The sequence below is a fragment of the Felis catus genome, chromosome C1 (assembly GCF_018350175.1).
Source record: "Felis catus isolate Fca126 chromosome C1, F.catus_Fca126_mat1.0, whole genome shotgun sequence".
Taxonomy (NCBI): Eukaryota; Metazoa; Chordata; class Mammalia; order Carnivora; family Felidae; genus Felis; species Felis catus.
Window position 1 is genome coordinate 12,140,625 of NC_058375.1, and position 211,214 is coordinate 12,351,838.

Here is a 211,214-nt window from a genome sequence, read left to right on the forward strand (position 1 = left end):
GATGACCCATTGAACTGGGGTTAGGAAGCTGTTTCTTTCTTTTTTTTTTTTTTTTTTAACGTTTATATATTTTTGAGACAGAGACAGAGCATGAATGGGGGAGGGTCAGAGAGAGAGGGAGACACAGAATCCGAAACAGGCTCCAGGCTCTGAGCGCTCAGCACAGAGCCCCATGTGGGGCTCGAACTCACAGACTGTGAGATCATGACCTGAGTGGGAGTCGGACGCTCAACCGACGGAGCCACCCAGGCGCCCCAGGAAGCTGTTTCTAAGACGAGGTAGTGCAGAGCAGAGGTTCAGCAGGTGAGCTCTGGGGTTAGATCACCGGGGTGCGAGTCCCGGTTTTGCTACTTGCGGCTGCGGAAACTCGAGCCAAGTCACTTCCTCTCGGAGCCTCAGTTTCTTCATCTCTCAAGTGGGGATGGTAAAATATCAGGCTGAACTGTACGAAATTATCCCTATTTGATCATTTTGGCCTTCAAAACGGCCTGTCATATAGTACCAGCTGGCAGCTGGCATGTAGTTGCTGCATAAGAGATAGTAGCTGTTTGCACCTCACGTCTGGTTGGGCTGATCTTTCTGCTTTCATTGCTGAACAGTTGCTTCATTGTGTTTCATTCAGAACATATTTGCCGGGGCGCCCGGCTGGCTCAGTCAGTACAGTGGTTGACTGTCAACCTCGGGGTCTTAAGTTCGAGCCTCACGCTGGGCATAGAGATTACTCAAAAAAATAAAAATCTTGGGGCGCCTGGGTGGCGCAGTCGGTTAAGTGGCCGACTTCGGCTCAGGTCATGATCTCGCGGTCCGTGAGTTCGAGCCCCGCGTCGGGCTCTGGGCTGATGGCTCGGAGCCTGGAGCCTGTTTCCGATTCTGTGTCTCCCTCTCTCTCTGCCCCTCCCCCGTTCATGCTATGTCTCTCTCTGTCCCAAAAAGAAATAAACGTTGAAAAAAAAAATCTTAAAAAAAAAAACCCCAAAAAAACCGCAAACGTATTTGCTGAGCACTAGGTGCCAGAAACCGCAGGAGGGAAGTAGAACAGTCTTTCAACATTTTCAGCAATGGGGTAGCAGGGAAGGAGGGCTCCAGAATGCAGGTCAGAGACTGCTCTGTAAGACTGCCTGGCCGGGGGCGCCTGGGTGGCTCAGTTGGTTGAGCGTCCGACCTCGGCTCAGGTCATGATCTCGAGGTTCGTGAGTTCGAGTCCCACATCGGGCTCGCTGCTGTCGGCCTGTCAGCGCAGAGCCCGCTTCGGATCCTCTCTCCCCCTCTCTCTGCTCCTACCCCGTCTGCGCTCTCTCAAAAATAAATATTAAAGTCATCTGGCGGTATGTATGCCCCATGACTGACAAAACGGGCCTTGGCTGACAGAGCATGAAGGGCTGAGGCAGAAACAGGCTTGACCTGAACCTGGCACTTTGCTTCGAGACTGGCAAGAGGAGCCCAGACCTTCGCTTTCTCAAAGATCACGGCTCAAAAGGAGCCTGGGCTGCCCAGAGGTGAAGCACAGGGGAAGAGGCTGATTTCTCACATCAGCCAGGCTCGAGACAAGGCTGTTGAGCTGAGCTTTCTGCCTGGGCATGTCCTTTTTGTGGTTGTCCGGCTGGAGACGAGATTCCACACACTGTCACTTGATGTCATTCGCTATATTTAGTTACCAATAATATCGCCGTTAGGCCCCCTGGACCTGATGCCACTTGGGTCAGGATCCTGGATAATTCCACTTTCAGGCAGAATTCATCCCTGGCTGCTCTTTTTTTGGGGGGTGGGGTGGGGGTGGAGGAGGGATCCTGCTTCTACACCTTTTGGCCATGCCGAGTTGTGGATTGGATCCCGTCTGGAATGAAGGGTTTGAGCTGATGAGGACCTCAACTCGGCTCACCTGGGACCTGCCGCCCACATCCTAGAGTAACATACAGAAGCAAGTTGTATCCCAGGCAATGGTGAGGGGAAGGAGGCTAGAAGTGAGGGAGTTATATTTTCCCTTTCCACGGGCATGGGACCAGTGGGGGTTCTCATCTTGACAGGGGGCAGAGGCGACCTGGCCAAAGGCACTCCCCTGGCTGAGAGAGAGGCCAGTTCGGGCAACACAGCAGCAGCCACAGGCAAGAGGACCTTCTGGAGGGACAAGGCCCTGCACACCAGGGCTATGGAGGGCTGACGTCTATTGTATACTTCTCTTTTAGGTGTTATAATAATAAATTTTTGTTAGCCATTGCAGTCAGACTAGCCGGACTCTGGGGATTTAAGGAATGTGCCTACTCTTATAGTTGGGGCTCAGCCTGGCAGAGAAGATTCTAGAACTATGCTTTCAAACCTGGTAGCCACTTGTGGCTATCGAACACCTAAAATACGGCTAGTCTGGGGGCACCTGGGTGGCTCAGTCAGTTGAGCATCTGACTTCAGCTCAGGTTATGATCTTGTGGTTCGTGAGTTTGAGCTCTACACTGGGGTCGCTGCTCTCAGCCTGTCAGCACACAGCCCGCTTTGGATCCTCTGTCACCCTCTTTCTGCCCCTCCCCTGCTTGTGCTGTCCCCAAAATAAATAAATATTTTAAAAGTATGGCTAGCGTGAATGAAGATATAAGTACAAAATATACATCAGTGGTCAAAGACTTACTATAGAAGAATGTGAAATGATGTGGTTTTGGGGGTGGTCTGGAGTTGACAGCCAAGAAAGAATTCTTGAGATGTCTTTGGTGCAAAAGGTGTTTTTTTTTTTTTTAATGTTTATTTATTTTTGAGACAGAGGGAGACAGAGCATGAATGGGGGAGGGTCAGGGAGAGAGGGAGACACAGAATCCGAAACAGGCCCCAGGCTCTGACCAGTCAGCACAGAGCCCGACGCAGGGCTCAAACTCACGGACCGCGAGATCATGACCTGAGCCGAAGTCGGCCGCTCAACCGCCTGAGCCACCCAGGCGCCCCCAAAAAGGTGGTTTTATTAAAGCACGGGGGGACAGGACCCGTGGGCAGAAAGAGCTGTCCGGGGATTGTGAGGAGTGACTGACTGTATACTCCTTGGGAGTTGGGGGAGGTAAAGGCAAGGGGAGGTCTCCAAAAGGACTTTCATAGGCTACAGAGGACTCACAGGGTCCTGGAGGCCTAGCTATTGTCAAGCTAAGGTTGTTTTTCCCTGGAGGAATGGCCTACTCTGCCTGCCTCAAATATTCGTCCATGTGCTGCAGACTATAAGGAAATTTAAATTTCTCTACCATTTCCTACTTGCCTTTGTTCCTCACATCACTATGGAGGGGAGGGTGATGTTGGGGCTCCAAGAAACTGAGTCTACAGGATTCTGGAGATGAGGCTATTGATAAGATTGCCTTTTTCTTGTAATTTACTGAGACATCTGTAAAGTGATGGAGACTCAGGTCCCACATGACTGTGATCTCTATCAATTAACCATTGGTTTTTCCCTTTCCTTTGTTCTTGGGCAGCCAGGAGTGCCTGAGGAATGTCACACAAGTCCCACCTGGGGAGGACAGGGGGTTTGTCGGGGTCAGCTTGCCTTATGCTCCCTCATCATGAAATATTTCGCTGATATTTAAAATGTTTTTAAATGTTTATTTATTTTTGAGGGAGAGAGAGAGAGACAGAACGTGAGTGGGGAAGGGGCAGAGAGAGGGGGAGACACAGAATCTGAAGCAGGTTCCAGGCTCTGAGCTGTCAGCACAGAGCCCGACGTGGGGCTTGAATTCACGAACTGTGAGATCATGACCTGAGCCGAAGTCGGACACTTAACCGACTGAGCCACCCAGGCACCCCGATATTTTTAAATATTGATTACACGTTGAAATGGTGATAATTTGGATATATTGGGTTAAAGGAAACATACTAACTTCACCTTTTTTTCTTTTACTTTTTAAAACATGGCTACTAGAAACTTTTAAAATTGCATGTGTAGCTTGCATATTTCTATTGGAAAGTGCTGTTCTAGAAGTCTCAGGGTGACTTCCAGCAATCCTGAGGTAGGTGAGTAGCCAAGATATGAAAGTGTCACTAGACTGGATTTAACACACCAGCATCCTCTGGGGAGTCTCAGAAATGGGTGGGTCAGGAAACCACAGTGAAGATTGCCTTTGCTATGGCTTGGGCCACATTAGTTGGGTATAAAACAGAGGATGACCTCAGGGGGCTGGACCCATGGGTTAAGTCTGGGAGTATAACTAGTGACTTTCATTTTGCAGTGGCTCCTTAAAATGGCATCACCAGAATATCAGTCCAGAATTCCAAGGTGGGGCTGAGGGGTAAGACCTCCTGAGGTATACCCCCAAAGAATCGGGAGTGGCTTCTAGGCCCAGCAAGCAACTAGGTGGCTTTATTTTAGGGCTTCAGAGAGTTTCACGAAGTTTCACGAAGACCGTGTTAGACCATGGCTATGTAGTATGGATTTTTCTACCATGGGTCAAGTCACAAATATCTACATGTAACAATTCCATATAAGAATATGATATTATCTACAGCAGTGGATACTGTTGGTGCCCTGCCGGATCGTCTTCTGGTTATGAGCCCATTCCCCAGATCCTGTGACTTTGCTGCTCACTGCAGCTGTGATCCCCTTTAGATGATTGCTCATGGGCTACTGGTGTCCCCTTGCCCATTGGGAGAGCCAAAGTCCCCATCACCAGTGACTGCCTGGTGCAGGTGTACAAAACTCTGCCCCCCCTTGGGATGACTCTGAGCTGCCTCATATGTTCCAGAGCTCTTCCTTCAGTGAGCAGGCTGAGGCTACACCTCAGGTCACATTCCTCTTTGGCTTCTTCCCTTTCCTCATCCTGCTTCCTCCACCCCCTTCCTGGTTTCTCTTGGACGGACTTAATAAATAATAAATCATTTGTTCCCAAATGCTCACTCATTTCAGGGTCTGCTTCTGGGGAACACCGCCAGAAAAACATAGCCAGACTTTACTATGGGTATTGGTCTTGACCTTGGGTGGTGGCCATGTAATACATATGCATTGAATGTGGAGGGGGTTCTAAACTCTTGAGATTTCCTTGCTGAACCCTGACCTTGAGCCCAGAAGAGCAGGAACTGAGCCCACCAGGACAGGGCCCATGTGTGGACTGCTTCACTCCAGGCTGTGTCCGTGAAACAACAATGAACATCACACCAACACGTGACTTCCCCTCTGATGGTTTATTTTATTGCTATTTATTCAGGCTCTTCCCCAAACATCTTTCGATCTCCATCATGGCCTCTTGTCCAGAAAGTTGAAACCGTGCCCTGCTTCTTGCCCTCGTCACAACACCCCCCCCCCCCCGCCTTCCCTCTTACACGGAATATTTCAAAATAAAGATCGAAACAGGAACTTAGCTGAATTTTGCAACACAGAAGTGTATCCTAGGCCTACATTTAGAGAAAGTGGGGGACGGGGAAGAGCAGTGAGTCCATGGGGTGGGGGAGGCGTGCACGCGGAAGGCAGTCACACGGGGTGGGAGGCAAACAAGATAATAGGTATCTGAGTCCTGGGGGCTCCAGAATCATCAGAAATTACTGACTTCCCGATGGGAAGTTTTAGAAAAATCTATAACACACACTGTCTCCACATGGGAGGCGTTCACTTCCCCTTAAGGTAGACTAGAGAAAAATGAAAGAAACCCCAAACCCCACATTAACCGAACACACACACGCAAACACACACACGACAAACTCTAAGTCTCCAGATAAACTCCTTCAAATAGGCACTCTGGGGTTGCAGATATCTGGGGCTTTGGCCCCAAAAGGCAGGGGGGCACGATAGCTTCTGAAAGCTCTGAGGTCTGATCTGTCGGGTGGTACCGGCCCAGCTGGATGGGAAAGGAAGCTGGTCTGAAAAAGAACCTTCTACCTTCATCTAAAATAGTGACTTACAGGAAGTTCTGTGCCCTGTGCATTTCCTGAATGTAGCAGGTTGGCGTTGCTAAAGAGCGCATCACTGAGATGGCAAAAGCTGGCCATTTAGATGTGGGCATTGCATCTGGAGACCTGACTGGCTCCACGAAGCAAGGACAAGGTGCAATCTGCTGCTAACCACCGTATCCTCAGAGCCCAGCACTGTGCCGGGCACTTAGTAGGCCTGCAACAAATGCCTGCTGATTGAATGACATAAGCCAAGAAGAAAAATCCTGTTCTCTCAAGAAGACGGATGTATAACCTTTTCATTGGTTATAAATTGGCTCTTTTTAAACTCTCAAAGTGGAATTGTACTTTACTTATTCTCCTGACATCAGCTGGCCCTACACTTTTTTTTTTTTTAGTTGAAACTGAGTCTTTTTGGTTGGAGCCAGGGAATTAATCTAGTTGTGTCCAAATTAGTGGTTGCTCAGCAAATGCACTGGTGAACTTCCGTGGGACAGACGGTCTGTCTGAGGCCAGCTGCTGGCCCAGAACTGGCTGTTCGGCTGGAGGCCAGGCCAGGTCCTTACACGTTGAGTCTAAGATCTGGGGAGGACAGGTGGGTCCTTCACTGTACCCTGGGGGGCAGGGCTGAGCTTGGCTGGTGGTGAAAAAGTCCTTGTCTAGCTGCCTGGAGGGATGGCGTCAGGAATAGGAAGTAGAGGCAGGAGAGGAGGGAGGTCAGGGATTGCCCAGAGACTGGAGAACCAGGAAGCAGAAGGCTATGGTGGAGCCCAGGTGTCTTCACGCACTGCACTCTTGGGCACAAGGATGCTGGTGTGGGGGGATCAAGCACTTGGGGGAGCCTGTGTCCATCTGAAAGACGAGGTATAAGGAGCATCTTGAAAATGGAGAAGGCTGTTCTGATAAAATCCGCTTCCAGGGAAGGTTCTAAGGTAAACGATTGGACCCTCAGGGAATAGGGAAGCTAGTCAATGGCGTCTACACTGCAGAGAGAAAGCCAAGGGGATCGGAGCGAGGCAGGGAAGGAATGACTAATTGGAGGCAGCCACCTGGACACCCCAAGAGAGCTGAATTTGAAATGATGTCAGCAGTTCAAGGTATGTCTGGGGGGGGGGGCCAGGGTCCCTTTCCATGGGCTCTAACTTGACCTTCAGGGCATGGCTACCAGAACTGGTGATCCCAGAGCCTCCAGAACCTCCTTCCCTTCTCCCCTCTTTCAATTTTGGACAAGAGCCTAAGGACTCTTTGGGGGAATGATTTGGGTACAGGGTTTTGGTTTTCTTTTTTGTTTTTCGTATCAGGGTTATACAGACACTGGCCAAGTGCACGGCTGTTTTCAGGAAGGACAGGGTTGAGGCTCACCAGGGTGGTTTGGGCGGACGCTAGGGCCCTTCTGAGAGATGACAAGGTACAGATATCCCAGATTCCTCACCTCTTGCTGCCAGTGGGACAGAATCCTTGTCAAGTCCCTGCCGGGCAAGGGGAAGTTCTGGGGGGTTCAAGGAGTCTGGAGAAGGAAGGGAGGAGGGAATCGCCAAGGCACCTGTAGCGTAAGCCCTGACAGTTGGGTTTTCTCTTCGGTGGCTCAAGTGCCTGACTTAAGCTTTGATTGCTGAGGTAGCCACTTTAGAGAAGGCTATCTGCAATAGGCATGTTGCCAGCCACAGGACTAGATAAAAAGCCAGGCTTCTTCCTCCCCCCAGGCTCCTTTGTTTTAGATTTGGTTGGTTTCTATAGCTGACCATCTGGGCCCCTGGATTTCCCTCTTCCTGCGCTTTAAATTCCAGCTCTTATGTTTTAAGCTCACCAATAGGAGCGAGCCCGCAAAACCCTAGCCCCCTCCCCTCGACCCCCCCACCAAGAAAAGCAGAACCCCAGGCCTGTGTGGTCTCTCTCTCCCTGTGACCTCGCTGTGTGGCCCCAAGTGTGCCGTCCCATAGGTAACAATCCTAAAGTTTCCTGACAGTTACTGCCGAAGGGTATCTTGCGATCGTAAAGAACCACGAGGGCGGGCCCAGCCACGATACGGGTTATGGGTGAGCTGAGACCCGCACACGGCAGCCCCCTGAGATCAGGGTACCATGTGCCACCACTTGAAGGCGAAGGGCTTCCTGCGGACGTTGGTGCCGCAGTGGACTTCGCCCAGAAACTTGTGGTAGGCCGAAATGTCATCCACGAAGGTGCAGCAGAGGCCCAGGGGCTCCAGCAGGGAGCGCACGTGTGTCTCCAGGCAGCATACCTCCTCCACCTGGGGCCCGAACGGCTTAGGGATGCCCAGGTCCTTGTCCAGCACAATCATGTTCACCTGCCACGGGGGTGAGGCACCAGCTCCGTTTAGTGAGCGCCTACTACTCGCCTGGGCCCTGTGCGAAGCTCACTGAACCTTCCCAGCTACCCTACGATGCGAGTGTGGTGATTATCCCCACTTTACGGATGAGGAAACCGAGGCACCGATGGGGCGAAGCAACCTCCTACGTGGCAGAGCTGAAGTGGAAAAACCAGGCAACCTGCCTCTGCACGCACGCGTGGGAATATGCACACGCACACGCACGTGGTCAAATGTGTACATATGGGCGCGTGAGTATTTGCGTGTGCATCAATAGGTATCTGTGTGTGTGTTCTAACCTCCCTCCTTCTCATAGAAGACTCTCCTGCATGACGACAAGGATCCCTCCTGTCCATAAAGGTCTTTTTAACTCGGAAAGCCCTTTCCGATCTGTTAAAGGATTTCCGGGACCCCCGTGAGGCAGCTGTAGGATGGGCATTCTCACCCCTACGAGGGAACGCCGCCCCGAGAGGACAGGTGCCTGGGGTGGATGGGCGAGGCCACGCAGCAGCTCATCCAGGGCGGGGACCTGGACTTCCCGACCCACAGACTTAGCCGAGGGGACCTTCTGGCTCTGGCTGCCCCTGGTTGGCCCCGACGAGGTTTGGGGCCCCGCGTGCCTCACCATATTTGGGAAGTAGGCTCTGGCCTGGCGTTTCTCATCCATCTTGAACAGAGCGGGCAGATCGATGATGTCCTGCTCTGTCAGCCCCAGCTCCTTCTTGAGGATGTCACGGTTCCAGTCCAGGCAGCGCTGGGGGGGGGGGGGGGGGGGAAGGGAGGGTAGGCAAGCAAGTCCGGGGACACTCCTGCCATCTGCGCCGACCCTGCTCCTGTCTGCAGCATCACACCTAGGGCCCCAGCACTCCAGGGAGACTTCCAGCACCTACCTAGCACCCCGCCACCTCTCCAGTGCCCCTCCCACCAGGGCTCAGTAACGGTGGGAATAAAGAGAACAAGACAGAAGAAGGTCACAGAATGACGCTTGGTAGAAATGAGACAGGGACTCAGAAGGGGGGATGCATCCATAGCAAACTTCAGGGAGCACTGATCCCCTAAAAAAAAATTAAAATCCAGGGCATATATTTACACACGCATTTCCTAGAAAGCAAGTCCGAGGCTTGCATCATATTTTAAAGGCGTGCGCCTCCCCCAATGTCATGGGCCTTACAGAACCCTTGGCTCTTTAGCACTGCCTGATGCACCTTCCTTCCCAGGTCTCCTGCCTGCTCCTGGCCTCCGCGGGCCGCCACAGCCTGCCTTTGTCCCTCCATTTAGCTCCCAGCTTTAGCACAGCAGCAAAGCAGGGAGGCTGGACCGGAGGCTCATCGAGGCCCTTCCCTCCGTCTTGGACCCTGAACCCTCGGTCGTTCCCTGTGGAAGCCCTGAGGACGTGAGAGGCGTCATTGGGCACAACCCCATCCCTCCCAGGGCCCCCTGCTCCGGCCTCACCTGGAAGTATTGGTTCTCTTGCACGAGACTCTCGCTGGACAGAATCTTGTTGATGGTGATTCGCTTGCTGCTCATCCCGCCCAAGCCTGTGGAGGTCAGAGGTCCCAGGGGACAGTCGAGCCTCAGGTTCCCAGCCTGGGTGCTCCCCTCTGTCAGCACCCCCCCCCACCTGCTCCCAGCTATTGGGCTAACTGCTGGGAGGGAAGAGATGGGGCCAGGGACAGGCAGGGACCCAGGAAGGTAACCCTAGGGCAGGGGAGGACAGCACACACACTTCCTTCTCCAGGACGGGCCATGTTGCTTGGGCCAAGGAAGGGGTGGCTTGCTTTCTCTCTGGCCAGAGGGTGGAGTGGTACAGGTTGGTACCCGGGTCTCCCCCCGCCGGAGCCTGCTTCTAAGGACCAGCAGCTGCCCAGGGTGAGTGTGGCGAAAGCAGGAGGCCCAGAGGTCGCCCTCGCTGTTTTCTAGAGCTGCCTCATGCTTGGCCCCTGCCCTGGTGTGTGCCTGCACCTGCCTCCTAATCCACGCACGGCTTTCGGTCTGATTAGTCCTGCCTAATGCTCGCTGAGCACTCTTCTAGCTGTTTTACATGGATCAACTCAGGAATCTTTCCTATATTCCTAGGAGGTAGCTGTTCGCATGAAAGATAAAGAAACTGAGGCAGAGAGAAGCTAAATGACTTGTCCAGGTCTTTTAGCTTTGGTAGACCCTGTATGCAGACCAGGCAGTCTGATTCTAGAAGCTAAGCTATTAATTCTTCTTCTTTTTTTTTTTTTTTTTTTGTGCCTGATCTGGGAAGAGTTGGCTGGTCCATCGCACTTCCCAATCTTGCAGCCTGTCACTGGCAAAGAGATTGGGGCTGTCACACCCTGCACCTGTGCTGCCTCCACAGTGCCGCTTGGACCTGTCCGTATAAAGATAATGGCTCCTATACCCTATGGGTAGCTTTGGGGGTGTTTTTACTATATAAAGAAGCCTCCAGGAAATCCAGACTCATGCTGGCCAATCCAAGAAAAACAATTCCCCATCGGTTGGGAATAAAAACAGGACAGTGGTCTTAAATTGGCTTTGTCTATTCTGGCCCCTAGTCACTATCAAGAGCACTGCCTTTGGATACGGAGGGCAGTGATGTACGTAAGTATCAATGAGCCTTAGGAACGCAGACTTTTGGGAGTAGGCAGACTGGAGATACCAACCTGAAAAGTGACAAAAAGTAATTTAAGAAAAACGTGTAAGAAATTGTTACGCCCTCTGTAACCTGGCTCGTCGTCTCCAGCCGATCAGCTTTCCCTCTTTCCATAATTAATTCAAGAGCACACCTAGTCTCCGTCTGCATCTGTCCCAGTTAAGTGCATGCCTAAATTAAGCAGATAATTTCTCACTCTGGGACTGACAGTAACGACGTCTGGCTGTAGATCACGTCAGGCTGTTCCCACTTTTCTTCCTGTCCGCCACCTGCATTACGTATATTTTTCTCTATCTCCCTTTCAAGCTCCTCAAATCCAGATCACAGGTCAGTTAGCTCTTTTTGGGGTCTGGTGCCACTTAAAGTGTCCACTTTAAATGTGTATGCTGATAATAGGGAGCAGCGGGCAGCTCGATGGTCCAGCTGACCACGGCGAAGGTCACAAGAGGCCGGGGCTGCTTCCCACCATGGTGACCTCACAGCCCGGAGCCGTCCAGACCCCCAGAAACTGGAGCCGGATGCTCAGGGGCAAAGTGCTCTGCCCCCTCCTCCTGGGCGTCTCTCTGGGGGGCTCAGCTCCCCACTCCCTGCCAAGGGCCCGTGGGCACTCACCTTTGAACATGATGGCCTCCCCGTGGCCCTCCCTTTGCTTCTCTCGGAAGAGCTTGTAGCAGGCCGAGGTACTGGCCATGAGCAGCCGGAATTGCTGTGAGAGAACATCCAGAGGGACGGTGTCCACAGAAGGGAAGTGGCCGAGGAGCACGAGGGAGCCCCCCACCAGGGACTCGGAGCCCCGTCTGCCTCTTGTCTCAAGCCTCCCCGTGCCAAGTGGCACAGACGGCCTGGCAGGGTTTTCTCCGCAATGCCATGGAGTCCAAGCTCAGAGTCCAAAGTGACTTCGGGCAGAATGGAAGAGCTTCTCCACATGGCCAAGAGGCCGGGCCACTTGTATAACATTCCCAGGGTATGCCACTGCAGCCGTTCCTTTCCCTTCAGAAAACAAAAGAGCCCCAGGCCCACACCCCACAGCTCTCCAGAGCATTACAGTAGCCCCTAGCCCTGTGATTATTGGACACTTGAACTGTGTGGCTAGTCTGAATCGAGACGTGCTGTTCCGGGTAAAGTACACACCAGATTCTGAAGACTTGGTATGAATAAAAAAATGTAAAATCTCTCATTAATAATTTTTAGATTGATGGCACGTTGAAATGCTAATATTTTGGTATATCGGGTTAAAAATTGACCCTGCCACAGCGACAACGTGCAAACCAACTTGAGCCTACTTCCTTCTTCCTCTCTGCGGTCCACTACCTCTAGATCCTGCCCTCCGCTGACGAGAGCTGGTAGCACATGAGTTCTCCTCTATCCTACTCACTCAGGCCTCAGCGGCCAGCTCACCTTTGTGCCTGGGATGGGGACGAAGGTCATGAACTCATCGACGTGGCCCACGGTCAGCCAGTCTGAGTAGAGCTCCACGGGTGCCTGCACCTGCTGGGCTTGCAGGAAGTCCCGCACCACCTTGGTCATCCTCCGACCACCGGACCTGGGGTAGGGGTGGGGACGAGGCAGCTCTTCAGGGGATTTCCCGCTGTGCCTGCCTCACCAGAGGGCCTGCAGGAGTTCAGCCTCTGGAACCTAGTCTGTATCGAGGGCGGCATCAGCCAAAGTCACGGGAAGGAGCCTGAGGCTCAGGGCTGAGAGATCCTGGTGCAGGCACAGGAAGGCTTTTGCGCCCAGAGGCAAAGAAGGAGGCCGTGGCTGCAGCCATGGCCTGTATGAATGGATGGCACGGAGCCCAGCCTTCAGCCCCTTCAGTTCCTGAGGGTGTCACGGGGTAGAAAGAGGCCAGCTTCTGTGCTCAGGGGTCCTGGCTGGACTGCTGGAGGGGGCTAGGGCACAGGCACAGTTCGAAAACCTACCCTAGCCCATGTGCCTCTTTGTTCCATTAACTTCTACTGATCTTCGATCTTTAATCAGTTTAAGCAACACCTCCTCCAGGAAGCGCTTCCTGTTAGACTCTCTGAGGGCTTCGATGTCCCCAGTACCCTGAGACTATGACTCCAGGCCTTTGCAGTGGCCAAAATTCCTCTCTGATCTGGCCACTGCCCGGGTCTGCTACCTCCGTTCCCTCCCTTTCTCCTTGCTCTACTCGCTCTGCTCGCTATCCCCCAAGGCTTTGCTTTTGCTGTTCCTTCTATTTGAAATGCTCTTTCTCTCTGATCTTCCCATGGCTGTTCCCTTCTCCTTCAAGCCTCAATTCCCAAGTCATTTCCTTAAACCCACAGAGGCTATTTATTTTCTGTACTCCTCCTACCCTAGCTGAAAATTTCCCAAGGGCTGGGCTTTGTCTATTTGGCTCACTGTTGTATCCCTACAGCCTAGAACAGTGCCCGGAAGAGGAGGCCCTCAAGAAGTATTTGTCTCTAAGGAGCACTCCCTGAACTCCCCGAGGGGGACCTATCTTTGGGTTCCCCTGGCTCCCTGTGCTTCTATCACTGTATATGTCCCTCCTCTGCCCCTGCTGTTTCGTGTCTGTGATCTCCACTGTCTCCCTGAAGGCGGGGCTGGGCATCATGTTTAGAACGCCATGACTGGCACAGGGCTTGGCACTTGGCTGCTACTTGGAAAATACCTGCTGAATGGATGAGTGACTATGGAGTGGAGGGTGGCAAGAAGCTAGACCAATGGTCCCTTCCTGGCCAGTGGCCTCCTCCCAGAAGGTAGAGCATCCTGTGTGGCTCAGAGGGACTTGGTGGCCAAATCCTGGCTGGTCCCATATAGGCAGGTTCCTGGCAGCCCTTTTGTGAAAGGAGGACCAATAATTCTTCATTGTGAAATGAAGACCAATCGCTCTTCCCACTGACTGTCCTGATCAAGAAAGAATCTGCCTTTTCACTGGGAAGTGGGTCACCTGGGGAGGGAGTGACGGTGTTACGGACAGGCCAGGGAGCCAGGACTGGTGCTCTGGGGTAGGGCCACGTCTTCGCAGCCCTCTTTTATGCGTGGGTGCCCCCAAGGACTTATTGGCACTCTCCCGCTCATTCTCTGTCAATTACCTTCTACGGACTCCTTTGTCCCTTCCCTACCTGGTTTATAGTCTCGCTACACACCCTCCCATTTGGGGACGAGCTCTGTATTTAGTTTCATATTAGATCCTAAGTCATGCTAAGATGCAAAGGCCAACTTGGTTTCATTTCCAAGCGTGTCTGCATCTTTTCAGAGTTGTGGAAGGGGTTCGTTCTCCCAGCCCATCACTCCACGGGTGAGCAGCCCAGGCCACTCCTAAAGAGAAAGAATGACTCCTCCACCCCTGCTCCCCCCAGCCCCGCCCTGGCTTCTCTTACAGAGGAAAGCTGCTTCCGATGAGGATCCGGCCCAGGGGGTATGTCTTGCCGTTGACAGTCACTGGTGGACTGACCTCCAGGTTCCCAAAGGAATCGAGGCTGGTAACAGGCTCATAGAGGGGCTCCCGGGTCACGTAGCCGAAATCTGGGCCCTGGGCATGGGGCACACACCCATCATTAGTCTCCTGGAGCCCGAGGTCCTCAGCCCCCTCTCAGCCACCATCTGATGACTACTCTTTCACCACCTTTAATCTGACACTTAGCGTCTAGAGCCTTGCCCACGGTCTTCTTATTCCCGCCAAAGAGCGGGGGCTGGGCACGGGGAGGCTGAGTTCGTGAGCGCGCTGGTGTAAGGGTGGGCATGCCTGACGGTATACGAGTGTGTATTAGTGTGTGTGTGCGCCCTGGGTCTCTGCATGTGCCTCTTCTTCTCAGACACAGAGACGTATCGGTGACTTCAGAGTTAGTTCTCAATTTGTGCTGTTGAAATCCCCGCTGATTGCTTCATTTATCTGACCCTTGGTTTCCCAAGCTATAAAAAAGAGGCATCCGATTAGACACCGGAGAGAGAGGGTGGTAGATTGTACCGTTGTTCCCAGCAACTTGCTACCCTTTTCCCAGTGAGAAGACTTTGCATCCTGAGCCGTGGCTGGTATGTGGGTATCCCCCCGTGGAAGGGATAGAATTCCCCGCCTAGTGTTGGACTTGGTCATGTGACTTGCTTTGGCCACTGGCACGCGAGCAGAAGCATGCGTGCCAGGGCAGAGCAGAAGCCGTGAGATCCACCGCGTGTGCCGGCCAACTCTTTCTCTTCTCCTTGTGCTAGGAGAATGGCATTTCCCAGGCTGGGGGCTGCTCCTGCAGCTGGGGCTCTAGAAGGCGGAAGGTGTGCGGAAGCCGGACTGCAGGTGACCAGCCAACAGTCACTGCCGAGTTCAAGCAATACATGGACCGTTAGTCGTTAGCCATTGAGATTTGGGAGTTGTTTGTTACTGCAGCCTTACTGAGAAAAGCTGACCGATACATGCGGGAAATGACAGACACGCAACATATAGATCATCCCACCCATTCCCAGCCCACCGTATTTGTTCACTGAGCCCAGAGGCAGCCTCTGAATCCTTCTTAGCACAGAGCTCCAACAAACTGGAGTTGACACATAATATAGCCCTCTAGTGACTCTTGAATTTTAAGGTTCCTGCCCTGACTTTTTGGTGAAAAAGTAGGGGCCTTGCTTGGAGACTTGCCTTGGGGCCGGGACGAAGCTTGCCTGACAAAAATTCTTGTTTGAAAAGAAAACAATACCGTGGGGTGGGAAGATGTGGCTTACCCCGGCCCAGCCGAGGGCTCAAGGGACAGCCGTGCCCAGTGGGGTGGATGGCTGCAGCTTAGCGCTTTCTCGCCTGGGAGCCCCAGATGGCAAGGTGTGATTTGCCGGGAGCTGGAGCAGCTGGGTTTTATGGCAGCACAAAGCCCGGCTTGGCCCTGGCCTCTGGGAACAATGCAGCCCGGGGCCTTGGAACCAGGCCAGCCTGGAACAAAGAAGGCAGGTGGTGACCCGGGAAGAGTGTGGGAGCAGGAGCTGGGAGGCCTCGGTTCTCATGCCTGCGGCCACCGTTGCTGGTGGCCAGTTTGATTCTACCCCTCACAGTGTGGGAAGAAGTGGACGGTCCTCACCGAGGACGCTGTCTAGGACTGTGGACTGATAGCCATAATGATGGCTAGTAATGACCATCGTAGTAGGTGCGGCAGGATGCCCCAGATGTGCCTTCAGTCCTCACAACAATACGGTTTCTATCCCCACTTACAGATGCGCAAACTGAGGCTTGAGGAGGGTAAGACGCGAGGCCAGTCTCTACCATCTCACCGTGGCGAGGGCCCCAGGTTAGGGAAGGTGCTCAAGAAGTAGGTGTGACCCTGTGGCCCTCTCGGGACTCCAGGAGAGGTTGCCACGCATGTGACCTTGGGAAAGCCCCCTGACCTATCCCCGTGTCTGCCTCTTGCTCCATCCAAGCATCCCCTGCCTGTTCAGGGTGGGAGGTGAGGACAAAGGAGACAGGTTTCGGTTCTGCCCTTATTGCGCCAGTGGTTCAGGGCATGAGTGGGGTGGTAATGGCCTCTAGAATCAGGGGGTCGGATTGCTTTAAAGAAACACATACACTGGGGCACCTGGATGGCTCAGTTGGTTGATTTCAGCTCAGGTCATGATCCCAGGACTGTAGGATTGAGCCCTGTGTTGGGATCTGCATTGGGTGTGGAGCCTGCTTGAGATTCTCTCTGTCTCTCTCTCTCCCTCTCTCTCTCTCTCTGCCCCTCCCCTGCTCTCTCTCTCTAAACAAAAACAAAACAACAACAAAAAAAACCACACATAAGCTAAAAAACCACAGCTTCAATGAGCTTTGAAGTTGGAACCACGATTTTCGACAATGGCTTCACTATAATTTTCCTCTTTGGAACTTATTTTTCTGCAAGTGGGGGGTGGGGCAGGGGCAGGAGTTAGGGTTCTCCCATTTCCTGTGAGATAACTCTCCTACGAGAAAACTTTTTAGCCAGGGGATCAAAAAAGTCACGTCAGGGTGCTTTTCACTCCTGCCTTCCCAAGTGGGTGCAAGTGACAACAATAGAACATTTATCGAGCACTTGGGGCGTGTCAGGCCCTGGGGTAGTGTCGCACTTTCCTATGAGAAAATTCTCCAAGGAAAGGACCTTGGAGGTCACTATCCCAACTGACCCATTCTGCAGGGGAGAAGATGGAGGTGCTGGGCCACAGTCTAATTTGTCAAGGATGCCCAAGGTCTCCTGACCTTTCTGTGCTGTAAGAGTCCTCAGGATTGTTTCCCCTGCCCCTCACCCCAAGGTGGCCCTCAGCATCTCACCAGAAGCTGCTTCATTGGGAAGTCCTTCAGGTATCCATCTCGGGGGGAGTCCAGTACCACAGGGAAGCCTTTATGGGGGGCCTCTATGTAGCCAAACTCAACTTCATCCTGTGGGGACACCAAGGAGAGCTGTCAGGCAAGCCAGCCTCCCCAGTTCTTTTCACTAGCAAACGACGGCAGTGGTTTCTTACATATCCTTCTTCAAATAGTCTCTGCATGCCCCAAGCACGTTTGTACTCATATCAACCCCATTTCTTAAAACATAATCAATAACATCCTATGTACATTTTCTTGCAAGTAACATCTTTGTTTGAAGTGCATTCTGTATATATAGGTTGGCTTCTTTTTAGCTGCTGTATAGTACTCCACAGTAAGGCTAGCCCATCATGCCATATCCCAGTCGCCTGTGGATAAACATTTAGGTTGTTTTATAATCTTTTGCTGCTATAAGGAGCAATGCTGCAGTGAATTGCCTTATACATTTATATCTCTGTGCACATGTGCACGTATGAATTGACAGCAGAATTCGCATACATGATGCTGCTGGGTGCCAGGACCCTGACATGAAGCCAACTCTCCCTGCGTAGCCATGCCCACGTCCCTCCCAGCACGGGGTTCCTCACCTGGATCCAGCGGTCGCCTCGATTCACATACTGGAAGCAGACCTTTAGTTCACAGTTGGTTTTCTCAACCAGGTTCTTCACCTCTTTCAGGAACAAGTAATTGTCCTTCATGCTGAGAAGTTTGGGGAAGAGAGGGAGGCCAGGAGGAAGGGTGAGGAGGGACAAGGGCCAGTCCAACCGAGGTGGCAACAAGCAGCTGGCCCCTCCGGGCTGTGCTGGGCAGATGAGGCCACAAATGCGTTCGTAGTGACCTTTGCAAAGGTGGAGCCAAGGCCAAGCGAATTGCTCTAGTCGCGGCGTTTGCCAAGGTCACAAACCAATAAAACGAGAAAGGGGACTCTTGCCCCCACCTTCCAGGGGATGGGCCCGGGGCCTCAGGGTCCCATTGGGCTTGACCGGCACCCATGCAGGCCCTGCTTTTCCTTGCCTCTCCTTTGCTGCAGGTGCCTAGCACATAATAGATGCTCAAAAAAAAAAAAAATGCTGCCTAAGATGAGCTGAACACCCATGGGAGGTTCCCAACCAGATGACACGGGCGAGAGTGAGAAAAGAAATGATGGCTATCGTATTTGAAGCACAAACTGTACCAAGACCTTGGATTAATACTTTGCCTGCTTCTTTTAATGCCCACGGTGACTGTGTGATGTCAGCATTTCAGAGAAACGGAGGCACAGAGAGGCCCCGCGGGTCGCCCAAGGTCACACGGGCGGTAAATGACGGAGCCAGGATCTGAACTCAGATCTGTCTGCCCCCAAAGCCCCAGCGTTAGCCGCTTGCTTGCTTACCAGCACACGAACACTGACAAGGGAGGCAGGATGTTGGGGGTCATGATCCACGGAGCAATCCGGAACACCACGGTGTCCGTGAAGATAGGTGTCAGGGGAATCTCCTGGGCACGGGACAAAGGAGGGGATCACAGAGTCTGGTTAGGGTGCGTTTCAGGCCTGCCTCGTAGAGCGGGTGGAATCGACAACCAGCCTACATTTGTTGAACACGCGCCGCGTGCCGGGCCCTGGGGCAGCGTCACATGTGCCATCTCCTTTCTGCCCCACGGCAACCCCAGGGGGTAGATACTATCATAACCCCTTGCTTTGCAGGTGGGGAAACTGAGTCACAGACCTCTAGTCACAGGCTTGTTATGCAGCTGCCCACGGGCACGTGATCAGCAAGGGGTGAAGCCTGGATTTGAACCCAGGCAGTCAGGCTGCCGCAGCCATACACAACCACTATCAGATCTTGCCCCATCGAAGTCCACTTCCTGAAATTGGCCCACGGGACGGCCGAGCCAGCCCCCCGCCTTCTGCTTCTGCTCTGGGCACCTTGCCCTTTTCTACAGGTGAACGTTTCAAATGTTTGGGGGGAATTTTGCAATGTCCAGGTTGTTCTTTAAGGAAACGTTCAGAAGGCTTGCCTGGAACCTGAGGGAAAACAAGCGAACTCCAGGGTTCCTTTGTGTACTTGGCTTTGAACACCTACAGGCAACGGCACCTGCCCTTGGCAGAGAAGGCGGGAGCGGACGGGACTATGGGCCTCGCTGGCCTTTCCTGCCTGGGCCTGCTTTTTCAATCTCTGCTGGTTTCCACTAGGGGGGCCGGTCTGACACCCCGATGGTCAGGCTACTCCAGGCACAGGTGGGAACAGAAGCCTTCTCCTTACCTCGTCCGGTTAGCGTCACCTTTCCTGCCTTTCTTCTTCTGAGGGACCTGAGGGATTCTGAGGAATGAGTTCCTACAAGTTTGGATGCTCGCAACGGCTCCAGAAGGAGAAACTTTTGCCGTTTGTTTCATAGACGGGGAAACGAAGGCCCGGGGGCAAATTCACCTGCCCCGTGTCTCAAGGGCTCGAAGCCGGGCAGTCTGACTCCGGAGCCTGTTCTCAGAAGTCTGAGCTAGACCCCAGCCTCACCTTCTACAGAGCCCATTGTGTCCTGGCCCGAAGTGGTCTGGACCTGACAGTGGGCACGAGAGCCAGGTCCCTCCCTGTATCTGAGTAAAGCGGGCTGGGCCCGAGAGGTGGGAGTCTGGGCCTAAGACCCTTGTCAGCAGGATACGTCTAAGTGAGGGTCGCTTCTCCTCCAGAGGGGCAGGTGCCCTCCTTCTTGTCCGGTTTCCCAAAACCAAGAACAAAGATGGGTGACATATGTGGCCATAGGGTGGGGGTGTGACCTGGGGCTGGGATTTGGGGTTCAGCCTGTGGGTCAGAGTTGGTGTAAGCCACAGTCGGGTGAGGGGAGAAAAAAGTGGGGCATACGAGTAGTCGATAAACCTCACGTGTGTGGCCCAGTTTGCTCCCTGCGCTAACCAGGAGGGATCTGTGCCTCGGAACCAGGCCCACGCTACTGCAGGGGGCGGGGCGGGCAGACCAGGGCACAGACGTGGGGGATGTCAGAAATGTCACGCACAGGGAATCCTGGGGAGTCGGTGCGGCAAGCCGGAGGGTCCCCAGCGCACGGCTCCGAGGACCCTCGCAGACACGTGTGGCTGGGGCGGTGGGGGGCATCTAGGTCTCCAAGCTTGGGGTGGTCCAGGCTTGGAGGGCAGTGGAACGAGTAGGGGCCCCGAGACGGACCCTCTGGAAGGACTCCACCTGGTCCCCGGAGGCAGCCCTTCATGCTGGAGGCCTGGAGCCCTCACCTCGGCCATGTACTCCAGCAGGCTGACGTGGATGGACACCAGGCCCGGGAAGCCCTCGTCGGGAAAACGCAGGCCTTCCACAAAGAACAGCAGCTCTGCGGAGCCGCCCGTGTACTTGACCACGTGGTAGAGCTTCCGTCGGCCCAGGATGTGGATGTAACGCTGGCCGAAGAAAGGATCTGGAGGGAGAAGGGCCCATGTCAGGTCCCCGCCCCCACCAGGGGGCAGTGTCAGTGGGGCAGGGGGCGAGATGGAAAAGTAACTAGTCCTCTAGACTTAGGGAGCAAAGCACAAGCAGAAAACGCCACCACAAGGGCCATGGCCCGCTCGATGTCCCAGCACTGTGGCCCGCTCGCCATGTGGCATGGAACCAGACGACCTCTCTGGCTTCCGGCTTCCTCGCCTATGAAATGAGCCTGCCCTCCCCGCCACGGTATACACAAAATGGCAGCAGATGATGGCTGAGCAGCTAGCGGGGTGGAGGAAGGACATTACGTCCCTGAGTTACAGATAAGGAACCCGAGTCTCAGGATAGGGAAATGGCTTCTCCGAGGCCACACAGCCAGCAAGTGGCCAAGCTGGGACACAAATTCATGTGTAATTCTGAACCCCAATCTCCCTTCCCCCTTAATAAACAAAACGTCGCTGTGCCCATTTGCACCCCAAATTCCTGTCTGCGGAACAGAAGTCACGTGGGCATGAAGAACCACACGTGGTCTCCGGCTGTACCTTCTCGTGGCTCTTCCCTCCGCTGGGAATGGTTGTTCCTTTCCTTCCAGGCCCGGATGTGTGTCCCTTCTGGGAATTATGCCCAGATCCCCCAGAGACCAAGCCAGGGGCTCTGTGTGGAGCATCTGCAGCCCCCCCTCCTTGCCCATCACAGACTCTCTGAGGGAGTATGATCTTGGGGGCTAGTTGTCGGCCCTGAGAGACTGCCACCTGGGGGCAGAGACAGGCCTGGCCGGGCACGAAGCCAATGTGGCACATGCTCATGTTGAATAAATATCTACCCAATGAACCAATGGCTTCCGCGCCATGCCCTATAGATTTTTCAGGCCAGAGCACACGTACTGAATTACAACTGTGTTGCCAGCATGGGCAAGGACCTCTGGGGAAGGATAGAAATGGTCGGGATGTAGCGTCTCTCTCGGTCTACACACGGTGCTCAGCCAACGAGAAGGTAACGCGGGTGTGGGAAGCGTCATAAGTGAGCCACAGGAGAGAGATCCCGGCAGTTACTGGGGTAGGGAGGGTAGGGGAAGGGAGGCAGGGCGGGAAGCATGCGAGCAGAGGAAGGGAGACTTTGAGAGGCCCTTTAGGGTGGCAGAGGTGGGGTGTGGCGAGGAGAGGAGATACTTGCATTGCCAAAGGCATGGAGGTAGGACCCTATGCAGAGCTTCCAGAAGGAGTTTCTTTATGCCCTGCAGAGCTGGAAGGGCAGAATCAGGCTCAGCTTAATACTCATCGTCAATAACAATGGTAATGATTAATGACCAGTCAGCCATGGGTTAGAACATGTCACCGGGACAGTCCTGGTACAAATAGGGTGCTTGATTAAAACGTGTAAATTAAGGGGCACCTGGGTGGCTCAGTCGGTTGAGCATCTGACTTCGGCTCAGGTCATGATCTCAGGGTTCGTGAGTTCGAGCCCCGCGTCGGGCTCTGTGCTGACAGCTCAGAGCCTGGAGCCTGCTTCGGATTCTGTGTCTCCCTCTCTCTCTCTCTCTCTCTGACCCTCCCCTGCTCACACTCTGTCTCTCTCTCACAAATCAATAAACATTAAAAAAAAAAACCCTTGTAAATTAAATGGAGGAATCTCAGAAGCCCGGGTTCAGGACAGTTCCTCACATTAGGACAATATGCTCAACTAGACCCTGGTATAGGTCTGGTTAACCTATTCATCTCGCTGAGGGCAGGTGACCCTAGTGGTTATGACCTCCAGAGTCAGAGAGACCTGGGTTCAAATACCGCTCTAGCTTCACAAGCACAACCTTAGGGAGTTCACTTAACCTCCCTGAGCCTCAGTTCACCCGTTTGTTAAATGGGGCTAATAACACCGATGCCACAAAGTCGTTGCAAGATAAAAGGACGCAGCATCGGTAACTCAGGGAAACCCAGTAACCCCGGGTAACCATCAGTAACCCAGCTGGGGCCTGTTGGCATTCGTATTACAAGAGCCCGTCAGTGAGTTGGCACCGACCTTCCTGCGAACCTCAGGGCCTTCTCATTGAACGGCTTCTGAACAGAAGGCGAAGAAATAATACCTCACCTCACCTTGCCTTGGATGGGCCCAAGAAATGAGGCAGACAGACTCAGACACCGGATGTGCCAAGGAGCTCGTCACGGCCCGACCCGGAAACAACGGCGTGCGCCCTGAGTACCTCCCGATCACCAAGTAGATCCGGATGGGTGTGCGTAATTGAGAAAGTTCTCTTCCAGGCACTCAGGCCCACCCGTATGTCCCAGGTTGCACTTGCACTGATGCTCAGGGGAGAGGGCTCAGGCCTAGAAGCGGACCTGTCTTCGCAGGAAGCTCCAAAACTTCCCCAGGACTCTGGGCACTTGGGCATTCGGCCTGGGCCTGGGCCGGGAAGGGGTCTGGTCAGGTAGCTGGGTCAGGTGCCAGGACACCTTCTTGCCCATCTGCAGGTGGTATTCTCCCCCTCGAGGCCTGCAATTTATGTTTCTCTCTTTCTGGTGACTTGGGTCAGCGCCGGGCGGATCGATTCCTTGGTGGGAACAATCCAGCCACTGTCCCAAGGAGCCTCCTTCCCCCCCTGTCCCCAGCTTGGTGCGGGCCGCCTGGGCATGGCCGGCTCTCCCTGCGGGACGCCACAATGCCCTTCTATTGAGCAGCCCACATGCCTCGGGCTGGGCCTGCCAGCCACCCTGACCTCTCCTTGGCCCCAGGCATTGGCCCTACCGGCCGGCGCGTGGTATGGGTTGGCATAACCCTTCTGGTCACTTTGGAGCCACTCCACCTCCCAAGGAGGCTCCTTGATAGTGCGACCAACTGTCCTGGTTTGCCGGGGACTGAGCGGTTTCCAGGAGGAGGGATTTTCTGTGTTAAAGCCAGGAAAGTCCTGGGCAGACTGGGGCACGCTGGTCACTGTATCCTTAGAGGACGAGGTCAGGTCCCAACGTTGGGGTCCTGGGGCAGAATCTGAGGCTGGAACACAGATACCTGTGTCTGCCTGAAAGCACTGGGGACCTCTGTCTATGGCAACGATTGTAATGAATAATCGTCAGAATGATCCCAACAGAAGCAACAGGTGCCACCTTTAGAAGCATTCCACAGGCCGGCTACTGCGCTGAGCACCTGGCACCTGTTCCTTGTTTAATCCCCACCGTGAGCAGGGACGGTCAGGCCTCTCATCATCCCTACGTCCCAGATGAACTCACAAGGCGTGGGCTTGTGAGCAGACTTGCCCAGATGCAGGGTTTGAACCTCCCAGGCTCCGGAGTTCCCTCCTGGGGTCCCTTGGCCTCCAGCCCGGCCCCCAGCCCTTGGGGGACACAGGTGACACACCGCATTCATGTAACACAACACGCTCTCACCCATCGCCATACTCAGATTTTGACCAAACCCGAAAACCTTTGCCCAGAAGGAAAGAAAACCGTCACAGATGGATCGTTCCCTTCCCCCCACCTGTTCTTTCCAAGATTCCACGTTTTGTGGGGAACTATTCTGGAATCGTCGCCGTGTCAGGAACGGGCCCCCCTCGCCCCTTGGGACAGCAGCCCAGATAAGACAGACGGGGCGACGGAGCCTCAAGGTGCTTGTCTACTCAGGGCCCATCTCGGATGGCAAGTGAGGGGCCGCGATGTGATCGCGGGGCCAGATGGTGACCCGCTCCAACTACCAAACAGGGCCCTCTGGATAACGTGCAGGTGTCACCGCCAGCAAATCATCCCGTGTTACAATTCAATGTCACGGTCGAGAGGCACCGGTGGAGGCCCGGTCCCGCCGGCAGCCCCTGTCGCTGTGGCAACCCTGGACTGGACGGGGGTAAACATCAACCTCTCCGGCCCCCTGGGGGCAGCAGAGCCGGCCTGTCTCTGGGGACGTTCCAACCTGTGTGAGGTCACTGTCCGGGCCCAGGGTGGATCAGAGGGAGGACTGGCCTTGGGTGGCCGCTGTCCACTGCTGTCCTGGTTAAATCACCCCCCGCGGTGAGGGTCCAGGGCCCCCGTGACCAACTCCTCGTGGTCCTAGCAAGCCTGTCCAGAGGTGGGCCCCAGAGGTAGGCCGGAGATCCGGGGCCCCCCGGACGGCTGGGCACACAGGGGAAGCCCCGCCCCACATCATGGCAAATTGCAAAGCAAACTATTTTGCTGAGAGAGGCTTTTAATACATAAATCAGATCTTGACAGCCCCTTGCTTAAAACCCTCTAATGGCTTTCCACTGCACTCAGAATAAAATCCAAGGCCTCTCTCTGCATGCCCTGGCCTCTGCCCAGATCGCTGACCTTGACTCCAACACAGCCACCACTTCTGGTCTCCCTTTTCCTCCTCCAACGCCCCAAGCTGGTCCGCTCCTCTGGGCTTTGTATGTGCTGTTCCCTCTGCTTGGAACACTCTTCCCTCAGCTCGTGAATGGCTATTTCCTCCCCATTGTTGATTTGGGTCTCAGCTCAAATGTCACCTGCTCAGAGAAGCCTTCCCAGACCTTCCCAGGCTAGCGAGGCCTCCCCTCTGTCTCTGATGTTCCCTATTACTTGGTGGGTATCGTTCCCTCCAGTTGTGCTCCTTATCAGGTCTCCCTCACTAGGCCATCGCCTCCCCCACGGCGGGCCGGGACTACAGAGTTCACTGCCAGGACCCCGGCACTGAGAATGGCACTTGGCACTGAGGGGGCTCAACGTGTATTTCTAGAAAGAATGAGACAGAGCGGGCAGCTGTGAGGGCTAGTTCTGTGGTGGAAGCAAGCTCCCTGCACAGCGGGGACCCAGGGTGCCCTGTCACCTTCAAGAGGAGCAAGGGGTCAGCTCTGCAAAGGTGCCCAGAACCTCATCGGAGACCCTTTAAAAGTTAGAAGGCAGTCGGGGCACCCAGGTGGCTCAGTCAGTTGAGCGTCTCACTTTGGCTCAGGTCGCGACCTCACGGTTTGTGAGTTTGAGCCCCATGGGGGGCTCTGTGCTGTCAGCACAGAGCCCGCTTCGGATCCTCTGTCCCCGCTCTCTCTCTCTGTCTGCCCCTGCCCTGCCTGTGTATGCGCATGCTCTCTCTCTTGAAAATAAATAAACATTAAAAAAAAAAAAAAGAGAGGTCGTTCTCGGCTCCAGAAAGTCCGAGATGGGCAGAAGACACCCAGGGAAGTGATGGGTGCATATCAGGAAGGTGATGTGGCTCTAGAAAAAATGGACCTCAAAAGCCCTTCCTCCTTTGGTTCATGGGGAAGGGGGGACTCTAGGTTGTACGTAAACCTGCATCACTACAACTCCTTTGAGGCGGGAGAGGCCCATCCCTGGGGCCTCGTGACTTCACAGGACAAGAGTGCTCCCAGTGGCTATTTCTTTTTTTTTTTTTTTTAATTTTTTTTTCAACGTTTACTTATTTTTGGGACAGAGAGAGACAGAGCATGAACGGGGGTGGAGCAGAGAGAGAGGGAGACACAGAATCGGAAACAGGCTCCAGGCTCTGAGCCATCAGCCCAGAGCCCGACGCGGGGCTCGAACTCACGGACCGCGAGATCGTGACCTGGCTGAAGTCGGATGCTTAACCGACTGTTCCACCCAGGCGCCCCTCCCAGTGGCTATTTCTAAGAGGCCAATCCTGGCCCTCTCCAGTCACCTGCACCTGCAGGGGCCATAACTGCTAAGGGGTGGGAGGACAGGAGACTCCACAGAGGCGTCTGGGGAAGGCCTGGGGCAGAGCTGGGGATAACTTTGGGGAAGGTGGAGGGCAGAGCTGGGCCCCGGGGAGGTTAGCTCAGTGAGCGCCGAAGGGACGGAAACGTTCAGAAGGGCAGGGGTCACTCACTCTCCACGTAGAACACGCCCACTTTGTCCGAGTCTGTCATGGAAATGTAGAGAACGATCTCATATCCCACGGGGAGGCGGTCTGGGCCTTTGGTCCGAAGGATCATCTGGGACATGTCCTTGAGGTCTGTGGCGAGTGCGGGGGGCGGGGCAGGGGGATGCACGAGGAGGTTAGAATTAAGAGACATGCGGCTGGACTGTTGGCTCGCAAATAACCCTCACTTTTCCCATCAAGACAGAACCCGCACCCCCCCCCCACATGTGTATCGTGGAAACTGCAGAAAAGCATAAAACCCGGTTATCACCTCCAATACCATGATCTCCTGTGACCTCTTGAGAATTTCCTTCCAGTCTGTTCCCTAGGTGTATGGGTACGTGTAACTCCTAAAAAATGTGGTTCCAATTGAACCACATTCGTAGATTTGTTTTTTTTTTTTTTTTTTTTTAGCAAGAGTGGATACTTCAGTCGACCATCCCCAGGGGACTGAAGGTCGCTCCTGCCTCTGCCTTGGCCCGGAACTGAGCAGGAGTGTTTCCATTCTTCTCCCTGCCCCCAACCCCGAGCGTGGGTCCCGCTGGTACCTTCCTTGCTGTAGACCTTCTCGTCGTTCAAATCCTCCTTGGGCAACCAGGGCGTGTCTCGATCACAGTTCACCAGCAGGATGGCCCCCTGGCCCTCAGGGCCCCACGTCCAGGATGCCTGCGTCGGCAGGGAGACAGATCAGTGCCTTCTTGTCTACCCTCTGGCTGATTCCCGGCGCCGCTGCAGATCCCACGGGACACCAAAGAGACAGCCCCAGGATGACAGAAAGAGCAGTCACCGCTCATCAGGGGCAGGGGGCACTTGGCAAACGCGAATCCCCCATCTGATGCCCGGAGAGGGGCAGTGTGAGCACTGGAGGTAAGCTCGGGAGGGGGACGGTGGCAGAGGGAGACCCAGAGATAGGAAAACTGACCGGGGCTTTTATGAGCCTTGTGTCTGGTGTGCCTGTGCCTGGAGGAGGTGGAGGCAGGGAGACGGAGGGAGGCCAGAGAAACGAGCCCGCCGACATTCTATGACAGGCTCTGAAGTCCACAGGGGATCACGGGGAGATGCCTGGACGGACAGACACCCAGCTGTTTGCAGACATGCTGAGTGGTCCAAATGGGACCTGCAAGGCGATCCATTCTCTACGCTGCAGCCAGGGCCGAATTGGAACCAGCTCCAACCAGATCATGTTGCTTTCCTGCTTTAAGCCCTGCCGGGGGCTCCCTGTTGACTTAGGATAAAGTCCCGATCCCTCACCGCAGGCTGCAAGGTCCGGCGAGACCTGCCGGCCCTCCTTCAGCCCCCCGCCACCTTCCCCGTCGCTCGCTCTGCTCCCCCAGCTCTCAGGCCTGTGCCCTTGCACGTCGCTGTGCTCACTGCGTGGTCCGGTGTCCCCCTAACCTGGCCAGCCCCACTCCTCCTTCTGGTTGTGGCACGGCCATCCGTTCTTCCCGGAGGCCCTCCTGATTCTCCAGCCCTGAGCCTCCGCCCTGGGTCTACGCTGAGGGCACCGTACACGTCCTCTCTGGGGATGAACTGGCATATGAAAGTAACATACGCCCCTGGCAAAAATATCGGTGACGTAGAAGGCCAGGAAATGGAAAATAGGTAGGAGCAAACCGCCTGGATATAGGCAGGGCGAAACCAGTGGAGCTGAACAACTGGCTTGAGGGCAAAGGAGAAAGCAGCATGAAACGGACAGCACAAGGCTCTCGACACGAGTTACAATATACACGCGCGCGAACCACACTGTGCGTTCTACGAGAATCATGAGAACACAGGGGCGCCTGGGTGGCTCCGTCGGTTAAGCGTCTAACTCTTGGTCTCAGCTCGGGTCATGATCTCGTGGTTTGTGGGTTCGAGGCCCCACATCAGGCTCTGCACTGACAGTGTGGAGCCTCTCTCTCCCTCGGTCTGCGCCTCCCCCACTCGTGCTGTCTCTGTCTCTCTCAAAATAAATAGAGACAATTTAAAAAGGAAAAAAAGAATCATGAGAACAGAAAGGAACACCTTGAGCCCGTTAACATGGCCCTTTGCGGGGGAGCAGAATGGGAGTAAAAGAGAATGAATGAATGAATGAATGAATGAGTAGAACAAGAGAGGCGTTGTGTGTGCACCATGGAAAATAACATGCACGGGCGCCTGGATGGCTCAGTTGGTCGAGCATCCCACTCTTGATTTCAGCTTAGGTCATGATCCCAGGGTCTGGGGATCAAGCCCTTGCGTTGGGCTCTGGGCTAAGAGTGGAGCCTGCTTGGGATTCTCTCTCTCTCTCTCTCTCTCTCTCTCTCTCTCTGTCTCTCTCTCTTTCCCTCTGCCTCCCTACCCCCTTGCTCTCTCCTCTAAAGTGAGAAAAAATATATGACTTGAACTGAGAACGATTAATGCAATCTTTCCTCCTGACGGTCCCCCTCGTTCAGTTTTAAAATTAAAAAAAAAAAAAAAGGGAAAATAATGAGAACAAATGCTTTGGGAGCACTTTCTCTGTGGCAGGACGGTCATTATTTCCACAAACTAGTGTCCCATCCTGTGGCGGGGGGGGGGGGGGGAACTGAGACTCAGGAAAGGGCCCTGTAGCTATTGCTTTAAGGAGCCCGGCTCCCCCGTGAGCTCTGCCACGGGTGTGCCGTGTGTGGGAGCCTGCGGGAGCTGTCTGTGTCTGCTGGGAGAACTACGGGATCCATCCTGGGGCTCTGCCCCCAGGCACTCCCCCCCACCCCCCCATGCCAGCCCCGTTTGCCCTGGTAACTAGGTACCTTTCTTGGGTTGTTCTTCTCCACCACGCCGTCCCGGTCTGCGTCCACATCCAGGGAGATCTCTGGGGACAGACACATGGGTGAGTTGTTGAGCCTGCCGGACAGGGTGAGGTAGGCCAGGGATCTCCCAATACTTCACCGTTCCGCAGGCAGTTCTGGGGGGTGGGCGGGATGAACCTCACTCTACAGGTCTAGGAGCCTTGGCTCAGAGGGGCCAAATTGTGCGCCCTGTGTGAACAGGTAGCATTAGCAGACCTGGGACACACACTGTGTTTGGTCAGATCTGAAGCTCACCTTTTAAAAACTTTCACAGGCAGGGCGCCTGAGTGGCTCAGTCGGTTGAGCGTTGGACTTCGGCTCAGGTCATGATCTCACGGTCTGTGAGTTCGAGCCCCGCATTGGGCTCTGTGCTGACAGCTCAGAGCCTGGAGCCTGCTTCGGATTCTGTGTCTCCCTCTCTCTCTCTCCACCCCTCCCCTGCCCATGCTCTGTCTCTCTCTGTCTCAAAAATAAATAAACATTAAAAAAAAGTTGAAAAACTTTCCTAGGGGTTCCTGACTGCCTTTCCCAGTCTTCTGTCCTGATGGTGCACACACAGGTGGTGCATTTGTATGTGATCTCTTCTAGAACGCCCACCTCCCACCAGGGTTTTACTGTGGGTGGGAAACTAGGTCTCCAACCCCTCTGGATCTCAGGGTGCCCGAGAAGCCAGGCTGTCGGCTAGAAGATCCAGGGTGAGGTCCCTGTTTATTCTTTCTTTTGGGGAAGGGGCGTTTGGTGACCTTAGGCCTGTCCCGGGGACACAGGTGTCACAGAAACTGTGTGGGGCAGTGAAGTGAGCTCAAGCTTTAGTGTCAAGAGAGTGCTAGGTTTGAACCCTGCTTTTCTGCTTACAAGCTGTGTGACTTTGGGCAGGTTAGACAGCCTCTCTGAGCCTTAGGTTCTTTACCTGCAAAATGGGGCCCTTCCCAGCCGGAGGAGGTGTACTAATTGGAACAGTAGGCACTGCTGACATTTCGAGCTGGATGCTTTGTTGTGGGGACTGTCCTGTGCACTGGAGGATGTTTAACAGCATCTCTGGCCTCTACCTGCTGGATGCCAGTAACACCTCCCAATTTCAGCAATGAAAGTGTCCCCGGATATTGCCAAATGGCCCCTGAGTTAGAGACTAACAGGGAGGGGCAGGGGAGCTTGTCCCAAGGTGATGGGGATGTCACACAATGGGACAAGCTAGTCCAGGTCCCAGAACTGCCCCGTGGGCTTGGCCTCACGCTGAGCATGACTTGGACAGAGGGCAGGAGTTGGGTGGGAATGAATGCATTCCTGGTCTGTCCCCTTGGCAGGCAGGCTCTCTCCCTGGCTCGGGTGGGAAGGAGGGTCCTGGCACAGGAAGGGCACTGATGTCACCATTCCGGAGATGGCTCACCCTGGGGATTACACTCAAGTCTTCCCTTTGCCCATAGCCCGATTCCCTGAATGTGGCTTTTCTGGGTCTAGGAGGAGGCAGGGCAGGGGAAGATTTTAGGGTACTCTTTCGTTGGGAGAGGCAGCACCTCAGGGTCCCAACCTCTGCCTCCCTAGGGATGCCAGGTGCCATAGGGCATGATTAGGTAAGCTTCTCCCATCGACCATCTGCTCATCAAGTCACTGTTGGTCATCTACTATTTCCAGGCACTATACCAGGCATGGGGACCCAGCAGTGGGCATTCAGGGCATAGTGCCTGCCCTGGAATCGCCGGTCCTATGGGATAAATATTATTGTTGCCGTTGTACAGGTGAGCAAACCCAACCTCAGAGATGTCACCTGTCAGCAGATGGGGCTGATAACCTGGAGGCTGCTGCAGAGTAAGGATGCTGGGGACAAAGTGGTGAAGGGGGGTGCCCCCAGCTGCTGTTAAGCGACTGAAGTCTCAGATGGAAAAGCAGTATTGATTTTGGCTCCCAGACCTTCATGAACGTTCCAGCTGGACACTCCCCAGTCAATGCGGCCTCTCCGCGAGGTTGGCTTCCCGAAGCTCCGCCCCCGAGAACCAGCCACAGACCCAGGCTCCTTAAGGAATCCCTTTCTTTGCTTTTCAAGGTAACAATCTCTCCTGTGTGCGCAGTTCCCCTTGCCAGAGGCAGAGAACTTGCCATGCAGGGAGGAGTTATCACTCGCCCTGCCACCCTCACCACACAGACGAGGAAACCGAGGCACCCAGCAGGGAAGTGACCATGATGTCCCCAGAGAGTGCAGAGCCAGGCATCCCAGGTGGGCCTCTGACTCCAGGCCCCTGGCCTTGGCCTGTTTCCTGCACTGTCTCAGGCTGATCTCCACCTTGGGCTGTTTCTGAAACCCAAGTCCGCCTTCAAGGGGAGATTTGCTCCCCTTAAGGTCATTCCCAGAGGGGCTGGCCACATCCCCACCCTGGCGCACCCCTGTGGCTTTTGTCTCTGGGCCAAGGTGGCGCCCCGCCATGGCAGTGGCGGGTCCACGAGAGAAGCAGATCACAGGAGAGAAATTACGAAGCACTTAATCGTGTTCTACCTCATGATGAATTCCTTAAGTTAAAACATTTTATCGATATAATATTTGCACATAATGCAAAAAAAAAAAAAAAATCAAATAGCACCAAACAGCTTCTAAAGAAAAATAAGTTTCCTGTCCATCCCATCCCCTCACCTGCCCGAGGCAATCTCTGTTGCTTTTCCTTGATTTGTTAACCTCAGACACGTTTCATTGACTTCCTGTTAGGATATTCAGGCATTACCTGATTGGGCCCTCTTATCACCCGCGGCCCAACCGAGGACTTCTCCCCCTTCAAAGCTTCCTCCAAAGTTCAATTTAACTAGATGCTGACAGGATGATCCTTGTAGGGACAGAGAATAGGGCTCTCATGACCCTCCCAGAGCTCTGCCCTCTGGGGACAGCTCTGTCTTCCCCGGGGGCGGGGGGGGGGAAGGGGGGGGAGGGAGGAGAGGAGAGGACATCTGTTTCGGGGCATCTAGGCTCCAGACGACATTTCCCAGAGGCTCTGAATCCTACCTCAGCTCCCCAGAATAGCCCTAAGGTGTCAGGTGGCCTCTGGGGTGTGGGGCAGATTTATGGGAAATGTCACTGGGATTGGGTTCAAGGTAGTCTGCCCCGAGAATCAAGACACGGAGGCTTGACACAGAGGCCTGAGCATCTTGGCAGAGGCCGCCGGCCCCCACGGACAGTGGCAGGGTGCCTGGCCTTCTTACGTAACTGGGCAGCTTGGGGTGTGGTGGGGAAGAAGGACTTTCTCCCCCACAGCCAACTAGGGCAATCATCCTAGACTCTGGGGAAGGGGTACAAGGAGTGAGATCCTTAGGTTGATGCTAAAAATTCTCAGGGCTCGCGTCGTGCTCCTGTTGCCAGGATAGCAACAAAGAGGAGCCCATCCCCCACCCCCATTCCCCTCAACGGGGTTGGGGGGGTGGGGGGGGCTTTGCAAATCAGCTGTACCTGGAGTCTCGAAGGCCCTCGGGGACCGCGGGGCCCAAAGGCTTCATTTCACAGCTGGGAAAAAGTGAGGTCTAGAGGGGTGGGCTCCTTGGTAAGGTCAAACGGCGAGTCCTTGGCGGGACGGGGAACCGAGACCCGGTTTGGCCGAGGGCACCATGGGTTTACTTCCAAATCCCAGGAGGAAGACTGAGGGGCAATAAGGATCTTCCAACTTTGCTCAGGCAGAGGGGAAATGTGGCTACCCCCAAGCAGAAGGGAGAAAAGAAAAAGTCCTGACTGAGCATCTTCTTTGCACACAGCATCCCATCGGGTCCCCATGAGCACAGCGCAAGCATGCGCCGTGAAGAGGAGGGCCCTGAGGCTCGGAGGGGTGACGGTCCCTAGGTGGCTGAAGGGGTAGGGCCAGGACTTCGACTTATCTCTGTCTACTCCGCAGCCAGGGCTCTCTCTGCTCAGCGTGGGCTCAGGACAGAACTAGGGTTCAATGGGGGCGCCCGGGTGGCTCGGTCGGCTAAGCATCTGACTTTGACTCAGGTCATGATCTCATGGTTCATGAGTTCGGGCCCCGCCTCGGGCCCTGTGCTGACAGCTCGGAGCCTGGAGCCCGCTTCGGATTCTGTGTCTCCCTCTGTCTCTGACCCTTCCCTGCTCATGCTCTGTCACTCTCTCTCAAATAAATAAACATTAAACAACAAGTTTAATGGGCAGGCTTATTACTGGAATAAACCACAATTTTACTGACCCGTGCAATCTAAACTATCTGGAAGCGTAGTTAGTATGTTCTGGGGTCTCGGCCCTGCTGCTCCCTCTGCAAACAAGCTTCAGGGTCTTTTAGTGGAGAGGGGGGTCCAGTCCTGCCTCCTCACGGGGCATTGCCATCTGTTCTGTGTGCCTCGCTTTGGCAGAAGTCTCGCTAATGGCATGGTCAGCCCTCTGGGACCACCCCCGTTGGACAGGCCTCTGGCTGCTGCCCTTCCTGCTTTGTCACCAGTGTCCCTGTCTCTGCGGGATTAGGTTTCCTCAGGGCCGGTCATCCGAGACATCCTCACGTGCATACACCTGCTGGCTCCCGCCTGCAATGGGGGAGGCGTTGGCGCCTGTCTCCCAAGGCCCCGCGGAGGGCGTCCTGAGGACCCCACCCCAAGGCTGGGCTCTCCCTCATGAGGTGCAGAAAGAGGGTCAGGGTAACCAGCAAAAGAACCCACTGGGGAAAAGGTGAGAAGCAGGGGAGTGTAGCCATTTTGGTGGCTAACGGCACACGGCTGGAGGAGGCGGCCCTGACGTGGGAATTAATTGTTTTCTGGGGGCAGTTCTGAGACCCCCTCGTCGATCCTTGGGACAGCTAGGAGAGTAGATGGCAATCGTGACAGTAAAACGTCTAGGATTGGAGCCTGGCACACACTAGGTGCTCAATAAAGCTCAGGAGTTTCTCCTTCTCCTCCTCAAAGCACCCAGCACAGGCCGGGACACAGAGTGGGTGTTGAAGAAATGGAAGACATTATTACTGTTTTTAAAGCGCTCAGCACAGAGTTGACTCTCAGTAACTGGTGGTTCTCTCCTCCTGCCATGTGGCAACTCTATCAATGCTACATTAAGGCTGGACAGACAGAATGACCCCCTGAAACATCCTCCCGGAAAAAGCATATACACGTCTACATGGAACACCTCGACTGCAGAAGAAGCCGACCTGAAGGACTGGAGAAGACCCCACCCCATGTGCCCTGGCACCCGGGCAGGGGAGTGCTGTGCAGATGGGAAGGCCCTGGGAGGGGAATAATCCTGAGCTCCGGACTCAACCTGCTGTGGAGTTGCTGTGTGACTTCGAACAAGTTCCCTAACCTCTCTGGGCCTTGCTGTGCCAAATGCCAAATGAAGGGCTTGGACTAGGCGAGTTAAGGGCCCAGGGATCTCTGCTTCCACGGCCGGGTCCAGGGTGGGTTGCTGGCGGGCCAGGGCCTGCCTCCTCCTGCAGGACACCCCTCAACCCAGTACGGAAGGGACTGGGTACCTGTGCATCCCTTCTCGGGCCCGCATTATTCAGAGGAAGCTCCGAGTGCCAGGTCCGCGGCACTGAAAACAGGCCAGGTGCCCCTGGGGAGCAAAGGCACGCGGGCCACAGCCCCACCAACTTACCGATGGCCGTGAGGAAGAGCCCAGCCTGGTCAATGGGCATGCTCCCCTCCTCCTCGTAGTAGTTGACGGTGACCTTGGCCGGGAGGGAGAGAAGAGCAGAGATCGCAGATCACAGGCAGCAAGGTCTGCAGGGACCCCCTTCCCTGACTCATACCTCACGGCCTGTCAGGCCAGTTCTCCCCTAACATGCAAACCGTCTCCTCCAGGAAGCATTCCTGGGTGGCAGGGCTGCTTCTGTCCAATTATCCAACCGGACAGGGGCCTCCCCTCCTCTCAGAGGGCATCCGGGGTGCTGGCTGCTTACCTGTGTGCCCCGGTGCATTCTGCTGGGTCTACTGTGATGTATGGCTAGCTTCTGCTAAGCAACCAGGGCACGGGACTGAGGTTGTTTGCTTTGAGTAACACCCAGAGCCATCACTGCCGTGGGGCACATGGCAAAGCTCGTAATCAAAGGACCCAGCGACGAGACATCTGGTCTCAGCTCCGTCTCAGCTCCGGGCAAATCACCCAGGGGCACTCAGCGCCCCATTTAGACCCCGCTGAGACGGAGGACGTTGCGGGGTGTACCTTCCAGCGATTTAATAGATCCCTCGGCAGCTGACAGCCTTAACCTTCCACGAAATCATCACTCGGCCGTCTGGCACGGAGCTTCCAAAACAGTAGCCACCAGCCACACGTGGGTACCGAGCACATAAACGTGGCAAATCTGATCTGACATGCGCTGTGCGATACGGACTTGGTACGACAAAGAACGTGAGCCAGCTCCTTAGTTTTTTTTATGCTGGTATCACGTCAAACTCGTAAGACTGTCCTCTGCGGTGTTAAGGGCCACGCACTGCGAAAATTAGGCCCACCTCTTTCTTTTCGCCCTTTCACTGTGGCAACTAGACAACGGGCAAAGGGTGGGTGTGGTTCCCACTCGCTTTGCGCTGGGACGGCGCGGTCTAGCTGGGCCCCTGGTCCCCGCCGCCCTCGGAGCACCTCCCCGGCCGCGGTACCTTGTCGCTGCTGGCCTCGGTGCTGGCCTGGCTCATAGTGACCCGCAGCGTGGTGCTGGGCGACAGAAGCCAGCGCTGTTTGCCGTTGGCGGCCACCTCCTCGGCCTGCCCGTCACGCACCACCTCTACCCGCACGCGCTCTGAGTGCTTCAGGCTGAAGGTCTGGGCCTCGGCGGGGGCCGCACTGGAGGGAGAGAGGAGAGCGGGTCGGAGGAGGCGATCCCCGGACAGGTGGGACAAGGGGCTCCAAGAAAAAACTCCTGGGGGGCCAGGTGGCAAGGGCCCTTCTGGGGGATCGGGTCTGGGGGCCCCCGCAAAGGACCCCGCTGCACTACAATCACCTGGTTGTGAGGAGGGCCCTCGGTTAAAATACAGATTCCTTGGGCCCGTCTCGTACCCACTGAGTCAGAACGTTCGAGGGTGGGGCCTGCGGCTCTGAATTCTTAATGGCTTCCTCATGGCTTCCGACGGGCAGCCGTGTGGTACCTTACGAGTCCAGGCCCAGAGGCCTGGACCAAGGAATGAACTTGCTCCAAAGGCAGGGCGCCCCCCCTTCCCGTGTCTGAGCTACAGGCAGAACTTGGTGGAAAGGCCTCAAAGCGGCAGGCGCCCAAGTGCGGGGTCTGCCCAGGGAAGGAGCCTGGAACTTGGGTCCTCAAAGGGCAGGGGTGGGTTGGCTCTGTCACAAAGGCCCCTCCCGCCGTGACTTTCTTTCCCACCTTGGAACTTCCCCTCTCACAGTCATTCCTAGGGGTTCTGGGGCGGCCTTCTATGAAACGGTGGTACATATAGAATTCTTGAAAAGCCACTAAGATTTCAGGGCAGGAAGCGAACTGGTTTGATCTAGGCACATTTGTGTCCCCCACATTTACAACATGTTGGAGCCCTCCTCCCCAACATGACTGCATTTGAAGACAGGGCTTTTAGAAGATAATTAAAGTGACATGAGGTCATGCGCACGAGGTCCTGTCTGATAGGGCTGGCCGCCTTACGAGAAGGGGAAGAGAGATCTTTCTCCCACGCACCGAGGAAGGCCACAGCCAGAGAGCGGCTACCCGCCCGCCAGGAAGCATTGCCACCCCAACCCGACCACGCTGGCCCCTGATCTCAGACTTCCGGCCTCCGGGGCTGGGAGAGAGAATTGGCTCTTTTCAAGCCCGCCAACCCGCGGTATTTTGTTACTGCCTGAGACACTGGTTTAAGGGGAGGCCACAGGAAGGACAGGGAGACTGGGGGAGGAAGGTGTCCGGGGAGGACAGTTTTGCTAAAGCCAGCGCCCAGTCTGAAGAGGGCTCAGAGGGATTTAGGTGGGATTCCCCTGGGCTTTGGGACTAAGACATAGAGGTAAGTGTCAGCTTTGAAGGCACATCTGCCGTCCCGAGGGCCCGGCACTCCGGGTTCCTGAGCTGTTCTCCACTACAGTTGGGCCTCAGAATCACCAGAGGGTGCGGTCTAAATCCTCAGGGTTTTTCTTTTAAGGCTGGAGATTTGCGGATCCTCTCCCCGGAGCGTCTGGCTGGCAGAGCGGAGGTCCGGCCGGGGCAGCTGCAGAGGTGAGCAGCGACCAGAGGCTGGGTGAGAGGTTTAGGGCAGAGGTTCTCAAAGCTCAGCAGCATCACCTGGAACACTTGTCTAAATGACGATCGCCGGGCCCTCCTCAGAGTTTCAGATTCAGACGCTCTGGAGTGGGGCCTGAGACTTTGCATTTCTACCACTTCCTTCCTTTTCTTTTCTTTTCTTTCTTTCTGAGAGAGGGAGGGCACAAGTGAGCAAGGGGCAGAGAGAGAATCCCAGGAGGTGCAGAGAGAGAGGGAGAGAGAGAGAAGCAGGGCTTACCCGAAGCGGGGCTCGAACTCACGAACCGTGAGATCACGACCTGAGCCCAAGTCAGATGCTTCACGACTGAGCCACCTGCGTGTCTACTGTTTCGGGGACCTGTTGGTGATGCTGCTCCAGAGCTACACGGGTCTAGGGAACCACTGGTTTAGACGCCCGGCAGTGCAGTCTGGTGGTCAGAGCCCTGGGGTGACCAAGGTTGTGAGTGAGTCTGTAGAGGCCGCCAGGCAGGGTGTCTCTGAGCCAGGCCACGGACTGCAGGGGCCGCTGGCCAAGACCACCGGTCCGGGGCACTGCAGGAGAGCGCGGGTCAGGGTCTGGCCGTCCATGCCCGGGGCTGGGAAAGGAACCTGAAAAAGCTCCAGGGCCACCGTTTCTTGTCCAACTGCCCCCTTCTGAACTCCTGAGCCCATCTCGGGGTCACTGAGCTGATCTGAGGCTAGACGCTTGTTGGCGGTGGGCTGCTGTCCTCTGTCCACACTCCTGGTTGGGAGAAGCAGAGTCGCAGCAAAAACCCGGGTTGGGGGTCCACTTGCTTGACACGTGGGCTTGAGCCCAATTTTGCCACTGAGTTGCCGAGGGAGGCTTGGGCGTGTTCCTTGCACCTTCTGCGTGTCCATCTGCCCACCCAGAAGACACCCACCCACCCCTCCTGTCCCACGGGCTTTGTCCGTCATCCGTCACAGGGCAGGGACTGAGTTTTGTCTCAGGGTGTTGCCACGGGGTACCTGTTCTCTGGATGGCAAGCCCCCGAGGGCTTCAGGGGCTCCCCGCCCCGCCTCCTGCAGAGACCAGCATGGGGCTGGGCACAGCACACACACCCCAGCAAAGAGGGTGGAGCTGAGCAGGACCAAGGTGAGCTTTCTAGAAGTGCCAGGCAGCATCGCCCAAAGGGCATGCGCGTAAGACGCTGTGAGGTGGCACATGGATGCACAATTGAAAAGATTTATGTATTTATTAAAAGTGTTATCTTTTCGGGGCGCCCGGGTGGCTCAGTCCGTTGAGCATCCGACTTCGGCTCAGGGCACGATCTCGCGGTCTGTGAGTTCGAGCCCCGCGTCGGGCTCTGTGCTGACAGCTCAGGACCTGGAGCCTGCTTCCGACTCTGTGTCTCCTCCTCTCTCTGCCCCTCCCTTGCTCATGCTCTGTCTCTCTCTGTCTCTCAATAATAAATAAATGTTAAGAAAAAAAATTTAAAAACAGCGTTATCTTTTCACGGCAATTGATAAAGGATTGCCATTTATGGTAATAACATAAGTTCTCCATTTATTTATTTTTATTAAAATTTTTTAAGTTTATTTATTTTGAGAGAGAGAGAGAGAGAGAGAGAGACAGCGCAAGTGGGGGAGGGGCAGGGAGAGAGAGAGAGGGAGAGAGAGCATCTCAAGCAGACCCTGAGCTGTCAGCACAGAGCTCAACTTGGGGTTCGGACTCCCGTGAGATCATGACCTGAGCCAAAACCAAGAGTCAGACACGTAACTGATTGAGCCACCCAGGAGCCCCTATTTACTTATTTTTTAAAATAGGCTCCAAGACCTCGTGTTGGAGAGTCACATGCCCTACCCACTGAGCCAGCCAGATGCCCTGCAAGATCGCCACTTAAAGTTAGGGGCGCCTGGGTGGCTCAGTCAGTTGAACATCCGACTTTTGATCTCAGCTCAGGTCATGATCTCATAATTTGTGAGTTCGAGCCCCGCATCAGGTTCATTGCCTCTCTCTCTCTGCCCCTTCCCTGCTCAAGCTCTCTCTCTCTCTCTCTCTCTCAAAATAAAGAAATAAACTGAAAAAAATTAAAATAAGATAAAGTTATAAAATGTGAGTTGATGTAAAGAAAAATGTTAACAGCACTACAGGTACAATACAGTGTGGGGGAAAAATCACAAGCCTGGGCAATTGTGGTCTCAGGTCAGGAAAATATTCCTCTGGCCCAAGTCCCAGCTTTGACCATCAACTTGCCGGATGGCTTTGAGCAACGCACTTTTCCTCTGTTTCACCAAATGGCAAATGGGAGCATGACACCCGCGGGAGGCGGCTGGCACCGGGGGAGCGCAGGCCCCGCACCCAGGGGTGAGGAGGGAGGCACTGAAAAGCTGGGGCTCTCTCGGCTGGGTCCCCACTTCCCTTTACGCACAGCCACTATGATTTCATCTGGTTTTATACGTTGGGTTTCTGCATACAGTTTAGAAAAAAATGCTTTACAAACTCACAGGGCAGGATGAGTTTTAGGACCCGACTTTGACAACTGCTGCTCTAAGTGATGCTTCCTGCCACCTTCGTTCCTCGGGGCCAGTGAGAAACTGGAGGAGGCCCCAGAGGTTCAGGGGGTTAACGCCTGGCCCTGGCTGGCATTGGAGCTCCAGGGCCCCATTCCCTCCTACCCCAGCACCAGCCCTGCTCTGAGCTGAGCAAACAGCTATTCTTGGAGCGGCTCTGGCAGAAGCAACAAAGGCACCCATTGTCCCCTGGAGATCCTGTTGGCTGCCTCCCTCCCCAGAAAGAACCAACCTCTCAGAGCTCATCCCCCAGAAACCCGAGAACCAGGGGCTGTGGGCACCTTGATTGTCCCTGGAGAAGGCAGGGAGGAGCCCAGGATAGTATCGAGGGACCGAGTGGGGAAATTGGTGGCGGCCACCATCAGGTCATGTTCTCACGGTTCATGAGCTCGAGCCCCACGTGGGGCTCCGCACTGACAGCATGCAGCCTGCTTGGAATCTTCTCTCTCTCTCTGCCCACCCTCCGCCCTGCTTGTGCTCTCTCTCGCGCTCTCAAAATAAATAAATAAACTTAAAAAAACACTGCATTTCTTCCCCCCCACCCCGCAAATTTATGGAGGAACAACTGACAAATATAATTGTGCGTATTTAAAGTGTCCAACATGATGATGTGCTACACATACACGTTGTGGAATGAAACTGCATGTTTTGCTTTTCTTTTTAAAAAAATTTGTTTAATGTTTATTCATTTTTGAGAGAGAGGGAGAGCGTGAGCAGGGGAGGGGCAGAGAGAGAGAGAGAGACACAGAATCTGAAACAGGCTCCAGGCACTAAGCTGCCAGCAGAGAGCTGGATGTGGGGCTTGAACTCATAGACCGTGAGACCATGACCTGAGCTGAAGTCCAACGCTCAACCGACTGAGCCGCTCGGGTGCCCCGTGTCTTTTCTTCGTTTCGTTATTCATTTAGTGGCAAACTAACAACGGTTATCTTCAAAAGTTATTACAGCAAAGGTGCTATCATTTCTCGAGGTGAGTGGGAGACCTAGGATCACAGACCCTTCCCGCCTAAGAGGCATCCCTGGGGTATGTCACCAGCATTTGCAAAACCGGGACTAGGGAAGGGCCAGGGGTCTGGGGACACGCGCGTGGTCTTAATACGGCAAACGTGTAGCCTGGAGACTGCCTTTCTAACAAGCTCCCACAGTTTGAGAAGCAACGAATTGGACGCAGAGAGGAGGAAGACAAGCAGAGGATTCCCGGCAGGACGGGCAGCCTGGGTGGCGGCTGAAGTGGACGTTAGCCGAGCGCGTTGGGAGAAACGAGGGAGAGCAGCGTGGCCGCGGTTTGTGAGCAAAGGGGAGGGGGGTGGAGGGAGGAGAGGACCTAGCTCATGGCGAGGAGCTGGCCTTCCCCCTGCGCCCCCCCCCCCCCCCCCCCCCCCCCGCGCCGAGGGCACTGATGGCTTCTAGGCTTCGGTGACATGATCGTTTTTGCGCTGTAGACAGAGGGCCCAGGGTGCGGGGTGGGGAATGCGTTTCAGGAGAGCAACAGTGGAGGGGGGGGGGTTCAGTGAAGTGACTGCCGCTGTCCGGGTGAGTCAGGATGGCGGTGTGGGACAAGGTGATGGCCGTGGGAATGGAGAGTCACGGCTGGTGTCACACAAAGGAGCTTTGAGCAAGACTGGAATGCGGTGTCAGATGTGCAAGAGGGAGGTTGGCTGAGCCCGGCCCAAGGGAATGGACTGCGGAGACCTAACACGTGCCCGGCCCCGCGAAGGTTTTGGGGCGTCCGAGGAACCGGTCGGTTTCTCCGATCTTCGCTCAGTCAGAGGGAAGGGTCACCAGCTTGGCCTCGTGGGGCTGGGGTGCCCACTCGGCCCCAGGCGGGAGGGCACGGCGTGCCCGCTCCTAGCTGGCATCTGGAACTCTCGGCTTATCCACCTGTCCCGGGCCTCGTTAACACCAGGCGGGGATCACCCCCACAGGGAGCCCGGCTCCTGGCGGCCTGAGTGCGACATCCTGCCCTCGGGTCTCTGCAGGATGTGAGGGGGTTCGTGGGTGCCAGCTTGGCAGGCAAGGCCACGGCGAGCACCCTCCAGACGGGAGGAAGGCAAAGCCTCTGGCTGGCGTGATGGGGGCTGGGGACGGGGATGGGTCTCTCTTCAGCCACCCCCTTCTCTGCCTGGTGACCTCAGCAGCCTCTCTCGGTAGGCACTGGTGCTTCCAGCCGCCCCTCTCCTTAGGGCAGAAACAGTCTCCTCTGTGGTCACTCCCTCCCCAGACACCTTCAGTGGCTCCCCACTGCCTACGTCACAAAGTCTAACGTCTGAGCCTGGCAGTCAAAGCCCTGGCTTGAGCTCACTGACTCTCTAGCCTTACGCTCTAGGCTACGGAGTCGATGGCCTTTCTGCCCCTGTGGGTCCCTACTGTCTGGCCAGGTACCTTTGCTCCTGCATGGCATGTCCTGGTCACACTGTGCACCCTGTCCATCCTTCAGCTTGGCTGCCTCCTCCTCCAGCAAGTCTTCCCTGATGCCATCCGCCAGGATTCCTCCCTCCCCCCACTTTGTTGGTGCCTCAAACGGCACTTAAAACAAATGCTCAACATTTCTTTCCCATGAGTCTCATGGATGTTTTGAGGCCATAGCTCGTTATCGTTTTACTAGTATTACAATAAGCCCAACGGTACCTCACGATAATGACTTAGTGAGTATTTACTATGTGCCAGGCACTGTTGGAAGCCCTTGACTCACGGGATCTCGGTCCATCCTTCCGACACCCCATGAGGTCTGTCTCAATATCGTCCCATTTTACAGGGGAGCATGTTGAGACTGGCAGAGGGTGAACACTTGCTCCGAGTCTCAGGGACGGTGTTGGCAGAGCGTGGGGGTAAATTCAAGCTCTCTGAGCTCTGGGTCTGGCGGCTCCCTTCCTGGGGGAGGATCCACAGGTTACAGTCTTCCCTAAAGGTCCTCTGGTGGAAGGCGAGGGGAGAATGTCAGGCCTGGCTCAGGACAAGAGCAAATGAGAGGCCCTGAGGGACCCCTAGAGTTCCCTGCTGATTTTGTAGGTGGGGTCAGAGGCCCAGAGAAGGGACACCGAAGGCTTGGGTGAGTGGCCTAGATAGTCAAAGCCCCTGGCCATGGAGTCTGGCGTGGCTGGACAGGCAGAGCTGCCTCTGAAAACTGCCCCCCCCCCCCGCCCCATCTAACAGGTGTCTGTCCAGCCGGGGGAGGGGGGAGAGGAGAGGACAATGGTGGTGAGCCCCTGTCACCATGCTCCCAACCTGATGCAGGGCCCTGAGGGCAAGGAGGGAAGGCTCTCGGGGACCCCAGCTATGCAAGCTGGGCCGGACACACAGGGTACAAGGTCCTCCTTAGAACGCGGCCCCCCTCCCCCCAACCCCTCCCAGGAGCTAGCCTGAAACCAGAGCCCCCGAACCGCTCCTGGCAAGGCCTCCTCTTTAGGGTTGAGAGCGCTGGGTGCTGTTCTAATTTATGAGGCCTCCTGACTTGGCCTGATTCCTCCTACCATCATTCTCTTAGGAGCAAGCGCTGCTCTGGCCAAGCTCGGCTACATGCCCTTGACCTTCCACTGGCCAGTCCAACGGTGCTCATCCCTTGAGGCTGGGGGCGGGGAGCTCAACCCGGTGACAGGCCAGTCTACATGCATCACTGGCCACATCCATCCATTCATTTACTCAATGAAGGAGCCCTTCATTGACTCGAGGGCTGGAGGTGTATGGGAGTGAGGAAGGCAGCCGGTGTGGAGAATGCTGCTCAGAGGTGATATCTGAGCTAAGCCTTGGTGGATGAAATGTCAGGCTTGCAGAGGTCTGGGGGATAGTCCTCCAGGCAGAGGGAACAGCATGTGCAAAGGTCCTGTGGTATGAATGAGCTTGGTGTGGTCGAGAGCTAGTAGGATCCACAAAACCAGTGCGGCCAGAGTGGAGTGTGTGCAGGGCTGTTGGCCGGAGATGGGATCGGTGAGGCAGGGCTTGGCACTCTAAGGGAAGGGGAGATCATGGCACACCAACTCTCCATTGCTTCTAACTGGATCGCAGACCCTCCCTGGCCTTTGTCCTAAGGATACTTTCTAAAACACTCATACCAACCGAGGAACAGGGAGGGAGGGAGTCTGAGAAGAGTCGAGGGAGTGAGGTGGTGAATTTTGAGGCTCTGGGCTCTTCCCCAAAGTGGGGTACAAATCTGTACCCCTCCCTATTTTCCCAACATTTTACTGTGCCTGCTTCTCCCGCCCTGGTACCCTCCTGCCTATCTTCTGCCCGAAAGTGATGGTCAAGATCCTGCCAAGAGACATGGCTGGTCAGCCTCTGCCCTGGGGGATGCCAGGGGAGGGCGCGGGGATCATTCCCACCTCCCTTCTCATCCTGAGGTCAAGTGTAATTTAGGAGGCCACCCTGCAGAGGCAAGAGACAATTGTTCACATCACCTGTGCCCTGAAGTTCCTGTGGACTTCAGGATACGGGTCCTGAACTTTCTCCAACAGAGTGAGGGGGCTGCCTCTCACCCCCCAGGACTGTGTAAACAAAGGGAGGGGTAGGAGAATGTGCCTTCACAACTTGGTCTGTGGGTCAGCGGGAGAGTCAGGCAGAGTGTGATCACCCCATTACTTGACCCCGCGGCTGCCCTTTCTCCAACGCCTCCCAGCTCTGGGGGTGTCCCCGCTGGGAAACCAAAGGTGAGTGGGGAGGAGGGTGAAACCGACATGGGTCAAGCCAGGATCAGGCGGGGGCCCCGGCAGCCCCAGGGAGGAAGCAGCTGCCAGCTAAAGGGAACATCGGGGGAGATGGTGCGGGCAAGGCGTACCTGTGCCCGACCCAAGACAAGATGCTTGCGCGTGAGAGAAGGAAACGGGAAGTGCCTTCAATAACTATGGCAAAGCAAATCTCTAGATAAAAATCCCCACTTCCCCTTTTCTGTGTGTTTAGTCACAGCTCGCTAGAACCAGCACCCAGAATGTGCCTGGGTCAGGGCGTCCACCCCCAAAGGGTCAGTGTGGCTGGGGAGAGGGGCGGTCAACCATAGGGTCTGCTGAGTAACGGGGTAGGTAGGCCCCCACCGTGTGTCTGGGAGGGGAGCCGCGTGTGCGTCTTAGGAAAGGGGGTGTGGGTGTGGAGACTTGCTCATTCTCTTTTGTCACTCAGGAGCGAGAAGTCAAAAATACTCCCTTACTAACTGGGCCCACGGTCCACCAGGCCTTGTCCCTTGATGCCTCCACAGAGACCCTGGCGGGGGCGTGGGGGAGGGGGGCTCATGTGGGGTCTGGCGTCAGTACCTGTGTCTGGATCCAGAAGGACTCATTGGGCAGTGCAGCGTTGAAAGAGGGCGAGTGAAGTGTCTGGGGGCAGCGGAGGGTAGAAGGGACACAGGCTGAGAGTGTCGCCCAGTTCAACCTGCTAGTTTGAAGGTCACACAGGATAGAGCGGAAGTCAGACAGACCTGGCCCGGAGTCCTATGTGACACCTCTCTGGGCCTCACTTCCTTCATCTACAAAATGGGATGATCTCAGCATGACCCCCAAGGTCTGCGATGAGGAAGATACAAGATAATGCATTGGGTTTCTCAGTGCTCCCTAAAATCTCTGCCATTATTAATACTGACAGTAGCTCGTAATGTTACCGATATTAGGCGTGACGACGGCAGTAATAGCTCCAGCTCCTTTGTTCTAGAAGGGGCTTCCTTCCACTAGACCGGTGGTTCTCAAACCTGGGGGTGATTCTGTCCTCCCACCAGGGGACTCCTGGCGTTACCTGAAGACATTTTTGCTTGTCACTTTTGCAGGGGCATTGCTACTGGGGTTAGAAGCCAGGGATGCAGCTAAACATTCTACGAGGCACAGAACAGCCCCCTTCCCCACCCAGCAAAGAGTTATCTGGCCCCAAGTGCGACGGCGTTGAGGTTCAGGACCTCTGCTCCAGGCTTGTGCTGTTCAGTACAATGACAACCGCCTACCTGGGGCTCTGGGCACCCGATGCTCGGTGAAAACTGAACTGAGATGTGCCGTAAGTATAAAATTTACACACTGGATTTCAAAGACTCAGTATGAAAAAGACAATGTAAACTATCTCGCTAACAAGTTTCATACTGATTACATAGTGGAATGCTAGTATTTAGGATATATTGGCTTAAATAAAATATATTATGAAAATTGGGATGCCTGGGTGGCTCAGTTGGTCGAGTGTCCAACTCTTGGTCTCAGCTCAGTTCACGATCTCACAGACTTGTGAAATAGAGCCCCGAGTTGGGCTCTGTAGAGACTCATAGAGCCTGGCTGGCTAAGATTTAGGGAAGAAATGTTTGCAGCCTGGGAAACAGCTGGTTGAAAAGCAGCAACGCAGACCAGGAAAACCAGGTGTCCTTTGAAATGTCAAGCCTGGAAACAGCCAGACCTTGCCCGTGGATCAACATTCCCACTGTGTAAATGCTTAATCTAAGGTAGAAAAACAACCCCCTTCCTGTGATGTATACGCTGCCCCCATCACGTTCCGCTCGCCTGCCTGCACGTCACTACCCTGATTGTACTCATCAGCCAAAAACTTAGGAATAAGCTTTGATCCTGCTTTTGAAACTACATATTTCTTTCCCCTGCAGCCTTTGAGATGCACTGATAAGATTCTCAGTAAAAACTAGGCAAGAGCTTTGCTCCGGGCCATCACCACTCGAGTTCTTGGCCCCCTCGCTCTCTCCTTTCTCTGATTCAGGAGCCTGGAGTAATCTGTCATTTGCTGCCCCAGGGTTTGCTGATCAAACCCGGCAGGGCTCTGTGCTGACGGCCCTGCTTGGGATTCTCTCTCTCCCTCTCTCTTTGCCCCTCCCCAACTCGTGCATGCGCACACTCTCTCTCTCTCAAACATTTAAAAATATATTTTATGAAAATTAGTTTCACCTCTTTAATGTTTTATTTTTGAAAGAGAGAGAGAGAGAGAGAGAGAGAGAGAGAGAGAGAGAGAGAGAGAGAATGAGCAGGGGAGGGGCAGAGAGAGAGGGAGACACAGAATCCGAAGCTGGCTCCAGGCTCTGAGCTGTCAGCACAGGGCCCGACGCGGGGCTTGAACTCAGGAACCACAAGATCGTGACCTGAGCTGAAGTCGGATGCTTAACCCACGGAGCCACCCAGGTGCCCCACACCTCTTTCTTTTGATCCTAAAAAATGGGGCCACAAGAAAATTAAAAATTTACACTTGTGGCTCAGTTTATAGCTGGCATTCTGTCTCTGCTGGACGGTGCTGGTCTAGACTGCACCTCTTCTCTCGGGGGTGGGGGAGTCTTAAGGGAAGTGCAGTTGCGGGGTGTGGGTTGTGGTGGCAGTGGCCGCTTTCTTGAGAAAGGACAAAGCGGATCATCGCAGCTCTTCCCCCTGGCAGAGGGAGGGTGAGTCCACACCTCCCCGACTCCATGCCCGCCCCACCCCCACCCCGCCCCGGGGCTGGGCCTCTCTCTGCCAGGACAAGGTAGGGCAGGAGGCCTGAGCATGGCCCCTCTCTTTTCTCCCCATCCCCCCTCTGGAGGCACCATGCCAGTCTTTCAGGCTGCGGCAAAAGGGCCCCAGTGCACAAACAGGCGGGTATGGGGACAGCTGAGGCTTAGAGACCTAAGTGCCCTGGCTACCTGCCCACCCCCTGGCAGTGCTCAGTTTAGGACTGGGGGTGGGGAAGAGAGGGGAGCTCTCCCAAGCACTGAGGCCTGGACCACACTTCACTGCTGCGTTATGACCCTCAGAAACCACCCCTGGAGTTTCCATGTGGACAACTGAGGCCAGGGGCAGATGCCTGGGGAGGGTCCCTCATCTGCATGGTGACCAGGACCTTCACCTTCATGGAAGGAGGCTGGGGCTTAACGGTATCAGGGTGGCCAGTGCCTGCCCAAGAGATGGCAGGCGACTGGGTGGGCAGGGCTGCTGGGGCCACTGGAGACGACAGAGGATGGGCTGGGGAGGGTGTGTGGGAAGACACAGGGATGGGATTCGTAAGGGTCTGGGGAGGCAGGTGGTCCAGATGACAGGGCAATTTGGGAGCAACACGTCACACTGGCACCTCCAGCTCAGCTCAAGGCACAGGGAGGTTAGGGGACCTGCCTAAGTTTATCAGCATGGGGTCCCGCCTTAGAGTCCGGCATGCTCTCTCCTGTTGGCACTGACCCCTCCAAACTCTAGCAACGAGGAACATTTCACATGCTTGGAATAGAGGGCTGCTATGGCAGAATGGTCACAGAATGATCCTACCTGGACCCCGTCCACCTTTTCACTCACACCAGCCACACCTTCGCAAGGATGCCCCACAGTATACAGGAGATGGACCACTGGCCTTGCCTGCTTCCTGGGGGCTGGGGGCTTTGGGGGGCATGGCCTCAATCCCCCCACCCGATGTCCTGCTGTCTCAGAAATCCTGCACCCTGCCAACATTTGTGGGCAAGTGAAGACGGGGAGGGGACAGGGTCTAGAATCAGGGACGCTCTTCGGACAAAGACCCCCACCTCTGCACCCTCCAGCCTGGCAGAATAAAGTCCTTCTCAACCCCAGGGTGAAGTCAGGGGAAGGCATTTGGGGACAGGAGCTCACAGCCAGTGCCTGGGGACAGGCAACCACGGGCAGCCCCCACAGGGCGAAATTGGAGCCTGAGCAACCCCCAGGGCCAGATTCCACCCCAGGGCAGCTCCCCTCTGGCCTGGCCCCAGCCCCCCCCTCCCCCAGCAAATCCTGGAGAAAGCTCAGCTGATTCGAGGTGAGTGGGGAGTCGGGAGGGTCTGAGAGGAAGGGGAGGGCCTGGGGGTAGAAGGGAGGTGCTGAGGGGAGAGGATGGCGGGAGGACTAGGGGTGTCTCTGGGGTTGTCCTGAAAGGGGCTGGACGGGGTCAGACCGTGGGAAGATTGGAGTACAGGGGAGGGGCCCTGGGAAAGGGGTGGTGAGGTTGCTGGGTCTGTGTGAGGGTCTCGGGATTTGGGGGGGCGAGAGGCGGGGGTCTCGGGCCGTCGCGGTGGCCCTGCTCACCTGTAGACATCGGTCCAGAGGTGCGTGCCCAGCACGTACACCGCCTCCACGCGGCTCCCGTACTGCAGCCGCACGGTCCGCTCCTGCTGCATCGTCCCCCAGTGGCCGGCCCTGCGCCCGTCCTCGCTCGTCCAGGTCAGGTCCGCCCCGAGCACCTGCAGCAGGTGAGTCCCCTCGAACCGCCTGAGCCGCTGCGGGCCCGGGCGGCTTTATCTACGGCCGGTGGGCGGGGCGGCCGGCCGGCCTCCTCTCGCAGTGGGCCGCGGGCCCGTCCGTCAAGCGTGGCCACGCCCCCACCCTTCCCGCGCGCGCGGCCCCGCCCCCTCGCCCCCGGAGCCTGTAATCCGGATGAGGTCAGCGGTTGCCAATTTCCTCCTTTCCACGCTTGCTTTGTTGGCTCGATACACTTGCAGTGGGCTCCCAGCTACCGGCGCCAGGACGCCGGGGCCAGTCTGCCCTCCGGGCGCCCCCAGTTTTTCAGGGCAGATAGTGCAACTGTGCAGCTGTCAGAGGTCAGAGGGGAGAGGACAGGAAGCGGCGGGAGCCCAGGGGGAGTGGGCGCCCAAACCCAGCCTGGGGGCCGGACCGAGCCTTCTTAAAGGAGGCATTTGCAAACTCGGGGGAAGGGAGGCGGGGGAGTCGCCAGGAAGCCAGATACAAGCTGACATCCCTCCGCCCACCGGACAATCAGGGAAAATGGGGAGGGGGTGGCAGGGGAACCCAGCAGCCTACAGGGTCAGGATGCCAAGTCAAGGCATTGGTGAGTGGGTGGGCGGTGGGAGCCTTGGCGTGGCGTCTTCAGCGAGGAGTGGTCGGGTGTGGAAGTGAAAAGGGCCATTCTGGCTGTGGAAGATGGAGGTGCCCTGGGGCAACGGGGGTGCGGGGGTGGTGGTGATGAAGACCCCAGCTGGGGCTGTGTGAGCGGGGGCCGGAGAGGAGGGGATCGACGTGAGCAGCGGTTGTGGGGTATCGACGTTCTGGGGGAAGGGCAGTGAGGGGTCCCGTGCTGGTCTGGGCTGCGGGGCCAAGGAGGGTGCCACCGCAGGGGTCAGTTCGTGTCTTGTGGAGGCTGAGGTGTGGGACAACATCCAGTGGGAGCCCAAACCGGTCCCCACCCCTGTCTCAAACCCTCCCTGCTCCGAATCTGAGCCAGGGCCTATGCCTATTCAGATAATTCAGCCAGCTATGAGTAAGTGTTCCTTGGTAGAGTGGACAGGAGCTGGGCGGGGGGGGGGGGGGGGGGGGGGGGAGTGAACAGAGGTTACAAGAAAGAGGGGGCAGGCTGGAGGGGGTGTGTGTTTGAGGAGGGGGCAGGACTGCTGGGGCAGGGGAGCCCTGGGAGGGGGTGCACTTGAGTGAGAGGGTTGAGGCTTAGAAGTGCCCAGAGCTGAGGCACACCCAGCCCCTGACCCCATCAACTTTCTCGAGGTGGCCCAAACTAGGAGATAGTAGAGCCCAGCTGCTCGTGGGTAGAGCAGGATCTGGGAGGAATGTGGGCGGCGAAAGGGGAAGGCCTGAGTTGGGCTAGGGGGGCATGTGCCCCAAAGGGCTCACAGACCCAGGGAGACGCTGGTAACTTTTAATAGGCTCCTGGCAGTGCTGAGGGAGTGCACCATCCAGTCAGGAGACAGCTCGAGGGGAGCTATCTTGTGCACCTTGGCGCTGCCTTTGAGGGTCCCCCCAGCTGGGACCTTGTCTGGGCATCCCTCTACTGGAGTCACTTTTGCAGCCCCTACCCTGTGGCAGATACGGGGCATATGCTGGGGACCCCGCCTTCCTGGGGATCGTAGAGCATGGTACCCTTATCTCACCCACCAGGGAACTAGGGCCCAGAGTGTGTGTGTGTGTGGCGGGGGGGTGGAGGGACATTGCACCCCTACCTAGGCCCCGGCAGGTCACGACAGCAGCCGCGTAGTGATAACGTCAGGCAAGAGGTGGTGATTGCCAGCAGACAGAAAATAACAGCGGGCCCTTAATGCGTTCTTTCTGGAGTGTGCCAGGCACAGCTCCAGCGGCACTTTTCATGTATTAGAATTAGATCATCGTACCGTCCCAATTAACCCTGCCACTTTACAGATGAAGAAAGCGAGCGGCACAAAGGTTAAAGAATTTGCCCTCAGTCCCCTAGCTCCCAAGAGTGGCGGAGCCAGGGTAGGACTTGTGTGGCCCTGGGGGTGGGGGTGGGGTGGGCTGGGGGACAGGGGAAGAGCAGGCGGGAGCAGAGAAGGAACGTCGGCTCTTAATTGGTAGATGAGGAAACCCAAGTTCTAGTCCTCTTGTGGAGCCTGGGACAATGCGCCCTGCCATTTGGAGCCCTCGGTTTTGTCATCTGTGAACGGCTGCTCTCTCCGCATCGATGGGAGGGTGGCATCACATGAGACAATGTATGGAAAACACTAGCACGAGGTCCCTGGCGCGAGGCAAAGCAAGAGATGAGACTCCCTCTCTTTGAAAAATTCCAACCGGGACCCGGTGGACCCACACTCAGGGTTCCTGTCCTTGGCTCAGGGCCTGGTTGGTGTTAAGATTGGGGGGGGGGGCTCCCGGTGCCCAAGGGTTTAAAATAGCTGAAGTGGTCACAGCTGTTGGTGGATTCAGGGCCGGAGGTCTCACGCATCCCTGCTGCTCCCACCGCTCCCCTGGGGGCCGGAAGAGCCGCAAGGCATCTCATTGTGCCTTTTGGGGAATGCCAACAAAGGACAGGCTTAGCGTGGGCCAGTTCCTGGCACTGACCCGCACCCCACACCCCTGAGTCCGGCTCCTGCCAAGCATTTGGCTGGAGAGTCTGGGCTGGAAGGGCTCCTCTGCGCTGCTCTGTGCTACGATCCTTTCCTGGGGGTCTCTGTGCCCCCCTGTGCCAGGCCTTGGGGAGGTGACGCAGACGTCTCATGGGCCTGCTTTGAGCTCACTGAGGGCATCATTCACGCTAGAGTTTAAAAAGAAAGAAATATATAAGCAATACCTGATGAGCATAGAAAAAGAAAACAAGTATGATCACCCATGACCTCAGGCCCGGAGACATCACCGTGAACTTTTTTTGAGGAAGGTCTTGCAGGGCCCGCCCAGAGGCGGTCCGGTGCTGTTGTGGGTGACCGCACTGGCTGAGCCCTCAGGCTCTGCCAGGAGCCGCTCTGAGGGCTTTGCACCTCTTAGCTCATTTAATCCTCCAACAACCCTGTGAGGCGGGAGCTATTATTATTCCCAATTTGCACAGAGGCACCAACTGGTCTGGCGGTGAAAAGCACGCATGGCCTTCGGACTTGGCAAACCTGGGGTCAAGTCCAGTTCTGCCCCTCGCTAGCTAGGAGACCTCTCTGAACCGTAGCTTCTTGTTCCTTATAGGGGAAACTGGGGGTCCCCTGCCCACAAGGTTGTAAGGAATAGTGAGGTGATACACACAGGAAAATGTTTAGCGTATCAGAGCCCAGCTCAGACTAAGTCCGATAGATGGGAGTTATATATTAACTCCAACCTGGATCCAGTGGACCCACACACTCGGGGCTCCTGCTCCTGGCTCAGGGCTCGTCATTTAAAATATATGAATAGATTTTAAGTTTTTGTGAAAGCAGGCTTCTGAGTGTGCATGCTGTTCTATAACACACTTGAAAAATCTCTGCGGTTTGTCAAGAGCATGCGTTCCTAGGGTGCGATCATCGCTCCCCCTTCCTATTGCCCAGAACTTCAGAGTTTGCAGATTAAAGCAAGGTTCTGATTCCCCAAGGAGGCTTGGAGAGGGGAAGGGATTGGAGTGAGGCCGCCCAGCCAGCCAGCAAATGGAAGAACGCAGGGTGGGGAGCGGATGATATTTAGCGTCACTGTGTGCCTGGCTGTACCAGGCACCAGGTGGCCGGAGATGTAAAAACGGACAGCTGTGGCCATTCTTAGGAAGGAGAGGGCAGGAGCAGGGGAGTGTTCTTGATCACTGCTGGGGTGGAGAGACTTTTCTCTACCTTTCAAGGTTCTTGTAGCTGGTCTACGAATCAAGCTGCATGAGACCGATTAACGAGAGAAAATCAAACAAAGTCTAATAGTACGTATACCTTCTGTTTACACGGGGGAGGCTCAGGAAAACGGAGTAACTCCTGAAACGGCTGAAGCCGTCACCTTAAATACCATCTAAGGCTAAAGACAAAGGAAGAGGGACGCCTGGCTGGCTCGGTCAGTGGGGCGTGCAACTCGATCCTGGGATCATGCGTTCAAGCCCACCATTGAGGGTAGAGAAGACTTAAAAAAAATTAAAGAAAGAAAATGGGAGTCGGTTGTGGGAGGTGACCGGGAAAAGCACAGTCAATGAGGGGCAGGTGTTATGCAGATTTAAGTCGGGCCTTCTGCGTGGATAGAGCGTCTAGAGATTTAGAGTCCTCCCCCTTTTCCCGGCACGGTGAGGGAGACACCCTTACGCATAAAGATTTCCCGTATACGTATTAAATGTCTCTTATGAAAGGGTAACTTCTACTGGTTTTCGGAGCCTCTTTTGTGCCTGTGGTTTCTTAAAAATAACCAGTTTAAGGTAACCAATATGCCAAAGAGGCATATTTTGGGGTGGTCCCCTAAAGCCTCGCGAGCAGATGTCTGAATCTAAAGCTCTTCTACACAGAAGTTCTTTTTTTTTTTTAATTTTTTTTAATGTTTATTCATTTATGAGACAGAGAGAGACAGAGCATGAGTGGGGGAGGGGCAGAGAGAGAGGGAGACACAGAATCCGAAGCAGGCTCCAGGCTCCGAGCCGTCAGCACAGAGCCCGATGCGGGGGCTCGAACTCACAGACCGTGAGATCATGACCTGAGCCGAAGTCGGACGCTCAACCGACTGAGCCACCCAGGCGCCCCGAAGTTCTTTTCTTTAAAATACATTTTCTTCTTCGTCTTTTTTAAAGTTTATTAATTTTGAGAGAAAGCGAGAGGGAGAGAGAGAGAGAATCCCGAGCAGGCTCTGAGCCGTCAGCACAGAGCCCGATGCAGGGCTCGATCTCACGAACCATGAGATCATGACCTGAGCCGAATCAAGAGTCAGATGCTTAACCAACTGAGCCACTCAGGCGCCCCTATACAGAAATTCTGGAGAGGCCACTGAGCCAGGGCCTTGGGGACCCAGAGGAGGGGAACAGGACCGCCTTGTAGAATGAGGTGAAAGTTGGAGGATGGTCTGGAGATGAGAAAAGTGTTTCAGGCAGAGGCAAGTGCACGTGTGAGGGTCTAGTGAGTTCCATCTGGCCAAGGTTTGGGTAGGGCAGGGGCTGGCCTGGCCAGGACTAGGTCACACAGTGCCCTGTAAATCACAGGAAGGACTTTTGGCTTTACCTTAAGGTCACAGGAAAGCCTCACAAGGACTGACAGATGATATGACGGAAGCTTTAGGAAAATCACTGCGGAGCCAAATTTGGCAGGAATTTTGATAGGAGGCCAGAGCGGGGAGGTGATGGGCCGTCCATCCTCAAAGCAGCTCCTTTATGCCCAGGGATTGCCCTCCACCCCACCTCTGCCCCCAAGAGCAGCTCCCCACACCCTGGGTCTTTCCTTGCTTCCTCACATCCCTTTTCCCCCAGCAAAGCCCACCCTGCGATCCCACTTTCTTGGAAGGGGGTCTCTGGCCAGCCAGTGAAGGAGGGGCTCTGGGACGGCACATGAATTCCACTTCTGCCTCAGCCGTGGGTCCTGCAAGCGGTTTCACTCAGGGGAAGGGAAGGGCTGAGATGTTACATTTATACGTTGTTACATTTATACAGTGGCTTGAACAAGAACAACGTGGTCGTTCTACCTTTAATATCATAGGTATTCAGAGCGAGACTCACACTTGAACGCTTTCCAGGGCTACTGTCACCTATGGAAGTGTGTGTGTGTGTGTGTGTGTGTGTGTGTACAGAGAGAGGGAGATTTTTTTTTTTAAATAATTTTTTTTCAACGTTTTTTATTTATTTTTGGGACAGAGAGAGACAGAGCATGAACGGGGGAGGGGCAGAGAGAGAGGGAGACACAGAATCGGAAGCGGGCTCCAGGCTCCGAGCCATCCGCCCAGAGCCCGACGCGGGGCTCGAACTCCCGGACCGCAAGATCGTGACCTGGCTGAAGTCGGACGCTTAACCGACTGCGCCACCCAGGCGCCCCGAGAGGGAGATTTATTTTAAGGAATGCTTCATGTTATCGTGCTATTGTTGGGCCTGGCTATTCTGAAGTTTGTAGAGCAAGACCGCAGGCTGGCTGAAAATTCAGGAAGAATTTCTATTGCTGTCTGGAGTGAGAAATCGGCAGGATGGAAACCCAGGCAGAGTTTCTGTGTTGCAATCTTCAAGCAGATTTGCTGCCTGGAGAAACCTCAGTCTTGGTTCTGAAGGTGTTCAACTGATTGAATGAGGCCCACCCACAGCGTGGAGGTGCTCTGCTTTTCTGAGTCTACTCGTTTATTATTGTTGTTATTATTATTAAGTTTATTTATTTTGAGAGAGAGAAAGTGCATGTGAGCAGGGGAGGGGCAGAGAGAGAGAGAGAGAGAGAGAGAGAGAGAGAGAATCCCAAGTAGGCTCTATGCACAGAGCCCATGAACTGCAAGATCATGACCTGAGCCAAAATCAAGGGTCGGACGCTCAACCGACTGAGCCCCCCTCAGTCTACTGATTTAAATGTTAATCACATCTAAAAAAATATATACCTTGACAGCGACATCTATTCTGGTGTTTGCCTAAACAACTGGGTGCCACAGCCCAGCCACCCTGACCCATAAAATTAACCATCACGGCGCCACAAAGGGGGCTAAGGCTTCGATTCATGAGGTCACCATCCCTGGAGCATCGACTGCCTGCCAGCGATCCCCGCTACAACCTCAGAGGTAAGTTTCTTTATTGCCTTCGTAAAATGACTTGCACAGCATCCCGTCCCTAATCGTTAAGATTCAAGCCCAGCTCAATGGGAGGATGAAACTTGGATAAACCCCTCGACACCCCTAAAACAGAGGTGCGAAGGTAAATCCTCGAGAAGATGTGTGTAACGGGCCAAATCTCTGAAAAGCTGCCAAGGCGTCAGAGTAAGCCGCCCCGGTCTCTTTGCTGAGCTGTTCAACGTGGCAGGCGGCCACTGGCCCGCAGAGCTACTGAGCGTTTGAAATGTGGCTCCTCTGAATTGAGATGTGCGGTAAGGGTCAAAGAAAAGACACAGATGTTTGGAGACTTAGTGTGCAGCAAAAGGTAATCTGAAACATTGACTCCACGTGGCAGCGATGATATTTTGTACCTATTGGATGAAATAAAACGTATTATTAAAATTATCTTCACCTATTTATTTTGATTTTAGAAACCTAGCGACTGGAAAGTTTTATTTTTTATTTTTTTTAAACGTTTATTTATTTTTGAGACAGAGAGAGACAGAGCATGAACGGGGGAGGGGCAGACACAGAATCGGAAGCAGGCTCCAGGCTCTGAGCCATCAGCCCAGAGCCCGACGCGGGGCTCGAACTCACGGACCGCGAGATCGTGACCTGAGCCGAAGTCGGACTGAGCCACCCAGGTGCCCCGCGACTGGAAAGTGTTAAATGAACACAAGGGATGTGCATTTGTGGCTTGGGTGTTTCTCCTGGAGGTGCTGGCCTAGATTCTTCTGTCACGCAGGGGCCGTGGCCCTCTTGTGCATGATTGTCTCTTTTGGGTTGAGCCTTCGTGCCGGCACATACGGAATATTTGGTGAACGGGGAGGGATGTCCCGGGAGTTCCCAGAGGGCGTCGTCGGGGCGGGAAGATACACGGAAAGGAAACCGTTCGGACGAGGAAGAAGCGATGACCACGAGGTGGCGCCAAATCCCCATCGTAGAAGCCGGGGGGAGGGAGGTTTTCAACCCGGAGGGACGGTGGGTACCCGCTGGTGTCACTGCCAGATCCAGGAAGCCGCCTCTCTCTGTCTTAGCGCCATCCCTTAGCTTTTGGGACCCTCTCCCTGATGGGTGGTTGGAGTCAGTAGGCACTCCATTTGTGTGAGGTCAGTGGTGGGTCCTTTGAAGTGGGACCCTCTCCTTGGACAGAGGAGCCTGGAGAAGGAGGAAATGAGGCCCAGAGAGGGACAGAGACCTGCCCAAGGTCACACAACCTGTTGGTACTGGTAGCAGGAGCCAGGTCCTCTGAGCCTCATCCTTTACGCCTGTCCTGTTGTCTTAATGCCTTGGTCCCGTGAGCCTGGGTGTTGATTCATTCTAATAAGCACTTAATAAGTAATCACCGAGCACGCATCATCACTGGGCTGGGCAGGAGGAGGGGCGTAGGTCTGTAAGACACAGTCCATCTTTAGGAGCAACCTAGCAGGGGTGGCACACGCATGCACACACACACAACCCCTTTTATAAGAACTCACGGGGCACCGGGGTGGTTTGGTCGGTTAAGCGTCCGACTTCGGCTCAGGTCACGATCTCGCGGTCCGTGAGTTCGAGCCCCGCGTCGGGCTCCGTGCTGACGGCTCAGAGCCTGGAGCCTACTTCGGATTCTGTGTCTCCCTCTCTCTGACCCTCCCCCGTTCATGCTCTGTCTCTCTCTGTCTCAAAAAATAAATAAACATAAAAAAAAAGTTAAAAAAAAAAGAACTCGCCTCGGGCATTCACAACCACCTGGAGGCAGGCATTGTCGTGACTCCTGCTATATCCCACACGTGGTTACAGGCACCATCAGTCCACCTGGATTTAAATCCCAGCCCTGCCACCTGCTGGCCTATGAGACCTTGGACAAATTGTTTTACATGAGTCTTGGTTTTCTCATCTGTGAAATGAGGGGAACTATGGCACCTACTTCCCAGGTTTTCATGAGGTTTAAATGAGATAATACACAGCAAGGGCCAGGCGTTTGCTCGAGTCATCTTGCCTGTGTTTTCGCGGTCATCGCTCAAGGCCTCTGCTGACCAGTGCTACAGCAAAGGCATCAGCTAAATCCCATGGGGGGAATGCAGGGGCCTGGGGGCGGGGGGTTCGCTCGAAGCAGATCCTGCCACGGAAATTCAGTGCAAGTTGTTTATTTGAGAGGCAGGAGGAGAGGGAGGAGTTGAGGCAGTAAAGGTTAGGGAGTCAAGAAAGAGAGTATTGCCGAATTTACCACTGTAGGCAACTGCGGCTTGATTCCACTGGGGTCTCTCGGAGGCGGTGTGGAACATGAACTCAAGAGTTATCCCGGGGGGGGGGGCATCTGGGTGGCTCAGTCGGTTAAGTGTCTGACTCTTTTTTTTTTTTTTAATTTTTTTTTCAACGTTTATTTATTTTTGGGACAGAGAGAGACAGAGCATGAACGGGGGAGGGGCAGAGAGAGAGGGAGACACAGAATCGGAAACAGGCTCCAGGCTCTGAGCCATCAGCCCAGAGCCCGACACGGGGCTCGAACTCACGGACCGCGAGATCGTGACCTGGCTGAAGTCGGATGCTTAACCGACTGCGCCACCCAGGCGCCCCAAGTGTCTGACTCTTGATTTCAGCTCAGGTCGTGTCCCCACGGTTTGTGAGTTTGAGCCCCGCATCGGGCTCTGTGCTGACAGTGCAGAGCCTGCTTGGGATTCTCTCTCTCTGCCCCTCCCCTGCTCACTCTCAGCCTCTCTCTCTCTCTCTCAGAATAAATAAATAAACTTAAAAAAAAAAAAAAGAGTTATCCTAGAGAGGGGTGAGGGAGCTGGGGTGTTCAGCCTCCAGCTGAATCACGCGTGAAGGGCTGTGCCTAGGTGGTGGTGGTGGCGGGGGTAATTTCTCAGTACTCCCGGTCTGGGGCCTGCGGCAGAGAAAGCCTTCTGCCAGGCAAAGAGATACAGGCGCTGTTGGAAGTCTGGCTGGTACGCACAGCCCCTGCTTCACAGAGCAGGGAAAAGTTAATTCAAGCTGAGGAAAGAAGGGAAGGCTTTATGGAAGAGGTGGCTTTTGAATTCACCTTTGAAGGACGGGTAAGAGTTTGACGAGCAGGGCTGTGGGAGGGCACTCCTGGCAGGAGGCAGAGCACAGCCAAGAACGGCGAATGTGGGGACGCCTGGCCGGCTCAGTCGGTTAACCCTCCGACTCTTGGTTTCGGCTCAGGTCATGATCTCACGGTTCGTGGGAGTTTGCCCCAGATCGGGCTCTGCACTGAGCGTGGAGCCTGCTTGGGATTCTCTCTCTTTCCCTCTCTCTCTGCCCTTCCCATGCTGATGCTCTCTCTCTCTCAAATAAAAACTTAAAAAAAAAAAAAAAGCGAATGTGGAAGCTCTGGGAGTGGGGGTAAATGGTGGGGAGATGTTTGAGGGGCAGGGCCAAGAATACAGTCTGGGGCCTTGGAATGCCAAGCCAGAGAACCTTCGGGATGGATTCTTTGGGCAGTGGGGAGCCATGGGAGGTAGGATCTCTCTGGCTGCCCCTGAGGGTGGGCAGGAGGGACTCCTGAGAGCAGGTGGGAGGCCTGCTAGAGGTGGCAGGCGATGAGGTCTCAGATGGGACAGTGGGACTGAACTTAGAGGCAACGTGGAGGTTGAAGGACCTTCTGGGGCAGGTCCTAGAACTCTTGGAGCCTGGAGTCCTTTCTGTCCCTCTGGGGTGGAGTGGGGGTGGGGCAGGGCAGAAATCTTAGGTGAGCTCCGCTCCGTGTAGCCGAGCTTAGCTCTGCCATATGCCCACCGTCCAGCAGGGGGCGCCACTGGCACAGAAACCCTCTGCTTCTTAGCGCTCCTAGAGGGAAGATAGACGGGCTCCCTCCTCCGGGCTCTGAGCGAGTGAATTAGCTGGATTCCATTCTTAGGGGAGGACTCGAGACCTAGCAAGACACAGCCAGCAGCCTGGAGTTGGGCGGGCCTGGATTTAAATCCGAGAGTCACCTTTATCTCTCTGTGTGTCCTTTACCTTTCGATATTGTAGGTGTATCCTCTGCATGTGATTGTTATAAGGATGAAATGAGATAAAGCACATTAAAGCCCCTGGCGCATAGTAGGTGCTCAGAAAATGGTAGCTGCTGTTGTTACTGGTGAGAAAGTTCTGGAAACAGCCACTAGCCGTGAGGGCTGAAGCCAGGTGATAGGAGCAGTCCAGAGACCGGGACCTTGCCCAAGGATGCCAGTCCATCTGGGCGGTGGGGGGACCCTCAGGTCCCTGGGAAAGCAGGAGCGGGTGACCTGATGTTCATTTCCAAAGCTATTGCTACCTGAATGTCAAGACGAGTTTTTGGTGCCCTTCAGTGGCTTTTCCGCCTGGAGAAGATTATTCAGCCTCCTTGGGTTTTCCAAAATTAACATGCGATTGATTATAGTTATAAATTCAACAATCCCACCTCAGCGTTTGAGTTCAGAATAAAAATCTTTCGTGAGTCAAGCAACTTTTAAAATAATTTTTTGAAATGATCACTTAAAAATGATGAATGTTTGTTTGCAGTCTTGGTTAAATTAAACACGCTTAAACATTTTAAATGGAAGATATAAATTGAACGTATTCAATTTCTGTTTAAAATACTTCATTCACTTGCCTTAATGACAAACAAAACGTTCACAGGCACTTACACGGTTCTTAGAAATCTGGTAATTTATGTTAATAAATATGGTGAATTGAGATTCTCAGAACTACTCTAATACTGTTGACAAACTTGATAAGATTTCAATTTAAAAATCCGAAGTCTAAATCAATCAATGATTCGTTTGTGCATTTTCAATTAGAAACTTAAGGCTGATCTGTTATACCCATCAAGCATGTTCTCTTAAATATTATAAATACTTAAAATTCTAAACATGCACCCATTCTTTCTTAACACCACTATGTACCTGCTCATATGTTTGGTTCTCTTAAATATTTTTTTCACTCGATTCTTACCAAGCTTAAGAAAAGTGGGCTCACGAAAGCTATGATTTCGCTACTCCAAGCAAATTCTGCGGTTAACTTCCCAAACCGTTTTGGGGTTATCTCGTCTAAGATTTCTTCCTATCCATAGAAACCTCAGGGGTAGATGTGGGTTTTTGCCCATGACCTTGATGGGACAGGAGTCCTATGCATTGTCGCTTAAACAGGATTTCCCATCACCTGAAAAGGGAGTGGTTCCATAGCCTGGTTCCTGTGGGTTCAACCTGTATATTCCCTATTTCTCAAGTCAAATTTGAGGTTAAGTGTTTGGGTTTGGGTTTTGGTTCAACTGGATTAACCGCTTGATTCTATTCTGAATCTTGTTCAAGCACTTCCTGTTGGGGCCACCCTGTTACAGATATTTAAATAACACCCAACTGAATCTGTTTCTGTCTGGCTCCTGGGGGTAATTCTAAGGTGTTCACGGTGACAGTGAATTGAGGCTTAAAAAACCCGGATGCAGGGCGCCTGGGTGGCTCCGTCAGGTTAAGCATCCAACTTCGGCTCCGGGCATGATATCACGGTTAGGTTGGTGAGTTTGAGCCCTGCGTCGGGCTCTTAGCTCTTAGCGTGGAGCTCGCTTCGGATCCTCTGACTCCCTCTCTCTCTTCCCCTCCTCCCTCTCTCTCTCTCTCTCTCTCTTTCTCTTTTAATACACATTAAAAAAGAGAAAGAAAGAAACCTGAATGCAGTTGGAGAAATGGGCCTGGGGGGTTGTGGGGGGAGGAACCTGTGTGGGGGCGGAGCCTGAGATGGGGCTTTCTCTTCATTCCTGTCTCAGCTTCTCTGAACCTTCTGGCTAAAGAAGGCGCCCCTCACCCCCCCCACCCCCCCCCCCCGGTCTATGACACCAATCACTCTCGCTTATTTTCCCCAGATTATTTGTCACCAGCTGAAAAATATCTTATGCAAGCAAATAAAAACACAAGACACCCAGTGAAATTTGAATTTCAGATGAACAATGAAAAATGATCCCAGGTTCCAAATATTGCACAGCGCAAAGAAAATTATCCGTTGTTTATCTAAAATTGAAATTTAACTGGGCACCCCGTAGTCGTCTGGCAAGCCGACCTCACTGGTTTGCGTTGATAATTGTCTGTTCTACAGCCTCTCCCCACCTACCCTGTACGCCCATGAGGGTCCAGTCTCTCTGTTTCCTTCCTGCTGTGTTCCTGGGATCCCTTTTCTGGGAGGTCACCCTTGGTGATCTCTTGAGAAATCAGAATGAGCCCCCAGGCTGAGTTCAACACCAAGGTTTTCTTCTTGGGGCCACCTGGGCCTGGCTGGGTTCATTCTAGACAAATTTTTTGGGTGTGTTGGTTCTGCGTCTTGTGATGGAATTTGAAGCTCGGTCTGTCAGTGTTTCCTGCTGTTCCTCATGGTTGGGACCAGCGGAGGAGCCTGGGCCATGAGCCTCGGAGGCGCCTCTGAGCCCTGGCGTCGCACCTGCTCCATCGACCTGAGGCCAGGAGATGGCCGCCCACAGCAAAGCCGAGTGCATCCTGAGCCCCGCGGAGGGGTGAACCACTCACCGGTCCCACTTGTTACCTTCCCAGTGCCCACTACGTGTGCCGGAGAAGAAAACAGGAGTCCCACATGTGTCCTGCAGGAATGTGCCCTCCTGGGCCTGGTGGTGACCTTCCTGCCCTCACGAGTCCTTGAGGGCTCCAAGGAGGGGCCCTGGGGCCCCCACGTGGGGCTGGGCTGCATGGTGCCACCCTCACTCTGGCCAGGGAGGGGTTGAAGCTTCACCTCTGCCCCCATGAGCCAGATTCCGTGTGCACAGATGTGCTGACCTCACATTCCGGCCCAGACCCGCACATAGGCGTTCAAACGCACGCATAAGTTTATCCTGCTTCAATCCCATGGGCCCTGTAAGTGTCAGCTTCCCAGAAGGCTCCCTGGGCTCCAGCCCCCTGTCGGAGGGCATGGCTGCGAGGGGCTGGGAAGTCTGCCCCCGTCCCTGGCAGTGAGCTCCTGGCCTTCAGGGCCCTCTCCTTCGTCTCTGTGCCCGGCGCCTGGCATGGGGAGTAGAAGGCTTAGTAACCATTTCCTGAAAGGGGAGGGTGGAGACCTTGTCCCCACAGACCAACAGAATTAAGCACGGAGCCCCTCTCTAAGCTCTTTATAGGTATGAGCCCACTGAGTGCTCTCCACGAGCTTACCGAAAAGGCAACTGAGGCACAAGGATTCAGCGATGACACTGGTGAATCCATCTGAGCCCTGTGGGCCTGACAGCAGTGAAACGTTAAGAAACCCGCCACCCTTGTGCTCCAGAAAATGGCTTACTACAGAGAACTCCCCTTACCCACATGACTCAGCTGAGACTCACGGATGTCCCCTGGCTTCCCTAGGGTAAGGCCAGAACACATCTTCCAAACTCTCATTTCTTTTTTTTTAAATTTAGATTTTAGTTAGTTAACATACAGCGCAACATTGGTTCTAGGAGAATTCAGTGATTCGTCACTTACGTACGACACCCGGTGCCCACCACAACAGGTGCCCTCCTTAGTACCCATCGCCCATCTAGCCCCTCCCCCCCAACCTCCCTCCATCAACCCTCAGTTTGTTCTCTACCCTTAAGAGTCTCTTGTGGTTTGTTTCCCTCTCTCCTCTTCCCCCCTCCATATGTTCATCTGTTTTGTTTCTTTGATTCCACACATGAGTGAAATCATATGGCTATTTGCCTTTCTCTGACTTATTTCACTTAGCAGAATACACTCTGTCTCCATCCACATCGTGGCACATGGCAAGATTTCATTCTTTTTGATCGCCAGGTAGTATTCCGTGGTGTATACGCCACATCTTAATTTATCCATGTGTCAGTTGATGGACATTTGGGCTCTTCCCGTAATTTGGCTATTGTTGAAAGCGCCCCTATTAAACATTGGGGTGCATGTGTTGCTTCACATCTGTGTTTTTGTATCCTCTGGGTAACTGCCTAATAGTGCAATTTCTGGGCCATAGGGTAGTTCTGTTTTTAGTTTTTTGATGAACTTCCATACCGTTCTCCAAAGCGGCTGCACCAGTTCACGTTCCCACCAACAGGGAAAAAGTGTTCTCCTTTCTCCGCAGCCTCACCAACACCTGTTGTTTCCTGGGTTGTTAATTTTAGCCATTCTGGCAGGTGGGAGGTGGTATCTCATCGTGGTTTTGATTTGTATTTCCCTGATGGTGAGCGATGGTGAGCATCTTTTCATGTGCTGGTTGGCCCTCTGGATGCCTTCTTCGGAAAAGTGTCTGTTCATGTTTTCTGCCCATTTCTTAACTGGGTTATTTGGTTTTTGGGTGTTGAGCCAAACTCCCATTCTTTACGGGACAAATGATGAGCGGACTGCTTGTCTGCGCTGATAGATCAGAACAAGGTGCTTATTAACCAGTTTACTTTCCTTCTCCCTACACTCCGGCCCACGGTCAGCACGGGCGAGCTACAGCCCCCGCCCCTGGAAACAGTCTAGCCTTGGGGCGCAACTGGTCTACCTTCCCATCACCCACCTTTCCTCCCACTTCCCCATACCTGGTTCATCTCGCCTTCGTTACTTCTCTTTATGAAAGAAACGCCTTCTTTGCCTGCCTCTTGACATGCTTACACAATGTAGGGTCAGAGCTCTCCCTACTGCCAGAGCCTCCCCACCCCCACTGAAATCGTCCCTTCCTCCCCAGAAATGATCTGTATGAACAGAGCCGCTTCCCGCTAAGTCTGCGTTTGTTGGTTTTATCGGCAGTAACTTGCCCAAGGTCGTATGGCTAGCAAGGGGGCAGCGGCAGGGTTCAGACTCGGGCCTTCTGCGGAAGCCGGGCTCCAGACGCTCCACTAATAGGCCTGTTGTGGCCTCTGCGCTCTCCATACCTCTGCGACTACCCGTCGATCCACACGTGAAACACGCCCCTCCACCACCCTTCCCAGGCACAGAGGCTCGCGCATGCACTCGTCCTCACACAGGTGTAACCCCGCCTCGCCACCTGCACACGCCCGCCCTCCCTCTCCGCGTCTCCCCCTCGCCCAGCAGTCACGTTCTTTGTGCGAGGAAAGGAAGGTGAGTCTGTGTAAAAGCTTGTAACAGGCTTTGGCTGTGACCCTAACTCACCCTACATCCCTGCGCTGCCTGCTGGGATCGCTTGATCCCAGCCCCTACTCCCCTGCTGTCCCAGGGCACCCGCCAAGCTGATGGCACATTAGTCTCCACCCCCCACCCCCCACCCTCCCGCAGGGAGGGAGCGGGCAGGGGGTGGAGGATCCAGTAGACGGTTAAGGGAACTGGGGTAACTGGGGCCCCAGCACTCGGGAGCTGGCCTGCAGCTGTGGAAAGAAGCCCTGACCTGCACACATTCAGGCCTTGCTCCCTGTCTCACCGGCCAGAGAGGGCCCTGTGCTCCAGAGGGGAAGAGCCCAGGGCGCTGTGTTTGCCTCTGGGTGTGAATCTTCCGTCTGCTGCCTGCCAGCTGGATGACCTTGGACAAGTTACTTAACCTCTCTGAGCTTCAATATGTTCATCTGTTACACAAGCAAGGACAAGGAGGACAGTTAATGGGCCAGCGCTTACTGTGTGCCAGTCACCCGGCCGAGGAAAATTAGACGGGTTAATTTATTTGATCCTCTCGGTAACCTTCCAGATTAGACGTTAGGTCAAACCATCTGAAACTGGCAATTTTACAGATCAGAAAGAGTCAAATGTTGACAAACTTACTTAGGATAGTCTAACATTATCATCCCTGTGTTGCAGATGAGGAAACTGAGGCTCAGAGAGAGGACAGGACCCGCCCAAGATCACATCACCGCGGAGTAGCTGGGATTTAAATGCAGGTCCGTCTGGTTCTTCTATTCAATGTCAATGCTGGGCGCCTTGGTGAGGGCCAAACCAGCCCAGGTCAAGTACTTAGCACCACACTGGGCACACAGTAAGTGCTCAATAAATGCACTCTTTCTTTCCTTGTTCCTGGGGTGACTTCTCAGCTAAAATCTTCACCCCTCATCAGGCTAGGCGATTGGCCCCCCCCCCCATGCCTACTCCAGCCCCTCCCTCTGACCTGTCATTCACTCCAGTGCTGGGTGAAATCATGTGCTGGCCTCACCCGTGCTTGACCCTCATCAATCATCCCCTAAATGCTTTCTGGCAAGGGCAATCCATCTCCTTTCAGGGAGTCTTCCTGCATGGGCACCTCCCTGCCAGGTGCACACTCCCCTTCTTCCTGGGCTCAGGTTCAACACCGCGTTTAACTGGTTCTGCATTTGCCTCGGGAGGCTGTGGGCTGCGAGGCTGCAGGGCTCAGCGGGGGCTCTGGAGCCAGAGTGTCCCAGCTAGTGTTATGCTAACGTTTCTGCTTTCTCCAATTTTGTTCCCACTGCAACCCTGCCGGGAGGGAGCGGGTACTTTTATTCTTTCCATTTTCCAGTTGTTGAGACTGACGCTCTCAGAATGACAGTGACTTTCAGGCTTGAGGTAAACTTGAGGTTGGAGCGGCTGTGACCTGTGCGCAGGGGAACGAAGGGGCGTATCCTGGTGGAGGGGACATTTGGGGGGGCCCTTGACAAGTGGCTGGCCTGTCAACAGGCAGGGATAGGGAGGTGAGGAGAGAGGGGAGGATGAGCTGGGCAGAGGACACCGTGCGAGCCAGGCTTGAAGACACGAACCTCTCTGGGTGTCTTTGGAGAGGGCGTGGAGGGGTGGGTGGTAAGCAGGGTGGGTTTCGGGGGCTCACAGCATGACCAGACGGTGAGACCCTGGGACTGAGATCAGGCAGAGGGAGGAAGGCTGCTGGGGTCAGGAAGGGAGTCATGTCCCAGGGAAGAAGTGGGTCCTGACCATTTAGAACCATCTAGGACCATCTGGAAGGTCCCTTCCACCTAGAACACTGTGCTATTCTTCCACTGTCCCAAAACTCTGTGGCTGTCATGCACCTCGGTTAAATGAGCCCACCATTTTAACATTTTCGGGTTTGTTATTTTGAACAAGTAGTGTCCTACGAGTCCCTGATCCTGACGTTTTAATGGTCTAAGGTCACGCGTTTCTTCCATCCAAGCTTCTACTAAAGCAAGAGCTTAGTAACTCAGAGATTCTATAATTCGCACCTGCTGGGGATCCCTTTGCATCTTAGATCCCGTGATTTGCAGATTCTATGATTAACCCCAGGAAGACGCTGAGCATGTGGGCGGGGGAGGCAGGCACAAGTCTGTTATATATGCACCGACCCCCTAAGGGCTGGGTACAGAAGCGGAATCAGGAAATGTTTACAGAATGACTGAATGTTTGGGCGAGAAAGGACAAGAGCTGGGGGTGGTTCTGGGCCAGGTGCAGGGGTTAGGGATGGTGTGCGTTGGCACAATTAGGGGGAAAGGGCGGGGAAGTCCACACAAAGTTACAGAGGAAGGTTGAGCATTTGAGCTTGTATTTGAGATGGGAACCATACCGACATCGGCGTGCAGTGAAGTCAGATTTGCAGTCCAGCCCCATGGCTGCTGTGAAACCAGGATAAGCCCAAAATGGGGGTGGGCCAACCTTTTCCATAGACCGCCAGCTAGTAAATATTTTAGGCTTTTCAGACCAAGCTATGTATTGTTTTCTTTTAGCACGGGTATAGTGTCGTCGTGTACTAAGTATAACGCTTTGCCATCGAATTCGATAACAAAATGATACACACTCCCCTGTGCCTTAAAAGTGTGATATTTGACCATCAGAACATACTGTAGTAAATGCATATGACGGAACATTATTCAGCCTTTTAAAAGGGAAGGAAATTCCGACATCTGCTACAGCATGGATGGACCTGGAGGACATTAGTCTAGGTGACATAAGCCAGTCACAGAAGGACAAATACCGTATGATTCCAGTTGTACAAGGTCCCTCGAGTAGTCCGATCCATAGAGTCAGAAGTAGAGTGGTGACGGCCAGGGGCCGGGGGGGGGAGGAGGCAACGGGGTGCGGGGGTTAGCGTTTAATGGGTGCAGAGTTTCAGTTTTGCAGGATGGAAAGTTCTGGAGATGGGGGGAGGTGCCGGTTGCACAACAGTGTGAATAGTGCCACTGAACCCTACACTTTGAAAATGGTTAATACCCTACGACCCAGCAGATCGCACTCTTGGGCATTTGTCCAAGGGATGCAGGTGGGCTGTTTCGAAGGGACACATGCACCCCCATGTTTCTAGAAGTGCTATCAATAATAGCCAAAGTATGGAAAGAGCCCAAATGTCCATCGATGGAGGAATGGATAAAGAAGATGTGGTATAGATACACAATGGAGTATTACTCGGCCATCAAAAAGAATGAAATCTTGCCATTTGCAATTACGTGGATGGAACTGGAGGGCATGATGCTAAGTGAAATTAGTCAGAGAAAGCCAAATATCATATGATTCACTCATATGAGGACTTTACGACACAGAACAGATGAACATAAGGGAAGGGAAGCAAAATTATATAAAAACAGGGAGGGGGACAAAACAGAAGAGACTCATAAATATGGAGAACAAACAGGGTTACTGGAGGGGGTATGGGGGAAGTGGGCTAAATGGGGAAGGGGCACTAAGGAAGCTACTCCTGAAATCATTGTTGCACCGTGGGCTAACTAACTTGGATGTAAATGATAAAAAATAAATAAATTATAGAAAGGAAAAAAAAAAGAAAAAAATGGTTAAGATGGTAAATTTCACATTGGGTGGATTCTACCACAATTAAAAAAAAAAAAATTGCGACATTTGAAGTCTCCGTGCCTCCCCGTTTTGACACAAGTATCGAGGATCGGTGAAAAAAACAGGATGCACCGTGGCGATACGCACGCTTCACCTTAACAGCTGTGTGGCTGTGATTTGTTGTGCCCTGAGTGGCCCCGAGCGGTGAAGAGAGTGGTGGGTCTGTAACAACTCAGGTCTGCAGTCTTCGGGGGGGAAAGCATCCTGGACAGCGTGTAGCGAATAGGCGCGGTTTTGTCCCGTTGAAACTTTCCTTACGGACATGGCAATAGAATTTCATTTAATTTGTGTGTGTTGTCATGAAACATTCTCCTTTTGATTCCCACCCCCCTCCCCAGTCAATATGAAAAAATGTTAAAACGGGGGCGCCTGGGTGGCTCAGTCGGTTAAGCATCTGACTCTGGATTTCTGCTCAGGTCATTATCTGGTGGTTCGCGGGATCGAGCCCCACGGGGGGCTCTGCCACTGACGGCCTGCTTGGGATTCTCTCTCTCCTTCTCTCCCTGCCCCTGCCCCACCCCCACCCCCACCCCAAGTAAATAAACAAACATTAAAAAAATGTTAAAACCAATCGGCCATGGGTCGGATTTGATTTGCGAGTTGTCGTTGGTCAGCCTCTGCTCTAAGACATCAGATTTCTTGATAATTTGGTCAATGGGTTCCTTGGAGAATTGATCATATAGTGGATTGACTTTTGGTCTGTTTGAGGGAGTTCTGTTCTGCCTCCATGGGGAGGGAGGAATTCAGGCTGCTTGGGTGCCGCTTTGCCTGACAGCTCTCTCTCGGGGACGAGAGACTCCTGGTGCTCTAAACACCAGGCTGGGACACTGTGGTCCAGGTCAGCTCCCTGGGGGAGAAACTCAGGGGATCAGGGGCAGGATAGGGTTTCAAGACCATGTCCCAGGGGCGCCCGGGTGGCTCAATCAGTTAAGCGTCTGACTTCAACTCAGGTCATGATCTCAGTTTGTGGGTTTGAACCCCATTTCGGGCTCTGTGCTGACAGCTCAGAGCCTGGAGCCTGCTTGGGATTCTGTGTCTCCCTCTCTCTCTACGCCTCCCCCACTTGTGCTCTGTTTCTCTCTCTCAAAAGTAAGTAAACATTAAAAAAAAAAACAAAACTATGCCCCAAAGAGGAGCCATTACACTCTTGGATGTTGGGGGCAGAGGCTCATCGGTGCCCTCCACGAGTGAGGTAGCTTTGGGTCTCTTGGTTCCAATCCCAGTTACCTCCTCTGTGAAATGGGTTGAGAGGGAATATCCACTGTGGGTGGTTCTGTCTTCATTGTTCAAGCACAGAGCCTCTTCTGTGGAGGCCAAGATGTGCGCTCGGCGACCGGGAGGTACCAGGTGGGTCTGAATGTGGCTAAGGGCTAGGGTGGGACAGAGCGGGGAGGCCCGGAGCGTGCCCTCCAATCCCAGGGTCAGGGACACCATCCCCCAAATTGTGGCATGTTTCCTAACCTGGCCGTTTCTGCCACGTCCGTGACTTATGACACGGTTACTACTTGAATTATTGTTTACTTGAATTGTTATTTGCTTACCTTTTGGTCTTTCACTCACTTTTTCAACATAAAGTTATTTAAGAAGGGCGATTGTGTCACTGCCGTTAGTGGAAAACCAGTAGGACCTGCCCTCAGCAGATTCCTATAAAATACGTATAAGGAAAGTGAAATCATTTTTATTAAGGTCAGGCCGGAGACATGAGCTTGGCATGGGTTCAGAGAGCCTGAGACCTGATCTCTTCTTGCCTGAGAGGGAGATTGGCCAGTGTTAAAGAGAAGACTAGCACCGACTCTGATACTCTGTCCTTGAGCTGACCAGAAGACACGAAGAGAATTCTGGAAGGAGTAACTTCGGTGCTACTTGATGCTGTGTTCATTTCCCTGCGCCCCCCGGAAAAGCACCTGGGGGACCACTTGTGGCACTTTTGACACATTGGGAGACAGTGGCGTGACCCCCTGGCCTGCCTTTAATGCGTTAATTACTCCAGGACGAGGTTACTCTGAGAACGTTATCGGAACTGGATACCTAAGGGTGAATGATTTTGTTGGTTCCTTTCCCGTTAGTTGCTGGTTGGACGAAGGGAGGAGGAGACGGGTGGTAGAAAGAGCAGGTTGGGGTGTGGGGGGGAATCACCAGGGAGGAGGGCTGGAGAAAGAGCCCAAAGGAAACGGGGAGGGGGGTAGCACAGGCATCAGTAGAGGCCCACTGAGTTTGAAGAATATGCGGAAGCCTGCTTCGTCCCAGGGGCTGATAGCCCTTCATCCTCAACTGCTTGCTGCAGACACGAGCCTGAGACTTGGCCTTGAGAGGGAGCAGTCAGAACGTTGCCTTACTGGCAGAACCAGGAGGAAGGCGCAGAGGCGCTTAGGACCCCTGGGAACCTGTCTCCCAAGAGGGACATGGGTGGATACAGATCTCCCTGGGAATGCGAGGGGGGAGAAGCTTCTTCCACAAGGGGACTTCATCTTGCTCTGGAAATAGGAGAATCTCAAGCCTGCTTTCCAGGGTGACTTTCACTCCCCATCCCTTTCAGGATGTGCTAATCATCCTTAACCAAAACACACTTGCTCCTTCCTTGGATGATACTTACGGAGTACCTACTATCTGTTGGGCACTGTCCTGATCCTGGAGGTGCACCTACTATGTGCTGGGGACTGTGCTGGCCATAGCGTGGACCCTGTGAAGGGTCTGAGGTCTTACCCTCCCTTTAAGCTGATATGCCACCTGTGACGGTTTCATGGACGCTGGCTGAAGACCTGAGACCCCCACGTTGTGCTGGACCCTTGGGATTCAGAGATGCACAGGGGCGGGTTCTGGCCTCAAGGAGCTCCAAACGGGGACACTGATACAAGGTTTCAACCCAGTACCTGCTATAGCAGGAAGAGCCAAGGAAGCAGCAACAGGTGGGAGTTTGGGAGGACTTTCCAGAGGAGGTGGTGTTTGAACTGGGTCCTGAAGGGCAAGGAGGAGTTTGCCAGGCAGAAGAAAGAGGAGGGGGCGGGGGTGTGTGTGTGCACTCTGGAGATGTGAGCGGTCCGGAACGTTCCAAGGAATGGGTCTGGTGCCCTGGCCCTGGGTCCAGAATCTTGCTCATTTAGCCATTTGCTTATTCAGCTATAGCACCTGTGGAGAGTGGGGCAGGAGAGCGCTTAGGAGAGAGGGTTGGAAGCCCCTGACCTTGAGGATGCCTGAGTTCTGCCGGTTCTGCCTGGCATATCATGAACTGTTCCCAGGGAGGGGCCGGAGGAGGGAGACCTGGCTAGGGAACGGTTCCCAGAGGGGGTGAGTCATTTTATTTTAAGAAACGTCAAAAAAAATTATTGCAAAGATAATGCATGTCTGTTGTAAAAAAAAAATCCAACAATACTGAACTATATAAAGTAAAAAAGTAAAAGTTCCCCCTCCCCCATAATCCGTCTCCCCAGAGGTGACCACTTTTAGCCATTCGCTGTGAATCTTTCTAGAGCATCCCTGATATCTGTAGCCATATTGTATGATTTTTTTTTCCCAACACAAATGGGATCAAATTAACATCATATATCTTATTCTGCAACTTGCTTTTTGTACATGACCATTATGCATTTGTTCATCAAATATTTGTTGGGGACCCTACTGGATTCCCAGCTGTGTTAGGCTCTGGGATGAAAGCAAAAAACAGGTCAGGCAAGGTCATTGCTCAGACAGAGCTCACTTTATACAAAGAGACAAATGATAAACAAGCAAACAAATGTATAAATAATTACAGGGAACTAGAAGTGCTGTAAAGGAAATAAGCAATGATGCTGTCATAGAGAAAACAGAAGAGACCTATTTACCTAGGGTGGTCAGGGCAGGCTCCTTGGAGGAGGTGATGTTTGAAGTGAGACTCAAAGGAGGAGAAGAAACCAGCTGCAAAGCCAGGAAACCAGCTTCAGGCAGAGGGAAGAGAAACACAAAAGTTTACGCCAAAGTGCATCACCTCAGTCTAATCACGAGGAAGTGTCAGATACAACTAAGGGGCATTCTATGAAAAAACGTCAAGAAGGTCAATGTCATGAAACACAAAGCAAGTCTGAGGAGCTGTTTCTGATGAAAGGAAACTAAAGAGACCTGGTGATTGGATGAAACACCTGATCTTGGATTTTCTTTTGCTGAAACGGACATTATTCTGACGGTTGGTGAAATTCCAGTAAGGTCCGTGGATTAGAGAATAGCATTGCATCGATGTTAATTTCCTGATTTTGATAATTGTACTGTGGTTATGTGAGGGAATTGCTTACTTTAGGAAACACTTAAACAAATACGTGGTTATGGTAAAAGGACGTCATGCCTGTAGCCTACTACTAAGTGGTTTGGGGAAAAAATATATATATAAAACACAAATAAATATATATAGAGAGGGAGAGCACTGATGTAGTAAGATGTTAATATTTGGAGAATCTAGTTGATCTAGATGGAGGGTATTTGGGAATTCTTTGTATTATTTTTATAATTTTTCTGTAAGTCAGAAATTATGTCAGGAAGAAAAGTTTATAACAAAGTATAGTGTTGATCATTCTATTCCATTTTATCTATATGTTGGTAGATACTGAGAAGTTCCTTTCCAACACAAGACCATACCCTTTATCCTTCTCACCAATGTGAATGAAAGGGCTTACCACCCCGCCCCCTCCATATCTCCAGTAACACTGATCATTAATAATCTTTTGAACCTCTGACATTGTGATAGATTAAAAATATACCTTGAGGCGCCTGGATGACTAAGTCTGTTAAGCGTCTGACTCTTGGTTTTGGCTCAGGTCATGATCTCACGGTTCGTGAGTTTGAGCCCCGCATCGGGCTCTCTGCACTGGCAGGGTGGAGCCTGCTTGGGATTCTCTCTCTCTCTCCTCTCTCTCTGCCCCTCCAACTCTCTCTCTCTCTCTCAAATAAATAAATACCCTATTAAACAATTAAAACAATATCTATCTTGTTTTATGGGGCACCTCTTACAGTTGGGGCTGGGCACCTTTGTGTTCGCGTGTTGGCCATCTGTATTCTTCTTCTGTGTGAGTAGGGAAGTGAAGGGTGGCCGGGACCAGACCCCGGGCCCCTTTGGAGGAGGAACAGAGAGCTCGAAGGAAGGCCAGAGAGCATGGCATGGAGGAAGCCAGGGGAAGAAGGTGCTTCAGGAAGGAGGGAGGCCAGCTGAGAGGGCCGGTGATATGAGGACAGAGGAGCGACCCCTGGAGTTGGTGGCACGGAGGCCACGGTGGCAGTGGCGTATTCAGATGGGAGCCTAACCACAGTGGGGGGGGGGGGGGAGCAGGGGAGGTGATGCTTTGGAGAGACAGGCCATCCCCACTCTTTCAGGAGTATTGCTAGGAAGGGCAGCGGAGAAATGGGGCAGGACCTGGAGGGCAACTTATGAGGAGGGCGACACTCCTTGTATTTGTTTATGGGGACATTTGGAAAAGGGGAAGAAACTGGTGGCCCAGGAGAGGGCAGAGAAAGCAGGAGTAACGTCCATCACGAGAAGAGAGGGGACGTTACAGTCTCCTTCGGTGACCTCCTCCAGTCCCCTGGTGTAAATCCTAGCCGGACACCAGTGACTCCCAATAGCAGCTCCTCTCCAGCCTATTTGCCTCCCTGGACCCCAGTCGTGGCCATACGCCTGCCTGCTTGTCTGTTCACGGATGGCCAGTGGACCCTCAAGCCCAACTTGGCCAAAAAAAGATCTCATGACTTCGAATTGGTTTCTTTAACCAACCTGGGCCATAGTTTCCTCATCTGTGAAATGGAGATGATAACAGAACCAACCTCATGGGGGTGCCTGTGGGGATTATTGTGGGACAGTCCCTGTGTAGCCGTGTTAACGAAGAGTGATTTCCCCGCCCCCCCCCCCCCAGGGGCCATTTGGCAGTGTTTGGAGACAGTTTGGGTTGTCTTTCTGTGTGTGTGTGTGTGTGTGTGTGTGTGTGTGTGTGTGTGTGTGTGTCGAGGCCAGGGATGTTGCTAAACATTCTGTAGTATACAAGATGACCCCAGGACCAAGAATGATCAATCGTGCCAAAGTTGGGAATCCCTGACGTGAAACACACCAGGCACAGAGGCAAAGCTCAGAAAGTGTGAGCTATTGCCATTATTTAAAGCTTCTAGGGGCGCCTGGGTGGCGCAGTTGGTTGAGCGTCCGACTTCAGCCAGGTCACGATCTCGTGGTCCGTGAGTTCGAGCCCCGCGTCGGGCTCTGGGCTGATGGCTCAGAGCCTGGAGCCTGTTTCCGATTCTGTGTCTCCCTCTCTCTCTGCCCCTCGCCCGTTCATGCTCTGTCTCTCTCTGTCCCAAAAATAAATAAAAAACGTTGAAAAAAAAAAATAAAGCTTCTAAAGCATCTGGCTGGCTCAGTCGGTGGGGCGTGCAACTCTTGATCTTGGGGTTGTGCGTTCGAGCCCCACGTTGGGTGTAGAGATTACTGAAATAACATCTTAAAACAAAACAAACAAACCCAAGACTTCTGTCTCCCCCTTTCTGCCATTTCTTCCTTCAAAGAAAAAGTAGCACCATCTACCCAGTATTTAAGGCAAAATATTTGCAGTATCCTTCCCTCCTCTTTCTCACATCCCCGGGTCCTATTAGCAAATCCTGTCAGTTACTCCCCAAACATCCTGAGTCCTTGCGCCTTCCCTGCCCCCCATGCCTCCACGGCGTCATCGGTCCTCCTGTGCAGTGTGAGTGCCTCCTAACTGGACCCCCTGCTCCCGCCCTGGCCCCACTTTTGCCAACTCTCCACACAGCACCCAAAGTGATCTTTTATTTATTTTTTAAGTGTATTTATTTATTTTTGAGAGAGAAAGAGAGAGAGAAACTGAGAGTCGGGGAGGGGCAGGGAGAGAGAGGATCCCAAGCAGGCTCCGTGCTGTCAGCGCAGAGCCCGACTCGCGGCTCGAACTCACAAACCGCGAGGTCATGACCTGAGCCGAAGTCGGACGCTCAACCGACGGAGCCACCCAGGCGCCCCCCCCCCCCCACTAGCATCCTTTTGGCTTCTTGAACACTCGAGCTCATTCCCACTTGGAGACCTTGCCCTACCTCATCAGCCCCTCCCCTGGAGGGCTTGTCCCCCTGACCCTTCCGTGCTGTCAATACTGACTCCATATTTGGTCCTCCATCTTGTTCACGATCACTCGACGACCTCTCTTGGGGCTGTGTGTTCTGGGGCCCTTGGAGATTAATGTACATACCCTAGGAATGCCTGCTGAGGCTGGGATGGGGGAGGCTTGCTTTGGCCTCCCGTGCGTCTGTTAGAGATAACCTAGTCTCTCCCCTTCCTGGCACAGAGATGGGGCCACAGGATCTAATGAAGGGCTGTCAGGTGCGTGGGAACCCTCTGCTCTCACCGCCTGCCCTTCTGTGTGTCCCCTCGCTCTACAAAATCTGTGGACCAAGGTCTGGACTTTGTGGAGAAGGCTGTGCGGCTGCCACGGATCGTCCTCTGCCCGATGCCCGCCCCCTGTCCGTCAGTTCCGCTGAGTAAAACTCTGTGCAAACTGTATGGAGTCGCCTGCTTGGCTTTCTGGCCTCAAAGTGCCTTCTCAGCTTGGGGGACGCTCTATTGTTCCTCCCACCTTCGAGGAGCGGCATTCTTGTTATTCAGACACCAGCACCTTCCTGAGAGATCTTTCCCACCTATAGCAGCCCTGCTCCCTCCCTCATATCATCGTGTTTTGCTTGGCTGTGTAGTATTTCTCGCTGCCTGCTGTACAAGGTCTACGTGTTTGTTCATTATTGCTTGTTGCCCCCCCACCGGATCGTTCCAAGAGTGGGGGGGGCTTGTCTTGTTCACCCTGTACCCCCAGTGTCTACAACAGTGCCTGACCTACAGTGCTTTGCTCAATCATTGTTGAGTTGATTTTAAATCATGTGGCTTGCCTCTTCCTGATTTTTACTATTTTTCTCCTGCGTTATTATCTTATTTGTTCGTAAGAGCTCTTGGCTTGTTAAGGATGTTATCACTCCGTCTTTCGCGATCTTAAAACAGAGAGGGAGGCAGACCCTCGGAGACTCTTAGATACAGAGAACAAACTGAGGGTTGATGGGGGAGGCGGAGGAGAGGGGACCATGGGTGAGGGGCATTGAGGGGGGCACTTGTTGGGATGCGCCCGGGGTGTTGTGGGTAAACGGTAAATCACGGGAATCTACCCCCAATACCGAGAGCACATTCTATACGCTGTATGTTAGCCAACTTGACGATAAATTATATTAAAAAAAAAAAAAGAAAGTGCTCGTTCAACGTGAAAAAAAAAGAAAGAAAAAAAAGTTTTTGCTGAAAGTGCTGTAAACTTTTGACTATGGTAGCGTGAGCTCTAACCACTGGGATTCACTGCTCCAGCCTCAGAATAAGAATATACAGAGTGAAACAACCCCCACAGAACCCACTAATGGACACTTAGGTTTGCCAACTCATGTGCAGAATCAGAGGGAGGGACCGTGTCCCCTCCTTGGAATGCTGAAGAGCTTGGGCTCCCAGATCCTTGCCCTGACTTAGCGAATGGCACGAGCAGGTGACTTTTTGGCATGTCTCTTTGCCTGAGCTGACTCACTCGCAAATTGGGGATAATGATGTTTGTCCCTGGCTCGTCAGCTTGGGGTGTTTTAAACTTTTTGGGTAGTAGGCTTTGGTGGGACCGACAGGTCCACAAATGTTCACTGAGTTCCCTCTCTGCACCTTGGCCCTGACAAAATAGTTCTGCCTTCGAGGGGCTCACAGTCGGGAAAGGGAGAGAGACGAGTACAGAAATCACGACAGTGGCTAGGGGAAATGTGTGTGTGTGTGTGTGTGCACGCGTGTGTGCAAGGAGCCACACACATCATACCCACGAAGCGGGTGGCTGCCTAGAGGGGGGGCAAGAAAGGCTTCCCAAAGGAGAGGACATCGGAAAGGGTTGGAGGGAATAAAGAGAATAGGCGTTTATTGGACAGACAAGGGGCAGGGCAGTCAGAGAGAGGGAGGTGCGGGCGCAGAGGCAGCAGGTCTTTGGGGGCTGGTCAAGTCTCATTTCTCTGCATGACAAGGAAAGAGGCAGAGGGAGGCTCGGCCCTGTGGCTCTCTGGCCTGGCCTGGTCGTCTCACCTCTCATAGGGGAGTACTCTTTCCAGGAGCAGAGAAACCGCAGGGATGGGGACTCCGGGGGAATTGGAAGGCCTTGAGCTGAATGGCAGAGCTGGGGAGAGTCCGAGCTACCTTAGTCCGGGGAGGGCAAAGGGTTTCATCTTCCCCGGGACCGCTATCCTTGGTGCTTGGTGGCTGCTGGGAGTTGTGTATTTGAGGCTGAGATGTATTTCAGCTGGAAAGTGTGCTGCGATCAGTTGGCAGGGTCTGTTCCAGGTGCTAGAAGGCTGGGAAGGGGCCTGTACACCATATTTCTTGCCATCTCTGACCTAGTCACGTGCTGCTGGTTTACAGAGAGTGGAAGAATCTTATCTGTTGTTCCGTTGTCCCAGGACAGTATTTGTCACACAGTGTTGGGGACAGTCTGTGGAACTGGCTTGTGTGAGATCAGTCACCCAGTGCTTGAGCCTCAAGTTTGTGTTCTGTTAAAACTGGACAAGTGGCCGCTTGGTGCACAGAAGGTTGCATGTTTCCAGGGAGTTTTTCGATCAAAGAACAGCCCCCAGAGGGGGGACTGGATTAATGCTTTTTCCTGGCAGCTGTGGGCTGACCTGGGCAGAAAGGCTAGAACAGACTCAGGCGTCAGGCTGCAGGAGACCTGACTCTGGACTTTTCAAAAAGATCAATGGGAAAACTTAAATATTAACAGTAGAGCCACAGAACCTCAGGCCTGAAAGCCCTCAACAGACTTTTCATTTCATTTCAGTTGGAAAAAGAGCACAGACCTGGTTTCAAACATCAGCTCTATCTCTTTCCAGCGGCCTTGGGAAAGTGACCTAACTTCTCTGATTCCATGCAGTTTCCTCATCTTAAAAGAAGAATAACATAATCTCCAGCTCAAAGGTTTAAATGAGATATGCAAATAGGGGCTTCCATTTTACAAAGTGGAAGGGAAAAAGCAAGCAAGCAAGCCCAGCAAATTCAGGTTCCAAGGACACTAGTGTCCAAATTCCTAGCAAATACTCGTATAAAATGGGCACATTTCACTGGTCTATTCCACTCCTTCCAGAATATGCCATCCTTCCACCTCTCCCACTAAGTCTTCAGGCCACGGCCTTGTCTTTTTCTCCATCCAGTTCAATGTGGAGTTCTGGAATGACCCCGAAGGCCCCAGGTTCACGCAGCACCTATTGTGTACAAGGGCCTGGCCTAAGGCTAAGGGCCGGAGTTCGGTGTAGACAGCAATAGGCAATGACAGTCGGTGACCAAGGTTTCCACGAGGAAGTCCAGTTCTGCTGGCCTTGGCCAAGTTCCTTCTTTCTGGGCCTCAGTTTCCCCATCTGTGACTCGGGGATGTCGGCCTGGGCCAGAAGAACTGCAGGGGCGGGGGCTGTTCTGGCCTGCGGTGTAATGCACGGGGTAGGGGGTGGGGGGTGGTTGCTGATGGGGGCCTAGGGGTGGGAAGGGGCGAACCGTGTGGCGTGTGCGGGGCGGGAGAGGCGCGCCCGGCCGGGCCCTGACCCGTGACCGCCTAGCCTGGCCCGGGAGCGAGCCGGCAGCGAGGGTTTAGCGAGGCATTAGCCCGGGATTAGGGCGGACGGCCAGCACTTTAGTGACTAAGTGGCAACTTCGCGGCCCGAGCTCCCGCCCCCGGGGCGCGCCCAGCGAAGGGCCACGCCCTCTTCCAATCACAGGCTTGGTCTCACTCTGTCGAGGGGGCGCTGAAGAAACGCCAGAGCCCATTGGCTGGTGGAGGGGGGGGGTTGGCCAAGTCTGTGAGCGAGACCCACCCGCCCCACCCCCAGCCCTCCCCGGGATCTGCAGGCATCTCTGCCTTGGGGTCCCGCCGCACAGACCACCCCCCCAGTCCCGCCCAGCCTGGCTCCTCGCGGAAATCTGCGAGCCACTTTTCGGTGGTCCCAGGCTTCCTTCCGTTTCGTGGCAGCCCGGTGTGCTGGCGCGATCGTAAGCTCTGGGTTCAAATCCCACCTTTGCGGTTGGCAGGCTCCGTGACTTGACCAGTTACCCCCCCCCCCCCCCAGGTCCAGTTTCCTTACGGGATCGTGGTTACACTCGTCCGCGAGCACTTATTAAGAGCCCATGTAGAGCGTGGAAGCTGCGTGTGGTCCGTGGACCAGCAAGCCCCTCGTCTCCGGGCGCGCCTGATGGAAATGCGGAGGCTGGACCCCCAGTCGGACGTGCTGGGCCAGCCGCCTGCTTTGTACCAGGATCCGCAGGAGATTCCAGCGCGCTCTGAAGTCTCTGCGGGGCCGAGCGAGCGCAGAGAGCAGACCCTGTCTGCCTCCTACCACCTGCTAAGTTTGGGCAGGACACTCAGGGGGGCAGTTTCCTCCTCTGTGAATGTGGAGAATAACTGTGCTTTTAGAGAGCTGTTGTGAGGGTCAAGCAACTGAGAAATGAAAAAGACTAACAGCCCCCCCCCCCCGCCCCCCAAACAAAACAGAACAACGGAACAGAGGAAGGACTCCCTCCAGTCCGTTAAGGCCAGTGGAACCTAAGAGGCTCCCACATCTGGCCTTTGCTGCCTGCTCCCCTTCCCCAGAAAGCAGCTCCCGGCCCTAGTGCCTGCCCCTCTGGGTTGTGACTCCCCTCCCTCCTTCCAGAGACCCCTGTCTCCTCTCCCTGTCCCCCAGCAGGGAAAGGGCCCGTGTCTTCCGATTTGCACCGCCCTTAGGGCCTCACACACAGGACTTTATTCAGAAGCGCTCCTCCAGGGACTCCTGGATGGCTCAGTCGGTTAAGCCACACGACTTCCGCTCAGATCATGATCTCGTGGTCTGTGAGTTCGAACCCCGCTTGGGGCTCTGTGCGACAGCTTAGAGCTTGGAGCCTGCTTTGGGTGCTGTGTCTCCCTCTCTCTCTCTACCCCTCTCCCACTCGTGCTCTGTCTCTCTCTCTGTCAAACATAAATAAACATTAAAAAAAAAAAAAGAAGTGTTCCTCTAGTCCAGGCGGACCCCACCCTTGTTGCTGGGGGGCAGGGAGGAGGAAGGGGAGCTTAAAGGGAATTTATTTTTTTATATGTACATATAAAATCTTTAATTTATTTACATCTATAAAGGGAATTTAATGATAGCCTTTATTAAGTACTTACTATGTTTCTAATCCTCGCTGCATACTTCACATGGTTATTCATTTAGTGCTCAATAAACAGCTCTGAGTGAGATAGGCACTCTTATTATGCCCATTTTTCTGGTGAGGAAATGAAGGCTCAGAGAGATGAAGTCACTGGTTCAAGTTCACCCAGCTGGCAGGCGGCTGACCTGGGATTTGGCTTTACCTTTCTGCCCTGCTGTGTGATACTGTCTCCTCTTATTAAGTCTCTGGGGACAAAGAGCAGTGAATGCCTCGTGGGGAGAAGGGAGGCTAACCTGGGTCTGGACTCAAGTGGGGTCAGAGGTTCTCCTTTGCTTGCTTCTGGGAGAGAGTATTAATCAGAGCACAGGGTGGAAGGAGGGAGGGAAGGAAGGAGAGGGAGGGGAGGTGGGGTAGGGGGAAAAAAAAAGCATGCATGTGAACGGGAGCCGGCTATTTCTAGAACTCTTCTTCCCCATTTCCCAGATGGGGTGAGTGAGGTCTAGGCTAACTGCCTTTCTGGGGGTCCCACAGTCAGAAGCTGAGCCTCTTCCCTCCTCCAACACCCTGGCTGCATCCGGCATCTGGGCCAGGACCTGCCCCTGTTTCTTCCGGCCCCTCCCAAGACTCTCCCTTAATCCTTTCTGCTTTGGCCTGACCAGGTGAGCTGGCTCAAAATCAAAGGCCCGAAAGAGAGCTTGGGGAGGTGTTCGGGCAACGTGCCTCAGTCAGGTTCGGGGTGAGCCCTTGCCCTGCCCGCTCGGGAGGAGTGAGACCCCACGTAAGTCTGGATTCGAACCCTGGACTTTGTGACTTTAGGGCTGGGCTCTCAACTTGTAGTTCTCCCAGGAGTCCAGGGAGGGTGGTGCCATCACCTATTTCCCAAATGGGGAAACTGAGGCCCAGTGTCCGTATTGGTTTCCTACGGCTGCTGTAACAAATTGCCACAACGTTGGTGGCCGAGCCATACACATTTATTATTTGATAGTTCTGGAAGTCAGAATTCCGATGTGAGCCTCACTGGGCTAAAATCAAAGCATCGACAGGGCTGCATTCCCTTCAGGAAGCTCTGGGGGGAGAATCATTTCCTTGCTTTTTCCAGTTTCTAGAGGCTGCTCACGTTCATCGGCTCACAGCCCCCTTCCTCCGGCTCCAGAGTCAGAGCTCCAGCTCCATGACCCTTCTTCTGCAGTCATGCCTCCTTCTGACCCCAGCGAGGAAAGGCCCTCCTCTAAAGATTCCTGTCCTTAGATTAGCCCACCCAGATAATCCAGGATTAACCCTTTATCTCAAAATCCTTAACTTTGATCACATCTGTACAGCCCCTCCTGCCACTGTTTGTGGGTTCCAGGGTTAGGATGCGGACCTGTTCGGGAGGGACATTATTTTGCCTAGAACAGAGAGGCTAAGTGATCTGTCCAAAGCCACACAGCCTAGGAGGGGCAGAGCTAGGACTTGAACCCAACCCCCCAGGCGCCAAATCCCAGCGACCTCTCCTACCGTGGTCCTCTGCCCTCTGGTTCTAACTTCTGTTGACTGGGTGAAGGTTTACTCAAAGCTTTCAGGAGCCTTCTAAGTGCATAAATCACTTTAGAAACAAAGAAGTCTCAACAGACAGGTGCTCAGTAGATACCCTTAGTTGGAGGACAGAAATGCCAAAAGCAGGATGTGGGCATTGGAACCCCCAGTGTCACTGCTGCCCGTGAAGAGTCAGTCTTTCTACCAAGGCTGGTGGGAGACGGGACCTTGTTGGTGAGAGATGTGGTGGGAGGACTGGCCCGGCCCCGACCAATGTCCTCCACGGCAGGTGCTTCAGCGCCGCCTCCGTGCCAACCAAGCTGCCTCTGGGACTTCGCCCTAGATTTGCCTCGTGGAGTGTAACCATGAGGTTTTATTCAGCAAAAACTGTGGCAGTGTGGATGGAGCTGGAGGATGAGTAGCCACGTCCCCCGTCCTGCTCTCCTACCATCTACCTCAATAACAAGTGGGGTCATCCTGGAGATATTATGGAAGCTATTTAGATTTGTTAGGATACTTTTCAGCAGCTACAGTGGGTTTGTAGAAAACCCAACCCAATCAATAAAGGGAATTTATTGGCTCATGACACTAAAAAAAGCCAGAAGTAGCCTAACCTTCAGGTACAGCTTGATCCAGCAGCTCATATCTGCTCCGTTCTGTAGCTCTGTTCTCAGTCACATTCTCCCTGTGTGTTCCTAAGAGGGCTGAAGAAACTTCTGGGACTCTATATTTCTAGATTCAAATTCAGTAGTGAAGGGAAAGTTCTGTGGGACTTCAAGAAGGTTCTGGAATGGGTGTGTTGGCTCTAGTCGGCCTGCCTTGGGTCATCTGACCGTCTCCCAGTCAATAGCTACGGTTCCAAGGATGAGACATTGACTTAAGCCAATTGGTGCCTGCCTCTGGCGCTGGAGGTGAGGTCAGTTTCTCTTAGAGTACCAGGTTGGCAAACTTGGGGTTCCGTTAGGTAGGGAGAATGGATGCTGGGGAGTCCATGGTGTGGCCTTTCCAGTCATCATCGTGTCCTCTTTGTGAGGACACACACCTCTGCTCTTTCGGAGTAATGGGCACATTTATAACTATGGATACCATGGCTCTTATGTTTGTGTGCATATGTGGGGGGGTTGGGAGGGTGGCGTTCAAATGAAAAAGAAATGGGGGAGAAGAGAAAATGAAGGTCACAGAGGATAGAGCCAGGGAGAACTGGCACTTGGAAGCTAATATCACAAGCTCGTACTTTGTCCCGGCCTCTGTAAGCCTTAGTTTCCTTATCTATAAAATAGGGAAATGAATCCCAGCATCATGAAATTAAGGGAGAGGCGGTTTGTAAAAGTGTGTAAGTAGAGAGGGGTGGCCATCCAAGCATTCACCAATCCTTTATTAAGCACCTCTGTGTGCCAAGTGCCTTGCTGGGGATCTACTGATGGGCAAGCTAGATGGGGTCCCTAACCCAAAGGGCCCAGAGTTTTCGAGGTGTAAGAAGCTGTTGTTAGCATTTTTTAGGGGTGCCGATGTCAGGTGGGTAGGGACTTTCCCAAGGCCACACGGTGGGGGAGCTGGGACCTGGAGCCTCTGGCACTCTCCGGTGTGACCCTGGGCCTCTCCCGCCCCACAGTAGCTACTTCTGGTTAATGGGCCAGACTTCCTTCTGTGAATTTAGGAGCCACATTTGATGTTGTCCTTCCTGGCTCCGGGAGCCGACGGGCCCTCCTCAAATTGCCATCGGTAATTGGGGCGGAGAATTAATCACCGCTTTGACGGTCCACTTTCCCCTCGGGCAAAGCTGCCTAGAGAGGAAGGCAGGGCGCCAGCGCAGGGTAATGATTTTAGTGTTCTGGGACGAAGCCACTGGGAGGAGGTCAGACCAGCTCTGCTCTGTGTATAGGTGTGTGGAGGCACATTTGTGTGTGTGTTTTGTGTGTGTGTGTGTGTGTGTGTGTGTGTGTGTGTGTGTGTCGGGGGTGGGGAGGGGTCTCTGAGTGTCAGAAGTATCACTGGACAGGGTTGGGGCCTCCCCAGAAGACACCTAGCTCCACTTGTCCCTAGATGGATCCCCAGGGCCAAGTCACTTTCCCCCAGGTGGCCTCAGTTTCCTTAACTGTAAAACAGGAGCGATTCTCGCCTTGGTCCTTGTCTTTTTTAGGCGATGTTTGTGAACGACAAGACCATGAGGATAGGGGCGGCTGGGTGGCTCGGTCGGTTGAGCCTCCGATTTCAGCCCAGGTCATGATCTCACGGTCCATGGGTTCGAGCCCAGTGTCGGGCTCTGTGCTGACAGCTCAGAGCCTGGAGCCTGCTTCTGATTCTGTGTCTCCTTCTCTCTGCCCCTCTCCCATTTGCATTCTCTCTCTCTGTCTCTCTCTCTCAAAAACAAACATTAAAACATTTTTTTTTCAAGAAAAACCATGAGGATCAAATTCGACAGGGGAAAGGGAAGGACGGCCCACAGAGACAGGACGGCCTCATGGATGCAGACTGCTTCTGTTCAAGTCCCATCGCCCCCGTTTCCTAACTGCATGCCCTTGACTTCACCTCTCTTGGCCTGTTTCCTCATCTGCAGAATGGGGATATTATTAGAAACCACCAAAGTTCATCAAATCTAAGACCATCAATTGCCCAACACCAATATTTTATGTCCCGTAAAGAAAGAAAGAAGGCGGCCGCCAGGACACGGTGCTTCCTTACTCTGAGGTTATATCTTATTTTTACCGAAAGAGCTCTTTTTAGACAACATTCTTCACTATAAATCAGTCCTGTGGATGCTTTCCAAGGACAGTATTAATGAAACAGGAGTGAATTGGTTAGGATATTCCTCAAACATCTTCACATTCAGAGTCCAACTTTTCTGAATCGCTTTTCATCTCAGACTTGCCAGGGAGCGTGTTTTCTCACGATTTTGTCCTCTGTGCCAGCAAGAGTGTGTGGGGGAGGGGGTGGCAGCACGTGTGTGTGTGTGTGTGTGTGTGTGTGTGTGTTAATGTTTGTTTATTTTGGAGAGAGCGCAGGGGAGGGAGGGGTGGAGAGAGGGGGACAGAGGATCTGAAGCGGGCTCTGCTGTCACAGAGCCTGATGTGGGACTTGAACCCACGAACCGTGAGATCATGACTGGAGCTGATGTGGGACATTCAACGGACTGAGCCACCAGGTGCCCCGGTTGGCAGCATCTTTTAGAAGAGAGCCTGTCCTTCAGTGTACTTCCTTTCAACCCCTTGACCCTCCTGCATTCCTGGAGGCCACTTGCCCCCAAACCATACAAGAGGCAGAGAGATTCAGAAGACAGGTGACAGACTGGAGTCCCCCTGACGCCGTGAGAGGGGCTCAGAGGGCACGGCGACTACAGAAGTTAGGGGATCAAGAACAGACAGGGCATGAATTGGGAAGCAGTGATGAAGGGAGGGTTTCCAGGCAGCGCCCCGAGGTCTCTGACCTCAGATGAGGTGCAGGGCAGCGGAAATTTCTAAGGACGGTGTGCAGCGGCACTGTGGGGTCATGGCAAGGTGGACCTGGGTCAGGGCAGCTGAGACACCCCCCCCCCCCACCACCACCACAGCTGAAAAGCAGACAGGGATGCAGATCCCTCAGGATGGCCGTGAGCCCGTGGCACGATGCCCACTTCGGATTCTACCCAAATGCTGGATGACCCTGGCCCTGGTCGCAGTATTACAACGCTACAGTTAAGTTATGAACTGGAACTTAAATGCTACTGAGGAAGGAGGAAGGAATGAGGAATGGGGAGGAAGAACCCTAAATTGACGGAATGCACTCTAATTTGCTCAAAGCCGGCAAGTCCTAATTGGCTGAAATTAATCTGAAATGACTCAAGTTACCCACTGGCTGGGTGAGGTTCCCACCGGCAGGGAACAAGGAGCTTGAGACGTAAACTACCTTCAGTTGCAGAAAAACAAAATGTTGCTTGCGTATGTGAGTTTGTGTCCTGGGAAGGCCCTCGCTCCGCTCCGTGCGTATTTCAACGCACATGCCCCTGCGAACAGGTGAGTGCTCATGACTATATCGATATATGCAGGAAAAAGAATCGAAGGAGAGACATCCAAGGTTAATAGAGGTTTCCTCTTGATGGGGCCACCTGGGCACACAGGTGTCGTCGCTGTAACCGCGGCCAGAAAAGCAGTGGCTTCCAGGAACGGGCAGGACATACGCAGTCTGGGACCGATGGCGGAGCTGACAGACATTTCGGAGCCCAGGCCCCTTCTGACTTGTCGCTCCACCCTCCCCAATCCTTGGCTTCCACCTTATGATCTCATCTGGCTGCCCGGGTCCTTCCCTCACATCTGCCTTCTCTGCGGTGGGAAGGGAGAACGGGAAAGGGAGGGCAGATTTCTTTTTTTCTTCTCATTTTAAGGGCACGATCCAAAAGTTGGCATGCCTCACTTCCCGTCACATGACTGGGGCATCCCCTGGGACATCACATGGTCATGGCGGCTGCAGGGGATGCTGGGAAATGGAGTCTTTCCTCGGCAGCCATGTGTCTACTCTTAAAAGGAGCGAGTGGATCTGGGGGAGGGGCGTCTAGCCGTCGGCCACCTGCATGGTTTCCAGTATTCCTCTGTTTCTTCCGTCGTTGGTGAAATCATTCTGCCCTGTACTGCTGATTCCATTTTTACGTGTTTTTTTTCCTTCCTTGTCTGACGGGAGGCAGTGTGATGTAGAAGGAAGAATGAGGGTCTGATCTGGGTTTAAATACTGCGTTTAAATTTGCTACTTTCTGGCTGGGAAACTTAGGGCAAGTCATTGAAACCCTCTGTGGGGGATGCTGTTGTGTGCTGGCCAGATGCTCTCCCTCCCCGCAAGACAAGACACATGTGCCCCAGCTTCCAGGACTCTTGGTGGCTGAGAGTCCTCGGGCGAGTCCCTCTCCCGGAATTGGCCTTAGCGGGAAGGAGCTACTTTGCCCAAGGCCGTGCCCCTTTCCTAGGGCAGCCCATGTGCAGCAACTCACCAGGGTGGGGGTACAGAGCCCCCCCCCCCGCCTCAGTGGAGGACATCTCTGAACATTCCAGCTGCAGAGCCTCCTGTGGGGTTGGCCGAGGTCTCTGTTGTGAATACACCGCAGCCCAACTTCTCCCTCCACCCAGCCTGGCTCCCTTTCCCCCACCACCCTGCAGGGATGGATCCTGAGAGCAGCCCTCAGCTAACTCCTGCGTCCAAATCTCCTTCTCAGAGTCTGCTTCCCCGGGAGTGACTCTAAGCCTGTTCCCTGGATTTGTAAACTTGAAATAATATTGTTCTGAGGATTGAATGGGATTTTTTAAAAGTTTATTTAGTTTTGAGAGAGAGAGATAGAGAGAACCAGCGGGGGGGGGGGGGCAGAGAGAGAGAGAGAGAGAGAGAGAGAGAGAGAGAGGATCCAAAGCGGGCTCTGCACTGACAGCAGAGAGCCCAGCGTGGGGCTCAAACCCACGAACCGTGAGATCATGGCCTGAGCCAAAGTCAGATGCTTAACCGACTGAGCCACCCAGGCGCCCCCTGAACGTGATGTTTTAACTGAAACACCCGGCACGTAGTAGTTGCTCAGTAAGTTACATTAGCGAACGCTTAAATGGGTAGCACTGACTCTGCCGGGACTTCAAGGCCAGAGCCTGGAGGATGGGCTCAGTGACTCCAGGCAAGGCGCCTCTGCCCGTCAGTCAGCGCAGGGGCTCCTTCAAGGCTCCCTCCCGGGCCGCCAAGGATGAAAGTGCTTTGTAAACGGTTTTGCGCTGGGCACCGTGAGGGTGTGCTCATCTCGTGATTCTTATTAACAATGATGACAGGGTCCGTTTGCGCCCCGCTCGCCATGTGCCGGGCCCGCGTTAAGCACTTGACCGACATTATGCCATTGACTTGGTACCCACCCCACAAGGCAGGCGGCTGTCACTGTCTATTTTGTAAATGAGGCAAGAGAGGTTCGGGGAGGTTAAGTAAATTGCCTCGGTCCCAGGGCTGGGAGGTGGCAACGTGGGTCGCAAACCCGGGTCAGTGTGAGTCTGGAGGTTGTCCCTCACCACGAGGCCTTCGTCAGGATGAGGCCCTGAAGCGACTGAACAGACCCCAAGAGAGAGGATAGGTTTGCCAGGGCCAGGCTGGCCAGTGTCCCGGAGCAGGGGTCCAGGGAGTCCCCAGGGCATGGGGGAGACACAGGGCCACCCTGGAGAGGCCCCTACTTTGACGGGCAGGCCCAGCTTCCCTCCGGGCAGAACTGCGAGTCTGAGAGGGGGGTCCTGGGGAAGCTCCTGGTGTGGAGACGGGAGACACAGCCCCTGCCTGAGAGGAGAGGCCAGCATAACGTGGGGGGCTCAGGCCCAGCCCTTGCTGTCCGCAGTGGGGAACCCGGATGCCAGGGCCCCAGGAAAGAAGAAACGCGGCGGGAGGGGAGCCAAGGGAGGGGAAAAGCTGAGCAGGGAGCTGGCTGGAGGCCCTCCCCCTCCCCCGTCTGTTCGAGCCTCTGTAACGAGCCCGTGAGTAACTGCCCAGCAGCCCGGGTGCCAGTCACGAGGGCATGATGGGGCCTCATGAAGAAGCCACACGACCCGCTGAGGAATCTGCTGACTCGGGAGCTGCCCCTGTCGGGGCGTGGGCCGGCTGGCTCCGCCACCTCCTCGACGTGCTGTGTGGCCCTGGGACGCTTCTTTCCTTTCCGGACCTCAGTTTCCCTCTCTGCCAGTGGGTTCGATATATATACACATATGTTTTTCAAATAAATACAGGGGCGCCTGGGTGGCACAGTCGGTTAAGCGTCCGACTTCAGCCAGGTCACAATCTCGCGGTCCGTGAGTTCGAGCCCCGCATCGGGCTCTGGGCTGATGGCTCGGAGCCTGGAGCCTGTTTCCGATTCTGTGTCTCCCTCTCTCTCTGCCCCTTCCCCGTTCATGCTCTGTCTCTCTCTGTCCCAAAAATAAATAAAACAAAAAACAAAAAACAAATAAATACAGCGACCGGCTAGTGGAATAAATGCGTGAAAGCCTCCTCATCTGTACGGTGGGGATGATCACGGGGCTGACTTTCTTTAGGTATTTGGGAGGAGAGATCAGAGATGTCTGTGAGGGGCTCAGCCCACGCCTGGCACAGGGGGAGTGCCCAGTGCGTGTTGACGCTGACTGTTATCATCTGGGTGCAATTTGGCAGGACTGAGTGATAGGAACTTACGTTTGCCACCCTGCCGGTTTCTTTTAGGCCTTGATTCAGATTCCTGCCCTTGGCTTTTTAGGGTGAGTCTGAGCCGGTATCTGATGGAAGAGTTCAGAACTGCCGAGTCTCAGGCTCCGCCTCCCGGGACTTGTGGGCCACCCAGACCTCAGTGTTCTTGTTGGCCAGTGCCCCCAGCAGTGACTGGGAGGGCAGCCAGCGACCCTTCGGGAACGCCCCATCTGAAAGAACAGAGGCGAGGCAGGACCTCGCGTAGGGGGTGCCTCCTGGGGTTAGATCAGCCTTTGGATCAGTCTCTGACTCTCTACCGTGGGGAGGGGGTGATCTTGGTGAGACGCAGGAGGCAGCTGCTTATCGGGAACTTGGAGTCAGGCACGCTTAGGGTCAGATCCTGATGCTGTGGCCGTGGAGAAATCCCCTCACCTCTCTGAGCCTCGGTTTCCTCAGGCTGCAAGCTGGCCCTGAGGACTAAGTGAGCTCAGAACACAGCCTCATATGGTCATGCCGCTGGGCACAGGACACAGCATTCAGAAAACGGCATCTACCTCGTGTGCTTAATTATAGCATGTGGCCTTGGCTCTTAAGGATCTTATATTCCAGCTGAGAAGACAGGACTGGTAAGAAGCAAGCTGGGAGTCCATAATTTCGGCCATGATAAGCATCTTGGCATTTAGGATGAAAACTCGCCCTGGGTTAGAGTGATCCGGGAGGGCTTTCTGGAGGAGGGGGTCCCCGAGCAAAGCCCTAGGGAGAAACGGGCCGCGGACAGGCGGTTGGGAGAGTGGAGGGCATTCGGGCAGGGGGACGGGTGCAGAGGTCATGGTGCTGGAGAGGAACAGCGTTGGGGTGGCAGGACCCACAGTCCTCTGAGGGCAGGAGGAGGCTGCTGATTGGGCCTGTTTAAGGAAGGTCTGACGCTTCCACACCTCGAAGGGTTAAAGGTTAGTTTTAGCCGTTCAGGGGAGCGGCCAGGGGCCCGCAGCCTCCCCGGTCTTTGCAATCAGTCCAAGCCCCCCCGAGCCTGCGCACTCCCCTCCCCTCAGCCCCGGGGCCCTTTGTGACCTGGTCTCTTCCCGTCTCTCCATCCCCAGCAGCCCTACCCAACCCCCTTGCTCTTCTGAACCCCACCCTGTCCCCAAACCACACCCTGCTTCTGAGGCCTTGGCTCCACCGTCCTTGGCCTAGAATGCCCTTTCCCCCACGTCCCCCTGGCGAACCCCTGCTAATCCCTTAAGACTTGGCTTCAAAGTCGCCTCCTCTGTGAAGCCTTCCTTGATCTGCCCAGGAGGAACCGACTCCTTTCTCTCCACGCCCCACAGGCACCCCCCGCCTTCCTTCATCAAAGCAAACGCATTTTGCTCTGCCAGTTACTGGCTGTGTGACCCCGAGCAAGTTATTAAACATCTCAGTGCCTCAGTTTCCTCCCCAGTAAAACAGGGGCGATAATAGTACCAGCCTCAGATGGGTTAACACTTGTAAAGCATGTAGAACAGTGCCTGGCATTTAGTAAGTAGTAAATGTTACCCATTATTAAAATAATTACTGTTACCTCATAGGGCTGTAACGAGGATTAGTGAGTTAATGCATGTCAAGTGTTCAGCACGGTGTTGGGCACCCGGTGAGCCCTTGACAAATTGGACCTATCGTCCCCATTGTCACCGCCATCCCCACCATCACCGTCATCAGTTGGCCCGGCTGCCTCCCCCACACAGAACCCCCAAGGCACTGCTGTGACCTGGCCATCTTTGTTCCCAGTGACCAGCTCAGGACCAGTCACACAGTAGGTGCTCAGTAAACGTTTCAAGTGGTGATGAGGACAGGGCAGAGAGACTCAGAGCTGGGTGGAAAGGGCTCAGGGGCGTCATTTTGCCCTCCTCTGGATGTTTTTAAAAAATTCTTCTTAATGTTTATTTATTTTTGAGAGAGAGAGAGAGAGCGAGAGCTGGGGAGGGGCAGAGAGAGAGGCAGACACAGAATCCGAAGCAGGCTCCAGGCTCCGAGCTGACAGCGCAGAGCCCGACGCGGGGCTCAAACCCATGAACCGTGAGATCATGACCTGAGCCGAAGTCGGACGCTTACCGACTGAGCTATCCAGGTGCCCCTCTCCTTGGAATATTTTAAAGGCAGTGCCACTGGAGGGTTAGAAATTTCTGTCTAGCCGTGACCTTGCTCCGGGAGAGTTGTCCCGTGAGGTTTTAGATCCAGGGGTACCCAATTCTGCAGCCTGGTAGCTGTGTGGCCTTGGGCAAGTCCCTCAACAGCACGAGGCCTCAGTTTCCTGCTGTTTAAGGGGGGAGGTGATAACCACGGCCCGCATTCATTGAGTGACAGTCCCCTGCCAAGTGCTTTGCACTTGGTGGCCAACTGAATCCTCAGTCACTCCGCGAGACAGGTACTGTTGCCACAGAGGCACAGGAGCGCCTGGGTGACTGTCAGCTGAGCGTCTGCCTTTGGCTCAGGTCGTGATCTCAGGGTTCATGGGTTCGAGCCCCGAATCTCACTCACTGCTGTCAGCGCAGAGCCCGCTTCGGATCCTATGTCTCCCTCTCTCTGCCCCTCCCCCACTCACACTCTCTCTGTCCCTCTCTCAAAAAAAAAAATAAATAAACGTTACAAAGAATTATTAAAAAAAAGAAACAGAGGCACAGAAGGGTTCCACCGCGGTAATGCTGGTGAAGGGTTTGACCCTGGGGAGCACTCAGCACTTAGAGTTGCCAGGGAGGAGCGCCTGGCGGGCTCAGTCAGTGGAACATGCGACTCTTGATCTCAGGGTTTTGAGTTCAAACCCCACGCTGGTCTTAGAGCTTACTTAAAAAAATTGAAAAGTTAAGTCTGCATTAAAAACAAAAACAGCCAGTGAAATCAAAGAGGGGGCATTTATTTCCTTTGCAGAGGGAAGCAACACAGGCCCTAGAACCCTCTGGATGCTGAGTAGGACTGAGTCAGGCCCATCCTCAGAGTTCTGTACTTTGATGATGCCCTTCTGTGTGAGGCAATGTCTGTGCATTTGCAGGTCCTTCTCTGGAGCCTGGTCAGGCCACCTGCCTCTCCGGCCTGCCTCGCTGTCCCCCCGCCGCCCCGGGCAGCGGCGTGAGTCACACAGTGCCCCCTCCCTGGCTGTGAGCCCGGCTGGCTACCTACGGAGCCTCACATTTTGATGTCAGTTAATTACAGCCATTACTGTCATGATGAAAAAGGTTCGTGATCGTGCAGGCCCAGGAAGCCCCGAAACGCCCCGAGGGGAGCGCCTCTCTGTGGATGCTTGGGACGGGGGGTTCTTCCTTGCCGGCCAGTTCTGTCTTCCTCCGTTGGACTAGGAACCCTTTGAGGACAAAGACGGTATCTCCCTCCTCAGGCTGCAACTCTGGACAAAAACTCCAAAAGATTGTTTTAAAATGCATGACCGAGCTGGCAAGAAAGGAAAAGAAGCACTCAAAAGCAAAAAATAAGCAAAAAAAGATGAAAACTAAAGAATGTATATGCCCGTCAAGAGGTCTGTGTACTATAGAACCCGGGCGATCTCACTCCCAGCTCTTTACCCCAGTGAAATGGAAAACCTGCATTCCCACCGTAACCTGCACGCGAATGTATGTAACAGCTTTGTTCGTAATCACGAAACCCTGCAAACAACCCACATGTCCTTCAACAAGCGAACGGATCGACAAAATGTGGTACGTCCATACAATGACATGAACTACCCTGCACGGGCAGCTCCCCGAAAAGATGCCTGTAAACTAGCGTTTGCGGGTTTTGCAATTGAAACCAAATTTACAGAGAGTAAAATTTGCCCCCTTTAGTGTAAAGTTCCTTGAATTTTGACAAATGCTTATACGGCCGACCCTTGAACGACCTGGGGGTCAGGGATGCCGACAATCCTTCCTTCGCCATGCCGTCGAAAATCCCCACATAACTTCTGACTCCCCAAACTCAACAGCCCGCTGTTGACCGAAAGCTTTACTGATAATGTAACAGTCAATTAATGCACGTTTTGTATGTTACATGTATTGAATACCGCGACCTTACGGTAAAGTAAGCTAGAGGAAAGAAAATGTTAAGAAAATCGTAGGGAAAAGAAAATACGTCTGCAGTACTGTCCTGTATTTATTGAAAAGAAATCCAAGTATAAGCGGCGGGGCGCCTGGGTGGCTCAGTCCGTTGAGCATCCGGCTTTGGCTCAGGTCATGAGCTCGTGGTCCGTGGGTTCGCGCCCCTCACTGGGCTCTGTGCTGACAGCTCAGAACCTGCAGCCTGGTTTGGATTCTGTGTGTTTCCCTCTCTCTCTGTCCCTCCGCATCTCGTGCTCTCTCTCTGTCTCTTTCAAAAATAAACATTAAAAACATTTTTTGAAAAAGAAATCCAAGTACAAGTGGACCCGTGCAGTTCAAACTGTGTCATTCAAAGTCAACCGTAGTTCTATACCCAGCACTACGGTCAAGATCCAGAAGTTTTCTCTCTTCTCAAATCTCCCTGTGTCCCTCTCTAGTCAACCTATTCTCTCATCTCCAGCCCTTGCCAAACACTGATCTGTATTCTGCCCCTACAGTTTTGCCTCTTGCAGGATGTCATATAAATGGAACCATATAGTAGGTCACCTTTTGTGGCTGGCTCCTTTTTAGCATAAAGCGTTCAAGGTTGACCATGTTGCTGTGTGGGGCGCTAGTTTATGTCATGGTGTGGACGCACCACATTTTGTCGATCCGTTCGCTTGTTGAAGGACATCTGGGTTGTTTGCTGTTTTTAGCGCTTACGGATAAAGCTGTTACATCCACTCACGTACAGGTTATGGTGGGAATGTAGGTTTTCCACTTCACCGGGGTAAAGGACCGAGAGCGAGATCGCCGGGTTGTATGATCCACACGTGCTAGACTTTATAAGTAATCGCAAACTGTTTTCCAAATTGGCTGTGCCAACGACGGGGACCTTTGCTTTTAACACATACGCATGAGGGGCGCCTGGGTGGCTCAGTCAGTTGAGCGTCCGACTTCAGCCCAGGTCATGATCTCTCGGTCCATGAGTTCGAGCCCCGCGTCGGGCTCTGTGCTGACGGCTCAGAGCCTGGAGCCCGCTGCGGATTCTATGTCTCCTTCTCTTTCTGCACCTCCCCTGCTCACACTCTGTCTCTCTCTCTCTCTCAAAAATAAATAAACATTAAAAAAAAATTAACACATACACATGAGACAGGAGACATAGCCCTAGACCTGACCACGTAGAAAGGGGGATCTGAGGTCCCCCGTAAAGTCAGAACTTCTGCAGGCAATATCTTCAGTGAAGGGGTAAACTTGAAAAGTATCTGTCTTCCAAAGATGGCAGGAAAAGTGTTGGCCTTGGCTTTGACTCAGGACGGAGTGGGGGAGAAACCCTTCCCAGAGCCAGCCTTCAGGGGAGACCAGAGCCCAAATTCCTACTTCTCGCTTGGTCCAGAAACCTCAAGCTGAGAATTAAAATAGTTCCTGGTGAATTATACTCCGGGTATCCAGCAAGAGCAAACTAACATCCTTTCTGGAGGAAAACCTATCAACCAAAACCTCATAAAAGTCCCACAGATAGAGTCCTAATGATCAAGAGCTCACAATGACCTATTTTTAAAAACGCACAAACCCCCAAGATTCCATGAGCAAGTTTCTCATAGACACGAAAGGCGGCAGAATCAGATCTGTAAATACGTCAGGCATGGGAATGAGAGCATTCCCGTGAGGAAATAAAGGCGCCGAATGATTTAAACAAATAGAAGAAAGTACAGACAGTATGAACACAGAACAAGAGACTATTAAGAGTGACCAGGCATGGTTTCTTATAATATTGTAGGTATTTGCCAAAGAGAGATGAGAACATACGTCCTGGAAAAAGATTTGTGTGTGAATGCTCATGACAGCTTCTTTTTTTTTTTTTAATTTTTTTTTAACGTTTATTTTATTTTTGAGACAGAGAAAAACAGAGCATGAACGGGGGAGGGGCAGAGAGAGAGGGAGACACAGAACCGGAAGCAGGCTCCAGGCTCTGAGCCGTCAGCCCAGAGCCCGATGCGGGGCTCGAACTCACGGACCGCTAGATCGTGACCTGAGCTGAAGTCGGCCGCTCAACCGACTGAGCCACCCAGGCGCCCCGCTCATGACAGCTTCTAATAGCCCCAAACTGGAAACAGCACAAACGTCCATCCAGAGGCAGATGGTTGAATCAGAATGCTACCTGGAAATAAAAAGGAATGAGCGACAGACACCTTCAACTACCTGAGTTCATCCCCAAAACACTACGTGGGGAGGGAGAAGCTAGATGCAGTGACAAACTGTACGATTTCATTTTAGGAGCTTTTATTTATTTTTATTTTAAAGAGAGGGAGAGAGCATGAGTGGAGGGTGGGGGAGGGAATGAGAGAGAGAGAGAGAGAGAGAGAGAGGATCTTAAGCAGGTTCCACACCCAGCACGGAGCCCGACTCGGGGCTCGATCTCACCACCCTGGGATCATGACCTGAGCCAAAATCAAGAGTTGGACGCTCAACCGACTGAGCCACCCAGGGGCCCATTATGAACTTGGCGAAGAGGCAAAAGCTAATCTATGGTGGCAGAATGCATATCAGCGGCCGCTTTTTTTTTTTTTTTTTTTTTGGATCATGGAAATGTTCTACACCCTGATTGATTGTTGTCAAAACTCATCAGACCGTGCACTCCAGACTGACGCTTTTACTGTACGCAAATTATACAGCATAACTACACCTTGGTAAATTATACTTCAGTAAAGTTAATTTAATAAAAGCAATAAACAGGCAGTTTGAAAAAGACTTAAGCTGAGCTTCTGGAGATGAGATATATAAAATCAAAATAGAAAATACAACAGAGAGGTTGCGTAGTAGATTCAACACTGAAAAGAGACTCGATCAACCAAGCGATTGCTACGCAAACACCCGGATCACGGCACAGAAGGGCAACGAGATGGCGGTTATAAAGAGGAGGTGTGGGGCGCCTGGGTGGCTCAGTCGGTTAAGCGTCCGACTTCAACTCAGGTCACGATCTTGCGGTCCGTGAGTTCGAGCCCCGCGTCGGGCTCTGGGCTGATGGCTCGGAGCCTGGAGCCTGTTTCCGATTCTGTGTCTCCCTCTCTCTCTGCCCCTCCCCCGTTCATGCTCTGTCTCTCTCTGTCCCAAAAATAAATAAATGTTGAAAAAAAAATTTATAAAGAGGAGGCGAGGAGACGCGAAGGAAGACGTGAAAACATCTAAAACAAACGGACGCGGCATTCTAGAAAGGGAGGAACGTTTTTCAAAGGGATAAAGGCTGGGAATTTTCCAGAACTAAGGAGAGACGAATCCTCAAACTCAGAAACCCAAGCAGGAAAAAGAAAAAGAAAGGCACATCTTGGGGCACCTGGGTGGCTCAGTCGGTTAAGGGTATGACTCTTGGTTGTGGCTCAGGTCACGATCTCACTGTTGATGGGATTGAGCCCCGCCTCAGGCTCGGTGCTCTGCAGGCTTGGGATTCTCTCTCTCTCCCTCTCTCTCTGCCCCTCCCCTGCTTGTGTTCTCTCTCTCTCAAAATAAATAAACATAAAAAAGAAAAAAAGAAATACCCATCTCGACGATTACATTGAAATTTTGGAATAGGAAGGATAAAGAGTAGACCCGAAGGTAGGCTGATAGCTAAGAGCTGACCTTTGATCGGAGACCTCGGAAGCCAGAGGCCGCGGGAGCCAGAAAGCGCAGGGGAAAAACAGCTCTCTCCACCAGACCCGGATGCTTCACAAAGCTATTTCTGTGGCGTGAGAGGGAGTTTAAGGCTGTTTCAGATCAAGAAAAGCTGCAAGTGTAGTTCCCAACGAGACACGTTTAGAGGGGATGGTAAAGGATGTGCTTCAGGAAGCCAGAGCGCGATCTGAGAAGGGAAGTCAGAGCCGCAGATGGAACTGTGAGTAATAAACACTCCAGACATGTGGCTAAATCTGATTAAACACCGAATCTATAATTAGTGGTAGTAATGGCTTTTTTTTCCGAGGGCTTGAAAAAATACGGTGAAAACACCAGACAACGGTAGCACGTTAAGTCCGGCGGGGGGGGTGGTGACGGGGTTTAACGTTGTCTAAGGTGGCTTTGCTGTTTTGCAGGAACGTGACTTACGCACATGCGTTTAGGACAGAGGCCTGCAAACTGGGGCCCTTGGGCCAAATTAGGCTCCGTGCCTGTTTTTATACATAAAGTTTTATTGGAACACAGCCACGCCCCTTCCTTGAGGTCTCGTTTATGGCCATTTTCACGCTACCTACCGAAGCAGAGTCGAGCGATTGCTTCGCAGACAGTATGGCCCGTGAAGCCTGAAATTTTTACTACTGGGCACTTCGTAGGACACGTTTGCCGACCTCTGCTTCCGGACAACTATTGAAAGGAGACAGGCAGAGGATATAACGTCTAAGTGGAGGGGGAAAACAGAATGAGGAGCAAACTCAGTTTAAAGGGAAAAAAGGTGGGGTGCCTGGGTGACTCAGTGGGTCAAGCATCTGACTCTTGATTTCGGCTCAGGTCATGATCTCATGGTTCGTGAGTTCGAGCCCCATGTTAGGCTCTGCGCCCACAGTGCAGAGCCTGCTTGGAATCCTCTGTCTCCCTCTCTCTCTGCCCCTCCTGCACTCTCTCTGTCTCTTGCTCTCTCTCAAAATAAATAAATAAACATTAAAAAATGGCCCACTGTCCCAGCTCCGGTCAGGGTGACCAACAACGTCCCTGTGGCTGAGCCCGGTCATCCAGAGCTTCTCGACCGGGGTGCCGTGCAGGGAAGGGTCCTGGATGCCCAGATGTGGGTTCATTCAGCTCGTGGGGCATCGGGCAGGGCCCAGGGTGGCCGGAGATGCTGAGTCTGTCACATTCTGTCTGTCCCTGAGCAGCCTTGTCTGTTCCGGGTGGCCAGACCCACATTGGTGTTTTCTCTGTGCATCATGATATGGAAAAAGTTGGGAGGTCTGGCTGGGGTCAATCTTTAGTCCTTTTCTTTCTTTCTTTCTTTCTTTCTTTCTTTCTTTCTTTCTTTCTTTCTTTCTTTCTTTCTTTCTTTCTTTCTTTCTTTCTCTTTCGTTCTCTTTCTTCCTTTCTCTTTCTCTCTTTTTTCTTTCTTTCTCTTTCTTTCTTACTTTCTCTTTCTTCCTCTTTCTTTCTTTCTTTCTTTCTTTCATTCTCTTTCTTTCTCTTTCTTTCTCTTTCTTTCTTTCATTTTCTTTCTTTTTTCTTCCTTTCTTTCTTTCTTTCTTTCTTTCTTTCTTTCTTTCTTTCTTTCTTTCTTTCTTTCTTTCTTTCTTTCTAAATGTTTATTTATTTTTGAGATAAAGAGCATGACGGGGGAAGGGGCAGAGAGTGGAGGGGACAGAGGATCTGAGGATCCAAAGCAGGCTCCGTGCTGACGGCTGCAAGCCCGATGCGGGGCTCAAACTCAGGAACCGTGACATCATGACTTGAGCCAAAGTTGGACGCTCAACCGACTGAGCCACCCAGGCGCCCCTTTAGTCCTTTTCTTAGACTCATGTGCCGCATTTCACACAACCGATCGTGCTCCTTCCTGAGACACCCTCTCTCTCCCAGACACACCCACTCCTACCTCCCTGGCGGCTCCTTTTCAGGCTCTTTTGTTCTCCCCAAACTCTGGTTGTCGGAGGACTGCAGGGCACCGGCCTGGAGCCTCCTCTCTCCTGTCTACACTCCCAGGAGCGCTCAGCCAGGGCCCTGGCTTTGAACTAGCCCAACAACTCCCCACACTCCCACCTCCAGCCCAGCCAGGCCTCTGAGCCCCAGCAGGACTATCCGTGCCCCACGCATCCCCTCTTGGAGACTTAAGTGGCACCTCACTGTCAACACCTGCAAAACCGGCCTCCGGATTTCCAGCCCCGCAAGCCTGCCCCTCCCCCAGAGCCCCCCTTTCAGTCAGTGGCAGCCCCAGGATTCCGGTGGCTCACACCTAAACGTGGAGTCACCGTTGGCCCCTCTCTTTCTCCCACAGCCCACACGTGATCCATCGGTGAACCTGTCGGATCTGCCTCCAAAAAACAGTTGCAATCTGACCACTTTTTACCTGCCCCACTGCTGGGTTCTCATCGGGATTATCACTGCCGTCTCTGACCGGTCTGTCTGCCTCACCCTTGCTTGCCATGATCTGTGGTCGGCAAGGCGGTCAGAGGGATCGTGGTAGAAACTGGGCCAAATCATGTCTCCTCCAACTAAACCCTTCCCGTGATTCCTAATCTCATGCAGATGCGTGAGACCCTTCCTTCCGCCTTCAAGGTCAACACGAATCTACCTTCCACGTTCTGACCTCATCTCCTAGCGCCCTGTCCCTCTTCCTCCACCCCTGGCCACACTGGCCTCCCAGGAGGTCCTTGGATGTGCTAACCAAGCTCCTGGCTTTGCACATTCTGTTCCCCTTCCCAGCACTCAGATCCCCTAGACATCCTCACTGCTTGTTCCCTTGCTGTCACTCGGCCAGAGAGGCTTCCTGACCCCTGTACAAAACAGCAGCCTGGCCCTGCTCTGTGGTGTTGAGCGCCGCGCCTTACTGCTGTTGGCGTTAACCTTGATCACCTGGCTGAGTGTGTGTTCGTCAGTTTCCTCCACCTGCTGTGGGTTGAATTGTGTACCACCCCACTCCCTAAATCCATATGCTGCAGTCCTAACCCCCTGATCTGGAGCTAGGGTCTTCACAGAGAGAAGCAAGTCAAAATGAGGTTGTTAGCTGGGCCCCAATCCAATATGACTGGAATCAACCAGAAAGAACCAGAAGGAACCAACCCTGTGGATGTGCCAATCTCAAAATTCCAGCCTCCAGAATTTGAGACAGTCAGTTTGTGGTACTTTGTTACGGCGGCCCCGGAAAGTATATACCCCATTGTGAAGTCACTCTTTCTTCCCCTTTTCCATGCTCTGCGCATTGGAAGAAAGTCATTATGTGCCGCCCATAATTAGGCTGTACCTCCTTGAGGGCAGAGTATCTACATAAGCTGCTTGGAATTCTCATCCCTGGACAATATATGTGTTAGTCATGTGTTTGTTGTCTCCTAGGGCTTGGATTCTGGCTCCCTGGTTCACTGCCATATCTCAGCCCCTAGAACAGTGCCTGGCTCATAGCAGGGACTTGAATATTCGAATGTACAAAACCGATGAGTCAACAGTGACCATACTTGGAAGTAGACTATACTATCTACTTTTTTTGGGGGGGGGCACAAGTGAACGAGAGGCAGAGAGAGACAGAATCCCACGAGGGGGAGAGAGAGAGAGAGAAAAGTGGGGCTCACCCGAAGCGGGGCTCGAGCTCGCCCGATGTGGGACTCAAACTCACGAACCATGAGATCATGACCTGAGCCGAAGTCAGATGTTTCAGTGACTGAGCCACCCAGGCGCCCGATATATTATCCATTTTAAAGGCATATATAGTCCGAGTGGATGAAAAAGCACAACTTTGTACTAACAGAAACCCCCTGGTATTAAATCACAGAAAGTTCGAAGAGTAGAAGAAGAGAAAAGGGACAGATGAAAAGAAATGTCAACCTAGAGGAAACTGGTGTGGCTTTAATAATTGTGGATAAACCATTATGAGGCAACAACACTGTGATTGTTTATAATAGCAGAATAATTATACATAAATAAATAGAGAATGAAGGGGCTTGCCACATCATGTTAAGCTGGAACAGTTCTGACATGAGTTCAAAATATATAAAGCTGGGTTTCCTGGCTTTTCTTGTTGCCTTTCTTCTTCTTTTTTTAAACGTTTTCAAAAATTTATTTTTGAGCGTGTGTGGGGAGGGGCAGAGAGAGAGGGAGACACAGAATCTAAACTAGGCTCCAGGCTCCGAGCTGTCAGCACAGAGCCCAACGCGGGGCTCGAACTCACGAACCGTGAGATAGTGACCTGAGCCGAAGTCGGATGCTCAGCCGACTGAGCCACCCAGGTGCCCCATCTTTTTGCCTTTCTTTTGAATAGCCCAGACTGGATACCAGAGAAGGTAGTAACCCAGAAATATCAACAGGCACAGACAAAAAAAAGTCCCACAAAAGTCTATCTTCTTGAGCCAAAGCACCGGAAAAGAGGGAGTTGGGGAACACAGGACCCTCTTAGATAATAAACCACTCTCCTCCAGCTGAACACCGCAGACAGAACTGTCTTCAGGATCATCCCAGCAGCAAAATGGAAAAGAGTTGAGATCATACCATGCGTATTCCCTGACCAGAATGGAATTAAAATAAAAATGAATCCCAGAAAGGTAACAGGAAAACCCCCAAACTCCTGGAGCCTAAAAAAATACACCTGTCAGTGATCCGTGGGTCAAAGAGGAAGTCTCAAGAGAAGTAAAGAGTACACGGAGCTGAATCAAAATTGGAATACGTCATATCAAAATGTATGGGCACAGTGAACACAGTGCCGAGAGCGAAATCTACACTCAGTGCTCATTTAGAAAGGAGATGTAGAAGTCTCAAATCAATATTCCAAGCTCCCACTGTGAGAAGTTAGGAAAAGAAGGGCAAAAGAAAAGCCAAAGCAAGCAGAGGGAAGAAAATAATAAAGATAAGAGCAAAAATTGAATGCAGTCAAAACAGGAGAACAACAGAGAAAAATCAATGAAACAAATAGCTGGTTCTTTGAGGAGATCGATCAAATCGACAAATGTCTTGGGCGCCTGGGTGGCTCAGTCAGTTAAGCAACTGACTTCGGCTCAGGTCATGATCTCGTGGTTTGTGGGTTCCAGCGCCGTGTCGGGCTCTGTGCTGAGACAGCTGGGAGCCTGGAGCCTGCTTCGGATTCTGTGTCTCCCTCTCTCTGCTCCTCCCCCATTCTCTGTCTCTCAAAAGTGAACCTTAAAAAATAAATAAATAAAAAAATTGACGAATGCCTAGGGACACTGACAGGGGAAAAAGAGAAAAAGCACATATTGTCAACACCGGGAGTGAAGCCAGGGATATCAATAGAGATCCTGCAGGGGCGCCTGGGTGGCTCGGTTGGTTAAGCGTCCGACTTCGGCTCAGGTCATGATCTCACGGTCTGTGAGTTCGAGCCCCGCGTCGGGCTCTGTGCTGACAGCTCAGAGCCTGGAGTCCGTTTCAGATTCCGTGTCTCCCTCTCTCTCTGCCCCTCCCCTGTTCATGCTCGGTCTCTCTCTGTCTCAAAAATAAATAAACGTTAAAAAAAATTAAAAAAAAAATAGAGATCCTGCAAATATTAAAGGGATAATAAGGGAAACATACAAACAGCTCTACACACAAGTTTGAGAACTTAGGTGAAATGGACCACTTTCTCAGAAAACACAAACAGCTAAAATCCGCCTGGTGTGAAATAGGTAAGTTAGTTCTATACCTATTAAAGACATTGAATTCATAATTTAGAGACGCCCCAAAAAGAAATCTGTCCCAGATGGTTTCGCTGGAGAATCCTACTGCGCGTCGAAAGAATTAACACCAAGTCTACACAATCTCTTCCAGAAAATGGAAGAGGAGTGGTCCTTTCTCAGTCCATTTCAGGAAGCCCTAATCACACATAAAAATCTAAAACAGTTAAAATATCACACATAGAGAAAAAAAATTTTTTTAATGTCTATTTATTTTTGAGAGACAGAGCATGAGCGGGGAGGGGCAGAGAGAGAGGGAGCCACAGAATCCGAAGCAGGCTCCAGGCTCTGAGCTGTCAGCACAGAGCCGGATGCGGGGCTCACACTCATGAACCACGAGATCATGACTTGAGCCGAAGTCGGACGCTTAACCGACTGAGCCACCCAGGCGCCCCAAAATATCACACATATAAAAACACAAAAGTCACAAAAATATATGAAGGCAAAATGGAGGGAACTCTGAGAACTGGACAGATCTATGAATGGGTGGGTGGGGGGAAGGATTTTAACATATCTCACTAATTGATGAGGCGGATGAGGAATCAGTAGCCAATAGAAAGTTTGACAAGCGCAGGGGGCCCCTGGGTGGCTCAGTCGGTTGAGCGTCCGACTCCGGCTCAGGTCATGATCTCTTGGTTCATGAGTTCGAGCCCCGTGTTGGGCTCTGTGCTGACAGCTCAGAGCCTGGAACCTGCTTCGGATTTGTGTCTCCCTCTCTCTCTGCCTCTCTCTTTCTCTCAAAAATAAATAAAAAAAAAAAAAAAGAAAGGTTGATAAACACAAATAAGTCTCCATCCGCTCAACAGATCTGAGGCTCTGAACCTTAATCACGGACAAACGCATATTCTTCTCAAGCCCAGGAATGTAAGTGAAAACTGGCCGTGTGAACACTGCCCATAAGGCAAGTCTCAACAGAATCGGGATAAATCGTATCATCCAGACCGCATCTGACTCTACTGCAATTGACTTAGAGCTCAGGAAGGAAAGTGAGGAAAACCCGTTCGTTCGGAAATTTTCAAACACGGCCCTTTCAATAACTTGTCGGTCAAAGGAAATTAGGAACCAAACAATAGTTGGAAGACAACATCTGGAAACCAGTGGGCTCAGCTACAACGGGTCTTTGCTTCTGGGAGCTTCTCGGTCCCACTTGCAAACACGCAAGCAGCTCAGGCCTCCAGGGGGGTGCCTCTGCTTCCTCTCTGACGGAAGCCCCCAGGGCGGGAGCCCCTTCCTGGGGTGATCGCAGAACCGTCAAATCACCCTATGGCTGCCCAGCTGACTTCCAAAGCGGCTATACCATTTTACATCCCCACCAGCTGTCTAAAGGCTCCGGTGTCTCCCCATCTTTGCCAACACTTGTCATTATCTGTTTTTTTTTTAATATATATTTTTAATGTTTATTTATTTTTGAGAGACAGAGACAGAGCACGAGCAGGGGAGGGGCAGAGAGAGAGGGAGACACAGCATCCGAAGCGGGCTCCAGGCTCCGAGCCGGCAGCATGGAGCCCGACGCGGGGCTCGAACCCACGAACCGCGAGATCGTGACCTGAGCCGAAGTCGGACGCTCAGCCCATGGGGCCACCCAGGCGCCGCATCCGTGTTTTTGATAGTAGCCATTCTGGTGGGTGTGAGGTGCTCTCTCACCCTACTGACTCGTGATGCTGAGCGTCTTTTCATGTGTCTGTTGGCCACCTGGATGTCTCCTTTGGAAAAATGTCATTTAAATCCTTCGTCCGTTGTGTAGGGGCGCCTGGGTGGCTCAGTCGGTTGAGCGTCCGACTCTCAATTTCGGCTCAGGTCATGATCTCACGGTTTGTGGGATCGAGCCCCATGCTGGGCTCCATGCTGACAACGCGGAGCTTGCTTGGGATTCTCTTTCTCTGCCTCTCCCCTGTTCGCGCCCGCTGTCTCTCCTTCTCAAAATAAACACATACACTTAAAGACAAAAATCCTGTGTCCGTTTTGTAATCGGGTTGTCTTCACCGTTGAGCTGTAAGAATTCTTGATATGTTCCGAATGTTAGACCCTTGTTAGATGGCAGTTTGGAAATATTTCCCCCCGTTCTCTCGATTGCCTTTCGCTTTCTGGATATCGTCCTTTGAAGCACAAACGGTTTAAATTTTGACGAAGCCCAATTCATCTTTCTTTCGTGGCGAAAATTAAATTTACATGAAAGGAAAAACATTTGCCGACAAATGTGAAGACTTAGATGTAATGGACACATCTCGAGAAAAATATAGCTTCTCCATACAACCCGTGGCTTGCTGGTGAATGCTTTACACGATTGGCTTTCCAGACCAACAAAACACACCCTCACCCAAGCCAAACCCCCTGCTGGTCGCACTTAACCAATTTCCACGGTATAACTGTTCCCCCAGGGCTGGTTTCAAGCTCCCCGTGAGACATCGCGGAGGACAGAGGTGGAAGAGAGGTGCCCCGTCGACTCTGCGGAGCCGGCCTCCAGCACCCCGCTGAGCTGTGACACAAGACTTAGACACCCACCGTGTCTTCCTGCACGTGACTTCCCACCAAGCCACCCTCCACCCTCGTAGAGTTGCTCATGCCGCAGCTCGTGAGGGATGACAGAGTCCTACCAGAGAGGGACAGTCTGGGAACTCACCCCTCCTGCTGGCCCGGTCCCTTCCTAAGCACCCTGGCTCAGCAGTGGTCCTGCCTGAACCTTTGAGCCCCATCAGGCATGTGCGGACTCATGCATCGCAGACTGTCAGCGAACAGCATCTGGAAACTGAGGCTCAGAGGAGGCCAGCAAAATGCCCAAGGTCACACAGCAGGACCAACTGGGACCTGAGCCTCTGAACTCCCATCCCAGGCTTGGAGCTGTATGAACTTGAGTGTGGCCACGAGCCCTCTTCAGCGGGGCCCCTCGTGCTGCCTGGCACCGGCCCGGGGATCCCCATGGGGTCAAACATGCCCCAAGGTCAGCTGTGGCTAGGCCTGCCCCATTGTTCCCTGCAGGGAGTTTAGGTTTGCTCAGGAAGCTCCAGGCCAAGGCTGTAGCATGCGGCGGGAGGCGGCAAGGTCAGCCGTGGGCCACGGCTAGAACCCTGCCTCCACGGGACCTCTATCCTGTGAGGTAGACAGCTCAGAGGAGGCGGGCAGCCCCTGGGACCCTTCCCGAGGCTGCGGGTACAACGGAGAACTAGAGCGTGGGCTTCAGAGGCAGACAGCCGGGCTGGCATTCCAGCTCCCCACACAGGTGCTGCATGACCTTGGGTGAAGTGTCTCAACATCTGTGAACCTCCAGTTCCTCTCGTAAACGGGCCCAGCCTGACAACGGTTGCGATGAGTTCATGTTCCAGGGCTCTCTCTGGGCTGGTGCACCGGAGCCACTCCGTAAATAGTATGTTCCTCTGCTTCCTTCCCCTAGCTTTCTCTTCTCCTCCCTAGGGGATCCTGGTGGCTGATGGTGGGGGGCTGGAGGGAGGGACGACGTGATCCTATGCCCCACCCAAACCTCGGGAAATCCCTACCACGGCCAGAACCTGGGTCGGCCTCCTCAGGGGATACTCTGGGGGAGTACAGAGCCAGGGGTGGGGAAGGGGGTTCAGCCCCAAGCCAGTCCCCAAATATCCCCAATACAGAAGATCTTTCTGCCACCTGGGCTGTTCCCACAAGGACAGGTTGAGGTGCAGACCTGTTCTACCTGGCCCCAGGCTGGGAGAGCGCCCGACAAGGGTTAGGGGGCCGAGCCGTGCTGCTGAGGCGCTCTGTGACCTTGGGCAAGTCCTTGCCCTTCCTCTGGTCCTCACTGTTCCCTTCTCTAAAAGGCAGGAGTGGGGCTAACTCAGCCCTGGGGACCCTCTGGCTCTGACCATTGACGATTTCCAGCCCCTGCCCAGTCGTGGCTCACATAGAAGCCGTGCCCCAGGCTCCCTGGGCCAGACCAATAAACCAGGCTCATAAATGCCTGGCGGGACAGCAGGCCTCTCGCGAATAAAAAATGTTTCCCAAATAGGATTGAGAAAGACCAGCTCTGGGCGCCCCTGAGTCAGCCGTCACAGGGGCACTGGTTACGGGGCGTTTAGCTGCCCGGCCTTCTGGGCCAAGGGTATGGGAACATCAGCTCCCTTAGGCGCCCATCCCTCTTTCTTGCCTCCTTCCTCCCCTCCTTCCCTCTGGAGATAAACTTGGGCTCTAATCCTGTCTTCCTGTGTGACCTGGGCCCTGCCACTTCTCCTTCTGGGCCACAGTTTCTTTATCTGTCAAACAGGGAGGCCAGTCCCTGGCTGGCCTTGCTTCCGGGTGGTGATAACACATCAAGCACGTCAAGGAAGCACGTCAAGGAAGACGGTATATATGTGAAAGCTTTTTGCCCCAAGTTGAGTAAATGTGGGGTTTAAGAATGACGTTCGTGGTAGAACGGGTCCCTTTCACAGCCAGGAAGACTTTCCTTAGGGCTCCTCCATCGAACTAGAGGTTCCTCTGGGACAGAACTGTGCCTCCCCCTTTAGATCGGAAGGCTTGGTAAGAGAGAGGAGCTTTGCTTAACTCTTATGTCTTACAAGGTAGGAGCTGTGTTTCCCCCATCAGACTAGCTGATCCCTACGGTCAGAGGCTGTGCCTCCCCATCCGATCGGAAGCTTCCCAAGGGTAGGGGCTGTGTCTCCCCCATCGGAGAGGACACTCCTGTCGGACAGGCAGTTTGGCTCTACACTCGGTCTGGGGACCCCACAGAGTGCGGGCTGTGCCTACCCCTTCAGACCGGGGGCTCCTTCACAGCCAGCATGCGGGAGGACTGTGCTGTGGGCGGCTGCTGTGGGCGTGGCTGGCCCTTGGGGACCAGCGCTGGACGTCAGGGAGAAAGAGGCCGCGCGGGGACTCGGGGGAAATAGCACAGGGAGCAGGAAGAGCACGCTAAAGCTGAGCGGTGGCTCAGAACGAACGAGGTGCCCGCCCTGCCAGGCCACGTGGTCACCAGGCACTCCCAGGCCAGGGGGCCGGGGTCAGGCTGGGTCCTTCAGGCCCGCGTTGGGGCCGGTTGGCTCTCAGACTCGGCCAAGCCCTGACCGGCCTCACTGTGGCTTCCCTGGGGGCGTCGCTGGGGCTGGGGGCCCTGGGATGCTGTTGGGGAGCCGGTGGGGGAGGGGTAGCAGGAGGCGCGTGCCTCACCAGCTCTCAGGGTCAGTGCCGGGAGCGCTCCGAGGATCAGCTACCCCTTCCTCTCCTGGTACAGACGTAAGGACCGAGGTCACGGAGACGGTGCCCGAAGCCACCTGCCAGTCTGCACGCGGCGTGTTGGCCCCGGATCCCAGGGCTCCTGACGCCTGGCCCGGTGCCTCTTCCACCCTGCCTGCCTGCTTCAATCAGTCGCACTCTTGGGGAGCCTCCCCGCCCATCTGGGGGCGAACAGAACCCTCCCCACACACCCCACTGTTAGCGCTGGGCTGGGTGACTGGGGGGGAAGGGGGGGCCATCTGGGGAGACTTCCTGTTCCCCTTACCTTTGCTCCGGGGGTCTCCCATCCTCCTCCCTTTTTACCCTTTGTTCTCTGGCTCTGTAACCGGGCCCCTCTTTCCATGAGACTTGGCAAAATAGACCCCTGAGTAAAGGCCCCCGTGGAAGCAGGCCCCCGAGGGGCCCAGGGGTCCCAGCCGGGGAAGCCAGCTGTGAGCACGGACTCTCCCCTAAGGTTCCCGCTTGGCATCTGTGGCCTGTGAATGTTGAGTGTCCTCCTCGGCTTACTACGCAGGGCTGGTGGTTTCTGTTTTTCGTGTGGATTATAGGCCATTTTTAATGTATCCCGGATGTGGCCTTTTGTCAGACAGATAATGAGTATCTTCTCCTGCACACGAAAATTTAATTCCCTCAGCCATGGGTCGTTCCAGGAGCGTCGGTGATGACCGGCCAGGCCCCGTTGGTGCCGAGGCCTGTGCTGTGCCCCTGTCCTCCTGAGAGCTCCCCTCCGGGGGAGACAGACGTTCAGAAGGAGAAAGAAAGATCTGTTAAGAGGCCAACGCCTCTCACCAAGCTGATAGGATTTTCTTTACAAACATTTTATTAAGGAGAATTTCTTCAGAACCCAGGTGGGGTGAAAAAAACAAACAAACAAGGTTCCCCTGTGTTTGTTTTCTGGGCTGGGTCTTTATATCCTTTGCAGTGAGTACTGCTTCTAGAAGTTTCCCTGACGCTGCAAGTCCCAGTGGGTGAACGTGTGCTCACCTGCTGACCTCGCTCCCCTGGGTTCTGCCCTGGTTTTGCGTGTTATGGCTGGACCCATCGGGACCTGGTGGGGAGCCTGAGGACACGCTTAGCTGATGTCAGCAAAAGTTAGGAACAGCCCCCCTGTCTCTTGTCAGTTCTGTGTGGCAGTCTGAGTCGGAAGGGGGTGGGGGGGGGGTGGTGGTGGAGATGCCCCGATCCTGGTTCCTGGCAGAGACGACAAGTCTGGGGGCTTCCTGAGCTGCACTTCCCAGAAACGATAGCAGGAGAGACGCAAGAATGATGTGGCAGGGGTGTGTTGACAGCCTCTAGGGTGTTGGCGACAGGCCATCTAATAAAACCTGGGTCCCGCTGGCTGAAGACTTAGTGAGATTTATTGTGTCTTCTTTGCAAGCAGGCAAAGCTCCAGAGGGCCCGGCTTTTACCTTTGGCTCTGTGGCCGGCTGCTGTGTGACCCAGAGCCAATCACTTCCCCTCTCTGGGCCTCAGTCTCTCTGCCCCTTGCACTTCCTCCTGTACCCTGGCAGTGGTGGATCCAGTTTGACTGAGTAACCTGATGGCTCCCAGCCTCAGTTTCTTCATCTGTGCAGTGGGGATAAACACGGCCACTACCTGGGAGGTCGCAGTGGTGGTGGAGGGGGGGTGGGGTGGGATCGTGTGGCCACAGGACCCAGGGCAGGTGCTAAGTAGGTGATGGGTACATGTCTGAGTGCGGGAGCAGGAGGCTTGGGGGAAGGGAGCCCCTGGGGGAAGCAGGGAGTTGAGAGGGGGACCCTCTGTGCTCTGGGTCTCACGGAGCTCCTGGGCTCTCGTCTGCCTGGCCCCAGCTCTTTCTGCTTTCCCATCCGTGTCTGCCTTTTATTCTCCCTGGTTTCTGTCCCTCCCTCTGTCTTGCAGTTTGTCTGTCTTTGTCCCTGCCGTTCTCCGTGTCTTTCTTCTGTCCGTTTGTTCTCTGTGTTCCTTTGTCTCTGTCTCTCCCGGTTTCTTCCTGTCTCTGTGCATCTCTCTGTCCCCTCTCCCTCCACCTCTCCTCTCCGGAGGACTGCCTGGCTTCACTGAGCCACAGGGCCAGGCTGGCGCGGGGAGAAAGCTGGAGCTCAGCCCCTTAGACGCTGCTGGGCTCCCCGAGGCCACAGGGTCAAGAGATAGAGCGCAAGGGCTTGTCAAGGGGTGGCCGGACCCCCTGCCTGGAGAACTTGGCGGCTGCCCGACTGGCTGCGGGTGGGTGGCCGAGATCTCCTTTACCGTCTTGGTCGACTGATTTCATTCGAGCCGGCTTCCTGATCCCCCAGAGCTGAAGGCCTGGCCACTCCCTGTCCCTGCCCTCGGAAATATGTAGTCTTGCTAGAGTGATGAGAGAAATGGGGTTAAAACAGGTGGTTTCCAGGAGCAGAGCCTGGGGCTGCTCCTTAGACAACAGAACATTCCCTGGGGGCCAGGGGCATGCGGGGACGGCTTCCTGGAGGAAGTGGACTTCGAGGGGCCAGCGGGGGAACTGATATGTAGAGTGCCCGCCAGGGGCCCAGCCCGTGCTGAGTGCTCTGTAAATATGACCTCAGTTTCTTCATCTGCACAGTGGGGATAAGCACAGCCACCACCTGGGAGGTGTCAAGGGGACCGTGTTGGAATCAAGGGGACCGTGTTGGAAAGCCCAGCTCTTGGACCAAATGCGCACGTAACAAGCCCCATTTTGCAGATGAGGCCAAAGCAGTCCTAGAAGGGTCAAGCTTGGTCACCCAGCCAGTGAATGATGGTCCAGGGCTGGACCTGCCCTCTGGACCCACGCTCTGTCCACTGTTGTACAGCCTGTCCGACTGCTGACCTCCCTACACCCTCCTTCTTCCTTCCCTGTGTGGGAGAAACAGGACGAGCTGTGTGACCTTGGACAAATTGCTGGCCCTCTCTGGGCTTATTATTGGTGACAGTCAGGCCGTTGGCTTTCTGAGAGGATCTGTGGAGCCCTAGGCTCCTTATCAAGGGCTGGGGGGTGGGGCAAGGGTGAGCAGGTGGGCTTTGGGCCCCCACTTCACTTGGTCCTGAGTGTCTCTTTTGTCTGTTTTAAATGTAACCCCCTGAAACTTCCAGCTTATCTCTAAAGCCTCTTCTTTCCCTGACTTTTTAGGAGTCTCTGTGCCCCCACACCCCCACCCCAGCCATCAGGGCCCTCTCTGAGGTGGGCGTCTGCCCCCAGGCTGTCCCCCAGCCCCAGGGCTCAAGTCAGACCAAGGCCGGCGGGGGCCAGATGGCCAGGGCCCGTGTCATGGAAGGTTCCATGGTGTGAAGGTGCCACCGGAGAGACAGAGTTGGGTGGCTGGGGCTCACAGGGCCTTGATGGTGTGAGGCATCTTGGACTGGGTGTCTCTTGAGTCCTGCCGTCTGGTCTCTGTGTCAGACACAGGACAGTCTTGCCTCCCCAGGGCAGAAGTTGGGGGTGCGTGTGATGCGACAGGAGGGGTGAGGCCAGCGGCCCCTGCAACCTGGAAGCACCGACGACAGAAGAGTGTGGCAATTAACACACATGCTCTGAGTCCCCAGGTGGGGCTGCGGCTCCGTTTCCACCCTCCTGAGCAAGGGACGTGTCCTGAAACTCCCTCGGACTAGATTGCCCCCTCTCCCAGCAGTTCGCTGCCTAGGTCGGATACAAGAATGAAAGACAGTGCTCAAAAAACGCAGGCTGAGATCATTACTATCTTTCCCTCCTTGCGTGTGTCCCCGGGCCTCAGCACATTTCCCTGTCGTGGCTCTTGGAAAACTTCCTTGTGACAAAGCGTTCATACACCCGCATGCCCCATTAACCGTGCTCTCCTATAAGGCGGGATGCAGTCGGGTTTCGGTCCTCTACTCGTGGCCTGGCCCATGGTAGGTGCCCAAGGGGGACAGAGGATCCGAAGCAGGTTCCGGGCTGATAGCACAGAGCTCGACGCGGGGCTCGAACCCACGAACCGGGAGATCATGACCTGAGCCGAAGCCGAACGCTTAATCGACTGAGCCGCCCGGGAGACCCAGGAAAGAAGAGATTTTTTAGGAACCCTATCAGGCAGCCTGAGAATCCAAGTTTCTAACTCTGGGGTTGATTCCCTGTCTTCTACTTCACGTTGCTTCTGTGAGGCTGTGTATTTTGAGGCAAGTTGCTCTCCCTCTCTGGGCCTCTTTGCCTTCAGCTAGATCTACCAAGCAGAGGAGATGTCCATTCCTGTGTTTTTACTTTCTTCCCCTACTCTCTGACTTAATTTTCTCATTTAAAAATCTTATTCAGGGTGTATTTTGTAAGCTGGCTCAAATTCTTTCTATTAGGACATGGGATAAAAATCCAGGAAAGACATCCGGGTGCCCCGGGTGGCCCAGTCGGTTAAGCCTCCAACTTTGGCTCAGGTCATGATCTCGCGGTTCGTGAGCTTGAGCCCCGCGTCGGGCTCTGTGCTGACAGCACAGAGCCTGGAGCCTGCTTTGGATTCTGTGTCTCCCCCTTTCTCTCTGTTCCTGTCCCATTTGTGCTTTGTTTCTCTCTCTCTCTCCCCAAAATAAATAAAGGTTAAGAAAAAAATTTTTAAAGTCCAGGAAAGACTAGAAGTGTTGAGTTTGGGGGGCAGTTGTAGGGGAAGGCAGGAGGGCTGGGAATGGGCAGAGGTTTATGGAGACCCCCCAGGGCAGGGAGCAAAGCCCCAGGGCAGGCAGTTGGTGGGGGCGAGAACAGGAGTCCGGCACTGAGTGAAGAAGGGGTTGTCAGGGACCTGTTCTGGGGGGGGCCTTGAACACCAGGCTCAGTTTCTATTTCTTGATGATCAACTATATCCCAGGCACTTTACGTACATCATTTAAAATTTCTACATTATTCTAGGCTTTCCACATTAGGGCACTACGCCTCCAAAGAGTTTAATCATTTGCCCAGGGCTCTGAAATCTAAGAAATGGCTGAGCCCAGACGGGAGCCCAGACTGGAACCACAGAAGGGTCCGTCTCCCATCCAGCCACCCTCCTTTACCTAGGAGCCTCGGGACGCTGGAGCAGCCTTGTCAGGGGGAAGGCCAGATCAGATGCCTGTTTCAGACAGGTCACTGCTACCTGTGGTGTGGGGTGTAGTGAGCCTGGGGACTGGGGGAGCGGGGGGGCTGCTCAGGTCTTGGCCCAGACTCGGTGGCCGGGACCAGGGTGGGGGTGGGGGTGAGAGTCAAGGTGCAGGGGGCCACAGGGGTTTGGGAGTTAGAGCTGATGAGTCAGGTGGGATGACTGGATATTGGGGATGAGGGAGGGGAAGACCAGAGAGGTTGCCTGGGTCTCTGGCTTGGCACCTGGGCTGGAGGCCACACCATTTGCTGAGATGGGACAAAGCCAGCTGGGGGCAGAGAAGGAGGTGATGTGCCTGGGGGGCTGCTGAGTCGGCCACTTGTGGGGGTGGGGCTGACTCCACCTGACCACAAGCCCCCCGGGCCTGTACGTGCCCAGCCCAGCCCTGCACGTGATCCCATTAAAGCCTCTGACGCTGCCCCACGGAGCCTGGGACGTCCCAGAGCCAAGGAGGGAGTCAGTGATTCCTGAAGGTCCGTGGTGCCCGGCAGAGACCTGGGCCTGTGTTTCCGGCTCTGAGGGGATGTGTGGATTGAGTTGGGTGACTCATGGCCCTTGCCGCTTCCTGCTATTAGAGCCACTGGCCCCAGGCTCTCTGGCTGTGCAGTATCGGTGGGTCCCCTGCTTTCTTGCGCGAGTTGAGTCAGAGCCCCCGAGGCCCACAGGGGGTCCAGGATCCTGTCCTAGGTGCCCGGGGTGGGAGAGGCGGTTGGGGTACCCTGGAAGATCCCAGAGGGGTGAGTCAATATAAGGAGTTGATGGTGACTGCTCTGATGCCCAGAACAGCAATGTAGACAGAAGAGCCCAGGAGATGTTTTCTTCAATGAATGAATGAAAACCTTGGATCCAGACTTGGCCTCCTGTGACTCCACAGTTGTTGTTTCGCGTCTGTCATCGCCCTTCTCTGAGCCTTGGTTTCCCCAGCTGGAAAATTAAGGGGCTCTCAGAAGCCCTTCCAACTTGAAATGGGAGAATCCTGGAAGGCAGGCGGAACTGACCCTGTGGCATTCAGGGATGCCGGGAGCGGAGAAAGGCCGCAGGCAGGGGGTCCAGAGAACTGGGCTCTGTTAGCCCCGTCACCCCCTGCCGCCTCCCCTGATGGCTATCCTAGGTAAGCTCAGGCGCAGGTGGTGTGTGGGGGCTGGGAGAGGGGTCTCCCGAGAAGAGCCCACACTTGGTATCAGTAAGCATATGGGAGCAGTCCAGAACCCATTCTGACTTCTCACCAGGCTTGAGGCAGACGGATTCCTTGCCCCAATGATGCCAAGGCTTACCTGGGGCCAGGTAGCTTTACCCTCCTGGGCATCAAATGACTTCCCCAGCCTGACTTTTTCCTTCCACCACCCTCCTTATTCACCAGTTTTTATTTATTTATTATTTTTTTAAGTTTATTTATTTACTTAGAGAGAGAGAGAGAGAGAGAGCAAGCAAGCAGGGTAGGGGCAGAGAGAAAAAGGGAGAGAGAGAATCCCAAGCAGGCTCTGAGCCATCAGCACAGAGCCTGATGCAGGGCTCGATCTCATGAACCACGAGATCATGACCTGAGCCAAAACCAAGAGTCGGACGTGTAACCAACCGGGCCACCCAGGTGCCCCTTCACCAGTTTTTTAAATAAGTCCATGTTGGGGTCTCAAACAATAGCCCAAGGGGACAGGTCTGACTTACAAATGGGTTTTGCTTGACCTATAGTGTTCTGTTTTTAAGAAATACTGATTTTTTTTTATTATTTTTTTCAATATTTATTTTTTTTGGGACAGAGAGAGACAGAGCATGAACGGGGGAGGGGCAGAGAGAGAGGGAGACACAGAATCGGAAACAGGCTCCAGGCTCCGAGCCATCAGCCCAGAGCCCGACGCGGGGCTCGAACTCACGGACCGCGAGATCGTGAGCTGGCTGAAGTCGGACGCTCAACCGACTGCGCCACCCAGGCGCCCCAAGAAATACTGAATTTTAATGCACTGGGCAAAGCGGGTTTTATTCCCTTCGCCAGTTGCCACTTGCCCTGTTGCGATGCTCCTGGCTCTTCCCACACTTACGTTACCCGCCAGACCCCTGAAGGCATCTGAGTCTGGAAGCCCTGCTCTAGCTCAACAACCCTGTTTTGTGAAAGGGGGGATGGGAGGTGGGGGCTGCTGGGTTAATGGAATCCTAGGTTGCCTGAGGCTGGAAGAGCCCTGAAGGTCCCTGAGGGTCTCCTTTTCAGGTCTCTGCTCCAATATCCTTTCTCCAGCGAGCTCTTCCCTGATCAGCCTACTCAAACAGCACCCCTCCTCCTCTGCCCCTCTACCCTGCTTCACTGTGTCTCATTTCCTGACCCAATGAGATCATTCAGCTCCCCCACGCCTGCTCCTCCCAAATTTGACCAATCAAGGCTGAAATCCCAAGTTCAAATAGACCACAGCATAGGTGAACAGGATGTGCCTTTTGCGGGTTGTGGGCAGGGCAGGAGCCCGGGCAGGTCGTGGTGTCTTAAAGGAAATATTCTAAAAGCCCGGGAAAGGAGGGAAGGAGGCAATGGGCAAAGAGCCGAAGGGGGGCAGGGAAGCCAAGAGCAGGAAACTCCTCTTATATTTTCTTAAAGAGAGACTTCATTTTTTTTTTTTTTAAGTAGGCTCCACGCCCAATGTGGGGCCAGAACTCATGATCCTAAGATCCAGTGTCAGATGACCTACTAACTGAGCCACCCAGGCACCCAAGAGAGACTTCATTTTTTTCCAATAGTAAAAATATTTGCTTACCAAAACTTTCAAATAATACACAGAAGCATAAGGAAGAAGGTAAAAAAAACACACCCCAAATCAGAGATATTCTATCTCTCAGGGACCCAGTCAACAGTTAAAAGCCAACCCAGGGTCAGATGGCGTGGGCTCGAATCTTGGCTCTGCCACTTTCTAGGTTCAGACCTTGAGAAGGTCCCTTAACTTCTCTGTGCTTCGATTTCTTCATCTGTAAAATGGGAATGCACTGATGTTCCTCTCAGTCTCTCTGCTACCTCTCTTTTATTCCCTCCCTCTTTCCTCTGGCTGTGAAAACATTTCCTTTAAGACACCCTGACCTGCCCGGGCTCCTGCCCTGCCCACAACCTGCAAAAGGCACATCCTGTACACCCATGCTGTGGTCCATTTGAACTTGGGATTCTCACCTTAGTTGGTACCTGCCACCTAATATTATTGTGAGCATTAGGTGAGTGAATACATGGAAGGGGCTGAGAACAGTGCCTGGCACATGGTGAGTGCCAAGCAGGTGTTTGCTAGCATCTCCTTATCACTGTCACCATGATCATTGTCATTTTTGCAAATAGCTCCTTATGCAACAACCTGCCTTCTTCCCTTCCTCTCTCTTTCCCATCCATCTGTTCATCCATCCATCCATCCATCCATCCATCCATTCGTCCATCCACTCATCCATCCATCCATCCACCCATCCATCCATCCATCCATCCATTCATCCATCCACCATCTATCCATCCACCAACCCATCTACCCATCCATCCACTCATCCACTCATCCATCCATCCATCCATCCATCCACTCATCTACTCATCTACTCATCCATCCATCCATCCATCCATCTATCCATCCACCCATCCATCCATCCATCCACCCATTAATCCATCCATCCACTCACCCATCCATCCATCCGTCCATCCACTCATCCATGCATCCGTCCATTCGTCCATCCACTCATCCATCCATCCATCCATCCATCCATCCATCTATCCATCCACCATCTATCCATCCACCCACCCATCTACCCATCCATCCACTCATCCACTCATCCATCCATCCATCCATCCATCCACTCATCTCCTCATCCATCCACATCCATCCATCCATCCACTCATCCATCCACTCATCCATCCACCCATCCATCCATCCACTCACCCATACATCCGTCCATACATCCATCCGTCCATCCGTCCATCCGTCCATCCATCCATCCGTCCATCCGTCCATCCATCCACTCATCCATCCATCCATCCATCCATCCATCCATCCATCCATCCTTCTCTAATGGGTATATACCCATGTGCTTTTTGGGAACCTGTTTTTTACACCCCACATTACATTACGTATGAACAAAGTGACTCATGTTCTGATGAGTGGGGGTGGGGGTGGGGTGGAAACCATTGTGCCCCCCTGGAGACCCCTGTGCTGTGTTGCTAGGTCCTGTGTCCACAGAGTAAACCTAGACTCTGTGTTGGTGCCATTGGGTATAAAGAACTTTGCAGATTAAGAACATTTGTAATCAGATATGTTGGCAATAAAGAAAGATGTTTCAGGGGCGCCTGGGTGTGGCTCAGTCGGTTAAGCGTCCGACTTTGGCTCAGGTCATGATCTTGAGGCCCATGAGTTCGAGCCTTGCATTGGGCTCTGTGCTGACAGCTCAGAGCCTGGAACCTGCTTCGGATTTGTGTCTCCCTCTCTCTCTGCCCCTCCCCTGCTTGTGCTCTGTCTCTCTTGCTCTCAAAAATAAATAAACATAAAAAATGATAAAAAAAAAGAAAGACATTTCAGAAAGATCTTCAAAATAAAACTGAACAAATAAATGTTTGAGGGGCACCTGGGTGGCTCAGTCGGTTGAACGTCTGACTCTTGGTTTCAGCTCGGGTCACGATCTCATGGTTTTGTGAGTTTGAGCCCCACGTTGGGCTCTGTGCTGGCAGCACTGAGTCTGCTTGGGATTCTCTCTCTTTCCCTCTCTCTCCATCCCTCCCTTGCTCGTGCACTGTCTCTGTCTCTCTCAAAAATAAATACATAAACTTAAGAAAAATGTTTGTGCCATTTTAATGCTTCCTGTCTTCCTAGTCAGGCCGGGGGTTCCTGGGGCAGGGGTTGTGTCCCCCTCCTGCCCCATCTGACTGGCATCCCCCAGGCAAGCGTGTTCCTCCTTTCTCCCTCTCTCTTTCTGCCATCCTCTCACCCAGGCCTGTGGACGGTGGGGGTTCTGGTTGTGCATCCTTATTCTGCCTTGTGCGATGGCTGCCGGGGACGAGGGGACGCTGTGGCCAAGGGGGTGTCCCGTGCTTCTCAAGGGAATTCTCTTCCTCTTCCTCCTCCTCCTCGATGCCCAGTATGGAGGGAGCACGTTACTCGTAAAGCATTGCTTCCCCCGGAGGCCTAATAGACACTTCCTGTCTAACTGGTCCAACACGGGCCGGCCGAGCCCCCTGCCTGCCCTGCCCACCCCCAGCCCTCCCCAAGTCTCTATGACAGCTCTATCCTTCCAGCGGCTGCGGCCCGAAGCACTCCTGTCATCCCAGACTCCCCTCTTTCTCTCATGCCCGGGTCCAGTCCGCCAGCCACCCTCCCCCGCCCCTAGGACCAAGCCACCGGCGTCTCAACTCTTAATCGTGTCTTCCAGAATACAAACGCTGTCAGGGCAGGGTCTGCGGTCTGTTTCACTCTTAGCTGCGTCCCCATCGCCTAAAGGGGGGCCCAACACGGAGTAGGTGCTCAGTGAATGCTTGTCCACTGAGATTCCACAAACACCCTGACAACAGGCGGGACGGGCACCTGCTGGAGCTGCAAAGAAGGGATTTTGAGAAACGAATCAGCCGTCCCCAGCCCACTGCCCTGAGCTCCCTCTGAGGGGCCCTCCCCATGGGCTGGCCATGGGTGCTCGCCGGTGTGGGGGGAGGGGGAGGCTTCTGCCATCTCTGGAGAATCCGCACCAGTCGAAGGGAAAGGGAAACAAAGTCTTGAGAGGTGGGGTAACTGCCCGAGAGCATAGGTTGTAAGGGGACTCGAGCCCCGGAGGTCTGACTGCACTGTGCTTTGTATATGCTACCTGATCTCTTAGCACATGAGATAAGATCTCCACCCGGTACTTGGTCGGCCCTCAGAGCCCGGAGTCTCAGAACAGAGGCAAAGCTGGGCTGATGGGGAGCTCCCGCTGACCGCTGAGCCCTCCTCCCTCGGGGTCCCTCCACTTCCCCCCATCTCTCTGAGGGACCTCGGTGCCTCCTCTCCCGGCCTCCTGGATTGGTAGCCTGAGTGAGGAGGGCTGGGCACGGAGCCAGGAGGTGGGGACTCGGCTTAGGCAGCTAATCAGGTCACAGGGTGAAATTAAAAGGGAGGAGGAAATCACCGACCCATCAGAATGTGCGCTCCTTCCTGGTGACTTGGTGCCCAGGAGAGGAGCTGGGGAGACCGGGCGCGCCGAGGCCGGGAGCCAGGGGCGCAGGATGGCCCCGCAGAGAGCGGTGCAGCTGTCCCTGAAGAAGCCCACCTATGCCGTGTGTGTGGTGGGAGTTGAGACGTACGTGGACGTTCACAGGTGAGAACATAGGGGCAGCCACCTGGCTGCATTGGGCCGGGCCACCCCGGAGGACCCCAAGGCAAGGGGGGGTGGGTGCCCGGTGGACAGATCGAACATGCTGGAGGGTGCTCGTAGGAGGTTGCTCTGACGGCAGAGTAGGGGGAGTGGGATGGAGAGTCTGGGAGGGAGGAGCTAGGGTATCAGGCCCATCCTGGGGCTCTGTCTCCTGGGCACCTGGGTCAGGTCTCTGGCCTCAATCTCGTGGTTAAGAGTTCCAGCTCTGGGTGGTGCGTTGTGATATCCGAGCAGAACTCGTGTGCAATGGCGGAATGACCTGGGGCTCAAGACTGGGTCGTCCCGAATTCCGCCCTCTGTTTCTTGCCCACGACCCGTATGTCTGAAAGGAGGTGTGGGGTGTGTGGCGTCTCGATCCTTGGAGGCCAGCCCGGGTGATTGGGATCAGGAGGGGAGTGTCAGAGAGATGATTCAAGGAGTTAATAGAGGACAAGAACCTGGTCACTGAGGGAGCTGGACTTGGGGACCTCGGGGGTGGGGCTTTTCCAGCTCTGACACTGTCTATGGTCTCCATCCCTGCTGGAGGAGATGGAAGGTCATTTCAGAAACTTGGGCCGCACGTAGTGCTGCTGACTAAGGCCAGAGGCATTTTACTGGGAGCCAGGAGACACGGGTTCTGGTCCTGGCTCTGATGCTCACGTGCTGTCTGGCAGGGGGCCAAGTCACTGGCCCTCGCTGGGCCTCACGTCCTCATCCGAGCCCCGACAAGGTGAGCCGAGCCCCTCTTGAGTTCAGCGTGGAGGTCGAGTGCGCAGATTGTGGGGCTGAACGGACTTGGGTTCCCCCTGCCATCACGTCTCAGAGGGCGGCAAGAGCAGAGGACAGATCGGGGCATGTGTGGTGGGAGCGGAGGGCAGTGCTGTCTGGGGACCCCCTTCGGGATCACCAAGCATCTTGGCACCCTCAGGTTTGGGCGCTGGCCCAGCCGTGGGGCAGGAGGAAGCTGCCCAGCCTGGCCCGCGCTGCTGTGCCTCTGGTTGACTCTGGGAGGGGGTGCTGCTTTGGGGTCCTGAGTGAGCGTTTTGAGAGTCCCCCCACCAAAGAGCCTTTCAGGAGCCTTCACTGGGGCACGGGTGGCGACCAGGGACATAGCCACCGAGAGTCTCGAAACTAGAAAACAAAAGTTTATTCTGCAGCAAGCTGGCTGAAAATTAGACTGAAGGCAGGGCTTCCTGCCCATGGGGTCTGTGATAGACGGAGAAGGGCCATGGGACTGCCAGCCTGGGAAGGTTTGGAGAAGAAGCCTGAAGGTCTCCCAGGGCCTGGGCTGACCAGGAGGAGGGGACTCCACCCCATGATGAACTTGGGGCTCCTCTGCCCCATTGCCAGTTGTCTGGCTCCGGCTGAGGCCAAAAGCAAGGGGTTTCTACTTAGCCTTACCGGTCAAAGGGGGAAAGCCCTCCCGAAGAGGGGGTGTTTCAGTCGCCCGGGCAGCCCAGGAGCTAAGCCCTCTGGCAGGGCCGGTGGCGATGGGCATGTGGGGTGACATCACGGGAAGTGATTAATTCCCCCCGGTGCTGCGTGGACTGGTTATTTGGAGAAATATTTGTGTTCGAGGTAATTGTGCGCCCCGGCCCAAGGAAGCTTTAGAAATCCCGTGACTCAGGGGTGCCTGGGTGGTTCGGCGGACCGAGTGTCCGGCTTCGTCTCAGGTCGTGATCTCGCAGTTGGTTCGTGAGCTCGAGCCCTACGTCGGGCTTGGTGCTCTCAGAGCAGTGCCCACTTTGTTCGGATTTGCTGTCTCAAAAAGAAATCAAACGTTAAAGAAAAGAACACCCTGCCTTAGCATGTGCTACAGATTCTGTCCCCTTCCCTTCCCTCCAATGGACTAGCTCACTGCCCTGACCCAACCCCCCCCACCCTCCCCCCAGCGGGCTAGCTCACCACCCTGACCCTCCAGGTCTGGTCAGACTGCCCTGGTGGTCCTTGTCCTTGCTCAGAGGTGGCCCCTGGAGGACTCAGGCCAAACAAGAGGGGGTGGGCAGTGTGGGGAATCCATGCCTGGTGCGGTCTGGTCTCTTTGTCTGCCCAGAGGCCATAATGAATGTTTATTTTCTGGAATGGAGGAGAAGGCTGGCTGGCGGGGGGACAGAGACATTCTCCTGGATCTCTCCCAAGCCTCCCCGAGCCTCCCCGAGCCCTGCACAAAAGCATCAAAGCAAAACAGACGCTTCCTATCGGACGGGTAGGATTGGAGGTGTGCAGGGAGGGGGCACTCTGCAGGGCCTCTCTGATGAGCCAGCGTGAGGCCCCAGGCTGCTGGCTGCTTTTTCCTGCGGTTCTGTGTATTTCAAAGAAGGAAAGCTCCAGAACAGAGTTCTGAAACTTGTGGTGAAATATATATATATACATATATATATGTGTGTGTGTATATATATATATGTATATATATATATATATATATATATATATATATATATTCTTAATGTTTACATGGAGTAAATTGATGCTTTTAACTTGCACAGAAGTACAATGAAGCATAATTGTGCTGCTCATGGGATAATTACAGGATTGATGCAGACACTAATTCGTCATGACTGACAGGCTCCGAGAGCCAGGCTGGGACCCGGCATTCCTTTATTAGAAGTAATCTTACAGTTTAAGTGTGAGGTGTCTGGCGAATGTGAGGCCAGGGTCCTCCCTGTGTTCCACGGAGGGGTGACGGGCCGGCGTGTCGTGCTGTCCGGATGTGGGTGGGGGGGGGCGGGTGGGTTCTTGGAACAGAAAATGCTGGCATCTGGGTGGACCTCTGAGGTCAGCCACTCCTTAACCCTACAGGTGCCCCTGCCTCCCTGGTCCCCCTGGCCACCTGCCGTTTGAGACTTCGGGACCCTCCCTATCAGCCACTCTGCCCTCCCCTCCCCGCCCCTTTCATCATTTTCCATTCTCATTCTTCACCTTTTCTTGCCCTTCCAGCTCCCGTCACCTCCGACCCCCCGCTGTCCCTTCTCCCAGTCCCTGCCCTTCCTTTCTTGGTGGGCGGGCCAGCCGGGGACCCCGAGAGGACACTTGAGACACGAGGAATGGGGGTGTTGCTCACGTGTGAGGTCGATTCCTCTTGACCCCCCTCCCCCCAAATGGTCTCCTTGCGACATGTCCTCAGCTTTGCTCCGTCCAGAGAAGCATCCACTCCCTTCTCTTGGGGCTGCTAAGCAGCTGTTCAGCTCTGTCAGGTGGCCCTGATGCTTGAAGGTGTGGTGGGTAGGATGTGGGGCTCGAAGGAACTGGCAAATCGCCACCCAGCCTAGGACGGCGGCCCCCCCCGGGGAGCGCGGCGCCTGTTTCGCCCATGCTAGGTGGGGGTAACGTTTTTTGTTGCTGTGACCTGCGAATTTGGGCCCCGTTTTACAGATGAGGAATTCCACAGTCCACAACACGCATAAGCACAGCCACCCTTGCTTTTCCTTCCGCACACGGGGGGCCTGCGGGGGACAGGGAAGCAGTAACTCACGGCTGACTCCCCATTCAAGGCTCTCTCGCGGGGAGGTTTGCCCCTGGTTTGCCTCTGCTGGGAGGCCTGTGGGTGACAGCTGTCCACCCCTCCCCGCCTCTAGCCCCCACTCCCAGGAAGGCAGGGGTCCGCTTGAAAGAAGGCCTACCCAGCCTGGGGCCTCCTTCCAGGCTCTGGGTGCGTCCTCCCTGAACAACGACAGAGCAGAATTTACCCATAATCATTATCTCTGGGAAGGAAGGAAAGAGGGAGAGGATACGGTCGCACCCTAGATTTAGGAGAAAATGCCTGCCCGTGACGTGGGGTCTGTAAGGTGCCAGTCATTGCCCTCCCCGACCTCTGCCAGCCACTGCCAGCACCCCGGGAGGTCCAAGGAGAAAGCCGCACCAGGGTCGGGAAGTTGAAGGACCCTCTGTGGCCTTTTACCCAAGGGCGCACAGCGGTCATTTAACAGATGTTACGGAACAGCTCCACGCCGACCTTGACTCTGGAGGCGATCCAGCCCGTACCCGCCGGTGAGGGGCTCCCAAACTAACCTTGACTCTGGAGGCGATCCAGCCTGTACCCGCTGGTGAGGGGCTCCCCAAACTAGTCTGAGGGCAAAAAGGACTTCAGGATGTTAACAATCCACAGTTTCGGTCAAGTGGGCGAGTGAAGGGAGGTACCAGGATCCTCTTAGCCACCAGCCCTCTCTCCAGGATCCGCCCGTTCCCCACGCTCTTTGTGACGGTAACGGCCGTGGGCAGTGAAATGTCACAGCAAGCCTGTGAGACGCGGGCAACTATGATCCCCACTTTGCAGACAAAGAAACCGCGGTACAGAGAGGTCGGGAGACTTGCCCAAAGTCACCCGGCCCTCCCGTGCTGGAGCTGGGATTTGAATCCAGGTGTGCCCGACCCTAGATTCTCTGAGTTCGACCCCAAAGGCTTCGTCAGCTGGGAATCTTCTGTGTTGCTGGGTCAGTTCCAGGGGCGGAGGGGCGGTCGAGGCGGAGGCTGAGCTTTGGAGTCAGGCCCCGAGTGGGGTCCAATCTCAGCTCATGCACTGGGTCCCTTTGAATTTCAAGACGTCTTCTGTCAAATGAAGAGAGGAGCTCAGCGGGGGGGGGGGGGGGGATGGAATTAGAACGGGGTCAAAGTGTGGTGCAGACTGTGGATCACCTGTGCCGTGTGGACCCCCCCTAGGGCAGGGCCGGGGTGACCCGTCTCCGCCCTCCCCGTGCCCAGCAGGTGCTCAGGGAATGCGTGTTGAGGCCGAGCAGCCCGCAGCCCTCGCAGGAAGCTCCGTGCGCCCCTGGCGAGCTGCCGTCCTTTGGGACTGGAGCCCGTGGGGGCCGGCCAGCTCTGTGGGACTCTTGGCTCCCAGCAGAAGCACTCACAGAGCTGGCCGCATCAGAAGGGACTTGCTGGGTCCTGCTGGCTGGCCCTATGGCATCTCTTGTGGCTTCAGTCTAGAAAACTTCAAGTCTAGGGTGTCTGGAAGGTGGCACCTTGGGGGCATCCAGTGGGCAGGTGGCTGGCCGGGCGTGAGGCTTGCCCGGCCTGGTCTGCTTGAGAGCTGCCCGCTGCCTTGCTTTTCAGCCTTTCCCTCCAATTCTGCATTATTCTCCCCTCCTGCCCTCGCCTCTCCCCAGCACCGGGCCCTGGGCCACCCTCCAGGGCGCACTGGTCCTTTGCCACGATGCTCCCATCCCCGGAGACCGGGTCAGCACCACTCTGCCCTCCCGCCCGGGCCCTAGGCTGGGAAGAGGGGCCCCAGACCTCCGAACTCTATCCCCGGGGGCTGGTGAAGTCCAAGTGGCAGGTATGACAGAGGGCACGGGAGAGACTCGTCCAGGATTGCCGTGTTTCTCCTGTCCTTAGAGGTCAGGCAGTCAGTTTCTGAGTAGCTGAGAGAAGGTGTGGCCTGCTGAACCCCAGTGGGAGGAAGCTTCTGGGAGGCAGGGTGCAGCTAAGCAAAAGGAAAAGCTTTCTAATTACCTGAGCTGTCAAAACACAAAGGGGTGTGAGAGAGTGAGTTGTCTGTCATAAGAAGTGTTCAAGCATAGAGCCCTACCACGGGCAGGAGGCGGGCCAAGATGATCTCCGAGATCCCTTTCTGACCCGAGCCCTATGCAGATACTTCACAGGCTCGTTGTTTTAGGGCAGGCAGGAGCCAGGAGTTCCCGGGTGCTGCCCTCTTGGCCTTCCCTGACCTCACCCCTGTAAAGTTCAGGTGCGTGTGTGGGAGGAGGGGACATGACTTTCCTGACTCAGTGCCCCACATGCTGCCCTAGGCCTCGCCTGTCCACTGCCGAGGAACCATACCGAGGAGCTCATGTTGCGAAGTTTCAACATTGTCCTTTTCCCTTCCTGTCTCTTCCCCAGCGATCTCATCCTTCCGGTCCCCGCTGGGGACGTGCTCAGGGCACCCGCGTTCCTTTTAACGTCAGCCAGGACAGCACAAGAGAGAAGACAAACCTGCTGCTCCCTCCTCCCTTTGCCAGCTGTGTGACCCTGGGAAAGTTACTTAACCTCTCTGAGGTTTCTTCATCTGCTAAATGAGGACAGCAGCACATACAGGGGAGGGTTGTTGAGAGGACGGATGAGATCATGAGCATCAAACACTGAGCACGTGCCTTGGCCCATGGTAGGTGCTTGAAAATGCCACCCCCGATCCACCCCACCTCAGTATTACCTGTGGCACATGCCACCCTTATGCCCTACCAGGGGGGTGGGCGCACGCCTTGGCAGAGCAGGTGGGCCTGGCGGGGAATTGCCCGTTGACTTGAAATTCCTCGTCCCACCCTCTGCGCCTCCTTCTGCGAGATTCTCTAGGAATCTACTCTGTTCTCCTTGCAGCCTCTTTATTAACCTGGTCCCCGGGGCCCGGGCTGGGGCGTGGGGTGCGGGGACGTGCAGGGTGAGTCAGGCAGGACGCTGCTCTGGGCGACACCGACAAACCGTGAACGGACCCCAGGGCAGGTGTGAACCAGTGCCGTGGGAACACGAAGGAGAGGACACCGGGATCTGGCCCGAGTGGCCTGGGCTGGTAGGGGGCTCGGGGGGGGGGGGGCAAAGGTAACGGTGACAAGGGCAACCTCATGCCTCTTAGGCACCCACGGTGTGCCAAGCGCTCTAAATGCATCATCTCATGGAATCCCTCCAACAGCCCTAGGGAGTAGCTCTTTGGATCAAGCCCATTTTACAGAGGGGGAAAATAGAGGCCCAGGGCAGTGGAGTGACCAGGTTTGAGGTCGCCCATCATGCTCCGCACAGAGCCCACAATTCCCTCCACCGAAGAGGTGGCATTTGAAACGGGTCTTCGAGCACGCAGAAGTTTTCTCCTCCCCCTTCCCCGTCCTCATCCCCCGCCCCTGCAGAGACAGGAGGAGGGCGCTGGGGAAGCAGAGGGCAAGGGCAGGGCCCCGGAAATGATGATAAAGACAACAGTGGTTACATGTATGGTAATGACTCAGACCCTCTGATCTAAGGGGTACTTTCAAACCCATTACCTCACCTGACTGTGAGTTTGGGCTGGATCTGGGGGCTGCGGGGTGAGACTCCCCTGGAGGCAAGCAGGCGGGTAGGTGTGACCTGAGAGGCTCCTGCCACCGCCGCGGGTGGGCCCCGAGCTCGCCACAACCTCCCACGCCCGCTGGCGACACCCCCAAGAGCCGCCCTGCATCCACGGCCCCGCCCGCAGATCCGGGAGCCTCAGCGATGAGGAAAGGGCGCTGCGAACCCTCTCATCGAGGCCCGGGGCTCGGGTTCGTGGGTGGCGGATGGCATCGAATGAGAATCTGAGGCGGCAAGTGCCTGCCTGGCGTCACCTGCCCAGTGTGGGCACCAGGGAGAAACAGCAGCCCCTCCGGGGGTTCCCTTCCTCTCCCTCTCCCTCCCAGTCTGCGAAGCTCCTGGTGGGATAGCCTTGGCTCTTTTACACCTTTTCCATCCCGAGAGGCAGCCCAGGCACGGGAAGTTGCCTGGATGTGAGTGACAGAGCCTGGAAGGCGGGTGGGTGGGCACAGGGCAGGGGAGACCTGCAGAGGCGGCCGTTGAGGGACTCATCTGCCGCCTGCAGGGAGGAGAGAAACCGAGCCCGATCTCCCAGCACCCCGGAGATTGCGCGCTGAGACGCAGTGACTGAGCAAGGTGGGGGGCGAGGAGCAGGCTGGGCTCGGAAGGTCCGCTCTTCGCCCCTCTGCTTTTGTCCCCGTTGTTGTCCTCCCTGTTTCTATTATTTCTTACTCCAAATAAGGGAGCTTTGCGCCAGGGCCGTGACTTGGAAATGTCAACTTTTGCCCGAAGCCGGGGACTGGTCCCCTGGAACCCCGCTCCCCTTGAAAGGCTCCCACAAGCCAGGAACCTTTCTGCCGCCAGCTGGGGGCCCGGGGCTCACGCCTACTCGCTCTCAGGATGAGCGGGCCCAGGCTCTGGGGCCAGGAGGTTTGGATTCAAATCCAGGGCAGTCTTGGGTTCCGGGGTTTATCCCGAACACAAGGGCTCATTGTGCTCCCGCTCCAGGCCAGGCGCTGAGCTGGGTGCTCAGGTGACAGCAGCATTAGAGAGAGTCAAGTGTGTGTGTGTGTGTGTGTGGAGGAAACGGCTGCATTCTAGAGGGAGAAACGGGAGGGGCAGGCAAGAAGCAAATATGTCAAAATGGGCAGATGTCGGGTGCAATGACGTTGGGTCACGGGGCTAGGGAGCATGGGGTTCGTGGTGTCCTCTCTATCGCACTGTCCTAAATTGGGCAGAGACGACGTCTCGGAGAAGGAGCTGAGGGAGCGAGGCCCCGGTGGATATCTGCGAGCCGAACATTGTGATTAACCAGAACTGCACGTGCCAAGGGCCTGGGGTGGGAGTGCGCCGAGTGTGCCGGAGGGGGAGCAAGGAGGTGGGTTTTTGGGAGGGGGAGAGGAGTCACATGGCCAGGAAGCCAGTTGGGGGCAGACCACAGAGGCTCTGTGGAAGGCTTACCAGCAGGAGGGACACCGTGGCACTTAAAAAAAAAAAAAAAAAAAAAAAAGCGTGTCGAGAACAGACCGAGGGCGGCAGGAGATCAGCCATTTTACAAAATCCGCGTGAAAGCAATTGGTGGTCCGCACCAGGGCGTTAGCTGTGGAGGAGGTGAGAGTGTCAGCTCTGGAGATGATGTGGACGCGGAGGCGTTAGGGTCTGCTGGGGTGCTGGGTGTGAGTGGGAGGGAAGGGGGGAGGGGGGCACCCCAGGATGCACTTGAGGACGGAGAGGCAGTGCAAGGTGCTGGGCACGTTTGGACAGGGCAGGGGTGGGGAAGTAGGAGTGCAGTTTTGGACGCTTTACATTTATTTACTTATTTATTTCTCTTATTATCGTGTTCTAGAGTAGGAGGTCTTTTTTTCCCCTTCTTTTAGTTATTCCAGTATAGTTAACATGCAGGGTTGGCTAGTTCCAGGTGCACGATACAGCGACCCAAGAATTCTGTACGCCCGTCAGTGCTCCGTAGGATAAGTATGTTCTCCGTCCCATCCGCTATTTCCCCCATCCCCCCACGGGTAACCTCCCCTCTGGTAACCATCAGGTTTTTTGTTCAGAGTCTGTTTTTTCGCTTTCTCTCTCTCTTTTTTTCTTTGTTCCTCTGTTTTGTTTCTTAAATTCCACCCATGACTGAAATCGTTTGGTATCCGCCCTTATGTCACGTGGCAATGTACTTTCTAGATCCAGCCACGTTCGCATACGGCGAGATTTGTCCTTTCTTATGGCTCACTAATATTCCACTGTGCGCATGGGTATACGACACGTGTCATAGCACATCTTCTTTACTGTTCGTCTAGTGATAGACACTTGGGCTCCTTCCATAATTTGGCGATTGGTAAATAACGCTGCGACAGGGCACGTATCTTTTCAAATTCGCGTTTTCGTGTTGCTTGGGTAAACACTCAATAGGGGGATGACGGGATGCTATGGTAATTCTATTTTTAGTTTTTTTGACTCACCTCCGTACCGTTTTCCAGAGTGGCTGCCCCAGTTTGCGTTCCCACCAAAACGCAAAAAGTTCGCATTCACATCCTTGCCAGTCCTTGTTATTGCTTGTGTTTTTGATTTTAGCCATTCTGATAGGTGTGAGGTGATATCTTACTCTTTCTTTCTTTCTTTCTTTCTTTCTTTCTTTCTTTCTTTCTTTCTTTCTTTCTTTCTTTCTTTCTTTCTTTCTTTCTTTCTTCTCTTAGAGAGTGAGAAGGCGAGGGGAAGAGAGAGAGGGAGAGAGAGAATCTTAAGCAGGCTCCATGCTCAGCTCAGGGCCCAAGGCAGGGCTCGATCCCACAACCCTGAGATCATGCCCTGAGCCACAATCAAGAGTTGGACATCCACTGACTGAGCCACCCAGGAGCTTCTCTCACTGTAGTTTTGATTTGCATTTCCCCGATGATGAGTGATGTGGAGCATCTTTTCACCTGTCTGTTGGCCATCCGGATGTCTTTCTTGGAGAAATGCCTGTTCATGTCTCCCGCCCATTTTTGATTGGATTATTTGTTTTTTTTTTGGGGGGGGGGTTGAGTTGTATAAGTTCTTTACATATTTTGGATACTAACCCTTTATCAGATATGTCATTTGCAACCATCTTCTCCCATTCAGTAGGTTGTCTCTTAGTTTTGTTGATTGCTTCCTTTGCTGTGCAGAAGTATTTTATGTTGCTGTAGTCAAAGAGCTGATTTTTGCTTTTGTTTCCCTTGCCTCGTGAGACATATCTAGAAAAATGCAGCTATGGCCGATGTTAGAGAAATGACTGCCTATGTTCTCTTCTAGGAATTTTATTGTTTCAGGTCTCACATTTAGGTCCTTAGCCCATTTTGATTTTATTTTTGTGGATGGTGTAAGAAAGTGGTCCAGTTTCATTCTTTTGCATGTTGCTGTCCAGTTTTCCCAATACCATTTGTTGAAGAGACTCTTTTCCCCCAGTGCATATTTTTGACTCCTTTGTTGAAGTTTAATTGACTATGTAATTGTGGGCTTTTTTTTCTGGATTCTCTATTCTTTTTTTATTTTTTTTAACGTTTATTTTATTTCTGAGAGACAGAGAGAGACAGAGAACGAGCAGGGGAGGAACAGAGAAAGAGGGAGACACAGAATCCGAAGCAGGCTCCAGGCTCTGAGCTGTCAGCACAGAGCCCGACGCGGGGCTTGAACCCACAAACTGCGAGATCATGACCTGAGCCAAAGTCGGACGCCCAACCAACTGAGCCACCCAGGCGCCCCTCTGGATTCTCTATTCTGTTGCATTGATCAACGTGTCTCTTTTTGTGCCAGTTCCACACCGTTTTGATTACTATAGCTTGGTAGTATATCTTGATATCTGGAATTTTGATACTTCTAATTCTGTTCTTCTGTTTCAGGATCGTTTTTGGCTATTCAGGGTCTTCTGTGGTTCCATACAGATTTTAGGATTATTTGTTCTATTGTGTGAAAAATGCTGTTGGTATTTTGGATTGTATTAAATCCGTAGGTTGCTTTGGAAAGTATGGGCATTTAAATAAGATTTGTTCTTCCAATTCAGCTGCACGGAATATCTTTTCATTTGGTTGTGTCATCTTTAATTTCTTTCATCAGTGTTTTATAGTTAACAGACTACAGGTCTTTCACCTCCCTGGTTAAGTTTATTCCTAGGTATTTTATTATTTTTGGTGCAATTGTCAATGGAATTGTTTTCTTAATTTCTCTTTCTGCTGCTTCATTATTAGCGTCTAAAAATGCAACCGATTTCTGTATATTGATTTCGTATCCTGCAACCTTACTGAATGCATATGTCAGCTCTGGTAGTTTTTTGGTGGAGCCTTTAGGGTTTTAAATATATGGTATCATGTCGTCTGAGGATCGTGACAATTTTACTTCTTCTTTACCAATATGGATGCTTTTTTCTTTTTGTTGCTTGGTTGCTGTGGTTAGGACTTCCAGTGCTATGTTGAATAGAAGTGGGGAGAGTGACGTCCTCGTCTCGTTTCTGACCTTCGGGAAAAGATCTCAGTTTTTCTCCATAGGGTATGATCATAGCTGTGGGTTTCTATTTAAGGCCTTTATTGTGTTGGCGTATGTTAACTCTAAACCTACATGTTGAGGGGTTTTGTCACAAATGGATGTTGAACTTTGTCAGATGCCTTTTCTGCTTCTCTTGAAACGATAATATGGTCTTTTCCCTTTCTCTTGTGTAGAACAGGTATTGGCTTGTCTTTGAATGTTTGGTAGAATTCACTTGTGAAGCCATCTGATCCTGGACTTTTGTTTGTTGGGAGCTTTATTTTATTTTATTATTACTGATTCAATTTCATTGCTGGCTATTGTCCTGTTCGATTTTTCTGTCTCTTCCTGTTTCATTTTTGGTAGGTTGTATATCTCTAGGAATTCATCCGTTTCTTCTAGGTTGTCCAGTTTGTTGGCACATAATTTTTCATAATATTCTCTTATAATCCTTTGTATTTCTGTTGTGTCCCTTGTTATTTCTCCTCTTTGCTTCTGATTTTGTTTATTTGAGTTTTCTCTCTCTCTCTTTTAGGTCTGGCTAAAGGTTTATCAATTTTGTTGATCTTTTCAAAGAGTCAGCTCCTGGTTTCACTGATGTGTTCAATTGTCATTTTAGTTTCTACTTCGTTTGTTTTGGCTCTGATCTTTATCATTACCTTCCTTCTACTGGTTTTGAGCTTTGTTTGTTTTTTAGTTTCTAGGTCCTTTAGGTGTAAGGTTACATTGTTTAGTTGAGATTTTTCTTGCTTCTTGAGTGAGGCTTGTACTGCCATAAACTTCCCTCTTACAACCACTCTTGCTGCATTCTGAAGATTTTGGACAGTTGTGTTTTCATTTTCATTTGTCTCTAGGTATTTCTTTTTAATTTCCTCTGATTTCTTGTTTCATTCATTGAAACATTCTTTGTTTAGAAGCGTGTTATGTAACCTCCAAGTGTTTGTGTTCTTTCCAGATTTTTTCTTGTGGTTGATTTTTAGTTTCATAGTGTTGTGATCAGAAAAGATGTATGGTATGACTACAGTCTTTCTGAATTTGTTGAGGCTTGTTTTGTGGCCTAATATGTGATTTATTCTGGGGAACGTTCCATGTGTACTTGAGAAGAATGTGCATTCTGCTCTTTTAAGATGGAATGTTCCAAATATATCTGTTAGATCCATCTGGTCCAATGGGTCATCCAAAGCCACTGTTGCCTTGTTGATTTTCTATTTGGATGATGTGTCCATTGGTGTAAGAGGGGTGTGAAAGTCCCCTACTATTATTGTGTTACTATCAATTACCTTCTTTATGTTGGTTATTAGCTGCTGCATGTATTTGGGTGCTCTCATGTTGGGGGCATAAATATTTAAAATTGTATCTTCTTGCTGGATTGTTCCCTTTATGCTTATATACAGACACATTAAATTTAAAATGTCTGTTACTCACCTAAGGGAGATGTTCAAAAAACAGTTCGCTATAAGGGTCTGGAGATGGAAAGTGGGGTTTCTAAGCATCTCAGTGTGGCAGGTGGAGATCATCAAGGGGATGAGTGTCACCAGAGAGGACTGAGCACCAAGCCCTGGGGCCACGTGGGCTGGAGCCCCCTGGGACACACTCATAGGAATGTCTGTAAGGTGGCCCTGCCTGTCGTTGGGTGTCTACTCCAATTATGTGTTCCGGATCTGGGGGATAACCCCCAGCCAATAGAATGGGTTTGGGGATAACCCCCACCCCCCAATAGAATGGGTTTGGAGACCCACTAGACCCATTGGGAGCTGAACCTGAGCTAACCCCATTGATCACCTGACTGCTAAAAGCCTCTGCTCTGACTGGAGGGTGGCCGTGACATGTGGGTCTCTTGGAATTAGCCTCAGTTCAGAGCCAGTGTCTACTAAAACCAGAAAAGTCTGATTATTTCCTTTCCCCAGGGAACGTCACCTGGTAAGGGCCGTGAGTTCCTTTGGAGAAGGCTAGGAGAGAGGTGAACAGGGCCTATTTGTAGCAGTATGGCAGGGTCCTTCCCTAAGAGCACCTCATTGCCCATTTTTAGGAAGTTTACCAGCCTGCTGCTAAACACAGCCATGACAGTATTTAAAATGAAACTCTACATGTTTGCAATCAAATAAATGATATTTAAAACAAGGGTAATAACTCAAAACGCACCGCTTCCTTACGATGTTACTGGACTCTACTGAGATCTATGCTCCGACATCATTCACCTCCATCCGTCCGTCCGTCCGGTAGAACTAGTTACACATCAGGTGTGATCGTGTATTTCTTTGCAACTCTGAATTCGTTGATGTTACATTGGCAACTTGAATGTGGCTGTTGCTGGAAGCCTCTGTACCACAGAAATTGGCAAAGGCTACAAACCAGGACTCACATTTATTGCTTTATCGATGAAGGAAAGGAGATCAATGCAGATTAACTTTAAAGGTGTGTTAGGTTGAGATTAGCACAAAAGGGGGGGGGGGAGCTGTTAGTCCAGCATTAGCTGACTCAGCAAAGAGGTTGCCCGAGGCACCGACGGAGTGAAAGTCTTCACTGCTTCCCTTCCATTTTCTTCTTCTTTTTTTAATGTTTATTTATTTTTGGGACAGAGAGAGACAGAGCATGAGCGGGGAAAGGGCAGAGAGAGAGGGAGACGCAGAATCCGAAGCAGGCTCCGGGCTCCGAGCCGTCAGCCCAGAGCCCGATGTGGGGCTCGAACTCACGGACCGCGAGATCGTGACCTGGCTGAAGTCGGACGCTCAACCGACTGTGCCGCCCAGGCGCCCCTCCTTCCATTTTCTTCTTGGACACAAATGAAAACATCAATCCACATTTATGTCCCTGATTAGTGGCAGGTCACAGGGACCACAGGGAGACAGAGTCGGACGGCAAGCACACTCAACTTCTGAGGCGTTTTCCTGTAGAGGAAGGGTGGGGGTCGTAGGCAAGAAGCGGGGGGAGAAATTCGGGGCGGCCCAGTCCTATCCCCATCTTGAGCACCAGGTCATTCTAGGGCCACACCCAGGTTCCACTCGGACGTCAGAACGCAGAGCCCAGGCCCCAAAGCCTGGCCCCAGGGCTCAGAGCCGGAACTCTGGAGATGGAACCCCAAAATCGGCCTGACACCCTAGCCCCTCCCTCCCAGGCTGTCCAGCCCCCAGAAATGTTGTAAGGCTGCTGGGCAGTGACAAGGGTCCCTTGAGGACAGAGATGGCGAATCTGGGTGGGCTGCGGTCAACTGTGTGGGTGCAGGTGCACAGTGGGGAGGGAGGCAGTTTGACGGGGGCGGGGGCGGTGCTTAGGCAGTCGGATGGAGAGCAAGGCGCACAGAGTCAAGCGGTGCCGGGGAGTGACTGTGACACAGGCTAGGGACTCTGAGCCTGCGAAGGGGAGGGAGAACAGGCAGCCCTGGGCTGCCCAGGGGGGATGGTGAGGGCTCCCCCTTCAGTGGCTGCGGAGCTGGGGGCTTCATGGGGTTGGTGTGTTAGGGGAGGGAGCTGGCAGGTGGGCAGGAGGAATCCCCGGGCTGCTGGTAGGGGAGTCTGTGGTGGGCGCAGTTCTCAGTGATGACAAAGTCTAGGGTCTGCCCTGGGAGAGGGTGGAGGACAGGGTCGCTGGGGAAGGAGGTCAGGCACTGGGATGCCCGGTGCCGGCCCATCACCCACCTGGCTTCTGGAATTGTAGGTAGTGGCAGACGTCGGCCCCCTCCAGGAATGAGGGCAGAGTGACAACGATCTGGAAGTGACAGGGAAGAAAGATCACGCAGGACCCCCACCCACCTCTGGGCCCGGTCGGGGGGGAGTGAGGGGGAACTGGCCACCGTTGAGAGGGTGCAAGGGGACGCTGCCCACTGTGGGGAGCAGGTTTCTGAGGCTGCAGGAAGGTCAAGGAAACACTCTGAGACGTGATGAGCTGCCCCCCCCCCACACCCCCCCCCACCCCCCCCCCGCACACCTGGTGGCACATGGGATGGTCCGGGAGTGGGGGCGGATGGGAGGCGGGGTCAGATCAGAGGGTGAAGATCAGGGGGTACTTGGGTTCCCGTGCTGTTTAAACGAGGACAAAGGGCGTGTGAGATGGGGGTTCCCGAAGGTACCATGGCTCATGGGGATGAGTGGGGGTGGCGGGGGCGGGTCTGGCCAGCGGCCTGCAGGGCTCCAGTCTCTTCTCCGTCCCGGCTGCCTCTGAGAAATGAGGGGAGTGATAACTGCCCTGCAGGGCCGTGCTGAGCATCAGGGAGCCAGGCACTGAGTGGGACTTGGGGTTCTTATAACTACAACCCCCATCAACATTGTCAATGGAGGCAGTTTGATGGGCGCAGGTGACCGTGGTGGCGGTTTCGGAGGGGTGTCTGGTTTCTCCAGAGGGTTTAATATCTGGCTGGGTTCTCAGCAGCCCAGGAAAGGATAGAGGCAGGACCCCTCTGGCCCAGCATCTTGGCAGACAGGCGGACGTCTGCAAGAGGACTTGACCTTGAGCCTTGAGGCTGATGGCTCTGTCCTGGGGAACGGCAGGGAAGAGCCCTGACATGTAGGGGGACGAAGAAACACTGACGCATAGTTCTGTTGTTCAACTTCCCCTTTAGGGTATGGGCTCCGCATGGCCAAGAGCCTCATGGAACCCTGGGGCCTAGCTATCAGAGGGATAGGGTGGAGGGGGAGAAGGTGGGGGCAAGGTGCAGCATTAAATGGAGTGATGGGGGGCTCACTGAGAAGGCGACCTTTAAGCAGAACCCTGAAGAGGGTAAGGGAATGAGCCCTGTGGATATCTGGGGGAAGAGCATCCTATGCAGAGGAAACAGTCAGTGCAAAGGCCCTGAGGCAGGACAGACTGGCAGCTTCATGGACCAGCAGGGAGGTCAATGTGGCTGGAGCAGAGAGGATGAGGGGGAGCAGAGTGGGGGAGGAGAAGGTCAGGGAGGTGGCAGGGGGCACATCACAGGAGGCCTGGTAAGCTACTGTGGGACAGGAGCCACGGCTTTTGAGCGAAGGAACAGCACAATCTGCTCAAGTGTGCTGTGTGTGGAACAGAGGGGGCACGGGTGGGGCCAGGGAGACCAGTGAGGAGGCTGCCCGGCCGTCAGGTGGTGAGAGGTGGATGGCCAAGTGGATTCCCTGTTGGGTTGGAGAATTTGCAAGTATCAGAACGGGAAGCCTTGGGGTGGGGGGTGGGGTCTCCAGAGGTTGGCGGTCTCCGCTCTCTGGAGCCTCGGGGACCACTGTCAGCGTGCGGGGGTTAAAACCGTGGCTCAGCTTCATGCCCCGCGGCCTCTTGGATTCCACCCAGGGTCCGCTGAAGGGGCCCTGTCACTAGAGCCAACGCTTTGCTCCAACCCCTCAGGTTACAGTCGGGGAGACTGAGGCCAGAGGACAAGGTGCCCAGGGCGGGGTCCTGGGGAATCAGTGGGGAGCTGGGATGGAGTCCAGGCTGCCTGATGCACCGCTGGGCAGGTCTCCTGGCCAGTGGCAGGTTAGGGGATGCTGAGGCTTGTGTCGCTTGGCTGCCCCAGCCCCCACTACCCTGCTGCGGCCTCCGTCCTGAGTCCCCCGGAAACCGCCCTCTCTCCTTTCTATCAGTGATGTGCCCAAGGGTGCCGAGACCTTCGGGGTCTCCGGGAGCCCCGGAGTGGAGGTGTTCGTGATCTATGACCCAGCACGGGTGACAGTGCCCACAGGCAAGACCCACTGGCCCCTGGACGCCAACGTAGATGTGACCGTATCCGTGGACGCGGCCAGTAAGGCCTTACATGATCTCAAGGTAAGCGACCCCCCCTCCCCGCCCCGTCTCCACAGTCAGAGGCTGCATCTCCCAACCCCCACCCAAGCTCAACCCCACCCACGTATCACCCTCTGACACCTCCGTCCACGTAACGCGTCCCGATCCAGCGCCACAGACACCCCGCACACGCAACGTCACACGTACACGCGCGGATGGATACGCCCATAAAAACAGCCCGCCTGCGCGTCCCCTCAAGTTCACAAGCACCTCCCCACTAAGCCCCGTGCCCGGCCTACACACAGACCCGGAAACAAGCCCCCGTAGCGGGCGGGACCCCGCAGCAACACCGCGGGCCCACGCATGCGCGCGTGCACGCAGACGCAGGTGCCTTCCCGGATGTGTGTGTGTCCCCGTGGCGAAGGGAGAAGGAAGGCTTCTCTCCTTCACGGATCACGCCCTCGTCACTCACCCCCGGGCACCCACGGCACGCACGGCGACCCACTGGGTCACTGACTTGGCCCTTTCTCCCCCGACAGGCAAGAGGCAGAGGCTGTGCGGCTGTTCTCCCCCTCCAGAGCAGGGGCCCTGGAGCCTGCCAAGGGTTCAAATCCTACCTCCTCTGCTTCCTAGCTGCATGCCCGCAGGGGGGGGAGGGGACCGGAGTGGCCCCACTGTGAATGGGCCTGGACTCCTGGGGCCATGTTGGGGGCCTGGACTCCCTGGGTGGAGCCCTTGGCGTGCGTTCCGGGCCGTGGGAGAAGCCGTGACCATGGGCTTTTATTGGGGGGATGTCCCACTTTCCAGATGAAGACACAGAAGGCTAGACAGGCCGAGTAACTTGCCTGCGTCAATGGCGTCGGCGGCCCCTTCCCTCCTTTGTCCTCTTTGACGTCTCCACGGATTCCCGAGGGTCTCGTTGCTCCCTCTGGGATGCGCCCCGCACGGCCGGGCCCTGCTTGCTTCTTCAGCCCGGCCCTGGACCGGGGAGGCAGCCCTGAGTCCAAGCCGGGAGACTGTGAATCTTAGACCTTCTGCGGCGGGGAGCGTCTTGGGGTGCCCAGGGGTCCCCACCTCTCAGCAGGACCGTCCCTCCTACTCCCTCTGCCACTGCCACCTCTGAAGGGGTGGCCGTGCTGGCTCAGGGCTGACGATGTCCCCACAGGTGAAGGTCTCCTACTTCGGGCGGCAGGAGGCTGGCGCCCTGGGCCACAGCGTGCTTTACCTTACCGCTGTCGGTAAGTACTGTCCCCACCCCCGGCTCCCCTATATCCCCTCCCCCCTCCATGTTGCCCCCCTGAGGGTCTTAGGGGAACCCCTCAGTGCAAGGCCCATGGCCATCTTCCTCCACCAGCAAGGAGCTTCTTCAGAGGCCTTCCATTCGTTCTAGAACCTCAGGGACGGAGACCCAGCAAGACTTAGGGCCACCAGAATCTAGAAACTGCACTGCCCACAGGTCACCAGCTAGACCCACCATAGGACTCCTTTCTCTGGAGGCCTTTCTCCCACATGTCACGCTGTCGGAACCCCAAGATTCCCTGAGCCACGAGCCGCCCTCGGCCAGAGCCCGGGCAGCAGGCTCCGACCGCAGAGCCAGCACCTAGAAGCCGGGCCTCGTCCCAACTGCCAGAGTCAGGGCCGCCCGGAGCATGCACTTCAAGAGCCCGAGACTGGGTCCCTCCAATATCCAGAACCAGGGGGCGCGGCCACACGGTCCCCCGGCCTCCCAGGCATTGGGTATGGTCCCCAGAACAGGGCTTCCTGGGTCTCATGAACAAAGCTTGCCTCGGCCGGGATGTCATGGGTCTGACGACGGGACCGGGTGAGCCCCTGGCAGCCCCACTCCATCCCTTTTCAGACGTGTCCCTGGATGTCGACACGGGTCGCACGGGCAAGGTGAAGAGGAACCACGACGACAAGGTGACAGTCTCCTGGCTCCCCCAGATGGCGCGGTCGACAGGCAAACCTGGGGGTGGTGGCTCCTAGGGTCTGTGGTAGCCGAGAGTGTAGGGAACCCATGTGGGGACCTGCCAAATGGGCACGGGTGGGCGTCACTTCCACCGTGCGATCGACATGCTGCGTGACTCCCGTGAGACCCTCTCTGAGCCTCTCTTGTGCCACTTTGGAGTTGGGATTGGGTCTTTTGCTTGATGCGCCTTCTATTTCCTTGGCTGTATTTGGACCCCCAAACGTGGTAGGTGCTTCATAAAAGGTCGCTGAGTGACTGACTGAAGGCTTCTGACAGAGGAGGCTGGGGCGACAGCCTCAGTTAGACCCCAGAGAGTGAGGAGGAGGGTGGCGTGAGTTCGAGACATTACCGCAGGGCAAGTATCTGGAAGCCATCCTGGAAGGGTAGAAGGTATAGTTTATAGGGAAAGACCCTAGAGAGAAAGCCTGGGCCACAGGGACAGGCTTTGAGGACAAGATGGGGAAGGGTAGCCATGGATGGCTGCGCAGGTTGTTCACTGCACAAGGTTGCTTGGCTAAGCGGGTGAGTGGGGCTATGATACAAGTCATGTCTAGTGCCCAAGCACAGGGCAACATTTACCCAGAAAGGTGGACAAGAGTGCCATATGGGTTAGCAGTGGCCCTCTGAAGTCGCCCATAGGAGTTTGAATCTGACCTATGGGACTTAAGGCTCATTTCCCAGAGCGTTTCTTTCCTTCTCTGTGAAATGGGGCAAGTGAGCCCTGCCTTGTGGGGTCTGGTGGGCATTAAGTGGAGGTGTGTCAGGGAGAGCTGCGACCAGAGGCGGGGCTCCAGCTATCTTTCCCACCTCTGCTTAGACCTCTTTGCAGGGCCTGCAGGACTGAGGGTAGGTGCCAGAGATGTCTATGCGACAGGGCCCAGGACAGTGCTGAGACGGAGAAAGTTTCCCTGGGATTGTCCAGCCCCATCAAGGTCGGGGTGAGGTAGCCTCTGTCCCCCAGGCAGGGCCAAAGCTCAGCAGGTTGGTGGAGGTTGTTTCTGGATATGGCGACACCACCCTTCCTCCTCCAGTGTGATGGCCGGGTGAGGCCCCTGGGTATGGTTGCCCAGGTTGTTCACTATACAAGAGTGGGGTGGATCTGGGTCTAGACACCTGAAACGCCAGTCCCCACATCTACGATGCCTCTTTAAATCTTTAAGCAAACCCAGAATACAGCAGTCTCCATTTTAAAGAAGCAGCCAGCTCTAGCCAGCTCCAGAGCCCCTTCCCAGGCCATCCGGGTCCCACTGACCCCCCAGTCTCTTGTTTTGCCACAGAAAACCTGGCGCTGGGGCCCTGAGGGCTATGGGGCTGTCCTGCTGGTGAACTGTGACCGGGACAGTGTCGTGTCCGCGGGGCCCGACCTCACCAACAGCCAGCTGGCAACACTGGATGGTGTGTGACTGGGGTGTGTGTGTGCGTGGGTGGGTGGGGGTGGTGTCCAGGGTAGTGGCGTGGGGTGGTGGAGGCTTGCGGGGTGGAGGGGGGAGCCTGTGGGTGGGGTGCAGGGAGAGTGGTCTCCAGGTGCCACTCTCTCCAGACCTGCAGGACATGTCCCCCATGGTGCTGAGCTGCGACGGCCCAGACAGCCTCTTCAACACCCACAAGCTGGTCTTGGATGTGCCGTTTTCTGATTCCAGAAGAGTGGGGGTCTTCTGCGCTAGGGGTGAGTGGCCTGGTGGGGCTGCTTTCCCCCCTGCTCCACTCGTTCTCTGCTTCCCAAGCTCTTTTCTTCTCTGACCCCTATCCCCGCTCCCTTCCGGCCTCTTCCATAACCGGCATCTTCCGGCATCTTCCGGCATCTTCAGGCGGTTCGCCGCATGTTACCTAAGAAGGAGGGTCGGAAACGAGTCCCGTTTTACAGAGGGGGCCAACTGAGGCTCAGGCGCGCGCGTCCACCGTCTCCAGGTCACCCAGCCGACTGGGGTGGAGCAGGCTTCAAACCCAGGTCTCCAGAGCCCCTCCTCCGGTCGGTCAGCACGGGGTGAGCTCCGTCCAGGCTGGGTGAACTTAACCCTGAGCTGCCTTTACTCCTTTTTATAAATGGCAAGAGGTCTCTCCTCTTCCCTTCCCTCTTCCTCCTTACCGTCCTCTGTTCAAACTGACCCAGAACTTGTTGTTGTGGCTGAATGAGCCTGGCAGGAGCCCGAACGTTCCTCCTCGTGTCCCCCTGGTGGAAGTTTAGGCAGACGGCCCGCTCGGAAACACCGTGATACCGGAACATGAGCAAAGTCTCAGTCAGTCAACCCATAGCCTTTCCTGCTGTGAGTGAGAGCATGCCAGGGTGACATTTCCCAGACACCTTCCGGGGGGACAGAGGGGCGCAGGACAGAAGTACTGTGGGCCAGGCACTTTGAAAAATAAATGAAGGTGGGGGCTGGGCGGGGCGCCTGGCTGGCCCAGTCGGTTGAGCGTCCAACTTCGGCTCAGGTCACGATCTCGCGGTTTGTGAGTTCGAGCCCCGCGTCGGGCTCAGTGCTGACGGCTCAGAGCCTGGAGCCTGCTTCGGATTCTGTGTCCTTCTCTCTCTCTCTCTCTGTCCCTCCCCTGCTCGTGCTCTGTCTCTCTCTCTCTCTCTCTCTCTCTCTCTCTCACAAATGAATAAACATTAAAAAAAAATAAAAATACATAAATAAATGAAGGTGAAATTCACATCGTACAAAATTAACCATTTGAAAGTGGATAATTCAGCGGCCCTTGACACGTCCTCACGGCTGTGCGAACACCACCCCCGTCCAGTTCCAAGACAGGGTCATCACCCCCCAGGGAAAACCTCATACTTCTCAGCTGTCACTCCCCCTCCCCTGCCCCCAGTCCTAGGCAGCCATTGATCTGGCCACTCTCTGTCCCTACGGATCCACCGATGTTGGGCATTTCCTGTCGACGGAGTCATCCAGTATGTGGCCTTTTGCGTCTGGCTTTTCACTCAGCATAATATTTTCAAGGTTCGCCCGCATCGTAGCAGGTGTCAGCATCTCATTCCTTTTTGTGGGTGAAAAACATACCATTGTGTGGACATACTATATTTTGTTCACCCATTCCTCCGTTGATGGGCATTTGGGTATTTTGCACCTGTTGTGGCGCCTGCTTTTATCCCCGTATCTGACTTAAAGCTTATGCTGATCCCAAGAGATGCTGCCAGCCGTTTTATAGGCGAGGAATGGAGGCTCAGAGAGGTTGAGTCACTGAGCCGAGGTCACACAGCTTGCGCGTGGCCAAGCTAGAGAGGAGCGGCCAAGTAGATCTAACACGAAGGCGTAGTCGGCTCGGCCCTGGATTCCGGGCCTCTGGTGTCCTTCCTCCCATCCTTTGTCCCAGCACTGGCCCCTGACTCTCGCTCCCCCTAGGTGGGACTTCCCTTGAGGACTACAAGCAGGTACTGGGACCTCAGCGTCTGTCCTACGAAGTTGAGCGGCAGCCGGGGGAGCGGAAGATCAGCTTCTTTGTGGAGGGACTCGCCTTCCCCGACGTTGATTTCTTGGGGCTGGTCTCCCTCAGTGTCAGCCTGGTGCACACGGGGGTAGGTACCGTGCCGGTGGCTGGGATGGGGGCTGAGGGTTCGGGGGACCAGTCTGGAGTCCCCGGGGCCGGGCTGGCTGGGGGCTGGGGGATCTTGAGGCCTGATGGGGCTCCCCGCAGGGCCCACTTAGTCCTCATTTCGCCCCCCAGACTCTGCCTGAGGTGCCCCTCTTCACAGACACCGTGGCCTTCCGCGTGGCCCCCTGGATCATGACCCCCAACACCCAGCCCCCCCTGGAGCTGTACGCGTGCAGGTGAGGCCTCACCCTCCTGCGCAATCCCACCATCTCTGGACCGGTAGAGACAGGAACAGAATGCCGTGTCCAGGGCTGGGCCCTCACTCCCTGGGTGGATTCACCGAGGGCACCCACGGGCGCAGGCTGGGTACGGGATAGCAGCAGGCTGGCTTGGGCCAGTCGGTTAAGGCCCCCAGCTGAGGTCACCGGCTCAAGCTTCAGCACCCCTGCCTCTACCCTGTCCTGCCTGTAGCAGCCCTGGAACAGCTCAGACTTAGTCCGGGCGGTGAGACCAGGCCCTGTTCGGGCAGCCGGGGGTTGCGGGAGTCCTAGCCTCGCTCTGGCGTGGGGTGCTGCGGGGCTGAGGAGAACACGGGACCCAGCTGCTGGTGTCTGCCATGAGCCCCGGCCCAGCCTGGGATCCTAGTCCTGTGTGGCCCAGAATCCTCGTCAGTCCCCTCATGGACAGGTGGGCCTTGATGGGCGAGGCCACTCGAGGCCCCTGCGTCAGAGGTCAGACCAGTGGGAAGGGCCGCAGCTGACTTGGAACATAAGTCACAAGGCCGGGATGGTGTAGAGAAACAGGTTTGCTCTGTGGGTATTTGGAGGGGAATTCTTTCTTTCCGTTTGCTCACGAACCCCACCCTGATTCCTTTGCGTAGGCCAAAGGGGCAGGAGTAAAGGGGGCTCCCTGCCCCCTGGCTGCCACCTTAACCCAGTCCCCGGGGCCACCTCCTCCGTGGCTGTCACCTGGTTTTGGTGGCCCGCCTTTGGTCTCCACCCACCTGGGCTTGCCCCGCCCCTTGCGCCTACCACCGGATATGATCTGGGGACATCACCTGCCTTCTCTAGGGCAGGGGCTGTGTTCAAACCCCGAAACCCAGGGGCCACATGGGGCCCAGCGCCAACTGGACCCAGGCCACCGCCAGAGGTCACTATTACGTTCCCCTCTCCCTGGGTTTTGCAGTGTGGTAGACTCCCATGGCTCAAATAAGAAATTTCTGGAAGACATGTCTGACCTAGCGTTGAAAGCCAACTGCAAGCTGATCATCTGCCCTCAGATTGAAAATCGAAATGACCGCTGGATCCAGGTGGGTGGCCTGGGAGGCCTGAGCCCCTGTCCTTCACCCCGACTTTGGGAAATGGAGCCTGCACAGCTTTGGTCTCCCTAGAGAAGCCAGGACTCGGTCAGGGCAGGGGGGTGGGGGGGCGGGGCGAGGCGCAGGCAGCTTCCCCACTGCCTGTGTCACTCCAGTCTCTCCTGTTCCCTCGAATGCTCGGGTCCCAGACAGAGTCCTCTCCCAGTTGGAGTCCCAAGAGGCCTCACCTCCGTCCCTGGCCCCCGTGCCCCCAGGTCTTGGGGGAAATCTGTGGCACCGCCCTGAGCGAGGTCTAGGGGTGGGGCTCACCGTGTCAGGAAAACCACGCCGGGGATACCACTGTGATCTCTTCCTCTCCCCTCCTAGGACGAGATGGAGTTTGGCTACACTGAGGCCCCTCACAAGGCCTTCCCAGTGGTCTTTGACTCTCCCCGAAACAGAGGCCTGAAGCATTTCCCCTACAAGCGGATCCTGGTATGTGGCAAAGGGCAGAGGGGAGGTCCCTTGGGTGGCTCTGTAATAGGACCCTGTGATCAGTCTTCCCTGGTCCTGGTCCTTTAGCGGGGGCCAAAAGGACACAAGTGGTGGGGAAATGGGGAGACAGTGGGGGGATTGGGAGAGAACATGCAAACAGCATGCAAACAACATGCAAATCCTCCTCCCCCTTCTGGGTGGGGCAGGCCAGCAAAGTCGTCCTGGGGAACCCTTCTCCCCCACTGGGGAGTCGACAGAGGGGTCAGTCCTGGGGAGACCGCCTCATGGGGGAAATGCACCAGTAGTGAGCCCTCATGACTCTTGCTTTTATGAGGTGGGGCCTCTTTTGGGGTAACACATTTTTTCTGAACACCTACTGCGTGCCAGGCCCCATGCGGCCCCTTCTGCGCAGGCTGGGGACAAGAGCAGCCCCAGCAACCGTGCGGCCCTGACTTTACACGGTCACTCATCCAATCCACAGTCCTGTGGCTAGCTGCTGTCTTTATTCCCTCTTTCCTGAGGCTCAGAGAGGTTAGGTAACGGACCCCATGCCACCCAGCCATGGCACCAAGGTGCAAAACCAGAGGGGCTGTCTCCATACCCCTACTTCCAGGCTGAACTGCCTTTCGAGGTGGGCCCGAGGCCTGCAGCCTGTTTACCAACTCCCATACCCCCACCTCCAGGACAATGCCCGTGTTAGGGTGGGGGCTGGGAGGGAGATGCCCGGGAACTTGTGGGCACACAGAGCAGGGGCATTTACCTCAGCCTAGAGGGGCCAAGAGACCAGTCCCAGCGCAGGTGACAATGAGCCCTGTGGGGTGACTCTGAATCGACCAAGGGCTTGACCGCAACCCCAGGCTTCACCTGGCCAGGGCTTCCTCCACTGATCCCTGCCCTCATCTTTTTTTTTAATACAGTTTAAAAAAATGTTTATTTAGTTTTGAGAGAGAGACAGAGAGAGCAAGCCAGGGAGGGGCAGAGAGAGAGAGGGAGACACAGAATCTGAAACAGGCTCCGGGCTCTGAGCTGTCAGCACAGAGCACGACGCGGGGCTCGAACTCACGAACCTTGAGATCACGACCTGAGCTGAAGTCAGACGCTTAACCTACTGAGCCACCCAGGCAGCCTGCCCTCGTCTTTACCCTGTCCCCCCTTCCACTTTCTCTGGGTCTCATTTGCTGTTCTTTTCCCAGCTGCAAACGGAAGGGAAGATTTTTCCGACCTCTCCTCTTCCGTACCTATGCGTACGGACCTACGGGTGGCTCCCCAGCAGGTGCACCTTCACGAGCATCCTGCAAGTTCTAGTGTGCTGTATCTTTTATCATCTTTCGCTTCAAAGTCTTGCCTCGTTTCCACCTGGCTTCCTTCTTTGGCCCGTGCGTTCTTTCGAAGCGTGGTGCCTGATCTCTCAGAGTTTGGGGATTTTCTAGTTATTCTGTTGTGGACTTGGACGTTAATCGGCCCCCCCACCCCCCAACCCCTGCCAAGAGCTGTTGCTTCCTGTCCTAACTGACCCCTCCTTCTGGGGTGGGGGGCTTGTTGGTCCTCCCCTAGGGTCCCGACTTTGGATATGTAACCCGGGAGATCCTATTCGCTGGTGCCTCTAGCCTTGACTCTTTCGGCAACCTGGACGTCAGCCCGCCCGTCACGGTGGGCGGCAAGGAGTACCCGCTGGGCCGGATCCTCATCGGCAGCAGCTTCCCCAAGTGAGAGGCCCTGGCGGGGGGTGGGAGGGTGCGGGGACCGCCGTGGCGCCCACCTGTAGCTCCCTCACCACCAGTACGGGTCTCCAGGCTCAGAGGTGGTCTTAACTCCCACGCTCAGTCCTGGAGTCAAAGACTCAGAGTCCTGGAATGTTAGATTTAAAAGGTCATAGAATCTTGGGGGAAAACTCAGAAACGACTGACCCACGGTCTCTTGGCCTGCCTAGTATTTCGTGAGCGTAATTAGTCACCGACTCCGTATGTGCGGGGAGGCCTTCCATAAAATCCCAGATTTTCAGCTTCTTTAGAAACACTGGGGTTCTGGGGAGGTGATGTGCCGGCTGGAGCAGAGGCGGGAGAGGGACGGGTTGGCTTCTCCCAGCAGGAGGTCAAAATAGCTGCTGTTCTAGCAATAGCTTAAAAAGCCCCGGGGTCACCCTGTGGCTACCGGTGAATGAGTGGCTGGTCAGGAGACCAGGGTGACAGAGGTGACTTGGTGGGTGCCCGCCCCCTCCCGCCCCACCCCCGACAGCTGTCATCAGGCAGGAAACAAGGTGCCCAGGGTTTAGTGCTCAGACAGGTGACAGTATCCTGCTGAATGGGTCCCCACCTTGCTGGGGGCCACCACAGAATGGGGTGAGCTGTGTGGGGATCCTGGTGGGGTCCCCTGTTTCCCGCCTGGAGATGAAGCCCGCTACAGGCACCGGAGCCCCTTCTCGTCTGTGTGGGGTTGGCATGGAAACCATGGGAGCCCAGCTTGCCCCTCCCCCCAAGTCCCCAAGCCCTAACTATTTAGAGCAGCCAGGCAGTCATAGCAAGGTCACCCAGCCCCTAGTGCTGACCCTGGTGGCCCCAGGGCTCTGGGTCAGGTGAGGCAAGGTTTCCTGGCACCAACCGCAGGCACGTAGCCGGGGGCCCGGGGCTAAGGTCGGCTAGAGCAAGAGGAGTGCTCACCTTGGCGGTGACTCAGGCTCAGACACCACTCTGCGATCTGATCCTGCCCACAGCCCTGGAGGCGGGAGGACGCCGGGGCCTCTGGGTAGAATCCTGGACTTCGGGGATGGACCCAGGAGGAAGGAGCACAGTTGGACTCGGGTTCGAGTCCTGACCCTGCTGTATATACTAGCCATGTGGTTTTGGGTATACCCGGCACACAATAGGTGCTCAGTTAATTCATTCGAAGCAATTTATTTCATGCCTACTATGTGCCAGGCACTGTTGAAGATACTAGGGATATACATCAGTGCACAGCAGATACTTTATCAAATGAACACATTAGTTTATAGTCGATGCCTCAGTTTCCTTGTCTGTGAAATGGGTCCATTAAGAATCTCTGGGCTGGCTATAGAATCAGCACTAGTGGGGATAAAGAATCCCCCACTAGTTTAGGTATTGTTTAGCCGGGCCCCTAGCAGTGGGTCTGCTTTGAAGCAGGTTGGAACTTATCAGACAGAAGTTATCGATCACCTACTATGATTTAATTCTTAGAGCCGTCCTATGGGGCTGGGACGATTGTTATTCCCATTTGACAGATGAGGAAGCTGAGGCTCAGAAAAGCGAAGTGAGTGCACTCATTCACGCATTCGTTTGCCAATTCAGTAAATATTTACTGAGACTTCCCACAGGCCTAGATAAAAGAAACAATCTAGAAGCTCTAGATAAAAGACACAATCTAGAAGCTCCCAGGATCAGAGCAAGGACTAGGGATGGGACAGTGGGGGCCTCGAGTGCAGCTGTGAGCCAGTCCATTGACCATTGTATTGAAAACCAGGAACAAGGTCCTTGGTAAACAGAAGGGGTCCTGAGGCTCAGAGAGGGACAGCGACCGGCTAGGACCACACAGCGAGTTAGTGGAATAGTCAGGATCCAGGTCTCCTCCCTGGACTCCAAACAAATGTAACCCTCTGTCCTGTGTTCCTGTCTTGGCTTCTTTCTGACCTTGGCAGTGAACAGACAACCTGCATCCATTCTAACAGGGAGAAACAGACAGTAAGCAAACTCAACAAGTAAGTAGTTAATATAGTGTGTTAGATCAAGGAAGCCCTGGTGAGAAACTGCCATTTAAATAAAGTCCTGAAGGAAATGAGGGAGTCAAAGATGGGGGTATTTGGGGCGGAAAGCGTGCAAAGGACTGGCAATGGCCAGTGCAAAGGCCCTGAGGCAGGAGTGTGGCGGAGACATTAGAGGAGCAGCAAGGAGGCCTGGGGTTTGGAACAGAGTGAGCATGAGCAAGGAGGGGCTTGATGGGAGATGAGTTCAGAGAGCTTAGCAGGGCAGAGTCCAGATCGTGACCTGGGCCTGTTATTTGTACGGACATCTGAGAGGAATCATGGAGATTAAGCAAGATACTTAGTGGGAGGAGCCTCAGGCAGGCACACACTAGGTGCTCAGTAAGTGTCACAATCATTCGCTGAGCACCTAGGTCTGTTCTCTGCCTGCTTGGGTTCTCCACAGTCCGCTCCCCATGGTTAGAATCATCTTTGAGCAATCCTGCCCCCTAGTGGTGGCTTTGATGTGACTTGAAGAGCGGGTCTGTCCCATCACCCCCGCCCCCACCAGCCTCCAGGCAGAGGGCAGCACAACGCGGGGCTCTGTCCCTTCCCCAACCATATGTGTTTCTGATGCCTGCCACTCTGCGCCCATCATCTCACTGTGTTTAAGAACTTTTTAAATTGCCGGCCCTCTACCAACATAACAAATACAAGAAAAATAATTGTCACGCTCTTATCCCCCAAGTCAAATCAGTGTTGTCATTTGTCACTGTCAGGTCTCCCTTCTAATCTTTGTCTATGACATATTTGAGTGGTAGAGACCAGGGATTATTACACAGCTGTTCAAAAAAAAACACCTTTTTTTTTAAAAGCATTTTGAAAAAAGCTGTTCAGAAGCACATCATTCACAATCATTCGCTGAGCCTCTATTATGTAAGAGGTGCCGGGGATACAGCAGAGAACGTAGACAACATCCCAGCCCACCTGGAGCTTACATTCTGGTGGGATACCAGACAATAAATGAGATATCAAATATGCCAAGAAGAAAAATAAATCTGGGAAGGGGGTTGAGGGACGGTTGTAATTTTCAAAGGGCTCGTAGAGAAAGAAGGTGACATTTGAGTTAAACCTGAGGAAAGGTGGAAGTGAGCCATGACAGATGGGGAGTGGGTGACAATTCCTGGTGCAGAGAACGGCATGTGCAAAGGCCCTGAGGCAGGAACGTACCTGGTATGTGCAAGGGGCAGCGGGAGGCCAGCATGGCCAGCACAAAGCAGATGAAGAGGAGGGTGGACCGAGGGAAGTGGTAGGGATGGGTAGGAGCTGTGCGGGTTGTCGTGAGGACTTTGCTTTTACAGTGAGGGAGAAGGGAGTGGTAGGAGGGTTTTGTCCGGAGGAGGGAGACGATCTGACATACTTAAAAACTCTCCATCCATTTACACTGCGGGGGAGCAAAAGGGTGAAGGCAGAGAGACCAGAGAAAGGGGCAAGCCGCTAAGATTATTTAGAGGAGGGGGGTGTCTGGGCCAGACGGTGGCAGAAGGGGAGGAGGGAGGGGCTGGATGGTGTTCTGTTTACGGTAGAAGGCACCGGATTCGATGCAGCCTGGGGAGCTTGTCCATGACAAGCAGGCAAGGTCAAGGAATGTGATGCCTTTTTTGGTAAAACATATTGAAAGAAGAAATCTCTATACGTACGTATGCGTGTTTCCTCATGGCTACCTATGCCAGGGGCAGGTGGCAAGTGCCCAGAGTATATAACGCATTGTTCTGACTTTGGAAAAGTCACCCCCTTGAACTTCCGGGGCCTCATCTGCGAAATGGGGACATGGCCTTGCCTGAGGCAGGGTCGACCTCCACACAGGCGCAGGTAGCTTTGGGTAATGACTCCTCCCACAGCTCTGGGACCCCGGCTCCCGAGACCTCCTCCCTGTCCTAGGCCACCCCAGCCGCTCCTTCTGCTAGTACAGGGTAGTTTGCCAATGCCCAGAGCTCATTTCGGGAACTGCTGGGGACGAGACAGACCGTGTTGAACACAAAATGATGGCGACAGGGCTTCTCTTGCGCATGAGTCATTATTATTTTTTTAAGTTTATTTATGTAGGGGCGCCTGGGTGGCTCAGTCGGTCAAGCGTCCGACTTCGGATCAGGTCGTGATCTCACAGTTGGTGCGTTCGAGCCCCACGGCGGGCCCTGTGCAGACAGCCCAGAGCCTGGATCCCGCTTCCGATCCTGTCTCCCTTTCTCTGCCCCTCGCCTGCTCACACTCTGTCTATTCTCTCCACCAAAAATATATACACATTAAAAAAATAAAAAAAATAAAGTTTATTTATTTAGAGAGAGAGAGAGAGAGAGCGAGCCAGAGAGAGAATCCCAAGCAGGCTCTGCACCATCCGTAAGGAAGACGATGTGGGGCTCGAACTCACGCAACAGTGAGATTATGACCTGAGCCAAAACCGAGTTGATGCTTAACTGACTGAGGCCCTCAGACGCCACAAGACCCCTCCTTGTAAACAAGCACCGCCCCCCCCCAGAGCCTGCCCCCCGAGTGGTCCAGGCCCCACACTTTGGGAAACGCTGGGCTAAGGGAGGGGTTCACCAGGTGCTGGTCGTGTTTTGACCCAGAGACTGGGCATCCTGGGTAAAGAGTCAATGTCTCTGAGTCCCGGGATGGGAGGTGAGGGTCTTTGACAAGCGGAGCTCTCTCATTTGACTCATTTTAGTGGGCAGGAGCGGGCAGGGCCTTCCCAGCCTCGGTGTAAGGAGGGAATGAACTCTCTGGAATGATGGTCCGGAGGGACAGTGAGTTCCTGGGAGCACCTGGGGGCCGGGGCCCAAAGATGACCCGTTCAGAGGGTTGTCGTGAGGCTTGCACAGAGGTGGGATGCTCAGGAGGGGCCTGCAGGGAGCCAGCAGTCAGCAGGCACTGGTGACCCTGCTGTCTCCCTCCTGGGCCAGGTCCGGTGGGAGGCGAATGGCCAAGGTGGTGCGGGACTTCCTCCAGGCCCAGCAGGTGCAGGCGCCCGTGGAGCTCTATTCCGATTGGCTCTCTGTGGGCCACGTGGACGAATTCCTGAGCTTTGTGCCCACCTCCGACCAAAAGGTGCGTCCCTTCTCTCTGAGCCCCCTCTGCTCCTCCCCGACCTGATGGGATGGGATAGGGCAAAGCCACTTGAAATCAGCTCCCCGCCCGTGTCCGTGGTCAGCTCAGAGTCCGGGCACCCGGGGAACCAGGCGGTGTTAATCAGAGGGGGCTTCCTGGAGGAGGTCAGAGCTCAGCTCGGGAGGGTACTCGTCGGCCCCCCTGCTCATACACCCATCCTCACACTTGCTGGGCGTTTGCCCTGATCCAAACCTCTCAGCCTAGACCCAGGAATGACACGGATAGTAATTGGTAACATTCGGCACCTATGATGTGCGTGTGTTTTAACTCATTTGATCTCCCGACACTTCCGTGAGGCGGGTACGCTTCTCGCTGACCCCATTTTATAGATGGGAAAACTGAGGCTCGGAAGGGCAGCTACTGGTAGGGTAAGACCCAGACCCAGACAGAGGGCTTGGGACCGCTCGGCTGCCACCACTTTACAGAGAGGGGCCCAGCCCTCAGAGAGCACGCAGCCCGGGAGGGGCGGCCTCCCAGTGACCGGTGACCGAGTTCCCCGGAAGGCAAGTGAGGAAGGGCATCCAGGCAAAGAGATTATCTCGGACAAAGGCCCCAGGAGTGTGAACCAGCTTGGGGTATTAGGGGATGCTGCCCCGGGGGTGCTTTGTCAAGGCTGGCGGGTGGGACTGAGCGGGAGAGGGGAGCCGCCTGCGTGGTCTGGCCTCCTCCCGAGTTTGGGGTCTCCTGCATCTCAGGGAGAACCCATCCACCGAGCCATTCTCCCTTCCTCTGTGCCAGGGCTTCCGGCTGCTTCTGGCGAGCCCCATCGCTTGCCTCAAACTGTTCCAACAGAAGAAAGAGGAGGGGTACGGGGAGGCGGCCCAGTTTGACGGTGAGTGCCTATGACCCAGTCACCCCATGCGTGGGGCCTCTGCCCTCTGATCGCCAGCCCTGAGCACCTCTCATGCCTTTTGTGGCTGCGCTCTGTTTACGGGCCCTTTGCCTCGCTTGGATCCCTCAGCTCAGGACCGGCCATCACTAATTCTCCCAACACCCTCACCTGGGAGCTAAGGTTGAGCGCTGTCCCTTTACTGGGCCAAGGCCGGGAGGCCAAGAGGCCGGTGGATGGCCCCAGGCGCCCACAGAAGGTGACATTCTCAGGAAGAGCGGGCGGCTCCTGGCCACACCCCAGGAGAGGAAGACAACTGGAAACAGTGCACACCCCGCGGGATCTCGCCCCCGCCCCCTAACCCCTTTCCCCAGAGGCTCAGAGAGGGGTGGCGTGCCCAGGGCTGTCACCAGGATGCGGCAGGGCCGGGGGCTCGAGAGTGGCAGGGGTGAGAAGCCAGGTGGGTGGTCAGGGCCCCTCTGGGGACCTGCCTCTGGGGCTTGCCAGACCTACTCAGGACCTGACTGGCCCCCCTGAGCACCTCCCCCTTCCCCACCACGGACCTCAGTGTTCTCATCTGAGAACTGGAGCGCTGGAAGGGACGTGGCAGAGCTTCAAGACCTGCATTCAAATCTTGATCTCGCTACTCATGGCTGGGAGATCAAGGTCGCGTTCTAAACCTCTCAGTGCCTCAGTTTCCTCTTCTCTGAATGGGGGGGGGTGATAATTACCCCACCTGGCGTTGTTTTAAAGATGAACGATAATTTAGGAGGGTGCCCAGAGCATGGCGGGTGCTCAGTAATGGCAGCTGTACCGTGATCATTAGGCCCCGAGTCGGGAGTCCCTTCCCGAAGAGTCTGGGCTCCGTCACCAGGAATTCCTGGCCGTGCCGGCAGCCAGACCCTGGGCCCAGCAGGGTCTTGGGTCTCCGGCTTTCTCTATCCTTCAGCCCCCTGGCCCTGAGGTGGCCCTGGGCGGTCCTGTTCCTTGTCTCGCAGGGTTAAGACACCGAGTGAACAGAAGCATTAATGAGATGCTGGCCGACAGTCGCCTCAGGAGGGACAGCCTCTACACACAGGTGAGGATATATGGCCATGCTGCTGCTCTTGGGGGGGGGGGTCCCCGTCCTCCCAGGGGAAGCAGCCCCAGGACTCGCTGGGGTGGAGTGGGAGTACGGGGCTCAGCCCCAGGCCTCGGCCGTGAACGCACAGTCTGACGGAGGAGGCACAAAGGAGCCCCCAGGGAGCTCCCGGTCTGATGAGGGGAGATCCAGCTCTGGTCTGGGGAAAATGATGAGTTTCCGGAGAAGCTGAGTGAGATGAGAAATTGGGGCCCCGTGGGGGTGAGGGGTGGGGTGGGTGGGAGTCAAGGGGATCCGGCAAGGAGGAGACCGGGTGGGAGGAGGTCTCCGGAAGGGGCAGGGCTGACGCCCGCCACGGGCGGGGTGCAGGGCCCGGCGCAGAGGCCCCTCACGTCTCCTGCGTGGAGCCTGGCACCTTCTCCGAGACGGCTGAGATGGACAGACGTGTGAGCCGCGCTGTGGCTGGGATGGGGGGGGGGGGGCGGCCACAAACACTTTTGGAACCGGAAGCTGCCTGGGTCCAAATCCCAGCTGTGCAGCTTCCTAGCTCTGTGCCCTCGGGCAGGTCACCGGAGCCTCAGTTTCCCCATCTGCGGGTGGGCGGTGGCACCCAGCTGTTGGAGGACCTGAGGAGCACGAGGGCGAGAGGGCTCTGCACGGGGCCCGGCACGCAGCCGGCGTGCAGCGAGTGTGAGAGCCTCCCTGGCTCACTGGGCGCGCCCGCTGCCTCTCCTCGTGCCCCCCCAGAAATGCATCGACTGGAACCGGGAGGTGCTGAAGCGGGAGCTGGGCCTGACCGAGCAGGACATCGTGGACATCCCCCAGCTCTTCTTCCTGAAGGGCTCCCACGCGGAAGCCTTCTTCCCTGACATGGTGAGAGCGCAGAAGCAGGACGGGGCACTTGCTGTCCCCGGGGCCCCCTGGCAGGGTCCGCAGGGGTGTCACTTGGGGTTCCAGAGGAGAAGCGCTTCCTGTCCGAGGACAGAGACCAGCACAGAGACCGGGGCGGGCCTGGCGGATCTCTAGGTGTGTGTTTCCTTTTTTTTTTTTTTTTTTAAGTTTATTTAGTTTGAGAGGGAGATCGGGAGAGCAAGCACAAGCAGGGGACGGGCAGAGAGAGAGAGAGAGAGAGAGAGAGAGAGAGAGAGAATTCCAAGCAGGCTTCTTGGTGACACGGCACAGGGCACGACGCGGGGCTCAAACTCACGAACCGTGAGATCACGACCTGGGTCGAAATCGAGAGTTGGACGCTTAACTGAGCCACCCGGGCGCCCCGGTGTGTGGGGGGTCTCCACTGGGGCGATTTTGCCTTCCAGGTTTTCTTGCTTGTTTTGTTTTTCTTGCCACAAGGAGGGAGGTGGCTACTGGCATCAGTGAGTGGAGGCCGGGGATGCCGTTGAACATGGGTCAGTGCCCAGGGCGGCCCCCACCACTGAGGGCTTTTTGTTTCCCTCCCAAGTCGAGACAGGAAGCCTGTTTCGGTTTCAGTGTTTCCAGCTCTCACTCCGGGGGGGGCCCCAGCCGCCTGCTCTGCTCCGCACCCCACCGGCTGCTCCCCGGTGCGGCTCCTGAGGCGGGCAGGCGGGCCCACGGTGGCTGCCTCCCTGACTGTCATTAAGTCAGGCAGCTGACAGCCGATGCACAGCTGTGATGTCACCCGTGTGGCCTCTGGGAGGGGCCTGGTGATGTTATCGGCTGCACGACCATTAACGCCTTTGGGAAGGGATGTCAGGCTGTTGGCCCCTCGTGGCTTGGTTGCCCAGGATGGGAGACCCTCCCTCTTCAGCCTGGGGCCTGTAACTGGAGTCCCCGACACCGACACCGGCCAAGCGAAGGGTTGGGAGCGGGTCCTGAGGTCCTGATTGGAGGCACGGTGACAGGGCAGGGTTTCCCTGCCGGGACCCCGCACTCCTGACTCCTCGCTACGGGGTCTTGGCAGAGGCCCCTAAGGCAGGACCTCGGCTCTACTGATGTCTGGGCCTGACTCCTTTGTCGTGGGGGCCCCGTCCTGTGCATCGCAGGATGGCGGTGGCATCCCTGTCCACTACCCGCTGGGTGTCAGCCTCTCTCCTCTCACTGTGACAACCGAAATGCCCTGGGGCCCGAATCGCCCTGGTTGAGAACCGACCCTCCAAGGCGGTGCTGCCTGTGAGAACTTTCTCGGACGATGGAAACATTCTCCGTCTGCACGATGGGACAGGGGAGCCACCAAGCCACATGTGGCGATGGGGGTCTTCACATGTGGCTAGTGTGGCCGAAGGATGAACTTTATACTTCTGTTTAATTCAAATTTCGACAGCCACGTGTGGCCAGTGGCTGCCCCGTTGGACAGGGGGGCACTGAGGGGGCGGCCTGGCTCTTGTTCTGGCCAGAGCCCATGACCTTGGCCGGCCCTCTCTGGGCGGTGGCCTTGCCCACACCGGCTGGAAGCCCCCCTCTGTGGGAATCTCTCAGCTCCCACCCAGACCCTGCTGAAGGAGCCTGGTATGTCCTCACTGGAAGAGCCCACAGGGAACTCAGTTAACCCGTTTGTCAGATGAAGAAACGGGCCCTCAGAGGAGAGTGGTTGACTCCCCTGAGGTCATCCAGCAAGTGAGTGGCCTCCAGGCTCCTGAGTCCTCATGTGGGAAGAAACGGACCTGGCTCCCCTCCCTGCCCTTTGTCCCACTACTACCCAGCACGTTCTGGCCCCTTAGGGGCAACTGGGTAGCTCAGGGCAGAGGCCATGGGACTGACCCCAGAGGACCCTCCAGGGTCATGTTGATTCCAGCAGTGGATGGCCCTGCAGGGCAGTCTGGAGGGCGAGGGGCCAGAGCATGGAGAGCGTGAGGGCACAGAGCCCAGGGCAGGCCACCCCATGCTGAGATGACCCAGCCCTCCCCTCCAGACAGCAGGTTCAGCGTATCCCCTTTGAACACCAAGGACAGCTCCTCTGGCCACCCATCTGGGGCCGACGTTTTCTCTAAGACACTTCCATACCCTGCCCCGGGGAGACGTCCCTTCCCCAGTGTTAGGGCCCCCCAGCCGGGGAAGCAGACATGCCACTGGAGACACAGGCGCCCCCAAGGGCTCCCAGCCCCTTGTCCCAACTCCTCAGCTCCCCAGGCAGCCACCGTGCCACACTCTGGCAGCATATGAAGAGCATGGGTTTGGGCGTGAGTTGGCCCCACGTCAAAGTTCAGTCTCCCCATTCTCTGATTGTGTGGCCTGGATTATGTCACTTAACCTTTCCCTGCCACCGACTCGCAGGGAGGCTGTGAGGCATAGTGATGACGTATCTGGCGCGCAGGAGATGTTCGGTAAACCGTAATGACGATCAGGGCTTCCGGGGAGAGTGAAGCAGGCTGTGCACTGTACAAGTGCACCAAACCTAGAAAGACATTCACACCATCGACCTTGTAGATAGCTGCTGTACAAGGTTTCTGGCAGGGGAAGGTAAAATCTTGCCCTGAATTGTCCCGACAACTTTCTGATGGATGGAAGACAGCGTGGGAGGAAGGGGTGACTTTCATTCGTACAGAGTCACCATGCATGTTACTGGCAGCCCTACCTGGTATGAATCCTCTCTTCCAACCGTCAGTCCATTTCTTCTCTTCATGGACCCTAGTTTTTGACGCAGCGCCAGTCCTGGTGGCCCGGGCATGCTGGGGAGGGTGGGTCAGACCTGGGGATGGGTCCCCTCTTGTCTCCCTCTTGTCTTCTCTCGTCTACAGGTCAACATGGTGGTCTTAGGCAAGCACCTGGGCATCCCCAAGCCCTTCGGGCCCATCATCGACGGCCGCTGCTGCCTGGAGGAGAAGGTGCGGTCCCTGCTGGAGCCTCTGGGCCTCCGCTGCATCTTCATCGACGACTATTTGTCCTACCACGAGCTGCTGGGGGAGATCCACTGCGGCACCAACGTGCGCCGGCAGCCCTTCTCCTTCAAGTGGTGGCACATGGTGCCCTGAGCCCCCCTCCACCCGCCGTCCTCTCTGCCCACCTGCCAGGGAGCCCCACCAGGGAAGGGGGCGAGGAACTTCCACCCGGCCCCCGTCCTCGTGGGGGAGCCTCGGGCGCGTCTCCTCGAGTGCCTGTGAATGTGCTGGCCACCGCAGGCCCCGGGACGCAGCGACGGACGCCCACACCCTCACCTCTGGAGTGGCCTGCACAGCCCGAGAGGGACCGTCCTCATTCCTCCCTCCCTCTTCCCGATCCGCCACTCCCAGAGGTTCTGGAAAAGAGCAACGGCCTCAGCACGTTCAAGGGCAGCCGCGTGTGGCCGCGGCTGTGCCCGACTTTGAGTCGCTCTCCCTCTGTTCTGATATTCCTCTCGCGGGTCTGCACCGGGAACGGCATCCATGGGGCCTGGGCTCAGAGGCAGGGGCCTGGTCTGTGGTTCTTGCAAGAGCAGGTGCAGGGAGGCGAGGCAGCCTCTTTTCCCGACCAGCTGTCCTCTCCTGCAGGGGACCCTCAACATGTGACCTCCCAGCACCCCTCAGCCATATTTATAGAGGCAAATAAGGACAGGAAAACCTAGCATCTGGGGCAACAAAACCCTTTAATACCTGACTCCGTCCTCAGAAGGGTGCTTGTTACCTGTTTAGAAGGCCTTTAATTACGAGTGCTGGCTGCTTCCGCCCCGAAACGCTGAGAGGCCAGAGAGAGGCCTCAGGAGGGCACACGCGAGGAAGCCTGGCAGGCGGGAGGCCAGGATGGTGGAGGGGGCCGAGGCATGAGGACAAACGGCGGGGCCTGGCCTCTGTGTCTTAGGTCTCCCTGCTTCCGATTCTCGACTCTGGATGTGAAGGGGGCTGGCCGTTCCAGATGTCACAGGGGATAGGAGCCCAGATGTTAGAAGAGGGTGGGTGGGGGGGAGCCATTAGGTTATCTCGGAGGGTGGGGTTTAATTTCCTTTAATAGTCTTTAATTATTCCCCTTCGCCCTGCAGGCCGTGGGAGGGAAGGCTCGCCCAGTCGCTCTCAGCAACCCGGAGACCCTGCCCGTAGCCTGGGTTTCGCCTGTGAGGAAACCCCCACGGCAGGCCCGTGTCCCCTCCCATACAGGGCACAGAGCTGCCATGGGGGTGAGGGGACGTTAATAGCCTGGCCCCAGGTGGGGTCACGGGGATGTGCCCGGGCTTGGCCAGTGCCGGGTGAGAGGTGACCCCTGTCCCACGCACGCAGGGGCGCGAGGTGGCCAGCCTGCCCTGTCCCCGCCATTGCCCCTGCGGCCATCGCGGTGGCTATCAGCCCTTGGCCTCCGCCTCCTAGATTTTCAGTGGCCCCTGGGAAGACCGAGACTGAGCCAGCCCGCCACGGTCAAACTCTGTTAGCCACGGAACACTTGGCCAGGCTGCCGTGGACACCCGACGCGTGAGATGGATAAGACAGAGCTGCTCTGGTTTCAGGGGGCTGGCGGGGGGTGGGGGTTATACCCGGGTTCTTCCCCTTCCGGAAGACTCTGTGGGACCCCACGTGCCAACTCCTGGTCTAACCTTTGCACTTTCTGCTCGTAACCATGACCCACAGCCCAGCCCGAGCCAAGACGGCAAGGAGGCCCTTCGGGGCCCACGGGCGTGCGGCCAGGGTTGGGGTTCCCCAGGGAAAGGCTGTGGGTGGAGGGAGGTTGCAGAGAGACGGGGAGGGTGGGGAGCAAGCCTTCTGGACCTGCGCTGAGCGTGGGAAGCCCTGGAATTGCTTCTGGAGCTGTCGGAGAGCCCGATGTCCCCTCTGAGAATGTTCCGGGTGATGGATCGCCTCCTACCTGATTAATAAAAATGTCAACGTGCGTTTCTTCAAGTGGCTGCCTCCCCAGCTTCTGTTTGTCGGGCTGTGGGGAGGAGTGGGGAGGGGAGGGGGGCCCTATCCTAGTTCTACCCCCCCCACCCCAAGCCGCCAGCTCCTTGGCTTAGCTTCTGCTGGCTGGGACAACCCCCGGGGCCAGTGCCGGCCAGGTGGGCTGATTCAGCAGGATGGCTGGCACAGGCCCGTGGCTCTGAGGCCAACTGCCCCGCTGAGATGGGCATCAGGCGAGGGGCGGGTCCTACCTCGTCACCTCTTCTCCCTTCCTTGGGCTATCTCTTCCAGCCCTCAGAGGACAGGTGTGCTGGGCCCTACTGGCAGAGGTGGGAGATTCTCCAGCGGGACCTGTGTCCAGGGCCAAAGGCCACTATGATTGCCTTTCATTCCTGCCTCCAAAGTTACCAAGCTACCCGGCGGTCTGAATTCAGGGGCCTGAAAGTATTATCCCTTGCATCCTACACGCTGGCTCCTGCCTCGATTGAACCCTTTGCCAGTCGCTCACTCACTCACTCAGTCACTTTCTTTTACCTCTTGTTGTGGACTCAGGCAAAAAGATGCTGCCTATCAGCCACTGACACTTTAGTCTGAATGAATGCCAGATGTGTTTCTAAACGCTGGTATTAACTGGGGGGAGGTGAAGGCACGGGTCTATTTCCAAAGGGAGAGACAGGGCCCCGAGCCAGAGGCAGGTCCGCCCCCCAGCACGGTGGTCCAGTGGCCAGGGGGAAGCCTCCACTTTCTGGATCTATTTCCCAACTAGGTTCATAAGCAGGTAGGGAGACTGGGGCTTCCTCCTGAGCCCTGACTCTTACCCAGAGGTGAGTTGGCCAGCAAGCCGTTTTGTAGCCGAAAAAGTAAAGCGGTCACTGAAGCCAGCAGCCCAACAGCTTTCCTTGAGAACGGCCTTCCCAGACTCTTGGGTAAAAGAGCACCAGGCTGAGAGTCCCGCTGAGATCCGTGAACTGCTAGGACTGCACCCACTGGGGACCCTGGGGAGCAGGTCCTGGTCCCCGCCCTGTCTCAGACCGGCAGCATGTCCAGAGAGAAGGGAGGAAGTTTCTATTCAGCACCTTTGGAGCCTGGCCGGGCAGGGTGTGTCCCCGCCATTATCTCTAGCAGGCTAGTGATCAGCCTCATTCTCTACAGATGAGGAAACCAAGGCTTAAGAGGGAACGTAACCCTCCCCCCACCCCCCAGGCCACAGAGCCGGTGCACGGTGGAGTCTGGATCCGAACCCAAGGCTCCTCTCCCCAGAGCCCTTGCTCCTGCTGTTTCAGGTGGCCGAATGCCCCCTTCTGGCCTCAGTTTCCCCACCTGACAAATGAGCCTTCCTAAGCTCTTCCTGGCCCGAGAGGGATTTAACCCTCACCACCCACCCCTTCCACAAGTGTTTGGCATGTGAAAATAATGACAACGCCAGTAATAGAATAACGCCAAGCTCCACACTAGAGCTCTACCCACGTCGTCCATTTAAGCCTCGCAAGAGCCATTTTCAGAAGCAACAAGTGAGGCACAGAGCAATGAAGTGACCTGTCCGCAGCCGCACAGCAAGGATGTGTGGTTGACCTAGGGCTGAAATCCAGTCCTGCTAATACACTCCATGCTTGTAAGAAAAAAGCCGGTGTTTCTCAGTTTCTCAAAATGCTTTGGGGTGTTTATACAAAAAATCCAGTTGTCAGGCCGCACCCCTAACCTGCGGCGTCAGACCTGGAGGCGGGGCCTGGGAATCTGCGTTTGCACCAGCTCCTCCAGCAGGGTAGAGAAGCTCCCCTCTAAACCGTATCATCTCGGAAAAGGCAGGAAAGGGGGTGAGGAGGAAGAGCGTGGAAAGTCAAGAAAGAGGCCCAGGTCATCTCCACCTCTCTGCCTTCCCCCCCCCCCCCCCCCCCCCCCCCAGTGCCCCGGTGCCCCGGCCAGGTGCCTGTTGGGACACGCTCCCTTAGAGAAACTAACTGCCTCCGTGCTGGGGGCGGAGCAACAGGTTCATATGCAAACGATGGCTTCTTCCTGGCCAATCCTGTACTCCTAGATCTGGGAAGGGGCTGGGCTTCCAGGACTGGAGCCAATGAGCTAGCACCCCGGGCTGGAGAGGCGGGGCCAAGGTGTTTTAAACCCGCACGCCAAGGGCTCTGGGAGGCAGTGTTGGCTTTGGTGGCTCAAGTCCGGGTCCAAGGCCAGCATGTCAATGAAGAGGATTGTGCGTGTGTCCCTGGAGCATCCCACCAGCGCCGTGTGTGTGGCTGGCGTGGAGACCCTCGTGGACATTTATGGGTAAGAGCCAGAGGCCTGGGGGTCTGCAGGCCCTTGGTGCTGAGCCCCTTGGGCTCGTCTGGTGCGCTGTGCAGGGTTTCCTCGGGGCTCAGGCCTGGCTCGGCTTCCCTCCCCCAAGCCAGGGGAGTTGAGTGTGGGAGACTGCATGGGGGACAGAGAGGTTTGCAGTGTTTGAGCTCTGGTCCAAGGGCCTTTGAGGGTGCTGGGCACGTTGGAGGACCCTGCAGGCTGGATACATACAAATAGGAAGAGGTGTATTCCCCTTGTCCTGGTCCCCAGCCTAGGAGCTCTGCAAACAGCGAGTGTCATTTTTTAAGAAATCATTTATGCTTACGTAGCATTTCCTATGTGCCGAGCACTGTTTTAAGCTTGGCAGTCTTCTCGAACTTTAACGCTCGAATCTAGCCTTCACGACACCCCATGAGCTACGTTTGTTACTAGCTTCTCATTTGACAGATGGGGAAACTACGGCACAGCAAGGGCGAGCCATTTGCTCCAGTCAAACAGTTACTAAGCGTCAACGCCAGGATTTAACACCCCCCTCCCCCCCACTCCCATGGTCAAGTGTCTTATGCTTTTAGCTGTCTGCCACTTGGAGAGGAAGGATCTGGTTTCCTCCAGCCATTCAGAGCCCACACGTTAGGCTCCTACTGTGTGCCATGGCCGTGTCCTTAGAGCCAGTGGCTGGAGGTGAGGCCCCACCTTCTCTCTCTCTCTCTCTCTCTCAGAAAAGGAGAGTTTGGGCAGGGTTTCAGGAGCTGGGTTCTGGGAACCCCCAGGGAGCTGGCTACTTAGCCTTTTGGGGAGTCTCCAGGGGTCCCAGCTCCAAGGCTGAGCTGGGGACACAGGTAGTCAGGGGGCTGGGAGGGGAGGAGGCAGAAGCGTGTCACTGTTCCCTTGTCTCAGGTCTCCCACCCTGCCCTGTGAGCCGTCGAGCAGTGCCCTTGGCTTCTACTCACTAGATGTCAGAAGCACACCTTGACTTGCGATGGCCAAAAATGTCTCCAGGCGTTGCCAAACATGCCCGGTGTGTGTGTGTGTGGGGGGGAACCGATCCCAGTTGAGGACCAGTATCCCAGAACAAGACTCTACGAATTGGAGCGGACTTGGTTGAAAGCAGAGACGGGGCAGTCCCAGGACATTAGATGTAAAGGGGTGAGGAGCTGGTTAAGGGAGGGAACCAAGTCCGGAGCAGGCCCAGCACAGCTAGGTACCAGGAGCTGAAGCCTGGTTGGGTGTGGGTGGAGGGTGAGAATTAGGAAGGGGATTTGGAGGAGGGACAGCCACAGGGGCCGTGTCAGGAGTGACATGGGAGGATGGGCGTCCACGCTGCCTGGCGCCACCCCCTCCTCCAGCGCCGTGTGCCCATGGGGGTGACTCACCTGTGTTGGCAGCCTCATGCCCATCGGGCAGATGTGCCCCCGGTTTGACCTGCTCCGGGAAGGCCAGGGCTGGCTCCTCCCCTGCAAGGCCTCCTTCGAGGAGGGGGGACGAATCAGGGCCAGGAGGCAAAGGCAGCAGTGTCTTGGGGTTCTGTGACCGGACGGGCCGTGTTGGGGTTCGGAGAGGAGGCTGTGGGGGGGACGGCCCCAGGGTGCGAGGCAGAGCCTCGGGCACCCTCAAAGGAAGGATTCTTGGGCCTCTATGCCTGGGCCACCTTGGGGGACAGGCAGAGAGCTGTCAGTTCACTCGCTCACACATTCATCAAGCACTTCTTTGGCGTCTGGTGTGGGCCGGGCACGGGGACACAATAGTGAGCAAGGAGGCACGGTCCCCGCTGTCTGAGAATCTGTCCCTTCAGAGTTCCTGCAGAGGCTGGACCGCTCCCAGACGGATTCCTGTCTTGCAGGGGGAGCAGGACCAGCTTAGCTCTACGTCCCTTCCGGCTTGGAGATGTCGTGACTCAGCCCTCCTGGGTGCCCGCACCGTGGGCCCACCAGGGAAGGGGCGGTGGGTGTGCTGGCTCAGCCCTGGCTCTGGGACCTAGCAGCTGTCTGACTTGGGGAGCATCACTTAACCTCTCTGTATCCTCCTCCGGAGGACGGAGACAATGTTATCAGTGAAGGTCCTTACAGACTGCTCCACAGCAGCCACTGCCCCAAGCGCTTTACATATAGTAACATTCTCACGATTCTGCCAGGTGGATGCTCTATCATCATCCCCATTTCAGAGATGAGGAAACGGAGGCACAGAGAGGTTAAGTAACTTGCCCCGTGTCACACAGCCTGTGAGGAGCGGCCGAGCCAGGATGCAGCCCAAACACTTAGGCCTTCACTTCAAGGGAGTGGGGAGGTGGGATGAGATCGTGTGTGTAGAGCATGTTGGAGATGCCTGGCATGTGGGGGACACTCATTCATGGTAACTGCCACCGCTATCACCATCATCATTTTGAGGCTCTGTCCTGGCCCTTTGGACCGCCTCAAGTGTCCCCAGACCTGCCATAGACCAGGGAGCCACCTCTGAACCAAACTGGGAGATGAGACAAGAGGAATGAACATAAACTGAGCGGTCAGGGCAGGCTTCCCGGAGGAAGGGTCCCAACCAGAGCCTTGAAGGATGAACACAGGCAAGACTCATTGGGGCACTCTGTCTGTGGCAATGGACAAAACTCTGTCTTCTTGCCTTCCGTTGAGTTGGAGGTGGCCCAGACTCGATAAGGGGGCTTTGCTTTCCCGAGCAGGGTTTCATGGCGCAGGGGCGGGGGGAGGGCGGTGGGGAAAGGGAAGGAAGACTGACACATGGGTGTGGTGAGTCGTGCCCCGGGGATAAATGTGCAGCCAGGGTGGCAAACCGCTGCCCTGGTTGGACCAGCCAACAACTCGTGTCACCTCTGGCTCAGCAGAGGCAGTTCAACGGAGTGAAAAGGCAAAGGGCACCCGGGGGCCAGGTACCCCGAGTTTTCGTCCCAGCTCTGCCGCCCTTTGCGAAGTCACCTTGAGCAACTTTCTGCTCCTTCCTGGGCCTCAGTTTCCCCACATGTGCCCTGAAGAGGCTGGCACAGATCAGTGGGTTTCGAGCTCTACTCGTGGAGGCGTCTGAGTGCCCCTCCCCCCCTGGTTTGACAAAGCGGCTCTCCTCCTTCGACTGGCTCGTGTTAGGTGAGCGCGCCGACCTGCCTGGGCAGAGCTGGGCCCCGGGAGGCTGGTGCATCATCGACTCTCTTAACCATCTGGGCTTCGGGAAGAGGGTTCATGTGGCCGCCATTCCCCAGGGGGGGGCACGGACTTGGGACTAAGGAGGGGAGGTGGTCTTCTTGACCCTGGTGGTGGCGAGGCCGACGGAGGTGGGATCTGGGGACCCCGCTGAGCAGGGTGAGGCAGCTGGTGCCACCACGAGAGCCTGAGCCGTCTGAGCCTTGGTCTCCTTCGCCCCCATGGGCCGTGTCGGTGGGGAACATGGCGGTCATCTTGTCAACCTGTTTCCAGCCCCAAAGACCTCTCCCATCCGTTTCTCGGCTCTGCAGTGTCTGGTTTTGTTTTTGCAGAGGCCAAGGCTCCTGGGCCCATGAAAGGAGAGGATGGGCTTGGGTTTGCAGGGGAGGGGGGGGCAGAGTCAGATGTGAGTCCTGGCTCTGTCACCTGCCAGCTGTGTGACGTTGGGCAGATCACCTGTCATCTCTGAGCCTGTTTCCTCGTCTGTAAAGTGGGGATAATAGTACCGATGTTGTGTGCCTGTGGGGACTGCCTCTGTCACCATCCGTGTCCTCAGCATTGAAGGGGTGACACAGAGCCACAAGGGAGACCTGACTTGACTCCCAGAAGGGGGTGGGCTCGCGCTGTGATTCCCACAACGCGTAGGGACACAGCCCACCCTTAGCCGTGGTTCTCAGACGTCACTGGGCATCGGCATGGCTTAAAGCGCAGGTTCCAGGGCCCTGCCTACAGCATATCTGGTTCTGGAATCTGCATTTCCAACGGGTGGGTCTGAGGTTGGCCACCGTGAGGCTGACCAGCTGTCTCGGTTTGCCCCAAACCTTCTAGATTTTAGCACTGGAAGTCCCGCGCCCCAGGAAGCACCCGGTCCCGGGTCACCCTACAACGTTTTACCCACCATTCGCCACCTCCCAGGCTGGCAGTGCGGGCAGAGTCGTTGGGCCCTGGGGCTGGCCGGGACCACCGTGTGCGAGGAAAGGCCTTGGAATGTTCTGGGCATGGACGGCCTCGGCGGGGGTGAGCCCGAAGCCCCCAGGGCTGGGCTGGGGCACTGTCTAGAGCAGCGTGCTGGCAGCACAGGGGGCCCGACCGGAGGAAGAACTCCGTCCGGGTGAGCCTCTGGCTTCTCCTCCGGTCCTCCGTGTGATGGGAAATCCAGACCCTCCCATGTCTGGTGCAGGCTCTTCTCCCGGCAGCCACCCCCTTGATCGTCCTAACAGCTTCCCTGATGGGGCCTGAGCACTGGACCAGGAGTCTGGAGCCCTACCTTCTAGTCCCTTCTCTCTTGGGCCTCAGTTTCTCCGGAGTGAAGTGAGGCATTGGTCAGGCGCCCCCAACTTTCGCTGATCTTGGATGCACACTGACTCCTTCCATCTTCTCCGCTTTATAGATGGAGACGCTGAGGCAGGGGGAGGCCGAGCCTCTCCCTCACGGTCACACACCTGGCGAGTAGTGGGGCTGGGATTTGAACGTTCAGCAACTGCAGGCTTAGTCCCTCCTGATCAAGAACCTTCGCTGGATCCTCGTTACGAAGGAATGAAATAAAAGGAGCTCCTCACAGCCCGCACTTACCCTTGACCTCCTAAGGCTCCACCGGGAAAATGCCTTCCCCTCAGACACGTCTCCTCCTTGTCTTTGGTTCCCCTGCCTCCCTCCAGGAAGCTGTCCCCAGAACCACCCCCCACCCCCAGCCCACCCTCTCAAACTGCCTCCATTTGCCCATTTCCTGCTTCCTGATTTACTTTAAGAACCCCTTCCCCCGTCCTGGGTGGGCGGTTTTCCAAGCCCTTCCCATTATGGTGTCTGAGCTTTGCAATTGCCCATAAGGTCGACCAAGTCGGTGTCATTATCCCACTTTATAGGGAGGCGAGGTGATTTGTTCAGAGTCACTTGGCTTACACGCGACCCAGCCCGGTCTAGGACCTGACTCTTGAGCTCCCAGCTTCTTCCCCCGGGCTAGAAGGGATCTTCATCAGGGATCCCCTGGTGCCCCACCCAGGGAGGTGCAAGGGGGCTGGGCTGAGACACCCCAAGCCCAGGGCCTGGGGCCGGGGAGCTGGGTGGGGTTCCACACCAGAAGGACCATCAAAGGTGCTCAGCTCCAGCTCGTGGGCCCCTGGGGTCCAAACAGCAGCTGACGGGTAGGAGAATTTCCCTAAAGAGTTTATGAGCCTCCTGGGGAGCTGGAGGCGAGGCGCCGCGGGCTGTGGGGCTCAGGGTACATCCTGGGGTGGCCGAGTCCCTTCACACCCGGTCTGTCTCCATGTGTCTCCTGGTGGCTCTCCGTTTTTCTGGGTTTTTCCATATCTCTTTGTCTCTCTCTGTCTCTGTGTCCCTGTGCCTCTCTGTCCAGCTTCTCTATGTCCCACGATGGGCTGGCCCACACACCCGGGGGCATCACAGGGCAGAGGGCACCACCGGCCCCAGAAATTACAGGCTTTGGAACTATGGTTGTCAGATAAAACCCAGGATGCCTAGTTAAGTTTGAAACCCAGATAAGCAGTTAATATATTTTTTTTTAGCATATCCCAAATATCGCACGGGCCATCCTCATACTAAAACAATTATTTGTTGCTCATCTGAAATTCCAGTCCACCTGGGTGTTCTCTATTTTTATTTGCTCAACGTAGCTGCCCTGCCTGGGAGGAGAAGTGGGTGTGTCGGCTGGTGAGGACGCCTGGCAGGGTCATGCACTGGACCCGCCTGATGAAGAAGAGCTTGGGCTCGCCTTGTTTCTCTTTTTCTCAAAAAGCCACCTTGGGAAGTAGCCGAGCAAAGAGGGCGTCTTGGGGCAGGCCTGCTCTCCTCCAAGCGGAGTGGGGCAAGGAAAGGGCCTGGAGTTGAACGGCCAGCTGTGCAACCTTGGGGAAGTCTCTTGCCCATCCTGAGCCTCCGTTCCCTCACATGTACATCCCCTCCTCCCAGGGGGAGTAATCATCCCCTCCTCCCAGGGCCACGGTGGCGATTCAAATCCTGTTTGGAAAAGCCTAGCCGAGACCTGCCTTGGCAACCGTGCAGCCTCCGGGGCTACGATTATTGACGTTACTCCTGGGGAGGTGGTAGGTGAGGACATGCGCTCAGGAGCCGGAAGGCCTGGGCTGGGACCCCAGTCCGGCCATTTACGAGCTCCATGACCTGGGACAGGTTACTTAGCCTCAGTTTCCCCATCTGTCAAATGGGAGACAGTGATAGTACTCAATAAACTCTCCTGGGTTTATTGAGAGGATTGCGTGATGTCACGCACGTAAGAACCTTCCACAGGGCCGGCTGTATAGCAAGAGCTCAACAAGGGTCAGCTACTGCTATCCCCCAGTGCCCCCACGTGCTGCTTCCTCCAGGAAGCACCCTGTCCCCTCTGGCTCACAGTGGCCTCTCCCTACCTGGGATCCCACTGACCAATGACTTCATGAGCCTGAGCCCCCTCTGGCTGCCCTGGGCAGTGCTATCCTTAACTCCTTGGCAGGATCGAAGGTTCTGGGACGGTGGGGAGGGTAGTGAATGTACCCGCCACAGCCTGGCAATGCTTTGGAGCACAGTGGGCGCCCCCAGACCCCCCCATAGACAGTAAGAAGGTGAACGGATGATTTCGAACAGGACCACCAGACTAGCTGGAGTGGGGGAAACACGTCCCAGGGCTGGACGACATAGGCTTTTTGACCCTCCTGCTTGACTGGATCTGGCCAAGTTTTCCTGGTGACCCTGCCGAGCCGTGGAAGAACTCGGGCTCTGTGTCGGAGCCCTGAGTGCAAAGCTGCCCGTGCCGTTTGCTGCTGTGCGACCTTGGGCTTGATCTCTCTGAGCCTCGCTTTCTCCCCTTTCTAGCAGAGATGATACCACCCGCTCACTTGGCCGACTTGTAAGAGTACGAGGAGCTAGGAAACAAGGTTCTGCACGCAGCGGGCACTGCACAAAATTGGATGCCCTTCCCTGGAGAAGAGCCCAGGGGCATCTTCCTGCCTGCTAAAGAGGGCTGCAGTGGGACTGAGGGGAGGGAGCCACGGTCTCAGAATTGTAGGGGGTCCGTTTGCAGGCTGGTGTCCGCTGAGCTCCCTGTGCCCAGCTCCGCACCGGGGAATTATAGAGCATTCAACTGGTCCTAACTTGCAAAGAGCTTGCAGTTTTGTTGGGAGGCAAAGAAGCTCCCGAGAGAAGTGTTAATGAACACAGAATGTGGGAATGTGTATGCACTTGTGTGGGGTCCAGGCTTCACTCCCAGGAACTTGCTGTGGGGATGTGAGGCCTGGGGTGGTCAGGGAAGGCTTCCCGGAGGAAGCAAGAGTTTGCGCCAAAGCTCAAGCATCTGAGCGAGTATTGCCCCCTCTGGCCCTTCCCATGGCTTCTTGTCTTTCCCAGGTCGGTACCTGAGGGCACAGAGATGTTCGAGGTCTACGGGACCCCCGGTGTGGACGTCTACATCTCTCCTAGTGTGGAGAGGGGCCGGGAGCGTGCAGACGCCAGACGGTGGCACTTTGATACGGGGTTGGAGATCATCGTGGTCATGAACTCGCCCAGCAATGACCTCAATGACAGTCATGTGAGCAGGTCCCCTGGTCTGGGGTGGGGGTGGGGCGCTGAGCTAGCTCCACAAGGGCCAGCACCCTCTGCTTACCCAGATGCCGGGGTAGCATGATGGGTAAGCACCCGGCCCTGGAACGAGGCAGCTCTGCGACTTACAGACATAAGCTATGTGTCTCCTGGCAAGTCACATCAGCCCTCTGGGCCTCGGTTTCCCCATCTGTAAAATGGGAATGATCACCGCACCTTCCTCCTGGTGTTGGTCTGGGGCAGAACACGAGCCAACGTTGGTTTCCTTTCTTGTTTCCTGAGACCCCTGTGAAGGGAGATGTCCCAGCTTTTCTGGGTCGGGCCTCAGTTTCCCTACCTGCAGGCTGAGGGCTGAGTAGGTGATCTCTGTCACTCTGGATGAAGGAGAGAGAGCAGAGATGGGAGGAGGATGCTGGCGCCTGGGGAGACCCCCTTCTCCAGGGTGCCTCATCTTTCCTAATCCGTTCTTTTCCTGACTCCATTCCCTTTCTCAGAGACACATAACCTCCCTTCGTCTCCTCTCGGCTCATTTAGCCACCAATGGCGAGTTCAACAAGCCCTGACTGTAGGCAGTGCTCTGGCTGGGGCAGGGGGCGTTTACAAGATGGGAGAGGGACGCCTGGGAGGCTCAGTTGGTTAAGCGTCTGACTCTTGATTTCGGCTCAGGTCACCATCTCCCGATTTGTGAGTCTGAGCCCTACTTCGGGCTCCCGACTAGCAGTGGGGAGCCTGCTTAGGATTCTCTCTCTCTGTGTCCCTCCTCCCCTCGCTCTCACTCTCTCTCTAAAACAAATAAACTTAAAAAAAAATGAATAAAAGATGGGAGAAATGGGGTGGCCCTCGAGCTTGGCACAGCTGATGCCCCCATAAAGGGGTGACGAGAGACAGGTCTTGTGGCGTGGGAGTGGCAGTTTCCCACCCCATGTCAGGAGCAGTGTTTCAGGGAAGGATCCTTTTAAGACCATTGACCATACGCCACATACTGGGCACCATGACCTCATCCAGCCCTCATGACAGCTCGGAGAGGCGGGGTCTGATCCCCGTTTCACAGGTGGGGCCACCAAGGTTCAGAGTAACTCTGTCCGGACCACATAGCCCATCAGTAAGAGAGCGAGTATTCGACACAGACCTGCCAGAAATTTCCCTTCATCACCCCCATGTCTTTTCCCATTTGTGTATCGGAGACGAGCCTCTCCGCTGAGCGCTGTGACGCAGGTGGGCAGGACTCAAGGAACTCATTTTGCAGACGAGGAAACTGAGAACAAGGCGCGGCTTACCTGAAGGCGCCTGATCTAGTGAGGAGCAGAGTTGGTGAGGGTCAGGACAGAGGCCCTGGGGCAGGGCCAGAGGACCAGCCAGCCTGAGAGGGCACCTAAGAGGGGCTGAGCTGGGGGGCTGTGTAGATGCAAAGGACAAGAGGGATCTCGGAGGGTCGGAGCGTCCTGTCCTTCCCCTTCCCGCACCTTTGGCCCGGAGCCGGGTAATTGTATGGCTGAGGCCAGCATCGTTGCTCTGGCTTGACACGTGGGGTCAGCAATTGCAGGATTTAGGGGCTCCCAGCACTGAGGAGTGAATGGCATCTATAAGATGCTGAACCTTCTGGCTGAGCTGAGGGACCCACATCAGGAGGGAATGTGCAAGTGGAGGACTGTGGGTGGAAGGGGCTTTGATCCATGGGCCTTGAATTGTGTTATCCTCAGCCATTGTCAGCCTGGCCTTTTAGCTACTGGGCCCTTGCTGCAGGCAAGGCTGCTGCTGAGCACATCACACACCTTCCCTCCTTGATGGTCACACCCTGCAATCAACCCTCTGGGGTGGGAACTATCATTATCCCCACTTGACAGCAGGGGACATTGAGGCCCGAGGACAAGTGACTCTTCCGGGGATACTCACAAGTGGTGCTTCAGAATCTGAGCCCAGAGCCCCGCACCATCTCACACAATGCCGCCTGGCCACTATTAACAACAGCTGGCATTTCTTGGGCACTACCTACGGGGCGAGTCTTGTACGTGTATTGTTTCTAAGCGGCACTACGATCGTCTGTGGTAGGGACCCATATGGCCGCTGTTCTGCAGATGAAGAAACGAGACAGCTCAGGAAGGTGAAAGGCCTTGGCCAAGGTCACAGAACCCAGAGGGGCTGGGCTCAAGTCCAAGGCTGTCTGAATCCCACAGATAAGAGAAGATCCATAAACCCTGCCCAGTCAGACCTCCTCATTTTGCACATGGCAGGACATAGATCCAAAGGGGAGGAGGGGCCTGCCAAAAATCACACGGTAGTCATTGGTAGCACCGGGACCCAGGTCTCCAGGGACTCCCTCACAGACGGTTCCCATTTTACAGATGGGCCAGCCAAGGCATGGAAGAATAAATGGCACAGAGAAGGCTAAAGGAAGAGCTGGGTTGGTGAACGCAACTTCAGGGCACAGAGGTTCCCGAGACTCCCTCTCTTCTTTGCTAGGTTCCCCAAGACCTGTCCTTTGGGGTGGGGCTGTTGGCTTCAGCTGGCTTGACTCCGGGCCCATTTCTCTACAGGTTCAGATTTCCTACCACTCCAGCCACGAACCCCTTCCCCTGGCCTATGCGGTGCTCTACCTCACCTGTGTTGGTAAGTTGGGGGCCATGCTGGGGCCTCGGCCAAGAGTGAGAATGGTTGGGAATGACATTGAGCGAGAGTCTTTTTATAAAAATCAACTCATTTTCTTTTAAAAATTAAGGGGCGCCTGGGTGGCTCAGTCGGTTGAGCGGCCGACTTCAGCTCAGGTCATGATCTCGCAGTCCGTGAGTTCGAGCCCCGCGTCGGGCTCTGTGTTGACGGCTCAGTGCCTGGAGGCTGTTTCAGATTCTGTGTCTCCCTCTCTCTGACCCTTCCCCGTTCGTGCTCTGTCTCTCTCTGTCTCAAAAAAGAAATAAAAACGTTAAAAAATAAATAAAAAATAAATAAAAATTAAAATACGACAGTTACATTTAGAAAACGCAAATGGTACAAAAGAGTATATATTGAAAAGTAAACCTCCTTCCCTCCAACCTAAGGCTTCTAATTCCCAAGCCTAGCATCCTTCCAGAGATCTGCTGTGCTCATACAAGTGGATGCACACATATCTGTACATTCCCCCTTTTGTAAATTTTTTTTTCAACGTTTATTTATTTTTGGGACAGAGAGAGACAGGGCATGAACGGGGGAGGGGCAGAGAGAGAGGGAGACACAGAATCGGAAACAGGCTCCAGGCTCCGAGCCATCAGCCCAGAGCCTGACACAGGGCTCGAACTCCCGGACCGCGAGATCGTGACCTGGCTGAAGTCAGACGCTTAACCGACTGCGCCACCCAGGCGCCCCTACATTCCCCCTTTTGTAAGCAAAGGGAGGCATACTGTGGATATGGAACTGGACTTTGCTTTTTCCACCTTAAATTTTTTTGTGCTGATTATCCACGGATTGATATATAAATTCCATACAAGAGAACTCATTTTGATGAATGCATTAAAGGCTCTAGAGGCAAAGATGAGTAACATGAATGAATAGATGGGGAATTTCAACAGAGAGAGAAAAACTATAAAAAGGAGTCAAATGGAAATGCTAGAACTAAAAATCATGGTAACAGAGATTAAAAAATTGTTTTTGGTGAGTTTGTTGGTAGACCTGACACAGCCGAAGAGAGAATCAGTGAACTTGAAGACAGGGCAACAAAAATTACTTAAACTGAAACAAAAAGAGAGGGGAAAGAAGAGTGTAACAAACAAAACATTAGAACAGATGTAAGAGCCCTGGAACAGTATCAAACAATCTAAACTCAATTAGGTGCCCATTAAAATTCCAACATGACTTTTTTTTAATGTTTATTTCTGAGAGAGAGAGAGAAAGAGAGAGAGAGAATGAGCAGGGAAAGGGCAAAGAGAGGGGGAGACACAGAATCGGAAGCAGGCTCCAGGCTCTGAGCTGTCAGCACAGAGCCCGATGCGGGGCTCGAACCCACGAACCCCGAGATCATGACCTGAGCCAAAGTTGGACGCTTAACCAACTGAGCCAACCAGGTGGCCCCAAGTTCCAACATGACTTTTTTATAGATCTTCATAGAGCTGATCCTAAAAGGCATAGGAACGAGCAAAGGGCAAGAGTGGCCAAGACATTTTTGAGAAAGAACAAGGTGGAGGTATTCATGGTACCAGATATCAGGACTTTGTTCAAGCCATAGTACTTGAAGTGGTATGAAATTGATGCGGGGTTAAATGCAAACCAGTGGGACAGAGGAGCACTTGGACACAGAGCCGTGTTCAGATGGTGATCACATGTGAATAAAATGGACATGAAGCCCTACTTCACACCATACTCAAAAATAAATTTCAGACGGAATGAAAATCCTAAAATGAAAATCAAAATTGTAAAGCTTTTAGAAGAGAATATCTTTCCAACCTCAGGGTAGGCAAGGTGTTTTTTTAACAAGACAAAACAAAGGCACAGACCCTAAGGGAGAAGATTGATACATTAGACTATTAAAATTGAAAACTTGTATATAACAGAGGACAAGTAAAAAGTCAAACTATGGTGGCGCCTGGCTGGCTCAGTCCGTGGAGAATGAGACTCTTGATCTTGGGGTCATGAGTTCAAGCCCCACATTGGGCTTAAACTTACTTAAAAAAAAAGAAAAAAAGAAAAAGAAATCTAACTCTGGACCAAGAGAAGAAATTTGCAAAGCATATGGCTGATTCGGTGCATATAGATTACGGAGAACTCCAATCCCTAAGAAAAAGAAAGACAACCTAATGGAAACAGGCAAAAAAATATGAACAAGCAATTCGCAGAAGAGAAAGCCTCAGTGATCAGAACCCAGATGGAAAGATGCTTAACTCAGTGTTGCCAAGGATATGGAACCAGGGAGCTCCTTGACGGTGGGTGGGAGTTGGCGTGGGTCCAAGTCCCTGCAGAGCACTTTGCAAGAAAGTTGAAAATGCTCTGTCTGAAGGAGGTGCTGTTAGAAGCAGAGTGTGCCTTGTAAATTTGGGGGGTTTACGCTGGGACTAGGGCTTGTCAATTTTGGTAGAGGCCGCCAAGCTGCTCTCCAAACAGACCATCTCACCTCACACAGTGGCCAACAGCATGTGAGATTGCCTTCGCCAACACTGCATTGTCAGCCTTTTCCATTTTGCCCAGGCTGAGAAGTTAGTTACCCTGTTTGGCTTTAGTTTGCCTTCCTTTAGTTAGGACTGAGGTTGGGTATCTCCCTGCCTCTCCCTCCCCAAACCCACACCCTTATCCCCTGGAAAATACACACACACAAAAGTGCATAAAGCTCTGTGTGTGTGTGTGGGGGGGGGTGTGGATGCATGTGCACGCGTGCACGTGTGTAGCTGGTGAATAATTACAGAGTAAACACTTGAACAACCACCACCCTGGTCAAGAACTAGAACATGACCGGCACCCCGAAGTCCCCAAATCTGATTATAACTCCCTCCTTCCCCTGGAGCTAACCACTATCTTGTGATAAGTATTTCCATGTTTTTCTTTATGGTTTTCTCACTTGGATATGCATATATAAGGAATATAGTCTATTTTTGCGTCTTTGAGTTTTCCGTGGATGGAACCATATTGAACATATTCTTTGGGGTTGGGCTTCTTTCGCCTCCACTATGTTTATGAGATTCACCCACCTGTTGCATGGTGAGTGGGTATCTTTTTGCATATTTAAAAATCATTTCGAGTTTTCCTTCTCTCTCTTTCTCTCCTTCGAATGCTCCATTTGTGCTGTAAGATCTCCCTGCTTTCTAGGGAGAAACATTGAGAATGTGGGATGGCGGCTGGGATTGGGGGGTATAGGATAAAGCTGAGGTTCAGAGAGGCCACAGAGCCAGTAGGTGCCAGAGCCCGGATTCACATCTTCATTGTCTAACACCAACGACCGGGCTCACTGCCCCATCCCCAACCTGGGCTCAGTATAGGGTGGGCCCCAGACAGTGAGGGCTGTATGGATGCAGAAGAGGGAGGAGTCGGGGAAGGCTTCCTGGAGGGGGGCACCCTTTGACCTGGCCCTTTCCTCTTACCCTCCTTCTTCCCCAAGGCCTCGTTCCCCAGCTCAAGGAAAGGGGCTTCAGATGCTTCTACCTCTGGACAGTGTCTTCTTAGAAATGACTTTCTTTGCCCAGTTCCAGATGGGTCCTGAGATTGAGGCTGAGAAACAGAGGCCACAGACCCGTGCTGGACTCCTGGGCACCCCTTAGTAACTTAGTCTCCGCCCTCCCCTTGCAGACATCGCTCTGGATTGTGACCTGAACTGTGAGGGCAGACAGAACAGGAGCTTCGTGGACAAGGTAGGGCATCTCGATCTGGGCCCAGAAAGGGGCCTGGAGTTTGGAGTTGACCTAGGTTGGGTTAAGAGGGGCGAGGTCACGACAGGTATCCCCCTTGCCTCCCTGCTGCTGCCGAGGTCACGGGAGCCAAATGGGAGCCAGGCATGACTGGGGATTTTCTTTTACCAGGAGAACAAAAACGTTACCGAGAATTATCAAGTTATACAGATGCCCAGGCCTGGGCTGGGCCTCGCTTTGTGGCAAAAAGTCCTTTGGGAATTTCAATCCAGGTCAGGGGTCAGCAAACTTTTTCTGCAACAGGAGATACTAAATATTTTAGGCATTGCAAAGGGTCTCTGTTGCAACCATTCGATTCTGTCATTGTAGTGTCAAAGAGCTATAGTTAACATCGAACAAACGGATGTGACTGTTCCAATAAAGCTTTATTTACAAAAACAGGCAGTGGGCCAGCTGGGACCCACGGGCCATGGCGTGCCAGCCTTCTGATCTAGGTGAGAAGGGAACTCTGCCAAGAATGAAACAGTTCAAGGACTTGGGGCTGGACTGTGGTGGCACTCAATGCCTTGGGAGGTCAAAGCAGGAGGTCCAGGTGGGCCGTATCAGCAAGGAAGCCCATGTGAGCTAGGCTCTAAAGCAATGCAAGAGGGAGGGCATTCCGGGTAGAGGGAATAGTGGGAGCCAAGGCCTGGAGCCAGGAATGGATCTGTCATCAGGAGGTTGCCTGTTGAGGAAGGGGACGTTGGCTGGGGACACATCACAGTTGGCCATGAAAGACCACTGCGTGGTTTGGACTTGGGGCTGTGGGCAGTAGGGAGCCATTGCCACATCAGGTGCAGGAAGTGCTTCAGTGAGAGTGGACCTACCCTCATAGGGAGGGTGAAGAGAAGAGGTGGGGTTAGAAGTTGCGGGGTGGGGGCTCAGGTCCGGTCTGAGCCCCATCACCAGCTATGCTTTTCTATGGACAGCGGCAGTGGGTCTGGGGGCCCAGTGGCTATGGAGCCATCTTGCTGGTGAACTGTGACAAGGACGATGTGAACTGTTATGACCAGGACAACTGTGACCAGCACGTGCACTGCCTGCAAGGTGAGGGGGAGCCCAGGGTCACCGCTCCGCCTCCCCGCCGGGATTCCCGCCTATGGCAGGTCCGAAGCTTCCCGACCCCAAGGCCGGCCTCCCCACCGGACGTCTATCCCTGGCCTGCATTTTAGGGCGTCCCGAGTTCCAAGTCTGTCCCACGCCGCATGCCACAGCCCCGTGAGGAAGGCCTTGGTGATTGTCTGGGGTGTGGGCCAGGCGCCTTACACACGGGTGCACACAGCCTCTCTGAAAGTGGACACATCTGTCCCTCATTTCAGAGAGGGGAGCTCTGAGACTCAGGGAGGGAGGGGCCTGTCTGTGCCAGCAGGGAGTGACGGGCTGGGGCACTGAGACCAGAACCCTCCCCTGCACCTGGCCAGGTGGCCTGCCCGCCCCACACCTTCTCACCTGTCACGTGCCAGGCACTGGGCTGGCCCCTCTGCACTTTCTAGAGTTCTGGGCAGGTGAGGAAACGGAGGCGTCTTCGTGGTTTCCAGTGTTTTCGCAGGGTGGGCGGAGCTGGGGCTCGGACACCCGGGTCCTGGCACCCTCTGCCCTGAGGGGGCGCGGTGGGCAGGAGGAGAAGACAGAGTGTCACAGGCCCCCTGAGCTGCCGCCCCTGTCTGGCTCCACAGACCTGGAAGACATGTCAGTCATGGTCCTGCGGACCCAAGGCCCCGCTGCCCTCTTCAACGACCACAGACTTATCCTCCACACCTCCAGCTATGATGCCAAGTGGGCCCGGGTCTTCCACACCTGCGGTGAGTTCATGCCCATCCCCCACACCCCCACTGCTGGGGACGGGGGCCTCAGTTTCCCCACCTTGGGCTGGAGGGCAGCCCCTGCTCTGGCTTCCAGCCTGCCTTGGGGGTCAGAGGAAGCACAGTCAGGTGTGGGAACTTCAAAGCAGGTCCGCTGGGGCCCCCGGGCAGCTGTGGCCCAAGGCCATTTGATTGGATGGATCAATTTAAAAAATGTATTTCAAGCACGTTCAGAAATTTTTATTACCCAAACTTTCAAACATACACAAAAGTAGAGAGAATAGTAATGGACCTTCACAGGCCAACCACTCAGATTCGACAATTACCGCTGTCTTGCCTCTGTCGCTCTGTTGATCCTGTTTGCTCAAGTGTTTTTATTTTATTTTATTATTTTTCATGTTTATTCATTTTTTGAGAGATAGAGGGAGACAGACCGTGAATGGGGAGGGGCAGAGAGAGAGGGAGACACAGAATCAGAAGCAGGCTCCAGGCTCCGAGTTGTTAGCACAGAGCCCGGTGCAGGGCTCGAACCCACGAACTGTGAGATCATGAGCTGAGCTGAAGTCGGATGCTTAACTGACTGAGCCACCCAGGTGCCCCAATGTTTGTTTTATTTTTGAGAGAGAGAGAGAGACAGAGTGTGAGCAGGGGAGGGGCGGAGAGAGAGGGAGACGCAGAATCCAAAGCAGGCTTCAGGCTCTGACCTGTCAGCATGGAGCCTGAGGCGGGGCTCGAACCCATGAACCGTGAGATCGTGACCTGAGCCGAAGTTAACAGACTGAGCCGCCCAAGCATCCTTATTTGTTTATTTGAGAGAGAGAGAGAGAGAGAGAATCTGAAACAGGCTTCAGGCTCTGAGCTGTCAGCACAGAGCCCGATGCGGGGCTCAAACTCACGGACCGTGAGATCATGACCTGAGCCGAAGTCGGACGCTCAACTGACCAAGTCACCCAGGTGCCCCCCTGCTGAAGTATTTTAAAGCCACTCCTAGACACTATGGCTAGTGCCCCTGCATAATTCAGCATGCATCTTCCCCCCCCCAAAAAAATGACTTTCTTCACACAGCCACAATGCTCTTATCACCCGTACGAGCAAGGACATAAAATATCTTTTAAAGATACACACGCATGCAAGTAATAAAATGCTCATTGTTAACAAGATCAAACACTATAGAAGTATATGTGGCTAAAAATATGAGAGTTCCCTGGGGCGCCTGGGTGACTCAGTAGGTTGAGCTCCCGTCCGACTTCGGCTCAGGTTATGATCTCACGGTTTGTGAGTTCGAGCCCCGAGGCGGGCTCTGTGCGGACAGCTCGGAGCCTGGAGCCTGCTTCCGATTCTGTGTCTCCCTCTCTCTCTGCCCCTCCCCCGCTCGCTCGCGCGCGCGCGCTCTCTCTCTCTCTCTCTCTCAAAAATAAATTTTAGGGGCGCCTGGGTGGCGCAGTCGGTTAAGCGTCCGACTTCAGCCAGGTCACGATCTCGTGGTCCGTGAGTTCGAGCCCCGCGTCAGGCTCTGGGCTGATGGCTCGGAGCCTGGAGCCTGTTTCCGATTCTGTGTCTCCCTCTCTCTCTGCCCCTCCCCCATTCATGCTCTGTCTCTCTCTGTCCCAAAAATAAATAAACATTGAAAAAAAATTTTTTTTAAATAAAAAAAAAAAAATAAATTTTAACATTTTTTTGAATAAAAATGAGAGTTCCCTATCCTCACCCCTAAACCTGACTCTTAACACGTGTTCAACGTTAACGATGTGCTCTGTGTTCTTCGTCACTTGTCTCTGTGCGTGGCGTGCGCGTCTTCTGCTTTCCCAGCGGTTTCTCCCACGGAATCATATACCCGACACCCCTTTCTGTATTTATCCGGCTCCTCCTCGTTCTTGCCCACAGCTGCGTGGCATTCCAAAGCGTGGATGTGCCATAACGCATCCAGTGCCCTGAACATCCCGTTGTTGGCAGTGTTCTGACTTTGCAACAGTACAGGCGCCTCAAGGGCACGGGCCTTGCTCCCGGTTTGCTCCTGAGTCTAGAACCGTGCCCTGTCGGTGCCGAGGAGGTGCCCTGTAAATATTTGTTCAATGACCGGATAAAGAACCAGCGGACCCCCTTGTACGTGTATTTGTACGTACAGATTTCCATCAACTCCTGGCCACGGGGTTGCTCGCTTAGGAGTAGACGGGACTGTGTGAGATGTTGCCAGATCGTCCTGCGGAAGGTCTGAACAGCCATCTCAGAGAGGAACGGCCTCTCCCCAGGCCGTGTCCACACTGGGTATCGAGCCCCTGTCGCTCCTTTGCCGGCGGGAGGGCAGAGGTGGGGGCTGCGGTCTGGCTTGAGGCTCTTTGGGGAGGTTGGCACGTCGGCTTCTTCTTGCGACCCTGGTGCTCTGTGGGCCCACCTGGGAGTCACGGCCATCCCTTCCGTCCCCGCCCAGGTCCCGAGGACTCGTGCGAGGCCTACAGGCACGTGCTGGGCCAGAACAAGGTGTCGTACGAGGTGCCCCACTTCCACGGTGACGAGGAGCGCTTCTTCGTGGAGGGGCTCTCCTTCCCTGACGCCAGCTTCACGGGGCTCGTGTCCTTCCACGTCACCCTGCTGGACGACTCCAACGAGGTAGGGGTGGCCGATGGGGGGGGGACCAGGGCTCCGTCCTGGGGGGCAGGGGCTCCGCTGGCATGAAGGGTCCCAGACCTCTCCACCACCCCGCGGTGCCTCTCTAGAAACTAAGAGGTGCCAGCGGCTTGCCCAGGGTCCATGTGGTGCTTGACTCAGCCGGGCCTGTGGATTCCGAGGCCGGCGCTCTTCCCCTTCTGCTTCCCACCACCCCCCCCCCCCGTAGGATTTCTCCGAGTCCCCGATCTTCACTGACACCGTGGTGTTCCGTGTGGCGCCCTGGATTATGACGCCCAGCACCCTGCCACCCCTGGAGGTTTACGTGTGCCGGTGAGTGTGTCTGTGTGTGTGTGGGGGGGGGGGGCAGCAGGTGTCCTTCTGACCCCGGAGGCCCCTCTGGTCTCCAGACGTGGCTGTGTCCTGAGCCCCTCTCCCTGGGCTTGTCTGCAGCGTGAGGAACAACACGTGTTTTGTGGACGCCGTGGCGGAGCTGGCCAGGAAGGCTGGCTGCAAGCTGACCATCTGCCCGCAGAACGAGAACCGCAATGACCGCTGGATCCAGGTACCATGGACAGCGTCTTGGAGGGCGAGGCTGGCGCATCCCAAGCGGGGGTGGGAGGAGGTCACTTACGAATTCTTAGAAGGACCTGGGGGCTGTGAGTGTCCTCCCCAGGGCGCTCCTTTTTCTCCTGCTAGACCTAGAGCTCTCTCCTTCTCTCCAGAACTTTCCGGAGACCCAGGCACACCCTGACACTAGATTGAACTCCCATTCGCCCACAGGATGTGGGCTAGGCACGGGGCTGGCGCTGAAGGGGATGGCGGGGGTGTGGGACACACTCCCTGCCCTCAGCAGCCTGGGCCTGTGGTTCCCCACGGGAGGCAGCTCTGTCCCCCTAGGGTCATTTGGCAGCATCTGGGCAAATGTGGGGCTGTCACACCCAGGGTGGAGGTGCTACTGGCTTCTAGTGGGTGGAGCTCAGAGAGGCTGCTAAGCATCCTGCAGGGAATACACAAGAAAGAATGATCCGACCTCGAGTGTCAATTGTGCCGCGGCTGAGAAGCCCTGATGTGGTGAATTGTTGCAACAAAGCCCCCGCTCCCGTAGCTGAAGGTGCAGCGGGGATGGGGGTGGGGGGGGGGCGGGGCAGGGTCGGCAAAGTGCCAGAGGGTTTGGGGGGTGGTGGCATCACCTCTGTCTGGGGGATGGGTAAAGACCTCCCAGAGGAGGGACACCTGGGCGGGACCGGATGGGCAATGAGTGCTGCCTTTTATCAAGCGCTTACGGGGGGGTCATGCGTGGTATCCTTTTCACCTTCTCGACACCTCCCTGCTGTCACCCACCTGAGGAGCCCTCGGGGGGCAAATGCCCAGAGCCACAGAGCTGGTAAGGGCCGTGTCAGGGTTCCACGATGCTGGTCCTCTGCGAGGACCAGCATGTGCAAAGGCCCAGAGAGGGGAGGCACGAGAAAGAATGTCTTGCACTCTTGTGGGCCAGGGCCAAGGTTCTGTGAAGGGAGGCGCTGAAGCTGGAGACCCTGAATGCCAAGCTCAAAAGCTTTCGTGGCTGGAGGGTCCTCCAGTGAGGTGGAAGCTCGGGGCAGGAGTCTGGAGCAAGATGGGCTGGGTTTGGAGCCCGGCTGTGCCACTGACTAGCTGTGTGCCCTTGGACAAAAATTGGACCTCTCTGGTCCTCGCTTTCCTCATCTGTGACATGGGTAACAATAGTGCCTCTGTGCAGGTGTATGATGAGGATTCCTGGAATTAATATTTATAAGGAGCTTAGAGCAGGGTCAGGCACGTACCAGTGAGCTTCTCATCGGATATAGAGTTCATCGGTGCTGAGCCACCTCTGCCTCCAGGACCAGAGGGCTCAGGATTGAACTGGGTTGAATGTTGAGCGATCTGAGAAGGAGGCAGATCTCTACCTCCTTGGGTCCCCTCAGCCCTGGCCAGCTGCCAGCCCTTCCTTCACGACCACATGTGGAGGCCAGAGGTGCTGGCTGATGTCCAGTGACTTATTTGTGCAAGTCGGGCCACCCTGAGCCCCTCTCTGTGTCCACTCTGCCCCGATCTGGCACAGGGACACCCCCAGGGTCACATCCACCTTCTCATTCATTCCCTCCTGTCTTGCTGTGTGACCGGAGCAAAAGCATGCCCTCTCTGAGCCTCCAGCCCCTCCTCCAGCCAGCAGGCATCATACACCCCTACCCTCCTCACCCCGAAGGGCATGGCAGGCCTGAGACGAAGGACCCGCACGAACAGTCTTCTCCAAGGTTCTCAGTGCCAAACGAGCGCGGATTGTCCACACGGCGTCTCTCTCGTTCGCAGGACGAGATGGAACTGGGCTATGTTCAGGCGCCACACAAGACCTTCCCGGTGGTCTTTGACTCCCCCAGGAACGGAGAGCTACAGGACTTCCCTTACAAAAGGATCCTGGTGAGTGTCCAGACCGCAGGCTGCTGCCCGGCTCTGAGGGCCGAGGGACATTACCCAAGAGCCACACTGGGGTGTAGGGCGTAGGGTCTAGGGGGCTGCACTGGGAACCACGTTCTTTAGGGACAGGAGTGACCAGAAAAAAATACGAGAGATGCCCAGTTACACAACCCGGCTCGGTTGCTCATATGCATGTGACTTTTCATGAGTCACCTCCCCGCGCCGAGTCTCAGTTTCTTCATCAGCAAAAATGATCTTATAGCCCTGGCCTCACAGGTTTCCCAACATAGGACCCTGCGCCTGTGTGAAATATTGAACAGGTCAGGGGGCGCCTGGGTGGCTCCGTCAGTTGAGCGTCCGACTTCGGCCCAGGTCATGATCTTGTAGTTCATGAGTTCGAGCCCCGTGTCGGGCTCCGTGCTGACAGCTCAGAGCCTGGAGCCTGCTTCCGCTTCTGTGTCTCCCTCTCCCTCTGTCCCTCCCCGGCTCATGCTCTGTCTCTCTAGCTCTCAAAAATAAATAAAAACATTAAAAAAATATATTGAATAGGTCAGACTGAGTCTTAGACTCAGTATTTCCATCTGAAGAATGGGCAGCCACTTCCTGCCCCATCCTCAAGGAGCTCAGAGCCCAGCAAGGTGGTTCAAGCTCTTTCTGGTGACCCCCACCGCTGGCCTGACTCCATTCCCCTCGCCAGGGTCCAGATTTCGGCTATGTGACGCGGGAACCACAAGACAGCTCTGTGAGTGGCCTGGACTCCTTCGGGAACCTGGAGGTCAGCCCCCCAGTGGTGGCCAATGGGAAAGAGTACCCCCTGGGGCGGATCCTCATCGGGGGCAACCTGCCTGGGTGAGAGAGGAGCAGGGAGAGGTGTTCCTGGGGTGGAGGGCGGCGACGGTGGCTGGGGTGGTGAGGGACCATTCTGTTCCTGGGAGAGAACCGGAATGGAAAGATAAAATTCTAGTTCTAGATGTGGGGATGGTGGTACAGCGGGCTGTTCACCAGACACTTGTCTACACTTCACCCTGGGGAGTTTGAAAAGGCCAAACGGGGCATAGACCAAAGAGACCATTCAGTCCGGCCTTTTCATTTCATAAGTGAGCCCAGAGAGGGTGAATGACCCGGTACAGGCCACACAGAATGCAGTTAGGACGTAACTTAGGTCTTCCGATTCTGAAAATAAACGATACTGCTAATACAATCTATTAATTAATAGTTATGGAAGAAGAAGCCTCAAGTCTCAACAGTCCTGGAGAAATTCTATTTCAAGAGCTTGTTCATACTATGATGTAAATGACTACTATCAGGTATTTTCCTGAGAACAGGAGAAGGAAGGAATAGGACATGGAAAATGAGATGTCCAAAAAAAAAAGCAAGAAAAGAAAAGAAAACGAGATGTCATACCACACACACACACACACACACACACACACACACACACACACACACACACAGAATAACAGATTATTTGTTGTTCCACGTGTGACAGAGATACGGATGCGAAAGGAATGATGTGGTAATGGTTATTGGCTGCGGCATTGACCAAGACATCGGGCCAACCAAATTCAACAAGGCAGTTAGGACAGACTTGAGGTCAAATAACAGGTGAAGCAAGAGCCTTTGGAGGGGACTAACTGTCCCCAGCACGGGATCCCACGGAAAGAGGAAGTTTGGGCCATGCCAGTAGCCACCTCTGCAGAAAGGCAAACGAAGAACGGGGCTTACGTCCACGAGCATAAGAGGCCGGGGCTGCGAGGCCTCTTGGGGTGACCTTGTCCACCTCTCTTCCCACTGATGTGCAGGAAGGTGAGGCCCCAGCAAGAGAGACCCAAGTTAAACTCAAAGAAGAGCCGCCTGGCCACGGGGCGCGGGGTAGGGTTGAGTATCAGGCTCTTGGAGAACGTGAGCGTGGGTCTGAGGGCGGCTCGGAGCATGTGCCTGCCGGGTGACTGGGACCGAGCTGTCCCGCCCCTGCACAAGAGCTCACCCCGAGCAGAATTGAAAGAGTACGTGCTTGTTGTCTCTCCTGCTTACAAACCGGTGCGTGTCTTTTTGTTCAAAACAACAATCAGACCTTGCGGGCCACCTGGGTGGCTCAGGTGGCTAAACGTCCGGCTCTTGGCTCCGGCTCAGGTCATGATCATACGGTTCATGAGTTCGAGCCCCCGCGTCGGGCTCTGTGTCGGTAGCGTGGTCTGCTGGGACTCTCTCTCTCTCTCCGCCCCTCCCCTGCACACTCTCTCTCTCTCTCTCAAAATAAATACAATTTTAAAAGCTCAGATGTTGCAGAAACCTTGAACTCTTTCATTCCATTTCTGCATAGACTTTTTAAAGTGAAACAACTCTTTTTAACCCCTCGGGCCGCAGGTCCAGTGGCCGCCGGGTCACGCAGGTGGTGCGGGACTTCCTCCACGCGCAGAGGGTGCAGCCCCCAGTGGAGCTCTTTGTGGACTGGTTGGCCGTGGGCCACGTGGATGAGTTTCTGAGCTTTGTCCCTGCCCCCGACGGGAAGGTGAGGAGCGGGGTTGCCGGCCTGTCCCCGGGTGTCTGAGTCAAAGGATGAGCTCCAGGAGGCCAGGGGAGCTCAGGCGGGTCTGCCCTCTCCACGCAGGGCTTCCGGATGCTCCTGGCCAGTCCTGGCGCCTGCTTCAAGCTCTTCCAGGAAAAGCGGAAATGGGGCCACGGCAGGGCCCTCCTGTTCAAAGGGGTTGTCGGTAAGCACCAGGGCCGTGTCCCTCAGCCCAGCCTTCCTGCCCCCTCACCTAAAGCAGGACACGTCATCGGGCTTGAGAGAGGGATGGAAAATTCTAGAGCAGGGCCGTCCCCTAAAACTCAAGAGCCTCACTGCCACCGTGCGCCTTGCCCCCTCCCCAGCCCCCACTGCCCGGGGCTGGGGCGGAGATGTGGCCAGCTTCGTGGGTGCGTCACCAGTGTCACCGGACAGGGCCCTCCCCGCAGAAGGTTTAATGCTCTGCTCTCACTCTCTTGAAATTCTTAATAATCTGTGCCTTGTGTGTGAATCCTCCTGCTGCCTCCCAGGGATGAGATCCCTCTGTAGGTAGCCCCCTCGCTCCCCAGAGCCCCAGCCTACCGGGCCTCCCCCTCCCCGCCCCTGCCCACTGATGGCTGCAGCAGGAGCCCGGGAGTGGGCAGGCCTGGATGCACACGCCCCTTGGCATCTGGGAGGGGGGTGCTGGCATTAACTGTCCCTGTCCTGGACTAGCAGTGCCACAGGGGAAGTGGTAGGCAGCTTGGAAGGGTGAGCCTCCTGTCCACCGCGCAGAGGCTGCCCTGGCCCTTGGAGAGCACCTATTGGCCATGGCTCGGGATGGTGGGCCTGTGGGAAGGGAAGCTGTCTGGCCCCGTCTGAGGCTCACGGGCTGGGATGTGTGGCAGCATGTGTGAAGTTCCAGGTGGGGGTCCCAGTGCCGCCGCGAGGGTCCGTGCCCACCACGCAGGCATCCCATAACCGAGGGAGCGCCACATCTGATAGCAAGTAAAAAACCAACACGCGGGGCGCCTGGGTGGCTCCATCGGTGGAGCGTCCGACTTCGGCTCGGGTCACGATCTCGCGGTTCGTGGGTTCGAGCCCCGCGTCGGGCTCTGTGCTGACAGCTCGGAGCCTGGAGCCCGCTTCGGATTCTGTGTCTCCCTCTCTGCTCCTCCCCTGCTCATATTCTGTCTCTCTCTCAAAAGTAAATAAAGATAAAAAAAAAAATTAAAAAAAAAAAAAACACCCCACCTGCTAGGGCAGGAGGGAGACCGCGGAGGAAAGCTAAAGTTATATTTTTAGTACTTTTGGTGATACTTTTGTTCCTCTGCTCTTTGAGCAAAGGGCCCCGCATTTTCACTTTGCTTAGAAGGAGCTCTATGGGCAAGCTTGTTGGCTCAAATTCCTTTCCCCACCAAGACCGCGTGGCTCCTAGAGGGGCCTTCCTCTCTGACAAGGTCCCTGGGGGTCTCGGGGCAAAAACCTTTGGCTGGGGGGCAGGGGTGGATCATAGGTTTTCTTGGCCTCGTAGGTGGTAAATGATATCCTGGGCCAAACCTACCTCCAAGAGAAAAGCTTCTGCAGAACTCAGAAGCGCTCAGGTAGAACTTTCCAGTCTCTTTGTTTGCACTTTAAGATCCTCATCCCCTTCCCGCCACCACCCTGGAGCCCCAGCTCTAAGACGAAAGGAATAGTCTTCCCTGCCCCGTTGTTCCCAGAGGGACCATGGCTAATGCCTCTGAGCCCAAACCTTAAAAAGCCTCAAATCCAGGTGTTATGTACCAGGTGGAGGCAAGACCATGTTTATCTTTCCTGGAAGGATCACACTGACCGTGAATGAGACCCAGGAGCAGGCCAAGCGGTTACTCCAGCCGCCCAGCTAGGAAGGAGACGGTGGCCGTTCACAGCCGTCAGGCCACCCGCAGCCACCGTGCTGCCCCATCCTGTGGAGCAGTGGCCGTGGAGGCCCAGTACAGCTCGTCAGTCACCCCCCGCCGTGTGCCACGCCCCAGGCCACGCTCCATGCCCTTTCCTCTGCTGACCTCACAGATTACTGTCCCCTCCCGCTCCATACCCAAGAACATGGGGAAGTCGGGGAAGTCACTGGCCCAGGGGGCTCAGCAAGAACGCGACGGAGCTGGGACCGGACCCCAGCTGGCTGACCCCAAGCTGGGCCTCCGGGAAGCCCCTTTGCCAGGCGGTCGCCTCGTGGAGGGCAGGGACAGGGTCCAGTGGTGTCCATCGGGGCTGGCACTGATGGGCAGGTGGGTGACCGGCCCCACTACCACCCCTCGGTGAAAGGAGTTGCCACCCAGTGCCCTGGAACAGGTGGGCATTTCCAGTAAAAGTCATCACCACTTCCCGTGCACTCAAAGAAAGGTCTAAAGTGCACGGTGCTGTGGTCACCTGTCCCTCCCACCCCTCCCACGCCCAGGCTCGCACAGTGGCCAGGCCGAGCTCTGCTGGGTGGTGCCTACCCAGTGTCCAGAAAGACCAGAGAGCTGGTCTCACAAGACCAGTAGCTGTGAACTTGGCCTCTGCCTGGCTGCCTCCCAGAGCAGGTGACCCTCACCGCTGGCACTGTTCCTGCCCCTCGTCTAGTGTCGGTCTCTCCCTCACAGGTGACAAGCAGATCAGCACCGTCTCCATCAACCAGGTCCTCTCCAATGCAAACCTCATCAGCTACAACAAGTTTGTGCAGGTACAGGGCCAAGGGCTGTGAGCGGAAGGTGGGCGTGGCTGGGGACAGCAACGGGGACAGAGTCTGAGGCTCGGGGTCTGTGAAAGCCCAGGCTGGAACTGGCCCAGACAGAGGGGCTCCAATCCCTCCTCTGCCCTGGAGAAATGAAGGGTAAGCTGTGTGCATGTGGGAAGGACGTGCATTCAGGCAGAGGGAACAGCCCACACGATGGCCTTGAGGTAGAATGAAGGGGCATGGACTGTCTGGGGACAAGCCGGGGGGTTGTGGAGTGAGGGGAGGCTGGGTCATCAAGTGATGGAGGGGACCACAAGGACTTTGGCTATGGCTCAGAGATATGAGGCCACCAGGGGATTTCGGCAGAGGAGGGACCCGATCTGATTTATGCTTTGAAAGGATCTCTCTGCTGCTGTGTTGACAATATAGCAGTATTTCATAGCAGGGGTGGGTGGGGTGACATCAGATCCCGGCAGGAAATGCTTCAAGCTGGATAACGGTGGAACAGCTTTACCAAGGGAATATTTACAAAGGCACAGGCAGGATTGGAGGAAGTCAGTAGGGGACTGTGCAGTGTCCCCAGGCTAAGGGGAGGGGAGCTGTGGTGACACCTAGACCTGAAGGAATTAGTTGGGGGGGGGGTACTGGAACTGGGATGGGATGGCTCACCATGAAAAGAGGGCTGTGAGACAGGAGCTGTGACCGTCCTGGCCACCCTGCAGTGACCTGGCAGTGAGGTAGTTGCAGGAGCAAATATCCCAACTGCACTCTATCACCCCCACCTCCTGTCAGTGCCCCATTGGCTGAATCTGACCAGAAGCCAGAGGGCATGGGAGCCCCTGATTGCCAAGGACCAGCCTCCCAAGGCACAGAGCAGGGGAGAAGGGTACGTAGGGGTTCCGGAAGGACAAACAGAATACCAACACACTCTCTTCTAAGAAGCAAATGCCAAGATGGGGTTCAACATGCAGAGATCCTATTAGGGACAGTGCCTGTCCCTGAGAAAGAGGAAGGGAGCTGGAGGGACCTGGGAAAGCAGACCCTGAGTGGGGGGGGGGGGTGCGGAGGGGAGGAAGGCTGAGGGGGGCATCCCTGCCATGCAGTCTCAGACAAGTTTAGCAAAGCCGTGGAGGTTTCCCCAAGCCGCTGTTGGCCAGCAAAGGAGTCCCCTGTCTCCCAGAAATAGGTTTGCTTTAGTCTCCTTGTTGTACTCGCCATTGGCTGTTAGCAACTGGAGGGAGGTGTGGCCTCGGGCGGGAACAAAGGAAGGGTTTCAGAGGGGCAGCAAGACCCTTGGTCAAGTCTACTAACGCAGCTGGAGGTCATTATGATGGTTGCCACGCGGCCCCAAAGCAGATGCAGCAAGGAGACCAATTAGGAAGCCACTGTTGTCAACCAGGCAGTGGTTGGGGTGGCTGTTACCAGGTGGATGCCGTGGAGGGGATGCGAAGAGGTCACACTGGGGACAGCTTCTAGAGGTGGAGCCCGCGGCACCTGTTGAAGATGGGTGTGACCGGAGGGGAAAGGAGTCACTGGCACGACAGCAAGGCTTCTGGCACAAGCAGCTGGCTGCAATGACAGAGCTGAAGGACCCCCGGGGGGGGGGGCACCTGGAGGGGGGAGTAGAAATGAAGAGTTTGTCTTTGGACGCGTTCTATCTGATGTGCCAATTAGACATCCAGGCGAAGATGCCAAGTGGTGGTTGTATGTGTAAATCTGAGTTCCGGAAAGAGAACTCTAGAGAGCTCTAGAGAGTGGCTGGGACACAGACATTTGGGAGTTGTCTGTGTCTAGGTGGTATTTTCAAGCATGAGGTTGAAGGAGAGCCCCTAAAGCGTGAAAGATCTAGAGAAGGGAAGAGGGCCAAAGATGGAACGCTCTGGAAAACTCTGGAGCTGGCCCAGAGAGTCGGCTGGGCCTGTGAAGGGTGGGACCCAAGGACAGGTACGTTTTGTGTGGAGAGCTGGTCTACGGGCAACTGGGAAGCCTGTCTCCTTAACCAGACATGACTTCTTGGGTTCCCCCCGATGCATGCTGGCAAGGTCTCTCCAACTCTACCCACCCCCCTTAGAGCTGCATCGACTGGAACCGGGAGGTACTCAAGCGGGAGCTGGGCCTGACCGAGCAGGACATCATCGACATCCCTCAGCTCTTCAAGGTTGAGAGGAGAAAGGCAGTGGCCTTCTTCCCTGACTTGGTGAGGCCCCTGTTCATGACTTAAATCTGTTTCATCAGATTAGGCCCCACGCTTCTGCTCCCCAGAGGGGCAAGACATTTGGTTGCTGCCGTGTTTGGGATTACGGTGACTGATGGGGGTGGCAGAGAGAATCAGGGGTCCCATGATGGGCCCCAGAAGGGCTCTAGTTGAATGTTCATTGGCGAAGCCCTTTGTTCAGGGGCCATCAGGGAAGGGGCCTTCACTTCCCCCAGGGACCTACATGATATTTGTGGAGTGAACCAATGATCGCATGAGGTCGTCTGTGCCCCACAGTGCAGGTCAGCTGAAAGCTCAGATGTCCCTTGTGTTCTCCGTCTGAGCCCGCAGCTGTACCCCCATCCCCCATATATTTAGGGTACACTGTTAGAGACACAGAAATGATTAAGGCTGCTTGCTGCTTTCAAGGAGGGAGTCTGATCTAGTGAGAGAGAAACTCTCTCCACCTCTCTTAGGGCATATCCCAGTGATGTCTTTTGTATAATAAAACCAAGTGGCAGTTGAGAGGTGGGACAAAGCACTTCCAGCCTGAGAGGTAGGACTGGCCATCCAAGAAGGCTTCGTGGGAGCAGTGGTCTTCCGTTGAGTCCTGAGGGCTTTGCCTCTGGACTAGGCAGACTGCTGGGGCCCCACCCCATGTGTTCTGATTGAGTAGGTCCGAGGCAAGGCCTGAGACACTGCTGCTCCTCTAACCAGCACCCAGGTGGCGCTCAGGCTGCTCTCCGGGGACCACACTTTGAGTAGCGTGGCTGTAGATGACCCAGCTCCCCTCCCCTTCCCTCCTGTCACTCCCCTCCTCCAGCCCCCATCCACCTCCACCCCCCCACAGAGGAACTCAGCTCGCCCATCATCAGGGCCTCACAGGGGGCCTGTCCACACCACCCTTGCTACATCTCCCCCTTCTCCCTTCCCCTTTCTGGCTGACCTTTCTCCCTCCTCGATTTCCCCATTTGCAAAACTCAGTTTTCCCTCCTCTCATGTTTAAGGCAGGCTTGCAATTATGCAAGTGCCTCTGGTGCTTGCAAGACACGGGGCCACAGGAGCTGGCTTCGGCCAGAGCAGGAGGTCTAATGCAAGGATGCCATGAAAGCTGAGGGCAGGGATGGCTGCAGTGGCGGCTTCAGGAGGGCCTGGGACCATCTCTCGTCTCTGCGTCTCCATCATCCGCTCCCTCCCCCTTCCCTTGCCCCAGCTTGGCTTCCTTTGCTTCTCTGTTCCTGGGGAGGAATATAAACATACACACGGATATAGAGGTAGGCAGAGATCTACCGGGCCGGCCCGCTCGGGTCATCTTCAAACACCAGAGAGATTGGTCCAGTGTGGGTCAGATGTCTGCCCTGGTCCAATCAGCTCCAACGTAGGAAGCTGGGCTTCTGCGGCACAAACATGGCCGCGGCCACGATCCACCAGTCAGGAGGGCGGTCGCGGGAAATAAGCTGTCCCTGGGAGCTCAGCGGTTGCTCCCTTGGCAATGCACAGCTGGCCAGAGTTCTCCCCCACCGCGGTGCCTCTCCCCTGCGTGCAAGAGTGAGGAGCTGTTTTCAGGGTCGCCTGGAAGACAGACGCAGGTCCGGCCAGGTATGGTGCAGGTGTTGATGTGGAGCTGATGAGGAAGTGTCGCCCCTGACCCGGGACCCCTATTCTTTGCAGGTGAACATGTTGGTGCTGGGGAAGCACCTGGGCATCCCCAAGCCCTTCGGGCCCATCATCAACGGCCAATGCTGCCTGGAGGAGAAGGTGCGGTCCCTGCTGGAGCCGTTGGGCCTCCACTGCACCTTCATCGACGACTTCACCCCGTACCACATGCTGCACGGGGAGGTGCACTGCGGCACCAACGTGCGCCGGCAGCCCTTCTCCTTCAAGTGGTGGAACATGGTGCCCTGAGCCCATCCCCCTCCCATTGTCGTCTCCCCCTGGGGTGGGACATCAGGGGGCCCTGAACAACAAGCGTCAAGAGACCCCAAGGTTCCAGATAGCACGCCAGAGGGTGACTGTCTCTCTCGGAAGCCTTTTCCCTAGTAGTGTTGCAACCCATTTGGTTTTCAGGCTTGATTCTTGTTGGCCTCTCAAGAAGAAAGTTCTCATTTCTTGAAAGCCTCTCATGTGGACAAGACCCATGGGGACTCCTCCAAACTTACCCCTTCTCACCCCCAAATCCTCTGTTTGAGATCTCATGCACTTTGGGGTCTAGAAACATCCATGCATCTCATCTGCCATCTTGGCCTGCGTGTCCTAATGGAGGAAGGACCCACACTTTTGCCTTGGTGTGATTGCCTCTCATCCTGCAGGGGAGCAGCCCTAACCTTAGATCCCTCCACGCAGGAGAGAGTCTACCCATAGCTTCCCCCAGAGGGAAGGAGGTGGGGCCCATTTGGATCAAGGTGGGATCATCCGTCTACCTGCCAAGCTTCTGACCAGATGTTGAACTCTACACCCCACGCAGTGCCCGGCATGAGCTTTCACATAGTTGGTCGTTTCCAGATGTGTCTTGAAGGAATGAATGTTGGCCCTTAGCCTTATCATTGCCCCATCATCTGAATCCAGAAATCTGGCTTTGTCTAAAAACCTCCTGGAATTTCTTGGAGGTGATAGTATGAGTTGGGGGCACTTGGCTGGCTCAGTCGGTGGAGTGTGCCGGGGTTGTGGGTTTGAGCCCCACATAGGGTGTGAAGATTACTTAGAAATAAATTTTAAAAGAGAAAGTATGTTGGGAATTCCTGGAGATTGGGAAGCCTGCAAGGGTGAGGGATGTCCTTCACGATGCATAGGCTGCTTCCTTGGCCCTGCACCTTGTTCTGCAGGAGGGGAGACCCCTGGTAGAATAGGTCCTAGGCTTTCTGTTGCCCTCTGGTCAATGTTTCCATGTCCTGCTGTGCCTCAGGAGAGGGAGCCCAAAGGGGCAGATCCACCAACATAGCTCACAGCGGGACACTCTGGGAATGAACAGCTCTGAGCACGAGGGGAGGGGCGAGGGGTGGGAGGTTTTCTCCAGATGTGTGCCAGTTACACATGTGTCCCATATGGGCCCAGCTGGGTTTCTACCACTGGCTAATAAATCTGCAGCAACACGAATGGTTTGAGTCCCATTTGGGTCCTTCTTCGGGATTAGAGCCTGTCGGTAAGAACAGAGAAGTTGCTTGCAGCCGAAGCGTTTGCTTGCCTGGCCCCTGCAGAACTTGGGGCTGCCAGGCCCAAAGTTTGGTAAGGCGGTGAGTTTGCTCCGTCTTGGCCACAGGATGAGTTAGGGCTGCCACGGGCAGTGATTCAGCCACATACATGCAAGCCCAGGGGTCAAGTGCTAGGCTGCCGGGGCCAAGCGAGTGCGGCAGGGCAAGGGTCTGGGCTGTGGCCGGAAGGTTGCATTGTGAGTGTGGCAATGGGGGAAGCTGAGGTGTGTGCCCTTACCAGCGTCCTTCCTGCCCCACAAAAGGCCAGGTGGCCTTGTTCTGGAGCCCCAGGAAATCACTCCCTCTGCTCAGCACCCTTCCAACCGCCCCCTCCCCCCCGCAAGGTGCAGAACAGAAACACACCCAGGCTGGCCCCAGGGCTGGGTTGCTTCTGGGTGGTTAGAGAAGGTGCTCAGCCTCCCCCTCCAAGCCCCCTCCTCACCACAATTTACTTAGAATCTCTTGAACAGACTCCCAGTGTCCCTGTGTGGCCAGATTTTTATCAGAATAAGCCCACCTCCAAGGGAAGCTGGCACAGATTCTGCTGAGAAAATCCCGTTTTGTGAAAGGTGGGGAATGTGGCTTTTCTAGAAGGCAAGTGCTTAGAATTGGGAGAACTGGGGTGAGTTTGCAAGCAGGCTTTTCTCACCACTCCGGCCCCCCCCCCACCATTGCCAGATGCCCTCAGGTTGGACACAAGACAAAGTCCTGGATGTGGACATCTTTGGGGGTTGGAGACATGATTCTGCCTACCACGGCCAGCTAGCCACCACCCCCCTCCCCGACTGGGCTTTCTGGACTCCGTGAGCTGGGCCACACATGTCCCCTCTGAAATCCAGCTCGGCTGCTCCATGAGAGTCACGGGGTCAGCAGGAGAAAGATGTTACCTGTGGACCCTCCCTTCAGGGCTGGTGCTCAGTCCTGGACCATTGGGGGCACTAGGCTGAGACCCGGGATCCCCTGAGTTCAGGCTGGTGGTTCCTAAGAGCACCAGGGGTTGCTTCATCCAGCCTGAGGACCAGCCCCCGCCTCCCGCCCCAGACAGCTGCCTGTGCTGCACTGCGTGTTCCCTTCCAGGGCCTGGAAACCCCCAGGAGGATGGGGCCCCCGGGCCATTTCCCCCAGAACGCGCTATGTTTTCTCTGACACAGAGGTTAGCCTTGACCCTGGGAAGGTGAGGTTGGGTGCTCTAAGGCAGGCTGAAGGCTGCTAGGTTGGGCCAGTTATTTATGCTCCAGCAAAAGTCTTCCCAGCACCCTTCTGTATCCCTCATCCCTTCACTCAAAATCTATTCAGGGAGGATCTACTGTTTGCCAGGCAAAATCTCCAACCTCGGGAGTTCACATCTAGGGAGGCAGCAAGTAAAGAAACAGAGATCACTAGAAATGATGGCGAGTGCCATGCAGCGGAGCATGAGGAGCAGAGAAGTGAGGCGGGGGCTGCTTTTGCAAGGTGACAGACTCCTCCCAGCAGAGGAGCTATTTTGGGCTGAGGCTGAAGAATGTCACGGATCGGATCGGCCAGCGAGGGAACAAGCTTCCGGGCGTGGGGACAGGATGAAGCCCGGAGGCAGGGAAGGGAGGGGAGCGTCCGTGGCATAGCAGGACCAAAAGAAGACCAGGACGGGGTAAGGGTATGGAGTGGGGTGAGTGGGGACGAGGCCCGTTTTCCCAGAGCCCTACGGCGCCCATCTCAAAGCACACTGCCCCTCCCCCCACCCCAGGGTCTAGACCTGGGTGTAGACAGGATGGGGGAAGAGTGTGTCCAGACGCTCTGCCCACGCACCCCAGGCCTCGGGCGAAGCAGCGTGGGGCAGCGGAACGGCCAAGTGCCTCGGAGTCGGACGATCCGACGCCGAACTTGGCGCTTCTCGGCTCTGAACCTCTCGGAGTCTGTTTTCTTCTCTGTAAAATGGGCGTAATGATTGTGCCCACCTCAGAGAGTTCACACGTGGTTTCAGTAAGACGCTCAGCAGCACACCTCCTGGAACATAGTAAGTGCTCAATAAATAATGCCTGCTGTGGTACAACAGACTCTCCTCAGGCCACCGCTGGGTATAGAGCTCCTAACTCCTGCCTTCATCTTGGGGATGGAGACCCTTCGAGGCCCCGAGGTCAGATTTGGGAGGAAGGGACGGGAGGGCTGGCCCAGGAACTCTTAACGTGATAGCCCGCTGGTCCCAGCTGCATGGGATTGACCAGGCTCTGGCCCAAACGGGAAGCGAGGGCCTGTCTTTCCTGTGGGAATTGGCAACGCTCCGTGGCATGGGACCCGCCTGACTCGTGCTTTCTTCAGAATTACGAATCGGTAACTGCAGGGCCTTGGCAGGAGGTTGCCCAACTCTGTGGTCTCCTACGCCTTGGCCGGCAGCCCCAGAGGACGGAGCATCAGGCTGGGGCAGCTGGGGCTCCGGGATGGCCCGGAAGGAATTCTGGTCGACTGGGTGCCATCAGTAGAAGCCACCGTTTCCTAAACCATCGGCGTCATGGCGCGTCTCCCACGGCCTAAGGTCGGCGAGTGTGACCCGTGTGCCAGCAGGTGCCATGCACCTGCCACATAACCGTCTCGTTTGCTCTGCACAGCAGGCTGGCAGGTGGTTACTATTATCACCCTCACTTTATAGGCAAGGAAACCGAGGCACAGAGACATGCAGGAACTTGCCCGGCTCACAGAGCCCTTAGGTGGAGAGGACAGGCTTGAGTCCAGACGGGGGACCTCTGTAGCCTGGGTTCTTAACGCAGCCACGGTACAGATCCTCACCCCATCTGCACGTTAAGTCACCCAGGGAGGCTGGAAACTAGCCGGGCAAAGTCTCCGCCCTTGGAAGGTCGGTCTGGACCTTGGAATGTTGCACAAAGCTGCCTGGTGATTCTGACGGGCAACCAGAGCAGAGCATCAGTGGCCCAGGCCATACCGCCTTCCCAAGCCTGCCCGCCCCTGCCCCTGCCTGGTCGCCATCTCCGCCACCTAGAGTCGGCAAGTTCGGGGGGCTGTGGGGCCCCACATCACCCAGGCTGTGGTGGCACCTCCAACAACCAGACAGCTCCTGCTACTTTCAAATTTTCTTGCAGGGCCAGTGGCTCTTAGCGTGCACACAGGATTTCCCGGAAGAGTCATTAAAAATACAGATTTCTGGCCACCCTCACCCGTCAGGCCAGGCCCCCTGAGCCAAATCCCTGGGCCTGGCTATCGGGATGTTGTAAACTTCCCAGATGGTTCTGATGGTTCTGGGTTAAAAATTCCAACGATTTCCTGTTCATCATGACAAAACATCTGGACATAATGTGGACGTTTATCAAGAGGGGTCTTTGGATGTTATTATTTTTTTATTTAAATTTTTTTTTCAACGTTTATTTATTTTTGGGACAGAGAGAGACAGAGCATGAACGGGGGAGGGGCAGAGAGAGAGGGAGACACAGAATCGGAAACAGGCTCCAGGCTCCGAGCCATCAGCCCAGAGCCCGACGCGGGGCTCGAACTCCCGGACCGCAAGATCGTGACCTGGCTGAAGTCGGACGCTTAACCGACTGCGCCACCCAGGCGCCCCTATTATTATGTTTTTAATTTTGAGAAAGAGAGAGACAGAGACAGAGTGAGTGGGGGAGAGGGGCAGAGGGAGAGAGAGAGAGACTCTTAAGCAGGCTCCGCACTCAGCATGGAGCCCGATGCGGGGCTCGATTCCGTGACCCTGGGATCATGACCTGAGCCCCAATCCAGAGTCAGGTGCTCAACCGACTGAGCCACTCAGGCACCAAGAAGGTGTCTTTGAATTCTGGGGTCGTCCATACCTGGGACTGTTATATGTCATTTAATAAGAATGAATGGGAATGATCCCAACTGACGTGGAGGGGTTTCCACAAGGCAGCGAGTGAGAAACCCGAAGCCCAAAATGGCATGCACACGCTGTGGTCAGCAGGGGCACGGTGCCCTCAAAAGTGCCCCCGCTGTGCGTGCGTGTGTGTGCATTGCTTTATGATTATACAACCATGGAGAAAGCACAGACTGACTACCATGGTGGCAGGGCGGAGGAAGGAGGCAAGCAGATACATAAGGGATAAAAAAGACACCACGCGGGGGCACCTGGGTGGCTCGGTCGGCCGAGCGGCCAACTCTCGGTCTCAGCTCAGGTCATGATCTTACGGTGTGTGGGTTCAAGCCCCACATCAGGCTCTGCGTCTTCTGTCAGCATGGAGGCTGCTTGGGATTTCTCTCTCCCTCTGTCTCTCTGTAGAAAAAAATAAACCAACAAACCCTTAAAAAAAATGAGCCCACTAAAAAAAAATACGCTACGAGGTGGGTATGATTCGACTACCTGTGTGATTTATGTATTAGAATTACACATCGTGTGTGTATATTCAAACTCTTTTTCTTTTCTTTCTTTTTTTTTTTTTTTTTTTTTAGTGAAAATGAGCTGTGCTTTGGGCCAAAGACTGTGGCCACGCTGGGGAGTCAAAGTACAAGTTGAAGTTTCTGGAGAGTGGACGGGGGGGGGGAAAATGGCGCCCTCCACCACTGAGACCACAATGGAGGTTCCTCCTCCACGGAGCTCATAGTCTGATGTCCCAAGCAGACAATGCGGTAACCCAGCCCCAAATAACGCTCGGGGCACGAAGAAACAAACGGGGGCGTGCGGCTGGGAGCCCCAGGGGACCTACCTCAGACAAGTGGTCAGGGAGGCCTTCCAGGAGGTGGTATCTCAGACTGGATAGAAAGAGTGGGAAGGGGCCACAGTGGAGAGCGCAGCGGGGGCCAGAGCCCCGAATGGGGGGCTGACTCTGTGTGTTCTAGAACCTGGCCAAAGGCCTCCCGGTGTCGGAATGGAGGGAGCTGGCGCGAGGGAATGTCCTGGGAGAGAAGGCGGGTCCCCGTCGCTCTCGCAGGGACGAGCTTCGCTGTGGTTCTGAAGCAGGGGGAGCCCTCTGAGCAGGGTGCGCTGTGGTTTGGTCTAGATTTTTTAAGAGAACGTTCTAGATGGGGAACCGGCTTGGCGGTAAGGACTGAGGCGGGCGCGAAGACGGGGTCCAAGGGCCGCCACCGTCCGTCGGAGAGCGGGGCCGCGTTCAGCTCCCCGTTTGTGTGAGAACCGAGGCAACAAGGCGGGTCAGGGGCGACTGCCAGCTTTCCAGGCTTGTTAACTCGCCGATTTACTCCGCAGCCGAGTGCAGCTACAAAAAAGTCTTTATGATGTTCCTGGAGGGTTTAAGGGATTCATGACGACAGGACCCGGGTCTACGCGGCCCTGTTTTCTTTGCAGAAGAGAACACTGCAACCCCCTCCGCGGTCCTGCGGGTGACCCTTCCCGCCCGCCTCCCACACCCGGGGCCTCTCGCTACCCTGAACGTTGTGTTTGTCATCACTCCGCCCCTCGTTACGATTTCACCACTCGCGGCGGCGTCTCGGAACCACCTGCTGTTCAGCGCTGCCCGTTTTTAGAGTTTGGATGCTTCCAACCACATTCGCTCCCGTTACTCCGTGTCTTGCCCGTTTCACGCAACACCGTGTTGGTGAGATTCCTTCCCGCTGCCTATCGCCACCGTTCCTTTGCACGGCTACATAGTATTCCGTTTCATGAATGGGATTTGGTTATGTCTTTCTGTCAAGGGGTCTTGGGTTCTTTCCATTTTTTTTTTAAATTTTTTTTAACATTTATTTATTTTTGAGACAGAGAGAGACAGAGCATGAACGGGGGAGGGTCACAGAGAGAGGGAGACACAGAATCTGAAACAGGCTCCAGGCTCTGAGCTGTCAGCACAGAGCCCGACGCGGGGCTCGAACCCACGGACCGTGAGATCGTGACCTGAGCCGAAGTCGGACGCTTAACCGACCGAGCCACCCAGGCGCCCCTCTTTCCATTTTTTAAAAAAAATTTTTGCTGTGACGAACAACAGGGTTATTGTCAGGATGTTCCCGGATGTGCACATTCACGAGTCTCTCTAGATGAAGCATCTAGAAGGTCCCTAGCCTCCTTGACTGGGGAAATGGTGATGCGGTGGAGGAGAAAGGGAAATGGGTCCTTTGGGGGACGTGGGGAAGCGTTCGTTTCGGGGAGGCTCGCGGTTCCAGCGAATAGACGGTAACACGGGTCGCGGTTCAGACGCAGCGCGTGTTTGTTTCCTGCTCGTGCCCACAGTCTGAGGTGGGCGTTGTGTGCCCCATGTGTGGTGCGCCGGGTGGACTAGAGAGTTCTGCTCCACACAGTCGCTCGGGGGCCCAGGCTGGCGGAGGCCCTGCCGTCGTGATGTCCAAGGTCCCCCTGGGCGATGGCCTCGAGCCGGCAGAAAAGAGGAGAGAGAGAGAGAGAGGAGAAACGACATCAGGCCGGAGGGGACACACATCACCGTGGGAACTCAGTACCCACATGTGGATGCAAGGGACTCTGGGAACGTGGTCCTTGCCAGGGCAGGCGGCCTACCGAGTCACATCCACATTACAGATGAGGGAAGAGGCTGCTCGCTAGGCTTCCCGAGCCCAGAGGAGAAAGAGAGTGGTCCGGGAGAAAGATCCCTCACGGAAGGGACATCCCAGGTCCCAGCGGTGAGCTTTCAACCTGTTCCTTCCTACACCTCCCTCCCTCCCCCCGCCTTGGGACACCGGGCCCTCCTGATAGCTTCCTGGACAGAGATGAAGGGGTCAAGGGTGCCTTCAGTGCAAGCAGGCCAAAGTCCCGCGTTGAGGACCCGGTGACTGATGGAGGCGTGCAGTGCCTCTGTGTTTCCTGCCTCCCTGTTTGCGGTGCTCAAGCGACTGGTGTGCCAACACGGGAGCGGACTGAGGCTCATCCGCCCGCCTGTACCTGCCAGTTGCTCCTGGGCGAGAGCTCCGCCGACGGAGAGAGAGAGACACTTCCGTCTCGCCTGTTAGATGTTTCCTGAGCACGTGCTATGTGCCCAGGCAATACGCGGCAATGGCCGGAGCCCGGCGAGGAGCCCATCGGGAGCCAGGCCGCCAGGGTGCGCTTCCTGGCTTGGCCGTCGCCAGCTCTGTGACCTTGGGCAGGTCGCTTAACCTATCTGCACCTGACTTTCCTCATTGGTAAGGCGGGGATGGTAATAGTCCCCATCTCGGGCTGGTGCTGTGAGCAGAGTAAGAGATGGTCTAAGGTGCTTGGCATGGCGCCCGGTGCTCGGTAAACGGGAGCCGTAACTTGAGGTCATCGGAAAGACAGGTGTGGTTTGGCTCAGAAGCCCCGATTTGTCTGCACTGCCACCCAAGGAGTCCCTTACCCGCTTTCTCCTGATAATAAGCTTTTTTTTTTTTTTTTTTTAACGCTTAAGAAGTCTGGCTACGGCCAACGCTTTGATGAGCAGAGTAGATGCAAACACCCTCCGCCCACTGGGGGGCGGGTTGTGGAGGGTCCCCTGTGCCCACGACGATGTGCCCGTGGCCACTCCCCTCTGACTTGAAGCTGAAGTCAGTAAGTAGTGGGCAAGTTGTCACAAGGCCAGGGTCCCGAGGGGCTGGCGCCCCGTTCCTCCGTCGGGGCACCAAGGCTGGGGCCTCCTGGTTCCGAGCGTTTTCTCGTTACGTCGGTGGCGAGGATTTGAGACGGCTTTTGGTGGGATGCCGGGGCGGGGGGAGGGGGGCCAGGAGTCCCCCTCGGAGTTCCTAGAAAGGACCGCGTGCTCGAAAACACAGGGTGCGCGGTGCTGGTGTGAGCGCCCCGCAGACGTGTGGGTGTCCTCACCCAGCAGATGAAAAGAAGCGGCCGTTAAGCCGACTCCTGAAGCAATGCTGTCTTTGAAGAGTTCGAGGCCAGCATTAAAGTTCATTCCGCACTTGCTTCTTTGAACTCTCCCTGGGTCTTTAAGTGCCTCGGCATCCTGCGAAGCTGCATCTCAGCGGTAATTATCTTAATCGGAAACATCTCAATCACAGAAATGACGGCCGCCCCGGGTAATTCCCAGGGCTCCGGCAAGCAGGGGCCTGAGCAGGGCTGGGCAGGGCATGACTCAGAGATGAGTTTTTATGTGAGTAACACTACCCAGGAAGGTACGGGGCCACTCAGCCCTTATAGTTACGTATTTTCTTTTTTTTTTTTTTTTAATTCCCTTGACGGGAATGATTTTTCAAGGGATTTGAGACCATTTAATGTAAGGAAACAGCAAATTGATGATTAAAAAATAGAGGAAGGGAAGGACACCAAAGCAGGAAAATTTTAAGAAATAGAGGCCACAGGAAGAAAGGACAAACAAAGATATGAAAGTGTGGTTAAGCTCAGATTTGGGATCTGAGCTTCCCGGCAGACCGTGCAAAAACAGGAAGCAGAATCAGCCATCTTGTTCTCATTATCGGAAGGAAGGCAACGCGCCAGGTGATCCCCGCCACACGTGGGCCCTTATAAAAGGACGTGGAGAGGTCGCTGCCTTCAACCCTCTGTGGCAGCAAATGTGACGAGAGATCTCCTACATCTGAGCCTCCGTTTCTCATCTGTAAAGTGTGGACGATGCTTGTCTTCCCGGATCGTTCGAGGAGGACTAGACCCAGGCTTGGCAGACTGGGAGCAGCCGGCAAATGTTCGTTTCTTGACTTTCCGTTCTCCAACCCTGCAGGACCAGTGCCTCATTCATCCTCTCCGTAGCAGCCGCTTAATCCTCACCCCTGTTTTATACGGGCGCAATTATCCCTGCATCATGTCCAGCTTCGTGGTAGATTCCGGGCAAGCGAATGCGCAGATGTGGACCCCGCCTTTACGAAGCTCACAGGTGAGGAGCGAAGCAAGGCCACTGGGCAACGGCGGCATGGCAGGATATATACAACGATCAGGGCGTAATGGGAACGTCCCGTTTGTTAGCACTGAATCTGAGCTAGGTCCCGGCTTCGACGAGAGCAGCATGGAAAAGGAAGCCTGTAGGCACAGCAGTGAATTCATAAATACAAACATTGTAAGCAAAACTTCAGCAAACTAAATGCAAAGAGGATACAATATCGGATCAAATTAGGCCGATCCCAGATCGCCTTAGAAAATCAGTCCGATGGCCTCATAAATCAAAGACAATTTACACAGTGATCTCAATAAATCAGAAAAAGACAGTTGATAAAACTTCCATTAAAATGGAAAGTTTTATTTTAATATTTATTTTAGCTGAAAATAAAACTTAAGCTAAGCATAGGAAGGAGCTGCTTTTTATTTTTTTTTATTTTTTTATTTATTTTTTTATTTTTTTTCAACGTTTTTATTTATTTTTGGGACAGAGAGAGACAGAGCATGAACGGGGGAGGGGCAGAGAGAGAGGGAGACACAGAATCGGAAACAGGCTCCAGGCTCTGAGCCATCAGCCCAGAGCCTGACGTGGGGCTCGAACCCACGGACCGCGAGATCATGACCTGGCTGAAGTCGGACGCTTAACTGACTGCGCCACCCAGGCGCCCCAAGGAGCTGCTTTTTAAAAAAAATGTTTATTTTTTGAGAGAGAGGGAGGGAGAGAGAGACAGAGCATGAGTGGGGGAGGGGCAGAGAGAGAGGGAGACACAGAATCCGAAGCAGGCTCCAGGCTCCCAGCCATCAGCACAGAGCCCGACGTGGGGCTCGAACTCACGAACCGTGAGATCATGACCCGAGCCGAAGTCGGACGCTTATCTGACTGAGCCACCCAGGGTCCCCAGGAAGGAGCTGCTTTAACCTGATGAGGAATATCGACAGCAGATGTTCTCACGGCGTGGTCCCCAGACCAGCAGCAGCAGCCCTGAGAGGGAACTCCTCCCAAACGAAGCCCTCGGGCCTCCCCCGGACCTACTGAGTCAGAAACTCTGGGGTCAGGGTGTGGACAGGGGCAGTGGGCTGTGTCTGCATGGGCCCTTCGGGTAACTCTAGTGTGGCTGGACTTCAAGAACCACCGGTCTACAAGAAACCCACGTCAACAATTACACTTAATGAGGGAATGTTGAAACCACCCTCCTAGGATCAGAGGATCAGGGCGAGACCAGAGCACCATGGTCATCACGTCTCTTCAGCATTGAGCAGAAAGTTCATGCAGTACAGGGGCAGGTTTTAAGGACCAGAAAGGAATGATTACAGACATAGAAAAATCCAAAAGAATATGCACGCTATAAGAATAAGAAGGTTTAGGGGCCCCTGGGTGGCTCAGTCGGTTGAGCGTCCGACTTCGGCTCAGGTCACGATCTCACGGTTCGTGGGTTCAAGCCCCACGTCCGGCTCTGTGCTGACAGCTCAGAGCCTGGAGCCTGCTTCCGATCCTGTGTCTCCTTCTCTCTCTGCCCCTCCCTGACTCATGCTCTGTCTCTCTCTCTCTCAAAAATAAACATTAAAAAAAATTAAAATGTATCTAGAACTGCAAAGAGCCGAGAATAGCTAAGTGACTGTTAAGATGACAGGATGGGAGAATGGGCCCTACCAGGTATTAAGACTTAGTATAAAGCTGTAATGATGAAGGCAACATAGAATTCATGCAGAGGTAGACAAATAGTCCGATTGCCCGGATCGGAGGGTCAGACGTTTTATTATTACCCGGTAGGAGTTGCTGATCAACTCTACCTGTCACCCTTGGCATGTATCACAGATTTTCTCCGGGTTTGTGGTTTATTTTTTATTCACTTAATCTTTTAATAAGTGGAAGTTCCTCCTTTTATTTTTAAAAATTTTTAATGTTTATTTATTTTTGAGAGAGAGACAGAGTGTGAGGGGGGAGGGGCAGAGAGAGAGGGAGACACAGAATCCGAAGCAGGCTCCGGGCTCTGAGCTGCCAGCACAGAGCCCGATGTGGGGCTCGATCCCACGAACTGCGGGATCATGACTTGAACTGAAGTCAGATGCTCAACTGACTGAGCCACCCAGGCTTCCGGAAGTTCCTCATTTTAATACAGTTAATCATTCCTTTATCATTGTGTTCTTTGTGGACCATTATCCAGAATAGATAAATAAATCCTACCGCTCAATAAAAATAAGAAAAAGAGAAACAATCCCATGGGGGGGGGGGATAAATGATAAAACTATAAATAAGCCCGTCACAAAACAGAAAACACAGATTTCCAATAAAGAGATGGAAAGACACTCAGCCTCGTTTGTAACGAGGGAAACTCAGAGGCAAACCACAATGATACGTTATTTCCAGGCTTGGCGGAGAGGCGAAAATAAATGCATAAGGGAGAACTCTTAGCCAGGATGTGGAACAAAGGGAAGGCTCAGAAATCGCTGATGGGGATGAGACTGGTGCAACCACTATGAAAAATAGTTTGCTACGACCCAGTGAATTAAAAATGCCCCACCCTGTGCCAGGAATTCGAGTCCTAGGTATATATCTGCGGGAATGCTTGCATGGTGCCCCGAGAGACATGACTATTCACGACAGTGGTACTTCTATCATCCCCGGACCGGAAACGACGCCCATCGCCCGCGGGACGGATCACTAAATTGTTGGACATCCATGTGACGGGATATTGGGAGGCAACGGAGATGCACCGTATACGACTCCCCCGGCAACCGGGGCGCGTTTCAAAAATACAACCTTGAACGAAGGAGGCAAGTCACAAAGGACTGAAGTGTGCTTCCATTTACCTCGAGTCCAAAACCGGACAAAACTAACCAATATGGTAAAAGCTGTAAAGAAAAGCAAGGGAATGATGACGGAAAAATTTGCCGAATTGTTGGTTCAGGGCTGGGACGGGGATGTAGTGAGAGAGGTGTCCCTAAATTGCTTCAAAGATACTGAAGACTTTCTAATTTTTTTTAAATTTTATTTTAGAGAGAGAGAGAGAGAGAGAGCACGAGTGAGGGAGAGGGGGAAAGGGAGAGAGAGAAAATATCTTAAGCAGTCTCCATGCTCAGCACGACCTAGGACTTGATCCCACGACCCTGGGTTCGGGACCCGAGCCGAAATCAAGAGTTGCACGCTCACCCGACGGAGCCACCCAGGCGCCCCCTTTCTGTTTTTTAGCCTAAGTGGTGTTTGCACGCTGTGTCCACTTTATTACCGTTCCTTAAAACGAGCGCGAGTTCTCGCGCTCCTCCGTATGCATGAGGTGTTACACACGATTTGGGCTCACGCGTGCAGACAGAAAGGCGGCCGCGGAACGTGCGCGTGAGCAGATCTCGTTCATCAACGCGGCTCACGCTGGCTGGAACGAGATCCCCGCCTCCAGCAGGCAGACAGCAGGGGATCTGCCAGCCCCGGAGGACGGCCCCTGGCCGTGGCTGCCAGTGCCCCGCCTGCCGTCCCCTCTGTCTTCAGTTCACGGACACCTGGCCTCCAAGTACCAGCACCAGCGCTCTTTGTCTACGAGAGCCTGCTCACCAGATGCCAGGGACGCGAGGCCCTCAGGAGCAGCCCTCGACCTACTATGGCTGAGGGGAATGGGCGTGTAAATGGCCCGGCTCCCCTGCCGTTGGGGTGGGCTGGCCATGGGGTAGGGGCTCCACACTTTCCCGCGCCCCTGGGGGGTGGCCCTGAAGCCCTCAAGTAGTCACCACGGTGACCAGCTGACTCACACACCTTCACCGGCCCCGTTCCCTGTCTCACTTTCCCACCTCGTCCTGGCCTCCTGCACCTCCCAGATAAACCGCTTGCACTCAAGTTCCTGTTCCAGAACGTACAGAGAGAGCGAGAGCGAGACAGAGACAGACAGAGACAGAGACAGAGAGACATCTTCTTAGTCTTGTTTCTTGGACTTTTTTTTTTTAATGCTTATTTATTTTTATTTTTTTTTATTAAAAAAATTTTTTTTAACGTTTATTTATTTTTGAGACAGAGACAGAGCATGAACGGGGCGGGGGGGTGGGCAGAGAGAGAGGGAGACACAGAATCGGAAACAGGCTCCAGGCTCTGAGCCATCCGCCTAGAGCCCGACGTGGGGCTCAAACTCACGGACCGCGAGATCGTGACCTGAGCTGAAGTCAAGATGCTTAACCGACTGAGCCACCCAGGCTCCCCAGTGCTTTTTTTGAGAGAGAGACAGAGTGTGAGCAGGGGAGGGGCAGAGAGAGAGGGAGACACAGAATCTGAAGCAGGCTCCCGGCCCTGAGCTGTCAGCACAGAGCCTGACACGGGGCTTGAACTCATGAACTGTAAGATCATGACCTGAGCCGAAGTCGGATGCTTGACCAACCGAGCCACCCAGTCGCCCCTGTTTCTTGGACTTTTGTTTCGTGTTCCTTGAGGGCAGGGACCCTTCGAGCTTCTGTGTCACTAATACCTGACACACGGCCCTAGCGCAGAGGGGGGCTCAGCGGATGTCTGTTGAATAAACGTAAATCAGGGGGCGCCTGGGTGGCTCGGTTAAGCGTCCGACTTCGGCTCGGGTCACGATCTCGCAGTTCATGGGTTCGAGCTCCGCGTCGGGCTCCGTGCGGACAGCTCAGAGCCTGGAGCCTGCTTTCGATTCTGTGTCTCTGTCTCTCTGTTCCTCCCCCGCTCTCACTCTCTCTCTCTCTCTCTCTCTCAAAACTAAATAAAGATTAAGAGAAAAATTGTTTTAAGAAAAATAAACAGAAACTAGAAGACACAAGAGTCTGGGGGCTTTTATTCTCCCCCCAAGTGGCCAGTAAAGCCTTGTGCTTACGGCTTTGCCATCCGCTCGACCTGGATTCAAATCCTAACTTCTTTTATCACCAGGTGCTCTTGTGCCGGTCGGTCAAGTTCTTTGAGCCTCAACTTCCTTGCCTGCAAAATGCCTTCCCGGTGGAGTCATCCTGGGCTCCATTATGGCTCCGTTTATAGGACCGAGAGGCACGTTCAGGCTAAACCCACAAGGCCCCCAAGTGGCAGCTGAAGATGCCTGGACGGTCCTCAGTGAGGAGGGACGCATAAGGGGTCTAGAGCACCAGGAGGAAGAGGTCTTGGCTGGCCTGGCCAAGACCTCTGTGACAGAGTCACCCGGCCCCGCCTTTTGGCTGCCCCGTTGGGTGTGAGTCCACTGAGCAAACAAATTCCGCGGAAGATCATCACCCAAGCCTGGCTGACAAGAATGTGAGGTGTCAGTGTTATTTTAAACCAGCGCTTGGGTTCAAGTTTTTACGGCCGTGTTCTTTTAACGTAGCTCCAGGTGCAACCTCCAAGTCACTGCTGGAGAGAAGCAATCGTGGTCGAACCAGAAAGCTCAAGGTGAGGGGTTTGTGAGGACACAAGGCGCCTGCGGGGCTCCAGCCCCTGGCTCCTGAGGTCTCTCCTGAACGGTATCGCTCATCGACAACGCCGGCACCTGGATGGCAGACATCTGGCACGTGTAGCCGCCTCATTAGGCACGAAAGAAACACGAAATGCCACCGTCAAAATGGCAGAAGCGACTCCCCACCCCGCCGCCCGGCCCGAAAGTGTTGTGGGGCAGGGGAGCGAGGTCAGCCGTCTTGGGCAGAAGCGTTTGGACTTGCATTCGCGGAGACTGGCGTTGCGATGATCTTGCTGTCCTCCGTCTAGTGGGTGTCCTCCCCCGGCGTTGGTTATCGGTGCCTGGTGTTCTGGACAAAAGCCAACGGAATCCGCCATGTAACAGGCTAGAGAAGAAAGCTCATACCGTCGTGTTCAATGGGTGCCAAAAGAGCATTTGAAAAAAATCCAATAGACATTCATGATTCAAACTCTCCACAAATTAGAGAGAGGCACAGGGGCGCCCGGGGGGCTCAGTCGGTTGAGCCTCCGACTTCGGCTCAGGTCGTGATCTCACGGCTCGTGGGTTCGAGCCCCGCGTCGAGATCTGGGCTCACAGCTCGGAGCCCGGAGCCTGCTTCGGATTCTGGGTCTCCCTCTCTCTCTGCTCCGCCCCCACTCTTACTCTGTCTCTCTCTCCCTCTCTCTCAAAAATAAATAAACATTAAAAAAAAAAAAGGAAGTAGAGAGGCACTTCCTCAACTAGAAAGAGCATGTACAAAAACCCCACAAAACCACATCTACAGTTATCAACATACTTCATGGTGAAAGACCGCACGCTTCCCCCCACAAGATTGAGAGAAAGATAAGGATGACCATTCTCACCACTGTTATCCAACCTAGCGCTGAAAGTTCTAGCCAGTGGGTGACAAAGCAAGAAAAGAAAGATGTACAAACGAGGAAGGAAGAAATAAAACTACCTCCTACCTCTGTTCGCAAATGCCATAATTATCTATGTAGAAAATGCCAAGGAATCTACCAAAAAAAAAAAAAAAAAGCCCTCCTAGAACTACTAAGTGAGTTCAGTGAGGTCACAGAATACAAGACCAACACATAAAAAATCCCTTGTGTTTTAATATACTAGCAATGAACACGTGGATACTGGAATTAAAAGTACAAGACCATCTATCTACGACCGCCCCACCAAAATGAAATCCCTAGATAGAAGTCTAACAAACGTGTGCAAGACTTGTATTCTAGAAGCTCCAAAAGGCTGGCGAAAGAAGCTCTAAATAAGTGGAGAGATGCTGTGTTCGTGGGTCGGAAAGCTTAGCATAGTGAAGTGTTAGTCCTCAGCAAAGTGATACCCGGGTTTTAATGTAGTTGCAGTCAGAATCCTAGCAAGATTGTCTGTAGAGATAAGCAAGGTTCTTCTAAAATTACATGGAAAGACAAAGAAACTGGAATAGCTAAAACATTTTTGGAAAAGAATCGAGCGGGAGCCTTTAGTCTACCCAATTTCAAGATACGGCTGTAGTAATCAAGACTGTGCTTGGGGGTTGGGGGATAGACGCGCCGATCGAGAGAACAGAACAGAACAGAGAACCCAGAAACAGCCCACGCAAGGATGGCCAACTGATTTTTGGGCAACATTGCAAAGGTGATTCGACAGAGGAAGGATCGTCATTTCAACAAACGGTTGAAGGAGCAAGGATGTATCTTAAACAGTTTTCAGTTCAACAAAATACAGAATTTCTTGTGCACCTGCTCGGTACCAGCACTAAGGGTACAGCAATGATCACAAAGGCAAGCCCCTGCTTTGGGGGCGTTGACATTCTCGTGGTCACGGTTCCCAAGAGAAATTCTGGGTGTTGGAGAAGGGATGTGGGCACCTGGGGTCGAAGACAGGGTAGAAGGCGGCTCCAGAAAAGACTTGCACCTGTCTGGATCCCCCTCTTTCCTCAAAGATGGAATAGTGGAAGGTCACAGGCTTTCGATGCAGGCGGACCTGTGTCCCATCTCCCAGCTCTGCCCAGACGTAATGCTCACCCATCGATGACTAGTAGGGGTCTTCCCTTCGTTCAGGCCAATCTGGAAGATCTGGACACCCGGGCTTCAGAGCTCATCGGCTGAGGGACCTGACCAGGAGGCAGCTGTGTGGTGGGCAGAGTGGGACAAGGGGCGAAGGTAAGCCCAAGTGTCCCCACTTGCTGTCTGCATAACCTTGGGCCAGTTACCTAAACCTTCCAAGACTCAGTTTCCTCATCTGGAAAGTGGGGAGAGCATAACTCAGACATTAAGGTTGATGTGGGGATCTGAGATGAGGTCATGTCAGTGGCCTGGCCCGGGCAGGGGCCACACCAGAGAGCAGAGCATGTTGGGCAAAGCAGGGTTTGAAACCCATGCAGGGGCCCGGTGACCTTGAGCACGGGGGCTTCACTCCTCTGTAGAAACAAGATCCTAAGTCCTGCCTGCTGGGTTAGGGTGAAAATTGGAAATAATATACCCAAGAACCTGGAGGCAAGTGTGGAACATAGTGCACGTGTAATAGACTGCGGTCTCTGTTATCACCCTGGGTCCTTGTAAATCTATTTTCAACAAAGCTTAACAGCCTCTAAGAGAATGCCAGGCACTTAGGAAGCATCTGATAAGTATTTATTGAGTCAAGAGCCGAGTAAGTGAATCTGAACTCTATCTGTGAACGAACGACCCTGGAGAAATGGCTCGGCCGTCCACCCCGAACATAACGTTGCCCTACACCCGTCCCTGCGTCTCGGAGAGTCCCTGACGCCAGGGCCTCTTCCCCAAACAACATCATCACAACCACCTGGAGAAAGGGCATATATCCAGGCCAGTTGCTGGGGCATCAGCTCAGGTGCCGGGGGGCGTCGGGCAACTCTGAACGTCGCCTTACTTCCCCTAAGCTGTGAGCAGCCCCGCTGGTGATTCTGCCTTTCAGCAGGGAGAGGGGCCCCTTCCTGTAGCAGTTCTGGTCTGGGCTTTGAGTCAGCTGCTCTCTTGTGCCAGACCGTTTGCTTCCCAAACTTCCCAAGGTCGATGCCATTTTGGAGATAACAGGCTGAGTTCTGAAGGATCCTCATAGGAAGCTGTCCTTAGCGGCCCCACCCCAGGGTCCGGTGCCGGGCTGGGTGCTGGAGAACACTGCAGTCTTCAGCCGCAGGGCTTAGTGAGCACCTACGATGAATCGGAAGCTATTCTAGGTGCTGGTGGTGCGGCCAAGACCTATAGAGGCCCTGCTCTCATGGCTGATTGGGGGATAGACACTTGAACACACACACCTAATAATAAGCTGTAACAAATTTCAGGAAAAAACCAAAATGCCCTGTAGGAGAATGAAGAGAAGGAAAGATCAATCCACAAAATCCCTGCAAGGAGCCACAGACCTGGATGCAATTGCGTATCATAACATGGTTTTTACGCCAGAAATCTGCAAACAGCCTTCACGTCCCGCATGGCTGCCGACTAAATCGTGGCTCCCCCCAAATCCGTAAGTTGAAGGCCTCCTCACCCCCAGTGTGGTATTTGCACAGGCGGCTTTTGGTAGGTAATCGGGGTTAGATGAATCATGAGGGTAGAGACATCAGAGAACTAACGGTCTGGGTCTCTCTCTGTCTCTCCCTCCTTCTCTCTCTCTGAGCCACATGCACAGCAAGAAGACGGCTGTGTGCGAGCCAGGAGGAGGGTCCGCACCTGAACTGATGCCATGATCCAGGACTTACAGTCTCCAGAACTGTAAGAAAATAAATCTCTGTTGTTTAAGGCCCTCGGCCCAGGGTATTTTTGTCACGGCAGCCAAGCTAAGACAGGGAGCGGCCGGGCAATGGCGCAGCTGGGGCGGGTGGTGCCCCAATGACCCCCAGGTCTGTCTGCCCTCGGGCCACCTGCCCACCTCAGAGCCTTTCATCCCTACTCTGCCACACGAGGGCACGGGAGTCTGCAAACGGGCACCGTGCCCAAGTACGGCTGCTTTCCCCGTGTGAGCGTGTGGAAACGCGTGTGTGTGTGTCACAAGGCTGGTTGCTCACCGCAACCCTGTGAAATAGCAAAACACACCCTCTTTTGTTTCCCGTCCTGCTGGTAGCCCCTCTCAGTCTCTGGTGCAGGGTCCTGAGGCTTCTCCCTCTTCCGTCCACACTCATTCCCTGGGGACGCTCTAGACGTTGGCAGACTTGTCATTTCTAAGCCCGATCCTCTCAAACTCCGGGATCATGTGTCCCACGGCCCACGGGATGTCCCCACACAGACTCGGATAGACAGCTCCCGCTCGGCATGGCCGGGACCAAACTCCCGATGGCCACGCCGCCTGCAGCTGCCCCTTCCCAGCCCTTCCCCCGCAGTGGGTGCCAGGTCTATCCCTCCAGGGGCTCATCCCCACCCCCACCCCCGGACCTTGGATTTCTAGACTCCTCACTTTTCTTGCTGCCCCCCTTCTGGCCCATCTGCAAATCCTTTGGCTGTACTCTCAGGCTATGTCCAGAATCTGACTGCTTCTCACCTCCTCTGCTGCCAGCACCGATCATCCACCACCTCCCGGACAGCAGCAGCCTCCTCGCTGCTCTCCCTGTGGTTGACTCCCCCCAGCAGCCAGACAGATGAGACCATGGGCCTGCCCTGCTCAAAATGTCCCCCTGTCTCCCCAAGTCACTTGGGGTAGAAGCCAAAGTCCTCACAACGCCCGCAGGCTCTCTGTGCTCCACACCGGCCTCTTATCACTGCCCTCCAGCCCCCCTCCCATTTTGTTGCCTTCCAGCCGCACGGGTCTCCTTGCCCTGTCTTGAACGCTCCAGGCACGTCCCTGCCTCAGGGCCTTTGCACTAGTTGCACTGGCCGGTCCCTCAACCTGGAATGTTCTCCCCCCAGGTATTCTCACTGTCACCTTCCTCCAGTCGGCTGAGATGTCACCTCCTCCGATCACCCTTTTGGAAACTGCAATCTACCCCTTGCCCTGCCCTATTGTTTCATTTTTCCATAACACTCACATGTTATATAATTCACTTATTACATTTATTGCCTACTGGCTCTCTCTTTCTATTACAAGAAAGTTCCATGAAAGCAAGACTTTTGTCTGTTTTGTTCTCTTTGTATCCTCAGTGCCCAGAGCAGGGCCTGGCAAACAGGAAGCAATCAATAAATGTTTGTTGAATTAACACAAGTGCTCTGGGCTTGTTCTCTCTGTAGCTTATTCATAGGAAATGTAAACCCTAAAATGCTGAAGCAAAAAGGGGGAGAAAGGATGAAGAAGAAAACTACTCCAGAAGAGCTAAGGCTCGGGGGTAGAGCCCATCCCTGCCACTGACTTGCTGTGTGTCATAGCCCTCTCTGTGCCTAGTCTCCCGTCCGCAGGATGACCAGGTCTGGTGGCGAGGGCCTTCTGGAGTCTGACGGTTGACAGCCCCCTCCCTCGGCTTCCCTCCAAAACTCAAACTAGTCCTAACCCTATGACCAGCCAGGGAAATTGGGTTTGTTAAGACCTGCTGTGTGCAAGTAGCAGTGTGGGCGGGTCAGAGCATCAGGTCCGGCCGCATCGGCTTTTGGCTCAGGAAATGGGCTTTGAGCCCCGAGAAGC

General features: G+C 54.7%; 3 protein-coding genes, 1 long non-coding RNA gene and 1 other non-coding gene across 5 annotated transcripts; 3 read left to right on the forward strand and 2 right to left on the reverse strand.

Annotated features, from left to right (window-relative positions):
* Positions 1-5,117: 5,117 nt before the first annotated feature.
* On the reverse strand, positions 5,118-48,894 carry PADI2 (peptidyl arginine deiminase 2). The gene is made up of 16 exons (XM_003989524.6): positions 48,696-48,894; positions 35,639-35,822; positions 34,641-34,713; positions 29,042-29,103; positions 26,840-26,957; positions 26,259-26,384; positions 20,276-20,454; positions 18,428-18,531; positions 17,643-17,754; positions 17,020-17,127; positions 14,147-14,298; positions 12,201-12,345; positions 11,415-11,508; positions 9,617-9,702; positions 8,790-8,918; positions 5,118-8,143 (listed from the first exon to the last, which is right to left on the reverse strand). The coding sequence occupies exons 1-16, from the start codon at positions 48,785-48,787 to the stop codon at positions 7,910-7,912; spliced, it is 1,998 nt and encodes a 665-aa protein (XP_003989573.1). The 5' UTR covers positions 48,788-48,894; the 3' UTR covers positions 5,118-7,909.
* Positions 40,772-40,904, reverse strand: LOC111562132. Its single transcript, XR_002745176.2, has one exon. It is a non-coding gene; the product is annotated as a small nucleolar RNA SNORA72 (small nucleolar RNA).
* Positions 48,895-64,311: 15,417 nt separating the features above from the next.
* On the forward strand, positions 64,312-107,368 carry LOC123379487. Its single transcript, XR_006583948.1, has 3 exons — positions 64,312-64,528; positions 65,216-65,295; positions 104,721-107,368. It is a non-coding gene; the product is annotated as an uncharacterized LOC123379487 (long non-coding RNA).
* An 11,126-nt stretch (positions 107,369-118,494) lies between these two features.
* On the forward strand, positions 118,495-156,928 carry PADI1 (peptidyl arginine deiminase 1). Its single transcript, XM_003989525.3, has 16 exons — positions 118,495-118,865; positions 135,893-136,073; positions 137,197-137,269; positions 137,890-137,951; positions 139,278-139,395; positions 139,541-139,666; positions 141,348-141,520; positions 141,670-141,773; positions 142,723-142,846; positions 143,222-143,329; positions 144,884-145,035; positions 149,981-150,125; positions 150,924-151,017; positions 152,013-152,092; positions 152,843-152,968; positions 155,809-156,928. Exons 1-16 carry the CDS (start codon positions 118,774-118,776, stop codon positions 156,040-156,042), a joined length of 1,992 nt encoding a protein of 663 aa, XP_003989574.2. The 5' UTR covers positions 118,495-118,773; the 3' UTR covers positions 156,043-156,928.
* A 3,062-nt stretch (positions 156,929-159,990) lies between these two features.
* PADI3 (peptidyl arginine deiminase 3) lies at positions 159,991-191,496 on the forward strand. Its single transcript, XM_011284582.4, has 16 exons — positions 159,991-160,146; positions 167,652-167,832; positions 170,378-170,450; positions 174,084-174,145; positions 175,111-175,228; positions 175,858-175,983; positions 178,412-178,590; positions 178,817-178,920; positions 179,041-179,152; positions 180,919-181,026; positions 181,721-181,872; positions 183,391-183,535; positions 183,635-183,737; positions 186,136-186,215; positions 188,281-188,406; positions 190,075-191,496. The coding sequence occupies exons 1-16, from the start codon at positions 160,055-160,057 to the stop codon at positions 190,306-190,308; spliced, it is 1,995 nt and encodes a 664-aa protein (XP_011282884.2). The 5' UTR covers positions 159,991-160,054; the 3' UTR covers positions 190,309-191,496.
* Positions 191,497-211,214: the final 19,718 nt, after the last annotated feature.

Coding starts and splice junctions, on each gene's coding strand:
- PADI2 (XM_003989524.6), bottom strand. CDS start 48,787: ATGCAGCAGGAGCGGACCGTGCGGCTGCAGTACGGGAGCCGCGTGGAG. Junction 34,714..35,638: donor CCGAGGCCAGCAGCGACAAG/GTACCGCGGCCG, acceptor CTCCCGGCCAAG/GTCACCGTCAACTACTACGA. Junction 8,144..8,789: donor GAGCCTACTTCCCAAATATG/GTGAGGCACGCG, acceptor CCCCCGTGGCAG/GTGAACATGATTGTGCTGGA.
- PADI1 (XM_003989525.3), top strand. CDS start 118,774: ATGGCCCCGCAGAGAGCGGTGCAGCTGTCCCTGAAGAAGCCCACCTAT. Junction 137,952..139,277: donor AGAGGAACCACGACGACAAG/GTGACAGTCTCC, acceptor GTTTTGCCACAG/AAAACCTGGCGCTGGGGCCC. Junction 145,036..149,980: donor ATCGGCAGCAGCTTCCCCAA/GTGAGAGGCCCT, acceptor CTCCTGGGCCAG/GTCCGGTGGGAGGCGAATGG.
- PADI3 (XM_011284582.4), top strand. CDS start 160,055: ATGTCAATGAAGAGGATTGTGCGTGTGTCCCTGGAGCATCCCACCAGC. Junction 183,536..183,634: donor TCCCTGCCCCCGACGGGAAG/GTGAGGAGCGGG, acceptor CTCTCCACGCAG/GGCTTCCGGATGCTCCTGGC. Junction 183,738..186,135: donor CCTGTTCAAAGGGGTTGTCG/GTAAGCACCAGG, acceptor TCTCCCTCACAG/GTGACAAGCAGATCAGCACC.